This window comes from Rhinoderma darwinii, chromosome 8 (assembly GCF_050947455.1).
Source record: "Rhinoderma darwinii isolate aRhiDar2 chromosome 8, aRhiDar2.hap1, whole genome shotgun sequence".
Classification (NCBI taxonomy): Eukaryota; Metazoa; Chordata; class Amphibia; order Anura; family Rhinodermatidae; genus Rhinoderma; species Rhinoderma darwinii.
The window spans coordinates 5,801,678-6,039,401 of NC_134694.1; the positions used below are offsets into that span (position 1 = coordinate 5,801,678).

The 237,724-nt window shown below is 44.5% G+C and overlaps 10 protein-coding genes, 1 long non-coding RNA gene and 1 pseudogene across 16 annotated transcripts; 5 read left to right on the forward strand and 7 right to left on the reverse strand.

The window, feature by feature from the left end:
* Window positions 1-15,485: 15,485 nt before the first annotated feature.
* On the forward strand, window positions 15,486-53,352 carry LOC142659054 (histo-blood group ABO system transferase-like). Of its 2 annotated transcripts, XM_075834768.1 has the most exons (7): window positions 15,486-15,585; window positions 36,200-36,260; window positions 38,970-39,029; window positions 42,479-42,535; window positions 42,924-42,959; window positions 50,351-50,485; window positions 52,076-53,352. In XM_075834768.1, exons 1-7 carry the CDS (start codon window positions 15,564-15,566, stop codon window positions 52,758-52,760), a joined length of 1,056 nt encoding a protein of 351 aa, XP_075690883.1. In that variant the 5' UTR covers window positions 15,486-15,563; the 3' UTR covers window positions 52,761-53,352. The 2 variants fall into 2 exon arrangements, with proteins under 2 accessions (XP_075690883.1, XP_075690884.1); XM_075834769.1 differs by lacking the exon at window positions 42,479-42,535.
* Window positions 53,353-54,512: 1,160 nt separating this feature from the next.
* Window positions 54,513-66,407, reverse strand: LOC142659058 (uncharacterized). The gene is made up of 4 exons (XR_012850260.1): window positions 65,487-66,407; window positions 60,263-60,345; window positions 59,435-59,481; window positions 54,513-54,844 (listed from the first exon to the last, which is right to left on the reverse strand). It is a non-coding gene; the product is annotated as an uncharacterized LOC142659058 (long non-coding RNA).
* LOC142659056 (histo-blood group ABO system transferase-like) lies at window positions 66,134-77,760 on the forward strand. 2 transcript variants are annotated; one of them, XM_075834772.1, is made up of 5 exons: window positions 66,134-66,230; window positions 70,645-70,692; window positions 71,344-71,373; window positions 75,181-75,315; window positions 76,685-77,760. In XM_075834772.1, the coding sequence occupies exons 2-5, from the start codon at window positions 70,652-70,654 to the stop codon at window positions 77,367-77,369; spliced, it is 891 nt and encodes a 296-aa protein (XP_075690887.1). In that variant the 5' UTR covers window positions 66,134-66,230; window positions 70,645-70,651; the 3' UTR covers window positions 77,370-77,760. The 2 variants fall into 2 exon arrangements, with proteins under 2 accessions (XP_075690887.1, XP_075690886.1); XM_075834771.1 differs by lacking the exon at window positions 66,134-66,230 and adding an exon at window positions 66,621-66,752.
* Window positions 77,761-77,961: 201 nt separating this feature from the next.
* Window positions 77,962-81,645, reverse strand: LOC142659055 (uncharacterized). The gene is made up of 6 exons (XM_075834770.1): window positions 81,107-81,645; window positions 80,619-80,672; window positions 80,257-80,310; window positions 80,075-80,174; window positions 79,233-79,345; window positions 77,962-79,080 (listed from the first exon to the last, which is right to left on the reverse strand). The coding sequence occupies exons 1-6, from the start codon at window positions 81,183-81,185 to the stop codon at window positions 78,548-78,550; spliced, it is 933 nt and encodes a 310-aa protein (XP_075690885.1). The 5' UTR covers window positions 81,186-81,645; the 3' UTR covers window positions 77,962-78,547.
* A 765-nt stretch (window positions 81,646-82,410) lies between these two features.
* LOC142658944 (histo-blood group ABO system transferase 1 pseudogene) lies at window positions 82,411-89,560 on the forward strand (annotated as a pseudogene).
* A 1,553-nt stretch (window positions 89,561-91,113) lies between these two features.
* On the reverse strand, window positions 91,114-100,028 carry LOC142659051 (uncharacterized). The gene is made up of 6 exons (XM_075834762.1): window positions 99,503-100,028; window positions 99,060-99,113; window positions 98,700-98,753; window positions 98,518-98,617; window positions 92,296-92,408; window positions 91,114-92,143 (listed from the first exon to the last, which is right to left on the reverse strand). Exons 1-6 carry the CDS (start codon window positions 99,579-99,581, stop codon window positions 91,611-91,613), a joined length of 933 nt encoding a protein of 310 aa, XP_075690877.1. The 5' UTR covers window positions 99,582-100,028; the 3' UTR covers window positions 91,114-91,610.
* A 1,834-nt stretch (window positions 100,029-101,862) lies between these two features.
* Window positions 101,863-102,561, forward strand: LOC142658946 (histo-blood group ABO system transferase-like). Its single transcript, XM_075834549.1, has one exon. The coding sequence runs from the start codon at window positions 101,917-101,919 to the stop codon at window positions 102,559-102,561; it is 645 nt and encodes a 214-aa protein (XP_075690664.1). The 5' UTR covers window positions 101,863-101,916.
* A 424-nt stretch (window positions 102,562-102,985) lies between these two features.
* On the reverse strand, window positions 102,986-110,248 carry LOC142659052 (uncharacterized). Of its 2 annotated transcripts, XM_075834765.1 has the most exons (7): window positions 106,244-110,247; window positions 106,095-106,124; window positions 105,645-105,698; window positions 105,299-105,352; window positions 105,123-105,216; window positions 104,281-104,393; window positions 102,987-104,128 (listed from the first exon to the last, which is right to left on the reverse strand). In XM_075834765.1, the coding sequence occupies exons 3-7, from the start codon at window positions 105,667-105,669 to the stop codon at window positions 103,596-103,598; spliced, it is 819 nt and encodes a 272-aa protein (XP_075690880.1). In that variant the 5' UTR covers window positions 105,670-105,698; window positions 106,095-106,124; window positions 106,244-110,247; the 3' UTR covers window positions 102,987-103,595. The 2 variants fall into 2 exon arrangements, with proteins under 2 accessions (XP_075690878.1, XP_075690880.1); XM_075834763.1 differs by having other exon boundaries at window positions 102,986-104,128; window positions 106,095-110,248.
* An 844-nt stretch (window positions 110,249-111,092) lies between these two features.
* On the forward strand, window positions 111,093-143,774 carry CCDC180 (coiled-coil domain containing 180). 2 transcript variants are annotated; one of them, XM_075834766.1, is made up of 37 exons: window positions 111,093-111,224; window positions 113,129-113,246; window positions 114,562-114,752; window positions 114,845-114,933; window positions 117,323-117,432; window positions 117,513-117,641; window positions 118,151-118,261; window positions 120,534-120,629; window positions 120,940-121,103; window positions 121,179-121,298; window positions 121,677-121,756; window positions 121,876-121,964; window positions 122,784-122,906; window positions 123,002-123,175; window positions 123,447-123,562; window positions 124,820-124,946; window positions 125,038-125,382; window positions 125,839-126,041; window positions 126,111-126,286; window positions 129,130-129,310; window positions 130,687-130,833; window positions 131,680-131,824; window positions 132,143-132,259; window positions 132,755-132,853; window positions 133,847-133,933; window positions 134,142-134,329; window positions 134,521-134,591; window positions 135,030-135,147; window positions 136,440-136,514; window positions 136,684-136,750; window positions 138,719-138,863; window positions 138,949-139,109; window positions 139,567-139,704; window positions 140,353-140,464; window positions 140,853-140,958; window positions 141,270-141,414; window positions 141,980-143,774. In XM_075834766.1, the coding sequence occupies exons 2-37, from the start codon at window positions 113,178-113,180 to the stop codon at window positions 142,115-142,117; spliced, it is 4,752 nt and encodes a 1,583-aa protein (XP_075690881.1). In that variant the 5' UTR covers window positions 111,093-111,224; window positions 113,129-113,177; the 3' UTR covers window positions 142,118-143,774. The 2 variants fall into 2 exon arrangements, with proteins under 2 accessions (XP_075690881.1, XP_075690882.1); XM_075834767.1 differs by lacking the exon at window positions 113,129-113,246 and having other exon boundaries at window positions 111,094-111,224.
* A 1,883-nt stretch (window positions 143,775-145,657) lies between these two features.
* On the reverse strand, window positions 145,658-162,028 carry LOC142658563 (uncharacterized). The gene is made up of 5 exons (XM_075834134.1): window positions 161,815-162,028; window positions 151,717-151,980; window positions 150,777-150,857; window positions 146,230-146,279; window positions 145,658-145,826 (listed from the first exon to the last, which is right to left on the reverse strand). Exons 1-5 carry the CDS (start codon window positions 161,984-161,986, stop codon window positions 145,737-145,739), a joined length of 657 nt encoding a protein of 218 aa, XP_075690249.1. The 5' UTR covers window positions 161,987-162,028; the 3' UTR covers window positions 145,658-145,736.
* A 45,987-nt stretch (window positions 162,029-208,015) lies between these two features.
* On the reverse strand, window positions 208,016-217,652 carry LOC142658564 (ficolin-1-like). Its single transcript, XM_075834135.1, has 9 exons — window positions 217,537-217,652; window positions 216,627-216,740; window positions 212,383-212,427; window positions 212,227-212,259; window positions 211,492-211,530; window positions 210,882-211,009; window positions 210,333-210,462; window positions 209,777-209,911; window positions 208,016-208,625 (listed from the first exon to the last, which is right to left on the reverse strand). Exons 1-9 carry the CDS (start codon window positions 217,604-217,606, stop codon window positions 208,378-208,380), a joined length of 942 nt encoding a protein of 313 aa, XP_075690250.1. The 5' UTR covers window positions 217,607-217,652; the 3' UTR covers window positions 208,016-208,377.
* Window positions 217,653-226,111: 8,459 nt separating this feature from the next.
* Window positions 226,112-230,009, reverse strand: TMEM141 (transmembrane protein 141). 2 transcript variants are annotated; one of them, XM_075834136.1, is made up of 5 exons: window positions 229,898-230,006; window positions 229,331-229,397; window positions 228,332-228,415; window positions 227,336-227,443; window positions 226,112-226,576 (listed from the first exon to the last, which is right to left on the reverse strand). In XM_075834136.1, exons 1-5 carry the CDS (start codon window positions 229,952-229,954, stop codon window positions 226,518-226,520), a joined length of 375 nt encoding a protein of 124 aa, XP_075690251.1. In that variant the 5' UTR covers window positions 229,955-230,006; the 3' UTR covers window positions 226,112-226,517. The 2 variants fall into 2 exon arrangements, with proteins under 2 accessions (XP_075690251.1, XP_075690252.1); XM_075834137.1 differs by lacking the exon at window positions 227,336-227,443 and having other exon boundaries at window positions 229,898-230,009.
* Window positions 230,010-237,724: the final 7,715 nt, after the last annotated feature.

Consider the following 237,724-nt stretch of genomic DNA (forward strand, 5'->3'; position numbering starts at 1 on the left):
TCTTATCCAGTAAGGAGACACCGTCCAGAGTGAGCTAGAGGAAGGAAAGGAGGACATAGATCAGCAGAACGCCGATCCCTGCCACTCTCATATAGGGAAAGCACTGTCACAAATGCGTGTGGAAACACACAAATGCAAATAAGCGCAATCCCAAAACCCCCCAATAGCAACATGGGACGTGTATAGGGAGCGAAACCGGAGAGCACTTATGTCAAAGACGGGTTATGGTCACATGGGAGCATATACGTCAAAGATCACCACCAGTCATCCCCGGACCCAGATTACATAAATTTAATCACAGTACCATACAGTATAGCACCAGGATAATCAGTCATAAAAATGAAATAAAGCAATGATCCAACCGATCCATATAGGTGATATCCCAAATGATGAATCTTCATCTGGAAAAAGAGAAACAGAGTTAGTGTATAATCAATAAAATATTCTTGTCAAATATACGGAACAAGAGGTCAGAGCATACCACCCCTGGGACTCAATGTAAGGGGTCTACATCAAACCACCTAAAGCGAAATCAACATTTAAACCCCTTGGTTTTAAAGTATCCAGTTTCCCAATCCATTGAAGTTCTCTTAGTTTCAGGAGTTTAGTCCTGTCACCGCCCCTTCTAGGTAGTGGAATGTGATCTAGAATTGTAAATCTAAGATGCTGTTCGGTATGTCCAAGGTCGGAAAAATGTTTGGATACAGGAAGATCCAACCTCTTTTTCCTGATGGTGTACCTATGTTGGTTGAGTCTGGTTTTTAAATCTAAAGTGGTCTCACCCACGTACAGAAGCTTACACGGACATTGCAATACATAAATAACAAAATCACTGTTGCATGTTAAGTAATGTCTAATGTGAAATTGTTTGCCTGTGCCAGGATGTTCAAAGATTTGCCCTTTACACATAAGGTTACAATTGACACAGCACAAGCACGGATAACATCCAAGTCTCGGTTTGGATAGAAACATTTGTTTCTTGGCTCTAATAGGGCCAATATCGGCTTTGACTAACTTATTTTTAAGACACGGTGGTCTACGATATGAAAAGAGTGGAGGTCTAGTAAATTCATTGACATGGGGAAGACATTTGCCCAACATGGGCCAATGTCGCCTGATCACATTAGCGATCTCTTTGCTACTTTCCGTGTAGGTAGAAACAAAAGGAACACGACCTAATTCCGTTGCTGAATCAGTTGGTTCTAACAGTGTCGTCCTATCCATTCTGTCAACTTTGGCTCTATGTTTGTCCAAGAGTCTCGTCGGATATCCCCGTTTTTTAAAACGGTCCATCATCACATCTAATGTTTTGTCAGAACTGTCTTTGTCACTGACCACCCTTTTAACGCGCATAAGCTGACTAGTAGGTAAGCTTTCCACCATTTTGCGTGGATGACTACTAGAAAAGAGGAGTAAATTGTTACAATCAGTCGGTTTAACAAACAATTCAGTACTGAAATGATCACCCGTGATTTTGACCAATACATCCAGAAATTGAATCTCTGACTCAGACTGCACCAGTGTGAATTTAACTCCCTCGTCTACTGAGTTTAGAAAGTTGTGAAAATCAGTCAGCATTGTGTGGTCCCCAGACCAAATTAAGAAAATATCGTCGATGTAACGCCACCACCTCACAACATGTTTGAAGTGATGGGAAACATAGACGAAAGTTTCTTCTAGAGTACGCATATAAATGTTGGCGTAAGTGGGGGCAATGTTCGACCCCATCGCAGTACCTCGTAGTTGTAGGAAGAAGTCATCCCCAAACAGAAAATAGTTGCATCTCAAAATAATGTCTAACAATTGTAGGAGAAAAATGCGACAATCGGGTGAAAGATCCGACCGTTGCAAAAAATCATCCACGGCCTGCAGGCCCCTGACATGGTCAATGACGGTATAAAGACTCGTAACATCAAAAGATGCCAGTATGATATTTCTATCATTGGGTACAGAGACTCCCTGCAGTTTCGTTAAGAAATCAGAGGTATCCCTAATGTATGAATCGGCCCCTATAGCATAGGGTCTTAGAATCTTATCAAGAAAAATAGCCACATGGCAAAAAATTGAATCAGTACCGGACACAATAGGTCGGCCCGGAGGATTATTAAGGGTTTTGTGGATTTTAGGGAGCGTGTACAGAACCGGAGTTCTGGGATGTTCAATGACCAAATAATTGCTCAAATTCTCATCAATAATCCCTCCTAATTTAGCCTCGTCCAGTACCATCCTAATTTTTCTACTGATCTCAAATTTGGGATCATATGAGATCCGCCTGTATACAGAGGGATCACTCAATTGTCTCCGTATCTCACTTACGTATAGAGTAGTATCCATAATAACAACCGCCCCACCCTTGTCAGCTGGTTTAATTGTAATACTCTTATCTTTAGTGAGCTCATTAAGTGCCTCAAATTCTGCTGTGGTTAGATTGGGGTGTGCAAATCTATTGTCAGGGCTAGGACCCACTTTAATAGCTTCAATATCATTCCTAACTGCAGTACTGAATGCCTCAATGGCTGGTATATTTGATGGAGGTATGAAATTACTCCCTTTAAAAAGACCCACACACTTAAGATTCAATTCAGAACTCTGGATTGGTGTATCAAAAAGTTTCTCAGAGAACCACCATTTTAATTTAATGGATCTAAAAAAGCGAAATAAATCTTTTTCAATAGAGAACCAATCAGTGCATGCAGCAGGACAAAACGACAAACCCTTATTAAGAAGAGAAGATTGAGCAACAGTCAATACCTTGGAGGAGATATTAATGATTATCGTTTCCTCAACTCCATTGGACCTCTCCTCATCTGTGGTCTGGGCCTGTTCACTCTTTGGTTTAGACCGCCAGCCGTGCCTTCTGCCCCCTCTCCTAGTACGCTTCCTACCGGTAAGGAAGAGTCCGGGGTCTCCCCTAAAAAAGGAAAGGAATTGTCCATCCCAACTTTATTGGGTGCGAAAGATCTCCTGCGTCTCCGATTATCCTTGGATCCGGTCCCATCATTGTAGTCATCTCTCTGCCAGCTGTATACCTTCCCCTTCTGATAGTCATCCGAGTCCCGGTTCCACTTCCTTCTCTTTATTTCCTCCTGTTCAGTTTTTAACCTCTGTACTTGTGAGACCAAATTTTCAGAAAAACCAACCAACATAGGTACATCAGGAAAAAGAGGTTGGATCTTCCTGTATCCAAACATTTTTCCGACCTTGGACATACCGAACAGCATCTTAGATTTACAATTCTAGATCACATTCCACTACCTAGAAGGGGCGGTGACAGGACTAAACTCCTGAAACTAAGAGAACTTCAATGGATTGGGAAACTGGATACTTTAAAACCAAGGGGTTTAAATGTTGATTTCGCTTTAGGTGGTTTGATGTAGACCCCTTACATTGAGTCCCAGGGGTGGTATGCTCTGACCTCTTGTTCCGTATATTTGACAAGAATATTTTATTGATTATACACTAACTCTGTTTCTCTTTTTCCAGATGAAGATTCATCATTTGGGATATCACCTATATGGATCGGTTGGATCATTGCTTTATTTCATTTTTATGACTGATTATCCTGGTGCTATACTGTATGGTACTGTGATTAAATTTATGTAATCTGGGTCCGGGGATGACTGGTGGTGATCTTTGACGTATATGCTCCCATGTGACCATAACCCGTCTTTGACATAAGTGCTCTCCGGTTTCGCTCCCTATACACGTCCCATGTTGCTATTGGGGGGTTTTGGGATTGCGCTTATTTGCATTTGTGTGTTTCCACACGCATTTGTGACAGTGCTTTCCCTATATGAGAGTGGCAGGGATCGGCGTTCTGCTGATCTATGTCCTCCTTTCCTTCCTCTAGCTCACTCTGGACGGTGTCTCCTTACTGGATAAGAGCTTCTCTAAATGTCGGGGTTTATGATATCCATAGACCTGTATGTCTACCACCTCTGTCCTCGTCCGGCTCACCAGTATTTTTTTAGGCATAGTACTGAATAATTGCCTTTACCTCTCTATAGCCAGTACCCAAGATGGCGCCGATGCACTTAGTTGCGCAGTGCGCATGCGCCGGGTACGTCACTCGTTTTTGGTGACCTTCGCCCTCAGTCATATGTCCGCGCATGCGCGGTTGCGCCTCGTGGATGCCGCTATGGCGGCTGTATGATCTAACATCCCCAGGTGATATCCCCTTGTTTTTAACTTGTTTTGATCTTGATTATGTACACATGTGTGGACATTATCACCATTTACACATATTAGATGCATTAATGCGTTAATGTATCCCTCAGCACTTTGTGTACTATTGCTCTCTGTTTATATGTGCATCGATATATTATCACCATTGATTTGTTTACACTATATTTATATCTCTATACAGTATGTTCTGATTTGTATTTGATTACTGCTATTAATTGCTTCAATTGTGAACCTGTTTTATACCACTGTTGTTCCACTTGTCATTTGCTTGAGAAAGGCTCTAGTGGATAGAGCTGAAACGTCGCACTTAGGGTTAATAAAGTACCCTCTTTTTCACTGATTCCGATGGTGTGCTGCCTACTTTTTTGATCGCTGTAGATATTGAGAGCTTTGGTCTGCTCCCTGGGGCTTGCACCCACACTCTTCTATCGGTGCTGCTGGATCCCTTTTTTTGTTTCTGTATATTGAAGACCCGCCAGCCTGCACGGTAATATTATACTTTTTTCGCTTTTTTCTATCTTTTTTACACTTCATTTTTATCATGAATGGCATCAATGGTACTTTGTTGCCCGAAGTTTTTGCATATACGGAGGGGGATGTCGAGCGGATACTGCTGGGTCTCAGTGGTGATGTGGGCTATCTTACCACCCCCTCTTCTACTGATTTAAAGAGGAAAATGGAGAATGAGTCCAAAAGGGCCATTACACTACAATTACACATGTCGACTCTTGGAGAGTATTATAAACACCAAAGGATACCGAGAGGGATGCGATCCAACCTCAGACCGAATCTATTTACGCAAAACGAGTTTTTTTGCAATCGCTTTAAACAAATTTCCAACAAATTTGCCCTTGATATCATTCTATTGAATCTAGAATTTTTACAGCAAGAAATACGGACAGTTCAAGATACTATCCAGGAAGTTGATGTTGTGTTGAAATCGGCTCTTGATAATCAGGAGTATGAGAAATTTTCTGAAAATTTGGTCTCACAAGTACAGAGGTTAAAAACTGAACAGGAGGAAATAAAGAGAAGGAAGTGGAACCGGGACTCGGATGACTATCAGAAGGGGAAGGTATACAGCTGGCAGAGAGATGACTACAATGATGGGACCGGATCCAAGGATAATCGGAGACGCAGGAGATCTTTCGCACCCAATAAAGTTGGGATGGACAATTCCTTTCCTTTTTTAGGGGAGACCCCGGACTCTTCCTTACCGGTAGGAAGCGTACTAGGAGAGGGGGCAGAAGGCACGGCTGGCGGTCTAAACCAAAGAGTGAACAGGCCCAGACCACAGATGAGGAGAGGTCCAATGGAGTTGAGGAAACGATAATCATTAATATCTCCTCCAAGGTATTGACTGTTGCTCAATCTTCTCTTCTTAATAAGGGTTTGTCGTTTTGTCCTGCTGCATGCACTGATTGGTTCTCTATTGAAAAAGATTTATTTCGCTTTTTTAGATCCATTAAATTAAAATGGTGGTTCTCTGAGAAACTTTTTGATACACCAATCCAGAGTTCTGAATTGAATCTTAAGTGTGTGGGTCTTTTTAAAGGGAGTAATTTCATACCTCCATCAAATATACCAGCCATTGAGGCATTCAGTACTGCAGTTAGGAATGATATTGAAGCTATTAAAGTGGGTCCTAGCCCTGACAATAGATTTGCACACCCCAATCTAACCACAGCAGAATTTGAGGCACTTAATGAGCTCACTAAAGATAAGAGTATTACAATTAAACCAGCTGACAAGGGTGGGGCGGTTGTTATTATGGATACTACTCTATACGTAAGTGAGATACGGAGACAATTGAGTGATCCCTCTGTATACAGGCGGATCTCATATGATCCCAAATTTGAGATCAGTAGAAAAATTAGGATGGTACTGGACGAGGCTAAATTAGGAGGGATTATTGATGAGAATTTGAGCAATTATTTGGTCATTGAACATCCCAGAACTCCGGTTCTGTACACGCTCCCTAAAATCCACAAAACCCTTAATAATCCTCCGGGCCGACCTATTGTGTCCGGTACTGATTCAATTTTTTGCCATGTGGCTATTTTTCTTGATAAGATTCTAAGACCCTATGCTATAGGGGCCGATTCATACATTAGGGATACCTCTGATTTCTTAACGAAACTGCAGGGAGTCTCTGTACCCAATGATAGAAATATCATACTGGCATCTTTTGATGTTACGAGTCTTTATACCGTCATTGACCATGTCAGGGGCCTGCAGGCCGTGGATGATTTTTTGCAACGGTCGGATCTTTCACCCGATTGTCGCATTTTTCTCCTACAATTGTTAGACATTATTTTGAGATGCAACTATTTTCTGTTTGGGGATGACTTCTTCCTACAACTACGAGGTACTGCGATGGGGTCGAACATTGCCCCCACTTACGCCAACATTTATATGCGTACTCTAGAAGAAACTTTCGTCTATGTTTCCCATCACTTCAAACATGTTGTGAGGTGGTGGCGTTACATCGACGATATTTTCTTAATTTGGTCTGGGGACCACACAATGCTGACTGATTTTCACAACTTTCTAAACTCAGTAGACGAGGGAGTTAAATTCACACTGGTGCAGTCTGAGTCAGAGATTCAATTTCTGGATGTATTGGTCAAAATCACGGGTGATCATTTCAGTACTGAATTGTTTGTTAAACCGACTGATTGTAACAATTTACTCCTCTTTTCTAGTAGTCATCCACGCAAAATGGTGGAAAGCTTACCTACTAGTCAGCTTATGCGCGTTAAAAGGGTGGTCAGTGACAAAGACAGTTCTGACAAAACATTAGATGTGATGATGGACCGTTTTAAAAAACGGGGATATCCGACGAGACTCTTGGACAAACATAGAGCCAAAGTTGACAGAATGGATAGGACGACACTGTTAGAACCAACTGATTCAGCAACGGAATTAGGTCGTGTTCCTTTTGTTTCTACCTACACGGAAAGTAGCAAAGAGATCGCTAATGTGATCAGGCGACATTGGCCCATGTTGGGCAAATGTCTTCCCCATGTCAATGAATTTACTAGACCTCCACTCTTTTCATATCGTAGACCACCGTGTCTTAAAAATAAGTTAGTCAAAGCCGATATTGGCCCTATTAGAGCCAAGAAACAAATGTTTCTATCCAAACCGAGACTTGGATGTTATCCGTGCTTGTGCTGTGTCAATTGTAACCTTATGTGTAAAGGGCAAATCTTTGAACATCCTGGCACAGGCAAACAATTTCACATTAGACATTACTTAACATGCAACAGTGATTTTGTTATTTATGTATTGCAATGTCCGTGTAAGCTTCTGTACGTGGGTGAGACCACTTTAGATTTAAAAACCAGACTCAACCAACATAGGTACACCATCAGGAAAAAGAGGTTGGATCTTCCTGTATCCAAACATTTTTCCGACCTTGGACATACCGAACAGCATCTTAGATTTACAATTCTAGATCACATTCCACTACCTAGAAGGGGCGGTGACAGGACTAAACTCCTGAAACTAAGAGAACTTCAATGGATTGGGAAACTGGATACTTTAAAACCAAGGGGTTTAAATGTTGATTTCGCTTTAGGTGGTTTGATGTAGACCCCTTACATTGAGTCCCAGGGGTGGTATGCTCTGACCTCTTGTTCCGTATATTTGACAAGAATATTTTATTGATTATACACTAACTCTGTTTCTCTTTTTCCAGATGAAGATTCATCATTTGGGATATCACCTATATGGATCGGTTGGATCATTGCTTTATTTCATTTTTATGACTGATTATCCTGGTGCTATACTGTATGGTACTGTGATTAAATTTATGTAATCTGGGTCCGGGGATGACTGGTGGTGATCTTTGACGTATATGCTCCCATGTGACCATAACCCGTCTTTGACATAAGTGCTCTCCGGTTTCGCTCCCTATACACGTCCCATGTTGCTATTGGGGGGTTTTGGGATTGCGCTTATTTGCATTTGTGTGTTTCCACACGCATTTGTGACAGTGCTTTCCCTATATGAGAGTGGCAGGGATCGGCGTTCTGCTGATCTATGTCCTCCTTTCCTTCCTCTAGCTCACTCTGGACGGTGTCTCCTTACTGGATAAGAGCTTCTCTAAATGTCGGGGTTTATGATATCCATAGACCTGTATGTCTACCACCTCTGTCCTCGTCCGGCTCACCAGTATTTTTTTAGGCATAGTACTGAATAATTGCCTTTACCTCTCTATAGCCAGTACCCAAGATGGCGCCGATGCACTTAGTTGCGCAGTGCGCATGCGCCGGGTACGTCACTCGTTTTTGGTGACCTTCGCCCTCAGTCATATGTCCGCGCATGCGCGGTTGCGCCTCGTGGATGCCGCTATGGCGGCTGTATGATCTAACATCCCCAGGTGATATCCCCTTGTTTTTAACTTGTTTTGATCTTGATTATGTACACATGTGTGGACATTATCACCATTTACACATATTAGATGCATTAATGCGTTAATGTATCCCTCAGCACTTTGTGTACTATTGCTCTCTGTTTATATGTGCATCGATATATTATCACCATTGATTTGTTTACACTATATTTATATCTCTATACAGTATGTTCTGATTTGTATTTGATTACTGCTATTAATTGCTTCAATTGTGAACCTGTTTTATACCACTGTTGTTCCACTTGTCATTTGCTTGAGAAAGGCTCTAGTGGATAGAGCTGAAACGTCGCACTTAGGGTTAATAAAGTACCCTCTTTTTCACTGATTCCGATGGTGTGCTGCCTACTTTTTTGATCGCTGTAGATAGATAGATAGATAGATAGATAGATAGATAGATAGATAGATAGATAGATAGGAGATAGAGAGATATGAGATAGAAAGATAGAGAGAGATGAGATAGAGAGATATGAGATAGAGAGATATGAGATAGAGAGATATGAGATAGAGAGATATGAGATAGATAGATAGATAGATAGATAGATAGATAGATAGATAGATAGATAGATAGATAGATAGATAGATAGATAGATAGATAGATAGATAGATAGATCGATAGATACCAAGAGGGACACACTCCTCGCACCTAAGGAACAAAGACCTAGATCCGAACGTATACCTTTTGTGTCTAGATACACTGAGAACAGCAATGAGAGGTAATTAGACGACACTAGCCTATGCTGCGCAACTGCCTAAACCATATCTCCGAGTTTAATAAACCACCCCTCCTTCATATCGTAAGTCCTGGTGAAAGCCAATATTGGTCCCCAGAGAACAAATAAACAAACTTACCTGAAACAACCTAAATTGTTATCCCTGCCTCAATTGTGTTAATTGAAGCATAATGCATAAAGGTCCTATCCTCAAACACCCTATAACTGAAAAAGTGTATAGGATGAGACACTACCTGACTTGTAATACCGATCACGTGGTATATTTCCTGCAGTGTCCTTGTGCGCTCCTGTATGTGGCTGAAACCACTCTTGATTTAAAAACGCGACTCAACCAACACCGATATACCATATGGAAAAAAACACTCTACCGGTATCCAAGCACTTTACTGATATGGGACATGAAGTACAATAGCTCAGGTTCTGGATTCTTGATCATATCCCCATACAATCTAGGGGAGGTAATAGGACCAAGTGCCTCAAATTAAGGGAACTACAATGGAATAATAGACTCAACACACTCAAGCCCAATGGCCCCAATGCTGAGTTTGCGATGGAGGGCCTGGTTTAGGGTCCACTTGCCTGGTGGTCCACACAGTCCTTCGCCGTTATCTACGATCGGTATCATGACATAGATATCCCACAATATTTTAAACTATATTTAAATTGCTTATGTATATTATTAATATACTAATCCTTTTCTTTTTATTCATCATTTCAGACTTCAACTTCCCAACCTTATATCACCCCAGGGGTTCCAGGAAGAACGTCGACTATAGATGTATAACTGCTCCATCTAGAAGATTATTTCATTTTTTGCTTTGTATTGTTCTGCAGGTACGAATGATTTATAGACATGTTTGTGTACATAAACCTAGAATTATGACCTGTTGGTAGGGATTCATGGCTGGTCGATCCCATTATCTTTAACCCCTTAGTGACCAGCCTATTTTAGGCCCTCATGACCATGATTTTTTTTGATTTTTTTTATCGTTTTCCTATATTTACATTTAAAGAGCTATAACTTTTTTACTTTTTTGTCGACATAGCTGTATGAGGACTTATTTTTGGCAGGATGACTTGTACTTTTTAATGGCACCATTTTGGGGTACATATCATTTTGTGTTTAACTTTTTTTCGGGAGAATAGAAAAAAAAAACTGAAATTCCACCCTTGTTCTATGCGTTTTAAATTCATACCGTTCACTGTGCGGCGTAAACAACCTTTTACCTTTAATCTATGGGTTGGTACGATTACGGCGATACCATATATGTGTACTTTTATTTCTTTTTACACCTTTACTAAATAAAACCACTTTTTATGGAAATAAATGGTTTTATTTTTTTTTAATTGTAATCTTTATTAATCATTTTTATTTAACATTTTTTATTTATTCTTTTAATCTCACTAGGGGACTTCACTATGCGATCTCTTGATCGCTGCTATAATGCTTTGGTATACTTAGTATACCAGAGCATTACTGCCTGTCAGTATAAAACTGACAGGCAATCTATTAGGACATGCTTCTGGTACAGCCTAATAGGCATATACCCAGGGCAGGCCTGGGGCTCTTTATTAGGCCCCTGGCTGCTTTGGCACCCCATCGGAGGCCCGCGATTGCATTTGCGGGCCGCCGATGGGTGACAGGGGGAGCTCCCTCCCTCTGTAAATCATTTAAAGAGAACCTTTCACCTGCTCGTACATGTGCCGCTGAGTGCAGCATGTAATAGGCAGTCCCTGGGGGACTTTAAAAAATTCTCCTATCCCCCTGAACTCTCAATGCGGTGTGTAAATGGCAAGGGGGCGTGTAACATCAATCAGCTAAGGACAGTGTCACAGCAAGAGCTGGAGAGAGGAGAGCGTGTGGGCGCGCAGCTTGAAGCTGTGCGAGCATGCACGCACACTCTCACTCTTCAGCTCTCGGCAGACAAGGACGACAAGACCGTGTGATCTCTCGCGAGAGATCACACAGTCTTGTCGTCCTTGTCTGCCGAGAGCTGAAGAGTGAGAGAAAGCGCGTGAGCCCGCCCGCACAGCCCCGATGCCGCTGCCGAAGATACTCCCGCCGCCATGGAACAGAAGAAGAATTAACATTCTTCTTCTCTTCTGTTCCGTGGTGGTGGTGGCGGCCGAGCTGCACGCGCCCACACACGCTCCTCTCTCCAGCTCTTGCTGTGACACTGTCCGTAGCTGATTGGACAGTGTCACAGTGATGTTACACGCCCCCTTGCCAATTACACGCCCCATTGACAGTTCAGGGGGTCATTTAAATATCGGGCGCCAAATATAACGGCACCAATATCTAAATAACGGAGAAAGATATGATTTTTTTTTTATAGTGAGACAAGGTTTGTACAGCCCTCCACATTACATGCTGCACTCAGCTGCACATGTATGGGTAGGTGAAAGGTTCTCTTTCAATGCCGCAGTCGCTATTGAACACAGCATTTAATGGGTTAAACTACAGTGATCAAAGTAAACTTCAATCGCTACCGTTGGAGCAGGAGACCGGCTGTCAACAGACAGCTGAGCACCCGCTCCAGCCTACACGGGACACCCATGCAGGACTTAGACTAGTCTGCCGTGACAAGGTGGCGGCCTACCTAAGGCCCCTAGTGACCATTGTGAAAAGGTATATTGGTGGTCATTAAGGGGTTAATATGTACAGTGCGTTTTCCACACCCGTGGTTTGCTGTGTCCTACACGGGTTTCAAAACTATGGCTCTTATGTGGTACATCCATGACGATTATATGGCACACTGGCATGTGGTGCCTTTCTTCAGGTTTGAGATGGCGACACTGACCCGCTATATGATAGGTGTCTGTCATCAGTCTCCTCCCACTCATTTTCATCCCCTGTTGAGCTTTGACACTTTCACTCATAACGTGCTTTAATCTGCCCCATTGAGAGACTGAAATAATTTTCCCCTTTGTATGGTCCAAATGCTTAACTTTCTTAAGATTTTTAACTTGGTACCAACACGGCCGGGATGTACCTTCTGTGCATGCACGCACATGCGCAATAGACTCACCATAGTTTTGTCTGCCCATGGCCGCCGTCACTGAAATTCCCAGACAGCGCATGTGCGGACATGCGCCGTACAGCTCAGTACCTCATTTTACATAGCGCTGTGCAATTCAACGGCGGGGCTGCCGATTTCAATCTACTGGATCCCTAGAGGTGATTTCTCCCCTTAGTAAGCTCAACGTAATGAAGGCGCAGACGTAATGGGGAGAGCGCATGACAAGGTGGTTTGGGCATAGCTAGATGCTAGTTCAGAGGGGGGTTAAAGGGTTAAGCAGAAGGGGTTTGGCCTAGGGGTTGATCTTTAAGTTGAGGGAGGAGTATGGTGCATACAAGCCCTGGTGGGATAGAGGCAGCCCTCTTCCCAGCCGGACAATAGGAGAAGCAATTTTCCCTCCCGCCCTCCCTTCTTTTCTTTATTGTGTTGCAGCATTTTTGATTGGCGTTTTGTCACAGTAGTGTTTTTGCGGTAGGAGGAGGGGTCTTTGAAGGCACGTAATGGGAAGAAGGGTATCCCTGGGTAGTATTGTAGGGGCTGGGAGTGGTTACCCAGCTTGTTTTATACATTCCTGACGGGCAGGGTCCCCAGGAGGGGTGAGGTCTTGGAGATGGTTGGTGCCCTTGGGTCAGGTGCAGTACGGCTGTAGGGCAAGAAGTTCCAGACCTGACAAGAAAAGGATGGAGTGAAAATATAATGCCTGAAGCGCCTTCAAGGATCCTTTAACAAGGGAATGTTTGCAGAATAGAGCAGGATGTTAATTTATAAAATGTTTCTTATATTATGGTTATGCTATTTGATTGCATTTGAATATTTTGTGTATTTAATAAATGGCTGCTGTGGCCTTTACACCAATTTCACGTTGTGGTCCCTTATTTCGGTTACCGGTGGGAGGTCATAGGCAGCAAAACATCAAACATACCTTAGTCATGTGTTTTTATATATTGCACCTGTTTTTTATTCACACCACCAATGTGTCCAACTATATAATTACACCTATATCGACATTGTTTCTGAAGTTACAGGAGTAGAACTTACTTTGACATAATTGAGCACTGTTTATTAGCACTTTGATTACGCAGCGCGTCAGTCCGGTATCGTGACAGATCAAAGATGATCAGGTTAAATAAGAACCGGCAACGTTAATATAGTGAAGGATGCTCTCTGATCGCACGATCAACCGCGTAACTCCTGGGAGTAATATAGAAAACTGAACTACCACTCCCAGCAGTATGCAGCAATCAAGAAGAAGGAATGGGTTAAAAACTGCTTCTGCCTCCTCTCTCAGGTGACTGGTCACGACCGTCAGCTGGACATACAGTACGACCCTGCGGCTACACGATTATTCACACGGCCGCCTTTCCGTAGCGTCAACAACAGTCAAATGGGGGTCATTACCTCTGGTATTGTTGTAGCAGGAACTGTAAATATACTAGTCAACCCCTGGCTTGCTGTCAGTGAATGACAACATTTCTGTTTACATCCAGACCTAATACTTATCACAGCTGAGGATTTGCTACCGAGCCGAAGTAATCCATGCAACAGTGAAAATGAAGTATTATTGAAATCAGGCCTCACCAACCATGACAACCCCGCTTCATGTGGCTCAGACTTATAGAAAAGCGATCTCGATCAGGGGTCTCTCCTCTATAACCATGATATGCCCTAATAGGACTAGAAATAGTGACCAACTGGAATATAACATTACTGGGGAAAGGGGGACACTTTTTTTCTGTATTTGCCCTTTAACCCCATGACGCACCGTGACGAAACTGCACAGTACGTCATGGTGCGGGGGATGATGTATGGAGCGGACTCACGCTCATACCCTGGCAGGGCTTAATAGGAGCCAGGAAAAATCACAATACACAGAAATTCATTAGTATTGCAGTGTAATACCAGCGATCTGCCAATTGATGGTTCAAATCCCCTAGGGGGACTAATAAAAAAAATGCTGAAGATAAAACAAAAATTCAGTAAATTCAAAGTATATTAAAAATAGTTTAAAAAAAACAACCTTTTCCTACGTTAAAAATAAAAGTTTAAATAAAATTGATATTTCCGCGTCCCTATAAGTCTGAATTATTACAATATATCATTATTAACTCGTACGGTGGATGGCGTAAAAAATAAAATAAATTTAACACGGTCACCCTAGCTCTAAAAAAAAGATGTAATAAAAAGTGATCAAAAAGTCATAAGTACCAAAAAGTAGTACCAATAAAACCAACAGCTCGTCCCGCAAAAAATAAACCCTCACATCGCTCTAAGGCTCCACGCACATGAACGTGTTTTTGCGGCCGCATTTCACCCGCAAATCTGCGGGTGAATTGCCGTCCCATTCATCTCTATGGGCCCATGCACACGACCGTGGTTTCGGGCGGCCCACGGATGACACTCCGCGGGCGTCCGAGGCGAAAATCACGGCCGTGCACACCACTACGGTCGTGTGTATGAGGGCTAACAGAAAAATAACAAAAGTTACGTCTCTCAGAATATGGTGAAACATAACTATTTTTGTCAATTTGGTATCACCGTAATCGCATTGAGTCCCAGAATAACGTTAAATTGCTGTTTTTACTGCATGTTGAAAGCCGTAAAAATGAAGTCCGAAAATCAATGGAGGAATCACAGTTCTTTCAAACTCCACCCCACAAAGATTTTTTTCAAGTTCAAGTTTTCCAGTACATTATATGGTACTTTATAGTGACCAATAGAAACTACAACTCCCCCCCCCCCCCCCCCCCGCAAAAAATAAAATCTCACACCGCTCCTTTGACGAAAAAATAAAAAAATTATGGCTCATAGAAGACGGGGAGTGAAAAAAGAAAACATAAAAAAATAAAGAATGGCTTGGACTGAAAAGGTTTAAGGAGTGGTACATCACCTTTTTTTTTTAGTATGTTTTTGAAGTTTTCCTATTCCTACAGCCAATCCTTCTGCAGGTTATTACTGCTAGAGCCTTTACAGCCCCCACCGCGGCATCCCACCTTCCTACATACAATACAGTACACAAAGCAGAACAAATGAAAACTTTGAAGATTGCACAAAACAAACAGAGTGCCGGATACCCAATGACAAAGGAGAGTCTGGCCCTTTAAATGATGAGGTTTGCAATTCGGAAAGGCATTCTGCTTATTTCAGCCTGGAGCAGCAGAAGCTTTTCAGAAAGCCTTAGCAGCTGTTCCCCTGGAATAACTCATCAGGATGTGCTCCCAAAAGTGGCCGTGTAAGTAGCGTCTCGATTATATTGTAAATGCTGCGATTAAGTCTGTTATTTTCCTATAGGCCCTATCATATGTGTCCATGCTGCAGCCTCGGATGTTATATAGATATATATATCTATATATATAAAACAGGATAGACTAGTGGTCTATAACTGTTGTGAAACTGCAACCTCTAGCATGGAAAGTCCCAGTTTGGAGATTACTGGGTTACATGTATATAGGACTGGGTTCATAAACTGTAATGGAGAAGAAGGGGTTAATACGAAGCTGCGGGCTGATACAATTGTAATGTAGCAAATGTTTATTATAGGATCGCTTTATAACGTGGGGGGTTCATGTAGTCCCACAGGCATTATGTGCGGCTGACAGTCCTCAAATGGATTAGAAGCATAGGGACTCCGGTAGATAAGGCGACCCACCGGAGATAGGTGCACAAATATTAGATTAGATGTGGGCAAATGCTCCTGGTAAGCAAACAATCCGTCGAGTGGGAGCCAAGTGGTCTGCTGCCCACCAACCAACTTACAGCCTGAGCCAGTACAGATGCCTCCCCCTCGCCATGTTTAAACCTGAGACAGTCACAGATGGTCCCCCACCCCGTTACAGCCTGAGACAGTCACAGATGATGCCTCCACCCATTATAGCCTGAGACAGTCACAGATGATGCCTCCACCCATTATAGCCTGAGACAGTCACAGATGATTGCTCCAACCATTATAGCCTGAGACAGTCACAGATGACCCCCCCCACCCATTACAGCCTGAGACAGTCACGGATGATTGCTCCAACCATTACAGCCTGAGACAGTCACAGATGATCCCTCCCCCCGTTACAGCCTTAACCAGGCACAGATAAAGGCAAATGATACTTGTAGTTCTCCAGCAGGCATTAGATTAAAAATATTGAACTTTAATTAATCATTTAAAAATAAAAATAAATAGTGCACTCCCAAAAAAGGTTACCGCTCACGAGTTTCGAGCCTGCGTATGGGTCTTAGTCATAGCTGGTTTGGGACAGGAAACACCCGAGTATCTAGTATCGGAGAAAAAATCCACCCTCCTGCTCATGCATAATTTACATAGCACGTTATCTCATTAAAGCTGTGAGTAAATATCATGTTTGTATGAGCCTAATGGTATAAAAAAAAGTTACGGTATATTTGGGAAAAGTGGTCAATCACAATATCAGACTAATAAATCACCAACAGGATAAAAACATGAGATCGGTCCTGAGATTTATACCACGTGGAGTTCTTGTATTTAATGTCAGTATCCAGAAAGCCTCCCTGGTTAGTAAAGTCCTCCTCCGATACCCCCCCTTTTCCAGGGTCTATTATCCTTTTTGATGGCATAGACGTCTACGCTGTTAATATTACCATTACGTATATCTAGGAATTGTCTAGATGAATTGTCTAGATGTTCCAGAAAGAGTGCGGGTCCTGAGATTTTCTGTAGGAATTGCCCCTGAAATGTGCTCTGCAATTCTAACTTTAAAGGGGTTGTCCAGACATAAGAAATTGATAGCCTATCCTCAGGATAGGCCATCAAAATCCGATCGGTGGGAGTCCAACTACTGGCACCCCCGCCAATCATCCGTTTTGAAAGGGCTTCGGCACTCGTAGGAGTGTTGCTTCCCCTTCATTACTGTCACTTTTCGTACTGTAAATGGCCGACACACTTGTAGTGGCGGTTCACAGGGTTACAGCCTTCTCCTAGAAAAAATGGAAGACCCTAGTAGTTGGCAGGTGTATAATACAAATGCAAAAAACTGTTGTGCTGGAGGCAGATAAGCACCCAATTTCCCAACTACTATATAACCAACAGTAAAATATAACTTTTATTAGTATGCTTTAAAATGTCCATGTGGGGACAGCAACAGATGCATTGTGGTTAAAAATGTGGCCAAAGCCAGCTGGAACTGACTCTATATCTGCTATGTCTTGTCTGTGACAGGATAGAGTGTCGTAAATACAACGATGTGACTGCTTAGGGCAGCAGCTGCAGACTGCTTGATAATGTGTGAGTGCGTCAATGAAACCAGATATACAGGCTAGTCTGGCTTGGCTATTAAAAGTATCTTAGCCTTCTCCTATTCACTTGTTTGGGAAAAAGCTGTAATAATGTGAACCACCGCTACAAGTGCGTCGGCAATTCACAGAACGAGCAGCTGATCGGCAGTGATGCCGGTAGACCCCCACCGATCAGATATTGTCGGCCTGAGGATAGGCCATCAATTTCTAATGACTGGACAACCCCTTAAAGTTTACCGGTGGAGCAGCATATATTTTGTAAACGGCATTCTCTGCAGTGGGCCATAAATATCACAAATGTGCTGTTGCAATTAATGTACGCTTAATGTGTGACGAAAAAAACGGATTTGTCATTATCCTGTATTTGCATAGGCCCCATTGTTTTATTCCGCATTTGCAACAGTCATTGTATTTCAGCCAAGTTTATTTCCTTATTTTTTAAGGTACAAGCTAGGGGACAATAAAGGGCCTTTTACACCGACCGACAGTCGACCGATGCAGCGAGCGACGATCAACGAGACATCGTTGATCGGTGCTCGTATGCTCCTGTCACACGGAGCTATGGATGGGAACAAGCGGTCGTTACTCCGATCGCTCGTCTCCATACGTTATTATGTCGGCAGCGCGAATCCCTGTTTACACACCAAGATGTACTGCCTACAGCGATAATATTTTACTTTTTAAAAACGATACGATCAGGAGATGATCGAGCGTTTGCTCGTTAATCTGCTGATCGTTCCACTGTTAACACAGGGCAATTAGACCCAGTAAATTGTTTTTCCTTCCCGTGACTCAAAGAGATAAACTAAGCTCTAAATTCCTCTAGATCCCCTGTTTGAACTTATTGGGCATGTGTCTTTATCCATGCCGAACATCTATAGAACACCACCTTGTCGTAAAACAATTTGGCATGATCAGATTATATACAAAGATCATATTTTTTCTACAATTATTATGTAAATAAGCCTTAACCGGATTTTTTCAGGTTTAACATTGAGCGCTGACTCACGTCAGAACATATCTTTAACCCCTTAATGAGCAGTTGAACGTTAATGACATACAACATTTTTAGGTTTTAGCAGCCGTAATAATAATTTTTCCATTGACGAGGCTGTATAAGGGCTTGTTTAATTTGTCAAATAGTTTTTAAAATTAGCGTTGTTTGGGGGTTTATATTAAATTACTATACAAGTTTAAAATATATATATCTTTGTGATGAGGATATAGAAAAAAAACGAACTTTTTTGGGCTTAGTTTTTTTTTTTAATGATGAGGTTTCACACCAAACAAACTTTTTTTAAATGAATTCCGCAGGTTATTATGGTCGTGTGCACTTCTAATAAGTATTTTTTTTTTTTGTTTTTATGCAATTAAATGGATTTTATACAAAATAATCATGTTTTTGTTCTTTTTTTTTTTTAGCCTTTTTTTTTCCATTTACAGCCATCATGAACGTTTATATATCCACTTAACCTTAATAAATAAAAATAAAATTACATTCCAAGTCCTCCTCCCATAATACCCCGGGGTAAAATCTCCTCTTATTATTTTTTTTTTTTTAGTAAATTCTTTGTTTTTAGATTTTGAACAAAGAAAAGGGAAGGGATTTACAGAAGAGTGGAAGAGGATTTTAAAGGAATAATTTATAATATAGAGAGATGTCTCTGCTATTACACGCAAGTGGAAATTTGACTGCATTCAAAACGAGAAGACAATTCAAAATGAGTCAGATAACAAATGGCATTGGATGCCTAAGATTTGGAATAGGACGGATCCACTTTGCCTTCTATAAATAAAAATCGAAAGTTTTGAATTCTTGAAAGAGTGACCAATATTAAAAATTTAATTAAGCAAATTTCATTCATCCATTCTAGAATAGCTGTAGCTGTATTCAGGAGGTAGGGGGTGCTTGATTTCGAATTTAGAATCTGGTAAGATGTATCTAAATTAATAATACAAGATTAGAACTTTTGTATCTTTGTAGCTTTTTCCAAAAAGCTTGAGTTAGGGTCCATTTTAAAGCCCCATGCACACGACCGTAAAATCGCCCCTTAATTACGGGCCCATTCATTTCTATGGCCGACGGACAGCTTCCGGTATGTCTACAGGAGGGGGTCTGTGCTGTAGAAACCCGGCCGAAAAAAATAGGACATGTCCTATTTTTTTATTTTACGGACCGTTCTCCTAAACTTTATAAAGGGAGCATGGCCCGTAAAAACGGCCGGCTGCCCGCGGCTGTCCGAGCTCGTAATTACCCGGGGACCCTGAGGAGAAGATAGAAGCAGCTTTCGCTGCCTCTATTGGTCCCGGTGATCATGTGACTGGTCACATGATTGCCGGGTGGCGTTAGTGGCAGGCTGCTGCTCGATCTTACTAGACCCAGCACAGGCCTATTAGTGACAATCGGCACTATAAGAGGGCTGATTTCTCCTGTAACTGGGGCTGCTGTGAAGCCCCAGTTACAGTGGCAAAACATGGTGTAAAAAAAGTAACAAACAAACAAACCCCAAAAAAGCTTCCCCCTGCCAATCATGGTCATAACACTAGCCCTGACCCAATTACCCTAAAATAGATATGTCATATATTAAAATTTACGGTAGACAAGACCGATCACAAATAAGAGGTCTATTTTAGGGTAAAACTATGTTATAATCAGAAAACAATAGCTAAATGTAAAAAAGCTTATTTTAAATGATAGAGTTCTGTCTAAAAGGAGCAGAGTTATTTGGCTCTTTCTTTCTTAGTGTATTTGAATCTCTATTATCTTTTATTTTTGGAATAAAATGGTTTGCGTGTTGTTTTTTAGTGAGAGTAGTGCACCCCTGTCCACATTTGTCAGCATTCATGTAGGATTTGAATTTCGCAAAGTAAAATTTTTGTTGCAGTTCAATAGCTCCTTGAGCTCCATTCTAGGTTTAGTAATTCCTTTTCTAATTTGGATTTCTTGTGTTTTAGCTGTAGCGTCTTTATTTTTTCTAAAAAGGTCTTTGATCTTTTTGTTTCCCTAGAAACTAGTTCAATTAAATAACCTCTAAATACTTCTTTATGAGCTCCCCAGCTCTTACACTGTCCGTAGCAGAGACGCCCCCTTGCCAGTTCGGCAGAAGACTGATCTTGAAAGCTGAAGAGTGAGAGTAAGAGCGTGCGCAGGGGATTATTTAAATATCGGGTGCCAAATATAACGGCACCGATATCTAAATAACAGAGGAAGGTAGAAGGAAAATGTAAAGTGCCCCAGGGTTTGTGCAGCCCTCCCCATTACATGCTGCACTCAGCTGCACATGTATGGGGAGGTGAAAGGTTCTCTTTAAGGTACTATTACACGGCCCGACACGAGACAGCTCGTTGATCGGCGCCTGGTTGATCGGCGCTCCTTACTACGTTCGTTCGTCCCCATACATTACTTTCAGATCAGCAGCTAATTTCCCTGTTCACACCGGAAGATGTGCTGCCGACAATGATGATTTTTTTAGTTCTGCATAAAAGAGAAGATCCGTGAATGAACGAGCGTTTGCTTGTGGATTGGCTGATCGTTGCCCTTATTTCACAGGGCAATTATTATAGGGAACGAGCGTTCATATGAACACTTTTTCGTCTGATCATTGGCTCGTGTAATGGGACCTTAAAGAGGATCTTCAAAACCACAAAAAAGGCCATACTTACTCGGTAGGTGGGTGGGTGAAAACCCGTTCCCATCAGGACGCAGACGGGTCAAAGAATGCTGCAGAAGGAGTGTGCATTAAATAGTGATAGCCCCTCCCACTAGGCTTGAGGGGAGTGGCGAACTAAGTGCTCAAAGGTGTGCGATAAATGAGTGTTAGTGTAGTGCTAGGGTGTGAATGTATGGTAAAAAATAAATATGTATGTATGAAAGTGTCAGAACTGTGTAATAATGTAATAAAAATAAATAAATAAATGTGATGAATAGGGGTCAGTGCTGTGAATAGTACATGGGGTGTCAGTACTATGTGTAATACGTGGAGGGATAATGTGCTGGTCGTCAGGCATGGCGTATCTTGCCGAATAACAGCCTATTTGTAACGCCGCTAGTGTTAGCTACCCACCCACCTACCGAGTAAGTATGGCCTTTTTTGTGGTTTTGATGATATCTATGTCCCATTTTTTCTGTGTTTTTAAATTAGGAACGAAAAGTTCTGGTTAGGGACTCGCAAGGCACTGGGGACCCTTGACGTTGGGTTGCGAGCTTTGCGTATTTTGGCCAAAATTACAACTAATACCCCATGTTTCATGGATATTTCTTACTACGTATACTACACTTTTTTTCAGGACGCAGCCGGGTCTTATATGCTGGGAGGGCATGATGTGCTGGCGTTTGGTTTGGAATGCAGAGCAGCCCGCTTTAGCTAACACTAGCGGCGTTACAAATAGGCTGTTATTCGGCAAGATACGCCATGCCTGACGACCAGCACATTATCCCTCCACGTATTACACATAGTACTGACACCCCATGTACTATTCACAGCACTGACCCCTATTCATCACATTTATTTATTTATATTACATTATTACACAGTTCTGACACTTTCATACATACATATTTATTTTTTACCATACATTCACACCCTAGCACTACACTGACACTCATTTATCGCACACCTTTGAGCACTTAGTTCGCCACTCCCCTCAAGACTAGTGGGAGGGGCTATCACTATTTAATGCACACTCCTTCTGCAGCATTCTTTGACCCGTCTGCGTCCTGATGGGAACGGGTTTTCACCCACCCACCTACCGAGTAAGTATGGCCTTTTTTGTGGTTTTGATGATATCTATGTCCCATTTTTTCTGTTTGTGTTCTTAAAGAGGATCTGTCACCAGTTTATGAATGCCCCATCTCCTAACTAACCCAATAGGCGCTATGATGCTGATAACTACAGTGTAATTAAAAAAAATAATTAAAAAAGTTTATTATTTGCAAAGTTAGGAGCATTTTTCTACATATGATAATGTGTCTCTAATAGCCAAATAGGAGGCGACGGGGGCGTGGCCAGCAGTCGATGGCGCCGGACGCATAATCTAAGAGCTCCGTGCCCTGCCACACAGATCCAGCAGCCTACAGCGGGGAAAGGTGCCACATATGGGGAAAAAAAGACCCCAAGTGTCTGGACTCACCCCTGCAGCACAGCAAAAGGTCGCCACCGCTCCACCAACGTTAGACGGCTACTTTCTTCGGCGGCATGCAACGCCGCTCCCTCAGCCTCAGCAGCGGCCATCTTGGACAGCCTCGTGTCGGAAGGACCGGGAAATGTCCGAGCAAGGAGAGGAGGCAGCTCCCCATGTACAGGGTAAGCTGAATAGCCGGATGGCTAAAGTTCACCCTCCCAGCCCCCCTATGCTGCCCTCCACCTCGTCCTGTGAACAGCAGGGAGGGGGATCCCCTATCCCAGGAGCAATGGAGGCCATGCCACGTGGAGCATCAGCTCAGTCAGAGGCCCCAGTACACCTGCTTGAACCACCAATGTCACAGCCCTCAGCACAAATGGCCCTGCAGGTTTGGCCTGCACCTAAACCTCAACGGCCCACGATCCAGCAGCCGGGGAGGGGAGACGATCTGGGGGATACACCATCTTTGACCCCCTATGCCCAGGCCCCTGTATATGCCTCAGATTCTGACCTTGAGGATTCTGCCTCGCTACCCTCAGATGTGCCCCCTATGTGGAGGGAATGTTTCTCACAGTTGCCCACTAAAGAGGACTTTAAGAGTATGATACAAGAAGTGAAGGCAGCTTTTCGCTCAGAATTGGCAGGGGTGTCGCAGCATATACAGCAGATTGCTACTAGGCGCCATGTCTCTGTGATACAGTCTTCAGTGTCCTCCCAGCTGGCGTCCATTAGAGATATGCAACTGCACCTGGAGGATTTGGATAACAGAGGTCGCCGTCATAATATACGGATAAGGGGTATACCGGAGCCCTCGGGGTCTGAAGACCTCCCCATCGTGTTAGAGACTATCTTTAACGACCTTTTGGGTGCACCCCCCGCTAATCGGATACCGCTTGACAGAGCACATAGAGCACTGAAACCAAAATCCATTACATCTCAGCCCAGAGATATCATCTGCTGTGTCCAGGACTTCCGTACTAAGGAGGACATTATGCTTAAAGCCCGTCAGTGTAAAGATCTGGAGTATGCCGGTGTGCCGATTCAGTTATTCCCGGATCTTTCCTGGATTACGTTACAGAAAAGACGTCTGCTTCGTCCACTACTCGCAGCCCTGCGGGATCACAATATTATTTATCGATGGGGGTTTCCGTTCTCCCTCACAGCCCGAAGAGATGGCGTTTCTGCAACCCTGAGCTACTCAGGGGATTTGCCTCATTTCTGTGACTCCCTTGGTATACCAACGCCCAAGATGCAGAATTGGGAGACTCCTTTGCCGCCTTCGTCTCCACTTCCAGTCTGGCAGTCGGTCCGAAACAAGCGGAGGACCTCTCCAAGACGACAGTCTAACCGAAGTTCACCGAGACCAGATTTGATTTGATGGACGCTGCGCTGATACACGGCACCTCCGTAATATATGTGAAGGAGCCTGGTCACCCATACCAGCTGCTCCCCTCACCAGTTGCACTATCCTAGGCTAAAAATGCACTTAGGAATATATTTCTGATTTTATGTTGCTTCTCTTTAATTCGTTAACGTAAATTGTGGCAGGGCGCGATTGGCCTGGATACACGTGGCTCATTCACCCCCCCCTTTTGTTTTTTCGGCCGGTACGTATTTATACGTACTTTTGTACTAGGTTCCTCGACTGTTGAGACCCGACCTCCTCTTTTGATAGGGGTAATTTGTTTTGCAGTTCTCCCTCTGTTTTTAGAGAGAGTTGCAAAGGGTAATATAGTATTACTAGTTTTCTTTTGTTTTAATATCACCCGCCACGGGGTATAATATTCTTCCTGGTAGTACTTTCTGAGTTTGTTTGAAATTCATTGAGCTTATGCTTTTCGATTTGTTCTCACTGCAGATATGTGTATTGTCTCCCTGGTACGTCTTTACCCCAGTGTCTTTCCCTTCCCTCCTACTTTCATCCGAAATAACACCTGAGACGACAGTGAATCCTCCAAGAACCTCCAAGGTAGAAGGACGCCATAGAACACTGCTTGCTTTGAAACCGACATGGGACTGGCCCCGAGATAACTGTGAGCTGTATACATCCGCACTTTCCACATCATTCTTTGCTCTTTCATACATCTTTGATCATGGTTAAATTTGTCACACTTAATGTCAAGGGTCTCAACTCCAATGTGAAGAGACGCTTACTTCTCAGGGAGCTGAAATCGCTTGGAGCGGAAGTCGCTTTTCTGCAGGAAACACACTTAGATTCATCCGGAACTTTCCAATTTGCCCGAGGGGTGTATCCTGCTGTGTACTCTGCCTCGTCAGGTCGCAAAAGGGAGGGGGTGGCCATTTTGATAGCAGCTTCCTGCCCCATACAAGTTCACACCTCACATCTAGATCCGAAAGGCAGATATGTTATAATAGAGGGGACTTTGTTTGGACAGCCCATTGTTTTATGTAACGTTTACTCCCCTAATACCGCACAGATTCCATTCCTACGTAGACTCCTCTCTAAACTCCAGAAGCTTCCTAGGGGTGCATGGCTGGTGGGAGGAGATTTTAATGTCCCGTTCTCCACGTCCATGGATAGGGTCTCTCTTACACACGCTACTCCGACACCCACCCTTACAGGACTTTCTACACGTTTTAGGCAACTAATTAGGGAGCACCAGCTCTATGATTTATGGCTAGTGGATCACCCAGGTGATAGGTCCTATACCTTCTTCTCCCATACGCACTGCACTCACACGCGCTTAGATTACTTCTTTGGTAATGTCCCTGCCCTCCGTGCGCTCCAGGGGGCGGATATAGACCCCATCTCTTGGTCAGATCATGCACCAGTTTCTGTGTCCTGGCAAATAGGGAAACCAAATACGAGAGTATGTCATTGGCGCTTAAACGAAACTTTGATTTAAGTCCCCTGCTCTTAGGGACAGCCTGGCCGGACATATGCGGGAATTTTATGCACTTAATGAGGGATCGGTTCCTTCTGTATCCACTCTTTGGGAGGCGCATAAGGCGGCGATGAGGGGGCAATGCATAGTAATGGGATCTAGATTGAAAGACTCTAGGGCCAAGCAGTTGGCTCTCCATCGGATAATTGCTAAGTTGGAGAGAGAAATGGGGATTAAACCGGCGGTCCAGACACTACGGAAATTGATAGAGGCTAGAGCACAACTCAAGGACTTAGCTATGAAGGGGGTAGAAAAGTCATTACTATACACAAAAAGGAAATATTATGACAAAGGTAATAAGGCACACTCGCTTCTGGCCAGACTATTGCGGGATCAGGCGACTGATCGTACTCCACAGGCGGTTCTGGATAAGGTGGGCATACTCCAGCATCACCCAGACACGATAGCCACACTTTTTCATGACTATTATAAATCCTTATACCACCTGCCGAATACCTTACCACCTGGTTCGGCTCGCCGGAGGGAAACGCTGCAAGCCTATCTCTCTTCCTGTGCTCTCCCTAGACTGAAAGATGAGGAGCTTTCATCCCTGAATGCCCCGATCTCTGCGGAGGAATTGTTTGATATATTGAAGGACCTCCCTAGTGGTAAGGCCCCTGGACCAGATGGCTTTACATATGGGTACTATAAGACCTTTGCGGAGATCTTGGTTCCACGGATGGCTTCGTTATTTAATGAATTCCTACAGGGTTCTCCCATCCCTCAAACATTTCTGCATTCTCACATCACGCTGATCCCTAAACCGGGTAAAGACCACGCAGAGTGCTCCAATTACAGACCCATAGCTCTTCTGAATTCGGATCTAAAAATTTTCACCCGTCTTTTAGCTAATAGACTCAATGTTTGGCTCCCTTCTTTGATTCACAAAGACCAAGTGGGCTTTGTGCCTCTTAGGCAAGGAGGAGACAACACACGAAGGACCCTTGATCTCATTGATGCCCTCCAAAAGCAAAAGGAATCGGCGATCCTTCTTAGTCTAGATGCAGAGAAGGCGTTTGACCGCTTGGGATGGCCATTTATGTTCGAAACTCTAAATTCATTAGGGATTTCGGGCCCTTATTTGACAGCGCTGCGTGGTCTCTACTCCAAACCGACAGCGGCAATTAAACTCCCACACTCCATCTCCCCTCCGTTTCAAATCTGGAATGGTACACGTCAGGGGTGTCCCCTATCCCCACTTTTATTTGTGCTATGCATCGAACCCTTAGCAGCTCAAATACGGAAATCCAGCGATATAGCGGGGGTCCAGATACAAGATAAAGAGTTCAAGGTTTCCCTGTTTGCAGATGACGTCCTCTTGACTATCACTAAACCTCATACCTCCCTTCCTAACCTTACTACAGTTCTCCGTAGGTATGGGAGGCTGTCAGGGTATAAAACTAATACATCTAAAACAGAAGCGCTCCCTCTTAATGTCCCACACCAGGAGCTCCAGCTACTCAAACACAACTACACCTACAACTGGAAGGAAACCTCCTTGACCTACTTAGGAGTTCAACTCACCCCCTCCTATACGTCGGTTTACAAGGCAAATTTCCCCTCTTTGTTTGTAGAACTACGTCAGCTGTTGGCCAGGTGGGATCCTCTTCCCATGTCATTTTTTGGGCGCATAGCAGCGGTCAAAATGACCTTGCTCCCTAAATTACTGTACTACTTTGAGACTTTGCCGGTAGCAGTACCTATGAAGGAATTGCGGGCCATGCAGTCTTCTATCCTCAGGTTCATATGGCACTCCGGCAGACATTGAATTCCGAAATCAGTTTTATTATCGGGTCGATCTGCGGGTGGGCTATCGGTCCCTGATGTGATGAAGTACTACTGGGCGGCACACCTCCGTCGCATACCCAGTTGGGTGTCTTTAAGGGCATACAATAAATGGACCGAAATAGAGAAGCTATGGATGGCCCCGGTTCACCCAAACTCCCTGTTATGGGGCGACCCACTGGTAATGCCGACTGCATCTTTATTGGGTCCCATGAGATTTCAAAGGGAGGTGTGGGAAACCTGTAAAAAACGCTTTCATTTGGCGTCGGGTTGCCCGCCCTTGACTTCGATACTCTACACTCCCACTATTCCGGGGGGCACTACCCCCCGAATAGTCCGATTGTGGACTGGAATTGAGGTATTTCACCTGGCTGATATGGTTGATCCCCACACGCAAGAGCTTCACCCGTTTTCATACTTTCAAAGACATCATAATGTTCCCTCCTCTGCATTTTTTCACTATCTTCAGGTAAGGCATTACATGCAGCAAACTTTCAGATCCACGCGGGTCACTGCACCTACAAGCTTCGAAAGGTTATGTCGGTATGCTACCACCACTAGGGGGCTTATTTCAGCCATTTATGCAATATTGCTATCCCCGGAGGGTCCCCCTCCGCCTGGGCATAGATACATGTTGAAGTGGGAGGCCTTACTGAATAAATCCATCCCTCTCTCATTATGGCAGATTATTTGGTCGCAAGCAGCTAAAACCTCCATCTGCACTGCATATAAGGAAAACCAATATAAAATCCTTATGTTTTGGTACCATACCCCTGCCTTTCTGCATAGCTTCAATCCGGGTATTCCGTCGAATTGCTGGCATTGTAGAAGTCAGAGAGGGGATCTGTTCCATATTTTCTGGAGCTGTTCACTGGTACAACAGTATTGGTTGGAAGTTAAGAACCTGGCATTGGCGGTGTTGCAGCAGGATATTCCCTTAGATCCTCTTCATTACCTCATGAATGTTCCCCCTAGGTCTTTGGGGAAATCACCAGCTCGACTCTTTCGACACTTTCTCACAGCCGCTAAGACGTTGATAGCTTGGAAATGGAGACAGACAACCCCTCCCTCTCACATTGACCTAGTAACTAGAATAAGGGAAATACGTACAATGGAACATATGACGGCCTCTATTGACAATGAACTGGACAGGTTCAAAGTGGTGTGGGACCCGTGGGACAAGTATTGGATACAGGGATCTCTAGATTAGGTTGTAGGTGGAGCTCCGACTATCCCCCCCTCACCCCCTTAACCACCTGTGTCTTTTCCCTGATGTCTTGTTTGTCTATTGAAAGTTAATGTTTTACCATGTGAATTGCATGGTCCTCCATGCTGCTTTAAGCTATATGTATACATAGTTACATAGTTACATAGTTACATAGTTAGTACGGCTGAAAAAAGACACATGTCCATCAAGTTCAACCAAGGGAAGGGAAAAGGGAAGGAAAAATTACTACACATAGGAGCTAATATTTTTTTGTTCTAGGAAATTATCTAACCCTTTTTTAAAGCCATCTACTGTCCCTGCTGTGACCAGCTCCTGCGGTAGGCTATTCCATAAATTCACCGTTCTTACTGTAAAGAAGCCTTGTCGCCTCTGCAGCTTGAACCTTTTTTTCTCCAGACGGAGGGAGTGCCCCCTTGTTTTTTGAGGGGGTTTTACAAGGAACAGGATATCACCATATTTTTTGTATGTGCCATTAATATATTTATATAAGTTAATCATGTCCCCCCTTAGTCGTCTTTTTTCAAGGCTAAATAGGTTTAATTCTTTCAACCTTTCCTCATAACTTAAATTCTCCATGCCCCTTATTAGCTTCGTTGCTCTTCTTTGTATTTTTTCCAACTCCAGGGCATCCTTTCTATGAACTGGAGCCCAGAACTGAACTGCATATTCTAGATGGGGCCTCACTAATGCTTTGTAAAGTGGCAATATTACATCTCTGTCCCGCGAGTCCATGCCTCTTTTAATACACGACAATATCTTGCTGGCCTTTGAAGCAGCTGATTGACACTGCATGCTGTTATTGAGTTTATGATTTACAAGAACACCCAGATCCTTCTCAACAAGTGAATCCGCCAGTGTAGCTCCCCCTAGGACATATGATGCATGCAGGTTGTTGGTACCCAGATGCATAACTTTACATTTATCTACATTAAACTTCATTTGCCAAGTGGACGCCCAAACACTTAGTTTGTTTAAATCTGCCTGTAATTCATGAACATCTTCCATAGTCTGAACTATATTACATAGCTTGGTGTCATCTGCAAAAATAGAAATAGTGCTATTAATCCCATCCTCTATATCATTAATAAATAAGTTGAATAATAGGGGTCCCAGCACTGAACCCTGGGGTACACCACTTATAACCGGGGACCATTCAGAGAAGGAATCATTGACCACAACTCTCTGGATACGGTCCTTGAGCCAATTCTCAATCCAATTACAAACTATATTTTCTAAACCTATAGTCCTTAATTTACCCATTAGGCGTCTATGGGGGACAGTGTCAAATGCCTTTGCAAAGTCCAAAAACACTAAATCCACAGCGGCCCCTCTGTCTAGACTTCTGCTCACCTCTTCATAAAAACAGATTAGGTTAGTTTGACAACTTCTGTCCTTAGTAAAACCGTGCTGGCTGTCACTTATAATGCTATTTATTGTCACATAATCCTGTATATAGTCCCTCAATAGCCCCTCAAAAATTTTCCCCACGATGGATGTTAAGCTTACTGGTCTATAATTACCCGGGGAAGACCTAGAGCCCTTTTTGAAAATAGGCACCACATTTGCCCTGCGCCAGTCCCTTGGCACTATACCAGTCACTAGAGATTCTCTGAATATTATGAAAAGGGGGACAGAAATAACTGAACTAAGCTCTTTAAGAATTCTAGGGTGTAACCCATCTGGTCCCGGAGCCTTGTGCACATTTATTTTATTTAATTTAGCTTGGACCATCTCTACATTCATCCAATTCAGTATATCAGCCGATATATTAACAGCACTGGCAGCGGCTACATCAGCTGCTCTTTCTTCTGTTGTATATACAGAGCTAAAGAACCCATTTAGTAACTCTGCCTTCTCTTGATCCCCTGTGATCAACTCCCCATTACCATTATCTAGGGGTCCTACATGTTCAGACCTTGGCTTTTTTGCATTTATATGCTTGAAGAATTTTTTAGGATTTGTTTTACTATCCTTGGCCACCTGCCTTTCATTTTGTATTTTTGCTAATTTTATTACATTTTTACAGATTTTATTAAGCTCTTTATATTTTACAAAGGCTACAGCTGTACCCTCAGATTTGTATTTTTTAAATGCCCTTTTTTTGTCATGTATTGCCCCTTTCACAGAAGGTGTAAGCCATGTGGGGTTTAATTTGAGTCGTTTATACTTATTACCTGTAGGAATAAATTTTGCACTATAATAACTCAAAGTAGATTTGAAAATCTCCCATTTATCATTTGTTCCATTATTTGACATTAGTTCTTCCCAGTCCATATCCTGAATTGCAGCCCTCATCCTGGGGAAATTGGCTTTCTTAAAATTAAATGTTTTTGCCCTCCCAGCCTGCGTTTGTTTTTTACAGTATAGGTAAAATGTAACTATATTGTGATCACTGTTACCGAGGTTTTCACGAACATTGACATTCCCAACAAGATCTGCATTATTAGAAATGACCAGATCCAACAGAGCTTCACCTCTAGTCGGGTCTTCCACAAACTGGCCCATAAAATTTTCCTGCAACAGGTTGAGGAAATGTCTCCCCTTTGCAGTTGAAGCCGAACCATGACACCAATTAATATCCCGGAAATTAAAATCTCCCATTATCACTACAGTACCCGCCTGTGCAGCCCGCTCCATCTGTTTATATAGCTGAACTTCCATCTCCTCAGTTATATTGGGGGGTCTATAGATTACACCAAAAGTAATTTTTTCAGTGTTTACCTCCCTTTCTAGTTCCACCCACAAGGTTTCAACCTCCTCACAGTATTCACCCACTATTGTCTCTTTCACACTCGCCTTCATATCACTTCTCACATACAGACATACACCACCACCTTTCCTATTTGTCCTGTCTTTACGAAAAAGTGTAAAACCCTGTAGATTTACAGCCCAGTCATGTGAAGAGTCCAGCCATGTTTCAGCAACACCAACTATATCTATATTTTCTTCCAGTATCAAGGCCTCCAGCTCCCCCATTTTACTTGCTAGACTTCTGGCATTTGTGAACATACACTTTAACTTGCCTGTCAGTTTTTCACTTTTGTTATCAGAAATGTGATTTGACATTAATCGTTCCTTTTTATTTACACTGATGTTTTGTAACGAAAGGATCTCCTTATCCTGTTGTCCAGTCCTCTCCCCACATTCTGTTTCTCCCCCCACCAATATAGTCTGACCCCTCTCTAACCTGGCTACCCCTTTTTTTTTCTACATTGACCTCCCTCACACAGTTGAAATCAAATAGGAGGCGACTCTTTCTGTTCACTCTGGACGGTGTCATGTTTTCTGGATGACGCTGTCCAATCAGCATACAGCTTCTCCCCCTTCCCTGCCCAGCAACACAGCGTGATCCTATAGTATACAGCTTCTATTCCTGACTGTGTTTTCAACTGGTGATATCTCCAGTTGTGTCACAGCTAGAACTGCGATCCATGGTGTCAGATTAGAATCTCCTCTTTCATATGCCACCAGAGCCGCTGTTCTAGGTGGTCCACAGCCGGAGATATGGCTATTTGAAGTGATCCCCCTTCCCTCCAGCCTCAGTCTCTCACACTGTGTGAAGCAGCTTCATGCTGATAGGACAGCGGCAGAGGCTGGGAAGTAGCGCCACCTCAGGAGAATCGCTGCTGTTACCTCCCACTTATCTAGTATAGCCTAATTTACATATTTTAAAAAAAAAGCTCATAAACTTTTTGGGGACACAATTTTCACTATTATTATCAGTGGGTCAGCGCCTATTAGATTAACTAGGAGATTGGGCGTTTCTAAACTAGTGACAGATCCGCTTTAAGTTTCTTGCTAAAATGGGTTTCCTCGTCTTTTGGAAAGTAAACGTTTTAATATAAGAGGGACGTGATCTGATTGCGTAATCTAACCGTATTTCACCTGTGCTATGGAGCTAAAGAGATGGGGAATGAATGATCTATTCTTGAGTACTCTTTATGTAAAACAGAGTAGAAGGAACCTCTCCGATTTCACTGGGTCTCGCTTCATATTTAGTTTCTTATACATTTTTATATAGTAGGTAAATGATCATAGTCTTCAATTTGCAGCAACTCGTTGATTTTTTTTCGGTTTTAATGGTAATATAATCTCATAAAATGAACTTATCTGGAGAGACTCTTTCCTTTTTGATTTATTAGGTCCCATTCACATGACTTTTTGGCCTACATTAAAATGTACATGCATGTACGTTAAACATACACTATTATGGCATCCATTTAACCTATATGTCATGTAAAAAGCTATGGAAAGCTCATAACGTATACATGTAACAGATGCCTGTGACGTATACCATACAGTGGCATGTCACCCATAGGTTCCCACGCTAAAAGTCTACTACACTATTCCAGATTTTTTTTAAAAGTATACCGACGTATATCTGCCCGACTAAGACCACGAGGACACTCTTTTGGCCACCATTGTGCTAACGGAGCACTACAGTCACGTTTACCATGCACGTGAGGCGCTTTCCTGGCGTACATGCTGAATGTACATCATAAACTTGATGTGAACAGGTCCTTACTGGCACAATATCAGATAATTTGATTGTAGTGTGTTGCACACCATAGCTTTGGGATATCTGTTTCCACAGCAATACTATAAAAGGAAACGCCTGTATTATAAATTTTTATGGTTAACCGTTGCTCTTCTCATGTCCTAAAAGTGGTGCGTCAAATAAAAAATTGGCCAAAATAGGAGGAATGTAGACATGTCAATACACAATGGCGGGGAAGGGGGGGGCCGAAAGCGTGGGCGCTGGAATGATGGGGATCTGTGAGATGAGCAATGGGTTTTTTTTTTTGCATCCCTCCTACTGTGGACAATTTTTAAAAACAATTTGGAAAAATCTCATAATTAGAGAAATAAACTTGTTTCTCTAACCCACTCCGTTGTCCCAAAATACAGACCTCATTGTATAACCTGAAATTAGATCAAATTCTCCAGCTTTATTTTTAGGTAGACACAATTTTTCAAGATGCAGATCAGTTTTATTTTTTAATATCTTCCTTGGGTCTGAACTAGTCCACATCATTTGGATTTACGTTATACGCTGATAAATGACTGAAGTTTTGTAACAAATTTTGATTTTTAGTTTAGAATCTTTACATTTGGTCTTTCTAAAAACAACATCTCCATAAGAAATAGTCTACGAACAATGCTGGCTTAACTTTTACCTTTCCTATTTAAACTATACATAGAGGCTCAATCGCAATATGCAACAGGAAAGGTGACAGGGATCACCCCCGGCTTGTCCCCTTTTGCAAAAAAAAAAAAAAAAAAAAGGGGATATAGGAAACCAGGTATATGAACTCCTAACTATTGGATCCTTATAGGTTTGTCTTATCTAGCGCAAAATATTTCCCTTGAAACCCAGTTTCGCTATTACTTCATGCAGCCGTCGCCACTTTACATTATTAAATACTTCCTCCAATTAGTAGTAGTTCCTCCCCTCATCCCATTTAACCTCCCTCTCTGAAAGTCCGTCAGCTTTCACGATGCTGAAGTTGGTTTCTTATTCAGCAGGTTCTTAGGCTTTGTTCACATCTGCGTCGGAGGCTCCGTTAGGGGCTTCCATCGCAGATCCGGCAGGTTTTGCCGGAGTTTACCGGGGACAATAGTGCAGCATACTGCGCTATTGTGTCCGGTAAAATCACGGACACCCCTGATGGAAAGGTGACGGAACCCATTAAAGTCAATGGGTTCCATCGGCAACCGGCAGTATCTGTTATGCACTGTTGGTTCCGTCATTCCCTTGTTCTGCTTCTCTGACGGAGCAGAACAGCGGAACACACCAACGCAGGTGTGAACCCAGCAAACAAAAAGAACTAGGACAAAAATAGGCATCAAAGGCGGCACTACAAAGTGTGATTTATAGGGTTAAATCACTTTGGCCCACTTATTTCACACTAGCAACATACAGAGAGGAATGTCCCGCATAAAAATAAGTGGAGATCAGACTGGCCCGAACAGGTTTTGGGCATGAAAGTTGGCATCAAAGTGGAAAAATTGACAATTTTTACAGATTTCAATAAGTAACTGATGTTTTTGAAGGGTTAAAGGACTTTCGACTATACATTTTACACTGCCAACATACAGAGAGGAATGTCCCGCATAAAAATCAGTTGAGGTAAGCCTGGCCCGGACAGAATGCCAGACCCAGAATGCCAAAAAGATAAAAAATAAATATTCCAATTCACCGACAGTGTGTTTTAATTTGTCACTATTTTCAATATCTCTGCTCAAAGTCCATTAGAAAGTTGCCGAACTTTTCATTATACACAGATTATGCTTTAGGCTGGACATTCAATGAGTCATAATAGAAGGTAAGTTAATTCCACACAGTGTCATAAAAGTATAACTCCCAATATGTCCCAAGAAATCCAATGCTTCATCAGTTCCACAGATTATACTCTATGCTGGTGCATTTACCATACACCGTATAGTAGACTGAGTTAGGAAAAGCTACATTTCCCACCATGCAATAAAACAGAGAATGCTCTCCACAGTCAATAAACCAGCAGGTGATGCCAGCAGAAAGTGATCTCTGAATGCTTGACAGCAGAATGGTGAATGCAGCTCTAGAGGTGACTGGAGCATAAGATACAACGTAATTCTCACTGAGAATAATTGAAGTGATCGAGGCACCAATTCATGTCACTATGTAGCAGAGCCGAACATTTCTCCTAAAGCTGGTCGGCATCTTATGAATGGGATTGTTTTAGCTTGTATAAACAAATGTACACAGTCTGTGGTAAAGGTGTTTTGCATGATGAGGTTATGTATGGATCAGACGGTTTTAATGCAAATAAGACTTAAATCATGAACGTCCTCTCCGTAGCATCATGTCGTTTTTAGGTCCAGGTTTATCTTAAAGGGGTTTTCCTATCAGAGACATTTATGACATATCCACAGCATATGTCATAAATGTCTGATAGATGCGGGTCCCACCCCTGCGAGCTACGCTGTTTCCGTAACTACCAATTAGTTCTATGGGACTTATGGAAACAGCATAGCTCAGTGAGCTATGCTGTTTCCTAAGTCATGGTTGGAATTCACCTGCTTCTGCCGCAACACAGAGCAGCAGAACAGGGTTTAGGGGGCCCCATTCTAGAGATAGGTGCGGGTCCCAGTGGTGGGTCCCGCATCTATCTGATGTTTAAGACGTATCATGTGGATATTTCATAAATGTCTCTCATGGAAAAACCCCTTTAAGAGCAGTCAGGGCTCTGTTTATCTGATAGAGAGCTCCAAATCCCCTGCTTCTCTTCACAAAGCCATACAGATAATTGGTTTAATTTTGTCTGCCTGCAGTTTCCACTAGGGGGAGCTCAGGAGCTAACTACATACTGTTTTACTGCATAGTTCTAGTTGTATGCAGTAAGCTCCCCCTAGTGGTGGCTGCAGGCAGTCAGAATGTTATAAATTTGACAAGACACTAATCAGGGATCCAGAGATTGTGGGATTTCTTCTGCTGCTAGTTTTTATACTGCTGGTAACATTGCAGATTGATATAATTAATGTACTTGATATCTTATTTATTACAGCTGTTTGCTCCATAAAATGGATCCTGCTCTTCTGTTTGTGCTTTGGTCTTCTACTGAGCTGGTGAGTTCAGCGCATGTATCGCCTGTAACATAATTCCCTATATATCCTCCCAGCCCACTTACAGACTAAGGCTCTCTACACAGATGCGTCAGAGCCTCAGTCGCAGATTCCTTAATTTTTTATGGGAAAAATGGCCCTAAATTCAGCACTATTTTTTTCCATGAAAATGATAGACACCAAGACCATACCCGACAGACCTCATTATAAATCAATAGGGTATGTCAGTTGCCATTGTCATCTGTCATAGGACGAATCCAGCACTGCATCGTGGTTTCCGATATAAGTAGAAATGTGGACGCAGATGTGAACAGAGCCCAATATAAAGAGAGATAGGTCAGTGGTCTCCAACCAGTGGGGTTTGTGACACTCGAGCTGTGTGGCTCACCATAGGTGTCATGAATCATGATCATATGCACTGGCTAACATACGGCATCCACATTGACAATATTGCAGCCATATCGTAACACTCGAAAAAGTCCTAATTTAGGAAGAATAATACCTCATTTTTGGTGCATGTAGTACCGTCTGTACCACTTTCTTCACTTCTGTAATTGAAGAAATATGACGGTTGCCTGTGGCTCACAAGATACAAAAGGTTGAGGACTTCTAAAATGCATAGTTGATAGAAGGATAGATAGGAGATGGATGGATAGATGAATGGATGGGAGATGAATATGAGATGGATGGATAGATATATGGATGGATAGATGGATGGATAGATATATGGATGGGAGATGAATATGAGATGGATGGATAGATATATGGATGGATAGATGGATGGATAGATATATGTATGGGAGATGAATATGAGATGGATGGATAGATATATGGATGGGATATGGATGGATGGATGGATAGATAGATAGATAGATAGATAGATAGATAGATAGATAGATAGATAGATAGATAGATAGATAGATAGATAGATAGATAGATAGATAGATAGGATCTATGTCACTAGTTACTATAGTTACTACCAAAAGGGTGTAGTTTTCTGAACAGGCGGTAGAGCTGATTGACCTACAGACATCAAATGTTATTGAGCTGATTGCTGACTGTTTCCAGACATATGAGGTCTATGTGGATGTCCATGTAATGCATACATATACTGGTTACCCCAAAGAGAGGGATGCTCTTTGTAATTGCTCTGTCCTGAACAGGTCCTCTATTAACTCATAATTCCCTAATAAACCCTAAAAAGGCATCAAAACCAGACAACCTCTTTAAAGCGGCTCTGTCCCCACATTATAAGTGTCCTGTCTCCTACACAATCTGATCGGCGCTGTAATGTAGATAACAACAGTGGTTTTTATTTTGAAAAACGATCATTTTTTAGCAAGTTATGAGCAATTTTAGATTTCATTTCTCAATAGACAACTGGGTGTGTTTTTACTTTTGAACAAGTGGGTGTTGTAAAGAAGTGTATGAGGCTGACCAATCAGTGACCAATCAGCGTCATACACTTCTCATTGTTCCAGCCCAGCTTCTTTCACTGCACAATCACACTGTAACGATGAGAAGTGTATGAGGCTGATTAGTCACTGATTGGTCAGCCTCATACACTTCTTTACAACACCCAGTTGGTCAAAAGTAAAAACACGTCAAGTTGTCTATTGAGAAACTAAATCTAAAATTGCTCATAACTTGCTCAAAAATGATTGTTTTTCGAAATAAAAACCACTGCTGTTATCTACATTACAGCGCCGATCAGATTATGTAGGAGACAGGGCACTTATAATCTGGTGACAGAGCCTGTACCAGTATCTGGAAAAGGATCAACCTAGCTGAGTAACTAGAGCAGGAGTAGGCAACGTTTTTTCTAAGGCGTGCTGATAAAAAAGATACATCAATGAGGAAGTATTCAGTGTACCATGCAAATGTAAAAGTCATATACGACGTGACATAAAACAATGAATCAGTTAATTAAGCTTACATTTCAGTATGACCCTTGTCCCTGGCTTTCTTTGCAAAATGATCCATCTGAGGTGCATACAACTGAACACCAGCTGGGGTGTGGTGGGGGGGGGGGTGCAGATAGGAGGGACCGCAGCTACTGAACACCAGCTTGAGGGGGGCACTGCACAAAGGAGAGTGGGACTACTGAACACCAGCTTGGGCTAAGTGCATATAGGAGAGACCGCGGCTACTGAACACCGGCTTGGTGGGCGCTGCACACAAGAGAGCGACTACTGAACACCAGTTTGTGGGAGGGGGGGATCTCGCACATGGGAGAGACCGCAACTACTGAACACCAACATAGCGGGGGTGCTGCACACAGGAAATCGACTATTGAACACCAGCTTGGGGGGGGTGCACATAGGAGAGAGAGCTGCTAACTTTTTCTTTTACAGAGCGGTTACTGAACTCCGTCCTTAAGGCACTGATCACCCAGAGAGAGCAGCGCTTCATTATGTATTTGGGGGAGCTGAACAACTGGAGAGAGCATTGCTGCAGTGTGTGCTTGTCAAATGTTCAGCAATGAAGCACTGCTATCTCTCCTGGTGATCTGCGCCGCCAAGTGCATATTGTAGTGTTGTTCTCTCTCCCTGTGTTCAGTGCCGCCAAGCACGCACCGGCGCTGGACACTGGGAGAGGGTATTGTGCCAGTAAACCATGCCCCATGTGTCGGCTTTGGCACTGGTGCCACAGGTTGCTGACCCCTGTACTACAGTCTAAGAGATGTTAATAAACCTTTTTTTCATATTGCAGGTTTGCCATAAAGGGCAACAGATGCCATCCAAATATCGCCATGCCATATACGTTACATAGGTCAGTGCATCGATCCTTGATTATGTTTATTGCATTCATTTTATTTTGTTACGATATTTCATGATCACTGACAAACGGGTCAAAATAACACACAATAAATACACAACTATCGGAAGGATTTTGTATTAGTATGTGTGGGTTGTCCATCGGTCATGTCTACCCCTGTATAGTAGTGCTATGCATATTTTATATAGCAAAAGACTAACATACGACCGTGACAAACATATATTTTGACTAGATTGTTGTGGTTTCCATGAAAAAAGGTACAAGAGTTGAAAGTGTATTTCTTCAGGAGTTATAGATTAACCTCTAATAACTAAAAGTTTTTCGTTTTTTTTAACAAAAAAAAAATACAAAAAAAACACAAAGATATAAAAAAATAAAATTACATTATATAGAGTGTCAGGTCTTTAAGGCCACAGTTAATAGATGACCATTATATATTCTAAATTGTTACCCTAAATTTTCAGTATTTTTTAATTTTTTTTACTGAAAAATTTGAAAATGATCACTCTTAGTCAGCAGGGTCTAGTTTTGCAAGCCCAGTGTTAGAATCGCCATACACTTTAGGCCAAATTGAGACAAACGTGGTGGAAATCGGATGTGAAAAACATCCGAGTTGCCCCCATGCGGGTCCCGTTTTCACAGATTCCCATAGACTTGAGTCTAGCGAGAGATTTGTGAAAATGAAACAAAATAGGACATGTTCTATTTTTCAACGGTCCCTTCACATGGTCCGTTGAAACAACGGGCGTGTGAACGGCCCCATTGAAATACATGCGTCCGTGTGGCAGCCGTGGTTTTAACGGCCGTCACACGGAAGTATACCACGGTCGTCTGAATTCGGCCTTATATAGCGGTTGGTCCAATGCTTGTTTGGCCGATAGCTATTCCTACCGATTCCCTGACTATACACATCGGCTGAGAATCCATGTGCATTCAATAGGGAGAGGGGATTAAGATACTGCCAGACTCCTCTAGCAGCTGCTTTACTCCCGCTGGAATAAAGGGCATGTCCGATCCTTCTTTCCCCCCTGACATTTGTCGTAGGGGTAAGAGCCCTTCTACACATTAGCTGGCCGGTCCCAGGAAATAATCAGGATCAGTAAACTGTCATCTAAAGTGCACACTTACCATCTTTTAAGAAGGGACATCAGGGAGATTCTGAAAAGAGACAGGCCAAGCGGTGTGCGCAGCAAAATGTTTTCCTTCTGTCCTACCCATTTATTTAAGACAATCCTTTAAACGACAGCATTTAAATCACAAATAGCGCACATATTCCCCCACATAACACCTCAAAATAAATGCAGACCCCCTACAGACCGAAAACCAGACCTGCCCACTAAATACAGATCCTCACCTCTCCTCGTTCCTGCAGTCTTCTTCACTCCCAGGCCCTGCTGCCAACATATAGAAGAATTGTAGAAGAAAAATCCTCAGCACATCCACATTTAGAAAAATATAAAAGAGCTTTATTTCGACATAATCTAAAAGTCCATAAGACACAGGTAGGATGTGTTACCGCTAACGCGTTTCGAACAAAGTGTTCTTACTCATAGCATAATGTAACGCACTTAGGACATGTGTTTTCAAATAAACATCGACCAATCCTGTAACATTTAGGGTATGTGCACACACACTAATTACGTCCGTAATTGACGGACGTATTTCGGCCGCAAGTCCCGGACCGAACACAGTGCAGGGAGCCGGGCTCCTAGCATCATAGTTATGTACGATGCTAGGAGTCCCTGCCTCGCTGCAGGACAACTGTCCCGTACTGTAATCATGTTTTCAGTACGGGACAGTAGTTCCACGGAGAGGCAGGGACTCCTAGCATCGTACATAAGTATGATGCTAGGAGCCCGGCTCCCTGCAGTGTGTTCGGTCCGGGACTTGCGGCCGAAATACGTCCGTCAATTACGGACGTAATTAGTGTGTGTGCACATACCCTTAGGGTAAAAAAGGAACTACCACCCTTTTGAGGAACAAATTAATTAAGCTGCAGGTTTGCGGCAGCCACACCTATACATAGAGGCTGGTACTCAATAGTTTAGATGAAAAGATACTCGGTGTTGTACAAGTTTATTGGAAGAAACCCATAGCACACATTGATTAACTGGAATAGAGGATAAGAAACATACAAAGAAATAACAAAAGTATATATACGGCATGAATGAATATGTAGTGGCCATATCTCCAGGCTGTTTGAATATAAAATCTTTTCTCTACTACAGCAAATAACTTGCTCTTTTTCGTTCAATACAATTTTTTGTAAACGAAAAATAAGGTGGAAGGAGTAAAATTAACGCATTGAATGGTAGAAACTTCATATCCTTGCATGCGTTTTCTCACTAAATATTCATTCATGCCGTATATATACTTTTGTTATTTCTTTGTATGTTTCTTATCCTCTATTCCAGTTAATCAATGTGTGCTATGGGTTTGTTCCAATAAACTTGTACAACACCGCGTATCTTTTCATCTAAACTATTGTGTACCAGCCTCTATGTACAGGTGTGGCTGCCGCAAACCTGCAGCTTAATTAATTTGTTCCTCAAAAGGGTGGTAGTTCTTTTTTTACCCTAAATGTTACAGGATTGGTCGATCTTGATTTTAAAACACATGTCCTAAGTGTGTTACATTATGCTATGAGTAAGAACACTTTGTTCGAAACGCGTTAGCGGTAACACATCCTACCTGTGTCTTATGGACTTTTAGATTATGTCGAAATAAAGCTCTTTTATATTTTTCTAAATGTGGATGTGCTGAGGATTTTTTTTCTACAATTCTTCTATTCATTGGATCCATGCCTGCCTGCAAGCCCCCTTCTTCCGACTGCACTCCAACGGAGGATCCCAGGACTACCTATTGGGTGAGCACACCTGCAGCTTCCATTGCTTCGATTTGTTTTTGTCCTGCTGCCAACATCCTGACTTCAGTCCCTGGAGCGAGGACAGCAGGAATTGACAGTGGTATGTTATGGGGACGCGGGGCACCTGGGAAATTTTCCTGCTGTTTTGGGAGATCTTTCCTATTTCTGGGAATTTCCCAGACTTTTCCAAAAAATTGGCAAGTATGCGGATATGTATGTGCACCTTCATAGATCTGCCTCACATAATCTTTTGCCGGGTGACCCTCTTTTAGAGTTTGTGATCATCCACCTTAAAAATGTGCCCATAGGAGTCAACTTTTTATTGAAAAAAATTTGCTTATTTGGAACCTGATGGTCTTGAAATCCAGATATTACAAAAATTGTCCTATACTGGGATAACAGTAATTTACCTGATAGCCCGGTCAGTGTCATATAGAGACCCCTCACAGGCCCCCACAAAAATAAAAAACTTTTGCTAATTTTTTTAATTCAAAAATAAATGTTGATATTATCACCAAGATATCCAATATAACTAATGGTGAGCTCTATGGATATAATATCTCTAATTATTCCATAGCAATAGCAATGAAAGAAGCTCTCTCGTAAACTTTCTCCAGGACGGTAAACTTCCAAGGTAACGATACACTTATTTTTCATATAAATTTTTCTCTTTTACAACAAATTAATTTCTAAATTCCATTAAATCGGGTTGGTCTTCTCTGTTAAAAGACCAATACTTGTATTTTTTTGCATTTTGAAGCAAAAATATTTTAGGCCTCATGTATACAAAACCACTTTAAGCCTAAAATGGATAAGTTACCTGTAGAAAATGAAAGCTGGAATCCGATTGGCTGCTAATGCAATGAACCGGAGTTGCAATATCAACCAGATCGCAACTTCCATTTTCCGAATGTTTAATTCAATTGGTTGCCACGGGTAACACTAGCAGCTTGTTTGTTTTTATACATGAGGAACAGAATGAGATTAACCTAAATATTTGTTTCCCATGAAATCTACTTTAGAATCCTATACGACAAGCCCGACATCTTCAAACCACGGTAAGATTTTAATTTTTGTGATTTTTTTGGGTGAAAAGTAACCTATGGACTCCAATGATGAGAGTCACTTTGTTGCCATATAAAGGAATTGTATGACATTAGAAAAAAAGTTCTGCTCTTTTCTCAGAAACAGCGCCCCTCTTGTTCATGGGGTGTGTCTGGTATTGCAGCTCAGCCCCATTTACATGCAGATCGAAGTGCAATGCCAGACACAGCAATGGACAAGAGGGGTGATGTTTTTGGAAAAAACAAAAACTACTCCTTTAAAAGGGGTGGTCCACTTTGGACAACCCTTTTTGGTTAAAAGGGTCTCCTGACGGATGAGCTGATCACAAGCCCCTCAGCAATCAGCAGTAAGCTGAGGGAGGAACCCAGTCACTAGTGTTAAATGTCCCTGCAGCGCCACCACAGGGAAAAATGAAGCATTGCACAATTCTTATTAAAATCAATGGGCTGAGGGGCGTGGCCAGCTATGGGAGAGTGAAGACGTGCTCTCTCCAGCTCCTCTCTTAGCGTTCCCGAAATCGGCTGACATCCGCTCCCAGCTATGGGGAAGAATCAAAAAAAAACGAAGGCAGCAGCCCCTACATGCCCCTCATCGCCCCAGCGCGATATCGGGGAGTATTTTGGGCGACAGCCCCAGATGCAGCTGCGGGCTGCGACGCGGGCCGAGGCCGGTGGTCAAGATGGCCGCCCGACCTCTCCATCCCCAACGGACCAGTGCACAGGGGGGCCGGGGATGGCAGAAGGACACGTCCACTCACCCTCTGAGGTGCAGATCTTGAGGGTCCCCGGTCCTCTGTCTCCTTCCCGGGCTGTGATGTTTCCTGCGGCACGGCCGACAGCGCCTGCCGATCTCCAAGATGGCCGCCGGGACCATGAGGCGTGCGGATGCGGGCCTGCTCTGGTGAGCACGGCCCTCCTTTCAGCTGCTCCGGAAGAGAGTGTGCCAACGCAGAAGGTACCGGACCCAGAGGCACCAGATCCCCGGTCTAGCTGGGAGGCATTAGGGGCCCCTGAAGCGGCGGACGCCGTTCCCCTGTCACAGGACCATGTGGCCTCTCAAGATGGCGGCCGGCTTTCTCCGGAGGGCCTGCGCATGCCAGGACACCACCCTCCCCCGTCACTGCTCTCATGGCCTGCAGGCCCTCTCCTTCCGAGACCCGACAGCGGCCTACTACCATCCCCGGGAGTGAGAGACACCATACCTGCCCTGCCTGCAGTGCTGCAGTTGGAGGAGCTAGCTAGGAGGCACAGTGAGTACCGAGGCCCTGAGCCTCCCATCACCCAGCTCACCTCACACGCTGTGGGACTGATAGCTCCAGATCTTCCCCTCCCACCCAGGGACCCTGGGCTGGTGGGGGCCTCTCCCTCTTGGTCCTCTGGCTCTGCATGGCACAGCTTCCCCAATGCCCCAACAACCATAGCCTCGACCCTGCCTATGGGAGCTCCCCAGCACCCTGGGGCTATGCCTGCACTACCTGCAAGTGGCCAAGGTCCTCAATTGCACCCACTCCCGTCGCCTGAAGTGGACACCCCAGCCAGTAGGGGATTAAGTTTTACTGACCCGTCGTCTGGATCTATATGTGAAAATCGGCCGGCGACTCTCTCAGATATCCGCCAGCTTGTTCAATTGTTGCCTACTAGGGCTGATATGACGTCCTTCGCCAGACAGATCGTTGAAGAATGCAAGCTGGAGTTTACACAGTTTCGTGCTGAACTTTCCTCACTTTCTACGAGGGTGGACACTCTTACGCAGGACCGGGTGGCTGATAATGCCACTATTGCAGATATCCAATCCACTATTCAGCAGCACTCAGCTCAGTTGTTCACTTTGCAGCAGCACCTTGATGATATTGAAAACCGTAATAGGAGGAACAACCTACGTGTTCGAGGATTGCCCGAATCTGTTCCTGCGTCTGAGCTGTTTTCGACTCTCTCCACCATCTTCAATACTTTACTAGGCCGTCCGCCGAATACCCATATAGAGATCGACCGGGCACATAGAGCTCTCCGCCCTGTAAGTGTTGATGATCCTCGGCCGAGGGATGTCATCTGCCGAATCCATTTTTACGCAATCAAGGACTCTATCCTCCAAAAAATCCGACGGCAGCCCATCATTCTCCACCAAGGCACGCAGTTGCGTATTTTGCCGGATTTATCTCGACACACGCTGGCGCAAAGAGCTGCTCTCAAACCCCTGCTGGAGGTGCTCCGGAACCGGGACATCATCTACAGGTGGGGCTTCCCGTTTGCCCTGATGGTTCGACAGGAGGGCCGTACCTATACTGTGCGATCCCCGGCCGACCTGCCTGGTTTCTTGCGGGACTTGAACCTTCCTCATGTTGCATTACCGGAGTGGCCCTCGTTGTTATCCTCTGCTGGCGGGGGATCGCGGGGGAGACGCCCGTTCTCTGGGCCCCTGGCTGTGGCGGAGGGTCGTCCTCCGCGTGGACCTCGCAGACGATCTAGACGCCGACAAGAACGTGATCCTACTCCACCCATGGAGACCGCCCGTTCGGCATGATGATCCGGACTGTCGCTCCTGGAATTCCTCCTGTTACTTACTTACTTGATGTCTGATTTCAAGATTGCTTGTTGCTCTGAGTATTACCTTCAGCTGCCTTCCAATGTCTTCCTCTCTCATTATTTAAAGTATGCAAATGATGTTAAGCTGTTAATACTTATATTATTGTACGCTAGGGAGTGCGGATAACTCTTATGCATAGTTGTCACCTTCCCCCTGTAGGTTCTGGACCGAATTTTTGGTCTTCCGCAATTGTGCGCTTAGTTTGTGCGGCAGTTGTTTTCGTACTGCCTTTTTTGTTTGATTTTATGTCTGTGTTTTTCTCTAATGCTCTGTTCTTTACTCCTAGCTTGTTTCCCTCCTCTGCTTCCCTCCTGGTGATCCTGGACTCCGATCCTTCGTGCGCTACCCGGCATACCTCAGTGAGCCGTTTAGTCTGCATCCATGGCTGACCTTAATATTGCCTCCTTCAACGTGAAGGGGCTGAATGTTCCTGAAAAGCGGGCGCAAATCTTACACCATCTACACAAGCGTAAGGTACACATCGCATGCTTCCAGGAGACACATTTTAAGGAGGGACATGCCCCTACTATCAAGCACAAACACTACACTACGTGGCATTTCAGTAATAATCCCCTCTCCAGATCGTGTGGAGTTGCCATAGCCCTTCACAAGTCTCTCCCCCATCAGGTTGTCAATCTTGTTGTGGATCCCGAGGCGAGATACCTCATCTTAGTGCTTAATATTGGTGGGAGGGAATTCACGGTGATTAACGCTTATGCTCCTAACCAGGGTCAGGTGCCCTTCATTCTTCAACTTATAGAAACCGCCCTTCCGGTGGTCCGGGGGACTGTGGTGCTGTGCGGAGACTTTAACCTTACTCTGGATCCGACGGTGGATAATTCTACTGGTCGTTCTAGTGTTGCATACGGTGCTATTAGGCGGGCGAGGCGAGCTCTCCTACAACTTCAACTGTGTGATGCATGGCGCATTCAACATCCCACGGATAAGGATTATAGTTTTTACTCCCATCCGCATGGCACCTACAGTCGCTTGGATTACATTTTCCTTCAGCAACATGCTCTCCCCTGGGTAGCCTCTACGTCCATTGGCAGTATCCTGTGGTCTGACCATGCCCCGGTATATTGTACTTTACATCTCCCCTTCATCACTAAAGGCCCCTGGACTTGGAGACTGAATGAGTCCCTGCTCCTGGATGGGGTGTGCCATGCTGATTTGCTTCAAACTGTGGAACATTTCACACTTGATCATGCCCAAGATGACACGTCCCCCTTGGTTCGTTGGGAAGCCCTTAAATGCGTTCTCAGGGGGGTCCTCATAAAACACGGGGCGCGCCTTAAAAGAGAAAGGGCCCACTCCCTTAAAATTGCTCTCCAAAAAATTAGCGCTCTTGAACTGGCTCACAAACGTGCGCTGTCTCTTCCGATTTTACGGGAGTTACAGGTTGCCCGACAGGACGCCAGACGGCTGTTGGACTCTGCCCAGCAGCGCGCCCTCCAAGTCTGTCGCAGTAAATTCTACGAGTTTGGCAATAAGAGCGGACGTATGTTGGCCAGAGCTGTAAAAACTAGAATTGCCCAGTCACACATCCCAAATACTAAGGCTCCTTCTGGCCAAGTTGTTCACACGACCCCAGAGATAGCGGAGTGCTTCCATAGCTTTTTCTCTGATCTTTACAACCTTGACCCTCCCACCCCCGCCCCCTCCCATCCGCCGGACCGGGATTCTTTCTCATCCCCCTTCACACCGTTGTCTGGGGAGATAGCTGAGGAACTTGATTCGGACTTCACTTCCTCGGAACTCCTCAGGGTTATAACCGATCTCCCAGGGGGGAAGAGTCCTGGCCCGGATGGCTACACTGCCAAGTTCTACAAGGTGTTGGCGGACCGGTTGCTACCGCTTTTGTTGTTAGCTTTTAACTCTATTTCCCCGGAGGTCCTGTTTCCTCCTAGTTCCACCTTGGCTCATGTCGTAGTGATCCCTAAGCCGGGTAAGGACCCTCAATTATGCTCCAGTTATCGTCCCATCTCCTTGCTCAATGTAGACCTAAAAATGTACGCTAAATTGCTCGCCAATAGATTGAATAAATACCTGCCTGAACTAATCCACCCGGACCAGGTGGGGTTTGTGCCTGGTCGGGAGGCCCGTGACAACACCCTTAAAACTTTCGATATCATTCACCACGCCCAGACTAACCGAATCCCGCTCATGATCCTGTCCCTGGATGCTGAAAAGGCATTTGACAGAATATCGTGGCCTGCACTTTACCAAACCCTTCGGCATGTGGGAATAGGACCTTCTCTCTTGGCAAAAATTATGGCATTGTATCGCACGCCTTCGGCCCAAATAAAAATAAATGGCTCCCTCTCGGCACCTTTCCCTATTTACAATGGCACACGACAGGGCTGTCCCCTATCCCCCCTGTTGTATGTCCTGGTTATGGAACACCTCATGGCCTCCATTCGGAGCAACACGGATATTAAGGGTATTAACATTGGAGGGAAGGAATACAAGTGCTCGGCATTTGCTGATGACCTATTGGTCTATCTCACAGACCCTCATGTCTCTCTCCCTTCACTGATGTCCGAGTTGTCTCGTTTTGGAACATGGTCTAATTTCAAAATCAATTTCTCTAAGTCTGAGGCGTTAAATGTTTCTCTTCCAGGCCCGTTAGTATCGCTTCTCCAAAGTAATTTCCCCTTTTCATGGCCCTCCAGGGGTATTACATATTTGGGTGCCCGTATAAGTGGGGACCTTACACAATTGTTTACAAATAATTTTATCCCCCTACTGGCCAAGTTTCGCACTGATCTTAATTCCTGGCATAAGACTGAGTTTTCCTGGTTTGGTCGTATCAATATTATTAAGATGTCTCTCCTCCCCCGCTTACTTTATCTCCTGCAGACGATCCCCATCTCTATTCCATCCTCCTATTGGTTGCGGCTTCAGCGATGCTTCGGCTCCTTCATTTGGCCGACTGGTCGTCCACGTCTGAGCCGGGCTCTGCTGACTCGTTCCAGGGGTACGGGTGGGGTTGGTCTGCCGGATTGTCGGCTCTACTATCTGGCATCAACTCACGCACGTGTTTTAGATTTTTTTCATAACCAAGAATCAAAACTATGGGTCCGTTTGGCTCAACAACTATGTCCCAGTACCCTATCATCCCTGCCGTGGATCCTGCCCGGGAACAGACCGACTCAAGCCTCCTTTGTTGTTTACCATACCCTCATGGCGTTGAGGTCCTTAGGGCCTGGATGTTCGCTTATAGACCCCCTGGGTCCTTTAACTCCTATCACAGATAATCCAGCCTTTCCTGCTGGTAAGGCTGGTCGCTCCTTCCTAGGCAGGCCGCCCACCGGCCCCATGTATTTTGCTCAGGTCCTCTCCGCTTCCTCTCTTCTCCCCCTAACCTCCATCTGCCCCGATGCCGTGCCCCTCACTCGCCATATATATGAATATGCCCAGTTAAAACATTTTTATGGAACAGTTAACCGACGCGCACACCTTCACAGGTTGTTGACGGACTTTGAGCGCCTATGTGTCTCCTCCCAGCCACCTACCCATACCATATCCACAATATATAAATTACTCCTTTCACAGCGTTCCCAACAACTACCCTCCTTCTGCGGGGCCTGGGAGAGAGAATTACATACTACATTTACTGATGCACAATGGAAGCGGTGTTTCTCCCTCTCACAAAAAGCCTCTATAGCCATTAGGGCCCAGGAAACTAGTTACAAAATTGTCTCTAGATGGTATAGGGTCCCGGCTGCGCTCCATAAATGGTATCCGTCTGTGCCTGACAATTGTTGGCGTTGTGGTGCTGTAGGAGGTTCTATGTCTCATGTTTGGTGGAGTTGCCCCTTGTTGAGGAGTTTTTGGGATGCGGTGCTTAAATTAATATTGGAGGTTACTGGAGTCTATGTCCCCAACTCTCCGGAAGCAGCTCTTTTATTCATGTTCCCGATGCCAATACAAGTTTATAAAAGCTCACTAGTTAGACATCTCCTTCAGGCAGCAAAGTCAGTAATCCCGCGCAGGTGGAAAACGGCAATACCCCCAACATTAGATGAGTGGTTTCGGGAGGTTGCCTTGATACAGCGAATGGAACACTTGGTGGCTCACTCCCCGGCATCTGTGGTAAAATACACGTCTACATGGTCTCCTTGGATAGTGTTTCTTTCTTCTCCTTCCTACCTCACGGCGGTAACCTGAGTCGGCCTATGCCCCTGTGAAATGTACTATGGCTTTTGCGCGCTGCTGATTTTCATTCATAATACGCCAGAACTGGAGTCCAGGATCCCCTTGTCCTCTCCCCTCCCTCCTATCCCTCCCTCTCTTGGGGCCTTTTTCTATACTTTCTCTTCCCCTGTCTAGGGTAATGTGCCTCTTCTTCTCTGTTTGAATTAAGTGGTCTCGCTGTACATTCTGTTGTTATGCCTCTAGGATTACTCATGCTACTGTTGTATACCGACCACTCTTTTTCATGTTGAGATGTGTTGCACATTATTGATTTTCCTTTTGGTGTTTTGTTTGTTTTTGCTTTGGTCCACTGACCTTGTTTGTTTTTATTTAGGTGTGGAGGCCTTCCCTCCACTATGTTTTGTAAATTTTGTGTTCTGAAACTCAATAAAAATTTGAATAAGAAAAAAAAAAAAAATCAATGGGCTGTGTAATGTCCTCCAGAGCCAGATTTGCGGTTTGCCACTATTGTGCGTGGTGCTGCCACCGGCCCCATTTGCAGTGAATATGAGTAACAAGAGAATGAAGGTATGTGTCATTATCCGGCGATATAACCAAAAAGATTTTTAAAAAAATTATTTATAATAATGTTCCCCCTTAGGAGAATAGACGTGCTATCAATAACTCCTTGGCTTGCCCCTATTGTCTGGAATGGAACCTTCAACAGAGATATACTGAATGCTCAATTTCATCAGCGTGAAGTCCGGATTGGTCTTACAGTATTTGCAATAAAAAAGTAAGTTGTTCTACTGATGTTTTTGCTTCTTTTTATTGAATAATTGTACGGACAAAAAATATGCAAGAAAAATATTTTACACTGGGGTTGTGCTTGCACGTTGCGTCCTAGTAGTAAAATCCTCCTATACCCCATATAGTAGCCCTTTAGTATACAGTTCTCCTAGTGTAGGCAGCACCGCAAAGCATCATGGTACCAATTATTTTTTCCTGTGTGAGTGCTATAAAAGGGATGCTGATTGTCTATATACGAATACATCACAGACGTAACTGCCCGTTATATTTTACGAGGGGAGGGTCTTAGTGGCTCAAAAAGTTCTGTATGTATTTAGTGTAGCTAAACGTTTGACATGTCATAGTGACATGTCAGAAGTTTGGATTGGTGGGGGTCCGAGCACGGAGATCCCCACCAATCGCTAGAACGAAGCAGCTGACGGTTTCATGTGATCGCTCAGCCACTTCGCGTCTGTTCGGCTTTTTCCAGAAAGACGATGTATCGGAGTACGGGCTCAGAGACTTTCTATTGAGTCCGTGCACCGATAAATTTATTTCCGGAAAAAGCCGAACAGACATGAAGCGGCTGAGCGCTGACACAAGAACTTCAGCTGCTTCGTTCTAGCGATTGGTGGGGGTCTCAGTGCTCGGACCCCACCAATCCAAACTTCTGACATGTCACTATGACATGTCAGAAGTCTGTCAGTCAAACGTTTAGCTACACTTTAAGGACCAGGGCCCATTTCTGAATAAAAGAGTTATTCCCATGTCATTAAGTAATGGCATATTGCTAAGATATGCCATCACTTTCCGATTGGTGGGGGATCCGTCCAACCCCAGGGACCCCAGTAATCCGGAGATGGAAGGACCATTGTGCGGTTTTAATTTATTGGAACGGGAACGCGGCTGTGTAGCAAAAAAACAGTGAAGCAGCCACAGTGCAGCGGCCAGATCGGTGAGGGTCCCAGAGGTCAGACCACTGCTGAATAGATATCATAGCGATAGGAAAACCACAACAATTTTTCCATTTTTGCTCGTTCCCCACCACATTCTTTCAGCCATAACTTTTTATTTATTAAGACTACATCGCTATTTGAAAAAAGTTTGTTGTTTTTTTTTTTACAAAAGGAAGAAGTGACATTTTTAAAAAATAAATAAAATTATTGTCCATTGGGTGACTAACTTTTATACATATATAAAATGATGGTATGCCCTGTCAGGCATCAGAACTAGACGGATCGTGGGGCTTTTATTAGGAATGCAGGAGTGGCGATCGTTGATCAAAGGGAGCCCCCCCTTCCTTTGACAGCACTGCAATCGCTACGGATTGAGGTGCGTAAAGGATTAAACAGTCGGGATCGGAGTTATCTGCAATCCGGGCTGTTGCCGTCGCAGTGTCTGTCAATAACATCCACTCTCCTGTCGCTGGGCTCGCAAACCCACTATTACGAACATGTATGTGGGGATTGCTGGAAGGGGTTAACTACATTTTTGAATTTGTGTATCACTTATGTTACTTGTGTGGTTATACCACAAGGATACTCATTGGCACTACATGACACTATAACTCTCATCGTGTGTTTTGTACACTTTGTAGGTACGTCATCTTCATTAAGAAATTCATTGAATCCGCTGAGAAGTTCTTCATGGTCGGACACAAGGTCAATTATTATGTGTTCACAGATCGGGTCAATGAGATTTCCAATTTCACCCTTGCCGAAGGTAGACATATGGTCATCTTAGAGGTCCCAGCCTATGAAAGGTGGCAAGATGTCACCATGAGACGCATGGAGATGATCAGAGACTTCTCAATTAAGCAGTTTGTCAATGACGTGGACTACTTGGCGTGCGTGGATGTAGACATGGAGTTTTTGGATGACGTTGGAGTAGAAATCTTAAGCAAGGTTTTCGGAGCTTTACATCCCGGATTCTTCAGTCATACACGAAGAGAGTTCACCTATGAGCGCAGGCCGCAGTCCAAAGCCTACATTCCATTTGAAGCTGGCGACTTTTATTATGCCGGTGGATATTTCGGTGGTGTAGTAGAAGAGGTTGTAAAGTTAACCAACTATTGTCACCATGCCATGTTGGCCGACAAGCAGCAAAATATAGAAGCTCTCTGGCATGACGAGAGTTATTTAAATAAATATTTTCTTTTATATAAACCGACCAAAATACTGTCACCGGAATATATTTGGAACAATTATTACGGATCTCCGGCTTCTATACAAACTAAGAGGTTTCTTGGTGTAAACAAAAAATACGAAGAGGTCAGGTTTTAACGGCCAATCCGTAATAACAATAGTTAAGCTGGTCATGGACTGTCTTATGTTATGGTCCAAACTTTTAAAATATTTCCTTGGAACGAATACAGATCTTCCCGATTTTGTGAAGAAAGACTCTTCATACATGGGGAATCCTAAGGACAGGCAGATTTCCCATAGATCATCAGTTTTGGTGAGATCTGCGCCTTTGTGAGCTCTTCTAGGTTAAGTCCACACATATCTAACTTTTTCCGTCACGGATTTCTCTCCAATCCGCAGCCAAATCCGTATGTATTACTTGGGGATTTTGCTGCAGGTTTCATCCAATGCATTAATTCAACGTATATTTTTTGTTACATTTAAAGGTGTTATGCGGGGACCAAAAAATATTAGCAGTGTATTCGCTCCAGTACACTCGCTAATACACATTCCGATCCCCTTTCGTGCCGATTCTGAGATTTTCATAGATTTTTATAGCGGGAGCGGATATCTAGTTGCAGAGCCTTCTTTGATGATGATACGACTCTTTTTCATGTGACCGGTCCCGTAGCAGTAGTACATCGATTACAAAGAGTACAACAGGGCCGGTCACATGATGAAGAGTAGTGTCGTCATGAAAGAAGACTGTGCAAATAGACATCCGGTCCCCTGGCAGGGCTATAAAAATCTCAGAATCGGCGCGACAGGGGATCGGAATGTATATTAGCGAGTGTACTCACATACTGCAGGGACTAAACTGCTAAACATTTTTGGTCTCCACATAACCCCTTCAAATGGGGACCACATAAATTGCACTGTAAATCCGTGGCAAGTAAATTTACCCTTACACTCTGTTCACACTGCCGGCAGAGCTTCCTTGGCAGTCCCGTCAAACTGACGGAAACCATGCTGGAACCTGATGGACCCCATTGTATATCAATCCACGAGGTGGCAGCTACATTCATGGCTTAGCTGATACGGCAGAGCGTCGAGACTTCCGTTTTGAACAGAAGCCACGACGCAAGTGTGAACATAGACTAACTCTAGCATTCTGGTTTATATTTTTATAATATGGGTCAAGGCTAGATTCATGAATTTACCAAATTTGAGTTCTCCAATGTCCAATGTATGAAAATTAACTGGTCCATGCAGAAAATGTTTTATTTGTTCTAGAAAAAAATATTTGAACCCCCTCCCCCCCCCGCCACGTCACCACAAGAGCATGCAGAATTATTCAAAGCAAAACAAGCAAAAAAAAACAGAATATGCTGTAAAACCTCTAAAAAATTGTGTTGGAAAATATTATGTAAATGGGAACCCCCCTAGCAGCAGAAGGACCATTAGAAAAAATGCTGCTATATAGGGATAACCCAAATGAAAGGGAATTTTTGAGTAGCATGACTATAAAGCACCTACCCGTACGCCGCCTCTGACAGCTAAATGTATTTAATTTTATTTACATGACGTGTAAAATGTATGTCATTTATATGGTAATTTATGTATGACTTTAAATTAAAATAATCAAACGATAAAAAAAATTATAATTTTTTTTAAGGTTGGTTTTCCCTGCTCAAAGCAAGTTTCATATTTCATATTGTATAATCCCCCTTTCTTGCTTATGGCTATTCTTCCCTTTAACAGCACACCATGTGGTCAGGCATGGTATTGCAAGTAAAAACTTGATTGGTATTAAATTTAGAAGACTATTACAAAATAATACAGACAGGCCCCACTCAGGATAATCACTTGTTCACGAATTGCCAAACACCCAAAAACATATCAAACACGAAAAAGGAGTAGTTGCCGCTTTTATTTCTCAAAGCATCCCTGTAAAACGAGAGGTTGAATCCGGTTGTTGGCTATGGCCAAATACTCCATTACACCTTTTTTGATACATCTTCCCAATGTGCCTATATCTAGGTAAAGAGGCAAACAGGAAAATATAAGAACCGAAAATGACTGAATATTCAAAATCAAAAATGTTATAGTATGCCCATAAGGCCCTGTTCATGTGTCCATAAGGCTCCATTTGCCCGAAATACTTAAAAAGAGAGTGTTCTTTTGGCCTCTGTCGGGCTGGTAAACGGCAGTATACATTTTTCTTTTGACCACTCTATTCCATCCTGCAAAAAAAAACACAACAACGTATACTGCGGGGTATCCTTTTTTAACAAGTGAGCCTATCGGTGACATATACCACTGTATGGCATATGTTTCAGGCATCCGTTTAACGAATACACCAGGGACTTAGTAACTCTGGCGGCAGGTGCCGCTTCTGTGGGAGGTTCCCGCCACCGAGTCGCCTACCTGGCTCGCCGGTGGCCTGAATTCTCTGCTGCTCATGGCCGCCGGCATCTCCATACTGCCTACTGTGGCCGCAAAGTCCTTCTGCTCGCGCCCGACGGCTCCTTAGGGCGCATGCCTCTTAAAGGGTCAGCGCGCATTCAAAAACCTCCCTACTTAGCACAGTGGGTCCACAACCCACTGGTCCTTACACATCTGTCACCTATAGGCTATAAAAGTATCCGTTTGACGTATAGATCATCAAAATACTCATGCTCATGTATCCGTTTAACGCATGCCATTGTAGACTATGGGTGACGAATACCACTGTTGGGTATCCGTCATAGCCCACGCCTAGCGTATACGTTAGGAGCTTTTCCCAGCGTATACGGTAAACGTATAAAAACACGAGATGTGAGTAAAGTCTACCATATACTGGCCCGCAAGAGGACAAAAGTGCACTCCTCTGGCCTCCGTCGGGCTAATGTAACGCTATAGATGCGCTTAACGTGTATGCCACGAGCTTTCCTGTTGTGAAGAGGGCATAACAGACATCACTGCTAAGGAAGCCACCGTCTGTGGCGATAGGCGTGGGGCATGCAGCGACCATCTTTCTTGCTACGTCGCTCCTTTGTAGGTATTATTTATGTGCTTACCTTTTATTCATGGCATCTTTGATAATATATTTATGAACTTTATCCTGCTGTATCTATTATGGGCATGGCTGTAGAGACCAAAAGCCCATAATGTGAGTTGCCCTTGTGCTCCCACAATAAAAACACATAATTCACTTTTGATGGACAGGGGTCGGTCACAGCTTTTATTAAATCTCCAAATTTATAAAATCTCCACATAACCATTCTATACAAATGGACATGAATGGAGAGAAGTGTATGACGCTGAACTCGCTCCATACGATGCTGGTGTCGGCTGTATGTTACAGCCGACACTTCAGAGTAACTAGTGGCATCGCGCTCAAGCACGATCCTGCTAGTTTAACTCGTTAAATGCCGCGGTCAATACCGACTGCAGCATTTAAATCGTTAGAAAGAGGGGGGCGGCCCCCTCTAACAGCTCGTCGCGCGATGGTTGCTCTGGGGGCCTAATGAAGACCCCCAGGTCTGCCATCTTTGTACACCTATTAAGCCCTGCCTCTGGATAGATGCTTGTTAGAATCATGATATACTGCAATACTTTAGTAAATAAATGAAAGTAAGTAAATAAAAAAAAAAAAGTAAAAATGAGTTAAATAAAGTTGTTTTTTTTGTGTAAAAGAAAAATATATACATAAAAAGTTCAAAAAAAAAAACCTTTTCCCATTTTCCCCCTAGAGCATAGTAAAAATGTAAATAAATAAACATAATTGGTATCACCGCGTCTGTAAAAGTCTGAACTATTACAATACATCATTATTTAAAGAGGCTCTGTCACCAGATTCTCAAACCCCTATCTCCTATTGCATGTGATCGGCGCTGCAATGTAGAGAACAGTAACGTTTTTTTTTTTTTAAAAACGTTCATTTTTGGCCAAGTTATGAGCAATTTTATATTTATGCAAATGAGGTTTGAAATGGACAACTGGGCGTTTTTTTTTCGTATGTCCAACTGGGCGTGTATTGTGTTTTTAACTGGGCGTGTTTACGTGTAGGACGCTGACCAATCAGTGACCAGTCTGCATCATGCAATAGGAGATAGGGGTTTGAGAATCTGGTGACAGAGCCTCTTTAACCCGCACGGTGAACGTCGTAAAAAACAAAAATTGTAAACGCCAGAATGTCTATTTTTTGGTCACCTCATCTCCCACAAAAAATGAAATAAAAAGTGAGCAAACCGTCGCATGTACCCCAAAAATTATTAAAAACTACATCTTATCCCGCAAAATATAAGCCCTCATACCACTTAATCGACGGAAAAATAAAAAACTTACGGCTCTCGGAATTTGGCAGCACAAAATAAATTTTCTTTTTTACACTTAGGTTTTTACTTGTAAAAGTAGTAAAATATAGAAAAAACTATACATATTTGGTATCGCCGTAATCGTATTGACCCACAGAATAAAGATAACAGGTTGTTTTAATTGCACAGTGAATTCCGTAAAACCGGCGCGCAAAAAAAAAATGGAGGAATCGCTGTTTTTTTTATTTTCTACCCCACAAATAATTTTTTTCCCATTTCCTAGTAAATTATACGGCAAAATAAATGGTGCTACGAAAAACTACAACTCGTCCCGGAAAAATCAAGCCCTCATAGTACTATATAGACGGAAAAATAAAGACGTTATGGCTTCTGGAATGTGGGGAGGAAAAAACGAAAATGAAAATCTGAAAGTTGTTTACGACGGGAAGGGGTTAAGAAACAAATTAGCATAAATTTAAAATTGCTCATAACTTGCTCAAAAATGGTCGTTTTCCAAATAAAAACCACTGCTGTTCTCTACATTACAGCGCCGATCACATTATGTAGGACATAGGGCACTTATAATGTGGTGACAGAGACTCTTTAGGCACGTAAAGCATCTAGTTATAAGATTTGTGATTTCGACTATTCGGTATTTTCAATGATTTTATCCTCTCGTTTGACTTTTTACTTATGTATAGGCACATTACCTTTATATCTTCATACAATAGTAGAAGAGACCCACCTATTTGATGTGTTTGCACTATAATTAGTCTTTCAGTAGCTGTGTTCTTATGGTCTGTACTTCCTTGTATTTATCATTTATGTCTGTTATTGTACTTTTAATTGTTTTTAATTATTCTGTTCTGTTTTTTTATGACCTCAATATAAGATTTAGCCCTTTGATCAATATATAAGCTATAAGTGCACAATTGCTTTTTGTGCACTTACGAGGCTATTGTAACTTTTTGAGACTTGCCTAATCCGAATGTATTTAATACATGCTGCATCGGCACAAGCATAACACATACCTGCGGTCAATGACGTAACTTTCATAGAGGCACAGCTATGGGCCAATGGTGAAAGTGGTCCCGGGAATGTACTTATTGAATTTGTCTGCAGTCCCCACTAGCTACCGTTGTGTTCAATATAAGCTGCATAAAGCTATGCCCACTGGGCTCCCCCTAGTGGTGACTGGATGCACCTGGTATTTTATCTTTTAACTGCATAATATTTTGTTGCGGCTAGCAGTTAGTCAACGCGAGCCACTGTTCTCTTACGGGGTGGGCTTAGGTCCTGAGCCGGCGCCATCACTTGCAGGTGTTGAATGTAGTGTACAGCCGAGACCCTATTCTAACCACTGGGATCTTCTGATGGAAAAATAAAAAAAGAAGTAATTGCTCGAAGATGAGAAAAAAATAAAAACAAACAACCGCATCCCTTGGTCTAACATAGGCTGCTTTACTAAAAGGTATCTAAACTTTCCAAAAACTTTTTACATGACATATCAGAAGTTTTGATCGGTGTGGGTCCGAGCACTGATACCCCCACTGATCGCTAAAACTAAGCGGCAGAAGCGCTGTGCTGCTTCGTTTCTGATCAGCGCCGAGCGAGTAGTGTATGGCCTCATAGAGTTGCTATTGAATATGGCCCTTGGTGCCACCACATCTACCTTCAACTTCTAAGCATCTTCTCATTCTACAATCAAGAACTCTAGCCCATCATGACCATGTCAGGACCTCCTGCTCCCCCTACCATCCTTGTGTCAGAGATCCTAAATCTATAAATGACTGGTGCCATTTGTTAGTAATTTGTATACTTGGTGCCCAAAGTTTTCTCCAGACTGTGGGTGATATTGAGGCAGAAGGCTTTACTGACCTCCTGGGCCTTTGGTGCCACCACATTTCCTTTTGTAAAACATTTTCGCCCCTCACAAATTAAGAACTCCAGCCTACCAGGACTATGTGGGGACCTTTTGCTCTGTGGTTGGTATAGACAGCAGGAGGCTTTAGTGTCCTCCTGAGCCATTGGTGCCACCACATCTACCTCCTCCTTCCAAAAAGCTTCTCATTCTGGATTCAAGAACTCCAGCCCACCAGGACTATGTGGGGACCTTCTGCTCTGCAGAATAGTATAGACAGCAGGAGGCTTTAGTGACCTCTTAGGTCTTTGGTGCCATCTCCTTCCAAACATCTTCTCACTCTACATTCAAGAACTCCAGCCCACCAGGACTATGTGGGGACCCCGAACTTGTCTCGAATCAAAATTTCTAAAGCTGTATGCAAACGGCTGGCATCTTTTGTCAGTAATTTGGATATCTAGTACCTAAAGGTCTGGAGATATTTTACCCAGACTGCGGCTGCTATTGCCAGCAGGAACTTTGGTTTCACAAATAAAATTCACTGACCCTCTGATGCTGGTAATGAAGACGTTCAAGAGGTGCCCATAGAAACCCATCAGCCTACTTTTTACATCTGAAAGCTGCCTGGGCGTCATCATTGGTTTTGTGCCAGTGTCATAAAGGTTATACTGTACCTGGATAACAATGATGCTCGTAGCTCTGCTGACCCCTGTTCATCCTACTAAAAGATATAATGTAAAGGAAGGAGAGCTGCATACACCACACAAGTCGGGACATACACAGTGGAAAGAGGGACCCATGGTTCATATTACCCCACCCCCTAGGTTGCAGGATAGGAGGGCCCGGTGAAGGGCAATGGGGCACTTGGGCTTTATTCTCCCTTCCTTGTCTGATAATCTTGCAATGGTTGTGGAGCAAGTTCACACCATACAAAAAAAAAAAGGGGGGGGGGGACAGGGCTAGATAGAGCAGGGCCAACACCCCATATCAGCGACAGGGGACACCTCTATGGTATATAACATATCGATTGTAATTCACATCATTTGGCAAAAGATATATATTTCCATATTACAGCCTCGCCCTAGTATAAACACCCGCCAGTGACGCCCATCCCTTATAAGACAACACCCAAGGTATGTTCAGGATTATTCATTTATATCGCAGTCACTGGAGACAATTCCCACAAAATGTCTCTGGAAAAATGTAAGTAACACTGCTTTCTTTCTATTTCTGCTGGGATCCAAGACATTTTGCCCCCACAAGGTAGAGATGGGAAAGCAGAGTACTAATATGGCTGCGTGAACCAGCCCTAAATCGAGGAAACCTCTTAAAAGACTTGTCTTGAGGACCATGGCGGCATGTCTGTCCCCTGATCATTACTAGAGAAACCTTTAGAAGAGAATCACTAATGGCAGCCATTAGAGCGCCCATTGGGGTCACTTTGTACAGATACAGAGTTGCATATGAATATATATTGTTATGCAGAGTTAAATTTAACCTACCTTTCTACTGCCTGCATGAGTGTCAGTCTTAACTGCACTTCTAGCATTCTATTCTTGACACCGGAAGTTCAGGATGAAAATGTCTTAACATAAGGAAGAACACAGAAAGACATAAATAGTTAACTTAAAGGGAAAGATGAGCGTTATTCATAAGCAATTATTATCAGTGAGTAATGCTGGATGTGTAGGAGTTGTAACTACCTCGTTCACATTATTACATTGCAGGTTATACGTTTTATAGAAGACGACTCTACCTCCTCATCACCTGCCTGCTCCTTAGTATCTTTTCAGTCTGGTAAGTCTCTCACTCCCAATTTTTTAATTACTGACGTGCAGAGTGCAAATCACGATCACTCCTATTAGAGGGCGTCGTCTCAAAACTTGCGTTGTATACAAACTACGGAGTCGCTCGGTCCGATTGGATGAAAGGTACATGCGGTCGCCGCTCCTTTCAGAGATAAAGTGTTGTGGGTGCTACCACATGGTGAATCAGCCGATCAGGATAAGAGGCTCACTTTGCCACATGCAACAAATAGATCATTTTTTTATTTTTTTTAAAAGAGGAAAAAATGGAGGAGATTTTTTAAAAGTCACATGATGAGATGCATTAATATACAAGTTGGTGAAATTGGCGCAAGTCACACCAAATGTATCAACATGGCACATGTAGCAAATTTGTTGCAATTCACATTTTCGATACTTGTCTCTTCCGATCATTACCATATGGCTGACAAATACTCGCGCTGTTTTTTTTATATACAAAATTATATACAAAATTATAATCTTAAAGAGGATCGGTCACTAGTTTAGTCACGCCCAATCTCCTCGCTAATCTAATAGGCGCCGTCACACTGATAATAATAGTGAAAGTTGTGTCCCAAAAAGGTTATTATTTTAAAAGTTATGAGCTTATTTCTAAATATGTAAATGAGGCTATACTAGACAAGTGGGAAGTAACAGCAGCGGTTCTCCTGAGGTGGCGCTATCTCCCAGCCTCTGCCGCTGTCCTATCAGCATGAAGCTGCTTCACACAGTGTGAGAGACTGAGGCTGGAGGGAAGGGGGATCACTTCAAATAGCCATATCTCCTGCTGTGGACCACCTAGAACAGCTGTTCTGGTGGCATATGAAAGAGGAGATTCTAATCTGACACCATGGATCGCAGTTCCAGCTGTGACACAACCGGAGATATCACCAGTTGAAAACACAGTCGGCGATGGAAGCCATAGACTATATGAGCACGCTGTGTTGCTGGGCAGGGAAGGGGGAGAAGCTGTATGCTGATTGGACAGCATCATAGAAAAAACATTACACCGCCCAGAGTGAAAGAGTCACCTCCCATTTGGCTATTAGAGCCCAATTAGCATATTTAGAAAAATCCTTACAACGCTGCAAATAATAAATGTTTTTTTAAAACAAATTACACTGTAATTATCAGAATCAGAGCGCCTATTAGATTAGTCAGGAGATGGGGAATTAATAAACTGGTGACAGATCCTCTTTAAGTAAATTTGGCGCATTTTACTACACCTTTTGGTCATGCCCTTTTTTTTTTAGACACGGATTCGCTATGATGCTAGTAAATATATATGCACATTGGAGGAGGAAGGTATATGGAAGGAGGTTACCTATATAAATACATTTAGTTTGTCAAAAACCTATAGAAAAACGTGGCCTAAAGCTAAGAAGGGCCCTCCACTTACCATTTTTAGGCAGCAATTCATGCCCACATAATACCGCCAAGATAATACTCCCGTACACAAGCCACATAAAACCACCATATACTGTCCAAATAACGAGAAGTATCTAAATTAAACTCCACATAATACTGCAATCCAATTCCCAAATAATACCCCCATACACTGTTAAATAATACTGGGTGGATTTAGCTTTCTCCCTGGGTTTCAATTTCGACGGTTTGTCACCCCCTAAAACCGTCCCTTTGTACTGCCGACTACTGTACTGGGTGACGTTGTGACATAAGCGAATATTTCCAACCAGTCCGCCTGATCTCATAGTATGGGCGTAACTAATAGGCTAAGCCAGCATGGTGCCCTAAATGTAACCGTGGCTCTGGCACCTTATAGAAACAATTATAATACGGAGCAGTGGATGGATGATAGGTGTAGTAGTGGATTCATCAGTATTTTGCACCCGTGCAATCTCCCTCTATGTAGCATTGTGGCTTGTCTACATCCAGCTGGGAACGGATGTCTGAACCTGCCCTGGTATCAGTATGTTTACCATTTTTCAGCGTTGTTTTTTTTTTATACGCATAGCTGCCCCGAATATAAAATACCGAACAGATAAATGTGCATAGGCACAGAGAAGTCCCAAATTTCCCAGCTGCTATCGAATTAATTAAAATATAACTTTTAATGTTTAGATTAGAAACAAATTGGAAACAAGTTGCAGTAAATAAAGTAAATAGTTGTACAATAATTGTTTGATTAAAATTTTTTCTTCAGAGCTGGTTAGTCTAACGTTGGAGATCTGGAGTATAGTAGGATCTCAATGTGTCAGGCATGGACGGCAGCTGCAGACTGCTCGGGCAGCCTCTATTATGACACAGTGGTAGGATTAATTTGTTAGACCAGCAATGATTTTAAAAAAGAAGAAACGCTAGCCCCCCCGACATGTTTCACTGCTTCAGCAGCGTCCTCAGGGGATAATTTCAGGGCTATTACTCGCGCGTTTGATTTCCTCTTCCTTATATAGTGAGGAAACACCTCACTATATTATCTATATTTACCCACATATAATTAAATTACTATGTGGCAGGTGTATTGTCTAGGGAGAACCAGAAAATGCGCCGTATGAGCCGGCGTGTGAGGTGTTAACTGCTACGTCTTAGTTTCTCATCCTGATGTAGTTGCGCTGTTTAAATAACTGTTTGGATGTATATATACATCCACAAACAGTAGTGGTAATTAAGGTGCTGGCATCAGTGTTCATGGTGATGACATGTATAGAGGGAGAGGAAAAATGTCTTATTTTAAATTGTACAACGACAATGCGTTGTGAATCTGTTATCAAAACTACTTGTTGAGTATGTTAATGTATATTAATAATTATATGTTTTTTTAGTTTTAGTTTTAATGCACCAGGCATTCCACATGTCCGGGACAACGGCCTCGACATATGATAGGCCGATCTCTGTGCCAGTTAAACACAGAGAAGGCTCGTCTCGGTTCACAATCTTCATTGGTTGCTTCATGGTGATGACACACCATGAAAGAGGTGTTTCCTCACTATATAAGGAAGAGGAAATCAAACGCGCGAGTAATAGCCCTGAAATTATCCCCTGAGGACGCTGCTGAAGCAGTGAAACATGTCGGGGGGGCTAGCGTTTCTTCTTTTTTAAAATCATTGCTGGTCTAACAAATTAATCCTACCACTGTGTCATAATAGAGGCTGCCCGAGCAGTCTGCAGCTGCCGTCCATGCCTGACACATTGAGATCCTACTATACTCCAGATCTCCAACGTTAGACTAACCAGCTCTGAAGAAAAAATTTTAATCAAACAATTATTGTACAACTATTTACTTTATTTACTGCAACTTGTTTCCAATTTGTTTCTAATCTAAACATTAAAAGTTATATTTTAATTAATTCGATAGCAGCTGGGAAATTTGGGACTTCTCTGTGCCTATGCACATTTATCTGTTCGTTCATTAAAATTATCCCTGCCAGCTGCTAGGGTCTCTACCAATTTTTTCGAATATAAAATACCAGCCCGGAAGACTGTAGATATTGCTGCCCCTATGATTAGGAAAAAAATCATGCAACCCTAAGGGCACACAGGGCGGATATGCTGCATACCCTAAGGGCACACAGGGCGGATATGCTGCGTACACTAAGGGCACACAGGGCGGATATGCTGCGTACACTAAGGGCACACTGGGCGGATATGCTGCATACCCTAAGGGCACACATGGCGGATATGCTGCGTACACTAAGGGCACACAGGGCGGATATGCTGCGTACACTAAGGGCACACAGGGCGGATATGCTGCATACCCTAAGGGCACACAGGGCGGATATGCTGCGTACACTAAGGGCACACAGGGCGGATATGCTGCATACACTGAGGGCACACAGGGCGGATATGCTGCATACACTAAGGGCACACAGGGCGGATATGCTGCGTACACTAAGGGCACACAGGGCGGATATGCTGCGTACACTGAGGGCACACAGGGCGGATATGCTGCGTACACTGAGGGCACACAGGGCGGATATGCTGCGTACACTAAGGGCACACAGTGAATCCGTCCTGGAACCCGCAGGGAATTCCTCCGGAAAAAACGCACAAAATTGTGGTGCAGTTTTTCAGGCGCGATATCCGCTGCGGAAATACTGCAGGGAGAAAAAAAAAAGTTTATGCTTACTACCTGGGCGTTGTCATGGCGACACCTCCCTGAGGGATGACCCTGTAGTCCATCGCTGCAGCCTTTGATTAGCTGCCATCCCAGGAGGCCAGGCTGCAGGGGATGCGTCGCCGTGACAACGCCCGGGGGTAAGTATGAACCTTTTTATTATTTTTAAACAAAAAAAAATAATCTTTTTCTCTAATTTGCAGAATCGCAGCTTTTCCGCCGCAATAATCGCAACATTTGCCTTTTTGTTGTGGGTTTTACCTCCCCAGTGAATTCAATGTGGAAAACTCGCAACAGAAGAGCACCCACGGTCCGTTTTTTTTCATCTGTATAGTGTCAACGTATGCTGCGGGTAAAAAAAAACGCACCTCAGGTCTATGAATGGACGGTTACTCTGCAGATTTTTTACGCTATGCGTGGACGAGTTTGGGTGTCCCTACCCGAACACATACATAGTGACCGCACACGTGGATGTGTATATACACGGCAGTGACCGCACACGTAGATGTGTATATACACGGGCAGCCAAAGAAACTGGTGTAATCGTAACGATAATCTTACTGAAAACCACCATATACACCCGTACCGCATATACACCCGTACCGCATATACACCCGTACCACATATACACCCGTACCGCATATACACCCGTACCGCATATACACCCGTACCGCATATACACCCGTACCGCATATACACCCGTACCGCATATACACCCGTACCGCATATACACAGTGCTGTGCCCCATTTATTAAAACTGTTTAACAGAAAAACTGGCCTTGCTGCCCATAACAGCCGCAGTGTAGCCTTCATTTATATATTCACACATTAATAAGGTTTCCCTACCTCAATAATGTCCAGCATTGGTCTGTGCTGTTCTGAGGTAAAGTGATAAGCTCCTCCCCTTCTTGGCTGATCTGAGGTAAAAGTGATAAGCTCCTCCCTTCTTAGCTGTTCTAATGTTCTAAAGTGATAAGCTCCTCCCTTCTTAGCTGTTCTAATGTTGTAAAGTGATAAGCCCCTCCCTTCTGGGCTGTTCTGAAGTAAAAGTGATAAGCTCCTTCCCTCTGGACTTTTCTGAGGTAAAGTGTTATAAGCTCCTCCCCTCTGGGCTGTTCTGAGGTAAAGTGTTAAACTCCTCCCCTATTGGCTGTTCTGAGGTAAAAGTGATAAGCTCCTCCCCTCTTAGCTGTTCTAATGTTGTAAAGTGATAAGCCCCTCCCTTCTGGGCTGTTCTGAAGTAAAAGTGATAAGCTCCTTCCCTCTGGACTTGTCTGAGGTAAAGTGTTATAAGCTCCTCCCCTCTGGGCTGTTCTGAGGAAAAGTTAGAAGCCCCTCCCCTCTGGGCTGTTCTGAAGTAAAAGTGATAAGCTCCTTCCCTCTGGACTTGTCTGAGGTAAAGTGTTATAAGCTCCTCCCCTCTGGGCTGTTCTGAGGAAAAGTTAGAAGACCCTCCCCTCTGGGCTGTTCTGAAGTAAAAGTGATAAGCTCCTCCCCTCTGGGCTGTTCTGAGGTAAAGTTAGAAGCCCCTCCCCTCTGGGCTGTTCTGAAGTAAAAGTGATAAGCTCCTTCCCTCTGGACTTGTCTGAGGTAAAGTGTTATAAGCTCCTCCCCTCTGGGCTGTTCTGAGGTAAAAGTGATAAGCTTCTCCCTTCTTAGCTGTTCTAATGTTGTAAAGAGATAAGCTCCTTCCCTCTGGCCTTCTCTGAGGTAAAGTGATAAGCTCCTCCCCTCTTGGCTGTTCTGAAGTAAAGTGATAAGCTCCTGCCCTCTGGGCTGTTGTGAGGTAAAAGTGATAAGCTCCTCCCCTCTTAGCTGTTCTAATGTTGTAAAGTGATAAGCCCCTCCCCTCTGGACTTTTCTGAGGTAAAAGTGATAAGCTCCTCCCCTCTTAGCTGTTCTAATGTTGTAAAGTGATAAGCCCCTCCCCTCTGGGCTGTTCTGAGGTAAAAGTGATTATGCACACTTCCATCACCATTTTCACGTCCATTTCTCACGGATCCGTGTGTCCGTTATGGTATCCGTGTGTACTCAGTGTCCGTTCCGTGTTTCTGTTTTAAACGGACGTTGTGCTACCGTTTTGCTACCGTGTTTCCCTTAAGAAAACGGAAGGTATTGAACTTTATTTGAACTTGCCACATGTCCCAGTCTGTGAATTTTGGCACGCCCTGCCGTTGCTAGGGCAACGGATCCGTCAAAAACGGACAGCACACAGAAGCCTTCCGTGTCCCGTCTGTTTTTTTGACGGACCCATTGACTTCTATGGGCCCCACGGTCACGGAATCACTGACCAAAGTAAGACATGCTCTACTTTTGACGGAACGGAACAACGAATCCGTCAAAATAACGGAAGTGGGCATGGGCCCATTGAAATTAATGGGTCAGGGTGCTATCAGTGAAAAAAAAACGGATAGCAGCCTGAAGGAAAAAACTGAAGTGGGCATGAAGCCTTAGGCTATGTTCACACGGAGTATTTTGGGGGAGGAATATCTGCCTCAAAATTCCGTTTGGAACTTTGAGGCAGATATTCCTCTCCCTGCACGCCGATTTTCGCGGCGATTATCGCGCCGTTTTTCGCCCGCGGCCATTGAGCGCCGCGGGCATAAAACAGCGAGAAATACACTTTCTCCTGCCTCCCATTGAAGTCAATGGGAGGTCAGAGGCGGAAGCGCCCGAAGATAGGGCATGTCGCTTCTTTTTCCCGCGAGGCAGATTTACTGCTCGCGGGAAAAAGACGCCGACGCCTCCCGTTGAAATCAATGGGAGGCGTTCGCGGGCCGTTTTTGCCGAGTTTTGCGACGCGGTTTCCGCGTCAAAAAACTCGGCAAAATACCCCGTGTGAACATAGCCTTAGAAGGAGATGAAGGTCTCTGGTAACACAGGGCCGAGGACTGACACCACAGCTCACAAGTGTCCATCTTTTGGAGGGACAGTCCCTACTTTTTAACCCAAGTCCCTCTGTTTGACCTAGGAAATAGATTTGTATTAATAAACTTATATTTCTCCAAAAATTATTTCATCATTTGGAAATATGTCTATATATAGTGATTTTTGTGCTAATATTTAAACTAAAAGATATCCAAGTTCGTAGATCTGAAAAAAAAAAACATGAATCATTTACACAAAGACCCATAAGGCGCCCTGCGAATTTGTTGCAGATTTTCTGTTGCGGGCCGAAAACCCATAGTGGATATATTCTCAAAATCCCATCCACATACTGCTGAACAGATGGAAAATGGTCCATTTTTTTCTAGATGAAACACAGACGAGTTTTCCAAAATTGTCATGTTGTCCGTCTTTTCTGCTGTTTTATTCCACATCGTGGATAACATTAGATCAAATCCCATCCACTTTGCTGTTACTTTAAACACTAGTGAGTGCAGCTCTGGGGTATAATACAGGATAAGTAATGTAATGTATGTACACAGTGACTCCACCAGCAGAATAGTGAGTGCAGCTCTGGAGAATAATACAGGATGTAACTCAGGATCAGTACAGGATAAGTAATGTAATGTATGCGCACAGTGACTCCACCAGCAGAATAGTGAGTGCAGCTCTGGAGTATAATACAGGATAAGTAATGTAATGTATGTACACAGTGACACCACCAGCAGAATAGTGAGTGCAGCTCTGGAGTATAATACAGGATATAACTCAGGATCAGTACAGGATAAGTAATGTAATGTATGTACACAGTGACTCCACCAGCAGAATAGTGAGTGCAGCTCTGGAGTATAATACAGGATATAACTCAGGATCAGTACAGGATAAGTAATGTAATGTATGTACACAGTGACTCCACCAGCAGAATAGTGAGTGCAGCTCTGGAGTATAATACAGGATATAACTCAGGATCAGTACAGGATAAGTAATGTAATGTATGCGCACAGTGATTCCACCAGCAGAATAGTGAGTGCAGCTCTGGAGTATAATACAGGATGTAACTCAGGATCAGTACAGGATAAGTAATGTAATGTATGTACACAGTGACTCCACCAGCAGAATAGTGAGTGCAGCTCTGGAGTATAATACAGGATATAACTCAGGATAAGTAATGTAATGTATGTACACAGTGACTCCACCAGCAGAATAGTGAGTGCAGCTCTGGAGTATAATACAGGATGTAACTCAGGATCAGTACAGGATAAGTAATGTAATATATGTACACAGTGACTCCACCAGCAGAATAGTGAGTGCAGCTCTGGAGTGTAATACAGGATGTAACTCAGGATCAGTACAGGATAAGTAATGTATGTACACAGTGACTCCACCAGCAGAATAGTGAGTGCAGCTCTGGAGTATAATACAGGATGTAACTCAGGATCAGTACAGGATAAGTAATGTAATGTATGTACACAGTGACTCTACCAGCAGAATAGTGAGTGCAGCTCTGCAGTATAATACAGGATGTAACTCAGGATCAGTACAGGATAAGTAATGTAATGTATGTACACAGTGACTCCTCCAGCAGAATAGTGAGTGCAGCTCTGGAGTGTAATACAGGATATAACTCAGGATCAGTGAAGGATCAGTAATGTAATGTATGTACACAGTGACTCCACCAGCAGAATAGTGAGTGCAGCTCTGGCGTATAATACAGGATGTAACTCAGGATCAGTACAGGATAAGTAATGTAATGTATGTACACAGTGACTCCACCAGCAGAATAGTGAGTGCAGCTCTGGAGTGTAATACAGGATGTAACTCAGGATCAGTACAGGATAAGTAATGTAATGTATGTACACAGTGACTCCACCAGCAGAATAGTGAGTGCAGCTCTGGAGTATAATACAGGATGTAACTCAGGATCAGTACAGGATAAGTAATGTAATATATGTACACAGTGACTCCACCAGCAGAATAGTGAGTGCAGCTCTGGAGTGTAATACAGGATATAACTCAGGATCAGTACAGGATAAGTAATGTATGTACACAGCGACTCCACCAGCAGAATAGTGAGTGCAGCTCTGGAGTATAATACAGGATGTAACTCAGGATCAGTACAGGATAAGTAATGTAATGTATGTACACAGTGACTCCACCAGCAGAATAGTGAGTGCAGCTCTGGAGTATAATACAGGATATAACTCAGGATCAGTATAGGATCAGTAATGTAATGTATGTACACAGTGACTCCACCAGCAGAATAGTGAGTGCAGCTCTGGAGTATAATACAGGATGTAACTCAGGATCAGTACAGGATAAGTAATGTAATGTATATACACATTGACTCCTCCAGCAGAATAGTGAGTGCAGCTCTGGAGTATAATACAGGATATAACTCAGGATCAGTACAGGATAAGTAATGTAATGTATGTACACAGTGACTCCACCAGCAGAATAGTGAGTGCAGCTCTGGAGTATAATACAGGATGTAACTCAGGATCAGTACAGGATAAGTAATGTAATATATGTACACAGTGACTACACCAGCAGAATAGTGAGTGCAGCTCTGGAGTGTAATACAGGATGTAACTCAGGATCAGTACAGGATAAGTAATGTATGTACACAGTGACTCCACCAGCAGAATAGTGAGTGCAGCTCTGGCGTATAATACAGGATGTAACTCAGGATCAGTACAGGATAAGTAATGTAATGTATGTACACAGTGACTCCACCAGCAGAATAGTGAGTGCAGCTCTGGAGTACATGCTTCCCAATATTTGCATCCCTACTTTTAACTTCCAGAAATACCAGGTTTCAGACAAATTTAAATAAACCCCACTCACTTTACAATCCGTAAGTGAAAATACTGTGAAAAACTGGACAGTTGGGCTATATGCTGGAGTACAATAGAGGCTGTAACTCAGGATCAGTACGTTATCTACAAAGTGATTCCGCTGTTAGGAACGACATTCTCAGGACGGGGCCTAGAAGCTTTAAGCTATGATTCTGCCTATGAGACCCCACAGTGACCAGGCCCTGAGCCCTATCTCATAGCTTGTCCCATAAACAGACCCCTGATTGTATATGAAATGCCTTCTCATCATCATTTCCTTCTAGGTATGGAATGAGGCTGCGGACTGTACCCCTGTATGACTGTGCAGGAAAGTGAGTAAATGTCTGCAACTCCTGTCACTACTGAAATCCTGAATCCTCCTCCCATCATGCCTCAGGACAGAGCACGGATATCACACTCCCTATAGTCTTCTTCTGTGCTCATTGTCGCCCCCTGCTGAGTAATCCGTTAAATACGTGTTGCAAAGAGGAGGGAACGGTGTGCGGAATCATAGACTTTCTATTGAGCCTGTACACCACTCGCTTTCCGAGGAAAGCCGAGCAGAGGCGATCAAAAATGAAGCAGCACAGCGCTCACCTGAGAGCTTCCGCAGCTTCATTTTAGCGATTTATGGGGGTCTCAGTGCTCGGACCCCCACCGATAAAAACATCTGACACGTTACTATGACATGTCAAAGTTTTATGAATGTTTAGTTACAATATAAAGGACGGCCCATTAATTTCAATAAAAGGTTTCCCTGCTAATAGGCGATTATGGGGGGATGGGACAAATATGCAAGGATTACGCAGCATAAATTGACACGCTGCGGAATAAAAAAAATGCACCGCATGTCAGTTTCATCCACTTTACTGCTACTGTAATACGCTGCGAATTTTTCGCAATACAATACGTTGCGTTATGCACAGGTTATCTGTCCAGTGTGCATATACCCTAATTCTATTCTTGTTTACAATTTATTCTAGAACGTGGCGGGATACACCCAATGGACCAGTGTAAGTTTCATGTATTATATTCAGTTTTATTATGAAATTATCAAATTATTACACTACAGTGGGGGCAGGGCAGGTCTTGGCTGGGGGGATGGGAAGCAATAAATTAATCTGTGCTAGAAATGAGCCAATACTGATGTATGCCAAGAGGTATTTCCACCCTCAAATCATCTTTTGACATTGTTCCCTGTTATCAGCCATTTCAGGTACAGGTCCTTTGTGGTGCTGGATCAAATTTCAGCCAAAAAATAAAAAGACCCCCTACCATTTTGAGTCTGCTCCCATATCTTTATAATCTACAAATAGAAAAGATGGACACGTGCCTACAGAATTAGACTACACAGGGTTTGTGTGTAGACTGTTACCATGGAAACACATACGTCTGCATAGGAGGTGTGGACACAAAATTGAAGGACATTTATTTAATCAACCATTGCTCCATTTAAGAGGCATTGGAACAATAAAAATAATAATTGCAAAAGTATACATACCCTTTAAGTTGTCATATCATAAAATATATGAATGAATAATGCCGCAATATGATTCATTTAGAAAGAGCAGGAATCATACCTCCAGGTTTCAACTGTATCTGCGTCCTCAGGACAAAGATACAGTTGAATCCAATGCTGAAGCAGGAAGCAGTCAGCTCCCTGCTTCAGCATTCGACCGTGAGCGGCTCGGCACAGACAGGCGCGATGCAGTGACGTCATTGCGCCTGTCTGCGCCGAGCAACTCATAGCACAGAGCGGTGGAGCAGATGGAGCTCCACCACTCGTCAGGTTAACGAGGCTGTGTGAATTTATTTTTATTTTTTATTAAGCACTTTGGGGGACATTATACTGTATGGTGGCAGCTAAAGGGGGATTATAATGTATGGGGGCAACTGAGGGGGCATTATACTGTAAGGGGGCAGCTGTGGAGGCATTACACTGTATGGGGCAGCTGTGGAGGCATTATACTGTGTGGGAGGCACTAAGGGGGTATTATACTGTGTGTGGGCAGCTATTTGGCATTATACTGTGTGGTAGGCACTATTGGAGCATTATATTGTGTGGTAGTCACTCTGGGGGCATTATACGGTGTGGGAGGCACTATGGGGGCATTATACTGTGGGGGGGGCACTATGGGGGCATTATACTGTGTGTGGGAAGCTATTTGGCATTATACTGTGTGGGGGGCACTATGGGGGCATTATACTGTGTGAGGGGCACTATGAGGGCATTATACTGTGTGAGGGGCACTATCAGGGCATTATACCGTATGTGGGCAGCTTCTTGGTATTATACTGTGGGGGGGTCACAATGGGGTTATTATAATGTGTGGGAGACACTATGGAGGCATTATACTGTGTGGGAGGCACTATGGAGGCATTACATTGTGTGGGGGGCACTATGGGGGCATTACACTGTCTGTGGGCAGCCATTTGGCATTATACTGTGTGAGGGACACTATGGGCGCATTATACCGTATGTGGGCAGCTATTTTGAATTATACTGTGTGGGGGGCACTATGGGGCATTATACTGTGTGGGGGGCACTATGGGGCATTATACTGTGTGGGGGGCACTATGGGAGCATGATACGGTGTGTGCTGAACTGGGTGTGTATGGGCAGGGATTGGGCAGGATTAGAGGCGTGGCTTAAGAGTGAATAAAATTGCTGCATGTGGTGTCCCTCTTTGCAATACTTGGCAGTTAAGAGGTATGCAGGAGTAGTGCAGTCAGGAGCAAAAGATCCACAGCACAAAACATATCCAAAATTATAAAAGTAGCAAATACATGAATAACACATCATGTAATAATAAGTCCTGACAGATAAAAACAGAAGAAGCAAAGTATACACATCAGCCAGACGTGCTGTAGCCCCCCAACTGCTTCAGAACTACATCTCCCAGCATGCTCTAATAGCCACAGGTAGAATGACCACAGAACACAGGACAAAACATCCAAAACTGTATGAAAATATACCAAAATGACATCACACACATTTATATATAATACAAAAGGCAAGTCTATGCGACACAAGTATATAATGATGTAATACAACAATCCCAGGTACTATATACCCTTGTTGCCCCTAGCAACCAATCAGAGATCAACTTTCATTTCTTCTGCTCAGGAAAAATGAAAGCAGCTCTGTGATTGGTTGCTATTGGCAACAAGGCCAACAGGTATTTTGCCTACTCACTTTCTGACCCACTGGTAGAACAACAAGTCCCAGCAAACGCGTGCATAAAATTATATATTTCAAACCTATCACAGGCTTCAACAGTAAAACAAAAGCCTCCATAGAGCTGCAGGGGCCAGCCACAGAAAAATGATGGTCGCCTAGCAACTTCAAGAGGAACAGCCCCCTGTAGCAGCAGATAACACTCACTTTTTGAAGAAAAGATGCCACGTATCTCACAATAATCTTCACATTTCAGGTCGTCAGTCCACTGGTAGTTTCCATATCCAAAGGATCAGTAGTGAGATCTTCAGTGTGGATCTTTCCACAGGTGTCTGAGCCTTCAACATGGAGGGCGTGATAAGGAGTGAGACACCTGGAGGAGGATGACCACACTGATCATGTGGATCCAGGCCTCAGGCCTACACGATTGTTGTACAAGGGACGGTCACATGGAACTGCTGCACAAAAACACCACATCGGCGTGCGACAACATCCACCTTTTTAGGCCGGATTCACACACTTTTTCTGTGCCATTTTTCTGCAAGTTTTTGCCCAGGACTGCTGCGGGCAGATGTTACTTTAGTCTCTAGTAAAATATGGGAATGCCTACATACACATCGCTTTGGTTTGCGGCATTTTTCTGACGTTTTTCTTCCATAGGATTCAATATAGAAGACACCAGAAAAAATACATGCTCAGAATGTTACAAAATAAAATACCCTACTAAAAACGCAAATAAAAAATGGCTGAAATCCAATATTGAGGATATATTATATGCAAATTTGTACAGCAATTTGACATGATATCGCGTCGCAACAAATCTCCGTAAAGGCCTGGTCTAAGGCCGAAGTTCCACAATAATATAACGCGGCCCATAATTGCACCAGCGAGAATACATGACGTTACGTGTTGGATCTAAAGATATCACGTGCGATAAGTGACAGCAAAAGTAAATTGCAATCTCTACAAGGAAAAAAATGCACGCACATTGTAACTATCACAAAATATGCGGAGTATGGATTCACACGAGCGTGTTCGGTCTGTAATGGACGAACGTATTTCGGCCGCAAGTCCCGGACCGAACACAGTGCAGGGAGCCGGGCTCCTGGCATCATAGTTATGTACGACGCTAGGAGTCCCTGCCTCTCCGTGGAACTACTGTCCCGTACTGAAAACATGATTACAGTACGGGACAGTTGTCCTGCAGCAAGGCAGGGACTCCTAGCGTCGTACATAACTATGATGCTAGGTGCCCGGCTCCCTGCAGTGTTTTTGGTCCGGGACTTGCGGCTGAAATACGTTCCGTCCATTATGGACCGAAAATGCTCATGTGAATCCAGCCTTAATATGTCCACAGATCACATTTATTGGTATGAGATTTCAACTTCGGCAAAAGTGACAGCGCTGGCGTCAGTCCACAATGCAAGTCCGCAATGACTTCAACGGACGGCCATGAGATCACATGATTGGCTAGGGAAAGTTCTCTTATATTTATGCTGGAACATCTTGGCACGATACATAGCACATGCTTGCTGGGACTTGTTGTTCTGTTGACATATATATATATACAGTCATCATTCCGTCTTCTTTATGGTAAATATACTGAGCGATAGAAGATTTATGGTGTGACTTCCTCTATCAGGAGGACTGACGTACAGACGCTGACTCCGTGGCTGGCACCAGTCGTATGGAATGGCACCTACAACATAGGCATTCTCAATAAACAGTATAACAAGAAAACCCTCCGTATCGGCCTGACTACGTTTGCTATGAAAAAGTAAGTAATAGCAGCATGTAGCGCCAGCTCGTGCCACAAGGGTTGGATTATAGGGAGGACCTATGGGTCAATCGGCTCTGGTGCCTCCACCACTTTTAGAACCTATGGGGCCTACATCACCCAACCTCGCTGATGCCTGTTCAGTGATCCTATCCAGCCAAGAAAAGGGTGGAGAGATGGCCACGCATGTGGAAAGTTCTTACTTTTGGAATCTAAGGCTTTCTTCACACATAGTTTATTTTATGGCGGCCAGTATTTTTTTTAGCAGCATGCGGCTTTTTTGTGGCGTTTCTTCTATTTATTACATTTGTAACATGCATTTTTTTCTGGTGTTTTTCAAGTCCTACAGAGCAGCCTATGGAAAAAGTACCAAAAAAAACCATACCTAGAGCATGCTGCGTGGATTGCAGCCAGAGAGTTGCTGGCTTGCATGTACTCTCCTATATGTGGCTACTGTAGGGGGTAAGGACCCATGCACACAACCGTAAAACCGCAGACCGAACCACGGTACGCGGTTTTACAGACCCATTCGATTTTATTGGTTGCGGACACCTTTCCAGATGGGTGTCCATGCCATAGAACCGTGCAGGGAATTATGGAGCATGTCCGTTTTTTTGTGTTTTATGGGCCGTACTCCTATACTTTGTATAGGAGCACGGCCCGAAAATGCAAGCGGCCGTCAGCAGCCGACCGTGCCCGCAATCGCGAGCTGTGATTACGGGCGCGGTCATGTGCATGGGGCCTAAGACGGGGTCTGGACCCAGAAGTGGGAATGAGGGCCCTCTCCAAATATTTCCACTAAATAGTCAGGCAGTTCTATACTACACCAGCACTACCAAGTGTAATAACAAGAATGAACCTTTTAGGAAGTTTATTGGGCAAGGCCTTTGGGGTTTTTCCTTCTATGTGTCCCCCAAAAAGCCTCCTTCTGGGTACAGAGATTCCTTTTTGTCTTGCTTCTTTTGTATACAGAAACTGCAAAATATTCTCATGGTTGCTGATGCCTAAGTCGTAGGACCCTAAAACAAGACTGTGTAGCATAGAGAGACAGTGTACTATGAAGACAGAACTTCCTGTGACTACTTTATGTAGTTACATGTAGTGAACTGGTGGTCACCCAGACAGGACGTTGAGTGGTAACTAGGCAACCTGAACTCATATACTCAACAAAATATGCAACTTCTGGAGGAGTAGGTAGTACCATTATACTAAATGTATACAGCTACTATAGAGCAGCTACCCCTGAAATAATATTCTAAACAGGGCTGGGACGAAGGATGGGCAGAGTAGGCCACAGTCTAGGGCACCATTGGGGTAAAGAGAAGTGTATTTCATTACCATAATAAAGAAAATATTCACTTTTTTCCAGATATATTGTGTTCCTAAAACCATTGATCGAAACAGCAGAAATGTTCTTCATGGTAGGACATAAGGTCAACTACTACATCTTCACTGATCGCATCAACGAGGTCCCTACATTTTCTTTTGGTGATGGGAGGCAATTAATGATCATACAACTCCCAGCCTATCAAAGATGGCAGGACGTCAGTATGAGGCGTATGGAGACCATCCAGGACTACTCCCGACAACAGTTCTTACATGAGGTGGACTATCTCATGTGTGTCGATGTCGACATGAAGTTCACGGATGACGTTGGGCTGGAGATCATAGGTGATCTGGTAGGATCCCTACATCCTGGATATTTTAAATCATCAAGGGATCAATATCCTTATGAACGTAGAGCATTGTCCCAAGCTTTCATACCCAATGATGAAGGCGACTACTACTACGCTGGAGGCCATTTCGGTGGCAATGTCCAGGAGGTGATCAAGTTGACCAACCATTGCCACCATGCCATTTTAGCAGACAAGGCAAACAATATTGAGGCACGTTGGCATGATGAAAGTTATATAAACAAATATTTCCTACACCACAAGCCAACCAAAGTCTTGTCTCCAGAATATATCTGGCTCTATTACTATGGAGATCCACCCATTATTCAGAGAAAGAGATTTGTAGAGGTTCCTAAGAGCAGGATATTGTTGCGTTACTAATGAACTGCATTGTTCCATGGACTTTCTACATCTAAATTCAAGTCCTATGTGTTTTGAGAAAATCCTATGTCTAACTTCTGTTTTAAGGGCCTTGCTTCTTCTATTTTGGCAGACATTGTTATAGGACATATCTAGGTACAGCCCTGCCAGGACCTTCCTCCTCAATGACTTTACCATAGAACTAAAACTCCCCACGTTCCTTGATATGGTGGTCTGGCAATCCGTCTCTGCTTGTTGCTGTATCTTCAGTTGTAAAAATGTGATATTGGGGATAACTTATACCGGGGAGGGAGAACCTAGGGAACAAGAGGAATCCAGGAGACGAGACTGCAGTCTTATGAGAGATTGTGAAGGAAATCTTTGGACAAAAAAAATAAAAATGTAAACTTTATTGCAGGAGATACACACAGGATTCCTATCTCACGATTACCAGTCTTTGGCTCTTTCTGTAATTTCTCTACACTGCCATTAGGATTAACCCAATATGACCAGAAGTCAAGTGTACACTTAGCTAAGGGATGTGTTAATGAAGGTCTATCAAGGACAGAACAGACAAACCAGGTTCGTTTTGTTTTTAAATAGTTTTATTTGATTTTTTTTAATAATAATATGTTTTTACTAGGCAAGATGATGATGACCTTTTTATATTTTGGTCTCTGCTGTGATCTTTTTGGCCTCCTTGACCTGATGTTTTGGTCATCTTGGCCATGATGTTTTGGGCCTCTTCGACTTTGATGTTTTTAGTAATCTTGGCCGTGATATTTTTGGCCTTCTTGACCTTGATATTTTTGGCCTTCTTGACCTTGATGTTTTTGGCCTTCTTGGCCATGATGTTTTTGGCCTTCTTGACCTTGATGTTTTTGGCCTTCTTGACCTTGATATTTTTGGCCTTCTTCACCTTGATATTTTTGGCCTTCTTGACCTTGATGTTTTTGGCCTTCTTGACCTTGATGTTAATGGTCTACTTGGCCATGATGTTTTGGCCTCTTTGACCATGATGTTTTTGGTCTTTTTGGATGGAAGATGTTGATTGAGCGGCTTTCTGAGAGTTTTAATGAGATGCTGGGTGCCCCTGATGTCCTAGAGAAAAGTGTGATGGAATTATAAGACGTAATTGGAGATCTTTGATGGTTTAGGCTTTAGCAATGAGATGTTGTAACTGTGGCAAGAGGATGATGTTACTTTCGTCTCTTGATCTTGATTTTTTTGATCTTTCTAATCTTTTTCATCTTTTTGACCATGGTCTTTTTGGTCCTTTTGGCCATGTTTTTGGCCGCCTTGACTTTGATGTTTTTAGCTGCCTTGACCTTGATTGTTTTGGCTTTTTTGGCCAAGGTTTTTTTGGCCTTCTTGATCTTAATGTTTTTGGCCTTCTTGGCCAAGATGGTTTTGGTCTCCTTTAGCTGCTTCTTTATGGCAACTTTCTTATTTTTGATTTGACTCTTCAGTCTCCTCATCCTAGCCACATATTTATCCTTCATTGCCGTACTTTTCTCCTCCTTCTCTGGTTTTCCTTTTTTAGGTTTCACGTCCTTTCTTTCCTCCTCATCGGCCCTGTCATCTTCACTCTCCTCTCTTTCCTGCTCGTTCTCCACTATGTATCCAGGTGCTGCCATCAACCAACTCAAGAAGGGATGACGATTTTGGTCTTTTTCATCATCACCTTCTTCAATGTCCCTCTTCTGTTTTACAACTCGATGTTTCTTGGGGACTATTAAAATATGAAATGAACAATTGTCAATAACTAGAAATTCTAACTTATATAGGAAACACAACTATGGTGAGACGTAAGGTGACAAAATGGCAGGGTGGTGCTTATCCCCTTGTTAGAATTGTCTAACACAGTTATAGAATTATTCTTACCTAGTTTTTGTGCTATCTTTGAATATAGTCCAGGTGGTGATTCGGGCCTAAACACTCTCTTGCCCTGTAGGAGCTCTGTCTCGAGTTTCACATATTCAGGATGTACCTTAAGACTAGAAGTGAAAACATTTTGAAACATTCTCAATTTGGTAAAAAACAATTATACAACTTGAAATATTCTGTAAATGACAAGACCCGGGACATTGGAGTCCAAGTTTAATTTCAGAGTCCTGGACTTTCATATAAAGTAACACTCCCCTTCCCCATTCTTATGATGCCATTTTACCATCCCTGAGCTTTACTTTGGGTCCAGCGCATGTTGCACTCTTCATGGAGCAGCAGAGACCAGCGATGGTAGATACACCACAATGCTGACATATAATGTGATATCTCTACCTGATGCCATTGGAAAGAAGAACATGTAATCTGAGGTAAAGCATGGGGGTAAGGGAGTGACCAATCTCCATAAATGTGTCTGTAAGGCCGGATTCACACGAGCGTGTTCAGTCCGTGATATACGTATGGCGGCAGTATTTCCCGGACCGAACACCCTTCCGGGAGCCGGGCACCTAGCGTTATAGTTATGTATGATGCCAGGAGTCCCTGCCTCCTTGTGGGAAAACTGTACCGTACTATAATCACGTTTTCTGTACGGGATAGTTTTCCCACAGCGAGGCAGCGACTCCTAGTATAATAGATAACTATGATGCTTGGAGCCCGGCTCCCTGAAGTGTGTTCGGTCCGGGAAATACTGCCAACATACGGTCTATATATCACGGACTAAACATGCTCGTGTGAATCCGGCCTAAATGTCTCCCAAATAGACAATTGTGTAAACTTACTAAACGTAGATAAACAGGTACAGTCCGAGCCCCAGGGCGATGGCAAAGAATGATGCTCCGGCCACAACCACTTTGGCCAATGTTGGCCTTCCTGGAATAACTGGGGGGAGAAAATAATTCAATGAGAAAATAAATTTACAGAACAAATATGACATTTTTAATTTAAACAAATAAAAATGTACCTGAATTCCAGAATTTATCAGAAGTTTTTCGGAACCAGCCAGCAAGTCTAGATTCTGCCAAAGCATAAAAAAAAGTATAAAATAAGCAGCACATAGAAGTAACGACCAGAAGAGAGTCCTTTTGGCTTGTGTTGGGCTGGTATATGTTGATATACTTTTCCTGCTGCATGGAATAGTGTAGGCGACGACGCTCTTCCATGCAGAAGTATCAAGTAAAAAAAAACACGTATACCGCACTGTATAATTTATTTATTTTTATAAAAGAAGCCTATGGGAGCTATTGGTCAAATACAGACTGCAAACACAGTGTGAATAGGGCCTGTGTGCATTAGATCATTGGCCCATTTTTAGCAAACACTTACCCTTTTTGCCAGGTAGACTCCTCATCAGGGGAAGGTCCTCTGAGTATTTGGATCCTCCAAAAGAAAGAGAAAGTTTGTGATGAAAAGACCAGAACATTTATGGCCTAGAGGTGAGATCAGGCGCAGCCAGGGGTAAAGGAGGGGAAAGAGTAGCAATTTCACCCAGGCCCTGGTGCCTTAGGGACCTAAAGGGGCCCCTCTGCCACATCAGAACACACCAGTAGTATTAATGGTGCATGGCATGGGGGGCCCTGTTACAGATTTTGCACTGGAACCAAGAAGCATCAGGATATGCTTTAGTAAAGGGTTAATATCAGCATTCTTGGTGATTGGGGGAAGTAAGGGGTTAATAAAGCATCACTGGTGGCCTAGGGCAATAAGGGGTTAGCTAAGTATCGCTGGTGGTCTGGGGCAGTAAGGGGTTAGCTAAGTATCGCTGGTGGTCTGCGGTAGTAAGGGGTTAATGTCCGCATCCAGTGAGATCTTACCTTGTCCTGGCTGCAATGGCCTCCCATGTCCTTGGACAATAAGAGAAAAAATAATGAAGGTCGTCACTGTAATCTTCATTGTGATAATCGCTTTCTCAAAACCAAGTGAGAAATGGTTGACATTGCGTCTTCATCAGACTTTTTCTTACCTAACAGGGCATTGTGACATCATCGGTGTCCGCACTTTTATGATGTCATCATTATCTCTTATGATGTCATCATTATATCTGAAGAAGCAAAACCGCTTTATACCGGTTTTGACCAGTCTCCTTTAATCTTTTCATAACTAACTATGAACCTGCAACTGAACCCCATATTAATGTCTCTCTACCCCATATTAATGGCCCTGCTCATTTAACCCCTTAGATGCTGCAGTCAATAGTGACATTGGCATCTTAGCCGTTCGAAAGAGGGGGACGGCCCATTTGCCCCATCTCTGTGATGCGATCTTGGGGTGCCGATGGTTGTCATGGCAGCCTAGGGGCCTAATGCAGGGTAGAAGCTGGTATAAATCCCAATATACTGGAATACATTAGTATGAAGTAGACTGATCTAGTGCTGGTTCATGTCCACTAGGGGGACTAATAAAAAAAGTAATAATACAGTTAAATACCATATGTTTTATATATACAAAAAAATATATTAAAAAAAAAGTTAAAAAACAAACCTTTTCCCATTCCCCAAAAACATGTAAACGCCAGAATTGTAGTTTTTGGTCACCTCATCTACCACACAAAATGAAACTAATAGTGATCAAAAAGTCTCATGTACCCCAAAATGGAACCAATAAAAACGACAGCTCGTCCCGCAAAATCCAAAGTCCTCGTATCGCTCAATGGACGGAAAAATAAAAGTTCTGGCTCTCAGAATACGGCGACACAAAACCAATTAATCCTTTAACAATTTTCTTTGTAAAAGTGGTAAAACATTTCGCCATCATAGTATTGACCCACAGAAGAAATTTAACGTGTCCTTTTTACCGCACGGTGAACGCTGTAAAAACGAATCACTGTTTTTCCCATTCCTCCCCAGAAAGATTTTTTTCTATTTCCCAGTACATTATATGGTACAATAAATGCTCTCGTTAAAATTAAAACTCGTGACCCAAAAAACAAGCCCTTATACGGCTATAACGACAAAAAATAAAAGTTATGTCTTTTGGCAGGTGTTGAGGAAAAAAAAGAGAAAACTAAAAATTGCTGCGGCAGGAAGGGGTTAACCTGTTAGTATGTTTTTGGAGAGTGGGAAGAAAGCGGAGAACCCGGAGGAAATTCACGCGAATACCGGGAGAACAAACAAGCTTCATGCAGACGTTACCGTTAGTCGGACTCTACACCAGCGCCGCATGACATATATAGGTGTGTGTGGCGCCATTTCTGTACTACAAGATGGCATTACTATGTTCGCTTTATTATAGGGGCACTGACTGAGTCTATGAAGTGCGTGCGCCATTTATACACAGCGATACACAAGAAAACAACTTTTTGTGTCCGCCTCTGGCATCAGACAGCAGAAACATGGTGGTCACATGATTAAATCACAAGACTGCGATACAGGGGCAGATATATGGCTGTATAATGACCAGAGTACAATTATAACGTTTACTGATAATTTTTTTCGTGTTTTACGGGTCGTGCTCCTATACTTTGTATAGGAGCACAGCCTGCAAATGCGGGCGGCCGTCAGCAGCCTGCCGTGTCCGTTATCGTTGGCTGTGATTACGAGCACGGTCGTGTGCATAGGGCCTAAGACGGGGTCTGGACCCACAAGTGGGAATGAGGGCCCTCTCTAAATATTTCCTCTAAATAGTCAGGCAGTTCTATACTACACCAGCACTACCAAGTGTAATAACAAGTATGAAGCTTTTAAGAAGGAGGTTATAGGGCAAGGCCTTTGGGGTTTTTTCTTCTGTGTGTCCCCCAAAAAGCGTCTTTCTGGGTACGCAGATTCCTTTTTGTCTTGCTTCTTTTGTATACGGAAACTACGAAATATTCTCATGGTTGCTGATGCCTAAGTCGTAGGACCCTAAAACAAGACTGTGTAGCATAGAGAGACAGTGTACTATGAAGACAGAACTTCCTTGTGATGGCAGGAAGGAGGTGAAGGGAAAGTGAGCCCTAATCTACCCACCGCCCTGTCCCTGCCTACTTGCAACGACCCGCCCTAGGCGACGAGGTACAACTGGGCGGCGGTCCCTACGCTGTCTAAGTGCACAGGAAAACAAACAGGGAACACGCAAGGGAAGGGGCAGTAGCCACGGAACGCCACGAGGAAACGGAGCGGCGAACGAACAGTCAGGACCAGGACGAAGTGAGTAACCCGAGCGGGCACGGAGACAGAAGCAAGCCAGGGGCAAAGCAAAGCAAAGCAAGTCAAGTCAAGGAGAACTGCAGCAAGGCAGAAGCACGGCAGAAGCAGGCTGGAGCAAGCAGCAGTGGGGCCAGGAATCCAAAAGAATAACAAGCAATGAGGAAGAGAAAACTGCAGGTATAAATGGACAGGGGGCGGAGCTAACTCTGACTGACCAGGCCGCGATAGGCTCTCCCACTCCTGAGCCTGCCACCCTGATTGGTGGGAGCCGGTGTCAGTCTAAGAGGTCTGGCCTCAGGTGTCGACTGATTAACCCTGGGAATCTCCACAGACGTAGTGCCTGGCAGATCCTTTACAGTACTCCCCCTTTTATGAGGGGCCACCGGACCCTTACTAAGAGGACCCGGTTTAGTGGGGAAGAGAAGGTGGAACCTCCTGACCAATACCCCAGCGTGAACATCTCGAGCAGGTACCCAAGTCCTCTCCTCCGGCCCGTATCCTCTCCAATGGACCAGGTACTGGAGGGAGCCCTGGATCATCCTACTGTCCACAATCTTGGCCACCTCGAATTCCACCCCCTCAGGGGTGAGAACGGGAACAGGAGGTTTCCTAGAGGGGGACCAGGACGGGGAGCAGCGTTTAAGGAGGGAAGCATGAAAGACGTCGTGTATGCGGAAGGATGGGGGCAGCTCCAGACGGAAGGATACAGGGTTGAGGACTTCAATGACCTTATAAGGCCCAATAAATCGGGGAGCAAACTTCCTGGACGGGACCTTAAGGCGCAAGTTCCTGGACGACAACCAGACCAAATCCCCGACGACAAACCGGGGGTTAGCAGAACGTCTACTATCTGCCTGAATCTTTTGTGCGCTCTGGGACGCCTCTAGGTTCTTCTGAACCTGGGCCCAGACAGTGCACAGTTCCCGATGAACATCCTCTACCTCAGGATTATTGGAACAACCAGGGGAGACGGAGGAGAACCTTGGGTTAAACCCGAAATTACAGAAAAACGGGGAGACCCCTGACGAGTTACTGACCCGGTTATTCAGGGAAAATTCAGCAAGGGGAAGGAATGAGACCCAATCGAATTGACAGTCAGAGATGAAACACCTTAAATATTGTTCCAGGGATTGGTTGGTCCTTTCCGTTTGGCCGTTAGTTTCGGGATGGAAGGCGGAGGAGAAGGACAGATCAATCTCCAACTTTTTACAAAAGGCTCTCCAAAATAAGGAAACAAATTGTACCCCTCTGTCCGAAACGATATTGACTGGGGCCCCATGGAGACGCAGGATGTGTTTCACAAACAAAGAAGCTAACGTCTTGGCGTTAGGTAGCTTCTTAAGGGGCACAAAGTGGCACATCTTGCTGAAGCGGTCGACTACCACCCACACCACCGACTTGCCCTGAGATGGAGGCAAATCGGTGATAAAATCCATGGAGATATGGGTCCAAGGTCTCTGGGGAATGGGCAAGGGACGTAGTAGGCCCGCAGGTCGGGACCTAGGGGTTTTGGACCTAGCGCAAACCTCACAAGCGGCGACGTAAGCCCTAACATCTTTAGGCAACCCAGGCCACCAATAGTTTCTGGTAATGAGGTGTTTGGTGCCCAAGATGCCAGGATGACCAGATAGAGCGGAGTCATGGTTTTCCCTGAGTACCCTCAGCCGGTATTGCAGGGGAACAAACAGTTTGTCCCCAGGGACGTTCCCGGGAGCTGCACCCTGATCAGCCGCGATATCAGAAGCTAAATCAGAATCCGTGGCAGAGACGATTATACCAGGGGGTAAAATACAAGCGGGATCCTTCTCGGAAGGAGGATTGGCCATGAAACTACGTGACAGAGCATCAGCCTTAATATTCTTGGACCCAGCCCTATAGGTAACCAAGAAATTAAATCTGGTAAAGAATAGTGCCCACCGAGCTTGTCTAGGATTAAGCCTCCGGGCCGATTCTAGGAAAACCAGATTCTTGTGATCCGTAAGGACCGTTACCTGGTGTCTGGCCCCCTCCAGGAAGTGCCGCCACTCCTCAAAAGCCCATTTAATGGCTAGAAGTTCGCGGTTGCCAATATCATAGTTACTCTCCGTGGGCGAAAACTTCCTAGAGAAGTAAGCACAGGGGCGGAGATGGGTGAGGGAGCTGGTACCCTGGGACAAGACGGCCCCCACTCCCACCTCGGAAGCGTCAACCTCCACAATAAATGGCTCCTCTTGGTTGGGCTGAATCAGCACGGGGGCCGAGATAAAGCACTTCTTGAGAGTCTCAAAGGCCTGGACGGCCTCAGGGGGCCAATGGAGGACATCAGCACCCTTGCGGGTAAGGTCCGTAAGAGGCTTAGCGACGACCGAGAAGTTGGCAATAAATCTCCTGTAATAGTTGGCGAACCCTAAAAAACACTGTAACGCCTTAAGGGAGGCAGGTTGGACCCATTCCGCCACAGCTTGAACCTTGGCAGGGTCCATGCGGAATTCATGAGGAGTGAGGATTTGCCCTAAAAATGGTATCTCCTGTACCCCAAAGACACATTTTTCAGTCTTAGCAAACAGATTATTCTCCCGAAGGACCTGGAGCACCTTCCTGACATGCTCCACGTGAGAGGACCAGTCCTTGGAAAACACCAGTATGTCATCAAGGTACACAACAAGAAAATTACCCAGGTACTCTCTCAGGATTTCATTAATAAAATTCTGGAAGACAGCAGGGGCGTTACACAACCCAAAGGGCATGACCAGGTATTCGAAATGACCCTCGGGTGTGTTGAACGCAGTTTTCCACTCATCCCCCTCTTTGATGCGGATAAGGTTATATGCCCCCCGTAGATCGAACTTAAAAAACCATTGGGCTCCCTGAACCTGATTAAAAAGATCCGGAATCAAAGGAAGTGGGTACTGGTTCCTTACAGTGACCTTATTCAGGTTACGATAATCAATGCACGGCCTAAGACCACCATCCTTCTTCCCCACGAAGAAGAAGCCAGCACCTACAGGAGAAGTCGAGGGGCGAATGAAACCCTTGGCCAGGCATTCCTGGATATACACCCTCATGGCTTCACGTTCAGGACATGAAAGATTAAATATCCTACCTTTAGGAAGCTTGGCACCAGGCACCAAATCGATAGCGCAATCGTAATCTCTATGGGGGGGCAACACCTCGGAGGCCTCCTTAGAAAACACATCGGCGAAGTCCTGAACGAACTCAGGAAGCGTGTTTACCTCCTCCCGGGGAGAAATAGAGTTAACAGAAAGACATGACATAAGACATTCATTACCCCATTTGGTGAGATCCCCAGTATTCCAATCAAACGTGGGATTATGCAACTGCAACCAGGGAAGGCCTAAAACCAGATCAGACGATAATCCCTGCATTACCAGTACAGAGCACTGCTCCAAATGCATGGAGCCAACCAGGAGTTCAAAAACAGGAGTATGCTGAGTAAAATAACCATTAGCAAGGGGAGTAGAGTCGATTCCTACTACAGGGATAGGATAAGGTAAATCAATACAAGGCATCTTTAGAGACATAGCAAATTCCACAGACATGATATTAGCAGATGAGCCAGAATCCACGAAAGCACTGCCCGTGGCAGACCGGCCAGCAAACGAGACCTGAAAGGGAAGCAAAATTTTATTGCGTTTCACATTAACGGGAAATACCTGTGCGCCCAAGTGACCTCCCCGATGATCACTTAGGCGCGGAAGTTTTCCGGCTTCTTATTCTTGCGCCTGGGACAGGTGTTCAGTAGATGCTTGTCGTCCCCACAGTAGAAGCAGAGACCGTTCATTCTGCGAAACTCCCTACGTTGTCGAGGGGACATGGAGGCCCCGAGTTGCATAGGTACCTCCGAGTCCTTCGTGGAGGGGCGAGGAGGCGGGACCTCGGGGGGGATCGCAGAAAAGTCAGAGGGGAGCACACTGAAGCGTTCTAGCTGACGTTCCCTGAGACGTCGGTCAAGTCGTACTGCTAGGGCCATAACCTGGTCAAGAGAGTCAGACGAGGGGTAGCTAACCAGCAGATCCTTCAGGGCGTCAGATAATCCTAACCTAAACTGGCACCTTAGGGCCGGATCGTTCCACTGAGAAGCTACGCACCACTTCCTAAAATCAGAACAGTATTCCTCAACCGGTCTCCTACCCTGACGTAAGGTCACCAACTGACTCTCGGCTAAAGCAGTCCTGTCAGTCTCGTCGTAAATGAGTCCGAGGGCAGAGAAAAAACGATCAACAGAGGAAAGTTCAGGGGCGTCAGGAGCCAAGGAGAAGGCCCACTCTTGGGGCCCTTCCTGGAGTCGGGATATGATGATACCCACCCGCTGGTTCTCGGAACCTGAGGAGTGGGGCTTAAGGCGGAAATATAGTCTGCAACTCTCCCGGAAGGAGAGAAACGTCTTACGGTCCCCTGAAAACCGGTCAGGTAACTTGAGGTCGGGTTCTAGAGGTGAGGTGGTGCGCCCAACCCTTTGGGCCAGGGCCTGGACCTGTAGGGAGAGGCCCTGCATCTGCTGGGTCAGGGTCTCAAGGGGGTCCATGATAGCGACAGCGTAGGAGAAATGGTAGACTAGGTAAGGGCTTGTTATTCTGTGATGGCAGGAAGGAGGTGAAGGGAAAGTGAGCCCTAATCTACCCACCGCCCTGTCCCTGCCTACTTGCAACGACCCGCCCTAGGCGACGAGGTACAACTGGGCGGCGGTCCCTACGCTGTCTAAGTGCACAGGAAAACAAACAGGGAACACGCAAGGGAAGGGGCAGTAGCCACGGAACGCCACGAGGAAACGGAGCGGCGAACGAACAGTCAGGACCAGGACGAAGTGAGTAACCCGAGCGGGCACGGAGACAGAAGCAAGCCAGGGGCAAAGCAAAGCAAAGCAAGTCAAGTCAAGGAGAACTGCAGCAAGGCAGAAGCACGGCAGAAGCAGGCTGGAGCAAGCAGCAGTGGGGCCAGGAATCCAAAAGAATAACAAGCAATGAGGAAGAGAAAACTGCAGGTATAAATGGACAGGGGGCGGAGCTAACTCTGACTGACCAGGCCGCGATAGGCTCTCCCACTCCTGAGCCTGCCACCCTGATTGGTGGGAGCCGGTGTCAGTCTAAGAGGTCTGGCCTCAGGTGTCGACTGATTAACCCTGGGAATCTCCACAGACGTAGTGCCTGGCAGATCCTTTACATTCCTGTGACTACTTTATGTAGTTACATGTAGTGAACTGGTGGTCACCCAGACAGGACGTTGAGTGGTAACTAGGCAACCTGAACTCATATACTGAACAAAATACGCTACTTCAGGAGAAGTAGGTTGTACCATTATACCAAATGTATACAGCTACTATAGAGCAGCTAACCCTGAAATAATATTCTAAACAGGGCTGGGACGAAGGATGGGCAGAGTAGGCCGCAGTCTAGGGCACCATTGGGGGAAAGAGAAGTGTATTTCATTACCATAATAAAGAAAATATTCACTTTTTCCAGATATATTGTGTTCCTAAAAACATTGATCGAAACAGCAGAAATGTTCTTCATGGTAGGACATAAGGTCAACTACTACATCTTCACTGATCGCATCAACGAGGTCCCTACATTTTCCTTTGGTGATGGGAGGCAATTAATGATCTTACAACTCCCAGCCTATCAAAGATGGCAGGACGTCAGTATGAGGCGTATGGAGACCATCCAGGAGTACTCCCGACAACAGTTCTTACATGAGGTGGACTATCTCATGTGTGTCGATGTCGACATGAAGTTCACGGATGACGTTGGGGTGGAGATCATAGGTGATCTGGTAGGATCCCTACATCCTGGATACTTTAAATCATCAAGGGATCAATATCCTTATGAACGTAGAGCGTTGTCCCAAGCTTTCATACCCAATGATGAAGGCGACTACTACTACGCTGGAGGCCATTTCGGTGGCAATGTCCAGGAGGTGATCAAGTTGACCAACCATTGCCACCATGCCATTTTAGCAGACAAGGCAAATAATATTGAGGCACGTTGGCATGATGAAAGTTATATAAACAAATATTTCCTACACCACAAGCCAACCAAAGTCTTGTCTCCAGAATATATCTGGCTCTATTACTATGGAGATCCACCCATTATTCAGAGAAAGAGATTTGTAGAGGTTCCTAAGAGCAGGATATTGTTGCGTTACTAATGGACTGCATTGTTCCATGGACGCTCTTCCATGCAGAAGTATCAAGTAAAAAAAACGTATACCGCACTGTATAATTTATTTATTTTTATAAAAGAAGCCTATGGGAGCTATTGGTCAAATACAGACTGCAAACACAGTGTGAATAGGGCCTGTGTGCATTAGATCATTGGCCCATTTTTAGCAAACACTTACCCTTTTTGCCAGGTAGACTCCTCATCAGGGGAAGGTCCTCTGAGTATTTGGATCCTCCAAAAGAAAGAGAATGTTTGTGATGAAAAGACCAGAACATTTATGGCCTAGAGGTGAGATCAGGCGCAGCCAGGGGTGAAGGAGGGGAAAGAGTAGCAATTTCACCCAGGCCCTGGTGCCTTAGGGACCTAAGGGGGCCCCTCTGCCACATCAGAATACACCAGTAGTATTAATGGTGCATGGCATGGGGGGCCCTGTTACATTCTTGGTGATTTGGGGAAGTAAGGGGTTAATAAAGCATCACTGGTGGCCTAGGGCAATAAGGGGTTAGCTAAGTATCGCTGGTGGTCTGGGGCAGTAAGGGGTTAGCTAAGTATCGCTGGTGGTCTGCGGTAGTAAGGGGTTAATGTCCGCATCCAGTGAGATCTTACCTTGTCCTGGCTGCAATGGCCTCCCATGTCCTTGGACAATAAGAGAAAAAATAATGAAGGTCGTCACTGTAATCTTCATTTTGAAAATCGCTTTCTCAAAACCAAGTGAGAAATGGTTGACATTGCGGCTTCATCAGACTTTTTCTTACCTAACAGGGCGTTGTGACATCATCGGTGTCCGCACTCTTATGATGTCATCATTATGTCTGAAGAAGCAAAACCGCTTTATACCGGTTTTGACCAGTCTCCTTTAATCTTTTCATAACTAACTATGAACCTGCAACTGAACCCCATATTAATGTCTTTCTACCCCATATTAATGGCCCTGCTCATTTAACCCCTTAGATGCTGCAGTCAATAGGGGTTCCTAAGAGCAGGATATTGTTGCGTTACTCATGGACTGCATTGTTCCATGGACTTTCTACATCTAAATTCAAGTCCTATGTGTGTTTTGAGAAAATCCTATGTCTAACTTCTGTTTTAAGGGCTTTGCTTCTTCTATTTTGGCAGACATTGTTATAGGACATATCTAGGTACAGCCCTGCCAGGACCTTCCTCCTCAATGACTTTACCATAGAACTAAAACTCCCCACGTTCCTTGATATGGTGGTCTGGCAATCCATCTCTGCTTGTTGCTGTATCTTCAGTTGTAAAAATGTGATATTGGGGATAACTTACACCGGGGAGGGAGAACCTAGGCAACAAGAGGAATCCAGGAGACGAAACTGCAGTCTTATGAGAGATTGTGAAGGAAATCTTTGGACAAAAAAAATAAAAATGTAAACTTTATTGCAGGAGATACACACAGGATTCCTATCTCACGATTACCAGTCTTTGGCTATTTCTGTAATTTCTCTACACTGCCATTAGGGTTAACCCAATATGACCAGAAGTCAAGTGTACACTTAGCTAAGGGATGTGTTAATGAAGGTCTATCAAGGACAGAACAGACAAGCCAGGTACGTTTTGTTTTTAAATAGTTTTATTTGATTTTTTTTAATAATATGTTTTTATTAGGCAAGATGATGATGACCTTTTTTTATTTTGGTCTCTGCTGTGATCTTTTTGGCCTCCTTGACCTTGATGTTTTGGTCATCTTGGCCATGATGTTTTGGGCCTCTTCGACTTTGATGTTTTTAGTCATATTGGCCGTGATATTTTTGGCCTTCTTGACCTTGATGTTTTTGGCCTTCTTGACCTTGATGTTAATGATCTACTTGGCCATGATGTTTTGGCCTCTTTGACCATGATGTTTTTGGTCTTTTTGGATGGAAGATGTTGTTTGAGCGGCTTTCTGAGAGTTTTAATGAGATGCTGGGTGCCCCTGATGTCCTAGGGAAAAGTGTGATGGAATTATAAGACGTAATTGGAGATCTTTGATGTTTTAGGCTTTAGCAATGAGATGTTGTAACTGTGGCAAGAGGATGATGTTACTTTCGTCTCTTGATCTTGATTTTTTTGATCTTTCTAATCTTTTTCATCTTTTTGACCATGGTCTTTTTGGTCCTTTTGGCCATGTTTTTGGCCGCCTTGACTTTGATGTTTTTAGCTGCCTTGACCTTGATTTTTTTGGCTTTTTTTGCCAAGGTTTTTTTGGCCTTCTTGATCTTAATGTTTTTGGCCTTCTTGGCCAAGATGGTTTTGGTCTCCTTGACCTGCTTCTTTATGGCAACTTTCTTATTTTTGATTTGACTCTTCAGTCTCCTCATCCTAGCCACATATTTATCCTTCATTGCCGTACTTTTCTCCTCCTTCTCTTGTTTTCCTTTTTTAGGTTTCACGTCCTTTCTTTCCTCCTCATCGGCCCTGTCATCTTCACTCTCCTCTCTTTCCTGCTCGTTCTCCACTATGTATCCAGGTGCTGCCATCAACCAACTCAAGAAGGGATGACGATTTTGGTCTTTTTCATCATCACCTTCTTCAATGTCCCTCTTCTGTTTTACAACTCGATGTTTCTTGGGGACTATTAAAATATGAAATGAATAATTGTCAATAACTAGAAATTCTAACTTATATAGGAAACACAACTATGGTGAGACCTAAGGTGACAAAATGGCAGGGTGGTGCTTATCCCCTTGTTAGAATTGTCTAACACAGTTATAGAATTATTCTTACCTAGTTTTTGTGCTATCTTTGAATATAGTCCAGGTGGTGATTCGGGCCTAAACACTCTCTTGCCCTGTAGGAGCTCTGTCTCGAGTTTCACATATTCAGGATGTACCTTACGACTAGAAGTGAAAACATTTTGAAACATTCTCAATTTGGTAAAAAACAATTATACAACAACTTGAAATATTCTGTAAATGACAAGACCCGGGACATTGGAGTCCAAGTTTAATTTCAGAGTCCTGGACTTTCATATAAAGTAACTGTAATGGTGGGGGGGGTAGGGAAACGGACAAGTGAGCCCTAATCTACCCGCCACTCTGTCCCTGCCTACTTGCAACGACCCGCCCTAGGCGACGGGGTACAACTGGGCGGCGGTCCCTGCGCTCAGTAAGTGCATGACAAACACGACAAACAAACAAGGGAATACAAGCAAGGGAAATGGGCAGTTGCTCGCGGAAACACCGTGAGCAACAGAGTAGTGAACGAGCCGAGTCAAGCCAGGAGAGTGCGAGGTACAAAGCGAAAAGCAGAAGAGTAGTCGGTAAGCCGGGGTCTGTATGGAGCAGGATCAAAAGGTAGCAGGAGCTGTAGCTGGGCCAGGAAACCTCAAGGAAAGAATTCACAAGCACAGATGGACAGGAAGAGCAGGCTTAAATAGACCGAGGGCGGGAGCTAGCTGAGTCTGGCCAGGTTGCGATAGGCTCTCCCACTCCTAAGCCTGCCAGCCTGAGTGGAGGAAGCTGGTGTCTGTCTCAGGGATGTACACTCAGGTGTTGACTGATTAATTCTGGGAATTAACCCCGAAGCAGTGCCTGGCAGATCCTTTACAGTACCCCCCCTTTTATGAGGGGCCACCGGACCCTTTCTAAGTGGACCTGGCTTACTGGGGAAACGCAGGTGGAACCTCCTGACCAATACCCCAGCGTGAACATCCCGGGCGGGTACCCAAGTCCTCTCCTCGGGCCCGTATCCTCTCCAATGGACCAGGTACTGGAGGGAGCCTTGGACCATCTTGCTGTCCACGATCCTGGCCACCTCAAATTCCACCCCCTCAGGGGTGAGGACGGGAACAGGAGGTTTCCTCGAGGGGGCCAAGGACGGGGAGCAGCGTTTCAGGAGGGAGGCATGAAACACGTTGTGTATACGAAAAGACGGGGGTAACTCCAGCCGGAAAGAGACAGGACTGAGGACCTCAATGACCTTATACGGCCCAATAAACCGGGGAGCAAACTTTTTGGACGGAACCTTGAGACGCAAGTTCCTGGATGACAACCACACCAGATCCCCGACCACAAACAGGGGGTTAGCAGAACGTCTTCTATCGGCCTGAGCCTTCTGTATGCTCTGGGACGCCTCTAGGTTCTTCTGAACCTGGGCCCAGACTGTGCACAGATCCCGATGAACGACCTCCACCTCGGGATTGTTGGAACAACCAGGTGAAACGGAGGAGAACCGTGGATTAAACCCAAAATTACAGAAAAAGGGAGAGACCCCTGACGAGTTACTGACCCGGTTATTAAGGGAAAATTCGGCGAGGGGAATGAAAGAAACCCAATCAAATTGACAGTCAGAGACAAAACATCTTAAGTATTGTTCTAGAGACTGATTAGTCCTCTCCGTTTGGCCATTGGTTTCAGGATGGAAAGCAGAGGAGAAGGACAGATCAATCCCCAACTTATTACAGAAGGCTCTCCAAAACAATGAAACAAATTGTACCCCTCTGTCAGAAACAATATTGACGGGGACCCCATGGAGACGCAGGATGTGTTTGATAAACAAGGTAGCCAACGTCTTGGCGTTGGGTAGTTTCTTGAGGGGCACAAAGTGGCACATTTTACTGAAGCGGTCTACCACCACCCACACCACCGACTTGCCTTGGGATGGAGGCAAATCGGTGATAAAATCCATGGAGATATGTGTCCAAGGTCTCTGGGGAATGGGCAACGAACGCAGTAAGCCCGCTGGTCGGGACCTGGGAGTCTTGGACCTGGCACAAACCTCACAGGCGGCGACGTAGGCCTTAACGTCTTTAGGCAAACCAGGCCACCAATAATTTCTGGTAATGAGGTGTTTGGTACCCAGGATGCCTGGATGGCCAGATAGTGCGGAGTCGTGATTTTCCCTAAGTACCCTTAGCCGGAATTGCAGGGGAACAAACAGCTTGTTCTCAGGAAGGTTCCCAGGAGCTGAACCTTGATCAGCAGCAATTTCAGAGACTAAATCGGACTCGATAGAGGAAATGACTATACCTGGAGGCAAAATACAAACAGGATCTTCCTCCGAAGGAGGGCTGGCCATGAAGCTACGCGACAGTGCATCCGCCTTAATATTTTTAGACCCGGCCCTATAGGTAACCAAAAAATTGAATCTGGTAAAAAACAACGCCCATCGAGCTTGTCTCGGGTTTAGCCTCCGGGCAGATTCTAGGAAAACCAGATTCTTGTGGTCGGTAAGGACCGTTACCTGGTGCCTAGCCCCCTCCAGGAAGTGGCGCCACTCTTCAAATGCACATTTAATGGCTAAAAGTTCGCGGTTGCCAATATCATAGTTACACTCCGTGGGCGAAAACTTCCTAGAAAAGTAAGCACAGGGGCGGAGATGGGTGAGGGAGCTGGTACCCTGGGACAAGACGGCCCCCACTCCCACCTCGGACGCGTCAACCTCCACAATAAATGGCTCCCTTTGGTTGGGCTGAACCAGCACGGGGGCCGAGATAAAGCACTTCTTGAGGGTCTCAAAAGCCTGGACGGCCTCAGGGGGCCAATGGAGGACATCAGCACCCTTGCGAGTGAGGTCCGTAAGAGGCTTAGCGACGACCGAGAAGTTAGCAATAAATCTCCTGTAATAGTTAGCGAACCCCAAAAAACACTGTAGCGCTTTCAGGGAGGCAGGTTGGACCCATTCAGCCACAGCCTGAACCTTGGCAGGGTCCATGCGGAATTCATGAGGAGTGAGGATTTGACCTAAAAATGGTATCTCCTGTACCCCAAATACACATTTTTCGATTTTGGCAAACAGTTTGTTTTCTCGAAGGACCTGGAGCACTTTCCTGACATGCTCTATGTGGGAGGACCAGTCCCTGGAAAACACCAATATGTCATCAAGGTACACTACAAGAAATATCCCCAGGTAATTTCTCAAAATCTCATTTATGAAGTTCTGGAAGACCGCAGGGGCATTGCACAACCCAAAGGGCATGACGAGGTATTCGAAATGGCCTTCGGGCGTGTTAAACGCAGTCTTCCACTCATCCCCCTCTTTGATGCGAATAAGGTTATACGCCCCCCGTAGATCCAATTTAGAGAACCATTGGGCCCCCTGAACCTGATTAAAGAGATCAGGAATCAAAGGAAGGGGATACTGGTTCCTTACCGTGACCTTATTCAGGCCACGGTAGTCAATGCATGGCCTAAGACCCCCATCCTTCTTCCCTACGAAGAAGAAGCCAGCACCTACCGGAGAAGAAGAGGGACGAATGTAACCCTTGGCCAGGGATTCCTGGATATACTCCCTCATGGCTTCACGTTCGGGACAAGAAAGGTTAAATATCCTACCCTTAGGAAGCTTAGCTCCTGGTACCAATTCGATAGCGCAATCGTATTCTCTATGAGGCGGTAATACTTCGGAGGCCTCTTTAGAGAAAACATCAGCGAAGTCCTGAACAAACTCGGGTAGCGTATTCACCTCCTTAGGGGGAGAAATAGAATTAACAGAAAAACATGACGTACAACATTCATTACCCCATTTGGTTAGCTCCCCAGTATTCCAGTCAAACGTAGGATTATGCAACTGCAACCAGGGAAGACCTAGAACCAAATCGTACGATAATCCCTGCATCAATAGTACAGAGCATTGCTCCAAATGCATGGAGCCAACAAGGAGTTCAAAAACAGGGGTATGCTGTGTAAAATAACCATTAGCAAGAGGAGTGGAGTCGATACCCACTACCGGAACAGGTTTAGGCAAATCAATCAGAGGCATAGCGAGAGACATAGCAAATTCCACAGACATGATATTAGTAGAGGACCCTGAATCCACGAAGGCACTGCCGGTAGCAGACCTACCACCAAAAGAGACCTGAAAGGGAAGCAATATCTTAGTACGTTTCATATTTACGGGAAATACCTGTGCGCCCAAGTGACCTCCCCGATGATCACTTAGACGCGGGAGCTCTCTGACAGCATTCTTACGCTTGGGACAGTTGTTTACTTGATGCTTGACATCCCCACAGTAGAAGCAGAGACCATTCTTCCTGCGGAATTCTCTACGTTGTTGAGGGGACACGGAGGCCCCGAGTTGCATAGGTATTTCTGAGTCTTTAGGGGAGAAACGAAGCAACGGGACTTCGGGAGGCATCATGGGGGAGTCGGAGGAAAAAACACATAAACGTTCACGTTGTCGTTCCCTGAGACGTCGGTCAAGTCGTACCACTAAAGCCATAACCTGGTCTAAGGAGTCAGAAGAGGGATAACTAACTAGCAGGTCTTTCAGGGCATTCGACAGACCCAACCTAAACTGGCACCTTAAGGCAGGGTCATTCCACCGAGAAGCTACGCACCACTTCCTAAAGTCAGAGCAATACTCCTCAACAGGTCTCTTACCCTGACGTAAGATCACCAGCTGACTCTCGGCAAAGGCAGTTCTGTCAGTCTCGTCATAAATAAGTCCGAGGGCAGAAAAGAAACAATCAACGGAGGAAAGTTCAGGGGCGCCAGGAGCCAAGGAGAAGGCCCACTCTTGGGGCCCTTCCTGGAGCCGGGACATAATTATACCCACCCGCTGGCTCTCAGAACCTGAGGAGTGAGGCTTTAAGCGAAAGTAAAGCCTACAACTCTCCCGAAAGGAGAGAAAAGCCCTCCGGTCACCTGAGAACCGGTCGGGCAACTTGAGGTGGGGTTCAAGGGGTGCGGTGAGGGGAACTACCAAGGTAGCATCAGGCTGGTTGACCCTCTGAGCCAGGGCCTGGACCTGTAGGGAGAGACCCTGCATTTGCTGAGCCAGGGTTTCACGGGGTTCCATAATGGTGTCAGGGACCAGGGTAGACTAGGTATAGGGCTTGTGAATTTGTAATGGTGGGGGGGGTAGGGAAACGGACAAGTGAGCCCTAATCTACCCGCCACTCTGTCCCTGCCTACTTGCAACGACCCGCCCTAGGCGACGGGGTACAACTGGGCGGCGGTCCCTGCGCTCAGTAAGTGCATGACAAACACGACAAACAAACAAGGGAATACAAGCAAGGGAAATGGGCAGTTGCTCGCGGAAACACCGTGAGCAACAGAGTAGTGAACGAGCCGAGTCAAGCCAGGAGAGTGCGAGGTACAAAGCGAAAAGCAGAAGAGTAGTCGGTAAGCCGGGGTCTGTATGGAGCAGGATCAAAAGGTAGCAGGAGCTGTAGCTGGGCCAGGAAACCTCAAGGAAAGAATTCACAAGCACAGATGGACAGGAAGAGCAGGCTTAAATAGACCGAGGGCGGGAGCTAGCTGAGTCTGGCCAGGTTGCGATAGGCTCTCCCACTCCTAAGCCTGCCAGCCTGAGTGGAGGAAGCTGGTGTCTGTCTCAGGGATGTACACTCAGGTGTTGACTGATTAATTCTGGGAATTAACCCCGAAGCAGTGCCTGGCAGATCCTTTACAGTAACACTCCCCTTCCCCATTCTTATGATGCCATTTTACCATCCCTGAGCTTTACTTTGGGTCCAGTGCATGTTGCACTCATCATGGAGCAGCAGAGACCAGCGATGGTAGATACACCACAATGCTGACATATAATGTGATATCTCTACCTGATGCCATTGGAAAGAAGAACATGTAATCTGAGGTAAAGCCTGGGGGTAAGGGAGTGACCAATCTCCATAAATGTGTCTGTAAGGCCGGATTCACACGAGCGTATTCAGTCCGTGATATACGTATGGCGGCAGTATTTACCGGACCGAACACCCTTCAGGGAGCCGGGCACCTAACGTTATAGTTATGTATGATGCCAGGAGTCCCTGCCTCCCCGCTGGAAAACTGTCCCGTACTATAATCATGTTTTCTGTACGGGATAGTTTTCCCACAGCGAGGCAGCGACTCCTAGTATAATAGATAACTATGATGCTTGGAGCCCGGCTCCCTGAAGTGTGTTCGGTATGGGAAATACAGCCGACATACGGTCTATATATCACGGACTAAACATGCTCGTGTGAATCCGGCCTAAATGTCTCCCAAATAGACAATTGTGTAAACTTACTAAACGTAGATAAACAGGTACAGTCCGAGCCCCAGGGCGATGGCAAAGAATGATGCTCCGGCCACGACCACTTTGGCCAATGTTGGCCTTCCTGGAATAACTAGGGGGAGAAAATAATTCAATGAGAAAAGAAATTTACAGAACAAATATGACATTTTTAATTTCAACAAATAAAAATGTACCTGAATTCCAGAATTTATCAGAAGTATTTCGGAACCAGCCAGCAAGTCTAGATTCTGCCAAAGCATAAAAAAAAAGTATAAAATGATCAGCACATAGAAGTAACGACCAGAAGAGAGTCCTTTTGGCTTGTGTTGGGCTGGTATATGTTGATATACTTTTCTTGCTGCATGGAATAGTGTAGGCGACGACGCTCTTCCATGCAGAAGTATCAAGTAAAAAAAAACTATATCGCACTGTATAATTTATTTATTTTTATAAAAGAAGCTTATGGGAGCTATTGGTCAAATACAGACTGCAAACACAGTGTGAATAGGGCCTGTGTGCATTAGATCATTGGCCCATTTTGAGCAAACACTTACCCTTTTTGCCAGGTAGACTCCTCATCAGGGGAAGGTCCTCTGAGTATTTGGATCCTCCAAAAGAAAGAGAAAGTTTGTGATGAAAAGACCAGAACATTTATGGCCTAGAGGTGAGATCAGGCACAGCCAGGGGTGAAGGAGGCGAAAGAGTAGCAATTTCACCCAGGCCCTGGTGCCTTAGGGACCTAAGGGGGCCCCTCTGCCACATCAGAATACACCAGTATTATTAATGGTGCATGGCATGGGGGGCCCTGTTACAGATTTTGAACTGGAACCTAGACGCATCAGGATATGCTTGGGTTAATATCAGCATTATTGGTGATTTGGGGAAGTAAGGGGTTAATAAAGCATCACTGGTGGCCTAAGGCAGTAAGGGGTTAGCTAAGTATCGCTGGTGGTCTGCGGTAGTAAGGGGTTAATGTCCGCATCCAGTGAGATCTTACCTTGTCCTGGCTGCAATGGCCTCCCATGTCCTTGGACAATAAGAGAAAAAATAATGAAGGTCGTCACTGTAATCCTCATTTTGAAAATCGCTTTCTCAAAACCAAGTGAGAAATGGTTGACATTGCGTCTTCATCAGACTTTTTCTTACCTATCAGGGCATTGTGACATCATCGGTGTCCGCACTCTTTTGATGTCATCATTATCTCTTAAGATGTCATCATTATGTCTGAAGAAGCAAAACCGCTTTATACCGGTTTTGACCAGTCTCCTTTAATCTTTTCATAACTAACTATGAACCTGCAACTGAACCCCATATTAATGTCTTTCTACCCCATATTAATGGCCCTGCTCATTTAACCCCTTAGATGCTGCAGTTAATAGTGACATTGGCATCTTAGCCGTTCGAAAGAGGGGGACGGCCCATTTGCCCCATCTCTGTGATGCGATCTTGGGGTGCCGATGGTTGTCATGGCAGCCTAGGGGCCTAATGCAGGGTAGAAGCTGGTATAAATCCCAATATACTGGAATACATTAGTATGAAGTAGACTGATCTAGTGCTGGTTCATGTCCACTAGGGGGACTAATAAAAAAAGTAATAATACAGTTAAATACCATATGTTTTATATATACAAAAAAATATATTAAAAAAAAAGTTAAAAAACAAACCTTTTCCCATTCCCCAAAAACATGTAAACGCCAGAATTGTAGTTTTTGGTCACCTCATCTACCACACAAAATGAAACTAATAGTGATCAAAAAGTCTCATGTACCCCAAAATGGAACCAATAAAAACGACAGCTCGTCCCGCAAAATCCAAAGTCCTCGTATCGCTCAATGGACGGAAAAATAAAAGTTCTGGCTCTCAGAATACGGCGACACAAAACCAATTAATCCTTTAACAATTTTCTTTGTAAAAGTGGTAAAACATTTCGCCATCATAGTATTGACCCACAGAAGAAATTTAACGTGTCCTTTTTACCGCACGGTGAACGCTGTAAAAACGAATCACTGTTTTTCCCATTCCTCCCCAGAAAGATTTTTTTCTATTTCCCAGTACATTATATGGTACAATAAATGCTCTCGTTAAAATTAAAACTCGTGACCCAAAAAACAAGCCCTTATACGGCTATAACGACGAAAAATAAAAGTTATGTCTTTTGGAAGGTGTTGAGGAAAAAAAAGAGAAAACTAAAAATGGCTGCGGCAGGAAGGGGTTAACCTGTTAGTATGTTTTTGGAGAGTGGGAAGAAAGCGGAGAACCCGGAGGAAATTCACGCGAATACCGGGAGAACAAACAAGCTTCATGCAGACGTTACCGTTAGTCGGACTCTACACCAGCGCCGCATGACATATATAGGTGTGTGTGGCGCCTTTTGTGGACTACAAGATGGCATTACTATGTTCGCTTTATTATAGGGGCACTGACTGAGTCTATGAAGTGCGTGCGCCATTTATACACAGCGATACACAAGAAAACAACTTTTTGTGTCCGCCTCTGGCATCAGACAGCAGAAACATGGTGGTCACATGATTAAATCACAAGACTGCGATACAGGGGCAGATATATGGCTGTATAATGACCAGAGTACAATTATAACGTTTACTGATAATTTTTTTCGTGTTTTACGGGTCGTGCTCCTATACTTTGTATAGGAGCACAGCCTGCAAATGCGGGCGGCCGTCAGCAGCCTGCCGTGTCCGTTATCGTTGGCTGTGATTACGAGCACGGTCGTGTGCATAGGGCCTAAGACGGGGTCTGGACCCACAAGTGGGAATGAGGGCCCTCTCTAAATATTTCCTCTAAATAGTCAGGCAGTTCTATACTACACCAGCACTACCAAGTGTAATAACAAGTATGAAGCTTTTAAGAAGGAGGTTATAGGGCAAGGCCTTTGGGGTTTTTTCTTCTGTGTGTCCCCCAAAAAGCGTCTTTCTGGGTACGCAGATTCCTTTTTGTCTTGCTTCTTTTGTATACGGAAACTACGAAATATTCTCATGGTTGCTGATGCCTAAGTCGTAGGACCCTAAAACAAGACTGTGTAGCATAGAGAGACAGTGTACTATGAAGACAGAACTTCCTGTGACTACTTTATGTAGTTACATGTAGTGAACTGGTGGTCACCCAGACAGGACGTTGAGTGGTAACTAGGCAACCTGAACTCATATACTGAACAAAATACGCTACTTCAGGAGAAGTAGGTTGTACCATTATACCAAATGTATACAGCTACTATAGAGCAGCTAACCCTGAAATAATATTCTAAACAGGGCTGGGACGAAGGATGGGCAGAGTAGGCCGCAGTCTAGGGCACCATTGGGGGAAAGAGAAGTGTATTTCATTACCATAATAAAGAAAATATTCACTTTTTCCAGATATATTGTGTTCCTAAAAACATTGATCGAAACAGCAGAAATGTTCTTCATGGTAGGACATAAGGTCAACTACTACATCTTCACTGATCGCATCAACGAGGTCCCTACATTTTCCTTTGGTGATGGGAGGCAATTAATGATCTTACAACTCCCAGCCTATCAAAGATGGCAGGACGTCAGTATGAGGCGTATGGAGACCATCCAGGACTACTCCCGACAACAGTTCTTACATGAGGTGGACTATCTCATGTGTGTCGATGTCGACATGAAGTTCACGGATGACGTTGGGGTGGAGATCATAGGTGATCTGGTAGGATCCCTACATCCTGGATACTTTAAATCATCAAGGGATCAATATCCTTATGAACGTAGAGCGTTGTCCCAAGCTTTCATACCCAATGATGAAGGCGACTACTACTACGCTGGAGGCCATTTCGGTGGCAATGTCCAGGAGGTGATCAAGTTGACCAACCATTGCCACCATGCCATTTTAGCAGACAAGGCAAATAATATTGAGGCACGTTGGCATGATGAAAGTTATATAAACAAATATTTCCTACACCACAAGCCAACCAAAGTCTTGTCTCCAGAATATATCTGGCTCTATTACTATGGAGATCCACCCATTATTCAGAGAAAGAGATTTGTAGAGGTTCCTAAGAGCAGGATATTGTTGCGTTACTAATGGACTGCATTGTTCCATGGACTTTCTACATCTAAATTCAAGTCCTATGTGTGTTTTGAGAAAATCCTATGTCTAACTTCTGTTTTAAGGGCTTTGCTTCTTCTATTTTGGCAGACATTGTTATAGGACATATCTAGGTACAGCCCTGCCAGGACCTTCCTCCTCAATGACTTTACCATAGAACTAAAACTCCCCACGTTCCTTGATATGGTGGTCTGGCAATCCATCTCTGCTTGTTGCTGTATCTTCAGTTGTAAAAATGTGATATTGGGGATAACTTACACCGGGGAGGGAGAACCTAGGCAACAAGAGGAATCCAGGAGACGAAACTGCAGTCTTATGAGAGATTGTGAAGGAAATCTTTGGACAAAAAAAATAAAAATGTAAACTTTATTGCAGGAGATACACACAGGATTCCTATCTCACGATTACCAGTCTTTGGCTATTTCTGTAATTTCTCTACACTGCCATTAGGGTTAACCCAATATGACCAGAAGTCAAGTGTACACTTAGATAAGGGATGTGTTAATGAAGGTCTATCAAGGACAGAACAGACAAGCCAGGTACGTTTTGTTTTTAAATAGTTTTATTTGATTTTTTTTAATAATATGTTTTTATTAGGCAAGATGATGATGACCTTTTTTTATTTTGGTCTCTGCTGTGATCTTTTTGGCCTCCTTGACCTTGATGTTTTGGTCATCTTGGCCATGATGTTTTGGGCCTCTTCGACTTTGATGTTTTTAGTCATATTGGCCGTGATATTTTTGGCCTTCTTGACCTTGATGTTTTTGGCCTTCTTGACCTTGATGTTAATGATCTACTTGGCCATGATGTTTTGGCCTCTTTGACCATGATGTTTTTGGTCTTTTTGGATGGAAGATGTTGTTTGAGCGGCTTTCTGAGAGTTTTAATGAGATGCTGGGTGCCCCTGATGTCCTAGGGAAAAGTGTGATAGAATTATAAGACGTAATTGGAGATCTTTGATGTTTTAGGCTTTAGCAATGAGATGTTGTAACTGTGGCAAGAGGATGATGTTACTTTCGTCTCTTGATCTTGATTTTTTTGATCTTTCTAATCTTTTTCATCTTTTTGACCATGGTCTTTTTGGTCCTTTTGGCCATGTTTTTGGCCGCCTTGACTTTGATGTTTTTAGCTGCCTTGACCTTGATTTTTTTGGCTTTTTTTGCCAAGGTTTTTTTGGCCTTCTTGATCTTAATGTTTTTGGCCTTCTTGGCCAAGATGGTTTTGGTCTCCTTGACCTGCTTCTTTATGGCAACTTTCTTATTTTTGATTTGACTCTTCAGTCTCCTCATCCTAGCCACATATTTATCCTTCATTGCCGTACTTTTCTCCTCCTTCTCTTGTTTTCCTTTTTTAGGTTTCACGTCCTTTCTTTCCTCCTCATCGGCCCTGTCATCTTCACTCTCCTCTCTTTCCTGCTCGTTCTCCACTATGTATCCAGGTGCTGCCATTAACCAACTCAAGAAGGGATGACGATTTTGGTCTTTTTCATCATCACCTTCTTCAATGTCCCTCTTCTGTTTTACAACTCGATGTTTCTTGGGGACTATTAAAATATGAAATGAACAATTGTCAATAACTAGAAATTCTAACTTATAAAGGAAACACAACTATGGTGAGACGTAAGGTGACAAAATGGCAGGGTGGTGCTTATCCCCTTGGTAGAATTGTCTAACACAGTTATAGAATTATTCTTACCTAGTTTTTGTGCTATCTTTGAATATAGTCCAGGTGGTGATTCGGGCCTAAACACTCTCTTGCCCTGTAGGAGCTCTGTCTCGAGTTTCACATATTCAGGATGTACCTTAAGACTAGAAGTGAAAACATTTTGAAACATTCTCAATTTGGTAAAAAACAATTATACAACTTGAAATATTCTGTAAATGACAAGACCCGGGACATTGGAGTCCAAGTTTAATTTCAGAGTCCTGGACTTTCATATAAAGTAACACTCCCCTTCCCCATTCTTATGATGCCATTTCACCATCCCTGAGCTTTACTTTGGGTCCAGCGCATGTTGCACTCATCATGGAGCAGCAGAGACCAGCGATGGTAGATACACCACAATGCTGACATATAATGTGATATCTCTACCTGATGCCATTGGAAAGAAGAATATGTAATCTGAGGTAAAGCATGGGGGTAAGGGAGTGACCAATCTCCATAAATGTGTCTGTAAGGCCGGATTCACACGAGCGTGTTCAGTCCGTGATATACGTATGGCGGCAGTATTTCCCGGACCGAACACCCTTCCGGGAGCCGGGCACCTAACGTTATAGTTATGTATGATGCCAGGAGTCCCTGCCTCCCCGCGGGAAAACTGTCCCGTACTATAATCACGTTTTCTGTACGGGATAGTTTTCCCACAGCGAGGCAGCGACTCCTAGTATAATAGATAACTATGATGCTTGGAGCCCGGCTCCCTGAAGTGTGTTCGGTCCGGGAAATACTGCCAACATACGGTCTATATATCACGGACTAAACATGCTCGTGTGAATCCAGCCTAAATGTCTCCCAAATAGACAATTGTGTAAACTTACTAAACGTAGATAAACAGGTACAGTCCGAGCCCCAGGGCGATGGCAAAGAATGATGCTACGACCACTTTGGCCAATGTTGGTCTTCCTGGAATAACTGGGGGGAGAAAATAATTCAATGAGAAAATAAATTTACAGAACAAATATGACATTTTTAATTTAAACAAATAAAAATGTACCTGAATTCCAGAATTTATCAGAAGTTGTTCGGAACCAGCCAGCAAGTCTAGATTCTGCCAAAGCATAAAAAAAGTATAAAATGAGAAGCACATAGAAGTAACGACCAGAAGAGAGTCCTTTTGGCTTGTGTTGGGCTGGTATATGTTGATATACTTTTCCTGCTGCATGGAATAGTGTAGGTGATGACGCTCTTCCATGCAGAAGTATCAAGTAAAAAAAACGTATAATTTATTTATTTTTATAAAAGAAGCCTATGGGAGCTATTGGTCAAATACAGACTGCAAACACAGTGTGAATAGGGCCTGTGTGCATTAGATCATTGGCCCATTTTTAGCAAACACTTACCCTTTTTGCCAGGTAGACTCCTCATCAGGGGAAGGTCCTCTGAGTATTTGGATCCTCCAAAAGAAAGAGAAAGTTTGTGATGAAAAGACCAGAACATTTATGGCCTAGAGGTGAGATCAGGCGCAGCCAGGGGTGAAGGAGGGAAAAGAGTAGCAATTTCACCCAGGCCCTGGTGCCTTAGGGACCTAAAGGGGCCCCTCTGCCACATCAGAACACACCAGTATTATTAATGGTGCATGGCATGGGGGGCCCTGTTACAGATTTTGCACTGGAACCAAGAAGCATCAGGATATGCTTTAGTAAAGGGTTAATATCAGCATTCTTGGTGATTGGGGGAAGTAAGGGGTTAATAAAGCATCACTGGTGGCCTAGGGCAGTAAGGGGTTAGCTAAGTATCGCTGGTGGTCTGCGGTAGTAAGGGGTTAATGTCCGCATCCAGTGAGATCTTACCTTGTCCTGGCTGCAATGGCCTCCCATGTCCTTGGACAATAAGAGAAAAAATAATGAAGGTCGTCACTGTAATCTTCATTGTGAAAATCGCTTTCTCAAAACCAAGTGAGAAATGGTTGACATTGCGTCTTCATCAGACTTTTTCTTACCTAACAGGGCATTGTGACATCATCGGTGTCCGCACTTTTATGATGTCATCATTATCTCTTACGATGTCATCATTATATCTGAAGAAGCAAAACCGCTTTATACCGGTTTTGACCAGTCTCCTTTAATCTTTTCATAACTAACTATGAACCTGCAACTGAACCCCATATTAATGTCTTTCTACCCCATATTAATGGCCCTGCTCATTTAACCCCTTAGATGCTGCAGTCAATAGTGACATTGGCATCCTAGCCGTTAGAAAGAGGGGGACGGCCCATTTGCCCCATCTCCGTGATGCCATCTTGGGGTGCCGATCGGGTTGCCATGGCAGCCTAGGGGCCTAATGCAGGGTAGGAACTGGTAAAAATCACAATATACTGGAATACATTAGTATGAAGTAGACTGATCTAGTGCTGGTTCATGTCCACTAGGGGGACTAATAAAAAAAGTAATAATAGAGTTAAATACCATGTTTTATATATTCCCCAAAAATATATTTAAAAAAAAAGTTACAAAAAAACTTTTCCCATTCCCCCCCGAAAGTAATGTAAAAAATGAAAGTAAAGAATAATATAACTGGTATCGTTGTGTCTGCAAAAGTCTGAATTTTTACAATTTAATATTATTTAACCCGCACGGTGAACGGCGTAAGAAAAAACAAAACAAAAAACATGTAAACGCCAGAATTGTAGTTTTTGGTCACCTCATCTACCACACAAAATGAAACTAATAGTGATCAAAAAGTCTCATGTACCCCAAAATGGAACCAATAAAAACGACAGCTCGTCCCGCAAAATCCAAAGTCCTCGTATCGCTCAATGGATGGAAAAATAAAAGTTCTGGCTCTCAGAATACGGCGACACAAAACCAATTAATCCTTCATCAATTTTCTTTGTAAAAGTGGTAAAACATTTCGCCGTCATAGTATTGACCCACAGAAGAAATTTAACGTGTCCTTTTTACCCCACGGTGAACGCTGTAAAAACGAATCACTGAAGGCTTTTGATCGGGTGGATTGGGGGTTTCTGGAGGCGGCTGTAAGTCAGATGGGAGTGGGTCGGTTAATGTTGTCCCTTTATAATAATCCCCAGGTGAGAATTAGGGTTAATGGGTCTCTTTCGGATCCATTTAGGATTGGGAACGGTACTAGACAGGGCTGCCCACTTTCACCTCTGCTATTTGCAGTGGTGATGGAACATCTTTTGGTGGAAAAACAATGACATAAGGGGTGTTCAGGTTGGGGATATGCACTTTAATGTATCTGCGTTCGCTGATGACTTATTATTCTATATTACACAACCACACCTATCATTGCCGCCTCTGATGAAATCCATCCGGACGTATAGCTATTTTAGTAATTATTTTAAAGATGAATATCTCTAAGAGCGAGGCCATGAATATTTCCTTGCCGGCGTCTGAAGCTCATCAGGTGCGTAGAAATTATTCTTTCTCATGGAAGACGGGCTCTCTGAAATATTTAGGGGTGCGCATACCTGTGGCTCTTGCGGATTCCTACTCTCTCAATTTCCTGCCTATTCTCCAAACTGACTTGGCCAAGTGGGAAGTCAAGGATTTTTCTTGGCTGGGCAGAATAAGTGCTGTAAAGATGAATGTCCTGCCGCGTTTGATGTATCTCTTTCAGACGGTTCCGTGTGTACTGCCCAGGTTTTTGTTTCCTCAGTTAAATAAAGCACTGGCTAGGTTTATTTGGCGAGGTAGACCGCCGAGGATCGCGAAAGCTACCCCTTTCAAGAGAAAGCGTGGTGGGGGACTGGGATTGCCTGACTCTGGCCTATTACTTTGCGGCGGTGAGTGTTCGAGTACTGGACTGGTTCCACCAGGCGAACTCTAAGCTATGGGTGAGATTGGAGGACTTTTTGGCGCCGGTTCCTCTTACTGCGCTTCCGTGGCTCCGGTTGAGGTACTTTAAGGAGCGGGAGAACGCTCTGCTCCCTTTGGTTGCGGGACAGGTGGTACTCACATATAAACGTTTCCATGCTTTCGCAATAGTGATACCTACTGATGGTCCGTTGGTGGCGATATCACATAATGTGGATTTTCCCCCTGGGATACAGCCCACCTTCTTGGCCTGTACATCCAGACCTTGGCCCCTGAGTTTTCGCCATGTCCTGACGCGTCGGGGTCTGAAGTCTTTTGAGGCGCTTGTCCCGGAGCTGGAGAGATCACTGGTTGGGAGATGGGACTATTTGAGGATGCAACACTTCTACACTGCTAATAAGACGAGGCTGTCTTTGCATAGGGATCTGACACCACCGGAGCAGTTATGTGTCGCTTCTTCTCCCCCAGTTAGAAGTATCTCCCTCATTTATAATCTTTTGCAGGACTTAAGTCATGATGGGCCGCCTTCTTTTGTGAAGGGGTGGGAGAGGAAGCTTACTTCGCCCCCGTCGCCGGCTGACTGGTCGAAAGCCTTTGCCCTGTGCCATAGATTCTCTATCTCGTGTAAGGCCCAGGAAACGAATTACAAAATATTGGCGCGGTGGTATAGGGTTCCAGCATTGCTTCACTCCTTTTATCCGGTGGTACCTGATGAATGTTGGCGTTGTAGCGGGGCCGGTGGAACTATGTTACACATCTGGTGGGGATGCCCGTTAATCAATACATTCTGGTCTACCGTAGTGGACCTTATACAGAAAATCACGGGTCAGGTGCTTCCCAATACCCCGGAGGAGTTGCTACTCTCCATGCTCCCTAGAGCGGTTAAAAGATACACGAAAACCCTGATTAGTTTCCTGTTGATCGCCGCACGCACGGTTATTCCGCGGTTATGGAAGACCATTAGCGCGCCAACCCAACCATTACTGAATGGTTCCAGGAGATTCTGGAGGGGCAACACAGGCACATCATATGAATCCAGGGTCGGTGGGGATGGTCCGGCAGGGATGGAGGGAGTTTTGTGAGTCGGAGGATTATTTACTTTATGCATAGGTCCCACGGGGTGTGTAGGGTGGGGATCGGCTTGGTCTGGCCTGGTAGCTGGTGTGTGGGTTTATGTGGGTTCTCTGGTTCTGCCTAGTTATTTTCTCCTCTCTCCGATGCGAAGTGTGGAAATCAGTTCATTATGATGTGTAGTGGTTCTGATGCCGATTGTCGTGGTGCCCACCGTCCTGGATGCCCTGTCAGTATTGCTTATGGTGTATTGCTATGTATTCCTGATATCCATGTATTTTGTCTATCATATTATTTTCTCTTCTGCTGGAACAGAAGACCGCGGTGCGTTGTGTTTGGAAGTGTTATACGCATAATATCTTTGTTCTCTTTTTGTTATCCATGGCTATATATGTATGATGGATGCGTATATATTCTGTTTTGATGTAAAAAACATTTTCTGATGGAAAAAAAATAAAAATAAAGAATGTTAAAAAAAACAAAAACGAATCACTGTTTTTCCCATTCCTCCCCAGAAAGATTTTTTTCTATTTCCCAGTACATTATATGGTACAATAAATGCTCTCGTTAAAAACTAAAACTCGTGGCGCAAAAAACAAGCCCTTATACGGCTATAACGAGGAAAAATAAAAGTTATGTCTTTTGGCAGGTGTTGAGGAAAAAAAAGAGAAAACTAAAAATTGCTGCGGCAGGAAGGGGTTAACCTGTTAGTATGTTTTTGGAGAGTGGGAAGAAAGCGGAGAACCCGGAGGAAATTCACGCGAATACCGGGAGAACAAACAAGCTTCATGCAGACGTTACCGTTAGTCGGACTCTACACCAGCGCCGCATGACATATATAGGTGTGTGTGGCGCCTTTTGTGGACTACAAGATGGCATTACTATGTTCGCTTTATTATAGGGGCACTGACTGTGTCTATGAAGTGTGTGCGCCATTTATACACCGCGATACACAAGAAAACAACGTTTTGCGTCCGTCTCTGGTGTCAGACAGCAGAAACATGGTGGTCACATGACTAAATCACATGACTGCGATACAGGGGCAGATATATGGCTGTATAATGACCAGACTACAATTATAACCAGAGGCGTAACTAGGAAAGACTGGGTCCCATAGCAAACTTTTGACATATCACACAACCCCCCCTTGTAGATAGTGCCTCCCTATAGATTCCGCCACAAAGCGCCCCCTATAGATAGCACCATGCAGCCCCCTGTAGATAACATACAGCCCCCCTGTGGATAACTTCATGCAGCCCCCTATAGCCTAGGTAACGCCATACAGTCCCCCCCTGTAGCCTAGGTAACGCCATACAGCGCCCTGTAGCCTAGGTAACGCCATACAGCCCCTTGTAGCCTAGGTAACGCCATACAGCCCCCCTGTAGCCTAGGTAACGCCATACAGCCCCCTGTAGCCTAGGTATCACCATACAGTCCCCCCTGTAGCCTAGGTAACGCCATACAGCCCCCCTGTAGCCTAGGTAACGCCATACAGCCCCCTGTAGCCTAGGTATCACCATACAGTCCCCCCTGTAGCCTAGGTAACGCCATACAGCCCCCCTGTAGCCTAGGTAACGCCATACAGCCCCCTGTAGCCTAGGTAACGCCATACAGCCCCCCCTGTAGCCTAGGTAACGCCATACAGCCCCCCCTGTAGCCTAGGTAACGCCATACAGCCCCCCCTGTAGCCTAGGTAACGCCATACAGCCCCCCCTGTAGGTAACTCCTACAGCCCCCTTCATGTTGCGGGCCCCGTAGCAGCCACTATGGCGGTAGTTAGGCCACTGATTGTAACGTTCAGTGATAATTCCAATGAGGAAACCGTCCGCACTGCTGTGGCCGCCTCATACATGCAAAGCTCCGAGTGGTCAGGAGAGGGCGCTCTGAAATATACAGCGAACTCCCATCCACCTCTTCACGGAAAGCCCCGCCCCGAAATAGTGACCCGCCCTGTATGTAAACGAGTGGAGTTATCGGCCAATTCCCGCGATATTTCCGTCCGGTTTCCTTGGTTACCCGAAGCTTCAGCACACTGTCCTGTACGATATGACGGGATGAACGTTCTGGGGACAGGTGAGGGGTGTGCTGGGTCGGGGGACAGGTGAAGGGGTGTGCTGGGTCCGGTGCACAGGTGAGGGACTCTGCTAGGTCCGTCCCGGGGTTTAAGGACGTGAGTGATGGAAACTTTGTTGACAGGCAGAACAGACAGAGGGAGGAAGGATGTGTGCAGTAATAAATGTCCAATCACACCTGTGTCCCGGACGTACCGGCTACTTCCGATCATCTGTATGTGAGACCTAAAGTCACGTGACACAATTTTATTTTCTTCACGGTCGGTTGGGGCTTCACAGATGATATTTTTTCTCTCCAAAAGCCTAATAAACGCGGTGCATGGAGGCCTTGTAGTCGCCTATAGGAACGCACTGGGCGGAGTCTCAACTGTAACCTGCAGGCAGAGCCATAACGAGCTACAGTAATGCATGGGGCGGAGCCATAGTCGTAGCCTAACTGACCCTTCTAGATCTAGACCATAGGAACGCACTGGGCGGAGTCTCAACCGTAACGATCTGGGCGGGGCCATAGTTGTACCTGTCGTAGGAACACACTAGTCCTATCCATGACCGTAGCTTGTTGGACTGCAGTGGGAGGAGCTATAGCTGTAGCCTATAGTAATGCACTGGGCGGAGCCACAGCCTTTTGGACCACATAGGGTTTAGACAAATCTGAGGCTCATAGAAACACACTGGGCGGTCCAATAGGTGTGACCTATTAAAATGAACTGTGTGGAGCTGTAGCCTATCGCAGCACACCGGCGGGAGTCACAGTGGTGGGTCAGGGGAGAGGGTGCGCTGGGTCGGGGGCACCCGTAGCCTATAGGAATCCTCTGGTGTGAGTCACCGCGGTGGTACCTTGGAACGCACAAGGTGGAGTCAAAGCTCAGGCTCCTATTGGGATGGAGTGAATATTGATCCGCAAGGTTACGGACACCGGCATTGCCTTGGATCCAACTTTCTTCTGCCTCCTCCGTCACTGCAATGTCACTGTCGAGATGTACAAACGTTCACTTTTTAGTGATGGCGGCTCGCCACCGCGTCCCACTAAGATGGAAAACAACCCCTCCTCCCACCTTGTCCCTCCGGATTTCAAGGGTCAATGACCTCATTCACATCGTCTCTCACTGACTCGCATGATAAATTCTACCAAACAGGGAAATCCTCCGAGAAACCAGCCCCTCCCTGGAGGTTCTTTGCTCTGCTGTGGCCTCTATTATAACATCGCAACTCCCAAAGAATTTTATTTTTCTTATTTCTCTCCTCTTCTTTCTCTCTTCTCCTTCTCATGTATTTTGCACTCAAGTCTACATAATCTACACTGTATGTTTATATTCTCACATCTTGCACTTATAGAGGGGTCTGCGCCACCGAAAGTGCCTTCTATACCCTGCAAAATTGTTCATTGTATACATTTTTTGTGATTTTGTATCTTTTTTTTTCCCTGTAAAATGTGACTTTTTGGTCGCAAAAATAAAGAATTTCAAAAAAATCTCAGGCTCATAGGAACACACTGGTTGAAGCGATCGCTGTGGCCCATAAATAAGGGCTCGTCCACACGTAGCGGAATTGCTGCGTATTTTGAATTGTGGATGGAAAATACACAGCAGATACCGTAGCAGCAAAGTGGGTGAGATTTAACAAATCTCCTCCACACGCTGCGTAAGATTTCCGACCAGAAATTGAGCCATGGCAGTGACCCATAGGGTAGATTGAAAACTATGGCCCATAGGAGGGCGCCGTTTGGAACCACAGCTGAGTTTCATAGAAGAGTGAATTTAGGACTGAAATGTTGAGGGTACGTCAGTGGCCCGGTAACTTCTTCATAGTGGTCCTAGGTGATCTTGAGGTGGAGACTGATAAATATCCGGTTCTCGGTGCGGAGAGTTTCTATGATGCGATTTACTATCTATTTATATTTCCAAGATGGCGGAAGATGATGCGTTACGTGGTCTGGGACTACTGAATTGATGTCATGGCTCTTGTCGGAGAAGTCCATGTTGTTCCCAGTGGTAAGGTCTACAGACAGATCTTCGATGCAGAGGTGAGGACACGTACCAGCCTGGTCACCGTTACCTCTGCAATCCTTGTTCTCCTCCTAATGATGTCATCAATATTAAAGTCCCGCAAAACCCCTTCCCGCACCATGACGTATTTGTACAATGTGGTGCGGGGGGGAAGGCTCACATGGCTGAGATACATCTGACACCTTGCACTCACAGCTGGGATCGGAGAGAACTCCAATCCCAGCTGTTTAACCACTTAGATGCCGCTAGATAAAGGGGAGGACCCCATTTGTTACTCTATTGCCCACCCTCAAAAGCTCCCAACAATAATGGAATAAAAAGTGATCAAAATGTCACATGTACCCCAAAATGTTACCAATAAAAACGACCCACCCACCGTCCCGTAACCCTGACAACGACCCATTGACGGAAAAATCTAAAGTTATGGCTCTTGAATATTGAAACAATGCTTTTTTTTTGTAGTAAATCATTAAAAAAACACGATATAAATGTAAAACCCGGAATATTGGCGCGCAGAATAAAGTTAACCTGTCGCGCGGTCAACGCCGTGAAAACAAAAACTCAATGAAGGAATCGGTTGTTTGTTTCTTTTTTTTTATCTTCTATTCCACCCCACAAAGAATCTCTCTTTTTTGTTTTTTAGCAAGTTTTTTATGGTACAATAAATGAGGCTGTTAAAAACCACCGCTTGTCCCGCAAAAAACAAGCCCTCATACGACTATGTAGACCCGAAAAATTAAAACTGTTATGGCCGTTCAAATGCAAAAAAAGAAAAAAAATGGCTGCTTCCTAAGGGGCTCCGTCAGGTGGGATGTTGATGTGGACGGTTATTTAAATCCACACAAAATCTCTGACAACACTGCACCTGACAGAAATGAGAAGGGGACAAAAATCCTCAGTCTGTCAGTGGTGCAGCCTCAGGCTTTGGGCCTATAATCGATCAGATCTCAGCCTCTACAAAGCAGTGACACCCAGGGCGTAGCTTGAAGCTCTTGGGCCTTAGTGGGAAAAGCTGTGCAAAGATCCATCCCGTAACGGGCCACAAATTTGGATTTCGCCACGTGCTGGCCCCTTCCTCTATAGAGTCTATATCATATATAATATCCAGTATTTATCAGTGTGCAAATATCGTGATCCCGTGTTATGTTTCCACACCACCCGCATTTAGCGCGGTTCCTTTGGGGGATCCTAGGCGTTGTCTGCTGCCATCTTGCATATAGCTACACCACAGACCGGCACCGTACGTCTGATTTTAGACCTGCCTGGCGCAGTGTGAGTTCCTAAATTAGCTAGACTTACTTGTTAAGCCTTTGTTCTGTTATGTTGTTACAGGTGCAGCTGGTCCGGTCCCTTGGAGAGGCGCGGGCTCGTGGGGCCCAGCATGGAGGAGGCTTTGATAGCGGAAAGATCCCCCTGATCAGGGATGAGGACGCACGCTCTGCAGGACTGTTATCCCCTCGCCAGCGTCGGTGGGTGGAGAGCATGCCCTATGACGGCTTCACTGAGAACCCGGCTGTATACCGGTGAGTAGATTGTGTGCTATTATCTGCGTATACAGTCATTCCAGTATAATTGTATATATACTATTCTCCTCCAATCTATGATTTCCCTTCAGGGACAAAACAACTAAAGCTCTTCAGAAAACTCGGGACAGCGAAGACTTGACGGCAGCTCGAGAAGTGCGAGGCCTTTGTGATGTCATCGGTAATTTTATATCTTCTCTTCTGGGTTTGCAGACGTCCTACATGTCGTTTATATAAATGTATTACTGTTTTGGCGGGTTAGGACACTTTCACATGTAGCGGTTGTAGTGATGCGGTAGAAAGCCGCTGCCCTGTTATCTCAAAGGCAAATACATGTCGGATCACAGCTGCCGAGTTCACGCGGGGCGGATACGCTGCGTAACCGGACGCAGCATATCCACTCTGTGCTCCACTGCGAATTCCGGGGCAAAAACCACATCAAACTGTGGTGCAGTTTTTCACTCGGAATGTACGCCGCGGAAAACTGCAGCACTGACCGGCTTCCTAGCAGGCCTGCCTCCTGGGATGCCGTTTCATCACAAGAGACCGCGGCGGTCACATTGGATGAAGCGTTATCTCAGGAGGCCGGTCCTCTGATGCCATCCAGGCTGACCTCCTGGGATGATGTTTTATCCCATGTGACCGCTGCAACAGCCTGTGATTGGCTGCAGCGGTCACATGGGATGACGTTTTATCCCAGGAGGCCGGCCTGGAGGAATGAACACAGACTCCTGGGTAAGTATAAGGTGTTTTTTATTCTGTTTTGCGGTGGAATCGCTGCAAACCTGCCGCAAAAAAAACGCAACAACTGATATTAGTTGCAATGGGGAAAACCCGCAACAAATAAGCAGCGTTCACGCAAATACAATTGACATGCTGTGGAATAAACTTCCGCACCGCAGATCAATTTCTGAGCTTTTTTTGCTTTCAGTATTTACGCAGCGTGTGGAGGAGACTTGTTTGATCTCACCCACTTTGCTGCTACTGTATTTCCTGCGGATTATCCGCAAAGAATTCCGTTGCGGAAAATCCGCAGTATTTACGCAGCGTGTGAACTGACCCTTAAAGGGGTTCTCCCATCAGGACTACACCTGTTCATATGCCCTACTAGGGCGTATAGACGTCCCTCAGGGGGGTGCCACGCTTCGAACACCCTTCATGTTCCAGGACGGACTGCGCATTCTTTAATTACATGGACGGCCATTTGAACATGCAAGTAATGCTACATTGTTCCCCACAGCAGCTTCCCCCAGAAATTACAACTGATCGCCGTACCGGCTTCTTTTTGAAAAGGTGTTGCCTTCACGAGACAAACCGTTTAAGAACCCGCTAATTTGGGCCTTAAGGACACAGCGATTTTTTTTTTATTTTATATATTTTTTTTTTATTTATTTATTTTATTTAATTTTTAATTTTTATTAGTTTTTATTTTATTTTTTATCCCTGAGTTCCAGGAACCATAACCTTTCAATTCTTTAAGCACACACCGATGGCTTCAGGCCTCCCGGCTGAAATTGAAACCCATCAGGCACCCCATAATCTCAGGGGTGCTGTTGGAGTAACAGAGGGATCCCCCCTCCCTCTGTCTAATCACTTTGATGCAACGATTGCTGTTGACTGCGGCATCTGAGAGGGGTTAATCACCCGGGCTCGGAGTCCCCTTCTATCCCGGCTTTCGCAGCAGAGTGTGCGCTGTAATACACAGCTGCCGCCCACTACGGATGATGTTGGCATAGCTCCTGTGCCCGCACCATCCCTGTGCGTTCATTTACAGCTCGCGCTTCTATCTACTTCGTGCCGCTGCTGTAAATGTAAGTTTATTACTAAGGGTCTTAAAGAAAGTTCTAGAAAAATCCACTTCTCTGCTGCTGCTCTGCCTGTCCGTCCGTTTTCTCTGTAGTTCTGCCATTCTACAGGTTCCCTATGAGCAATTCTATAGGTATCTCACAGACTGGGGGGATGTGGGCGCTACCATCCCCTGGATTGAGGGGGGCACAGAAATAAGTTGCTGAGATGCTAATAATATTTCTAGTTGCTTTATGTAGAATTGTTATGACTGCAGCCGGGACTAAAAGATTTCAAGCTTTTTATACGCTATTTTCCTTAAAGGGGTTTTTCCCACAATTATTATTGATCACCTATCCACAGGATAGGTGATCAATATCTGATCGGTGAGGGTGCAACCACTGGGACCCCCATCGATCAGGAGAATGGGCTTACCCTGCCGTTCCTGAGAGCCCCATAGGAACGGAGCGGTAGTACGCATGCTCCACCACCGCTCCATTCATTTCTATGTGAGCGCTATCTTCATCAGCCCCATAGAAATGATCGGAGCGGCACGGTAAGCCCATTCTCGTAATCGGCGGGGGTTCCAGCGGTCGGACTCCACCACCGCTCAGATATGGATCACTGTGGATAGGTGGTAAATAATAATTGTCGGAGAACTCCTTTTAGTGATTTATCAAACACAGAAGTTTGATGATTTTAGGTTATTTTTTTAAAATCTATTTGTAATATTTTATTTATATTTCTAATATTTTTTTAATCTATTTTTTTTTAATCTATTTCAGTTGCTGAGAAGGCGGACAGTGGAGTCCTGCAGCGGATCACCTCCCACCGACAAGAGCGGCATGATGCGGCCGTGTCCGCCCTGCAGAAGGAACTAGCAGACGTTAGTAGGGTAAGGACGAGGCTCAGGCCAGCGCTTGTTAGACCTCAGTCTGTCCTGTGTTTCCATCTTCTATCATTTTTTGCTATCAGGATATGGAGAGTTTGGTTATGGAGGCCGGAAAGAGTCTCCAGGGAAACATCTGTGCGTCCGATAAAAGGACTGACCTATTATTCCAGAAGTATGAAGAGGGGACCGTCAATGCAAACTTCACAATGACTGTAAGTGTCTGCAAGTCCTATACGTGAAAGATTATTAGTCTCAAGACCGCTTCAGATGATCCTTATACTGGCAAGGGACCTCCAGTCTTATGTAAGCAAAGCTAAATCCATGGTTCATAAAAAAAATTACACATTTTTAATATACTTTGTTTAAAATGCTGCCCATTTTCAAGATCTCTGCTTGCTTTCAGCGAATGGGAACATTCTTCTTTACATTCAGAGACTGAAACCCGTCCTGTGCATTACCAACCAACGTATGTGCAAGGCTCGTGACAGTGGATCTTGTAACAAACCTGAAGCTGCGTCCGTTAGACATGATCGGGACAGGTCTTCAGGTTCTTCATAACAATATGTATTGTTCAATTCACTGACCCCAAGCAGACGTATTGAAATGAATAGGACTTTTTTTTTTCATTCTGATCAGAATCACATTTTAGAAGATACTCCTAGTTTGCAAGTTTTTCTTTTTTTCTTTTTAGTAAAGACAAATGATGTATTTCTCCATGTAGGCTCTCAATGACCTCTGGGATTTGGTGGTTAAGGAATCCACGCACAGGAAAGAAAACATAAGAGACAAAGAGAAGACCATGTTAGAAGTGGAGGAAAAACGAGCAGATCGGGTAGGTTGGGATAATATAGGGCAAGGGCTGGAAAGTATTGGAGACCTATGGAGCCCCTTAGACCTTCCCAGAAGCCAATTGGGTTGTCCAGTTTGGGGGCTGTTTGTTTATACTGATCACATATCCACAGATCGGCTGTTCCGACTTCCTCCGGACAGAAGGTATACAGTGTTCGGTGCCAGAAGCAGAATACTCCGACTACTACATAGCGGCCATCCTGGGCTACTGCAACTATGCTCCTTTTCACTTGAATAGATGCAGAGCTGCAGTACTGTACACAGCTGCTATACAGTGACCGGAGCTTTCTGGCGCCAACCCCTGCATAGCTTCTGGTAGCCGGAACAGCTGATCGGTGGGGGTTCCGGGTGTGGTACCCCCCCCCACCGTTCCTATACTGATGACCTTCAGCAGTATAAAAAAACAGCCCCCAAACTGGACAACCCCTTTAAGCAACATCTACAAACATAAATAAGGAACAACCCAAAACTTGTGGTATCATCAGCAGATTTCCAGACGCCTGGGCTACCCGGGTCGTGGCATTTGTCTGTCCTCCTAAATCCATAGGGTAGGAACACAGGCGGCGTATCCGCCCTGAACACTGCAAGGAATGCCGCCTGAAAAAACCGCACCACACCATGCTGCGTTTTTTCAGGCCGAAAGCCGCGCCGGAAAAAAACAAACGTTCATATTTACTCCTTCCCTCTTCTCGCGTAGTTCGGCCTCCTGGGGTGACGTTGCAGACCATGTGACAGCTGCAGTCTGTGATTGGCTGGAGCGGTCACATGGGATTCAACGTCATCCCAAAAGGCTGGACTGGAAAAGAAACGGAACTATAATTATTTTATTTTTTATCTTTAATTTGCGATTTTTGCGGCTGAAGCGGTGCGATTTCCCCCCGCAAATGTCGCAACACACACTACTTTGTTGCGGGTTTAAGCACCTCATTGTACTCAATGGGGGAAACCCGCAGCACAAGAGCAGCGATTCCGCAGCAATAATTGACATTCTCCGGCTAAAGAAACCACCACCGCAGGTCCATTTATGTGCGTTTTTCGGCAGATTTTTTTATTTTTATGCTGTGTGGGGATGAGATTTGTTGAAATGTCCCCCACTCTGCTGCGACTGTGTTACGCTGCGGAAAATCAAGTGCTTACGCCCAGTGTCGTCCTACCCACGCAGTTACAGAAAGACGACTAAGAAAGAAATCTGTGTAGAGAACCATTGCTGTAACGCAGCTGTTTACATATACAGTATTGGTTTAACCCCTTAGTGACCACCAATACGCCTTTTCACGGCAGCCTAGTCTAAGTCCCGTGCAGGCCGGAGCGGGGGCTTGGCTGTCTGAAAAAACAGCCGGGCTCCTGCTCCAACGGTAGAGAGAGAAGTTTACTTAGCTCGGCCGTTTAACCCCTTAAATGCTGCGGTGAATAGCGACCACGGTGTTTAAGACCCACTCTCACCCATTGGCGGCCCACAAATTCAATCACGAGCCTCCGACGGGGTGCCATGGGAGCCGGGGGCCTAACAAAGGCCCCCAGGCCTGCCCTGGCTATATGCCTATTAGGCACGTCCTGTCGGCCTGTCAGATTTACACTATACTGAGTATACCAAAGCATTATAGCAGTGATCTTGATCGCATAGTGAAGTCCCCCTAGTGGGACTAAAAAATAACTAAAGAAGTGTAAATAAAAGTACACATAAAAGGTATCGACGCGACCGTAATGACCCAAACAAAAAAGTTTACAATTTAATTTAAACCGCAAGGTGAACGCAGTAAAAAAAAAAACCCGCAAAAAACGATGGCGGAATTGCTATTTTTTTCAATTGCCCCCGAATAAAGTCATAATAAAAGTTAATTAATAAGTTCCATGTACCCCACAAAAGTACCAACGAAGACTACGTATCGTCCCACAAAAAACAAGCCCTCCTATCGCTACATTGACGGAAAAATAAGAAAATTACGTCTCTTGGAAAGCGACGATGCAAAAACAAATAATTTTACTTCAAAAGTGTTTTTATTGTGCAAAAGTCGTAAAACATAAAAAAAACCTCTACAAATGTGGTATCGCCGTAATCGTACCGACCCATAGAATAAAGGTAATGGGTTATTTACGGCGAATGGCGTAAATTGAAAACAAATAGAACAATGCCTGATCATTAGGGCTTAAAATAGGCCGGTCACTAAGGGGTTCAATTGCTGCACCCCTTACTGGACTCTTTGTCCCCCCCCCCCAACTCTGCTGATAATTGTCACGGTTTCCATTCATTGCAGATTGCAGGAGTACTGGAGAAGTTCACTACGCTGATGAGAGAGATTTGCTTTCTCATGCCATCTGATGTGCACAGATTTATACATAAGGAAGCCATGGTAAGTAAAGGGTTAATGAGTCTGAAACATTAAAGGGGTCGGACGCTGCCGTCCGCGGTTTACACCTCTGAACCAGGGGCTGCAGGGGATCTTTGATTCCAGCACTGGGGGTAGGGTCTCAACACAGCAATTTAGGGTATTTTAGTAGAAAGTGCCAAGGCTTTTAATGCAGCAAACATGGCAGATCTTACAATAAAGAACATTCACATTATAGATTTCTCAATGTCTGGCGACTGCCATCACCGTGCGCCGATGTATACGCTTCATTTCCATACTGCTTATATAGGATTCTCTGTTTGCATCCTCATAGATGATCAACCAGGCCGTATTAGCCAACCACCGAGCCATTGCCAAGCTATGCCTAAATCTGATGGAAACCGAACTGAAAAGAGAGGGACTGCAGCGCCTCCGGTGGCAAGATCTGATAAAGGCTTGGAAATGCTATCAAAAAGAAACGATCGTCCAGGAATTCAGGTGAATTGCGCAGATACATCGAAATACAGGACATTCATTCCAAATTCTGAGGCGTAACTTTACGATGCGTTTCAGAGAGTTTGTAAAGCGGGAAATGGATAAAGTCCCAGGAAGAGTGGAAATCGAAGCTGATCGGCTAATGGATCTGTACCGACCTCTCCATGAAAAGAGACTCCAGCTTCTCCGCTCAGTCAGGTACCAGATCACTGGAGGAGCCGAGAACCAAACTAACTGTGCGGTGATGTTGAGGGTTTATGATAGGAATATTACACCGCTAGAACGCCAGGTAGAAGTGGCCGGCAATAACCTTTGTATATGGATATCGATTACGCTATAGATGCTCATTGATTTCAATGCAGTGAACGCCGCCAGGGCTCAATTGGACAAGGAACGCCAGACCCCTTTTTTTTTTTTTTTCACAGACTCCCACCAGTGTCCGCCTTACAGACCTATCCGACCGTTGTAAAACGGGAGTACCCCTTTAATTATTCCTACCATGAACACACTGACTAAAGTTTTTTGTCAATTTGTCTACAGAAATGGTTCATGTAACCAAATGTTTTATTTTCACAGTGATTTGGTCCCTCCGACTTGCACTAAACCAGCAGTGAGTGAGTGGCACGATTCGCTCCTGGCCCTAAACGAGCAGATAGGTCAGCGGCATCATTAAATCCACTGTATTATTTGATCCCTGTTATGTGAATGTGACAAGTTTACTAATGACTATATGTGACTGTACTGATCAATAGGTCCCCCCATTGTCTCCCTGCAGACTATGCGAGCTCACAATTCTCAGACAAACTCCGTAACCTTCAAGATGATGTGATCCGAAGATGTATAAGTGAATCGGAGAAGAGTCAGGTAAGCGCCGCTGTGCGTTTTTTAGGATTCAAATACGTTTATTTTATAGGACCAGCCAGTTGCAGGTGCCTTCTAAATTCTCTCCATGTTCCCGTGTTATCGATACATCCAGAAAAGATGATGTGTACATTACTGTAATGATTTGTTCTGACTATATGAAGGATTGTACACGTATATCGGACCAGACCTATATGGGACAATTCAGTCCGGAATACGGCACCCCAGGAATAATGCTGGCGGGGGACCGGTAGTCTAGTTGCACAGTCTTCTTTGATGGCGATAACTATAACTGGCCGTAACTACTGCTACATCGATTACATAGAGTACAGCGGGGTCGGTCACATGACGAGTCGTATTGTCATCAAAGATGGCTGTGCAACTAGACTACCGGTCCCCCGGCAGCGCTATAAGAATCCATGAAAATCGAAGAATCAACGCAACGGGGGACCGGAATGTATATTGGCGAGTGTACTCACATATTGCTAATCATTTTTGGTCCCCACATAACCCCTTTTTTAATCTGTATGTAATGAACTCCCCCTAGTGGCTGCTGCAGGTATTTGCTATGACAGTGCCACAACAAGTAGGGGAAGCAGTACAGTACTATGCCCACTACCACCACAGTCCCTATTGTAGTTGCATGGCGACACCACTGGGCTGTATCAGAAATAGAACTTGCTTTGAAGTTTTCTCGTCATTGCGGATCTACAATGAGATAATACAAAATCATTCTCCATGTTGCAGAATCTTGTAGTCCTGAGTATGGCCGGCTGTGGAGACCATGACGTAGGTGAACGGGTTTTGTGTTTTCTTTTCCAGGCACCGTTAATAGAGATGAACATTTGCAATAAGGAAGAGGCGGCGATGATTCTGACCAAGGAACGATCGCCGTTTATTGAACACTTCCAGGTGGAACGCCAGAAAAAACATCAGATATTGAATGTAAATATTCCGACGTCAATCTGTCTGTGATCGGCCGTTCTGCCTCTTGTTCTCCGACTTTTTTAACAATAATTATTTTTCTATTAAAATTGAAGGAATCGCTAGATGCGGTATCAAAGAAAACGGCAGCGCATATTAACATGTTATTTAAATTCGCCAAAAAATCCGTTCACTTCTGGGACGTCTTGCAAATCAAACTCTCCCAACAAGAAGAGATCCTGCAAAAAAACGTAGACGGCTGTCGTCAGAGGCACGACGCGGAAAACCAGGTTTGGATGCTGCTAATAATTTATATAACTTCTAACTTGTCTTTTACCTCCGCTCTTTTTTTAATGTGATTTTTATTTAATTTTTTTTAAAAAAAAATTTCATGATTTTTTTTTTATTTTTTTATTGGGATTTTTTTTTAATTTTTTTTATTTTTTTGCTTTTAAATTATTTGCTTTGGGTGTAAAATGAAAAATGAGTCTCATAATATACATTAACAATATGCAATAAACTAAAGATCCCTTCTTGCTGATTCTCTTCTTTCTTTTTTAGGCAAAAGAAGCCGATCTGGACGTAATTCTGGACGCGCTGCGGCAGGGGAGTGCGGTGGAACAGCTCCGTGTTTTTATGAGCAAGGCACAGGCTGCGTTGCTTGACATCAGATCTGGGTAGGTGTTGTGTTTCCGGTCAGCACGTGTGTATGAACGCAGTCATTATCCAGCATAGAAACCTGTCCCTCAGCTGCTTGTCAAAAACTTGTGGATGTCTCTGACCGGTGGCGAAGCGTTCAGGCGTTCACGAGTCATGTCAGGAGAGAGTCGGGGGTCCGTGAACACTTGACCCCCAACCCTCTCCTGACACTACTCTTGTGATATTTCTAAAAGATAACTTTATGTTTATTTCCCCCTTTAACCCTTTAGTGACCAGCCTATTTTGGGCCTTCATGACGACGCGTTTTTCTCAGGTTTTCGATCGTCTCATTTCAAAAGCCATAACTTTTTTTTACAATTTTTTTTTTTTTGTTAACCGTGTGAGAGCCTGTTATTTGCCATACAAGTTGTATTTTTTTTTTTAATGGCAACATTTTGGGGTACATATAAATTATTGATTAACTTTTGAGGGGTAATGGGGGAAAAATGTGAAACTTTCCTAACACTTCGCCTTTTCTTTTTTGCATTTTAAATTGACGCCGTTTACCGTTTTTTTATGTTTTACTTCTTTTACACAATAAAACCACTTTTAATATAAAAATATTTTGGTTTTTGTGTGGGCATATTCTAGGAATTCTAACTTTTTTTTCTTCTTTTTTTTTTTTCCGCTGATGCAGCTGTAGGACGGCTTACTTTTTGTGGGACTTCACTATATGATTATTTGATCTATTTTATAATGGACTGCAATACTTGCATATGCCTTTGGCAGGGCCATATAGGCATTCACTGCAGGCAGACCTGGGGGGGCCTTGTGAGTCCATCGGCTGCCATAAAAACCATCGGCAACACACAATTGCGCTGCGGGTGTGCGGATAGGGTGACAGGGAGCACCCTCCCTCTGAAACACTTCGATTCTGCAGCCATCCGCAGGCTACTAAGGTGTTAAACGGGAGGGTTTGAAGAAAGATTCGATCCCACCCGAGCAGGAACCTGACTCTGTATAGACAGCCCAACACCCGCTGTAGCTGGCACGGGAAAAGGTGGCGCTGTGGCATTAGTACCGTTAATGACCGCCGTGAAAACACGTATTGGCGGTCATTAAACGGTTCAATATGATATTTAGGGTATTTTAAGCTTTGACTGCTGAAATGACACTGACCTGTGCAGTAAAACACTTCCGATCTGACACCTCCAGTACAAGACGCTCACACACACGATCTACACAAACTGTTATCGCTCGCAACAATATAATATAATAATTCCTTCACTGAACAGATACAAGAAATGTCATCACGATCAAGTCCGCATCATTGAATCGTATCCTTCCCTGGTGCGGGGGGAATTATTGGCTTACAGTGGATCAGTCAGCAAATTCTTCCACGTAAAAGAAATCTATGGAAAGGTAAGGTCAATGTTTTTTAGAAATTCATGTAAAAGTCCCACATTGCCTGAGCCTGACGGAAAAACCGTTTTTAATTATTTTCTTTGCAAAGGACTTGCCGTCAAATACTGCAACATCTGAAGGGATGGCGGTCATAAGCCCAGACCCCATATCCAGTGACCCTATAACGACTTCATATGAAGGAGCTCCAATAGAAAAACCTACAGCGTCCTCGCATCCCGCAGACGAGTCCTCCCGGGATCACACCGCGGAGGACGAAGGTGTCAATATTCTCCAGCGCCCTGAGATTGAGACCACAGGTGATCGTGATGGGGGAAATACAGTTGTTCAGGACTCATCACAGCAGAGCTATGAAGACCCCGCTGAAGACACCCCCATATCGGAGCCACTGCCCCAGCCGGTTTCTGAAAGAACAGCAACTACTGCACAGCACGAGGTAGGTAAAGGCTTCACTAGTGGAATCTCGTGCTGGGGATCTCCACATATAATGTTGATTTTAGTTTTGGTTTTTTTTTAACTACTCTTAAAATCATGTTTTGTTCTCTAGTCACATCCAAAGCAGCGTTTAGAATTTTGGTTGCTTGTTCGCACTCCGGCTGCATTACCTCACTTCTCTTTATTCATCCTGCCGGTTCAGTGTCTGGGGGTGCATTGTGGAGGATGAAGGCACAACAGAAAAAAAACAAAAATCTAGATTTCCCACAATCCACTTTACATGATTTTTTTTTTTTTCAGGATTATTGAACCAAAATAAAGGATTGCACATTTTGCATTTTTAGTTGATTTTAAAGGGAATCTCCAATAAAAAAAATTAATTAATTTTCCCGTTGTATTTATGAGTCGGGGGTCTCTTTAGACTTCCTAATAAATAGATCATTCTCGCACTTTTTAGAATACGTCCTCCATAGAGGAATCCCTTGTGATAAGTGAAACTTTCACAACCTCCAAACAGAATACATACACCGTGCTAAAGCCGTCCACGGAAGATCAGCCGGATCGTGTGTTCTTCACGGAGGCCGTAATAGAGGACGAGGGCCCTTTAACTCTGGACCACATTGTTTTACCAGATGAGATGATTGCAGGACTTAAAAGCAGGTTGGTGCAGGATATTTCTCATATACCGGACTATTATTAGCCGTCTCTTGATAAACTTCTCTCTTTTAGTCTCCGTCTGGGCTTCTTTGAGCATCTTGAGGGCTGGTTTGATGAAACCGTGTCCAATTCACATAGTGTCGTCCTTGCCAAAATGGAAGAGCTGAAATCCGAGTTGGACCTGCGCTGTCACCTGCACCAACCTCGAAGCCAACGCATAATGATGGACATTCACAATGTTAGAGCAGGTACGGCCTGGATCGCTTTATCAGATATCGTGAACACCGTCCAAACGCTTCCTCCTCTCCCTCTACATCTCCACTTTCTACAGACCAAGAGATGCGGCAGGATTATCGCTTATGTCCAACATGGCAACCCTTTATTGTAATCGCTACAATGTAGAGCTGGGTCACGACTAATTGAACATGTAACCTCGATTATGATTATTTAGGACATGCCCCTTTTTCGTGCCACGCCCCTATTTGCATGCCACACCCCCTATTTGCATGCCAAGCCATTGAATTAATATCTATCCCCTGAGCCTGCTGTATACTACTGTATATAATATACCCCTTGACACTGCCCCCCACACAGTATAATGCCCCGTAGCTGTCCTCCACACCTGTATAATGCCCCTATAGTTGCCTCCACGCAGTATAATGCCCCCATAGCGGCCCCCCAAACAGTCTAATGCCCAGATACTGCCTAATTAAAAATATAAACGAAATACTCCCCTAACCTCGTTTCCACGATGAGTGGAGGAGATCCCTCCGCTTCTCCGGTGTGTGCGGAAAGGCACGATGACGTCACTTCATCGCACCTGTCTGTGCCGAGCTGCTTGCCGCCGGTGTCACATAGTGAATGGTGGAGCATGGAGCTAACGGCTGAGGACGCAGATACAGTTGAAACAAGGAAATAACCGGAAAAAAAAACAAAATGCGCAAGGTGACGTCGGTCTTCTACGATGGATTTTGGTTTTGGTTAATTGCCCAGCCCTATTACATTGCATCTAAAATAACAAATAGTTTTAATAAAAAATCTCGTACTGTTCTGTGTCTACAGCTTCCTTGCAGGCCTATTTTTTTTTTAAATCCGTTCAATTTTATTCAATAAACTCCACATTATTACAGGTCATTGTACGTTCTCATACAGTATATAAGCAAATTTCAACAGACCCAATTATTTACATCCAACCAAACATTCCCTTCCCCCCAACTCCCCCTTGTATCCCCCCAGCCGGTCTTCTCAGTACCACTTTTCCAATCCTCTCTCCTTCTCTTCCCCTTTTCCCTTCCCCATCTTACGCCTGCTCTCCGTATGTACCCCCCGTCAGTGGCCCTATACCTGAACCTGTGACCTTAGTGTCATTAGCTCCACAGAAGCATACCCAGATTGATCAATCCACCTAGCCCATTGTTTTTCAAACTTGACCCTGGACCCCCTCTTGGAGTATATCCTATATTCCATCAGAACTTGTGCGTTAAGTGCCCCTATGATTTCTTGTTTTGATGGTGGCTCCGCATCCAGCCAGTGCTTTGCTATTCCTTTCCTAACTTGATACAGTATTTTAGCAATTGCCAACCCTGACATCCTATCCCCCACCAAATCTCCAACATACCCTAGCAGCATTACCACAGGATCCCATGGAATCTGTACCTCAAACACTCTCCCCACTAGCTCCGATATTTCCGTCCACAGACTCCCCAACCTCCCGCATGTCCAGAACATATGAAGGATGTCTGCTTTTTCCTCCGGGCACCTAGGGCACTTGGCATCCGCTCTTAATCCCATTTGTTTCAGCACCCACGGGGTCCTATACACCCTATGTATCAGAAACAACTGCGATCTTCGTTGTGCTACATTAATGGACAAAGTACATGTTGCTGCCAATACCGCCTCCCAGTGGTCTGTTGTAATAGGACCCACATCCCTCTCCCATACCGCTTTCACTGGTGCCATAGGATCCCCCAGATGTTCCACCAATAACCTGCGATAAACCAATGAAATTAATCCTTTTGACGTTACTGCTTTTGCAATATGCTCCAACACCCCCGCGGCATGCATCGTCAGGTCCACACTGACCGCTTGTGTCTGCACAGCGTGCCGAATCTGCAGGTACTGATAGAACATGCGGGAGTCCAGTTGCCTTGCAGGCCTATTTAGTTACAGACGACAAACAATCCCCGTGTATCCTGATCTCACAGGCACACTATTATCAAATATATGTTGGCAAGAAGTAGGGGACAGATAGACTGGAGAATGACTGCAAGATCCGACTTCACAGGGTTTTTTTCTGTAGTCTGTAATCCTTCATTTCTAACTTTTCAGCTTCTTTGTTCTCCGTAGGGATAGTTTCCAATTTTGTAATGAACAGTAGAAAAGGCGGGTAGTAGAAAACAAAAACGCTTAACAAAAAAATATCATATATGACCACTAGATGGCGGTAAAAGCTTTTGCCACCAGTGTAGCTAAACGTTTGACAAACTTCTGACATGTCATAGTGACTTGTCTGAAGTTTGGATTGGTGGGGGTCCGAGTACTGAGACCCTCACCAATCGCTAGAACGAAGCAGCTGAAGGTCTCGTGTGAGCGCTCCGCCGCTTCGTGTCTGTTCCTGCTTTCCGGAAATAAATGTATCGGTGTACGGACTCAATAGAAAGTCTATGAGCTCGCACTCCGATACATCGACTTTCCGGAAAAAGCCGAACAGACACAAAGCGGCTGAGCGCTCACACGAGACCTTCAGCTGCTTCATTCTAGCCATTGGTGGGGGTCTCCGTGCTCGGACCCCCACCAATCCAAACTTCTGACATACATTTAGTTTGTATCCCCCCCTCCCCCCTCCCCCAGCTTGCCTGGATCACCTCCGGGTTCTTTGGTTTCTTTCCACACACCAAACACATAATTGATAGGTTAATTGTCTTCCCACATAATTGGCTATTGTATGTCTGATATGGGGAAATTAGTTATGGAGGCCCAACTGGGGACATGGACTGATGTGAGCGATGACTATCTGTGTACAGCGCCGCTGAACATGTCGGCCCTATAAAACTCCCGCTTTACCTGTCTCTGTGTGTATCTTGTGTTCCAGCTGAGCTGCGCCTCCACTCCGAGCGTGTTGACCGTCACTGTGAGGGAGTTCACCAAGCACTGGGCAACCTGAAGGAAGAAAGCGTCTCGCTCATTGAGAAGATGAAAAAAGAAACTCAAAACTTCCGCAGCAAAATCAGCGGCATGGAAAATACGTTTTTGAACGCCAGGAAATCTGACAGGTGAGCCCTTCTGTATTCTGTAAATGCTGTGAGGCTGCAAAGTGGCGATTATAAAGATCTAGAATATTATAAAGGACAATCGGGAAATTATTTCATAAACTTACTATTCTTTGTCAGCGGCCTTTATATAGCCCAGCAGGGCAATCCGTTAAGTGAACACTAATACAATCACTTGATAAGGAAAATTAAAATACATGCTCCTTGCTCACAAGCAAACGTGCCGACCACATCCTGACCGATTAGAGGTTTACACTTCTATTGATCACGTTGCTGCAGATTTCGTCTTTATTCGCATAGATCACAACTTCAGATTTTGTGCGGCTATTTGCATATCACAAATGAGTCGCTAGACGCGGAAAACCACTATCATCTGAGCGTATCCTGCGGTCATCAGCCTCCGGGCTTATTCAGACAAACGTGATTTTCACGCGCCTCGCATGGACCTATGTTAGTCAATGGGGCCGTTCAGACTGTCAGTGATTTTCACGCATTGTGCGTTTCTCGCGCATCACGCACCCATTGAAGTCAATGGGTGCGTGAAAATCACGCACAGCACACGGAAGCACTACCGTGGGACGAGCGTGATTCGCGCAACAGCAGTAAAAACTATGAATGAAAACAGAAAAGCACCACGTGCTACAAACATACAAACAGAGTGTCATAATGATGGGGGCTGCGCGAAAATCACGGAGCTGTTATGTACCTTTTGCGCACGCAAAACGCACACGCTCATGTGAGTCTGGCCTCATAGATATTACTACATCACTTACAGACACGGCACCATTGGGCTGGAGCCATTCAGCTAATTCAGATTGGGCCATGGATGATATTGGCCAACATCTGCTCATCACTGTATGAGTTTAAACACTATGTACACCTTTTTGAAATCTTTTTTTTTTAATGTTTATCAGTGTGTTTGGTGCAACTGTCTAAATATTTTTTATTTTTCTTTATTAAAAATTATTTTTACTTTTTCAGATACAGCTGCTTTGTATCCTTATACAAAGCAGGTGTATCTTACGCTGAGACCTGAATCCGTCAGGTCCATGGGACGTTATGAACTTAGATTTGATCGGTAACCGTTCGATCATGCGTGTCAGAGACACACAGGACCGCTGGCATTGAACCCGTCCGCTCTGCTGACCTGACAGATACAGGCTTCAGCACTAGATACAGCTGCTCTGTATACAGGATACAAAGCAGCTGTATCTCAAAAATTCAAAATAATTTTTAATAAAAAGTATTTAGAAAGTTGCACCAATCACACTGATGGAACATAGCCTTTAATTGGTTTTCTACTTGTGCACTTTCTGGTAAATCACAAAAACAAATGTGGTTTTGCCTCCAGCTCTATTTTCTGTTGTCTTTCATTTCAGATTAGTCACCCTGAGCAACTCCCTACCCTCCATCTTGGACAGTCACATTAGCGGAGTGCAGACGGCCATGAGGAACTACCGGCAACACGTGGAGGAGATGCTGGGAAAGTTGTGCGACACCAACTCCGATTTCATCAAGTCCTTTCGGTAAATAGACTTTCAATTTCACAGACTAGGAGTGGATTTACCCTGCGGTTGCTGTGTAAGTTTACCGTATACACCAGAAAGTAAGTTTAATGTATCCATAGGCCCTCATTCACCTGATGGAGGCCAAAAAAATCAAGACCACCCTAAAGCGAGACCGCTACAGACTTAAAGATCAACGCAGCTACGCACAAATGGTCTTCATTACCAATCCGAGATCCAGACCAGCAATAGAAGCGACCGCATCCTGCTCAGTACTCCAAAGTTTATTGCGGCCAAAATGTCATACAGATGATGAGCAGCTTTTTTATTACCGTTATTTTTGTAATAATTCTATAGTCCGGTTTAGTTAATTGCTATGATACATTTCTTGGTCGATACACCTTTAAAGACGCAGTGTAAGAACTGATCTTGGAGCTTGAGGAAGACCCAACCAGTGTAATGGGTCGAAACGTTGCTCATCTACTGTATGACATTTTGGGCGCAATAAAGTTGGACTACTGACCAGGATGTTTTTTCTTCTATTGCTGATCTGAACAGGGCCCAAAATATCTGCCCTAACCAAACCCCTCCACCCCATAACCAGAATCACAGGTCATCGTCCTGGTCCTCGTCCTGGTCCTCGTCCTGGTCCTCGTCCTGGTCCTCGTCCTGGTCCTCGTCCTGGTCATCGTCCTGGTCATCGTCCTGGTCATCGTCCTGGTCATCGTCCTGGTCATCGTCCTGGTCACCTCCATCACTTTGGCATTTCTTATTCTTTGGTGTCGCAAACCAGATGATGTCCAATATAAAATGATTACAGTAGAAGTCACTCCGTAGTTTGTAAATAAAATCTGTTTTCGCCCTTAGGTTGTTTTCAGAAGGAGGAAACTTTTCTCCGGACGAAATTGAGATATTTCGCAAGAGTTTGCACAAAGCGTCGGCCATCATTGCATCATTTGAAGGATCCATCATGGTGGATTTGGAGGGACTGGAATCTCAATGCTTAGAGCAGGTAAGTCCGGTTATGTATATATGTGTTTCTATACAGCATCAGGGGACTCCTAGCTTGTTTGTTCATTATTATTGGTTTGTATTTAGTTATATGCATTGACCCTGATTACACTGGGCTGCCCCCTCTCAACCAATCAGATCACTCCTTTAAGTTTTTGGGGTTCAGATTGGAAAATAAAAGAAGTGTTCCGATTGGCTGACGTGAGACTCGGCTGCACTTTTTGCCTGCAATGGTTTGTGTTCATGCAGCCCGGGGACTCCACATTATCTTAATATTACAGAAGCAGGAAAGAGGATTGTAAGGTTTCTTTTTGTTTAGGCCACAGAAGTTGTGAAGAAGTTTGAAGACAAATTCCTTGCAATTACTACGGACATGATATTTCTTGAGAATATTCAGAAACTCCTGACAAATCTGCAGGTCAAGATTAAAGCTCTGGTAAGTGAGAGGGTCATAGAGTGCACGAAAGTTTTTTAAAAGTAGAGTATGCAGAAAAACGTTACATTTTAACCACTTAAATACCAAGCCTGAATTTTTTTTTATATTTTTTTCTTCCCCGCCTTCAAAAAAAAACTTTTTTTTTTTTAACATTTTACTGTTGACCTTGCCGTATGAGGGTTTGTTTTTAAGGCACCATATAATGTACTGGCGGTTAGAGTGAATATACAGTTGGCACCCGCAGCGTATGCAGCGGGCTCAGTCTGTGATCTCGCTCCGTACTTCTGCCACGTTATTACAATTCACATGTATGTCTGTCATGATGGGTTAAGAGGTTGTGATGTCCATGTTTAGACAAAATAGAACTACTTTAACTATAACACCCCTATGGAGAAGAATCTATAAATCTGAACAGATAGAAACAGGTTTTTTTTCTGATTGCAAAACAACATTAGATTGATATTTTCTTCTTTCCACCCTTCTGTTTATTTGTAGGTTGCAAACAGTAATTCTCAGTCTCAGCAGATCAACTCCTGCCTAGAACAGCTCCAGATGAAGACGGACGCCTGCGCATGTCCAAATATTGACCAAGAAGTAAGTTTTTTCAGTTTAGCAGCCAAGTACTATTATACATGGATATCTCTTTAGTCTTTAGGTGTCTTCTAGTTAACTGATGACCTATCCACAGGATAGGTTATCAGTATATGATCGGTGGGGGTCCGACACCCGGACCCCGCACCAATCAGCTGCTCCGGCGGCCTTTCGGGCATCGGATGTCCATGCTGGAAGCAATTGGCTGCGGTCCAGACTAGTGGCCGAGCTGCAGTACTGCAGCTCTGCTCCTTTTCAAGTGAATCGGAGCAGAGCTTCAGTTCTGCAGCACAGCTGCTATGCAGTGTACGGAGCAATATGCTTCCGTCTCCGAAATTTGCATAGACTATATAACATCCAATAGCACGGAGGCAGCTGAAGCATCTGATTGGTGCGGGGCTCGGGTGTCAGACCCCCACCGATCACTATCCTGTGAGTAGGTCATTAGTTGTCTCTATCCAGACAAACCCTTTAATATGTTCATTTACATCCGTACTTGCTCCAGCACAATCCATAGTAGGCTCAATGACCTGTATCAACATCTAAAGCCTACATTCCATCTGAATGACTTATCTCCTCCGATGTTCTGAATGGCGATCCTGCTCATCGGAGAGCGGTGGATCAATGGTGCGAGTGATCTTGTTAGCGGTGCTGACCCAAAATCATTCCAACAGACCCCTTTAAATTAGAGCATCAGTGTGATGCCCTAATAGAGCTGAAAAGAAAGTTGTGTGGAGGCCCATGGTATATCACGGACAGCGATGAGGAAGGAAGCATTAAACCAGGCCCATTGAACTGCCCGTTGGTGGAATGCACAGATGAGCTGAGCGGGGATATTCCTCTCTATTATATCCGTCATTATGACATATGTATACAATACAGGGTTATATTAAGCGGACAACCTGTAATACCGTACATGTGTTTGAGGTAATTTATGCATGTAGAGAACAATGGCTTATCTGTATTAAATGATTGCCCATATTATTCTGGTTATAGGTGGTCCGCAGTGAGGATCTCTATGTGTTCATGAAAGCTGTAATGGAAGAAGTAACCAAGAGAAGCCGGTATCTGTCATGTCTGCTGGTGAGTCAATCAGTTGTATGGGATCTATCTATCTATCTATCTATCTATCTATCTATCTCATATCTATCATCTATCTATCTATCTATCTATCTATCTCATATCTATCATCTATCTATCTATCTATCTATCTCATATCTATCTATCTATCTATCTATCTATCTATCTAAATGATAAAACCGTGCTGCATAAGCTCTTTTTTTAACTACAGGACCCCAACCCAGTTCTGCAAGAATCTCCCTTGCAAGGTCCTATTGCCGCAGCTTCTCGTGCTGATGTCACATCAAGACAGGAAGGGAAAGTCCTATTTGGGACCCCTGACAGTCTGCTAAATCCAAGCAGGATTGGAAAACCGGCTATCGATGATGTGGCGGTGAGCGTCATAAAGAACATCTTGAAGTAAGTCTGCAAATAATAGGATGACACAAGCCTCTATCACCCGGCGTTCATCCAGTTCTGTTCATTGAATATGACGACTTAGACTAAACATATATTTCTTGGTTACCTCCTTAAACAGATGGGTCCCCATAATTGTTTTGGGGTTTTTTGCTTGAAATTCAAGCTTAAATCTTTCATTTTTTTAATAACAGAACTCAAAGTATATATGGAGAGTCACATCAAGAACATGAAGTTGGGAATCCGTGGCCGTCCACTGTAGCAGGTAAAGGATTTCATGTTCACGGTTTCCCCTGTATAAAGTTGGCTACATGGGAATGTTTTGACATGGCGGTAGCAAAAAGCTGCACCACCACCGCAATTAAGGTACCACTGACAAGACTTCATGTTATTGCGTGCCATGGTTTTTGCCGCAATCAAGATTCTCTTATAAGGAATACTGTGTCGCCCTTCTGGGGTATGAGAAATGTCTCTGAGAGGAATAAAAACATTTCTTAATACCTAATGTACACGAGTCCCGTCTGCGATCCGTGGAAAGATAGGACATGTCCTATCTTTCCACGGATCAGAGAGTCACGGACCCCGATTCACCCGCTAAAGTGAAAGGATCCGTGACAACTATCGGATGCCACTCGGTCTCTTAAAATCTCCATTCTACTGAACTCTGGGTAATGTAATGTTTCTCAATGTTTTATTGCTCCAGTGTCACATCAGATTCCGCCCATAGCACCTCATCCTCCGTTACGACTCAGTAGTGGAAGTAAAAAGAAAGCTGGCTCGACTGAAGGAGAAAATGTCCCTGTCAAATTGACATCTCCTAGGTATTATTCTATAAAGTAATAAGTGCAGTTTTTCAAAAATTCAACTTCTAATTTGTATATAATAAATAGGACACATTGCACATTATTAATAAAATTCTACCATTTTGTGTACACAGCTCCTATGCCAACTTAGGTGTCTCCATGGTAACCGACCCGGTGGAGTCTGATCTGAGGCTCCATGCACACGACAGTATTTTTCATCAGTAATTACGGACCCATTCATTTCTATTGGCCACGGACACCTGTTAGTATTTTTACTGATGGGTGTCCGTGCTGAAAAAAATTATAGAACCCGTCCTATTCTTGTCCGTACTTACGGCAAGGACTCTCCCATAGAAGTCTGTGGGAGCTTCCGTAAATACGGACGGCTACAGATGTGCATCCGTATACCGTCCGTATTTACGGAAGCGTTGCTAAGCAACATGCCGATCACATCATTTGCATCCTCCCTCTTTTGTTACAGATCCGTATGTACTAGTGAAATACGGATGCAATATGGACCGTATTTACGGACAGTATTTCGGGGTAGATGAAAATCTGGTCGTGTGCATGGGGCCTTCCAGTCGTGTGTTACTTCCTTCCACCTGTCTCCTCTTTTAATGTCTATTGGTTAGTAAGTAAGGTAAGTAGCCCACGTCTGCAGAATCAGACTATATACAACGATTCTAACCATGGAGACATTTAGGTCTGCATAAGAGCTGTATACACAAAATGGTAGTATTAATCAAGGAAGGGTATACATGTCTCAACCGATGTACAGCTAGGCCCAGAGGCCATTAATCCGCCCTTAAGAGCTCCTCCCGAGGCCCCTGGCCACCTTTTTGTACAGTAACCAGGTCTATGTTCACACTCTGCTGTGCGCCATAAGTGTTTGATCGGTCAAAGTCTGATTACTCGGACCCTCATCGATCTCAAGGACAAGGGATCCTGTAACCCCAATTGCAGCAGAGAAGTGGCCACACATAGTCATCCACTATAGACGTAAGTGGGAGATGCAGCAACGGCTGAGCTTCTGTATTTCCCATAGACTATAATGGACATTAAATATACATTTGTTACCACCTCTCCGCAGCTATAGGGGTACCCGGGACAATGTATGTAATGTGTGCGGTCACTGGATGGAGTCAAGGGCTGCATCTGAGGTCCCCTCCCTATTAGGTGGTAGGTTTATCATCGCCCCGGCCATACAAGAGAAGTTTCTATCCGATTGTGCCGGCACAGTAAGATTTGTCCACGTTTTTGCCTCTACGCCTGATCTAAAAGCATCTTCATTTTTTTTTCTTCTTCTGTAGTCTCCGTAAGCTGGTGAAGCCGACGAGGTTTGACAAGAAATACCAGGTTTTTGGAGAAAAGAAAGCGGAATCAGAGTAAGATAAAAGCTGCAAAACGTTGTCATCCAACAGTCTGTTCCTAGTGAAGCCGACAATATTCATTTCTCTATCCAAGACACTCGCATAAACTAGGGACCGTGTCCTGGACTAGTCATCATTATCATATATACAGTATATTTGTACTGATAATGTCTTTGTGTTGCAGTAACTTCAAGGACGTCCTGACTTCCATTCTCTGGGAGAGCAGCGATCACCTGCTTTATTTGGCTGAGGTAACATCCGGCGTGCGCAGCTCTATGTCTCCCATTGATGGGGCTTTAGGCTGATTCTCTGGTCACCACCCCGCCGGTTAGACATAACGTATCCAATGGATTTGCAATAAATGTCTTAAATTAGGAAATTGCTGTAAAGGGGTTGTCTTATCGGGACTACCCCTGTCTATATGATTATTATAGCGGGGGTTTCACCCCTTCATTAGCCGGAGCTGCTGAAAAGTGGTTGGAAGATTTGTTTAAATGGACCGCTTTTATTCCCACCTTCTTTCTCACTGCGGGGGAAATGTGTGGCGGCTCCTGTCACCGGGGGAAAGCGTCGCTACACAAGAGATGAAGCGTTACACATTGGCTATTTAATTCAGTGGGCGCTCCTTGCAATACACGGTCGTGCTGTCCCTCTAGAGGGGGCGCTCCTTGTAGCAGCTCTCCACTTTGGCTAAGAAAGTGGGTTTTTGAGCAGGGTTGTCTCCTCTATTACATTCACTAAGGTAGAAAAATCAGAATCCCTTTATTCCATGACAATTTTACGTCACTGCATGACATCTCATGTATGTGTATATATATAATATATGTATGTATGGGTCTGCATGTATATATGAGTATGTATGGGTGTCTGTACGTATGGGTGTATATGCAAATTTCGGTTTGGTCAATTATTTTCTCCCGGTTTAAACTGTATCTGCATCTTTAGGACGCAGATATAGTTGAATCCAATGGTAGAGCAGGGAGCCGTAAGGTCCCTGCTCTACCATTCACTATGTAACGCCAGACGCGAGGCAGTGACCTCATCGCGCCTGTCTGCACAGACCAGAGGAACGAGGGATATACTCCACTCGTCTTTGGAACGGGGTTAGTTGAGTATGTATCTTATTATTTTTATCAAGGCACTATTGGGGGCAGTTGTGGGGCATTATACAGCGTGGGGGCAGCTACAGGGTACTTTATACTGTGTGGGGGGCAGCTATGGGGGCATTATACTGTGTAGGGGCAGTGTCGGGGTATATTATATACAGTAGTATAAAGCAGGCTCAGGGGATATTAATTCAATGACGTAGCATGCAAAAGGGGTGTGGGGTTCAATAATCGTAATCTAGGTTACTTGTACAATTAATCATGATTTTCATTCATGTCATAATTGACCGGCCCATTGTATGTATGTCTCTGTATGTATGTATGGGTCTGTATGTATGTATGGGTCTGTATGTATGTATGGGTCTGTATGTATGTATGGGTCTGTATGTATGTATGTATGTATGTATGGGTCTGTATGTATGTATGTATGTATGTATGTATGTATGGGTCTGTATGTATGTATGTATGGGTCTGTATGTATGTATGGGTATGTATGTATGTATGTATGGGTCTGTATGTATGTATGTATGGGTCCGTATGTATGTATGGGTCTGTATGTATGTATGTATGGGTCTGTATGTATGTATGGGTCTGTATGTATGTATGTATGTATGTATGTATGGGTCTGTATGTATGTATGTATGGGTCCGTATGTATGTATGGGTCTGTATGTATGTATGTATGGGTCTGTATGTATGTATGGGTCTGTATGTATGTATGTATGTATGTATGTATGGGTCTGTATGTATGTATGTATGGGTCCGTATGTATGTATGGGTCTGTATGTATGTATGTATGGGTCTGTATGTATGTATGTATGGGTCTGTATGTATGTATGTATGTATGTATGTATGTATGGGTCTGTATGTATGTATGTATGGGTCCGTATGTATGTATGGGTCTGTATGTATGTATGTATGGGTCTGTATGTATGTATGTATGGGTCTGTATGTATGTATGTATGGGTCTGTATGTATGTATGGGTCTGGAAACCAAAGAACAAGAAGGCACTTGATTAAGTAATGGTCCCGTTCTGCCCAGATCCTCATCTGATGCCTTATATTACCCTGACATTCTGTCCTGTCCGTGGCTGATATAATTCATGTGTTGTAGGAATTCTATAAGAAGAAGGAGCGTCGCCCCATAGCCCGGCCAGATTTACTGCAGGAAACATTTGAAGATTGTGCTGACATGTTGGTGGTCAAGCTTCAATCCTATGAGAAACAGGCCTCGGAGTATCACAATAACTGTGTTTTAGGTAAAGTTCTCGCTGGGTAAACGTTAAGGTTTCACGCTGCGGTGACGGGAACACCTTGATAATAATTCCTCCTTTTTAATTGCAGAATTTCGGGAGCAGTTGGAGCAGCTCGAGAAGCTGATGAGTCTTGTGCCGCCACTTGAAATAAGGAGCCTGAGGGACGAACACTTCAACTTCATGCAAAACTCCATTGACCACGCCCGACAGCTCTTCATGAAAGAGATTAACAAGGGAAACCAGACTAAGGTATGTCATCCGTCATCACTTTACTATCTGCTTTACTTCATCCACATATCTGATAATGGTTCATTACTTTACGGACTCCCATCACTACATTCCCCGGTGATGAGTTACCCGGGGAAGCTGCAGACTGCCACACATTACCCATGCATAGACTTAGAGGACAACCCTATATAACATCCATATGTCCAAATACTACTTATGGAAAATGGGTTAACCGGTCAGACTGACCATTGACACGCTGACTCTGATACTGGGGGGGGGTGCAAGGGGGTCCCTAGTAAAATGACACACTAATAGATCTATGTTTCCCCTATCTGTTGGGTGCAGGAAGGGAAGACAGACCTTCAGAGCAATGGTTGTCCCTTTCATCCAGTCCCTAACCCTCCCAGTCATTACACAGAGGACACTCGTGTTATTTCTACTATATGATCTAAACTGTTAGTCATATATTTTCTTCCAGGAAGAATTGAAGAATGTGCTGAGACCGAGCCTGGGACATCCAGATAATCGGCACAGTTTTGAGCAGATCTGCCAACAAGAAGAGAGGAGGCAGAGGGAAGAGAGGGAGGGGATCGATCACAACGCCAAGTACTTAAAGGTAGGAGACCCGTGACGTGTAAATACAATCATCCGTTTTCTAACTATAGCGCTCCTAGTGGTCATAGGTTCCCAGGAGAATTATTGACGATCTGCTTTCACCATTTTTATTTCTTGCTTGTCATTGGGGAGGTTCAGTCACCGTGTGTATAGGCTGCTGCCGCCTACGTGCAATATACCCTAAGCCAAATTGCTGGTAAAATAACTTGTATGTTTGTTTGTTTTTTTGCTATGACTCCTCTATATTAGGCTTCGTTCACATCTGCGTCAGGGTCCCGTTCTGACGTTCCGTCTGAGCTTTCCGTCAGAATAGAGCCCTGACTGACACAAACGGAAACAATAGGTAGTCGACTACGCTATTCCGTCAGAACGACGGAACCCATGCACAACTGAGACAAACGGCAGCGGATCCGTCACCATTGAAATCACCTCTGGTATCCGTTTGTGTCAGTCAGGGCTCCGTTCTGACGGGAAGCTCCGACGGAATGTCCAAACTGGACCCTGAAGCAGATGTGAACGAAGCCTTAGTTGTTTATTTTTAAGTCAACATCTCTTTCCATGTGCTGTGACAGCAGTATCGGTTGTGTGTTGTGTGTTGTTTGTGTGATTATAAAATATGTCCCTCTATTTTCTCCCATTAACTACGTAGGATTTTGTTTCGGAGAGCGTTCAGCGTTTCGTCACGTCACTGGCTTCTATCGCAGAGCACATGCTGCTGGAATTGGACGAAGCACTTACTGTGGATGACGTGTTACCAGCCAGTAAGTATAAAACCACGGAGAGCATGTCTGTAAAGGATCTTTTATACTATGACCCTTTATTTATAAGACCACTGGTGCTTTTAAAGGGTTTTGTCAATTTTTTATTAAGTAAAGTCATTTATAGCGAGAATCGTATGCGCACTTTGTAGTATATATGTTGGTTATCCGGTTCCCAAGAGCACATCTCTAACCGCTCATCCATAGATAAGGATTGCGTACAAACCGTGTTCTGATCGCCGCTGTCACCGAGATCTACTCTTGGGGACCGAAAAGCTGAGCCACGTAGATCACACACACATTGAATATTTCTCAACGTTATTTATAACCGCCTGTATTGTTTTGCCTGATTTGTTTCGGGATGTTAAATGTGTCTCCAATTCCCCTGCAGAGACTGAGATCCCTAAGGAAAAGCTTTCCACGCTGATCAGACGCAAGCAAGCCGGCCGTCCATTAGCAGACACAGAGTACCGGCTTCTGATAGAGCGCGGCCGCAGGTAACACGGTGATCTACATGGTCTGCAATCATCCATTCACTATAAGGAAACTGGGAAGTATCAGAAGAGACTATAAGCAAAAGATATCTGATAAAATGGGTAACCGGAAAATCCATCCCATGTAATCCTGGGATTAAAGGGGCCGCAGCTCTGACTTAGCTCTGTGTCCCCTTCTCCGTTTTCCCTGCACAGCGGCACGACCGGCCATCCACTGCGCAGGGAACTTTACTGCACCATTCAAATGAGCCAGTAGGGAAAATAGGGAAGGGGGTGCTGCGCCATCGCCCATTTTTTTTTTTTTTTTTTCCCAGGGTGTGGCCGGGTATCTCTCTCAAGGACTCTGCCCATACACAGATAAAAGATACCACTGGTTCTCCAGCAACTGCATCTGTGACCACCGCCAAGACCACCCTAAGTCACATCTCCACAGTGGAAGCCCGGGATGCTGCTTATGTGGTAATGTTCATTATATAATATAGTCTTCCAGGAGAATTAGCGGCTGTATAATACAAACCGTTCTATAGTAGACGAGATTAAAGGGGTTTCATGGGACTAGAGCATAAATAGGCTGCAAATGAAAATCATAGACCCCCTACCGAAATAATCGTATGACACATAGTGGTACGTTGTCCATGTGAGGTCATGTCTGTGTGGTCATGTGATATAGTCACATGACTGCATTGTCCGTGGGCTTGCACTGTGAATGCCCTAAAAGCCCTCGCATTGCAAGAGTCATTGGACAGTGTGGTCACATGATTATGTCACATGACTATGTCACCTGTCCTATGTCGCTTACACACAAACGTGGCTTTTCCTCCGCAGGCACCCTGGGCAGAATCTGTAAGAAAAGTATAATTTTGCCATTTACAGCTTATTTCTTTACGTTGCCTTTTGTACTCTCAACCTTTACACCCAAACTAACCAAGGCCACTGGTAGGAAATCAAACCTAACCATACGGTTTGTTGTAAAAAAAAAAAAAAAAATAATCTTGCATTGTCCTACAAAATTTTTATTTTTTAGAAATTTCTACAAGATGCAGAGTCGGCCCTGACCGTCATCCAAGCGGAGAGGACGCAGCGGCATCTGGCCGCGCAGCGCTGGGAGGAATGGTGGAGACAATCTGTCCTTAAGATAAAAGATCTTTATTCAACAAACTGATTATTATTTACATTCACCTGAAAATTATTAAATCACATTGTAATGTAGTGACTGCTCCAAGTGCATCAGCTCCTGGTTTATAGTTCATTGTAAGTAGAATCCTATTTGTCTATGGCTGTCCGTGCCGCCGGCGGCTCATAAATCTGCATTAGGAGACGTCCTGCTCATCTTCATGGCTCCCGTATCCAGAACGTCCACCAGCGCCGTATAATGTAACGTGATCCTACAGCGCTAGCGGCCATTCTGGATACGGGAGCTATGGAGGCAAGCGGGACGCTCCGTCTCCTAATGCAGATTTATGAGCCGCCGCAATTCGAAGCAGAATCGCTGATAGAAGTGATTTAGAAAAACTAATATTGTGCGCACTCCTGGCCTATAATTGTTTTTTATATAATGTCAGTATAATTGGAGGTACTTTTAAGGCCCTGTTCACACAGAGTTTTTTGCAGGAGGAAAATTCTGCCACAAAATTCCGTTTGGGATTTTGAGGCAGATTTTGACCTTCCTGCACGGCGTTTGCAGCGATTTTCGCCGCGTTTGGCGCTCGCGCCCATTGATTGCTACAGGCAAAAAACCTCTGCGAAATACGCTCTCTCTGCCTCCCATTGATGGCAATGGGAGGTCAAAATCGTAACAGCGCAAAGATAGGGCATGTCCCTTCTTTCTCCTGCGAGGCGGTTTTACCGCTCGCGGGAGAAAACCGCCTCTGCCTCCCATTGAAATCAATGGGAGGCATTTTTGGCCTGTTCTTGACGAGTTTTGCGGAGCGGTTTCCGCGCCAAAAAACTTGTCAAAATACTCCGTGTGAACAGAGCCTTAAAAGGGTTTTCTGGTTTCATCAAATTAAAGTGTTTATTTAATAAAGTGATGGCATATCGCAAGGATGTGTTATCACTTATGATTCCGACCTCTAGGATCCCCACAATCTTGAGGATGAAGGGGCTGCAGCACTGATTTAGCACTGCGTCCCCTTCACTGTTTTTGCTGGAAAACTTTGGCGCTCCATCCACCTACTTTGCAGGGAATTGCAGCACAACCCCATCCAAATAAGACGCTGCTGTGCAGGGAAAACTTAGAAGGGCACGCAGTGCTAAATCCGCGCTGTCGTCCCTTCATTCTTAGGATCATGTGGGTCCTAGAGGTCGGTTACCCACCAATTCTAAAGTGATGGCATAGCCTAATGAAACGCTATCATTTTTTTTAGATCGAAATAACACTTTGAAGTTATTTTTTGTATAATTAAAAGTTCTAAAATTTTCCAATATACTTTCTGTATTAACACCTCATGGTTTTCAGGATCTCTGCTTGTTGTCATTCAGTAGTTACATTCATTGTTGTGACACAGGTGGACGGCTTGTTACAGTATGTACATCAGAGCCTTGTCTAATAATGTTCCCACCGCCTGTGTGTCCATCACATGACCATGTAACGTTCCCAGCACCTGTGTGTCCATCACATGACCCTGCAACGTTCCCACCACCTGTGTGTCCATCACATGACCCTGCAACGTTCCCAGCACCTGTGTGCCCATCACATGACCATGTAACGTTCCCACCACCTGTGTGTCCATCACATGACCATGTAACGTTCCCAGCACCTGTGTGTCCATCACATGACCCTGCAACGTTCCCAGCACCTGTGTGTCCATCACATGACCCTGCAACGTTCCCAGCACCTGTGTGTCCATCACATGACCCTGCAACGTTCCCAGCACCTGTGTGTCCATCACATGACCCAGCAACGTTCCCTGCACCTGTGTGTCCATCACATGACCCTGCAACGTTCCCAGCACCTGTGTGTCCATCACATGACCCTGCAACGTTCCCTGCACCTGTGTGTCCATCACATGACCCTGCAACGTTCCCAGCACCTGTGTGTCCATCACATGACCCTGCAACGTTCCCAGCACCTGTGTGTCCATCACATGACCCAGCAACGTTCCCTGCACCTGTGTGTCCATCACATGACCCAGCAACGTTCCCTGCACCTGTGTGTCCATCACATGACCCTGCAACGTTCCCAGCACCTGTGTGTCCATCACATGACCCTATATTTACAAAGGGCTGTTACCAGCAGAGCAATTCCTCTTGCACCAACTACCAATGAGGATGTTTACAAACAAGTAAACTAAATAAATGTAAATTTTTATTATGCTTCTTAGAGCAAAAAAGACTAACTACACTAATTTGTTTAAAATGAAAAACATCACCTCCGTTTGAAATTGAATTGACTGTGCACCACGTAAGTATCAATTGCAGTGCCGCTCCTGGCAGCAGCCCAGCGAGTCAGACACTCAGCATGTGTGGTAAGCAACGGAGGTAAGTATTTAGATTAAAAGGTATGTATTAGAGCCCCCCCGACATGTTTCGCTGTGCTATACAGCATCCTCATTAAGCCCCTGAACCCCTGAGGACGCTGTATATAAGTTGTTAATTTTTGTTTAAACTAATCAAAATTGATTAATTCTAAAACCCATGTATGAAGCTCCCCCTAGTGGCGAGTGCAGGCAGGAAGGGTAAAACAAAGAATACAAAAAGATGAATATATATTATGCAATGCTATATAAAAACTACGGAAAACGACAAGACCTGAAACTTGAGTGCAGTGGCCTCCAACCTGCGGCTACCTGGCTGTGGCACAACTCCAACTCCCAACCTGCCCTGACATCCCCAAGCTGGGTGTTGTACTGTAACAACAGCTAGAGGGCCACTACTTTAAGGGTAGGAACACAACAGCATGTTCAGGGTGGATACGCTGCGTCCATCTGCACAACATATTCGCCCTGGACACCGCAGGGAACGCCGTCCGAAAAACCACACCACATTGTGTTTTGTTTCCCGCCGGAATTTCCTCTGCAGAAAGCGGCGCAAAAAAAAAAGTTCATACTCACCCCCTCCCCCTTCTCTGTGCATAGTCCAGCCTCCTGGGATAACTTTGCAGGCCATCTGACCACTGCAGCCCGTGATTGGCTGCATCGATCACATGGGATGAAAGATCATCCCAGGAGGCTGGATTGGAGAATTCAATTTGCAGAGAGCAAATGTTCATTGAGGGACCCTGGGGCTATCCGACCATATTTCTTGTTGGGGCATACTTTATAAGTACACAGGCTAAGGTACTGGTGTATACATATATATGCCAGTACAATAAAAGTTTAAATTTAAAAAAAAATCTGTAAAAAAAAACAAAAACGCAAATGCACATTTATTTACAAAAATATTTACTTTATTAAATAGAAGTCCTAAAACTAATAAAAATACATATTTGATATTCTCAAGCAACGACCTGTACAACAAATTTATAGCGTTATTTCATATATAATAATAATTTTAAAAAATAAAATAAAGTTAAAATTGTTCTCAAGGCAAAAATTGGGTTGAGCCAGAATCGCACACAAAGTTTTGTGACCGTTTTTGGTACCGTTTTTTTGTTTTTTTTTAAGCAAACACAAAAGTGGACATAAATCAGTCTCTTTTATATATATATATATATATATATATATATATATATATATATATATATATATATATATACTGTCCTTCCTTTTATGGCTTTGGATAACGAACCAAAACTGCATCAAAACAGTGTGCAGACCCGACCATGGAATCCCCTTCAGACACTATTCATGGGATGACACGTCCGCTGCTGGGTTGTCTCCTGAGATTGGCGAGCCCCGCAGATCTATCCTATGTGAGTGATCATGGAAAGTCTATAAAACAAAATATATACATATCAGATCATAAAACGGGGAATTTACTGAGCAAACCGCCCCAGAAATCTATTCCAAATACAAGAGAGCGCCACATTAATGACGTGAAGATTTTTGGTTTACATGTGCACCAGCCAGGGGGTGCTGGAAAGATGGAAATGTGTCTAATGTGATCAGGATTTGTGGCATAAATTGCAGAATACATTCGGCACAATTTTAAAGACCTTTTCGCAAAAATCCCCCCAACCCCCCCCCCCAACTATGTCTGTCTCTTAGGCCACATTCACACTGTTTGTCCTTGTTACTACCCACCGCTGATGGACACCAGTGTTTCATCATGTTACACTACCCAGAAATCCTCACCAATTACCTAAAAACCAATCAAATTGCAAATCCAAATTACCAGGAAGACGAAGACAACAATCACTGCAGGGATATTGTACATGTGATGTCCTAAACACAAAGAAAATCCACTATAATATAAATATATCAACACACATAAGAGAACTAATAAATCTGCATTGTATTAAAGTCCCAGAAACCCTGGCAGCTTCTAATAGTACTGGAGTGTTATAAGAGGAGCGGCTGATATCAGTCACACATATGATGTAATGTCTGGAGGATATAATAGTACTGGAGTGATATAAGAGGAGCGGCTGATATCAGTCACACATATGATGTAATGTCTCTGGGGGATATAATAGTGCTGGAGTGTTATAAGAGGAGCGGCTGATATCAGTCACATATGATGTAATGTCTCTGGAGGATATAATAGTGCTGGAGTGATATAAGAGGAGCGGCTGATATCAGTCACATATGATGTAATGTCTCTGGAGGATATAATAGTGCTGGAGTGTTATAAGAGGAGCGGCTGATATCAGTCACACATATGATGTAATGTCTGGAGGATATAATAGTGCTGGAGTGATATAAGAGGAGCGGCTGATATCAGTCACATATGATGTAATGTCTCTGGAGGATATAATAGTGCTGGAGTGTTATAAGAGGAGCGGCTGATATCAGTCACACATATGATGTAATGTCTGGAGGATATAATAGTGCTGGAGTGATATAAGAGGAGCGGCTGATATCAGTCACACATATGATGTAATGTCTCTGGAGGATATAATAGTACTGGAGTGATATAAGAGGAGCGGCTGATATCAGTCACATATGATGTAATGTCTCTGGAGGATATAATAGTACTGGAGTGATATAAGAGGAGCGGCTGATATCAGTCACACATATGATGTAATGTCTCTGGGGGATATAATAGTACTGGAGTGATATAAGAGGAGCGGCTGATATCAGTCACATATGATGTAATGTCTCTGGAGGATATAATAGTGCTGGAGTGATATAAGAGGAGCGGCTGATATCGGTCATATATGATGTAATGTCTCTGGAGGATATAATAGTACTGGAGTGTTATAAGAGGAGCGGCTGATATCAGTCACATATATGATGTAATGTCTCTGGAGGATATAATAGTGCTGGAGTGTTATAAGAGGAGCGGCTGATATCAGTCACACATGATGTAATGTCTCTGGAGGATATAATAGTGCTGGAGTGTTATAAGAGGAGCGGCTGATATCAGTCACACATATGATGTAATGTCTCTGGAGGATATAGTGCTGTAGTGATATAAGAGGAGCGGCTGATATCAGTCACACATATGATGTAATGTCTCTGGAGGATATAATAGTACTGGAGTGATATAAGAGGAGCGGCTGATATCAGTCACACATATGATGTAATGTCTGGAGGATATAATAGTACTGGAGTGATATAAGAGGAGCGGCTGATATCAGTCACACATATGATGTAATGTCTGGAGTATATAATAGTACTGGAGTGATATAAGAGGAGTGGCTGATATCAGTCACACATATGATGTAATGTCTGGAGTATATAATAGTACTGGAGTGATATAAGAGGAGTGGCTGATATCAGTCACATATATGATGTAATGTCTGGAGGATATAATAGTGCTGGAGTGATCTAAGAGGAGCGGCTGATATCAGTCACATATGATGTAATGTCTCTGGAGGATATAATAGTACTGGAGTGATATAAGAGGAGCGGCTGATATCAGTCACACATATGATGTAATGTCTGGAGGATATAATAGTACTGGAGTGATATAAGAGGAGTGGCTGATATCAGTCACACATATGATGTAATGTCTCTGGAGGATATAATAGTGCTGGAGTGTTATAAGAGGAGCGGCTGATATCAGTCACACATATGATGTAATGTCTCTGGAGGATATAATAGTACTGGAGTGTTATAAGAGGAGCGGCTGATATCAGTCACATATGATGTAATGTCTCTGGAGGATATAATAGTGCTGGAGTGTTATAAGAGGAGCGGCTGATATCAGTCACATATGATGTAATGTCTCTGGAGGATATAATAGTGCTGGAGTGATATAAGAGGAGCGGCTGATATCAGTCACACATATGATGTAATGTCTCTGGAGGATATAATAGTACTGGAGTGATATACGAGGAGTGGCTGATATCAGTCACAAATATGATGTAATGTCTCCGGAGGATATAATAGTACTGGAGTGTTATAAGAGGAGCGGCTGATATCAGTCACACATATGATGTATTGTCTCTGGAGGATATAATAGTACTGGAGTGATATAAGAGGAGCGGCTGATATCAGTCACACATGATGTAATGTCTCTGGAGGATATAATAGTACTGGAGTGATATAAGAGGAGCGGCTGATATCAGTCACATATGATGTAATGTCTCTGGAGGATATAATAGTGCTGGAGTGATATAAGAGGAGCGGCTGATATCAGTCACACATATGATGTAATGTCTCTGGAGGATATAATAGTGCTGGAGTGATATAAGAGGAGCGGCTGATATCAGTCACACATATGATGTAATGTCTCTGGAGGATATAATAGTACTGGAGTGATATAAGAGGAGCGGCTGATATCAGTCACACATATGATGTAATGTCTCTGGAGGATATAATAGTACTGGAGTGATATACGAGGAGTGGCTGATATCAGTCACAAATATGATGTAATGTCTCCGGAGGATATAATAGTACTGGAGTGTTATAAGAGGAGCGGCTGATATCAGTCACATATGATGTAATGTCTCTAGAGGATATAATAGTGCTGGAGTGATATAAGAGGAGCGGCTGATATCAGTCACACATATGATGTAATGTCTCTGGAGGATATAATAGTACTGGAGTGATATACGAGGAGTGGCTGATATCAGTCACAAATATGATGTAATGTCTCTGGAGGATATAATAGCACTGGAGTGATATAAGAGGAGCGGCTGATATCAGTCACACATATGATGTAATGTCTCTGGAGGATATAATAGTGCTGGAGAGTTATAAGAGGAGCGGCTGATATCAGTCACATATATGATGTAATGTCTCTGGAGGATATAATAGTACTGGAGTGATATAAGAGGAGCGGCTGATATCAGTCACATATATGATGTAATGTCTCTGGAGGATATAATAGTACTGGAGTGATATAAGAGGAGCGGCTGATATCAGTCACACATATGATGTATTGTCTCTGGAGGATATAATAGTACTGGAGTGATATAAGAGGAGCGGCTGATATCAGTCACATGATGTAATGTCTCTGGAGGATATAATAGTGCTGGAGTGATATAAGAGGAGCGGCTGATATCAGTCACATATGATGTAATGTCTGGAGGATATAATAGTGCTGGAGTGATATAAGAGGAGCGGCTGATATCAGTCACACATATGATGTAATGTCTCTGGAGGATATAATAGTGCTGGAGTGTTTATAAGAGGAGCGGCTGATATCAGTCACATATGATGTAATGTCTCTGGAGGATATAATAGTGCTGGAGTGAAATAAGAGGAGCGGCTGATATCAGTCACACATATGATGTAATGTCTCTGGAGGATATAATAGTGCTGGAGTGATAGAGGAGCGGCTGATATCCGATATATATATGATCTAATGTCTCTGGAGGATATAATAGTACTGGAGTGATATAAGAGGAGCGGCTGATATCATCACTTACATGATGTAATGTCTCTGGAGGATATAATAGTACTGGAGTGATATAAGAGGAGCGGCTGATATCAGTCACACATATGATGTAATGTCTCTGGAGGATATAATAGTACTGGAGTGATATAAGAGGAGCGGCTGATATCAGTCACATATGATGTAATGTCTCTGGAGGAAATAATAGTACTGGAGTGATATAAGAGGAGCGGCTGATATCAGTCACATATGATGTAATGTCTCTGGAGGATATAATAGTACTGGAGTGATATAAGAGGAGCGGCTGATATCATCACTTATATGATGTAATGTCTCTGGAGGATACAACAAGGCATACGTGGGGCTCCTGCTTTAATGGCCTGGATCGGAGTTAATCCAGATACAAGCCGTCTAACCCTTTAGATGCTGCTGTTGATCGTAACCGTGGTATCAGTGGTGTCAGAAAGAGGCTGCGCCAAACATAGACCCCCAGATCTGCCATCAGTGTATGCTGGTGAGGCTCTTTTAGTTGTTCTTCGGCGTCTACTGTGGTCACCTCTTCTGCTACTTGTATATCCTGTACTGTGATACTCCTTTTATTTCTTCACTGCCTTGTCTGTACCTTGTATCTCCTGTAACCAGGGTGCCTTGTTGTTCCAGACAGTATGAGGGCTGGCACTTCTGTTGTATTCACTTGTACTTTTGTACTTTGAAACTTAATAAATAAAATCTCTTAAAAAAACAAAAATCAGGAGCCCACCTGTTATGAAACCCATGATGGGCTTATGACACAGCGCCATCAAAAGGAGGTGAAGTGGCATAAATGCCCATAAAGACCGCTGTAAGGCATATAGGTGGTCATTAAGGGATTAAACACACATCACTGGAGACAAGTCCCCCCCCCCCCATAGAATAAACTGTACATATATACATACTTGTGTAGACAATGGAATAGCGCACAGCGGACAGTGTCGGGGTGACCGGTGGGGAGGTCGGAGCGGTCAATCTGTCAACGGCTGAAAAAAAAAAAAAGTTCATGATTATGTTATAACAATTCACCACTACAGTGTGCGCCCCCCCCCCCCCCCCCATTATGTTATATAACTTATATCTTCAGTCACTCCTTTGGGTACGGTCCCACGTAGCGGTGGCCAAAACCACGCCGTATGCCGTGCAGATTTTGCTACTACAACGGCGCTATTACTGGCAAAACTGTGGGGCCATAAACCACCGCACGCAGCATTTTTGGTCGCCGTCCTGTAAAGTTGCTGCATTTCTTATACATATTCTGTCCTTTGTGAGCACTTTTACGTAAATTTGTCTCTCAGCCGCGCGCGTGTTAGGCTGGATTCACACGAGCATGTTACGTCCGTAATGGAAGGAACGTATTTCGGCCGCAAGTCCCGGACCGAACACACTGCAGGGAGCCGGGCTCCTAGCATCATAGTTATGTACGACGCTAGGAGTCCCTGCCTCGCTGCAGGACAACTGTCCCGTATTGTAATCATGTTTTCAGCCCGGCTCCCTGCAGTGTGTTCGGTCCAGAACTTGCGGCCGAAATACGTTCCGTCCATTACGGACGTAATATGCCCGTGTGAATCCAGCCTTATTGCGCTGACCACACATTCACACAATAAACGATAAAATAACTTTCACACAGGCCAATGATTGACGAGCGCTCATTGACGATCATTGCCCTGTGTAATCAAGACGGCGGTCAGCCGATAAACGAGAGAACGCTCCTTTGTTGTCCGACCGGATCGTTTATGCTGCTTGAAAATTGGTCACTTGTCGGCCGTACATCTCCCTGTGTAAACTGGCGCCAAACGGATAAAAAACCCAGGGGAGACGGGAATGGCAGAAGTTGAGGTTCACCTTGTGTACAATTATAAGTGAAGGCCGCGTTCCTTTTCGCCCCCTTGTGGTCAGTTTCTGTCACAGTACAATCTAACAGAATCCCAGACTTCCAGGTGATGCAGTTACTGTCGGGATTGCGAGAAACGTTGCGATCAAGGAAATCTCCATTCTTCCCCAAGTCAACACTCAGGTTTCTGCATCCGATTGTGAGACGGTCGACCGTATCCTCGTTGTAATGTTTCAGACATATTGTGTCCTGCTTGCAGGGCAAAGGGATCCCACCTGGAAGAAATACATTGTATATAGTCTCTACTCCATAAAACCACATGGCCGACGGAGTCCGGAATCCCCCATACACGTGAGTCGGTGGATTGGTGACTGACCTCTAATGGGCACCTTAAAGGGGTTTTCCAGTCCCTAAAAACTGATGGCCTATCGGCCATCCCCATCAATAGCGGATCGCTCAGGGTCCGGCTGCTGGGACCCCGCTGATCAGCTGCTTTGATTTCCCGTCATTCCGGTCACTGCTCATATTGTAAATCGCCGACAAAGCAGTAGTGGCGATTCCTGGTATTACAACCTTCTCCCATTAGAGCGTACGACCGCTGCGGCCCCTTCAAAGTAACTGATTGGCAGGACCTGTCACCTAACATGTCTAAGTAAATACTTATGTCATAGGGAATACAACCATTCAGAAGCTTTTTTCTTATAACTCTGCTGTATTCCGGTTCCTGTGTTATTCCTCCTAGAAATTTATGAATACATTAAAGAGGCTCTGTCACCAGATTTTGCAGCCCCTATCTGCTATTGCCTGTGATCGGCGCTGCAATGTAGATTACAGTAACGTTTTTATTTTTAAAAAACGAGCATTTTTGGCCAAGTTATGACCATTTTTGTAGTTATGCAAATGAGGCTTGCAAAAGTCCAACTGGGCGTGTTGAAAAGTAAAAGTACAACTGGGCGTGTATTATGTGCGTACATCGGGCGTGTTTACTACTTTTACTAGCTGGGCGTTCTGATGAGAAGTATCATCCACTTCTCTTCACAACGCCCAGCTTCTGGCAGATCATGCTGTGACGTCACTCACAGGTCCTGCATCGTGTCAGACGAGCGGGGACACATCGGCACCAGAGGCTACAGTTGATTCTGCAGCATCGGCGTTTGCAGGTAAGTCGATGTAGCTACTTACCTGCAAACGCCGATGCTGCTGCAGAATCATCTGTAGCCTCTGGTGCCGATGTGTCCTCGCTCGTCTGACACGATGCAGGACCTGTGAGTGACGTCACAGCGTGATCTGCCAGAAGCTGGGCGTTCTGAAGAGAAGTGCATGATACTTCTCATCAGAGCGCCCAGCTAGTAAAAGTAGTAAAAACGCCCCGATGTCCGCACATAATACACGCCCAGTTGGACTTTTACTTTTCAACACGCCCAGTTGTACTTTTGCAAGCCTCATTTGCATAAATACAAAAATGCTCATAACTTGGCCAAAAATGCTCGTTTTTTAAAAATAAAAACGTTACTGTAATCTACATTGCAGCGCCGATCACAGGCAATAGCAGATAGGGGTTGCAAAATCTGGTGACAGAGCCTCTTTAAGAACTGGGTGTTATTACTTGAGGGCGTGTCCCTAGTGACTGACACTGACCAATCACTGATGAGAGGAGACTGTAGGGACACGCCTCTCTGATAAGGGAAATGGTAATACCCAGTTGTCAATTTATTCATAAATTTTTAGGAGGAATAACAGAGGAACGGCACAACACAGAAAAGATGATCTCTGAATTTTTATAACATGGGGAGTACAAGAAGTTACTAAAATAGACACGACATGAGAGGTGACATGTTCTCCTTAATATTACCTTAAGGGAGTATTCCCATTTCAAACATTTATGGCATCTCTGGGGTGGGGGGGGGGGGGTGTATGGCGGTGGCCACGGGCTCGCGGAGAGGCCGGGGCCCAGGGCTGGTCCAACAGCGGTGATATGTCCCGGTTTGAACTGCTCTGCATCCTCAGGAAGCAGATACAGTTGAATCCAATGCTGGAGCAGAGTCGACGGCTCCTTGCTGCAGCGTTCACTCTAACGCCAGCTCCAGCTGTGAGCGGCCCGACACAGAGCCACACGCTGCACAGAGCGGAGGAGCAGAGGGATCTCCTCCACTCGTGGGAACGGGGCTAGGTAAATATTTATTTTTTTATTAGGCACTATGGGGCATTATACTGTGTGGTGACAGCTAAGGGGGCATTGTATTGTGTGGGGGCACTAAGGGGTCATTATACTGTATGGGGGCAGCTATGGGAGCATAAATACAGTATGGGGATAGCTATAGGGTCATTATACTGTGTGGGGTGGCAGTAAGGGGTCATTATACTGTGTGGGGGGCCCACTCAGATGTGTTTTGGCCCCCCCCCCCCCGTGCTAAACCCCTAGCTAGCGGAAAACTGCTGAGCAGGCCTCCTGGGAGGACGTTTCATCCCAGGAGACCGCTACGACCTGTGATTGGCTGCAGTGGCAGTCACATGGGATGAAACATCCCAGGAGGCCGGCCCCCTAATGTCATCCAGGCCGGCCTCCTGGGATGACATTTCATCCCATGTGACCTCCGCCGGTCCCAGGTCCTTAGGATGCAGATACAGTTGAATTGAATGCTGGAGCAAGAGTGACGGCTCTATGCCCCAGCATGCACTCTGCTGTGAGCGGCTCGGCGCAGGCAGGTGCGATGTCACGTCATTGTGTCTGTCTGCGCCCAGTCACTCATAGCACAGACCGGAGGAGAAGGATCCTCCACCCGTCGTGGGAACAGGGATAGGCAATTATGTTATTATTTTATTAGGCACATATGGGGGCATTATACTGGGCATGGCAGGGGGGGCTGATATGGTGGCAGCTATGGGAGCATTATACTGTATGGGGAGCATTATACTGTAGGGGGGCAGCAATGGGGGGCATTATACTGTAAGGGGGCAGCTATGGGGGGCATTATACTGTAGGGGGGCAGCAATGGGGGGCATTATACTGTAAGGGGGCAGCTATGGGGGCATTATATTGTATGGGGGTAGCATTATACTGTGGGGTCATCCATGGGGACGGTTGGGTAAGGTGGCGGGGCATAGGCGCGGGCAGGGGTCGGGTGGTGTTGGGGAGGGGTAGGGGTACCCAGGCTGAATTCATGAACTAGGGCCCATGAGCCTTTAGCTTTGCCCCTGCTGCTATTTGTTGTGGGTTTTACCTTCCTATTGAATTCGATGTGGAAAACCAGCAACAAATAAGCAGCGATTACACAAATACAATGGACACGCATAAAACTCTGCACCGCGGGACAATGTCTGAGTGGTTTTCAGTATTTCCGCAGCATCTGGATGGGACTTGTTTTATCTCATCCTCTTTGCTGCTACTGTATTCTGCTGCCGACACTCCGTAGCCTTAGGGTATGTGCACACGATGAGAGGCTTTTACGTCTGAAAAGACAGACTGTTTTCAAGAGAAAACAGCTGCCTCGTTTCAGCCGTAATTCCTCCTCCTCGCATTTTGCGAGGCTTCTCTGACAGCCGTAAATTTTGAGCTGCGCTTCATTGAGTTCAATGAAGAACGGCTCAAATTACGTCTGAAAGAAGCGCCCCGCATGTAATGTATAGAAGCGCCCCGCGTGTAATGTATAGAAGCGCCCCGCATGTAATGTATAGAAGCGTCCCCCGTGTAATGTATAGAAGCGTCCCGCGTGTAATGTCTAGAAGCGCCCCGCGTGTAATGTCTAGAAGCGCCCCGCGTGTAATGTCTAGAAGCGCCCCGCGTGTAATGTCTAGAAGCGCCCCGCGTGTAATGTCTAGAAGCGTCCCGCGTGTAATGTCTAGAAGCGCCCCGCGTGTAATGTCTAGAAGCGCCCCGCGTGTAATGTCTAGAAGCGCCCCGCGTGTAATGTCTAGAAGCGCCCCGCGTGTAATGTCTAGAAGCGCCCCGCGTGTAATGTCTAGAAGCGCCCCGCGTGTAATGTATAGAAGCGTCCCGCGTGTAATGTATAGAAGCGTCCCGCGTGTAATGTATAGAAGCGTCCCGCGTGTAATGTATAGAAGCGTCCCGCGTGTAATGTATAGAAGCGCCCCGCGTGTAATGTATAGAAGCGCCCCGCGTGTAATGTATAGAAGCGCCCCGCGTGTAATGTATAGAAGCGCCCCGCGTGTAATGTATAGAAGCGCCCCGCGTGTAATGTATAGAAGCGCCCCGCGTGTAATGTATAGAAGCGCCCCGCGTGTAATGTATAGAAGCGCCCCGCGTGTAATGTATAGAAGCGTCCCCCGTGTAATGTATAGAAGCGTCCCGCGTGTAATGTATAGAAGCGCCCCGCGTGTAATGTATAGAAGCGTCCCGCGTGTAATGTATAGAAGCGCCCCCCGTGTAATGTCTAGAAGCGTCCCCCGTGTAATGTATAGAAGCGTCCCGCGTGTAATGTCTAGAAGCGCCCCGCGTGTAATGTCTAGAAGCGTCCCGCGTGTAATGTATAGAAGCGCCCCGCGTGTAATGTATAGAAGCGCCCCGCGTGTAATGTATAGAAGCGCCCCGCGTGTAATGTATAGAAGCGTCCCGCGTGTAATGTATAGAAGCGTCCCGCGTGTAATGTATAGAAGCGTCCCGCGTGTAATGTATAGAAGCGTCCCGCGTGTAATGTATAGAAGCGTCCCGCGTGTAATGTATAGAAGCGTCCCCCGTGTAATGTATAGAATATAGAAGCGCCCCGCGTGTAATGTATAGAAGCGCCCCGCGTGTAATGTATAGAAGCGCCCCGCGTGTAATGTATAGAAGCGCCCCGCGTGTAATGTATAGAAGCGCCCCGCGTGTAATGTATAGAAGCGCCCCCCGTGTAATGTATAGAAGCGCCCCGCGTGTAATGTCTAGAAGCGTCCCCCGTGTAATGTCTAGAAGCGCCCCGCGTGTAATGTATAGAAGCGCCCCCCGTGTAATGTCTAGAAGCGTCCCCCGTGTAATGTATAGAAGCGCCCCGCGTGTAATGTCTAGAAGCGCCCCGCGTGTAATGTCTAGAAGCGCCCCGCGTGTAATGTCTAGAAGCGCCCCGCGTGTAATGTCTAGAAGCGCCCCGCGTGTAATGTATAGAAGCGCCCCGCGTGTAATGTATAGAAGCGCCCCGCGTGTAATGTATAGAAGCGCCCCGCGTGTAATGTATAGAAGCGCCCCGCGTGTAATGTATAGAAGCGCCCCGCGTGTAATGTATAGAAGCGCCCCGCGTGTAATGTATAGAAGCGCCCCGCGTGTAATGTATAGAAGCGCCCCGCGTGTAATGTATAGAAGCGCCCCGCGTGTAATGTATAGAAGCGCCCCGCGTGTAATGTATAGAAGCGCCCCGCGTGTAATGTCTAGAAGCGTCCCCCGTGTAATGTATAGAAGCGCCCCGCGTGTAATGTATAGAAGCGTCCCGCGTGTAATGTATAGAAGCGCCCCGCGTGTAATGTATAGAAGCGCCCCGCGTGTAATGTATAGAAGCGCCCCGCGTGTAATGTCTAGAAGCGCCCCGCGTGTAATGTCTAGAAGCGCCCCGCGTGTAATGTCTAGAAGCGCCCCGCGTGTAATGTCTAGAAGCGCCCCGCGTGTAATGTCTAGAAGCGCCCCGCGTGTAATGTATAGAAGCGCCCCGCGTGTAATGTATAGAAGCGCCCCGCGTGTAATGTATAGAAGCGTCCCGCGTGTAATGTATAGAAGCGCCCCGCGTGTAATGTATAGAAGCGCCCCGCGTGTAATGTCTAGAAGCGTCCCCCGTGTAATGTCTAGAAGCGTCCCGCGTGTAATGTCTAGAAGCGCCCCGCGTGTAATGTCTAGAAGCGTCCCGCGTGTAATGTATAGAAGCGCCCCGCGTGTAATGTATAGAAGCGCCCCGCGTGTAATGTATAGAAGCGTCCCGCGTGTAATGTATAGAAGCGCCCCGCGTGTAATGTATAGAAGCGCCCCGCGTGTAATGTATAGAAGCGCCCCGCGTGTAATGTATAGAAGCGCCCCGCGTGTAATGTATAGAAGCGCCCCGCGTGTAATGTATAGAAGCGCCCCGCGTGTAATGTATAGAAGCGCCCCGCGTGTAATGTATAGAAGCGCCCCGCGTGTAATGTATAGAAGCGCCCCGCGTGTAATGTATAGAAGCGCCCCGCGTGTAATGTATAGAAGCGTCCCGCGTGTAATGTATAGAAGCGTCCCGCGTGTAATGTATAGAAGCGTCCCGCGTGTAATGTATAGAAGCGTCCCGCGTGTAATGTATAGAAGCGTCCCGCGTGTAATGTATAGAAGCGTCCCGCGTGTAATGTATAGAAGCGTCCCCCGTGTAATGTATAGAATATAGAAGCGCCCCGCGTGTAATGTATAGAAGCGCCCCGCGTGTAATGTATAGAAGCGCCCCGCGTGTAATGTATAGAAGCGCCCCGCGTGTAATGTATAGAAGCGCCCCGCGTGTAATGTATAGAAGCGTCCCCCGTGTAATGTATAGAAGCGCCCCGCGTGTAATGTCTAGAAGCGTCCCCCGTGTAATGTCTAGAAGCGCCCCGCGTGTAATGTATAGAAGCGCCCCGCGTGTAATGTCTAGAAGCGTCCCCCGTGTAATGTATAGAAGCGTCCCGCGTGTAATGTATAGAAGCGCCCCGCGTGTAATGTATAGAAGCGTCCCGCGTGTAATGTATAGAAGCGCCCCGCGTGTAATGTATAGAAGCGCCCCGCGTGTAATGTCTAGAAGCGTCCCCCGTGTAATGTCTAGAAGCGCCCCGCGTGTAATGTATAGAAGCGCCCCGCGTGTAATGTATAGAAGCGCCCCGCGTGTAATGTCTAGAAGCGCCCCGCGTGTAATGTCTAGAAGCGCCCCGCGTGTAATGTCTAGAAGCGCCCCGCGTGTAATGTATAGAAGCGCCCCGCGTGTAATGTATAGAAGCGCCCCGCGTGTAATGTATAGAAGCGCCCCGCGTGTAATGTATAGAAGCGCCCCGCGTGTAATGTATAGAAGCGCCCCGCGTGTAATGTATAGAAGCGCCCCGCGTGTAATGTCTAGAAGCGTCCCCCGTGTAATGTATAGAAGCGCCCCGCGTGTAATGTCTAGAAGCGCCCCGCGTGTAATGTCTAGAAGCGCCCCGCGTGTAATGTCTAGAAGCGCCCCGCGTGTAATGTCTAGAAGCGCCCCGCGTGTAATGTATAGAAGCGCCCCGCGTGTAATGTATAGAAGCGCCCCGCGTGTAATGTATAGAAGCGTCCCGCGTGTAATGTATAGAAGCGCCCCGCGTGTAATGTCTAGAAGCGCCCCGCGTGTAATGTCTAGAAGCGTCCCCCGTGTAATGTCTAGAAGCGTCCCGCGTGTAATGTCTAGAAGCGCCCCGCGTGTAATGTCTAGAAGCGTCCCGCGTGTAATGTCTAGAAGCGCCCCGCGTGTAATGTATAGAAGCGCCCCGCGTGTAATGTATAGAAGCGTCCCGCGTGTAATGTATAGAAGCGCCCCGCGTGTAATGTATAGAAGCGCCCCGCGTGTAATGTATAGAAGCGCCCCGCGTGTAATGTATAGAAGCGCCCCGCGTGTAATGTATAGAAGCGCCCCGCGTGTAATGTATAGAAGCGCCCCGCGTGTAATGTATAGAAGCGCCCCGCGTGTAATGTATAGAAGCGTCCCGCGTGTAATGTATAGAAGCGCCCCGCGTGTAATGTCTAGAAGCGTCCCCCGTGTAATGTCTAGAAGCGTCCCGCGTGTAATGTCTAGAAGCGCCCCGCGTGTAATGTCTAGAAGCGTCCCGCGTGTAATGTATAGAAGCGCCCCCCGTGTAATGTCTAGAAGCGTCCCCCGTGTAATGTATAGAAGCGCCCCGCGTGTAATGTATAGAAGCGCCCCGCGTGTAATGTATAGAAGCGTCCCGCGTGTAATGTATAGAAGCGCCCCGCGTGTAATGTATAGAAGCGCCCCGCGTGTAATGTATAGAAGCGCCCCGCGTGTAATGTATAGAAGCGCCCCGCGTGTAATGTATAGAAGCGCCCCGCGTGTAATGTATAGAAGCGCCCCGCGTGTAATGTATAGAAGCGCCCCGCGTGTAATGTATAGAAGCGCCCCGCGTGTAATGTCTAGAAGCGCCCCGCGTGTAATGTCTAGAAGCGCCCCGCGTGTAATGTCTAGAAGCGCCCCGCGTGTAATGTCTAGAAGCGCCCCGCGTGTAATGTCTAGAAGCGCCCCGCGTGTAATGTCTAGAAGCGCCCCGCGTGTAATGTCTAGAAGCGTCCCGCGTGTAATGTATAGAAGCGTCCCGCGTGTAATGTCTAGAAGCGCCCCGCGTGTAATGTCTAGAAGCGCCCCGCGTGTAATGTCTAGAAGCGTCCCGCGTGTAATGTATAGAAGCGCCCCGCGTGTAATGTATAGAAGCGTCCCGCGTGTAATGTCTAGAAGCGCCCCGCGTGTAATGTCTAGAAGCGCCCCGCGTGTAATGTCTAGAAGCGTCCCGCGTGTAATGTATAGAAGCGTCCCGCGTGTAATGTATAGAAGCGCCCCGCACTTCTTTTGACGAGGCTGTATTTTTACAGCTGTCAAATGACGATGCGTAAATAACAGGTCGTCTGCACAGTACGTCGGCAAACCCATTCAAATGAATGGGCAGATGTTTGCCGACGTATTGTAGCCATATTTTCAGGCGTAAAACGAGGAATAATACGCCTCGTTTACGTCTGAATATAGGTCGTGTGAACCCAGCCTTAGGCCCCATGCACACGACCGTACCCGCAATCACAGCCCGCGATTGCGGGCACGGCCGGCCGCCGACTAACTGACGCATTTTCGGGCTGTGCTCCCATACAAAGCATGGGAGCACGGCCCGCAAAATTCTAAAGAACTGACATGTTCCATAATTCCCGGAACATTTCCGCGGGACGGACAACCTTCCGTAGTGCTACGGAAAGGTGTCCGCGTTCAATGAAAGTGAATGGGTCCGCAAAAACGGAGGTTTTTTACGGTCGTGTGCATGGGGCCTCAGTGTGTGAACATACCCTAAAAGGCTGGATTCACACCATGTTCGGTCTGTAAAGGACGGAACGTATTTCGGCCAGAAGAAACGGACCGAAAACTGGCAAGGGAGGCGGGATCACAGCATTAGGGTATGTGCACACACACTAATTACGTCCGTAATTGACGGACGTATTTCGGCCGCAAGTCACGGACCGAACACAGTGCAGGGAGCTGGGCTCCTAGCATCATAGTTATGTACGATGCTAGGAGTCCCTGCCTCTCTGCAGGACAACTGTCCCGTACTGTAATCATGTTTTCAGTACGGGACAGTAGTTACACGGAGAGGCAGGGACTCCTAGCGTCTGACAGTTATGACCTATTTTAGCTTTATGCTAATGAGTTTCTTAATCAACAACTGGACGTTTTTTTTTACTTTTTGGATTAGTGGGCGTTGTGTAGAGGAGTGTAGGACGCTGATTGGTCAGCGTCATACACTCCTCTCCATAACCCCCACTTGCCCATATAGTAAAACACGCCCAATTGTCCATTTAGAAAGTCATTAGCATACGATACGCCATAATCTGATAGGTGCAGGTCACAGCTCTGAGCGCCACATTTATCCGAGAATTGGGGTCCCCCGCCCCCTAGTGGAGCAGCTGCCGGCCACCGCCGGAATCAGAGCAGAAATACTGGAGCTTCTCCCATAGAAATGAATGAACTTTCTACACCACAAACCTGGCAGAGCAAGTCTGAGAAATCCCCCCCGCCCCTGGTGTCTATAGAGGAGTGGTAGCTGAACCCAACTGTGCACGACCCGATCACAAGACCCTGGAGATGACAATAATCCGCATCATAATGATCACTATCCGCAGGACACCAGGTGGTTTCCGTCATTCCCATGTCAGTGAATGGAGCTGCCGCTCTATCCAGCCAGTGCGGAGGATCTGCGGGTTCTGAACCCTCTTTCTTTCTGATGATCGGTGGGGTCCCAGCGATCAGAAATATCACCGCTTCCTGTGGATAGGTGATCATTTATAACACTCCAGAGCTACGAGTCGCAGAAGTGACGCTGGAGTTGTAGCTGTCACAGATACTGAGTTGATACACTGTAACGCCACAGCCTGCATATCCCCCGCTGCTTTATCCGTGCTGATACATTACCGTATCCACTGAAGAGGGCGCAGAACAGCAGCAGCAGGGACCTCAGCTGCATTTTGTACATGAGACGCACAGGACACCTCTGACGGACTAGAGGGACTAACAAACTTCTAGAGCGCCGGGGGGGGGAGGAGCTACAAACTTTCTGATTAACCACATGGCCTGTGTGTGTCATTATGTTGTATCATTCCGCTCATGTGGACATTCATGGCAGGTCCTTTGTGTCACACCACAATCTCCTCCTATATAGTGAATCACACGCCCTTTTCCCGGGCAGTGTGACTTGGCTCATCCACTGCTACAACCTCCGACCACCACTAGAGGAGCAATTGCTGCTGGGCAGGGTAAGTATTTCTTTTTTTCTTATATAGTTTGTTAGCAATTGTGTGAGAACTGGAGCCAAGGGAATGCTGGGAGTTGTAGTTTTCTCCTAATACCTCTTCCCTGTAATGTACTCTGATATCCCATAACAACAGTCTGGACATGCTGGGAGTTGTAGTTCTCTCCTCTTATACATCCTGTCTATGATGGTCACTTTACTAGAGCGGCTGATGGTCATTTTACGGGGGGGGGGGGGGGGGCTGATGGTCATTACTGTGAGAGGGGGGGCTGATGGTCATTACTGTGAGTGGGGGCTGATGGTCATTACTGTGAGGGGGGGCTGATGGTCATTACTGTGAGGGGGGGGCTGATGGTCTTTACTGTGAGTGGGGGGGGGGCTGATGGTCATTACTGTGTGTGGGGGGGGGCTGATGGTCATTACTGTGTGTGGGGGGGGGCTGATGGTCATTACTGTGAGGGGGGGGGGCTGATGGTCATTACTGTGAGGGGGGGCTGATGGTCATTACTGTGAGGGGGGGGCTGATGGTCTTTACTGTGAGTGGGGGCTGATGGTCATTACTGTGAGGGGGGGGGCTGATGGTCATTACTGTGAGGGGGGGCTGATGGTCATTACTGTGAGTGGGGGCTGATGGTCTTTACTGTGAGGGGGGGATGATGGTCATTACTGGGTGGGGGGGGATGATGGTCATTACTGTGAGGGGGGGGCTGATGGTCATTACTGTGAGGGGGGGCTGATGGTCATTACTGTGAGTGGGGGGCTGATGGTCATTACTGTGAGTGGGGGGCTGATGGTCTTTGAGTGGTCTTCGCCTCTGACCTCCCATTGAAATTAATAGGATGCAGAAAATACCTGCGGCGCTCGTTTGGTGCTTTTTTGTCTACGTTTTTTGCATTCGCTTCAGTGGCTTAAAAAAAAAATGTGGGCAAAAAAAGACAGTGAAAAAAAGCGTCAAATAACGTTGTCAATTCGAAATCTGCCTTACAAAAAAACGCTGTGTGAACACACCCTAAGGCCGGATTCACACGAGCGTGTGCGTTTTGCGTGCGCAAAAGGCACTTAACAGCTCCATGTGTCATGATCATATGGTGCGCGGCTGAGTGATTTTCGCGCAGCCGCCATCATTATGACACTCCGTTTGGATGTTTGTAGCACGTGGTGCTTTTCTGCTTTCATTCATACTTTTTACTGCTGTTGCGCGAATCACGCACGTCCCACTGAAGTGCTTCCATGTGGTGCGCGTGATTTTCACGCACCCATTGACTTCAATGGGTGCGTGATGCGCGAAATATGCACAAAGAACGGCCATGTCGTGAGTTTTACGCAGCGGACTCGCGCTGCACAAAAATCACGGACTATCTGCACAGCCCCATAAACTAACTAACTATTTGCACGGACGTATATCTCGTTCGTGTAAATCCGCCTTAATTTTTACAGGCCGTGCTCCCATACTTTGTAATCGCAGGCTGTGGTTACGGGCACGACCGTGTGCATGACCGCAGTTACGGAAACCTCGTAGCCTGCCGGGCCCAGAAAATGTCAGTATAATAATTGTTTTGCTTTTTTAGACGTTACTAATTTTTTTTGTGTTCTTTTACAGGTTCAGATGTCGGATTCGGGGACGACTTCAATGACGGCCGTGTTTTTACTCTCATGTAATCACTGGTGGGATCGCTCGGTAAGGGCTCATCTCCCCTGTGGCGGTTCTCGCCACAGCCCCCGGCAATGGACCTTCTCGGGTTCTTGGTGGCGAGGGCCACTCTTTACAGTGTCTCCGTCTGATATAATTGGGGGGACTGCTCCCCTATCACTAGTGTGTGTCCTAATGGGGCACAGGGTGAGGGGCCGGGGTCACCCAGTTATAATAAATGTAAACTTTAACCTTGTATGACAAGTTCTGCACCTTTTTAACATAATGGAGGGAATTTATTGGCGTTTCATACGCTGGAGGCGTTCAGCCCCTGTGTTTTCTGATTATTTTTTGGGGGGTGGAAAACCGTACAGGTGACCGCAGGATCAGGTGCGAGCAGCATGTTGTGCGACGTTTTCTCAAGACGCTGCATCCTGCAGAGAAGAATATTATAAAGGGAGCACGAGAGACGTCAACCACATCCGCAATAGTCAGGACCTCCCATGTGACACCAGGTATATAATGACAGTAGTAATGCGGGCAGTATGTGGAGGGGCGTAGAGAAGGTACATAAAGGGGTAGAGTAATGTGGACTGTGTGCAGGGCTGGCGAGAAGATGAAGAGTAGAGGTGGCAGAGAGCGGATGTATCATGGGGTAGAAGTGTGTTCTGTATTATTGAAAAATGATGATTAATATTCGCTGTAAAATATTAAATGTCCCTTTTTGAGAATCGTTTATAGAGAACCTTTCACCTCCCCATATTGAGTGCAGCATGTAATGGGGAGGGCTGCACCAACCCTGGGGCACCTTAAACATTTTTTATACCCTCCTCCGTTATTTAGATATCGGTGCTGTTATATTCGGTGCCTGATATTTAAATAACCCCCTGAACAGTCAATGGGGCGTGAACTGGCAAGGGGGCGTGTTACTATGGCAGTGACACTGTCCAATCAGATACGGACCACTTCACAGCAAGAGCTGGAAATCAGAGTCTTGTACTTGTCTGCCGAACTGACAAGGGGGCGTGTACTGGCAAGGGGGCGTGTACTGGCAAGGGGGCGTGTAACCACTACGGACAGTGCAAGAGCTGGAGAGAGGAGAGCGGGTTCGCGCATTCTCCCACTCACTCTTCAGCTCTCGGCAGACAAGGACAAGACTGTGATCTTTCGTGAGAGATCGGTCTTGTCCTTGTCTGCCGAGAGCTGAAGAGTGAGAGCGAGTGTGCGCGTACACGCTCTCCTCTCTCCAGCTCTTGCTGTGATGCTGATCGTAGCTGTGTGGTCCGTGATTACGGCACGGACGGGCCGCGACGTATCATCCGCAGGCCGTCCACACAGAAGATGTGCATTGATTTCTATGAGCACCGACACTGGAAACCATGCATTCTATACTATCCGAAATTGCTGATCGTATATGGCTGCAAAACTGCGGTCGTGTGCAGGACTCCTTATGCGATAGGAATAGGATTTTTCTAAACCCTTGGAAGACTCATGAGAAAATTCTTCCCGCAGCCACCACTAGGGGGAGCCCACTGCACATGAATGTATTGAACTCCTAGTAAAGCCTATGATAAAACCACATGTTAGAAGCTCCCCCTAGTGGTGACTGCAAGTAAAACTGGTAACGCAAAAACAAACAAACACAGAACTCCAGTGATTATATAACCATAGCCTTTATTTCGATAATTGTGTACATATGACAATAAGTGATGGCCGGCAGCCAGACTTCAAAAATTCATGAAATTTCAATTTGAAGGTAAATGTTTCAGTTTAAAATTTAATACATTGGTATTCCAACACCCAAATTGTCACTTTTCTGGTGATAGGATATGTCTGTAATATTGTCAATGTGGGTGTCATATTGTAGCAAACGCAGTGATGTGTGAATCCCGAGCTACTGGTTGGGGACCACTGATCTAGAGATAAAAATATAAATTACACAGATATATCTAAGAAAGATAGTGGACACTTAAAGAGGCTCTGTCACCAGATTTTGCAGCCCCTATCTGCTATTGCAGCAGATAGGCGCTGCAATGTAGATTACAGTAACGTTTTTATTTTTAAAAAACGAGCATTTTTGGCCAAGTTATGACCATTTTCGTATTTATGCAAATGAGGCTTGCAAAAGTACAACTGGGCGTGTTGAAAAGTAAAAGTACAACTGGGCGTGTATTGTGTGCGTACATCGGGGCGTGTTTACTACTTTTACTAGCTGGGCGTTGTGTATAGAAGTGTCATCCACTTCTCTTCACAACGCCCAGCGTTCTGGCAGTGCAGCACTGTGACGTCACTCACAGGTCCTGCATCGTGTCGGCACCAGAGGCTACAGATGATTCTGCAGCAGCATCGGCGTTTGCAGGTAAGTCCATGTAGCTACTTACCTACAAACGCTGATGCTGCTGCAGAATCAACTGTAGCCTCTGGTGCCGACACGATGCAGGACCTGTGAGTGACGTCACAGTGCTGCACTGCCAGAAGCTGGGCGTTCGGAAGAGAAGTGGATGATACTTCTCGTCAGAAAGCCCAGCTAGTAAAAGTATTAAACACGCCCCGATGTCCGCACATAATACACGCCCACTTGGACTTTTACTTTTCAACACGCCCACTTGGACTTTTGCAAGCCTCATTTGCATAAATACAAAAATGGTCATAACTTGGCCAAAAATGCTCGTTTTTTAAAAATAAAAACGTTACTGTAATCTACATTGCAGCGCCTATCACATGCAATAGCAGATAGGGGCTGCAAAATCTGGTGACAGAGCCTCTTTAAGAGATGAACCTTCAGAGCGGTGGTCTCCAGCCTGTGCGTGCCTTGACCGCCCCACGCTGGAAGTTGTAGTTTCACAACGGCAGCAGATTAGTGACCACTTCTTTAAGGCTAGGGCTACACAGTGACTTTGGTCGCACAACACGTAAGATCACAATGTGAAATTGCAATTGACAATTTTTTTTTTTTAACATTCTTTTATTTATTTCGACATTTTACATTTGAGTAGGCAAAACTGCAAAATAGCAAAAATACACAGCCAGCGAAAAGAGTACAAACAAAAGAAAACAAAATGGTTATGCAGACACATTTCCAATTCACAGTGTACAGCAATCCCCAGACCCAGCAGAGTAAGGAAATACATTACAGCTGGAAAATAAAAGTATACCAAATATATACAAACTAAAAGCACAATACATTGCAATAAGAGAAATGCAAACGAGGAAGTGAGCACCACGGCGACCAGAACCACCCATAATCACAGCTCTGTAATAAACACACCTTCAGAGAGAGAGGATAAACAGTGGAAATGAAACCAAAATCCAGATAACTCCAGCCGCTACTCTCTCCTAACCCACCCGAACCGACCCCCCTCCCCAGACAGGCTTCCCCTCTAGTTCCATCAAAAAGCCCCCCCCCCACTACCCTCCCAGGTCGGAACCTAAGCGTACGATAAGTATTCATCCGATTCACAAAACTCTTTCCACTCCTTCCACACTAAGCCCACCCGCCTAGAAGACCCTTCCTGTGGCTGCGCGGCCTCCTCCATTCTCTGTAGATGTAATATTTCCTGGAACCATTCCGTAATCGTGGGAGCACGAACTGTCTGCCAAAGCCGCGGTATAACCGTTCGCGCTGCAATCAAAAGGAAGCTAACCAGAGTTTTCATATATGTTTGAAGTGAACCAGGGAGAACGGAAAGAAGCAACAGCTCTGGAGAATTAGGCAACGCCTGACCCGTAATTGTACGAATCAGGTCCACCACTCCAGACCAAAATGCATGGATTAAGGGACACTTCCACCCTATATGCAACATCGTACCACCTGTGCTCCTGCAACGCCAACATTCCTCTGGCACCGCCGGATAAAAGGCATGCAGCAGCGCCGGAACCCTGGAAATCACCGGGATAAGATCTTCTAATTAGTCTCCTGAGCTTTACAAGAAATAGAGAATTTATGACACCGGACGAAAGCTTTTGACCAGTCGGCCTCTGACGGGGTAGAGGTTAGAACCCTCTCCCACCCCTTCACAAAGGATGGAAGAACCTCAGTACTCCAAGTCTTGCAAAAGATTATAAATGAGAGATATCGTCTTCACCGGTGCTATAGCAGCAGTACACAAGCGCTCCAGGGGAGTGAGGTCCCTATGCAGACGCAGCTTCGTCTTATTACTGTTGTAAAAATGTTGCAACCTAAGAAAGTCTCAGCGCCTGTCAATCTTTCCGACTCCGGCACAAGACTATGACGAGACTTAAGGCCCAGAGGCGCCAAAACCTGATGGAAGATTAATGGGGAAGGTCTAGAAGAGTAGGACAAAAAATGGTGACTTAACCCTGGTGGGAAATCCTCATTGTTGGAGATCGGCACCAATGGGCCATCCGGAGGTATCACCGCCGCCAATCCCCCAAACCTTTTAACGTAAGAACAACCTGCCATACCACAAAGGGAAGTCGAGCATTTTTAGTAGCTGAATAAAATCTCAATCTGAGCCAGGGTATAGTGACTAGGGGAACCGGCGCCAGCGAGTCCTCCAACATCACCCTCAACTTAGAGGACTTATGATGGAACCAGTCCAATATTCTCGCGCTCATCGCAGCAAAGTAATAGGCTTGACCATCAGGTAGACCTAGTCTCCTGACCAGAGTAGCCTTCGCAATCCGGGGGGGTGTCTAGAACGCCAAATAAATCTGTTCAGAGCCTTACCCAACAACCGAAAGAACTGTCTAGGAAGCGCACACGGAAATAGTCTGAAATAAGTACAGCAAACGAGGCAAAACGTTCATCTTAACTACACTAATACGGCCCAACCGCGAAAAATCCTTTTTCACCCATTTGGCCAAATCAACTCGAAGAGGTAAGAAGTTGAGAGAGTGGGAATACGCAAGGTCAACCGGGATCTTTACCCCCAAATATTTAAGAGGACCCTCTTTCCACGAGAAGGAGTAGTTACTGCGTAACTGTCTAAGTTCCTCAGCTGGTAGAGAAACGTTCATAGCCTCACTCTTGGAGAGATTCATCTTATAATTCCTGAAGTAACTATAAGTTCGGATGGTTTTCAGCAGGGCCGGCAGAGATAAATGTGGCTGCGTGACCTAGAACAACAAGTCATCCGCAAAAGCAGACACTTTAAATTGCATCTCACCCACCTGGACACCACGTATGTCACCATTGTTCCTCGCCGCTACCAATAAATGTTCCATCACCACCGCGAACAACAAGGGTGAGAGTGGGCAGCCCTGCCTAGTGCCATTCCCTATGCTAAACGGAGCAGACAAAGACCCATTGATCCCAATGCGTGCCTGCGGATGCGAATAAAGAGACATTATGCGCGTCGTCATCACCCGACCCACCCCCATCTGACGCAAAGCCGCCTCCAGGAATCCCCAATCCACCCAATCAAATGCCTTCAGACAAAGCATACACGGGATGCTATTCTGTTTGAGATGGTGGATCAATGAGAAGGTCTTGAGCGTATTCTCACGCGCTTCACGCTTTGGTACAAAACCCACTTGATCAGGATGAACCAGCGACCCCAAAGCCACGCTCAGGCGATTTGCTATCAGCTTAGGGAACATTTTAGCATCCGTATTTATGCGGGAGATTGGTCTATAGTTAGCACAGTGTTGCGGATCCCGACCCTCCTTTGGAATGACCGTGATATGGGCCTGTAAAAATGAAGATGGGAATCTAGAGTGCTCAGAAACTGAATTAAACGACTCCAACAATGGTGGCACCAGCTCCTCCATCAATGACTTATAAAAACCCACCATGTACCCATCCGGCCCAGGATTCTTTCCAGCTGGCAGGGCCTTAATAACCTGAGACAGCTCCTCTTTTTAGTAAAAGGCGCATCCAACGCCCTAGCGTCATCCCCAGACAGAGTATGGAGGGCAGTATCCTGAATATAATCGGACAAAGAGAGCAACGGCTCTGGGGATGCATTACCTGTAGATGGCGAGGGTGAATTGTAGAACTTGGAATAATAAGCGCAGAAGGATGATGCTATGTCTGCCGTCATAAATGCTAATTCCCCCTCCCCATTTCTAATAGATGGTATAAAGGAGACAGCGGCCCTATCCCTCATTGCCCTAAATGACATGGGAATCACAACCAAGTTTATCCTCAAATAGTCGCACAACAAAAATATTTGCGACTTACTGTGACACGAGTAAAGTTGCAGCGTACATAAAATATATAAAGATAAAGCAACAAATAGAGAAGATAAAAGTACGGACCAAGTAGGATCATCAGTCCGGCCAGTTACCCAGCCAGCAAAAGTGCAAACAGGTACAAAGTGCATTGAGCGATTGGGGTTCAGTTGTTGGGGAACTACAACCCCCAGCATGCCACAAGTCTCGTTTCCCATTAGGTTGAGACTGCTGTGGGGGGGGGGGGGGGGGTTACAGTCTTCATCTGACATGGTCCAATCAGCTGCGGACAGTGTCAAGGCGGCTTGCGCTGTGTTCCCTCCCGCGAGAACACAGACTGGTGGTCCTGCAGTAACCCGGCTGTTTGTCCCCTTCTCGTCTCTTCTTTCTCGTCTCTTCTCCTAGTTCCGTGGGGGCGCGACTATCGTCGGGAGGGCCCGTGCGTGCATGCATTAGGGCACGCGCACACAATTTCTGCAGAACCACCAGTCTGTGTGTGTCCTCGCGGGTGGGAATGCCGCGCAAGCCGCCCTGACACTGCACGTAGCAAAAAAAATAAATATCCTTCCACAGCGTATAAATAATGTTCTAGTCCGTAGACAGAAGTCCGGCGCCTCATCCAGCGTTGGCCCCTGGAATCCCCTTTACAGACATTCATAGGTGGAGGAAGGTGCGTCAACTGCTCGTCTGTTTCCTAAAAATCTCCTGTAATGATAAGAGGTAGAGATTTATTCAATGTAAGGGACCGAGGAACATATAGAAAAAAAAATCATCAAATGTATTGAGCAGAATGCATTAGAATTCTATTGCAAATCACGGCAAAGTTTGCAGCACACGGTGAGCGCCAAATTAATGTTTTTACTACAATTATGAGAGCGCCAAATGAAGCACATGCAACATTTTGATAGCAAATTATTGGCCTAAGGATGAAAATGTATCGAACATGACGAGTGACGTATATTGCAATACGCTACATGTTTGCTGGTCCATAAATTCCGGATTCTTACAACGCTGTGTATAATTCTGCCACAAAATTCTGTCTCTTAGGCCCCATGCACATGACCGTAAAAACGCCTGTAATTACGGGTCCATAGACTTCTATTGGCCACGGGTACCTCCACGTTTGCTTACGGGAAGGTGCCCGGGCCATTGAAAAATATAGAACATGTCCTATTTCAGGCCGTAATTACGGCACGGACAGGCCCATAGAAGTCTATGGGGCTCCCGTAATTACGGGTGGCTACATGTGTGCACCTGTAATTATGGGAGCCTTGCTAGGCGACGTCAGTAAATAGTCACTGTCCAGGGTGCTGAAAGAGTTAACTGATCGGCAGTAACTCAGCACCCCGGACAGTGACTACCGCTGGAGTTAATAGTATTAGAAGTTAACTTACCCAGAACTCCCTGCTTCTTCCTCCAGTCCGGCCTCCCAGGATGACGTTTCAGTCCATGTAACCGCTGCAGCCAATCACAGGCTGCAGTGGTCACATGGACTGCCGCGTCATCCAGGGAGGTCGGACTGGATGTCAAAAGAGGGACGCGTCACCAAGACAACGGCCGGGGTACGTATGCATTTTTTACTTTCAAATGCTGCAGAAACTCTGCCCGAAAGGGCTGCCCCTTCTCTCTATCCTGATAGAGATAAGGGGCTGCCGATTAGTGCAGAGAAAACTGGTCTGTAAATACTGGTTGAATACGTGTGACAATGGACCCGTATTTACGCAAGGAAAAAAATACGTTCGTGTGCACAGGGCCTTAGGCCACATTCACACTGTACGTCCTTGTTACTCCATGCGGCTGAGCAGTCGTTCTAGTAAAGCTTCAATAGAACTCGCAGCGCTCCCCCATATTACACCGACACCCAGCGATCAACATCAATTACCTGGAAACAGTTCACACGGGATAATATCAGGAGCAAAAATACAAGGGCGACCACAAAAGCAGCCGTAAACCAGCGCTGTCCTGAAAGACAAACGTATCAATACAAGTGAGCGCTACTGAATGTGCGATTTATTAAAATGCCAGTAACCCGGGCGCTTAGTGGTGTGCGCGGCCCGTGATTTGCGGTTTCTACACTCCCTGTCACTATTACCGCTGAAGAACACTAAGGCTATGTTCACACGGCAAACGAAAAACGGCTGTAAAATACGGAGCAGTATTCAAGGGAAACCCCAGATTGTCAGCCGTTTTTTTTATGTATGAACCGTTTTTATGATGCGTCTTTTATGGCCGTTTTTGTATTCAAACAATGAAAGCCGGCTCAAGAAGTGACATGCAGTTCTTTAGGTGCCGTTTTTAGAAACGGACGCGTAAAAAGCACCAGGTGGAAACGAAGCGCAGTTTTTCCCATTGAATTCAATGGGCAGATGTTTGGAGGCGTTTAACCTCAGTATTTTTACGGCCCAAAAAACAGCTGAAAATAAGCCGTGTGAACATAACCTAAGGGTATATGCACATGGCTTATTTTCAGCCGTATTTTAGGGTGTAAACGGCGCGAAAAACGGCTGAGAAGCCGGAAGCAGAACGCTTACAAACATCTGCCCATTGGTTTCAATGGGAAATACGGCGTTCTGTTCGGACGCGGCGTTATCTTATGCCTCATTTTCAAATAACAGCGCGTAAAAAGACGCCCCGTAAAAAGAAGCGCAAGTCACTTCTTGAGCCGTTTTTCATTGACTCGAAAGAAAATCAGCCGTAAAAAATGAGAGTTGCTTTAAAAAAAGGCTGAAAATCAGGGACTGTTTTCCCTTGTAAACGGCTCCGTATTTTCAGCTGTTTTTTGTTGTGTGTGAACATAGCCTAACTCTCCTAACCTGGAAAAAGCTGCTAACAGAGAGCAATAGACCCGCCATCTATCAGTAAGTTATTGCATTTCAAAATCCCTTAGTATTACGAGAAAACACCTTTAACGCCACCATTCCTGGTAGTCTGGGGTATTAAGAGGGGTCTATACCTGGTGTCATCGGGGGCTTATTTACCTCTTCAGGCTCCGGGTTTGTCTGCCTTGTGTCTGACAGGACGCGCAATGAAAAAATCTGTAACCGATCTTACGTTTGTTTTCACCATTTCTACGCGGTCACAAATACCTGACATGCGCCAATGGCACCGGGTGCGAGATCTCACGGCTATAGATTGATAGACACCTGATGACCATTCGTTGGCCAGGAGGGAACTATTAAGCCCTTGGTGGTGAAACAGTTAAAATACATTGTCCTAAAACCTGATTAAGCACAGATCACTGTAGACAATCCCCCCCCCCCCCCGGAATATAAATATACATACTTTGGTGACCATCACCAGCGTTGCGTGCGGCGGACGGTGTTGCCAGTGTCGGGCTCCCCGGCGTTGGGGCAGGATTGGCCGATGTGACAAAGTCTAAATAAAACACAAGAAAAAGTTCAGAAAATAACATTACAGATTTAAAGGGTTTGTCCAGGATTATTTTATAAGATTACACTCTGAACCAACTCGTCGTATTGCCATGGATGACGGGACGCTTTTCGGACAGGGAGTTCGGCCGGTTTCCCACGTAGGTAAACGTTGCGGAATTTCCGCAGCATTTACAGTAGCAGTAAAGTGGATGAGAGTTAGAAAATCTCACGCCGGGGGGAAAAAACGCAACGCAAACGTTAATAAATGGGCCTGCGGTGCGGAAATTATGTCCACAGCGCGCCAATTTATGCTGCGTTTTCTATTGCGGGTTTTCCCCATTGAATTTAACGGGGATGCAAGACCCAAAACGGAAAGCCAAGTGTTGCGCCCGCGTCAAAGAAGTGCATGTCACTTAATGGGACGTTTGTGGAGCCGTTTTTCATTGACTCCATTGAAAAACAGCTCCAATTACGGCCGTAAAAGACGCCACGAAAAACGCGAGTTGTTACAAAAACGTCTGAAATTCAGGAGCTGTTTTCGCCTGAAAACAGCTCTGTAATTTCAGACGTATTTTGCCACTGCGTGTGAACAGAGCCTTACTCCTTATAACTACAGACATTAGTCCAGAAGTCGGCGTTTACCTTCTATACAATTATGAGTGATGGGCACGTTCTGTTTCCACCCGTTTTCGTCGGTCTTCGTGACAGTACAATTTAACGGAACTCCATCATTCCTGGTGATGCAGCGACAATCGGGAGTGAATGAAACGTTCGGATTGAGGAAGCCGCCATTCTTCCGCAAGTCATCAGTCCGGTTCCCGCATTGTAACGTGATACGGTGGAAATCACAGTTAAAATTTTCCATACATATCGCGTGCCGCTTGCAAGGCAGAGCGACCCCATCTGAAAGAGAGAAATACATCGCTTCAAGTCTCGAGGCATAAAACGGTGGCGCTACAAATACATCTCACGTCAACGATGCAGAACCTTAACCCTCTGCCACCCGACTGTCATGGAGAAACGAACGCCATTATGGAACTGCGAGTGGGTCGGTTTTCTAAAATATTCTGTACGAAGGTGAATTTAGGGGTTATCCAGAATTAGGCCTCACGCGCACATCCTACACCGTTTTCACGGCCGTATTTTGCGTCCGTAAAAAAAAAATCGGCGACGCAGAACCTCAAAAACAGACAGGAATAGGACATGTTCTGTTTGCAGAACGGACAAACTGTCCACAGGTTGTGGTTGGTATTGCAGCTCAGCTCCATTTACTTTAAAGGAGATGAGCTGCAATACCAGGTACAACCCATGGACAGCTGTGGCGCTGTTTCTGGAAGAAAGCGGAAATGTTTATCCAATCCTATACAACCTCTTGCAATCTATCATGTAACACGGAAAATACAACCTGAACCTTGGTGAGGAGTTTTTTTTTCTTTTTTCGGACTGTGCTTTTTTTTCCCACTACTTAAATTTCAAAAATGAAATACATTTTTCATATTTCCCACTGTTGGCCAGCTGGTATGAAAAAGTGTGGAGGGCAAGTAACCTGTAAACCGGTTGCTGTAAATTAGACCTCATGCACACGACCATAATTTTGATACGCAGTTACGGATCTGTAATTGCGGATCAAAATACGGATGCATTAATTTCTATGGCGCATGAACACCTCCCCGTATATTTACAGGAACATGTCCAGGCCGCGGAAATGACACGGTGCTCCTATACATAATAACGAGAGCACGGCCCGCAAACGTGGGTGACCGTCCGTGACTGTAATGACAGACCGCGATTAAGGGCAGGGGGACTTAGGACGCAGCGCAGCGGCTGCAGGATCTTCACGGCTTATGGCCGATCCTGGCACGTTAATGGTGCCACCCCTCCCGTGGTGTACGCTCTGTGCCAGCTTTGTTTTTTGGCGCTCCAGACCACCTCCCATTCCCCCTTTGAAATTGATCAAAACACCCATCTAGGGGTTAACCACTTCCTGACAAGAAGCCGCAGGGGATCTCCACGTAGTAAACACCGCCGGTTTTTCGTAATGGATTTCATTGCGAAAAATCTGTAGCGTAATACACTAGCAGCAGAGCGGATACAATTTTAACAAATCTCATCCACACGCTACGTAAAAACTACGCCGAAAAAACGTTCGTACGTTGATCTGCGGCGCAGTTTTTTTTTAATCCGCAGCACGTCCATTTATGCTTCAGAGCTGCTGCTTCAGGGTATGTTCACACGGCAGCGTCCGTTTCGGCTGAAATTACGGAGCTGTTTTCAGGAGAAGACAGCACCGTAATTTCAGCCGTAATGGCATGTGCAGGCGTCTTTTCGCTGCGGCCTTTACGGACGTAATTGGAGCTGTTTTTCTATGGAGTCAATGGAAAAAAGCTCCAATTACGTCTCATAAAATGACAGGCACTTCTTTGACGCGGGCGTCTTTTTTACGCGCCGCCTTTTGACAGCGGCGCGTAAAAAAAATGACCGTCGGCACAGAACATCATAAGACCCATTCAAATGAATGGGCAGATGTTTGCCAACGCTATTGAGCCGCATTTTCGGACGTAATTCGGGGCTAAAACGCCCGAATTACGTCCGTAAATAGGGTGTGTGAACCCAGCCTTACTATTGCGGGTTTTCCCCATTGAATTCATTTGGGAGGCAAATAGAAGAGGTTGCGATTTTTGCAGCGGAAAAGCTGCGATTCTGCCACAAAAATGGCAATTTACCCAAGTCTCTCTGCTTCTGCATCCAGCGCGGCCTCCCCGGAAAACGGGCTGCAGGAAGTCAGACGGACGTGTCGCCATGACTATGGGTAAGTAAGGGCTTTTTTTTTTCCTTTTACCTGCTGTTTTTCGCAGTGGACAATCCTGGACGAAAAATTGCACCACAATTTGTTGTGGTTTTCTCAAAATTTTTCTTTTTTCCCCCGTGGCGGCTTTTAGCTGCTCGCGGTAAAGAAAAGCGGCGTGCTCCTTCTTACCACGGTTCCACCTCTGACCTCCCATTGAAATCAATGGAAGGCAGAGAAAGCGTTTTTGGTTGCGGCGTTCAATGGCCGCGACCGAAAAACGCAGTGAAAACCACGACAAGAAAGTGCGGGCAGGTTAAGATCACGACCGTGTTTTTGCGGCCGCAATTCCCCCGAAAATCCACGGGAGAATTGCGGCCCCATTCTTTTCCACGGGAGCCCGGACCGCAGAAAGAACGGGCATGTCTTATTACGGCCCGGTTCTGCGGTCCGGGCTCATTGAAAACAATGGCCGCGGCCATGTGCATGTCCCACGATTTGCGGGCGGCCTGCGGCTGACAGTCCGCTGACAGTCCGCAGCCGGCCGACCCGAAAATCACGGCCGTGCACACGGCTACGGTCGTGTGCATGAGGCCTTAAGATTCTTACAGGGAAACTCTGTGTGAACAGGAGCTAATGGGGAAAACCTGCAACAAAAAAAGCAGCGATTCCAGAATATAAAATGACATGACGCGGATTAAAAAACTGCACAGCGGGTTCATTTATGAACGGTTGTTTTGGGTTTTTTCATCAGCGCGTGGGTGAGGTTTGTTCATATCTCATCCACTTTGCTGCTACTGTAATACGCTGCGTGATTTTCTGCAATGAAACGCGTTAGCGTAAATACTGCAGATTTTCAACAAGTGTGAACCCGGCCGTAGGGTGTCTTTATCGCACCCAAAACAAGTGGTTAGTGCACCTCCTCCAGCATCAGCGCTCAGCATCAGGGTGGGTGAAATCTCATCTTTGGGTCGTATTCACACTAGCGTGTGCGTTTTGCGCGCGTTGCAGTTCCGTGTGTCATCAGCGTTGGCTGCGTGATTTTCACACATATGCCTTCCTTATGACACGCGGTTTTGATGTTTCGAAAAAGAAACGAAGGAATTGCTTTTATTTTTCCCTTCATTTCTTGATCTACTGTTGCGCAAATCACGGAAGTGCTTCCGTGTGCCGCGCGTGTTTTTCACGCACCCATTGACTTCAATGGGTGCGTGATGTGTGAAAAACGGCCAAGTATAGGACATGTCGTGAGTTTTACGCAGCGGACATACGCTGCGTGAAAATCACGGACTGTGAACGGCCCCATAGACTTACATAGGTCCGTGCGAGGCGCGTGATTTTCACGCACGTATCACGGACGTTAAACACGTTCGTGTAAATAAGGCCTTAAGGGTATGTCCACACGCACTCTTTTCAGGCATAATTCTGGCGTTTTACGATCTCATCCCGACGTGTTGCTGCACAGTGGAGGTCGGAAGTGGCGCTGGGCAGAGAAGACAGCGGGACGACCGCTCTTTACCCCGTTTTTCTATGGATTGGGGGGTTTCCCATGGTGAGAAAAACCTTTAGCACCACATAATCTGCATCGCAACGCAGGATCCCAACGTCCCATGTTAAAAGGGGGCAGAACCGTTCTAGATCATTAGTGTTATTCGTTATATAACGAAGAGTTATAAAATTTTCCAATATACTTCAACTCCGCACAATCGCACAGGAGCGGAGGCATTGGTTTGACAAAGGGAGGGGGCCCCCCCGTCACCCTATGAGCGCAGGTCGCCAATGGGTTACCATGGCAACTTGGGGCCTAACAGAAGCCTCTGGTTGCCTGTCCGTGTAAAACGAAGTATACCAAAGCTTTATAGAAGTGATCAAAAGCTGCCATTGTCCCAAAGTGCGACCAAAAATGTATTCATTCAAGTAATCTTGATAACGTAACTATACCGACCCACAGTGAGAACGTTATTTACGCCGCCCGGCATCAGGACCGTGTATAAGCCGCAGCCAGTAGTAAGAAGAGGTGAGTAGACACGTTTTTTTTTTCTACTTGTTTGATGGGGAGCAGCGGCCTCTACCTTATTATGCCCCAGTGTGAATCCTAGCGAGGAGACGGCGTAGTTTTCTGCTGTCATTTTTAGCTTAAATTATAATAAATGTGTCGGCCGCAGCGGCTACGCTCTCTTTTAGGGCTGTGTAAAAGGTTCAAACGACAATTTTCACCGCAACACGAGACTTTTGGGTCTTTTTTTTTTTTTTTACACCAGAAAACTGGCATAGAAAGGTTGGTAAATTTCCACCTATACATCCCGCAAAAAAACAAGCCCTTATACAGCGGTCAATTAAGAAAAACAATGGCTGTAGAAATGCGCCGATGAAAAAAAAAAAACACGAAAAACTGCACCAGAAACAACATCTTGTTTTCTTTGTATCTTCTCTTCGGGATCCTGTATAGGCTTTGACTAAAAAAAAAACAAAAAAAAAAACCTGCATGTGTGATCATCGCCTTAGGGCAGCAAAGGGAAACACCATAAAGGCTTTACATTGGGAGAGCTCGTCACTGGTCTTCCCCATTCTCTAGCCCCTCCCACATCGCAGATCCATGAAATTCGGTCATGGCACACGTTCACATGAACTTTTCCTAAACTCCAGCACAAGTCTGAATGTCGGGTCACAGAGAGTTGTAGAGGAGCCGACACCGCGCTGCTGACATTACCTGATCCCGCGGTCATCCAAACAATCACAGCGCTGAACAGCGGCAGCACGGAGGCGATCACCGGCATCTTGTCAAAACAGCAGCAGCAGAGGAAAACCACACAACCAATGACAGCGAGCGAATCCGGCGACTCAGGAAAAACAGCCAATGACAGCGAGCCAATCCCGGCGCGCCAAATAGAAAAGTTATGATGCCCCGCACTTGAGTGACCAATGGGGTGCCGAAGGTGGTCACGTCACGTCACGTCACTCGGGGACCTGATTGGATACTGCCATCTACGCCACAACCATGCTGAAGTTGGTTTGTAAAAAGTGTCTCTCTGAGGTTATGGGTATGTGCACACACACTAATTACGTCCGTAATATACGGACGTATTTCGGCCGCAAGTTCCGGACCGAACTCAGTGCAGGGAGCCGGGCTCCTAGCATCATAGTTATGTACGACGCTAGGAGTCCCTGCCTCGCTGCAGGACAACTGTCCCGTACTGTAATCATGTTTTCAGTACGGGACAGTTGTCCTGCAGCGAGGCAGGGACTCCTAGCGTCGTACATAACTATGATGCCAGGGCTCCCTGCACTGTGTTCGGTCCGGGACTTGCGGCCGAAATACGTCCGTCAATTACGGACGTAATTAGTGTGTGTGCACATACCCTACTACTTTGATGCCCAGAACATGTCCGGGCCAGGCTGATTTTGATGCGGGACATTCCTCTCCGTAGGTTGGCAGTGTGAAATGAGGGGCCCAAAGTCTTTTAACCCCATAAATCACACTTTGTAGTGCCCCCTTTGATGCCCATTTTTGTGCCCGCTCTTTTTGCTTTTAGGCTGTTATAAAGTGTTTCCACCTCCGGCAGTTCAGCGCAACGTAATTTGTTTTCCCTTTAATATATTCTTAAAAAAACCAAAAATACTACAAATGCGAATAAGGCCCTGTTCACACGCTAGACTAAAAACGTCTGAAAATACGGAGCTGTATTCAAGGGAAAACATCTTCTGGTTTTCAGACTTTTTTTTTAAGCCACTCGCGGTATTCGCTGTGTTTTTTATGGCCGTTTTTGGAGCGGTTTTTAATAGAGTCTATGAAAAACGGCTCCAAAAACGGCCCAAGAAGTGACCTGCACTTTTTCAAAACGGCATGTCGGAGCAGAACACCGTTTTTCCCATTGCAATCAATGGGCAGATGTGTGGAGGCGTTCTGCTTCCGATTTTTCGCCCGTTTTTCGGCCGAAAACATACCCTAAGTGTCTGGTGATTCTGAGCGCACAGCCCGGGAGGGAGGATGAGGGATAAGTATTTTTAATTTTTTCCTTTTGAAAAAAAGTCGTCGTCATCCCAAGCGCCGTTCACACTGGATCCACCTTTATTCATCGCGTCGCGCTTTCCCGCAGCCGTCGCCTGTTACTGCTGCGACTATTCCAGATTCACGGCAGATTTTAAATCGGCAGCGTAATAAAGTAGCAGCAAAGCGGATGAGATACGGCAAGAAATTTCATAAATTGACCTGCGGTGCGTTATTTTAATCCGCAGTATGACCGCAGATGTTGCGGAATCGCTGCTTTTCTGTTGCGGGTTTTTCCCCCATTGAACTTAACTTCCCCAGATCTCTCTGCTTCTGCCTCCAGCTCGGCCCCCGGGGGTGAAGTTTCACCCCGAGAGGTCGGGCTGCAGGACATCGGAGGGACTGGTCGCCATGACTACAGGTAAGTATAAACTTTTTCTTTCATACAGCTTTTTTTTTTTTTCCTCATTTGCGACGGAAATGCAACGTTTCCACCACAAAAGTCCCTCCCACTGAATTCAATGGGAAAACCCACAACAGAAAAGCAGCGATTCCGCGGCATAAATTGACACGCTGAGCCCTAAAAAAAAATGCAGATCAATTTATGAAATTTTTTTTCCAATTTTTTTCCGCTGTGTATGAGATTTATTCATATTTCCTCCGCTCCGCTGCTCCTGTAATACGCGCCCATTCTCCACAATGAAATCCGTTGTAGAAAATCTGCAGTTCACGCCCAGTGTGTGCCAACCCTTAAAGGGGGCAGGTACCAGAATCTTTAATACATAGTGACAATTGTCTGGGACCTCCACCGATCGTTCCGAACCCACACTGCTCGACCACAGTGAGGAGGAGATTGACCGTTGCGGCGGGCGAGCATACACTCTGCGCTCCATTCAAGCTTCTCACGGCAAATGGTAGCGAAGCGGATTGGGGGTGTTCAGGCAATTGGTGGGGTTGCCAGCGATCACAATTATAACCTCTCCTGTGGCCGGGGGATAATTGTTGATTCTGGAATACCATCTAATGTGTAATCTGAAATTTTATTTTCAATGGCTGCAAATGAGAAATTAAGAAAAAGTAGCCGTACTTACCTATCCTGTGCCACTGACGATCCAGCGCTGACGATCTGGCCGGACTCGCGGTAATTGTTTACATGCACGTAGCGTGTGACCGCTGCAGCCAATCAGAGGGCTCAGCGGTCATGTGTTGTATTTCTGGCATTATGAGTCCTCTGATGCCGCAGTCACATGCTACGTGCGTGTAAGCAATTACCGCGAGTCCGGCCAGAGCGTCAGCGCTGGATCGTCAGTGGCAATGATATTGATATTGGAAATGTATTAGTCGTGCCCGCTGTATGATAAATTTGGCGCATCTTGGTAGACACTTGCTTTCCTTAGGGCTTATTCAGACGAACGTGAATCTCGTCCGTGTGACATCCGTTGTTTTTTTATGGCCGTCACGTGGCTGCGTGTATTTCTATGGAGCTGTTCACACGGCTGTTATTTTAACGGACCGTATGAAGGGTCAGTGAAAAAATAAGACCTGTCCTATTTTTGTCCGTTTTCACGGATCCCTCAAACTCGTCTATGAGGGATCTGAGAAAAACGGGTCCCGCACAGGTGCGACTCAGACGTAAAAAAACGACAGTTTTTCACAGCCGAGTTTACAATCGTTCGTCTAAGTAATCCCTGACTGTGCGCCACCTATAAATGGTCTCAGTTTGTGCCGCTGTGGATGGTGGTATATTTTGGGGCGCTGTGGCTGATGGTATATTTTGGGGCGCTGTGGCTGATGGTATATTTTGGGGCGTTGTGACTGATGGTATATTTTGGGGCGCTGTGACTGATGGTATATTTTGGGGCGCTGTGACTGATGGTATATTTTGGGGCGCTGTGACTGATGGTATATTTTGGGGCGCTGTGACTGATGGTATATTTTGGGGCGCTGTGACTGATGGTATATTTTGGGGCGCTGTGGCTGATGGTATATTTTGGGGCGCTGTGACTGATGGTATATTTTGGGGCGCTGTGACTGATGGTATATTTGGGGGCTCTGTGATGGATGGTATATTTGGGGGCTCTGTGACGGATGGTATATTTGGGGGCGCTGTGATGATATATTTGGGGGGTGCTGTGACTGATGGTATATTTGGGGGCTCTGTGATGGATGGTATATTTGGGGAGCAGTGTGACTGATGATACATTTGGGGGCGCTGTGATGATATATTTGGGGGGCGCTGTGGCTGATGTATTTGGGGGGCACTGTGACTGGTGATGTATTTGGGGGGCACTGTGACTGGTGATGTATTTGGGGGGCACTGTGACTGGTGATGTATTTGGGGGGCACTGTGACTGGTGATTTATTTGGGGGGCACTGACTAATGGTATTTTTGGGGGCACTGTGATGATATATTTGCGGAGCGCTGTGACTGGTGGTATATTTGGGGGCGCTGTGATGATATATTTGGGGGCGCTGTGATGATATATTTGGGGGCGCTGTGATGATATATTTGGGGGGCACTGTGATGATATATTTGGGGGGGCGCTGTGATATATTTGGGGGGGCGCTGTGATATATTTGAGGGGCGCTGTGACTGGTGGTATATTTGGGGGGCGCTGTGATGATATATTTGGGGGGGCGCTGTGATATATTTGGGGGGCACTGTGATATATTTGCGGGGCGCTGTGACTGGTGGTATATTTGGGGGGCGCTGTGATGATATATTTGGGGGGCGCTGTGATATATTTGGGTGGCGCTGTGATGATATATTTGGGGGGCGCTGTGATATATTTGGGTGGCGCTGTGATGATATATTTGGGGGGCGCTGTGATGATATATTTGGGGGACACTGATGATATATTTGGGGGATGCTGTGATGATATATTTGGGGGACGCTGTGATGATATATTTGGGGGACACTGCTGAATACCCGTCCTCAATATTACTGTGCCTCTCTTATATACAATGACTTCTGGGACCTGCAGTAAAGACTAATCCCTATGACTGGTCATTATAACCAAGCCCCGCATGCAGATCACACAGCGGTGTCAGTGACATCTGTATAACGTGTTCTTATATAAAACGCAGCTGCCGCAGAACCTCTTATTCAGATGTACAGAACTGTAGCTGTCCCGTTCATATGTCGCAAAATCGCGACACAACGCCACGACCGCCACGTCTAAATAATCCCTCATGATTTTTAGCTATGAAAAAAAAACTGCATTGAATTTGTACCTGACACCTTTGTTCCCAGGCTCTGCCCTCCATCATTGTGTGCAGCCGCCTCAGCTCCGTCCTGCAGCCGCTTCTCGTGCGCGCCAAATGTGTCACGTGACGTCCCCAGTTTGCCGCGCTGTCGCGTCCTCACAGGAGTCAGGTGAGCGGCCGCCGCCTCAGTTTTGGGGTCACATGTGTGGAGTTTGAGGTACAGCGGGGTCTCCGCGTCTCCCTCCACTGCCGGTGAATGTCGGAGGAAAGGATTACTAGGGGGAGTAGTGGTTACCCCGAGTGCAGTAGTCCTCTATGTATCCTCTCACTGAGGGCATGCTGAGAGTTGTTGTACCTCCTCAGGTGCAGAGCCGCTTGTCTCCTATTAAATAGACGCGTCGTCTGTATCTTGTGAAACTACAACTCCCAGCATGTGGCGGTCGTAGTTGTGCACCACCCGGAGACACCAGACATACAGTGACAGGACTGCAAAAACTCATTTTATTAAGAATGAAAAATAATATATATATATATATATATATAAGGTGATGACGTATATAACAAGTGAAATATAGGATAACTGGTATATAAAATATACATAAAATACCTGCAACTGGTGTATAGCGATAGATAACTGGAATATAAGACATAATATAACAACTGATCTATAACTGGTATATAAGGCTCTGTTCACATCTGCGTAGTGATTTCGACAACGCGTAATTCAAGCTTATTAGGGCACGTTCACACGTGGCAGAGTTTTTCCGCTGCAAATGTTGGTGCAGATTTGGGGCAATTACGCAACGAATCTGCACCAACATTTGCATATTTGACAGGTAAGTCAGACGTTGCAGATATCACAGCGGACTTGCCTCAGATTTCAGTTTTTGCATTGCAAAGGCTGAAAACCGCAGTGAAATTTCGCTTCTTCTCCGCAACAGACCGTGCATGCGGCGGGGGGGAAATTCTGTACCGCAGCCGATGGTCCGCAGCGGAGTTTTCCGCAACGTCTGAACTAAGTTGCCTAAAAATTAATTTAAACAAATGTAAAAAACGGCCGCTGGAGAATTCCACTGCGGACTGTCATTGTGTCGCCTGCATCACAGGTAACGAAAGTCAACGTGGCCGCATTGTGACCTGTGGGCTACCGCAACAGCGGCCAAAACATCAACAGGTTTGGACTTCTTGTGACTGACGTTTTGCGGTCGCAACCCCTCCGTGGCTCTAAACAAGGCCACATTGACTTTCATCAGTCAGGGCGACACATTGTGCTGGAAAATCGCAATTCTGAAAAAAAAAGCAAAAGACCTTTTTATTGTTTCAATTTAATGAAAAAGTCAATACTTACCCCGCGGGTGTTGTCATAGTGACCGCCCCTTGTGCCCCGGCTGTTCTCTGTGCCTCTCTATTCCTGGGGTGACGTTTCATGTCATGTGACTGCTGCCGCCAATCACAGGCTGTAGCGGTCACATGGGCCGCAGCGTCATCCCAGAAGAGGCAATCGGGGACGTGTCGCTATGGCTACGCCAGTGAAGATAAGTATTGACTTTTTTTTTTTCCTGCTCTGTTTTCCGCAGCGGCGATTCCGGCCAAAAAATCGGCACCAGAATTTGGTGCGGTTTTTCGGACGCAATATCCTGTGGGTTCTAGGTCATACTTTTTCCCAGCTCATCCTTCCTGTGTGAACATACCCTAAATGTATCTTATTTATATCGATGAGCTTTACTCCCAACCCCCGTCCCATCCTTCTATCCTGCTGTAATGGAAGTGACGACCTCTCCAAGGTTAAAGCCGCTAGAGTGACCCTTGTCCCGGCACATCCCTAAACCGCCCATAAGGACTTGCCAAAATCATTTAGTCACGGGGGTCCCGGCAGCAGTGCCCCCTGCAAACTGGACACCCCGTTTAAAGTGCGGCCAGTCAAGTATATGAACTGTCCGGAAACAAAGCCGTCACCCCCAGACATGGACGATGATCCGAAAGGCGGCGAGCAGGAAGAAGCACAGAACTGTCCGGACAGCGAATATCCAGGGTATCCAAGTACTGGCGGCAGCCGAATCTGAAAAGGAAAATCAGTTTCATGTATTCAGGCTGGATTCACACATCGCGTATTCGCGGCGGATTTTGATGCAGATTTTTCAGCTAAAGCCAGAAGTGGTTTCAAAGGGAATTGAAAATATAAAGTAAGAATATAAAACCCTTCTCCTGGATCCACTTCTGGCTTTGGCTAAAAAAAATCTGTATCAAAATCTGCAACTCATCGCGATGTGTGAACGAAGCCGTAGTGGTGTTTTTTGTTTTTTTTAGACAATTCATTAAAAAATTAGTCGCATGTTTGAAATAACCTGAGAGGCGTCAGTAATTATTTCTCTATGGCAAAGTACTTGATATGAACGACATACTTGAATTAAGTTCCTAATACACATTCTGTAATAAATCTGAACGCATTTCATCCCTGTATACATGTAATCCCCCATCATCCCTGTATACATGTAATCCCCCATCATCCCTGTATACATGTAATCCCCCATCATCCCTGTATACATGTAATCCCCCATCATCCCTGTATACATGTAATCCCCCATCATCCCTGTATACATGTAATCCCCCATCATCCCTGTATACATGTAATCCCCCATCATCCCTGTATACATGTAATCCCCCATCATCCCTGTATACATGTAATCCCCCCATCATCCCTGTATACATGTAATCCCCCCATCATCCCTGTATACATGTAATCCCCCATCATCCCTGTATACATGTAATCCCCCCATCATCCCTGTATACATGTAATCCCCCCATCATCCCTGTATACATGTAATCCCCCCATCATCCCTGTATACATGTAATCCCCCATCATCCCTGTATACATGTAATCCCCCATCATCCCTGTATACATCTAATCCCCCATCATCCCTGTATACATGTAATCCCCCATCATCCCTGTATACATGTAATCCCCCATCATCCCTGTATACATGTAATCCCCCATCATCCCTGTATACATGTAATCCCCCATCATCCCTGTATACATGTAATCCCCCATCATCCCTGTATACATGTAATCCCCCCATCATCCCTGTATACATGTAATCCCCCCATCATCCCTGTATACATGTAATCCCCCCATCATCCCTGTATACATGTAATCCCCCCATCATCCCTGTATACATGTAATCCCCCCATCATCCCTGTATACATGTAATCCCCCCATCATCCCTGTATACATGTAATCCCCCATCATCCCTGTATACATCTAATCCCCCATCATCCCTGTATACATCTAATCCCCCATCATCCCTGTATACATCTAATCCCCCATCATCCCTGTATACATGTAATCCCCCATCATCCCTGTATACATGTAATCCCCCATCATCCCTGTATACATGTAATCCCCCATCATCCCTGTATACATGTAATCCCCCATCATCCCTGTATACATGTAATCCCCCCATCATCCCTGTATACATGTAATCCCCCCATCATCCCTGTATACATGTAATCCCCCATCATCCCTGTATACATGTAATCCCCCATCATCCCTGTATACATGTAATCCCCCATCATCCCTGTATACATGTAATCCCCCATCATCCCTGTATACATGTAATCCCCCATCATCCCTGTATACATGTAATCCCCCATCATCCCTGTATACATGTAATCCCCCATCATCCCTGTATACATGTAATCCCCCCATCATCCCTGTATACATGTAATCCCCCCATCATCCCTGTATACATGTAATCCCCCATCATCCCTGTATACATGTAATCCCCCATCATCCCTGTATACTTGTAATCCCCCCATCATCCCTGTATACTTGTAATCCCCCCATCATCCCTGTATACATGTAATCCCCCATCATCCCTGTATACATGTAATCCCCCATCATCCCTGTATACATGTAATCCCCCATCATCCCTGTATACATGTAATCCCCCATCATCCCTGTATACATGTAATCCCCCATCATCCCTGTATACATGTAATCCCCCATCATCCCTGTATACATGTAATCCCCCATCATCCCTGTATACATGTAATCCCCCATCATCCCTGTATACATGTAATCCCCCCATCATCCCTGTATACATGTAATCCCCCCATCATCCCTGTATACATGTAATCCCCCATCATCCCTGTATACATGTAATCCCCCATCATCCCTGTATACTTGTAATCCCCCCATCATCCCTGTATACTTGTAATCCCCCCATCATCCCTGTATACATGTAATCCCCCATCATCCCTGTATACATGTAATCCCCCATCATCCCTGTATACATGTAATCCCCCATCATCCCTGTATACATGTAATCCCCCATCATCCCTGTATACATGTAATCCCCCATCATCCCTGTATACATGTAATCCCCCATCATCCCTGTATACATGTAATCCCCCATCATCCCTGTATACATGTAATCCCCCATCATCCCTGTATACATGTAATCCCCCATCATCCCTGTATACATGTAATCCCCCATCATCCCTGTATACATGTAATCCCCCATCATCCCTGTATACATGTAATCCCCCCATCATCCCTGTATACATGTAATCCCCCCATCATCCCTGTATACATGTAATCCCCCATCATCCCTGTATACATGTAATCCCCCATCATCCCTGTATACATGTAATCCCCCATCATCCCTGTATACATGTAATCCCCCATCATCCCTGTATACATGTAATCCCCCCATCATCCCTGTATACATGTAATCCCCCCATCATCCCTGTATACATGTAATCCCCCATCATCCCTGTATACATGTAATCCCCCATCATCCCTGTATACATCTAATCCCCCATCATCCCTGTATACATGTAATCCCCCATCATCCCTGTATACATGTAATCCCCCATCATCCCTGTATACATGTAATCCCCCATCATCCCTGTATACATGTAATCCCCCATCATCCCTGTATACATGTAATCCCCCATCATCCCTGTATACATGTAATCCCCCATCATCCCTGTATACATGTAATCCCCATCATCCCTGCATATAGCAGCCGATCTAATGCTTCATACGTGGTTTAAAGGGGGTCTCCAGGACATCAGCTGCTTGCAGACCGCCCAATGGGCCTCATTTATCCTCCAATCTCCGTTTATTCAAACATTGCAGTTGAAATCGCGTAGAAAAAAAATCGCAATTAGTAACTAATCAGACACCAGCTCTCATTTCTAAAAGACTCTTCAGAAAATGAAAGCAGTGACCTGATTGGCTGCTAGGGAAATACGACAGTTTTGGATACGAGCGCATTTCACGTCCGCGCGCTGTCTGGTTTTATCACTGACCTATGAAAATCAATGGGGCTATTCAGACATGCGTTGTTTTTTACGCAGCGTGTGTCCGTTGCGTGAATCTCACTGCATGTCCTATTTTGGTGCATTCTTGCACACTACGTAGCCCATCGAAGTCAATCGCGTGCTGTCCGTGATTCCCGCAACAGTTGCTAAAGAAATGATGAAAAAAAAAACGTCATTTTTTTTTGCTGACGTAAAAAATGTATGACAAATGCACGAGAAAAACGCAGACGCGCACCGTACGCAGATGCCACACGGAACTGCAATGCACAAAAAACGCTGCGTTTTTTACGCGTGCAAAAAGGACCCGTTAGTCTGAATAAGGTCTAATTGTGTGTTTTACTACCTGCGTTTTTACGTGCTTTTTTATGTGGCGTTTTTTAGATTGCAAATTACGTGACTCGAACATTCCTCTTTGCAACACATGAAAAAACGCCATAAAAAACGCATTGACACGTTTTTTGAGTCAGCTAAAAAAAAACACAATGGAGATCTATAAAAGAAATGCCACTAACTGGCTAAAAAAAAAACCTTGCGGGATTTTAGAAGAAAACCGCGGAGCTAAAAAGCGACAAGGCAAAACATTAAAAAAACCACATAAGGGCTCGTTCACACACAACGGAATTGCTGCAGAAAATTTCGCTTGAAATTACGCACCGCAGGACAATTTCTGTTCGGAATTTTTACGCAGCGTGTGGATGAGATTTGATATTCCGCTGCGTTTGTACGAGACCCTAATTGTACAGCATGTACCAACATTAGGATGTAGCTGAGCTGACACGGTAATAACGTTGTTTATAAGTCACCTACCGGATGGTTGCACCATAAGAACCTTGACCGTGATTTCTCGTTTTTCCGTATGGTGAGGGCTGGAGAAGCGGATTCTGTAAGCGCCGCTGTCGTTCACCTGGACATTGTATATTAGCAGCGATGAGTTCATTCTGTAGAATTCCACTCTGCTACTGTACGCCGGGTACACAAGAAATTCATCGAAGATCCAGGTGGGGGATCCTCGGGAATCCAGGGTGCAGTTCATTACCGTGTGATACACGATAGACTGGTTCTCCACTTCCCATTCCACTGTGAACTTGGAGAACTGATCGGTCAAGGTGAGGGTAACGGGCAGAAGGACAGAGTGGCCCACGGTGACGTTAATCGCAGTTCTGTACACAGTCAAATGGTCCCCGGCTGTGATACCTATACAGATAAAACACCCACATGTGACATATGTATGATGAGATGCGATGGGTTAAAAAAATATATATATATTTTTTTTTTCCGCAGCTGTGGGTTTGTTACAATTGTATCCAGTCTAGACAATTCTGTGTGAGCTAACCGCATCAGCAGCATAAACTCTGCCCTTCCCTGATAGTTTGTTACAATGTAAAATTTATCAGTCTGGAGTCCAGGCTGTTAAGATGCAGAAGATTGTCTATGATGGATACAATTGTAACAAACACTCAGCTGTGAGATGTATAAAAGGGTCTGTATTCAGTCTCGGGATGTAAACAAGAATGTTCTTATTCACTGATAGCAAGCAGAGATCTTGAAAATGGTGGTCACCGGGGATTATCGTTATAAAATAACAGATGTGTAGAAGCAAATTATAGAGCTGCGGTTTTGTTACTGAATCATGTAGCGCCTATGGCGGCTTTTGTGTTATCCATTGCTTAGTGCTCATCGTAAGAGATGGAGACATTACACCATTACGTTATATTAAGAACTGAAAATATGAACTTCTTGCTTTTTAGTGAAGGAACCCCCGCCCCCCCCCCGCCCCCCAATGGCCATGGAGGGGCCCCCACAGAAAGTGTAAGGACATGAGGTGGACATGAGATACTTACCGAGCATCAGCACCTGAGAACATACCATCAAGCAAAGAGCCCTCCTGCCTTCCTTCATGTTAGGAGACAGTCCACCCATAATTCCTAGTGCCGGGACTATACTCTTTAGTCCGTGGTCCTTGTGTCAGGATTGTCCCAGTGCGGAGGTTGGTATGAGCTTCATATGGTGAGTAATATATGAGCTTGTAAAGCTGTACAGGAAGTGAGGTCTGAGGCAGGTGTCAGAACCGAAAATAAAATGTCATGTTTGTCCTTTTAGAGGAGTATTTTATCTGAAAATATTTGTCACGTATCCACGCTATAGGTGATAAGTGTTTTGGGCTGGAATACCCTTTTAATGTTCCTTTGCAGTCCTTATAGGGGGTGGGTAGGTGTTGGCATTCCATGTTCCTATTAGTGTCCAGGCAAAATATAAATTTGGGACTGTTGTCATGTATTTGGTTTTGCAGGTTGCTTGATGTTATTAGCAAAATTGGGACTGGAGACATCGCTGCTCCAGAGGAGGTTGTAATGGGCGACTTCACTGCCTTACAGGATTCTTGGACTGGTGTCTACAGGCTGTTAAATCCAGTAACATAACTGCTTAACGGTAGCCTGAGACTGGTGACATCACTGCCCTACAGGAGCTTATAACTGGTGACATCACTGCCCTACCGGAGCTTATAACTGGTGACATCACTGCCCTACAGGAGCTTATAACTGGTGACATCACTGCCCTACCGGAGCTTATAACTGGCGACATCACTGCCCTACAGGAGCTCATAACTGGCGACATCACTGCCCTACAGGAGCTTATAACTGGCGACATCCCTGCCCTACAGGAGCTTATAACTGGTGACATCACTGCCCTACAGGAGCTTATAACTGGTGACATCACTGCCCTACCGGAGCTTATAACTGGCGACATCACTGCCCTACAGGAGCTTATAACTGGCGACATCACTGCCCTACAGGAGCTTATAACTGGTGACATCACTGCCCTGCAGGAGCTTATAACTGGCGACATCACTGCCCTACAGGAGCTTATAACTGGCCACATCACTGCCCTACAGGAGCTTATAACTGGTGACATCACTGCCCTACAGGAGCTTATAACTGGTGACATCACTGCCCTACAGGAGCTTATAACTGGTGACATCACTGCCCTACCGGAGCTTATAACTGGCGACATCACTGCCCTACAGGAGCTCATAACTGGCGACATCACTGCCCTACAGGAGCTTATAACTGGTGACATCCCTGCCCTACAGGAGCTTATAACTGGTGACATCACTGCCCTACAGGAGCTTATAACTGGTGACATCACTGCCCTACAGGAGCTTATAACTGGTGACATAACTGCCCTGCAGGAGCTTATAACTGGTGACATCACTGCCCTGCAGGAGCTTATAACTGGCGACATCACTGCCCTACAGGAGCTTATAACTGGTGACATCACTGCCCTACAGGAGCTTATAACTGGCGACATCACTGCCCTACCGGAGCTTATAACTGGCGACATCACTGCCCTACAGGAGCTCATAACTGGCGACATCACTGCCCTACAGGAGCTTATAACTGGTGACATCCCTGCCCTACAGGAGCTTATAACTGGTGACATCACTGCCCTACAGGAGCTTATAACTGGTGACATCACTGCCCTACCGGAGCTTATAACTGGCGACATCACTGCCCTACAGGAGCTTATAACTGGCGACATCACTGCCCTACAGGAGCTTATAACTGGCGACATCACTGCCCTGCAGGAGCTTATAACTGGCGACATCACTGCCCTACAGGAGCTTATAACTGGTGACATCACTGCCCTACAGGAGCTTATAACTGGCGACATCCCTGCCCTACAGGAGCTTATAACTGGTGACATCACTGCCCTACAGGAGCTTATAACTGGTGACATCACTGCCCTACCGGAGCTTATAACTGGCGACATCACTGCCCTACAGGAGCTTATAACTGGCGACATCACTGCCCTACAGGAGCTTATAACTGGTGACATCACTGCCCTGCAGGAGCTTATAACTGGCGACATCACTGCCCTACAGGAGCTTATAACTGGCCACATCACTGCCCTACAGGAGCTTATAACTGGTGACATCACTGCCCTACAGGAGCTTATAACTGGTGACATCACTGCCCTACAGGAGCTTATAACTGGTGACATCACTGCCCTACCGGAGCTTATAACTGGCGACATCACTGCCCTACAGGAGCTCATAACTGGCGACATCACTGCCCTACAGGAGCTTATAACTGGTGACATCCCTGCCCTACAGGAGCTTATAACTGGTGACATCACTGCCCTACAGGAGCTTATAACTGGTGACATCACTGCCCTACAGGAGCTTATAACTGGTGACATAACTGCCCTGCAGGAGCTTATAACTGGTGACATCACTGCCCTGCAGGAGCTTATAACTGGCGACATCACTGCCCTACAGGAGCTTATAACTGGTGACATCACTGCCCTACAGGAGCTTATAACTGGCGACATCACTGCCCTACCGGAGCTTATAACTGGCGACATCACTGCCCTACAGGAGCTCATAACTGGCGACATCACTGCCCTACAGGAGCTTATAACTGGTGACATCCCTGCCCTACAGGAGCTTATAACTGGTGACATCACTGCCCTACAGGAGCTTATAACTGGTGACATCACTGCCCTACCGGAGCTTATAACTGGCGACATCACTGCCCTACAGGAGCTTATAACTGGCGACATCACTGCCCTACAGGAGCTTATAACTGGCGACATCACTGCCCTGCAGGAGCTTATAACTGGCGACATCACTGCCCTACAGGAGCTTATAACTGGCCACATCACTGCCCTACAGGAGCTTATAACTGGTGACATCACTGCCCTACAGGAGCTTATAACTGGTGACATCACTGCCCTACAGGAGCTTATAACTGGTGACATCACTGCCCTACAGGAGCTTATAACTGGTGACATCACTGCCCTACAGGAGCTTATAACTGGTGACATCACTGCCCTACAGGAGCTTATAACTGGTGACATCACTGCCCTACAGGAGCTTATAACTGGTGACATCACTGCCCTACCGGAGCTTATAACTGGCGACATCACTGCCCTACAGGAGCTCATAACTGGCGACATCACTGCCCTACAGGAGCTCATAACTGGTGACATCCCTGCCCTACAGGAGCTTATAACTGGTGACATCACTGCCCTACAGGAGCTTATAACTGGTGACATCACTGCCCTACAGGAGCTTATAACTGGTGACATAACTGCCCTGCAGGAGCTTATAACTGGTGACATCACTGCCCTGCAGGAGCTTATAACTGGCGACATCACTGCCCTACAGGAGCTTATAACTGGTGACATCACTGCCCTACAGGAGCTTATAACTGGTGACATCACTGCCCTACAGGAGCTTATAACTGGTGACATCACTGCCCTGCAGGAGCTTATAACTTGTGACATCACTGCACTGCAGGAGTTTATAACTGGTGACATCACTGCCCTGCAGGAGCTTATAAGTGGTGACATCACTGCCCTACAGGAGCTTATAACTGGTGACATCACTGCCCTACAGGAGCTTATAACTGGTGACATCATCACTGTCCTACCGGAGCTTATAACTGGTGACATAACTGACCTACAGGAGGTTGATCTGGTGATGGTAATATCCCTGCTTTACTGTCAGCTGGGACTATTGATATTACTGCCCCACAGGAGACTAGAACTAGGGATATCATTGTTTTACAGGGGGCTGGTGACATCACTTCCTTACAGGAGTGTGGGACTGGTGACATCACTGCTTTACTGGGAGTTTTGGCTGCTGACATTACTTCACTACAGGAGTGTGGGACTGTGACATAACTGCCTTACAGGAATGCAGGGTTGGTGACATCACCGCTACATAGGATGTTGGGACTGGTGACATCTCTGATCCACAGTAGTGAGACTAGTGACATCTCTGCCGTATCTTATCGGTCCTGCCACCACTTGATTACTCCTCTAGTCTATATATAATCAATGATCCCTTGTAGTTTGTTCTCTGACAATAAACACAAAAAGCAAAAATAAACCAAGATGCAGAAGTTATCATGTGTCTCTTATTTAACTTTTAGCCACAGCTCAGTGCAGAGGTGATTTGTCAGAGTTTGGCCGCTCCAAAACCACATCCTGCAAGTGCAGGGCACTACTTTCTGCATTTCTATATGTATTATTATTTTTTTTTACCTTAAACAAGAGCTGGTTTCAGAATGATCGTAGTCAAAGGAAGTAGTGGTGGGTGTAAATGTACCCGAACACTAATGTTATGTTAAGCTGTCCTCATGGGGCATAGTCCAGCATATTATAGTTTACATATGTAGGTACGCAGAATAGTGAGTGCAGCTCTGCAGTGTACTACGAGCTGTAACTCAGGATTAGTACAAGATCACTTGTAATAACATTAGATTACTTATCTTGTACTGATCCTGAGTTATATCCTGTATTATACTCCAGAGCTGCACTCACTATTCTGCTGGTGGAGTCACTGTGTACATACATTACATTACTTATCCTGTACTGATCCTGAGTTACATCATGTATTATACTCCAGAGCTGCACTCACTATTCTGCTGGTGGAGTCACTGTGTACATACATTACATTACTTATTCTGTACTCATCCTGAGTTATATCCTGTATTATACTCCAGAGCTGCACTCACTATTCTGCTGGTGGAGTCACTGTGTACATACATTACATATTCTGTACTCATCCTGAGTTATATCCTATATTATACTCCAGAGCTGCACTCACTATTCTGCTGGTGGAGTTACTGTGTACATACATTACATTACTTATCCTGTACTGATCCTGAGTTACATCCTGTATTATACTCCAGAGCTGCACTCACTATTCTGCTGGTGGAGTCACTGTGTACATACATTACTTATCCTGTACTGATCCTGAGTTACATCCTGTATTATACTCCAGAGCTGTACTCACTATTCTGCTGGTGGAGTCACTGTGTACATACATTACATTACTTATCCTGTACTGATCCTGAGTTACATCCTGTATTATACTCCAGAGCTGCACTCACTATTCTGCTGGTGGAGTCACTGTGTACATACATTACTTATCCTGTACTGATCCTTAGTTATATCCTGTATTATACCCCAGAGCTGCACTCACTATTCTGCTGGTGGAGTCACTGTGTACATACATTACATTACTGATCCTGTACTGATCCTGAGTTACATCCTGTATTATACTCCAGAGCTGCACTCACTATTCTGCTGGTGGAGTCACTGTGTACATACATTACATTACTTATCCTGTACTGATCCTGAGTTATATCCTGTATTATACTCCAGAGCTGCACTCACTATTCTGCTGGAGGAGTCACTGTGTACATACATTACATTACTTATCCTGTACTGATCCTGATTTATATCCTGTATTATACTCCAGAGCTGCACTCACTATTCTGCTGGTGGAGTCACTGTATACATACATTACATTACTTATCCTGTACTGATCCTGAGTTATATCCTGTATTATACCCCAGAGCTGCACTCACTATTCTGCAGGATTCAGAAGGTAAAGATTACAGGGTGGAACAGATGAATGACATTAAAAACATTAAAACAGTTTCCCTTCTGGGGCACAACCTTTTCTGCAAGTTTAGAACAGCTGATCGTGTGTTTATGAGGCTTCTCTGATTAACCCCTGATTATCCTGTACTGCACCATACATTTATGTGTATTAAGGGGGATTGGTCAGATATTTCTGCTGATTTCAGCGCGTGTCACTTATTAGTTATTGTTAAGTAGTTTAGAAGTATTTCGAATTTATTTCTGCACGGCAAGCGTGAGTCCAAGTATATCCCCAAACGCCCCCCCCCCCCCCGCCATCCAGCTGCGGATTGACACTTTTCTCCCTATTAGGCTATGTTCACATGGAGTATTTTGCAGAGTTTTTGGACGCGGAAACCTCGTCGCAAAACTCGGCAAAAACGGGCCAAAAACGCCTACCATTGATTTCAAAGGGAGGCGTCGGCGTCATGCCCTATATTCGGGCGCTTCCGCCTCTGACCTCCCATTGACCTCAATGGGAGGCAGAGAAAGCGTATTTCGCTCTGTTTTATGCCCGCGGCGCTCAATGGCCGTGGGCGAAAAACGGCGCTAAAATCGCCGCGAAAATCGGCGTGCAGGGAGAGGAATATCTGCCTCAAACTTCCAAACGGAATTTTGAGGCAGATTTTCCTCCTTCAAAATACCCCGTGTGAACATAGCCTTACTGTGTATAAGGATAAATATGCCAATCAGCGGCTGGAGGGCAGGGGGGCATATGAATAAATGTTGGGTGGATTGTTCTAATTCTGGAGATTTTCAGTATTTAGATCAGAATGAGCTGTACTGAGATGGATCTGCTAAAATCAGATCATAGCTAGATACAGATGAAGCAGAGCTGAACTTGTCATTCTAGGCACAGTTAGGTTATGTTCACACGCAGTGTTTTCAGGCGTATTTCGGGGCGTAAACGGCTCGAAATATGCCTGAAAAAACTAGCAAAACTCCTACGAACATCTGCCCATGGAATGGGAAAACCGCGTGTAAAGAAACGCCGCGGAAAAAGAAGGAAAATGTCACTTCTTGAGCAGTTTTTGGAGCTGATTTTCATTGTGTCAATAGAAAAACGGCTCCAAAAACATCTGGAAAAAAATGCCTCAAAAAACGTTTTCAATTTCAAAGACACCTGAATATCAGATGAAAACAGCTCCGTAATTTTCAGCCGTTTTTGAGTTTGCGTGTGAACATCGCCTTATACTTGTATATGTGACTCTAGTAGCTAGGATGACGCAGTAAGATTATCTGCAGTCCTGTGTACAACTACTGGTTGCATGTCCTGATATCACCAGGCCTTGTGCCACATGACAAACTTAGCTCTGCTACATCTGTATGTACAAATATAATGCCAAGGGAGAACCAAATGGCATCTTACCCCTGTATATTTAGACCAGTGACAGGGCAGGACAATTAAGTCACCCTCCCAATGCCATATTGTGAAAACCAGGGCGGCGATGGGAAGGAAACACAGAAACGTGCGTACGGAGTAAACGTTGAGTCTCTTGATCATCTCAGCACCCTTAGGGTATGTTCACACGGCCTATTTACGGACGTAATTCGGGCGTTTTACGCCTGGAATTACATCTGAAAATACAGCTTGAAAGCGTTGACAAACATCTGCCCATTGAAAGCAATGGGCTGACGTTTGTCTGTTCACACGAGGCGTTTATTTACGCGTCGCTGTCAAAAGACGGCGCGTAAATAGACGGCCGCGCCAAAGAAGTGTCATGTCACTTCTTCAGGCGTAAATGGAGCCGTTTTCCATGTACTCCATGGAAAACCAGCTCCAGTTACGGCCGTTACGGACGCTGCCGTGTGAACATACCCTTAAAAGAGGGAAACGCAACAGCGTTCGGCCTCATGTTTTTTTCCACCACAGGAATTAGACGCAATAGACAAATCGTGGTGCAGGTAGAGGAAGCATCAGAGTCGTCCGTGTAGTTCACGCTACAGAAAATACAACAAAGTCTGCTCCAACCCCCCCCCCCCCCCCCCCCCCACCAGCCTGATGAAGGGTAGGCACAGTGACACAGTTTGGCATTTCTGACCCTGGATTTGATCGCAAGACATGAGACGAGTCAAAAGTTCGGAGATTGTATCTAAACCTTTTTCGTGACCCATTGACAGTTTCCATTCATTTTTCTGACATGTTACCGGAGTGTAGGAAAAAGGCTGAAGAATGAGACGACGGCCCCTTCTACATCAGGTTACCTTTTTTTTTTTTAGGTAAGTAATAGCGTAGTAAACTATACAGTTCTATACAATGGAATTCCGTAAAATACTTATACCGCCCGCTATACTTTTTTTCAACATGGGAGTTTTTCGGGTGATACTGTCCGCTGAGCTCATATATATAATCCTGTATCTAATCCTATCATGTGTGATACTGTCTGCTGAGCCGTGTATCTAATCCTATCATGTGTGATACTGTCTGCTGAGCTGTGTATCTAATCCCATCATGTGTGATACTGTCTGCTGAGCCGTGTATCTAATCCTATCATGTGTGATACTGTCTGCTGAGCTGTGTATCTAATCCCATCATGTGTGATACTATCTGCTGAGCTGTGTATCTAATCCTATCATGTGTGATACTGTCTACAGAGCTGTGTATCTAATCCAATCATGTGTGATACTGTCTGCTGAGCTGTGTATCTAATCCTATCATGTGTGATACTGTCTGCTGAGCTGCTGTATCTAATCGTATTGTGTGATACTGTCTGCTGAGCTGCTGTATCTAATCCTATTGTGTGATACAGTCTACAGAGCTGCATATCGAATCCTATCATGTGTGATACTGTCTGCTGAGCTGTGTATCTAATCCTATCATGTGTGATACTGTCTGCTGAGCCGCTGTATCTAATCCTATCATGTGTGATACTGTCTGCTGAGCTGGTATATATAATCCTGTATCTAATCCTATTGTGTGATACAGTCTACAGAGCTGCGTATCTAATCCTATCATGTGTGGTACTGTCTGCTGAGCTGTGTATCTAATCCTATCATGTGTGATACTGTCTGCTGAGCCGCTGTATCTAATCCTATCATGTGTGATACTGTCTGCTGAGCCACTGTATCTAATCCTATCATGTGTGATACTGTCTGCTGAGCCGTGTATCTAATCCTATCATGTGGGGGGGGGGAGGTGTATTGCTGCGTAACTAGGTTGGATAATCAGGACACTTAGGCCTCATGCACACGACCGTAGCCGTGTGCACGGCCGTGATTTTCGGGTCAGCCAGCTGCGGACTGTCAGCCGCGGGCCGCCCGCAAATCGTAGGACATGCACATGGCCGCCGTCATTGTTTTCAATGAGCCCGGACCGCAGAAGATGTCCGTAATAGGACATGCCCGTTCTTTCTGCGGTGCGGGTTCCCGGGCCATGCAAAGACCGCAAAAACTACGGTCGTGTGCATGGCCCCATAGAAATGAATGGGGCCGCAATTCTCCCGTGGATTTTCGAGGGAATTTCGGCCGCAAAAACACGTTCGTGTGAATGTAGCCTTAGAAAGTTGTGATAGAAGCCATATTGGTTGTCACCCAGCTTTCCAAGAAACAGATAAACCTAAGAAAGACGACTGAAGTCACTAAGTTGTAACAGCAACGGACAAATACATTTTATTTGAAAGACTTCCCTGTGGATAGATTAACATTAAGTCCACATGTGCTGATCTTGGGGGCCACAGCTTCGAGGGGGTGGGACATTGTTTATTTACATGCATGTCGTCTGTAAGATGGGATATGGCACAACAGCGTCATACAACTACCATAGAGTACTCACGTAACACCGCACGATGTAACATCCCTGCCAGCATGTAGAGCGGCAATAAGGAGACAATTGCTTTCTTTCGTATTTTATTAATGGGAATTAGAGTAGTAATACGCTAAGTGGTCAACTCGAGGCCGGGGACCTCGACTGAACGCAGGAGTCCCACCCTGTACCGGTTGCGTCTAATATTCGTGTCCGACCGGTCGGTCGTTGTTCCTACTGCGCCTCCGTAGGTCACTGCGGGAACCACCCCACTACCTCACGGCCTACTCCAAGAGTAAGGGAGGAGCCCTCTGCTCTTGGTTGCGCCACGAAATTAGAGAACGTCGCTGCTACGCCACTGCGGGTCCTAGTGGCGGTTAACCACTACCTTTCACAGTATCACCGGTAACACACTCGAGCGGTTGCTTGCAAACTCACAAGCAACCCAATTTACTCTGCCGACAGGGAAATGGTGCCACAGCATTAGTTCATAGTCCACAATTCAATTTGCAGGCTACCGTCCCTTTAAGACCAACTTGCCATTAAACAGCAGCTTTGCAGATAACAACACACTCCGCTTCACCAGAACTCTACAATGTAACACATAACTTGTTTTGCAGGGTCTGCTGGGTGCCAATAGGAGAGTCTGAGGGTCCTGTAGCTTTCAGCAGACTTCTTCACCATATCAGAGCTGCTCCATTCAGAGAATCAGTCATACAGTGGACTCTTCTGCTGTTCCTGGATAACAAGGATGCAATTCAGCCTCCATTCACTGCTTCAGACTGAGGAAAACCACAACTATTCCTCACAGGCTGCAGCCTCTCTCTCTCTCTGTCCCTCTCTCTCCACCGAGTCACATGGCTCCCACTGACTTCCACTTCCTGTCACACAGCTCTGTCTCAGTCACTCGTCCTGCAGTGACACCTTGTGGCTGCTAATAATATGACAGGCATACACAGGATAATACATAGTAGGTACAGATAACACAGAATAAAAGTACCCCTAAACATGAAAGATGCACAGGGAAGACAGTTCACTTTAGAAGGGCAGTATCACCCCCTTACAAGCACTATGGGCCACCCATAGTGGGGACGAGACCCTGAGACCCCAAAATGGTGAAGGACCCCAATCAATCTGGCCTCATAGATTATTATCCCCCGATTCCACGGCACTCCGGTAACTTTTCTTAATTACGGTGCAGAAGTCACATGACCCGACTGCACCTTCGGAGTCGCCCTCTAGCCCTGAGCTTACTATGTAGAAGTTTTATTGGTTTAACATCTCGGTAGCTGATAAGAATCTCATTAGAGACATACAGATGTAGCAGAGCTAACTTTTTGGGATATAATCTCCGGTAGGGCATCATGATTGATATCACACACTCAGCACTGCTACATCAGTATTTTACCACCATGCATCTTCATCCGCTCTCTGCTGCAAACTTTGCTTTCAGGCTCCTTTGTCTTCCTTGATTTTGGTCTGGGTTGACACATCGGGTGGAGTTTACATCAGTTTTAGGGTATGTTCACACGGCCTATTTACGGACGTAAATCGGGCGTTTTTTCCTCGAATTACGCCCAAAAATAGCGCCTCAATAGCGCTGACAAACATCTGCCCATTGAAAGCAATGGGCAGACGTTTGTCTGTTCACACGAGCCGTATATTTACGCGCCGCTGTCAAAAGACGGCGCGTAAATAGACGCCCGCGTCAAAGAAGTGACCTGTCACTTCTTTGGCCGTAATTAGAGCCGTTATTCATTGACTCCAATGAATAGCAGCGCCAATTACGGCCGTAAAGGACGCGGCGTTCAAGCGCCTGCACATGCCGGTACGGCTGAAATTACGGGGATGTTTTCAGGCTGAAACATCCCCGTAATTTCAGCCGTTACGGACGCTGCTGTGTGAACATACCCTTAGGGGGGATTCACACGAGCGTGTATTCGGTCCGTGCGGGCCGCGTGGTTTTCACGCGGCACGCATGGACCAATACAAGTCTATGGGGCAGTACAGACAGTCCGTGCTTTTTGCGCAGCGTTTGTCTGCTGCGCAAAAAGCGCGACAGGTTCAATAACTCTGCGTATTTCGCGCATCACGCACCCATTGAAGTCAATGGGTGCGTGAAAATCACGCGCACCACACGGAAGCACTTCCGTGCGAACCGACTGAAACAGCGCACCAGCTGTCAGAAGGATGAATGTAAACAGAAAAGCACCACGTGCTTTTCTGTTTCCGAACATCCAAACGGAGTGTCTTTGCGATGAGCGAAGCCGGACAAGCGAACCGAACTTCACCGGGTTCGGCCGAACTCGTTTTGGCCGAACCCGGCAAAAAAATTATACCATGGACAGTGACTTCCGATCCCAATATACATGAACCTGTAGAAAAAAAAACGAGGTTCTGACTTACCGATAACTCCCGGCTTCTTCCTCCAGTCTGACCTCCCGGGATGACAATTCAGTCCAAGTGACAGCTCCAGCCAATCACAGGCCAAGCACAGGCTGCAGCGGTCAAATGGACTGCCGCGTCATCCAGGGAGGTGGGGCCCGATGTCAAGAGAGGCGCGTCACCAAGGCAACGGCCGGGAAGTTCTCGGTAAGTACGAACTTTTTCTTTTTTTTCTACAGGTTTTGCGATATTGTGTTCGGCATTCACTGTCGAGGGTGCTGAAAGAGTTACTGCCGATCAGTTAGCTCTTTCAGCCCCTTGGACAGTGACGGCCGTCGACTAGCCTCATCTCTATGATGGCGGCTGCGCGAAAATCACGCAGCCGCGCATCAGACACGGATGACACACGCAGCTGTCAAATGATTTTTGCGCGCGCAAAAACGCAACGTTGGTCTGAATCTGCCCTTATATAAAGAGGATCTACAAATCACAATAAAACCGCCGAGGCCGCCCATCGACAACAGCCATGTGGACTCTGCCACTGACCCTGAGCCTGGCGGGGGTGCACATGGTAATGGCTCCGGTATGTCAATAAGGATTAAGTGAAACTTTTAAGAGATCCTGTAAATTGTATATAATTAATGTATTCTATTCTTATTTCTCACTAAAGGTGGAAGATAAAGTGACAACATTCAGTACTATGGTAAGTCACATAATGAGGGGGGGGGGGGCTGAGTTCCAGTTTGTAATATCATCATCGGGGGAGGCATTTGTGTTACTTACCTCCAGTCCTGCATGTTATTATCATTAGCTATTAGGGAATTGTTGGTTAAGCAATAGTTTGCCATAGTTTAACTGTAACCTGCATTCTGCATAATAGCCACAAGATGGCACTCTTCTTGTTTTCATTGCCCTACATGTGTATATGCAGTATTGCTTTTTGATTGCTGCAGGAGGTGGGATATATTTATAGTGACTGGTGGATATATTTATAGTGACTGGTGGATATATTTATAGTGACTGGTGGATATATTTATAGTGACTGGTGAGATATATTTATAGTGACTGGTGGGATATATTTGTAGTGACTGGTGGGATATATTTATAGTGACTGGTGGATATATTTATAGTGACTGGTGGATATATTTATAGTGACTGGTGGATATATTTATAGTGACTGGTGGGATATATTTATAGTGACTGGTGGGATATATTTATAGTGACTGGTGGATATATTTATAGTGACTGGTGAGATATATTTATAGTGACTGGTGGATATATTTATAGTGACTGGTGAGATATATTTATAGTGACTGGTGGATATATTTATAGTGACTGGTGAGATATATTTATAGTGACTGGTGGGATATATTTATAGTGACTGGTGAGATATATTTATAGTGACTGGTGAGATATATTTATAGTGACTGGTGGATATATTTATAGTGACTGGTGAGATATATTTATAGTGACTGGTGGGATATATTTATAGTGACTGGTGGGATATATTTATAGTGACTGGTGGGATATATTTATAGTGACTGGTGGATATATTTATAGTGACTGGTGGATATATTTATAGTGACTGGTGGGATATATTTATAGTGACTGGTGGGATATATTTATAGTGACTGGTGGATATATTTATAGTGACTGGTGGATATATTTATAGTGACTGGTGGGATATATTTATAGTGACTGGTGGATATATTTATAGTGACTGGTGAGATATATTTATAGTGACTGGTGGGATATATTTATAGTGACTGGTGGGATATATTTATAGTGACTGGTGGGATATATTTATAGTGACTGGTGGATATATTTATAGTGACTGGTGGATATATTTATAGTGTATTGGTGAGATATATTTATAGTGACTGGTGGGATATATTTATAGTGACTGGTGGGATATATTTATAGTGACTGGTGGATATATTTATAGTGACTGGTGGATATATTTATAGTGACTGGTGGGATATATTTATAGTGACTGGTGGGATATATTTATAGTGACTGGTGGGATATATTTATAGTGACTGGTGGATATATTTATAGTGACTGGTGAGATATATTTATAGTGACTGGTGGGATATATTTATAGTGACTGGTGGGATATATTTATAGTGACTGGTGGGATATATTTATAGTGACTGGTGGGATATATTTATAGTGACTGGTGGATATATTTATAGTGACTGGTGGGATATATTTATAGTGACTGGTGGATATATTTATAGTGACTGGTGGGATATATTTATAGTGACTGGTGGATATATTTATAGTGACTGGTGAGATATATTTATAGTGACTGGTGGATATATTTATAGTGACTGGTGGATATATTTATAGTGACTGGTGGATATATTTATAGTGACTGGTGGATATATTTATAGTGACTGGTGAGATATATTTATAGTGACTGGTGAGATATATTTATAGTGACTGGTGAGATATATTTATAGTGACTGGTGGATATATTTATAGTGACTGGTGGATATATTTATAGTGACTGGTGGATATATTTATAGTGACTGGTGGGATATATTTATAGTGACTGGTGGATATATTTATAGTGACTGGTGGATATATTTATAGTGACTGGTGGATATATTTATAGTGACTGGTGGGATATATTTATAGTGACTGGTGGATATATTTATAGTGACTGGTGGGATATATTTATAGTGACTGGTGGATATATTTATAGTGACTGGTGAGATATATTTATAGTGACTGGTGGATATATTTATAGTGACTGGTGGATATATTTATAGTGACTGGTGGATATATTTATAGTGACTGGTGGATATATTTATAGTGACTGGTGGATATATTTATAGTGACTGGTGGATATATTTATAGTGACTGGTGGGATATATTTATAGTGACTGGTGAGATATATTTATAGTGACTGGTGGATATATTTATAGTGACTGGTGGGATATATTTATAGTGACTGGTGGGATATATTTATAGTGACTGGTGGATATATTTATAGTGACTGGTGGATTATTTATAGTGACTGGTGGATATATTTATAGTGACTGGTGGATATATTTATAGTGACTGGTGGATATATTTATAGTGACTGGTGGGATATATTTATAGTGACTGGTGGATATATTTATAGTGACTGGTGGGATATATTTATAGTGACTGGTGAGATATATTTATAGTGACTGGTGGGATATATTTATAGTGACTGGTGGATATATTTATAGTGACTGGTGGGATATATTTATAGTGACTGGTGGATATATTTATAGTGACTGGTGGGATATATTTATAGTGACTGGTGAGATATATTTATAGTGACTGGTGGGATATATTTATAGTGACTGGTGGATATATTTATAGTGACTGGTGGGATATATTTCCATTTTGGGACCCGCTCATGAAACGGCTATTGTCACATGCACACAGATGGAGGAGGTAAGCCATTAGCAATAGTAGATAGACTGGCAACTAAAGGGTCACTTCTCCCGTGACTCTTGTTTAGGTAGAGTTACTCTCTAGTTATTCTCACTCCAGTCCTATATGTTGGGGGGGGGGGGGGAGTGGGGTTTGCAAACAACACAGGAGAAAAAACTGTGAAGGGCTCTCAAATGCAAACTACTTAATAAAATGCATGTTACACTACAACCCTCTCCTCCTGTGTGTAGGTGTTTCAGAGACGTTCGGATGGATCAGTGGATTTCAACCGCAATTGGAAATCCGACAAAAAAGATTTGGAATCCGTCAAGAATTTTGGCTGGGGAATGAGATCATACATCCGCCGACACCTACTGGTAATTGTCTTTCTGTAACATAAATACCTGAGTAGGACGGTCACTGGTCTCCTTAAATACTCTGTGCTGATGGGGGCCCTGTTCCTTCTACTATCAGTCTGTGACTTAACACTCGTCTACCCCCTCCCTTCACATCATGACACTGCCCCTGTCACACGCAGCCCTGTCCTTATATCATCTCATGAGTGGACACGTTGCCCCCCCCCCCACAGTATTTTCTGAAATAATCTGTGCTGCTGTGAGACCCTGCTCTATTTAGTATCACTTTGTGTAGTTTGCCTTTCCCGAGATCAGGAATGCCCAGTGCTCAGATCCCCGTCTCGCACACAAATAATGCATCATGTGGAACTATGACTTCTGTCTCTCCACAGGTAAGTGGGAGCTTCGTGTTGATCTACAAGATTTTGAGGCTATTAAATATTATGCCAATCACTCCTCCTGCAGTACTCTGAGCGAGTATGACCAGTACAGATTATTCCTGGGCACCTTCACCGGAGGAAATGCAGGTACGGAGGTGTAATACTGAGACAGTGTATGGTTTAAAGTGACTCTGTCAGGTCTCTATCTGGGGGCAGCAAATGATAGAGGAGGAGACGCTGAGCTCGGGGATATATCGTTTTCTAGGAATTGATTCAGGATTTTCTATTAAAAGGCTGAAAACACTGATGTTGATTGATGATGGCGGCGGCGGCCTCCTGGTGGTCACCCAAACACTGTGCGACCGAGTGTGATCACACAATGTACAATTACTGAGTGGTGTTTTCCTCACTATAATAAATCAATTGCTTGCAGTGTCGGATAATCTGTGTGTTTTGTGTTATTTTGCATATTTTTACATCACATTTAAACAACACATAACGTCATGCAGCGCCGGATAGTACTGGGAGAGTGGGAGCAAAAGGAGCATCATGTAGGCACTGTATGGCACTTATGTGGGCATCATGGAATAATCTCCAGGGACAGTGTGCTACTGAGCTGTGTATCTAATCCTATCATGTGTGATACTGTCTGCTGAGCTGTGTATCTAATCCTATCATGTGTGATAATGTCTGCTGAGCCACTGTATCTAATCTCATCATGTGTGATACTGTCTGCTGAGCCGTGTATCTAATCCCATCATGTGTGATACTGTCTGCTGAACCGCTGTATCTAATCCTATCATGTGTGATACTGTCTGCTGAGCTATGTATCTAATCCTATCATGTGTGATACTGTCTGCTGAGCTGTGTATCTAATCCTATCGTGTGATACTGTCTGCTGAGCAATGTATCTAATTCTATCATGTGTGATACTGTCTGCTGAGCAATGTATCTAATTCTATCATGTGTGATACTGTCTGCTGAGCTGTGTATCTAATCCTATAATGTGTGATACTGTCTGCTGAGCTGTGTATCTAATCCTATCATGTGTGATACTGTCTGCTGAGCTGTGTATCTAATCCTATCATGTGTGGTACTGTCTGCTGAGCTGTGTATCTAATCCTATCATGTGTGATACTGTCTGCTGAGCCACTGTATCTAATCCTATCATGTGTGATACTGTCTGCTGAGCGGTGTATCTAATCCTATCATATGTGATACTGTCTGCTGAGCTGTGTATCTAATCCTAGCATGTGTGATACTGTCTGCTGAGCTGTGTATCTAATCCTATCATGTGTGATACTGTCTGCTGAGATGTGTATCTAATCCTATCATGTGTGATACTGTCTGCTGAGCTGTGTATCTAATGCTATTATGTGTGATACCACTGTTAAGCTGGTATATCTAAGCCTATCATCTGAAACTGTGCTGCTAAACAAAGGCATCTAATCCTATCATGTATGATACTGTTTGCAGATTTTATGTATCTAAGCCTATCATGTATGATACTGTTTGCTGATTCGATGTATCTAAGCCTATCATGTGTGATACAGTTTTCTAATTTGATGTAGCCTCTCTCTTTGCTCTGGCTAAAAGTGAGGGATCCCAAATAAGTTGTCCCCGGCCACCTCCTGTAATTTTTGCAAAAAATTTTGCAATTCCACCTTTGGCCATAAGATGGCAGTATAACAAACAACTTTATTACGTGCCGTTCTATATGAGCATTTTATTGCCTATTAGACATTTTTGTGCGTTATAATTTTAATTTCAAGCAGTTGCAGCAAAATGTAAAAAAAAAAAAAAAAAATCATGTTCAGTAATTTTTCTTAATCATGTGATATGAGAATTGAGTTATCAAACTGGCGCAGTCATCAATGCCCGCTATTATAATCTACCGCTAAACCAGTACCCTCCGGAAAAAGGCAGGACATTCTCAATAACTCCTCCTACTTCTACATAAGTCCCGCCCACTTCTAGTTATAAGGTTGTGGGATGGATAGAGGTGGAGCTGGGGGGTCTTTAAGGCACATTACTGCAATGGCGGAGGGTCCTGTTGGTCACCTATGGATCACACGGGCCTTATCTTCATTTCCGTGCGCTTGTAAGAATAGTTTTGTCCCTTCCCTGTGGTCCAGTTGATGCCGACAGCCTTGGCACTGTGCTCTCCTAGGAAATAATGTCCATTCAGGTTTGAGCTATGACAGGCATGGTACCACCAAGATCCCTTGAACATCTCCGCGCAGTTGCTTAAATGCTGATCGTTGTCTTGATCTTTGGTGCTAAATTTTATATCGTTGTGGTTTTTCAAAGAGTCGCCTGTAATGGCAAAAAAGACAAAAAATTAGATCAAATGATGCCTCTAAAAGGAGGAAAATCACCAAAATGTAGACAAAATCTGATTTCTGTGTGACATTAGTTCCTTGTGCCACTAGGGGGAGCACATAATTTTTTTTTATTGATTTCAATGGGATCTTTATAAATTCATATGCAATGAGCTTCCCCTAGTGGTGGCTGCAGGTAGACTGGACTGTCTGTGACTTGCACAATAAGCCTACTACAACTTGTGCAACTAAACACATGTATCCCCTATTCACAGGATAATGGGATACATGTCTAATCGGTGGGGGTCCCAACGTTCGGACCCTCAGCGGTAAGGTGAACGGGGAACCGAAAGTCCCCCGAAGTGCTCCATGAGAAGCATGGGACTACCAGGTTCTGTGTCCGGCAGCTCCATAGAAATGAATGGAGCACCAGTCGCGCTTGTGAGCATGCGTGACCGGCGCTCCATTAATTTCTATGGAGCTGCCGGACACAGAACCCGGAAGACCCGAGCTTCTCATGGGGAACTTTCGGTTCCCTGTTCTCCTTATTGCTGCGGGTCCCAGCGGTCGGACCCCCAGCGATCACACATGTATCCCCTATCCTGTGGATACATGCGTTTTGTGGCACAACTGCTTTAGTGCACACGACCGTAGGTGTGTGTACGGTCCGGTCCGTGATTATGGCACAGATGGGCCATGGGGTGTCATCCGCGGGCTGTCCGCAATCACGGACCGTGCGCACGCAAGATGTGAATTGACTTCAATGAGCCGGATTGTAATTGCGGTCCGTAAAATGACATGTCCTTTTTTTTTTGGCCCATAGGATAGAATGTGTACAGTACACGGATGCTAATGCACGGTCACGAGCATGAGTCCCTACTCAGGGGGCATTCCCAGGAAGCGCAACCTCATCCCCCTCACACACTGAAATCATGGGCCTAAATGTGGTACTGACGTCCATCTGGAACCTTCCATAAACATAGTAGGATTTTTCTCACTGAACAGGTATCCGGACGCCCCAATAATTACTCACCCGTGACCTGTAATAGTGGTCGGTGCCTTGGTTCTGGTCATCACTCCTCTGCTAAGTAAGACGGCTCCTCTAGTGGTCACCTAGGTACATTGCAGCCAACTCTTTTTACTTACCTGCATTTCCCTCAGTGAAACTTCCCAGGATTAATTTGTACTTTTCTGACTCCCCCAAAACTTTGAATGATGAATATTTTGCAAATTGTTTGTTGTTTTCAAAGTCATGCAGATCCACACGAAGCTCCCAGGTGCCTGCGAAACCGAGATAAAATTCATAATTCCGCATCCTTAAAGCTGATCTCATGTTAATTGAAATGAGCAGTCAAACTCTGTAATATATCCTCCGTGATTGGTCCCCAAAAGTGGATCTAATGAAAAACCTGTGTCATGTGACCTCGTAGGCTCGGATGAACGGCTGGGAGGGGTTACAGGAGGGAGAGGGGCATTTGGGAAACTCGTAGAGGATTTTAAAGGGGCTTTAAGGTTTTATGTAAATGAAGCCAAATCAATTTAAAATTACAAGTTCTGAAACTTTCTAATGCGATTTTGTGTTTCAGTTCCTCACCATTTTTAAGATCTCTGCTTGGTGTCAGTGAATGGAGAAAATCAAGTTGCCTTAATGTGAAGGGCTTGTTTACAGGTATCGTTTAAAGGGACGTTTGCTTGATATTACCTGAAGATGTGATCTTATGGAGGTTGTCATTCCCCAACCAGAACTCATTCAACCGGCTTCCAAACCCCTTCTTGTAGGAGTCCCAGTCCCGGAAAAAATCGATTGATCCATCCCAACGCCTCTGGAACACCTATGGAATAAGAGGTATGGAATTAACTCTTTATAGGAAAATGACATTAAAGGGATTTTTCGGGACTGTAATATTAATAGACTCCACTTAGGATACGCCATCAATATCTGATCATGGGGATCTGAATCCCGGCACCGTCGATCAGCTGATGGAAGGGGCCACGACGGTTCAGCAAGTGCCAAGTCCCGTTCAGTGTTTACCCAGGCACAGCGCAGTACATTCGGTTGTGGCTGTGCTTGGTACTGCAGCTCAGTCTCCACTTGAATGGGACTGAGCTGCAGTACCCCCATCATTTAGATATTGATGGCCTATCCTAATGTTTGTGGAGTTCCCCTTTAATTGCTATCCTGTGATATCAATACACATTGCTTCATTTTAAACATTGGATGCCACTGTTTGGTAAGAGAGGGAATACTTACAATCCAGCCTCCGTCATCCGTATGCATATCACACAGGACCTTCAGGGGGGCTTTGCCATCTGGGTATATGGTGTACAAGTCACTCAACACTGCCCCCTGACCCTGCAGCTCCTTGCAGTCCCGGGCCACTGGTGCAATATAAAGGAACAGCAGGGTATAAAGTGATGATGTGGGGTCTTGAATTCTTATACTACAACCATTCCCGTGGCCCAGGGACAATATTTTGAAGATTTTAGGAACCCGGTAGCCGACTCCAGGATCTTAAAGCTAAAGCTTAAAGGGGTTAAAGCTCTACTTGTCTGTTACAGAGCTCCAAATCCTCTGCTTATCATAACGTTCATACAGTTAACTGATCAAATTCTGACAACCTGCAGCTGCCACTAGGGGGAGCTCTCTGCATACATCTTTATACATCAGTTATTGAAGTGAATAGGAGCTGTATAAATCTATATGCAGTAAATCATTCACTTTGGCTGTGTGCCCCTTTAATACTCTGGGCCCTGCCCTCGGGCAGTACCTGATTACCCATACTGTCAGTTCTTGTATATACACAAAGGTATTTGAGTCCATGCCCCTGCTTGAGGTAGGGGGTATTTTATTCATCGCTTACCAGATCCTAAAACCGGTTTACTGCTTTCTCCTTTTTCACCTGTAATTGAAAAGCAATAAATGTGAATGAAAATTACTGTATGTTGGGTGGTACGCCTTTTTTTTTTTTTTTAAACGTACTTTACATTGAGTTTCTGGAACATTTACGTTGAATGGAAGCGTTTTCTGCTGAGCACCTAGTGTCCATCAGTGGTACTGCATCTGGTCAAAGTCATTTTGGGGTCCACTAACAAACTCATGTCTGTTGGGACATCCCTACTGGGAAAACACGGCTTGGAGAAATTGGATTTCAACCTTCTGATTTTATTACTTTTGTAGAGATAAGCGGCACCAGGGGTGACTGGCGGCTGCTTATCTCTCTACCTCCATAGAAATAACATGATGAGATGAACCGGTCAATTTATGGGGGATTCTGGGAGGAGAGCTGTTGGGAGAATATTAGTTTGGATATTAATATTTTAATGCAACTCCCTAATATTTGTGGTAACGTTTTTAGCCCAAACTGGAGTTACACTTGAATTACTAACTTAATTATAATAAAATTCCTTTAAACTTGTATATAGCGGACCTGATAGGTGCCAGTTTATCAGATATTCTGAATTATGGGACATTTATAGAATAGAATCTAAAACTCATTCGTTAGGATAGAGAACCTGCCAGATTATCAGAATTTCTCGATTTATTGGATTTAAAAAAAACACTGAATATAAATAGTTCAGACTTTTCGCTTTCTCACCTTTCTCTCCTCTAACTCCTTTGCCAGATTCCCCTATGCAAAAAGGGGAAAAACATAATACATAATATTACATTCCTATAGATGCATCATATTGCGTCAGGAAAATTATATATGTCAGTAAGGATTGGTGATGTCATATGGAGAGCAGGGACAAACCTTTCTGCCCCATCGGTCCGGCCTTCCCTGGATCCCCTTGGCGTCCTGTACAATTAAAAAACATTCAGAAAAGACATTATGAAACAATAGTATAACCTGAGCAGGTCTGGTATAAGGTATATATCTTCTTGTATATAGTGATACGGAGCATGCTGGTATAACCTGGGTATATCCTGTATATAATTATATATGTACAGCTGGTATAAGTTATACATCTTCTTGTATATAGTGATATGGAGCATGCTGGTATAACCTGGGTATCTTCTGTATATAATTATATATGTACAGCTGGTATAAGTTATACATCTTCCTGTATATAGTGATATGGAGCATGCTGGTATAACCTGGGTATCTCCTGTATATAATTATATATGTACAGCTGGTATAAGTTATACATCTTCTTGTATATAGTGATATGGAGCACTCTGGTATAACCTGGGTATCTTCTATATATAATTATATATGTACAGCTGGTATAAGTTATACATCTTCTTATATATAGTGATATGGAGCATGCTGGTATAGCCTGGGTATCTTCTGTATATAATTATGTATGTACAGCTGGTATAAGTTCTACATCTCCTTGTATATAGTAATATGGAGCATGCTGGTATAACCTGGGTATCTTCTGTGTATAATTATATATGTACAGCTGGTATAAGTTATACATCTTCTTGTATATAGTGATATGGAGCATGCTGGTATAACCTGGGTATATTCTGTATATAATTATATATGTACAGCTGGTATAAGTTATACATCTTCTTGTATATAGTGATATGGAGCATGCTGGTATAACCTGGGCATCTTCTGTATATAATTATATATGTACAGCTGGTATAAGTTATACATCTTCTTGTATATAGTGATATGGAGCATGCTGGTATAACCTGGGTATCTTCTGTATATAATTATATATGTACAGCTGGTATAAGTTATACATCTTCTTGTATATAGTGATACGGAGCATGCTGGTATAACCTGGGTATCTTCTGTATATAATTATATATGTACAGCTGGTATAAGTTATACATCTTCTGTATATAGTGATATGGAGCATGCTGGTATAACCTGGGTATCTTCTGTATATAATTATATATGTACAGCTGGTATAAGTTATACATCTTCTTGTATATAGTGATATGGAGCATGCTGGTATAACCTGGGTATCTCCTGTATATAATTATATATGTACAGCTGGTATAAGTTATACATCTCCTTGTATATAGTGATATGGAGCATGCTGGTATAACCTGGGTATCTTCTGTATATAATTATATATGTACAGCTGGTATAAGTTATACATCTTCTTGTATATAGTGATATGGAGCATGCTGGTGTAACCTGGGTATCTGCTGTATATAATTATATATGTACAGCTGGTATAAGTTATACATCTTCTTGTATATAGTGATATGAAGCATGCTGGTATAACCTGGGTATCTTCTGTATATAATTATATATGTACAGCTGGTATAAGTTATACATCTTCTTGTATATAGTGATATGGAGCATGCTGGTATAACCTGAGTATCTCTTGTATATAATTATATATGTACAGCTGGTATAAGTTATACATCTTCTTGTATATAGTGATATGGAGCATGCTGGTATAGCCTGGGTATCTTCTGTATATAATTATATATGTACAGCTGGTATAAGTTATACATCTTCTTGTATATAGTGATATGGAGCATGCTGGTATAACCTGGGTATCTTCTGTATATAATTATATATGTACAGCTGGTATAAGTTATACATCTTCCTGTATATAGTGATATGGAGCATGCTGGTATAACCTGGGTATCTCCTGTATATAATTATATATGCACAGCTGGTATAAGTTATACATCTTCTGTATATAGTGATATGGAGCATGCTGGTATAACCCAGGTATCTTCTGTATATAATTATATATGTACAGCTGGTATACGTTATACATCTTCTTGTATATAGTGATATGGAGCATGCTGGTATAACCTGGGTATCTCCTGTATATAGTTATATATGTACAGCTGGTATAAGTTATACATCTTCTTGTATATAGTGATATGGAGCATGCTGGTATAACCTGGGTATCTTCTGTATATAATTATATATGTACAGCTGGTATAAGTTATACATCTTCTTGTATATAGTGATATGGAGCATGCTGGTATAACCTGGGTATCTCCTGTATATAGTTATATATGTACAGCTGGTATAAGTGATACATCTTCTTGTATATAGTGATATGGAGCATGCTGGTATAACCTGGGTATCCTCTGTATATAATTATATATGTACAGCTGGTATAAGTTATACATCTTCCTGTATATAGTGATATGGAGCATGCTGGTATAACCTGGGTATCTTCTGTATATAATTATACATGTACAGCTGGTATAAGTTATACATCTTCTTGTATACAGTGATATGGAGCATGCTGGTATAACCTGGGTATCTTCAGTATATAATTGTATATGTACAGCTGGTATAAGTTATACATCTTCTTGTATATAGTGATATGGAGCATGCTGGTATAACCTGGGTATCTTCTGTATATAATTATATATGTGCAGCTGGTATAAGTTATACATCTTCTTGTATATAGTGATATGGAGCATGCTGGTATAACCTGGGTATCTTCTGTATATAATTATATATGTACAGCTGGTATAAGTTATACATCTTCTTGTATATAGTGATATGGAGCTTGCTGGTATATCCTGGGTATCTTCTGTATATAATTATAGATGTACAGCTGGTATAAGTTATACATCTTCCTGTATATAGTGATATGGGGCATGCTGGTATAACCTGGGTATATTATGTATATAATTATATATGTACAGCTGGTATAAGTTATACATCTTCTTGTATATAGTGATATGGAGCATGCTGGTATGACCTGGGTATCTCCTGTATATAATTATATATGTACAGCTGGTATAAGTTATATATCTTCTGTATATAGTGATATGGAGCATGCTGGTATAACCTGGGTATCTTCTGTATATAATTATATATGTACAGCTGGTATAAGTTATACATCTTCTTGTATATAGTGATATGGAGCATGCTGGTATAACCTGGGTATATTCTGTATATAATTATATATGTACAGCTGGTATAAGTTATAGATCTTCTTGTATATAGTGATATGGAGCATGCTGGTATAACCTGGGTATATTCTGTATATAATTATATATGTACAGCTGGTATAAGTTATACATCTTCTTGTATATAGTGATATGGAGCATGCTGGTATAACCTGGGTATATTCTGTATATAATTATATATGTACAGCTGGTATAAGTTATACATCTTCTTGTATATAGTGATATGAAGCATGCTGGTATAACCTGGGTATCTTCTGTATATAATTATATATGTACAGCTGGTATAAGTTATACATCTTCTTGTATATAGTGATATGGAGCATGCTGGTATAACCTGGGTATCTTCTGTATATAATTATATATGTACAGCTGGTATAAGTTATACATCCTCTTGTATATAGTGATATGGAGCATGCTGGTATAACCTGGGTATCTTCTGTATATAATTATATATGTACAGCTGGTATAAGTTATACATCATCTTGTATATAGTGATATGGAGCATGCTGGTATAACCTGGGTATCTTCTGTATATAGTTATATATGTACAGCTGGTATAAGTTATACGTCTTCTTATATATAGTGATATGGAGCATGCTGGTATAACCTGGGTATCTTCTGTGTATAATTATACATGTACAGCTGGTATAAGTTATACATCTTCTTGTATATAGTGATATGGAGCATGCTGGTATAACCTGGGTATCTTCTGTATATAATTATATATGTACAGCTGGTATAAGTTATACATCATCTTGTATATAGTGATATGGAGCATGCTGGTATAACCTGGGTATCTTCTGTATATAATTATATATGTATATATGTACAGCTGGTATAAGTTATACATCCTCTTGTATATAGTGATATGGAGCATGCTGGTATAACCTGGGTATCTTCTGTATATAATTATATATGTACAGCTGGTATAAGTTATACATCATCTTGTATATAGTGATATGGAGCATGCTGGTATAACCTGGGTATCTTCTGTATATAATTGTGCGTGTGTGTGTGTGTATATATATATATATATATATATATATATATATATATATATATATATATATATATATATATATATATATATATATTACATTAGTAAATCCTGTAAAATCCATATATGGGAGACAATACTTTGACCTTTTAGTCCCAATGATCCTGCTTCTCCTTTTCCTCCGCCAGTTCCTGGGGGACCGGGACATCCTCGGAGCACTGTCAGCTTGTCCTTGTCTCCAACCCCAATGACCTTTACCTCTGTGTAGATGACCCAGAAAATTGATATGACATTTTTGCATTTTTGGTCTCTATTGAGGAGTGGCAGTAAATCAGATCATACCTTGCTGCACTCTCCACCATTAGACTCTTTCATGTGTGTTGGGTGGAGGGGGGTTGAGAGGCTGCAATTGCCCATTTGCTTTGTCCATAGCTGAAAGGAACCATTACCCGCACTGCCTATCAAGTGGGAGAAGACCTTCAGGTGTCCTATATACTCATGGGTGGAATAAATCATTTTTAAAGGGGAAGTTCACCCCAAAATGTTCTTCTCACACGTTGGATAGATATCAGATGACCTATTGAGAGATTCCTTGCTCTTGGGTAACCACTGATTTCCAGAATAAAAGGCTCGTAAGCCTAACCCTACATAGATTCCCAGTACTGTAAATCGCTTGGATCGATTGACCCTGTGCTCAGGATCTAGGGTCAGATTTGCAGTAATAGAAAACTTTCAACTACCAGCAAAAGAGGTTTGGGCACTTTATAGTTTTGGTAATACCAAACTTTTGGGTGGATTTCTCCTTTAAGTGCCTGTTGAATATTGGGCGTGAGGGGTTTGGTAATAAAACGGGAAGGGGAATTGACTACCATTGTGAGAATATTAATGCAGGGTGCCTTTAAGCCCATCAATATCGCTGCAGTCCTATACATTGAAGGACCTTATGGGCCAAAGGAGGTAACACATCTGCAAGTGACCCTTTAGGACTTTGCTTGTGCCCTATATGTCTATAATTGAATTTATGGATCACTAGTTATAAACAGATATATTTCCTACCTGGGCAAGATTCCTCAGCAGCACGGATCGAGATAAATAGGAGGAGAAAGGCCAGCGCTGCCTTCCACATGATAGCCCACAATTTAAGTTCGGAGCCCTCTGTCTCTGGATTCCAAAAATCTTTTCTCTTGAATATCACAACTGACCATCCTAAGGCAGCTTTATCTTTCAGGACCGGATTTTTAACCGGATGAATACGCCTTCCTCCGGAATATCGTTTTTATCATAGTATGCAAAGTCATGTGCACAATTTTCCTGGATCCCCAAGGGAAAAACGAGGGAGTAGTGGGGAGTGGGGAATGGGGGGGGGTTCAGGGCTGGGATCCCATGTAGCATAAACGCTGCGGAATTTCCACATCGGAATTCTGTGTAGTAGCAAAGTGAATGAGGATTAGAAAATCTCAGGCCCACGCTGCGGGAAAAAAACGCACAAAAGTCATGCGTAAGTGTTCTGCGGTGTGTTTTTCAGTTCCGCAGCATGTCCATTTATGCTGCGTGTTTGGCCCATAGCCTTCAATAGGAAGCAGAAATTCCACAACAGATTTATGTTGTTGCGGTTTTTACAGCGTTTACGCAGAGGAAACGCAGTAACAACCGCTGGAGATACGCAGGTGCACGAATACTTTAATATAACCAATGTTTAACACTGAATCCGCAGGTAAAACCGCTGCGGGAAAAAAAGCAATATTTGGCGCAGATTTCTGTGACAGGTTTACCAGCGTTTTTCTAGAGATTCTGCTGCAGATATTCTGTGTGTTGGAACATATCCTAGACGTTCCAATGCATTACGTTACACATTCTGTAGATGGTAGTTATATTCTTGTATATAGGAGCAGTATTATAGTAGTTATATTCTTGTATAAAGGGGTAGTATTATAGTAGTTATATTCTTGTATATAGGGGCAGTATTATAGTAGTTATATTCCTGTATATAGGAGCAGTATTATAGTAGTTATATTCCTGTATATAGGGGCAGTATTATAGTAGTTATATTCTTGTATATAGGAGCAGTATTATAGTAGTTATATTCTTGTATATAGGGGCAGTATTATAGTAGTTATATTCTTGTATATAGGAGCAGTATTATAGTAGTTATATTCTTGTATAAAGGGGTAGTATTATAGTAGTTATATTCTTGTATATAGGGGCAGTATTATAGTAGTTGTATTCTTGTATATAGGAGCAGTATTATAGTAGTTATATTCTTGTATATAGGGGCAGTATTATAGTAGTTATATTCTTGTATATAGGAGGCAGTATTATAGTAGTTATATTCCTGTATATAGGAGCAGTATTATAGTAGTTATATTCTTGTATATAGGGGCAGTATTATAGTAGTTATATTCTTGTATATAGGGGGTGGTATTATAGTAGTTATATTCTTGTATATAGGGGGCAGTATTATAGTAGTTATATTCTTGTATATAGGGGCAGTATTATAGTAGTTATATTCTTGTATATAGGAGCAGTATTATAGTAGTTATATTCTTGTATATAGGGGGCAGTATTATAGTAGTTATATTCTTGTATATAGGGGGCAGTATTATAGTAGTTATATTCTTGTATATAGGGGCAGTATTATAGTAGTTATATTCTTGTACATAGGAGCAGTATTATAGTAGTTATATTCTTGTATACAGGGGCAGTATTATAGTAGTTATATTCTTGTATATAGGGGCAGTATTATAGTAGTTATATTCTTGTATATAGGGGGCAGTATTATAGTAGTTATATTCTTGTATATAGGGGGCAGTATTATAGTAGTTATATTCTTGTATATAGGAGCAGTATTATAGTAGTTATATTCTTGTATATAGGAGCAGTATTATACTAGTTATATTCTTGTATATAGGGGGCAGTATTATAGTAGTTATATTCTTGTATATAGGAAGCAGTATTATAGTAGTTATATTCTTGTATATAGGGGGCAGTATTATAGTAGTGATATTCTTATATATAGGGGGCAGTATTATAGTGGTTATATTCTTGTATATAGGGGCAGTATTATAGTAGTTGTATTCTTGTATATAGGGGGCAGTATTATAGTAGTTATATTCTTGTATATAGGGGGCAGTATTATAGTAGTTATATTCTTGTATATGGCGGCAGTATTATAGTAGTTATATTCTTGTATATGGCGGCAGTATTATAGTAGTTATATTCTTGTATATAGGAGCAGTATTCTAGTAGTTATATTCTTGTATATAGGAGGCAGTATTATAGTAGTTATATTCTTGTATATAGGAGCGGTATTATAGTAGTTATATTCTTGTATATAGGAGCGGTATTATAGTAGTTATATTCTTGTATATAGGAGCGGTATTATAGTAGTTATATTCTTGTATATAGGGTCAGTATTATAGTAGTTATATTCTTGTATATAGGAGCAGTATTATAGTAGTTATATTCTTGTATATAGGGGGCAGTATTATAGTAGTTATATTCTTGTATATAGAAGCAGTATTATAGTAGTTATATTCTTGTATATAGGGGCAGTATTATAGTAGTTATATTCTTGTATATAGGAGCAGTATTATAGTAGTTATATTCTTGTATAAAGGGGTAGTATTATAGTAGTTATATTCTTGTATATAGGGGCAGTATTATAGTAGTTATATTCCTGTATATAGGAGCAGTATTATAGTAGTTATATTCTTGTATAAAGGGGTAGTATTATAGTAGTTATATTCTTGTATATAGGGGGCAGTATTATAGTAGTTATATTCTTGTATATAGGAGCAGTATTATAGTAGTTATATTCTTGTATAAAGGGGTAGTATTATAGTAGTTATATTCTTGTATATAGGGGCAGTATTATAGTAGTTGTATTCTTGTATATAGGAGCAGTATTATAGTAGTTATATTCTTGTATATAGGGGCAGTATTATAGTAGTTATATTCTTGTATATAGGAGGCAGTATTATAGTAGTTATATTCTTGTATATAGGAGGCAGTATTATAGTAGTTATATTCTTGTATATAGGAGGCAGTATTATAGTAGTTATATTCTTGTATATAGGGGGCAGTATTATAGTAGTTATATTCTTGTATATAGGGGCAGTATTATAGTAGTTATATTCTTGTATATAGGAGCAGTATTATAGTAGTTATATTCTTGTATATAGGGGGCAGTATTATAGTAGTTATATTCTTGTATATAGGGGCAGTATTATAGTAGTTATATTCTTGTACATAGGAGCAGTATTATAGTAGTTATATTCTTGTATACAGGGGCAGTATTATAGTAGTTATATTCTTGTATATAGGGGGCAGTATTATAGTAGTTATATTCTTGTATATAGGGGGCAGTATTATAGTAGTTATATTCTTGTATATAGGAGCAGTATTATAGTAGTTATATTCTTGTATATAGGAGCAGTATTATACTAGTTATATTCTTGTATATAGGGGGCAGTATTATAGTAGTTATATTCTTGTATATAGGAAGCAGTATTATAGTAGTTATATTCTTGTATATAGGGGGCAGTATTATAGTAGTGATATTCTTGTATATAGGGGCAGTATTATAGTAGTTGTATTCTTGTATATAGGAGCAGTATTATACTAGTTATATTCTTGTATATAGGGGGCAGTATTATAGTAGTTATATTCTTGTATATAGGAAGCAGTATTATAGTAGTTATATTCTTGTATATAGGGGGCAGTATTATAGTGGTTATATTCTTGTATATAGGGGCAGTATTATAGTAGTTGTATTCTTGTATATAGGGGGCAGTATTATAGTAGTTATATTCTTGTATATAGGGGGCAGTATTATAGTAGTTATATTCTTGTATATGGCGGCAGTATTATAGTAGTTATATTCTTGTATATGGCGGCAGTATTATAGTAGTTATATTCTTGTATATAGGAGCAGTATTCTAGTAGTTATATTCTTGTATATAGGAGGCAGTATTATAGTAGTTATATTCTTGTATATAGGAGCGGTATTATAGTAGTTATATTCTTGTATATAGGAGCGGTATTATAGTAGTTATATTCTTGTATATAGGAGCGGTATTATAGTAGTTATATTCTTGTATATAGGGTCAGTATTATAGTAGTTATATTCTTGTATATAGGAGCAGTATTATAGTAGTTATATTCTTGTATATAGGGGGCAGTATTATAGTAGTTATATTCTTGTATATAGAAGCAGTATTATAGTAGTTATATTCTTGTATATAGGGGCAGTATTATAGTAGTTATATTCTTGTATATAGAGGGCAGTATTATAGTAGTTATATTCTTGTATATAGGGGCAGTATTATAGTTGTTATATTCTTGTATATAGGGGGCAGTATTATAGTAGTTATATTCCTGTATATAGGAGCAGTATTATAGTAGTTATATTCTTGTATATAGGGGCAGTATTATAGTAGTTATATTCTTGTATATAGGGAGCAGTATTATAGTAGTTATATTCTTGTATATAGGGAGCAGTATTATAGTAGTTATATTCTTGTATATAGGAGCAGTATTATAGTAGTTATATTCTTGTATATAGGGGCAGTATTATAGTAGTTATATTCTTGTACATAGGAGCAGTTTTATAGTAGTTATATTCCTTTATATAGAGGGCAGTATTATAGTAGTGATATTCTTGTATATAGGAAGCAGTATTATAGTAGTTATATTCTTGTATATAGGGGGCAGTATTATAGTAGTGATATTCTTATATATAGGGGGCAGTATTATAGTGGTTATATTCTTGTATATAGGGGCAGTATTATAGTAGTTGTATTCTTGTATATAGGGGGCAGCATTATAGTAGTTATATTCTTGTATATAGGGGGCAGTATTATAGTAGTGATATTCTTGTATATAGCGGCAGTATTATAGTAGTTATATTCTTGTATATAGGGGGCAGTATTATAGTAGTCATATTCTTGTATATGGCGGCAGTATTATAGTAGTTATATTCTTGTCTATAGTGGCAGTATTATAGTAGTTATATTCTTGTATATAGGGGCAGTATTCTAGTAGTTATATTCTTGTATATAGGAGGCAGTATAATAGTAGTTATATTCTTGTATATAGGAGCAGTATTATAGTAGTTATATTCTTGTATATAGGAGCGGTATTATAGTAGTTATATTCTTGTATATAGGAGCGGTATTATAGTAGTTATATTCTTGTATATAGGAGCGGTATTATAGTAGTTATATTCTTGTATATAGGAGCGGTATTATAGTAGTTATATTCTAGGGGGCAGTATTATAGTAGTTATATTCTTGTATATAGAAGCAGTATTATAGTAGTTATATTCTTGTATATAGGGGCAGTATTATAGTAGTTATATTCTTGTATATAGAGGGCAGTATTATAGTAGTTATATTCTTGTATATAGGGAGCAGTATTATAGTAGTTATATTCTTGTATATAGGGGGCAGTATTATAGTTGTTATATTCTTGTATATAGGGGGCAGTATTATAGTAGTTATATTCCTGTATATAGGAGCAGTATTATAGTAGTTATATTCTTGTATATAGGGGCAGTATTATAGTAGTTATATTCTTGTATATAGGGAGCAGTATTATAGTAGTTATATTCTTGTATATAGGGAGCAGTATTATAGTAGTTATATTCTTGTATATAGGAGCAGTATTATAGTAGTTATATTCTTGTATATAGGGGCAGTATTATAGTAGTTATATTCTTGTACATAGGAGCAGTTTTATAGTAGTTATATTCTTGTACATAGGAGCAGTATTATAGTAGTTATATTCCTGTATATAGAGGGCAGTATTATAGTAGTTATATTCTTGTATATAGGGGCAGTATTATAGTAGTTATATTCTTGTATATAGGGGGCAGTATTATAGTAGTTATATTCTTGTATATAGGAAGCAGTATTATAGTAGTTATATTCTTGTATATAGGGGGCAGTATTAGGGCAGATTCACACGAGCGTTGCGTTTTTGCGCGCGCAAACAACGCGGCGTTTTGCGAGCGCAAAAAAACATTTGACAGCTGCGTGTGTCATGCGTGTCTGATGCGCGGCTGCGTGATTTTCGCGCAGCCGGCATCATAGAGATGAGGCTTGTCGACGCCCGTCACTGTCCAAGGTGCTGAAAGAGCTAAATCTTTCAGCACCCTCGACAGTGAATGCCAAACACAACAGCGAAAAACCTGTAAAAAAAAAAGATAAAGTTCCTACTTACCGAGAACTTCCCGGCCGTTGCCTTGGTGACGCGTCCTTGGTGACGCGCCTCTCTTGACATCGGGCCCCACCTCCCTGGATGACGCGGCAGTCCAAGTGACTGCTGCAGCCTGTGATTGGCTGCAGCCTGTGCTTGGCCTGTGATTGGCTGGAGCTGTCACTTGAACTGAAGTGTCATCCCGGGAGGTCGGACTGCAGGAAGGAGACAGGAGTAATCGGTAAGTTAGAACTTCGTTTTTTTTTTTTACAGGTTCATGTATTTTGGGATCGCAAGTCACTGTCCATGGTGCTGAAACAGTTTAACTCTTTCAGCACCATGCACAGTGAATGTCTTCCGACGTCGCGGACCGGAAATTTTTTTGCCGGGTTCGGCCAAAACGAGTTTGGCCGAACCCGGTGAAGTTAGCTTCGGTTGTCGGGGTTCGCTCCTCGCAAAGACACTCCGTTTGGATGCTTGGAAACAGAAAAGCACGTGGTGCTTTTCTGTTTCCATTCATCCTTTTGACAGCTGTTGCGCAAACACGCAGTTCGCACGGAAGTGCTTCCGTGCGACATGCGTGGTTTTCACGCACCCATTGACTTCAATGGGTGCGTGATGCGTGAAATACGCAAAGTTATTGAACCTGTCGCGTATTTTGCGCAGCGAACAAATGCTGCGCAAAATACACGGACTGTGTGTACTGCCCCATAGACTTCTATAGGGCATTGCGTGCCGCGCGAAAACCACGCGCTCTACACGCTGCCAAATCACGCTCGTGTGAATCCCCCCTTATAGTAGTGATATTCTTATATATAGGGGGCAGTATTATAGTGGTTATATTCTTGTATATAGGGGCAGTATTATAGTAGTTATATTCTTGTATATAGGAGCAGTATTATAGTAGTTATATTCTTGTCTATAGTGGCAGTATTATAGTAGTTATATTCTTGTATATAGGGGCAGTATTCTAGTAGTTATATTCTTGTATATAGGAGGCAGTATTATAGTAGTTATATTCTTGTATATAGGAGCGGTATTATAGTAGTTATATTCTTGTATATCGGAGCGGTATTATAGTAGTTATATTCTTGTATATAGGAGCGGTATTATAGTAGTTATATTCTTGTATATAGGAGCGGTATTATAGTAGTTATATTCTTGTATATAGGGGCAGTATTATAGTAGTTATATTCTTGTATATAGGGGCAGTATTATAGTAGTTATATTCTTGTATATAGGGGCAGTATTATAGTAGTTATATTCTTGTATATAGGGGCAGTATTATAGTAGTTATATTCTTGTATATAGGGGCAGTATTATAGTAGTTATATTCTTGTATATAGGGGCAGTATTATAGTAGTTATATTCTTGTATATAGGGGCAGTATTATAGTAGTTCTATTCCTGTATATAGGGGGCAGTATTATAGTAGTTATATTCTTGTATATAGGGGGCAGTATTATAGTAGTCATATTCTTGTATATAGGAGCAGTATTATAGTAGTTATATTCCTGTATATAGGGAGCAGTATTACAGTAGTTATATTCTTGTATATAGGGGCAGTATTATAGTAGTTATATTCTTGTACATAGGGGGCAGTATTATAGTAGTTATATTCTTGTATATAGGAGCAGTATTATAGTAGTTATATTCTTGTATATAGGGGCAGTATTATAGTAGTTATATTCTTGTATATCGGAGCGGTATTATAGTAGTTATATTCTTGTATATAGGAGCAGTGTTATAGTAGTCATATTCTTGTATATAGGAGCAGTATTATAGTAGTTATATTCTTGTATATAGGAGCAGTATTATAGTAGTTATATTCTTGTATATAGGGGGCAGTATTATAGTAGTTATATTCTTGTATATAGGGGGCAGTATTATAGTAGTTATATTCTTGTATATAGGAGGCAGTATTGTAGTAGTTATATTCTTGTATATAGGGGCTGTATTATAATAGTTATATTCTTGTATATAGGGGGCAGTATTATAGTAGTTATATTGTTGTATATAGGAGCGGTATTATAGTAGTTATATTCTTGTATATAGGGGGCAGTATTATAGTAGTTATATTCCTGTATATAGGGAGCAGTATTACAGTGGTTATATTCTTGTATATAGGGGCAGTATTATAGTAGTTATATTCTTGTATATAGGGGGCAGTATTATAGTAGTTATATTCTTGTATATAGGGGCAGTATTACAGTGGTTATATTCTTGTATATAGGGGCAGTATTATAGTAGTTATATTCTTGTATATAGGGGGCAGTATTATAGTAGTTATATTCTTGTATATAGTGTCAGTATTATAGTAGTTATATTCTTGTATATAGGGGGCAGTATTTTCCCATATAGTTTACTTTATTCTTACCTTCTTGAGCTTGGGACATGTTGCCCTGTCAAATACGCACAATAAATACATGCCACCGTGGAAAAAAAACAAACAACATTTATTTATATTAATATAGAAAGCTCTCCCAGAGACCACCTCTTAGAGAAACCACCCCCCCCCCCCCCCTCAAATTTTAATGCAATTTTGGGTGGACGTCTCCCCGTTCATGTACATACAGCACTCGAGAGTCAGATCTCAGATTACGCCACTTTTCTTCCAGCAGTTATCAGATCATATTTCTTTATTTTGAACTTCCTTCTTATTTGTCCTCTTCGCTTGGAGGATGATTTTATTGGTTTCCTCATTCTCTGTGTGGATGTGATACCCGGATTATTAACAATGAGGAACATTAGCGGAGGTCCTTTCTGTTATTATGAATGGCGTGCATTGGTGCCTCTGTATTCTCATCCGCAGTAAGGAAAGTCCCTGGTTTTCTGTGGGATTTATTCAATAGTGTCTCCATATTTGTTCTGCTTTGTGGTATCTGAAATCTGCTGTTGTTCTAAAAGGGAACAGAAAAAAAACCAATGCTGGTCACTGACCATATATTTGAAAGGAAAAAATGGATACCCTGTGTTATGTCTAGTGTAGAGTCTGAGGGGGCGGAGCATGACAGTTAAAAACCAGCTCCGCCCCCTCAGGCTCTACACTAGACATAACACAGTGTATCAATTTTGCCTGGAACGTTCCTTTAAAGGGCAAGTATAAGGGTTCTTTCACACAGCCCATATGGGCCATGAAAATGAGCGCCGATCGAGAAAGCTTGCTGATCGGCGCTCGTTTGCTCCTTTCACATGGAGGATCTAGTAAGGGGACGAGCGGTCATTACAACCATCGTTCGTCCTCATACATTTCCATCATGCCGGCAGCGCGTCCCCCTGTTTACACACCGAGATGTTCTGCCGACAACTCAACGATACGATCAGCCGATGAATGAGCGTTTGTCCGATCATTGGCCCGCGTAAAAGGGCCTTAACATTAGGGCTCCAGCAACAGATCCTCATTCCCAGTGGAGAGTTTGGATGCTCATTTGCTCCTCATAGAAATTAATGAGGTTTGCAAAATGTCAATTGAACTCCTATTGAAATCAATGGCACGGTGATCCTCATATGGCAGAGTAGTAGCCCCTTTATTCCTGTTCACGGACCCAGGTCAATTAAAGGTGCAGGTCTTGAGAAACATAGCAGCGGTTCAACCCAGAAAATAATATCAGCAGGACAATGTAGAAGGTCACAGGGGCCACACATGGTTCTACTACTACCTGCGTCCTGTAACTGGGATTTCTGTCCTTTCTCTAGGTAGATCCAGAGGTCGTTGCACTTCTCGGTTTCCCTCTTGGTCACTACGTAGCTGGCCGACGACCCTGCAACTGAAACCGGGTTCAGATTAAGGCTGGATTCACACGAGCATGTGCGGTCCGTAAAGGACGGAACGTATTTCGGCTGCAAGTCCCGGACGGAACACAGTGCAGGGAGCCGGGCTCCTAACATCATAGTTATGTACGACGCTAGGAGTCCCTGCCTCGCTGTAATCATGTTTTCAGTATGGGACAGTAGTTTCACGGAGAGGCACGGACTCCGAGCGTCGTACATAACTATGATGCTAGGAGCCCGGCTCCCTGCAGTGTGTTCGGTCCGGGAAATGCGGCCGAAATCCGTTCCGTCCATTACGGACCGAACATGCTCGTGTGAACCCAGCCTAAGGGATCCATTAAAAAAATAAGAATTTCGTTGTTGATTTTAATCATATTGGCCTATTGGACCATAGGTTCCATCTGCATTACCATTGATTTTAAAGGTAACGCTTCCGTTGCTAATGGTTTCAGTTTGTCTCCGTTCTGTAAGGTTTCCGTTTTTCGGACGGCATCAATAGCGCAGTTACGCTCTTTATTCCGTAAAAAAATGGAAACCATTAGCAACGGAAGCGTTACCATTAAAATCAATGGTAATGCAGATGGAACCTATGGTTTTCGTCGTCCTTTCCGTTGACGGGGGTTCCTCCAATTGGAAGGTCCAATAGAAACCCCTCAACGGAAACCAATGCTGACGAAGGCAGCCAATGTGGGACGTGAAAAACTGCCGGACACTTATGTAGTAGTGACTGCAGATTTTCGGACGCCTTTAATTTATAGAAACTAGTAAAATGGGGCGCATTTTTAGAGCCACCGATGGCCATAGCCCAATATTTTCACTTTTTCCTGTTTTCATTTTCCGTGTGCCTCCAGGTGACGTCTCGCTGCCGGGAGCTTCTGACTTACCCACAGACAGGAGAATAGTCCACTGCTTCGGATACGGCAGACGTTTTCTGAGAACACTCTGGATCACCAGTGCGGCACCTGTCCCTGGGAGTGCAGACAAGAAAGGGTTAACACAAGGTAAAGATGGCGCGCTCAGCAACCTACGTGCTCGTCCCCATTCCCGGAGTAGTAGCGATCTGGCAGGCGTGAGAAATCTCCATTAAAAGGGTATTATGACCATACACTTGTGGCGTATTTGCGCAGGCTCGCCGCTGACGGCCATTTTGGATTGCCAGGACAGGGTCCGTTGGCCCCATTATCTTAGGGATATGCTTTGTGTATGGTTGGAATACCCCTTTAAAGTCAGTGGGCGATATGGAAACGTTTGCCTCTGCTACCTCTATAGTCACTACGGATATACATGTTTAGGGAATAGCTATTTATGCAATTCCCTAAACCTTCATCTTTTCATCAGGATCCCTCCTATGGTGACTGATGGAAAACAGGCGACCGTAAACAGCACGGAAGTCCGATGACTTATTTCCTTAACGACGGCGACATTTCAGAATTCCCCGCAGGCTTCAGGTTTATCATCAGATTTGCTTGGAAAGGAAGAGCCTAATAATAATGTCATGACTCCTCGTTTCCTGCCTTGCAGTAGATCTGGATTCCCCTCTGAATCATTCACAAATATTTTAATCCAGATATTTATGGTCTGGAAATCCTGTAATCTGGCCGGCAACAGAAATAGTCCCATGTTTTATGAATAGGACTAGATCAGACAGTGCGGCGGTCTCACGGCGGCGTTTATACAGAGAACGCGGGTCTGACACGTCACCAGAATAATCTCCAGGAGCTGCCGTGGACATGGATATAGGTGTATCTGTATAGACATCTGATGATCCGGCATCTCCGCGTTCATAAGCGTGCCGGATTATCAGAGTTTATGATCTTCTATGGAGAACATGCGGCACGTGGCGGTGCGCCAGTCATTCTGAGCGGTGATACGTCAGAGATTACCTGTGATGAAGGTGAGTACGCCCTTCATGAACGCCTGGGACTGGCACGCTGCATATCTCTGTAAACCCTAGAAAAGAACGGCAGCCTTTTTATTACCGACCTCCATCCCACACAGAATTCCTCCTCAATAAGTCATTGTAATATCTAATGAGTCAGTCAAATGTCTAAGACATAGCTGTGGTTTACCCCAGCGGCACTACAAGTCTCAGCCAGCTCTTGAGTCACACAGCGGCTTAATGAAGATGAATCATTGTGTGATCAAAAGTTCGGAAAACTTGTGTTTCGGTTCCTCTGCTTGGTGTCAGTGAATGGGTGCGTTCTTGTTTACTTTCAAAAGGTTAGAACCCATCCTGATCCAATATCGTGCGATTGTTACAATTGTATCCAGTTGTATCCAATTGAATCTCTCTCCTGTCCTGATAGTCGTGACAATGTATCAGTGCAGGTCAATTGTCAGTTTAAAGTCTAGCTGGTCTAGCTCGCAGAAGATTGCCTAGACTGGATACAACTGTACCAAACACTCAGATGTGAGAAGAAACACAAGGAAACCGCTAGCAGAGGACTCACCGGGTGCTTTGCCGCTACATTGTCATCCACTCTGGACAACCCGAGGTTCACCATCATAGCTCATGCTGCATGTAGTTTTTCCGGGTGTAGGGGCTGTGAGCTGATATTCACAACAGCGACACCCACTGCATAGGAGGACTCATAACATTTCAACAAGCTTTATGTATCTACCAAGCAGTACAATATACAGACAAGACAGGCAGCTTACCAGGAGTGGATCTAGGATTGAAATCTAGGGGGGGTGGAAAAAAAGACCAGACAATTCAGTTGCTAGACCAGACCCCCTAAAGAAATTTCAGACCCCCGACCAGACACTGGAATTACTTGAGATCCCAGACCCATAAATTACTGCAGAACCCAGACCAGACCCCTTCCCTACATTACTCTAGATGCTAGAGCAGACCCCCTAAACTAATTCAGACCCCTAAACTAATTCAGACCCCTAAACTAATTCAGACCCCTAAACGAATTCAGACCCCAGACCAGACCCCTAAACTAATTCAGACCCCAGACCAGACCCCTAAACTAATTCAGACCCCAGACCAGACCCCTAAACTAATTCAGACCCCTAAACTAATTCAGACCCCAGACCAGACCCCTAAACTAATTCAGACCCCAGACCAGACCCCTAAATTAATTCAGACCCCAGACCAGACCCCTAAATTAATTCAGACCCCAGACCAGACCCCTAAACTAATACAGACCCCAGACCAGACCCCTAAACTAATACAGACCCCAGACCAGACCCCTAAACTAATACAGATCCCAGACCAGACCCCTAAACTAATACAGACCCCAGACCAGACCCCTAAACTAATACAGACCCCAGACCAGACCCCCTACCCTACATTACTCTAGATGCCAGATCAGACCCCTAAACTAAGTCAGACCCCAGATCAGACCCCTAAACTAATTCAGACCCCAGACCAGACCCCTAAACTAATTCAGGCCCCAGAGCAGACCCCTAAACTAATTCAGACCCCAGACCAGACCCCTAAACTAATTCAGACCCCTAAACTAATTCAGACCCCAGACCAGACCCCTAAACTAATTCAGACCCCAGACCAGACCCCTAAACTAATACAGACCCCAGACCAGACCCCTAAACTAATACAGACCCCAGACCAGACCCCTAAACTAATACAGATCCCAGACCAGACCCCTAAACTAATACAGACCCCAGACCAGACCCCTAAACTAATACAGATCCCAGACCAGACCCCTAAACTAATACAGACCCCAGACCAGACCCCTAAACTAATACAGACCCCAGACCCCCTACCCTACATTACTCTAGATGCCAGATCAGACCCCTAAACTAAGTCAGACCCCAGATCAGACCCCTAAACTAATTCAGACCCCAGACCAGACCCCTAAACTAATTCAGACCCCTAAATTATTTCAGACCCCAAACCAGATCCCGAAAACCTCAGACCCTGCCCCTCCATATACTTGGATTAATTCAATAGATGACGGCCAATTTAAAAAGAAACACACCCAAAAAAACCAGCGCTGTTATTTAGGGGTGACTATTGCCCCCCTAAATCCGCTTCCGCAGCTCACTGACACTATGTAACAGCTTATTGACACGGTTTTTATTTCTTTTTCCATCCAGCACACTTCTTTATGTATACAGTCCTTGTACCCTACACCGCCGTCCTCAAACATCGCAATTCTGTGCTCACTTCGTCTTTTCCTCCAGTTACATCCAAAGCTGCTTTCAAAATGTAGCTGTTTGCCCTTGAAAATAGACAGAGCTTCCGCTCCACCGCTCAGCTCTAACTGCGTAACAGTCGATAGTTAAATATTGTGTGAGCTCCCACAATGCACTGCTCTCTGATAACACGAAAACCAGCAGATTTTTGGATTTAGCTTTGGATGTGACTGGAGAAGAAAACATGTAACTCAGAATCAAGACAAGATTCAGAAAAGCAAAGTCGTTACTCAATATTCTATGTAGATTGTGACTGTTCAATGCTAGGATTCTCATAGTCCGTCACATGACCAGGACAGGTTCCTATGGAATGACAGCAAGCAGAGATCTTGAAAACCATTTAGAATTGATACAGAAACCATATTGCAATATTGAATTATTATTTTTTTATAAGAAAATCGTCTAAAGAGCAACTCCTGTTTCAGCAATTATAGAGTTTTTATGGGAATTACACCCATAAATGATGATGAGAAATGAATGTATGAAGCCGTCAGCCATGAGATCAACTCGCTGAAAGCAATGACTCCTCATCCTGCCCGAGCTCATGAGAGGAATGATAAAGTACAGTCATTGCGTAATCATCATTCCGAGCTCTATTACTAATCGCTAATTTATTCGTATAAGCGGAACCTACGTTGCGACTCGCGTCACGTCTCATGCGATGGGCGTGTTCTTATCCTTGCTGGGTAGTTGAGCGTGGACGCTATGGAGTTCTCTGTGCATCGCCATCTTTTATCAACCAGGTATAACGAAAAGTATATTATCTGGTGTATAAAAGCGCTGCGCGGTACTAATGGGTCTGCGCACTCCCCTGAAGGGCTCCCGAGCCACGTTTCTGCTGATGGTGTTTGTTACGGACTCTCTGACGACTCGTGGGATATTTCCTCTTAATTTCAAGCGTGTAATCCCAGCTGCAGCTTTCAGGAGAGGTCCATCTTCCCAGAGGAGCACCGTCTATGACATGAGGTGAGCGCCTCCCAGGGGGCACCCACGTTTCATAGCAGTGCAAGGCACAGGCACTGCTGCTCCTGTATGGCGGCCAGCCACCAGTAATGGGGTCATACCTAGAAATCTGAACTACAGCCTGGGCCCCCCTCTTGCAAAAGTTTCAATGATAACTGTATTTATTTAGATGGTATTGGGTCTGTATGTTTTAAGGGGGTCTATATTTGGAGGTTTGATCTGGGGTCTGTAGTTGTTTAGGGGGCATGGGCGTCTGTATTTAGGTGTCTACGTGAGGTCTATATTTGTTTAGGGGGTCTGGCGTGGGATGATCTGTATATGTTTAGATGGTCCAGCCTGAGTCTGCATTTTTTAAGCAGTCTGGCACGGGGGGGGGGGGGGGGGGTTCTGTATTTGTTTAGAGGTATCTGGTATAGGCGGATTAAGGCCCTGGCTGTTCTCTAAACTTCGACCGCCATTGCCGCCCTCCAAGCCTTGTCTATAGTCAACACCACCTTTCTGTGCTAGAAGTTGTAATTCTGGTTACACAGTCCTTGTTCTACTTGAATGAATAAACTGACAACTGGGTGTTACCGTTCTATTTGTGAAAACACGGTGTTCCTACATACTGACAGTTTCCAATACTTGCTAATAGTATCAGATTGTGTAGGGACACATTCTCTTGACAAGGGAAATGGTCACATCCAGTTGTCAATTAGTTTGTCAGCTTATTATTTTTTCTATAATAGATATGTCAGGAGATTTGACAGCTTCTCTATAAATATAAAGCCAGTGACTCACAGGTGACGTCTTCTCTGATTGTAGACGCTCTCGGGCAGTATTTACATTTTTAACAACTGGTTCCCTAATTGGCGTGTGGGATGCCTGTGGTGTAACGCACTGAGAAAATTATTCCTACGCTAATGCTGCTGACCTTACAAGTGAATATAGTACCGATGCGTTGCAATCATAAGCAGAATAAACACTTATTGATTTACAGGTGACGTCTTCTGCGCTTGTAGTCATTTTCTTTCCTCTTCGTCTCAATTCAGCCCAAACCACCTTGATGAATTCTTCCAACTACGTATCGCCTCTGCAGAGTTTGCCGCCTAGACATCTTTGGATCCTTATTTATACAGCAGATTCTCATTCTTTATACTACGACAAGCTCCTCACAGTGCCACACACAGTGCCCCCTGAATATAATACTCCCATACAGTATGCCCCCTGAATATAATAGCCCCATACAATGTGCCCCCTAAATATAATAACCCCGCAAACTGTCCCCTCTGAAAATACTAACCCCACAGACTGTGCCCCCTAAAATTAATAATACTATACACTGTGCCCCTGAAATCAATGATAAAATATACAGTGCCCTGAAATTAATAATACTATACACTGTACCCCTGAAATACCATAGTTGCCAACAGTCCCAAGTTTGCCGGGACTGTCCCGAATTTACAGATACAGTCAATTACTGTTGCAGACGGGTCCTGGCAATCTGCATATTTAATTAAATCTGTGTCCTCAGATACAATTGAATACTATAGCAAAGCAGGAAACTATCTGCTCCCTGCTCTGCTATTCACTCCTCCTGGAGCGGACTCCCCGGCCAAAGCGTTGCCGATACTCTGGTCGGGGACTCCGCTCATAGAGGGAGCTCCTGACGTCCCTGTCCATATATGGACAGACACGTCAGGGGCTCCTTCAGGAGAGGATTCCCTTGCCAGAGCGGCAGAATGCTCTGGCTGGATATTCCACTCCTAGCGGGAGCCCCAATGGCGCTATCTACAGAGAGGGGGTGTAGCTATCTATAATGGGGATGTGTGGCACGATCTACAAGGGGGTGTATGTTGTGTTACCTACAAAGGGCATTGTGGCATTATCTACAGGGGGCTCTGTGGCATTAGTTACAGGGGGCACTGTGGCAATATCTACAGGGGGCACTGTGGCAATATCTACAGGGGGCACTGTAGCATTATTTACTGGGGGCACTGTGGTGCACCATCTACAAGGGGCACTGAGTGTGGCACTATCTACGTTGGTTTTTACACTACCAGTAGTGGTCAGCACATATGGCCTAGCCCTAGTGATAAAGTAAGACATCACCTGCCTGTAAACAACCAGAGACACCGGCCACCATAGGAGTTGTCAGCATAACTAGTGCATAAAATGTTGTTAGTTTATTCATATGCAGAAATTCTGGGAAGAAAGCCACGCCCCATTAGCCACACCCACCAAATAAGTCACACCCTAAATGTCCCTGGGGAAAAAAAAACAAATGTTGGCAACTATGAAATATATAATAATATATTATATAAAAATTAATTCAGACCTCTACATTATTGCAGACCCCAGTTAATTAACGATCGGTGAGGACTGCGTGGGATCAGTTTCACCGCCTGGGAACCGTATAAATCCGTATACAATTTACGGCGGCCGAGGTCTGACCGAATGTTCTTTTGTTTCTCTGGCAGGCTCGAGTGGGGGATTCACACAGTGGAAGTATACATTTAATTTTACATAAGTTTTGGTGGATCATTTAGCAAAGCTCCCAACCGTCCCGGATCCGGCGGGACAGTCCTGGTTTCTCACCGCTGTCCCGGGCGGTCTGCAAAATGTCCTGGTTTCTCTCCGCTGTCCCGGGCGGTCTGCAAAATGTCTCACTTGGCGCTGCAGCAGTATCAAAACAGCTGATCGCTGCTGACAGGCGCCCTGCATGCCAGACGACTGCAGCAGCGATCAGAAGGCAGGAGTCTTGCAGCGGCGTTCTCACTGGGATCGATGGCGGCCCGGGAGTGGACCAGTCCAGTCATCTGACCTCATCGGTCAAGTGACTGGACTGGTCCACTCCCGGCCCGGCATCGACACCAGTGAGAACGCCGCTGCAAGACTCCTGCCTTCTTCTGACGGTGAGTGACGTCAAAGCAAAGCGGAGAGTGGCAGCAGTAGGATACCTCTACCGCTTTCCGCTCTGGCGGCATTGTGGCACAAAGTATAAGGGGTTTGTGTTGCCCTATCTACTGGGGGGCTGTGTGTGGAGCTATCTACCTCGGGGGCTGTGTGTGGCGCTATGTATGGGGGGCCTTTGTGTGGCACTATGTACAGGGGCCTGTGTGTGGAGCTATCTACAGGGGGGCTGTGTGTGGCGCTATCTACAGGGGGGCTGTGTGTGGCGCTATCTACAGGGGGGCTGTGTGTGGAGCTATCTACAGGGGGGGCTGTATGTGGCGCTATGTACAAGGGGGCTCTGTGTGGCGCTATGTACAGGGGGGCTGTGTGTGGAGCGATCTACTGGGGGGCTGTGTGTGGAGCGATCTACTGGGGGGCTGTGTGTGGAGCTATCTACAGGGGGCTGTGTGTGGAGCTGTCTACAGGGGGGCTGTGTGTGGCGCTATGTACAGGGGGGCTGTGTGTGGCACTATGTATAGGCGGCTGTGTGTGGATCTACAGCGGGGCTGTGTGTGGCGCTATGTACGGGGGGGGGGGCTATGTGTGGCGCTATGCACGGGGTGGCTGTGTGTGGCACTATGTACAGGGGGACTGTGTGTGGAGCTATGTACAGGGGGCTGTGTCTGGAGCTATGTACAGGGGGGCTGTGTGTGGAGCTATCTGCAGTGGGCTGTGTGTGGCGCTATCTACAGGGGGGCTGTGTGTGGCGCTATCTACAGGGGGGCTCTGTGTGCCGCTATCTACAGGGGACTGTGTGTGGCGCTATGTACAGGGAGGCTGTGTGTGGAGCTAACTACAGGGGGACTGTGTGTGGAGCTATCTACAGGGGGGGCTGTGTGTGGCGCTATCTACAGGGGGGCTGTGTGTGGCTCTATCTACAGGGGGGCTGTGTGTGTAGCTATCTACAGGGGGGGCTGTGTGTGTAGCTATCTACAGGGGGGCTGTGTGTGTAGCTATCTACAGGGCGGGCTGTGTGTGTAGCTATCTACAGGGGGGGCTGTGTGTGTAGCTATCTAGGGGGGGCTGTGTGTGGAGCGATCTACAGGGGGGGCTGTGTGTGTAGCTATCTACAGGGGGGGCTGTGTGTGTAGCTATCTACAGGGGGGGCTGTGTGTGTAGCTATCTACAGGGGGGGCTGTGTGTGGAGCGATCTACAGGGGGGGCTGTGTGTGGAGCGATCTACAGGGGGGGCTGTGTGTGGAGCGATCTACAGGGGGGCTGTGTGTGGAGCGATCTACAGGGGGGGCTGTGTGTGGAGCGATCTACAGGGGGGCTGTGTGTGGAGCGATCTACAGGGGGGGCTGTGTGTGGAGCTATCTACAGGGGGGGCTGTGTGTGGAGCTATCTACAGGGGGGGCTGTGTGTGGAGCGATCTACAGGGGGGCTGTGTGTGGAGCGATCTACAGGGGGGGCTGTGTGTGGAGCGATCTACAGGGGGGGCTGTGTGTGGAGCGATCTACGGGGGGGCTGTGTGTGGAGCGATCTACAGGGGGGCTGTGTGTGGAGCGATCTACAGGGGGGGCTGTGTGTGGAGCGATCTACAGGGGGGGCTGTGTGTGGAGCTATCTACAGGGGGGGGGGCTGTGTGTGGAGCTATCTACAGGGGGGGCTGTGTGTGGAGCTATCTACAGGGGGGGCTGTGTGTGGAGCGATCTACAGGGGGGGGGGCTGTGTGTGGAGCTATCTACAGGGGGGGGGGGCTGTGTGTGGAGCTATCTACAGGGGGGGGGCTGTGTGTGGAGCTATCTACAGGGGGGCTGTGTGTGGAGCTATCTACAGGGGGGGGGGGGCTGTGTGTGGAGCTATCTACAGGGGGGGGGGGCTGTGTGTGGAGCTATCTACAGGGGGGGGGCTGTGTGTGGAGCTATCTACAGGGGGGCTGTGTGTGGAGCTATCTACAGGGGGGGCTGTGTGTGGAGCTATCTACAGGGGGGGCTGTGTGTGGAGCTATCTACAGGGGGGGCTGTGTGTGGAGCTATCTACCGGGGGGCTCTGGTAGATGATTTTTCCATTGACAGGTAGCAGAGTTACACAAGTGGAAAAAAAAATCCCCATCATGTAACTCTGCTACCTGTCAATTGAAAAGTCATCCACCACAGGGTCTCCCTCTTGACTTTCATTGTTCTCAGCCTTTTGTCCTGCAGCTGCTGCCGCCGTGATGAGCAAATGTTCTACCCAAGTTAGGAAAAGTAACATAAACACGATATAACCGGATC

What these genes read in the sequence shown, in the direction of transcription:
- TMEM141 (XM_075834136.1), bottom strand. Translation starts at nt 229,954, where the DNA reads ATGATGGTGAACCTCGGGTTGTCCAGAGTGGATGACAATGTAGCGGCA. An exon ending in CGTACTCACCTTCATCACAG is followed by an intron (nt 228,416 to 229,330) that starts GTAATCTCTGAC and finishes CTGCACTCCCAG; the next exon opens with GGACAGGTGCCGCACTGGTG. An exon ending in GACTATTCTCCTGTCTGTGG is followed by an intron (nt 227,444 to 228,331) that starts GTAAGTCAGAAG and finishes ACCCGGTTTCAG; the next exon opens with TTGCAGGGTCGTCGGCCAGC.
- LOC142658563 (XM_075834134.1), bottom strand. Translation starts at nt 161,986, where the DNA reads ATGACACACACAGGCCATGTGGTTAATCAGAAAGTTTGTAGCTCCTCC. An exon ending in CACTTATAATTGTACACAAG is followed by an intron (nt 150,858 to 151,716) that starts GTGAACCTCAAC and finishes TTTTTTTTTCAG; the next exon opens with CCGTTGACAGATTGACCGCT. An exon ending in CTATTCCATTGTCTACACAA is followed by an intron (nt 146,280 to 150,776) that starts GTATGTATATAT and finishes CTTTGTGTTTAG; the next exon opens with GACATCACATGTACAATATC.
- CCDC180 (XM_075834766.1), top strand. Translation starts at nt 113,178, where the DNA reads ATGGCTCTTGTCGGAGAAGTCCATGTTGTTCCCAGTGGTAAGGTCTAC. An exon ending in ATGCAAACTTCACAATGACT is followed by an intron (nt 117,642 to 118,150) that starts GTAAGTGTCTGC and finishes TTCTCCATGTAG; the next exon opens with GCTCTCAATGACCTCTGGGA. An exon ending in AGGTCAAGATTAAAGCTCTG is followed by an intron (nt 132,260 to 132,754) that starts GTAAGTGAGAGG and finishes GTTTATTTGTAG; the next exon opens with GTTGCAAACAGTAATTCTCA.
- LOC142659052 (XM_075834763.1), bottom strand. Translation starts at nt 106,173, where the DNA reads ATGAAGATTACAGTGACGACCTTCATTATTTTTTCTCTTATTGTCCAA. An exon ending in TACCTGTTTATCTACGTTTA is followed by an intron (nt 104,394 to 105,122) that starts GTAAGTTTACAC and finishes TTTCACTTCTAG; the next exon opens with TCTTAAGGTACATCCTGAAT. An exon ending in AAAGATAGCACAAAAACTAG is followed by an intron (nt 104,129 to 104,280) that starts GTAAGAATAATT and finishes ATATTTTAATAG; the next exon opens with TCCCCAAGAAACATCGAGTT.
- LOC142658564 (XM_075834135.1), bottom strand. Translation starts at nt 217,606, where the DNA reads ATGTGGAAGGCAGCGCTGGCCTTTCTCCTCCTATTTATCTCGATCCGT. An exon ending in TGCTGAGGAATCTTGCCCAG is followed by an intron (nt 216,741 to 217,536) that starts GTAGGAAATATA and finishes TCATCTACACAG; the next exon opens with AGGTAAAGGTCATTGGGGTT. An exon ending in AGGAGTTAGAGGAGAGAAAG is followed by an intron (nt 211,531 to 212,226) that starts GTGAGAAAGCGA and finishes TTTCAATTACAG; the next exon opens with GTGAAAAAGGAGAAAGCAGT.
- LOC142658946 (XM_075834549.1), top strand. Translation starts at nt 101,917, where the DNA reads ATGTTCTTCATGGTAGGACATAAGGTCAACTACTACATCTTCACTGAT.
- LOC142659055 (XM_075834770.1), bottom strand. Translation starts at nt 81,185, where the DNA reads ATGAAGATTACAGTGACGACCTTCATTATTTTTTCTCTTATTGTCCAA. An exon ending in TGATAAATTCTGGAATTCAG is followed by an intron (nt 80,175 to 80,256) that starts GTACATTTTTAT and finishes TTCTCCCCCCAG; the next exon opens with TTATTCCAGGAAGGCCAACA. An exon ending in TACCTGTTTATCTACGTTTA is followed by an intron (nt 79,346 to 80,074) that starts GTAAGTTTACAC and finishes TTTCACTTCTAG; the next exon opens with TCTTAAGGTACATCCTGAAT.
- LOC142659054 (XM_075834768.1), top strand. Translation starts at nt 15,564, where the DNA reads ATGTGCTCCCAAAAGTGGCCGT. An exon ending in TTTGGTCTTCTACTGAGCTG is followed by an intron (nt 36,261 to 38,969) that starts GTGAGTTCAGCG and finishes TTCATATTGCAG; the next exon opens with GTTTGCCATAAAGGGCAACA. An exon ending in CCCGACATCTTCAAACCACG is followed by an intron (nt 42,960 to 50,350) that starts GTAAGATTTTAA and finishes GTTCCCCCTTAG; the next exon opens with GAGAATAGACGTGCTATCAA.
- LOC142659056 (XM_075834772.1), top strand. Translation starts at nt 70,652, where the DNA reads ATGAGGCTGCGGACTGTACCCCTGTATGACTGTGCAGGAAA. An exon ending in GATACACCCAATGGACCAGT is followed by an intron (nt 71,374 to 75,180) that starts GTAAGTTTCATG and finishes TTCCTCTATCAG; the next exon opens with GAGGACTGACGTACAGACGC. An exon ending in ACTACGTTTGCTATGAAAAA is followed by an intron (nt 75,316 to 76,684) that starts GTAAGTAATAGC and finishes ACTTTTTTCCAG; the next exon opens with ATATATTGTGTTCCTAAAAC.
- LOC142659051 (XM_075834762.1), bottom strand. Translation starts at nt 99,581, where the DNA reads ATGAGGATTACAGTGACGACCTTCATTATTTTTTCTCTTATTGTCCAA. An exon ending in GCCATTGCAGCCAGGACAAG is followed by an intron (nt 99,114 to 99,502) that starts GTAAGATCTCAC and finishes TTTCTTTTGGAG; the next exon opens with GATCCAAATACTCAGAGGAC. An exon ending in TGATAAATTCTGGAATTCAG is followed by an intron (nt 98,618 to 98,699) that starts GTACATTTTTAT and finishes TTCTCCCCCTAG; the next exon opens with TTATTCCAGGAAGGCCAACA.